A 288,358-nucleotide genomic window follows, 5' to 3' on the forward strand; every position below is an offset into this window, starting at 1 on the left:
AGGAGAAACATGTTCTTTGAAAAAGATCATTGCATTAAAAACAAACCACACAGGTGGAAAACCAACCCCAAGCCCTCATCAGGCCAAGAGGTGAATGACTCTTCATACCCAGTGAGCCCTGCCCCTAAGACCCATTCCTGGGCCCCAGCCATTCCCCTGGGAACACCCACCCAACTTGGCCCCAGTTGCCAGCCAGCAGGTAGGGATCCTGTGGGAAGGCAGCTCCCCCACCAAGACCTCCCAGTAGACCCTGCAATTTATATTCACTGCCCCCATACCTATTTGCCCGAGTCCCCAGCTACTTCCTGAGGCTTGGAAACCAACCCCCAGCTCTCATTGGGCCTAGAGAGCTCCTATCAGGCCTAGAGAGAGTTCTCATTGGACAAAGAGCTGTCATTGGACCAAGAGTAACCTCAGGAGACAGGGAATCTGCCAGCCCTCATTAGTTCAAGAGTGGTTTCTGAGAAGAAGAATCTGCCACCTCTCATTGGACCAAGAGAGGCTTGCTGAAACACAGAACCTGTCAGCTCTGACTGGACCAAGAGCCCTGATAAGACCAAGAGTGGACCACTGAGTCACAGAATCAACTAGCTTGGGTTGACCCAAGAGAAACTCCCTGAGACACAGAATCTGCCTGCTCCAATTAGACCAAGAGCTAAGATTAGATCTAGAAGGGCCCTGAGACACAGAAACAAGCACAGAGTAGACCAACAGCAACTCGCTCAGACACAGCTACCTTTTAAACCCATTAGAAGAGGAGGTGGGCAGATGGCAAGGCAGTCCATACAACAACATAAAGAGCAATACAGCACCAGAACCTAGCCCTCCTCCAATAGCAAGACCTGAACATCACAATGTAGAAGAATCAGAAGAAAGAGGCCTTAAAAATAGCATCATGAAGATGCTAGAGGCCTTTCAAGAAAAAATGATAAATGAAATTGAGGAAAAGACAAACAAAAAAGTGGAAGAAATCAATAAAGAAATTGAGAAAAAGACAAATTCTTCAAATAAGAGATAATACCAATACTCTTTAAATTGTTCCACACAATATAAACAGAAGGAACATTACCAAACTCCTTCTATGAAGTTACAATTACTCTGATACCCAAGCCAAAAAAGATGCAACCAAGAGAATTACAGACCAATCTCCCTCATGAATATTGATGCAAAAATACTCAATAAAATTTGGCAAACAGATTCCAAGAACACATCAAAACAATTATCCACTATGATCAAGTAGGCTTCATCCCAGAGATGCAAGGTTGGTTCAACATACAAAAGTCTGTCAATGTAATACACCATATAAACAATGATCATCTCACTAGATGCTGAAAAGGCATTTGACAAAATCTAACACTCCTTCATGATAAAGGTCTTGGAGAGATCAGGAATAGAGGGAACATACCTAAATATAACAAAGGCAATTTACAGCAAGCCAACAGTCAACATCAAAGTAAATGGAGAGAAACTCAAAGTGATTCCACTAGAATCAGGAATAAGACAAGGCTGTCCACTCTCCCCATACTTATTCAATATAGAACTGGAAGTTCTGGCCAGAGCAATAAGACAACAAATGGAGATCAAAGGGATAGAAATTGGAAAGGAAGAAATCAAGCTTTCCCTATTTGCAGATGACATGATAGTATACATAAGTGACACCAAAAATTCAACCAAGGAACTCATACAGCTTATAAACACCATCAGTAATGTAGCAGGATACATGATTAACTCAAAAAAGTCAGTAGCCCTTCTATATACAAATGACAAACAGGCTGAGAAAGAAATCAGAGAAACATCACCCTTTACAATAGCCACAATGATATAAAATACATTGGAGTAACTCTAACTAAGCAAGCAAAGGACCTGTATGAAAAGAACTTTAAGTCCCTGAAGATAGAAATTGAAGAAGGTGTCAGAAAATGGAAAGATCTCCCATGCTCATGGATAGGTAGGATTAACATAGTAAAAATGGCAATCTTACCAAAAGCAATCTACAGATTCAATGCAATCCCCATCAAAATAACTTCACAGACCTGGAAAGAACAATGCTTAACTTCATATGGAAAAACAACAAACCCAGGACAGCCAAAAGAATCCTGTACAATAAAACAACCTCTGGGGGCATCAGAATCCCTGACTTTAAGCTCTACTATAGAGCTATAGTAATAAAAACAGCTTGGTACTGGCATAAAAACTGACATGTGGACCAATGGAACCAAACTGAAGACCCTGACATTAATCTGCACACCTATGAACGTATGATTTTCAACAAAGAAGGCAAAACTGAACAATGGAAAAAAGAAAGCATCTTCAACAAATGGTCCTACCATAACTGGATGTCAACATGTAGAAGACTGCAAATAGATCCATATCTGTCCCCATGCACAAACCTTAAGTTCAAGTGGATCAAAGACCTCAACATAAATCCAGTTACTCTAAACCTGATAGAAGAGAAAGTAGGAAGTAGTCTTGAATGCATTGGCACTGGAGATCACTTCCTAAATATAACACCAGTAGCACAGACACTGAGAGAAACAATTAATAAATGGGAACTCTTGAAACTGAGAAACTTTTGTAAGGCAAAGGACACAGTCAATAAGACAAAATGACAGACTATAGAATGGGAAAAGATCTTCACCAACCCCACATCTGACAGAGGGCTTATCTCCAGAATATATAAAAAAATTCAAGGAACTAGACACCAAAATACCCAACAGTCCAATTAAAATGGGAGCGATAGAGCTAAACAGAGAATTCTCAACAGAATCTCAAATGACTGAAAGACATTTAAGGAACTGCTCAACATCCTTAATTATCAGGGAAATGTAAATCAAAATGACTCTGAGATACCATATTACACCTGTCAGAATGACTAATATCAAAAACACTGAAAACAGCTTATGTTGGAGATGATGTTGAGCAAGGAGAACACTCCTCCACTTTTGGTGGGAATGCAAACTTGTACAACTACTTTGGAAATCAATATGTTGCTTTCTTAGAAAATTGGGAATCAACCTCCCTCAAGACCCAGCTATACCACTCTTGAGCATATACCCAAGGAATGCTCAATCATACCACAAGAGCACTTGCTCAGTTATGTTCATATCAGCATTGTTTGTAATAGTCAGAGACTTGAAACAACCTAGATGCCCCTCAACTGAAAAATGGATAAAGAAAATGTGGTACATATACACAATGGAGTACTACTCAGCAGAGAAAAACAATGACATCATGAGGTTTGTAGGCAAATGGATGGAATTAGAAAATATCGTCCTGAGTGAGGTAACCCAGACTCAGAAAGACAAACATGGTATGTACTCATTCATGAGTGGATACTAGATGTAAAGCAAAGGATAACCAGACTTCAACTCACAATTCCAGAGAGGCTACCTAGTAAAGAGGACCCTAAGAAAGACACAGGGATCACCCAGCAATGGAGAGGTAGATGATATCTGCATGGGTGGACTGGGGTTGGGGTTGATGGAGGTCAAGGGTTGGTGGAGGGGGAGCTTGGGGGAGCGGGATGTCCCAGCTGGATCAGGAACAGAGTGGGAGAGCAAGGAGGGGGACACCATGATAAATGAGGACCCCATGGCAATGGGAAGAGTCAGAATGCAGAAGAGGTCCCCAGAAATCCACAAAGATGCCTCTACTATGGACTGTTGGCAATGGTCAAGAGAGTGCCTGAGATGACCTACTCTGGTGATTGGATGGCTGAATACCCTAACTATCATGACAGAGCTTTTCTGCAGGAAATCACAGCTAGGCCTAACATCAACTGAAGTCTCCAGGAAGAAGATGGGGCCCCACAACAACAACAATTCCACGTGGACAATAATAATATCACTAAACTGACAAACATCATCTGCAGATCAGTTTTGAACTACAAAGTGTTCAGAGCAATTTTGAGAGGGCTAGCTGAGATGATCCAGTCTCAAAGACTACTTGAATAAGGACTTGAGATAAACCCTGAACTTTGACATTATACACAAACTGGATAACAAAGGATATAGTTACCTTTCCTAGAATCTGACAATTAACCTAAAATTTTTCTTTTAGGATAAAGATAACTTTGCCCATACCCAGCAGGAAGCAATTTTAAGAATATGACACCCACATTCCCAAAGAGGTGGTGTAGAGCAGGTGGTGATTTGGTCTTTTTAATGGGTTTTAGGTCTGGGATAATTTTCATTGTTTAGGGGGGTTGGTTACAAGTTGTTGTCAAGGGTTAGGAAAAAGGCTAAGCAAAGGAGATTAGATTTAAGGTTCTTGTTTTAAAAAAAAAGAAAGAAAGAAAAGAAAAGAAGAAAAAGACAATTACTAGTTTTAATACTTTACATTGGATTGGATTGTTTTATATTGTATACAAAATTGAAATTGATATTGTTAGAAAATGCTACATGTATATTTCTAATTGTACTTATACTGTTCATTTAACATTGTAATTTTCTGATCCTTGAATGTTATTATTACCAACTATTAGGATATAAAGAAATGAAAGTTAGTAGTTAGACATTACAATAGAACTTGTAGTCATATTAGATATGTTTTAAAAATTGAGCAGATATATTTTAGATAGACAGGCCATCTTCAAATTATAGTGGGTAGCCATTCCAGCTTTGGTCCTGAAGTTCCAACCCCCATTGAGGTTTTGGTAACTATCATGCCTACAAGGCAGGGCCAAGGGAGGGCCTGAAGACCCAAGATTGGGAGGTGCCTCGCTCTCTTGCTGCTGGAAGCCCAGATGCTAGAGGTGGATGGAGGAGAGTTCTCCAGAGAACATCGTCAAACTACTGCTGCATCTTTCCCAGAACCCTCAACCTACCTATTCCTTCATTTGTAAGTTACGACATTAAATAAATCTCCTTTTAACTACATGGAGTGGCCTTAATAATTTCACTAATATCAAACCCTTCAGAGAGCTACAGAATATGGCATTTAAAATATTTTAATAACTTAGAAAATTTTTCTTTTTCGAGATATGTCGGCTCCGGGGAGTACCAATATACTTCAGAGAAAATATGGGCATTGAAGAAACTGCATATTGAGTTAACTTTCATTGTGGCAAAAGTTAGCCACTGGACAACAAAGTATCCTCGAATCAACAGGACAAAATGGACAGACAGAACACGAAACACAGGACTACTGATTCTTGCCAAGACAAGTGTGGTTATGGCTTTATCACAAGGCATCTTCTGAGGCCAGGACAATATGGCACCATCCCTGAAGTGGCCTTCAAAATCCGGAAAAGGTACAATGCCCTTTTCTTCGATGTCAACTGAACAGGCAGTGAGCCGATGGCTTCTGATGTGCCATCTGATGGCTTCAGCTGCCAATGGAACAGCAGCTAAAACCATTATTTTTGAAGAGTAACTAAGCTCATGCCTCTCAATAGTAGACTGGCATTTAATAGAGGGATGTGGAGAAGAACGGGATGCTGAGATGAAGCCATATATACACAGCCAAGAAGAATGGACAGCTGAATTAAAAAAAATATCAACAATTTCTAGAATTTAAAATCCTGAATCATGACATGACACTAGTAGAATTCAGGTGTTTCTGGTACATGGACTGCTCTTACCCAATGTGAGGTTGAACTGTTGACCTTGTGTACATCCTACTTCACAAATGAGTCTGTCAAATACGCTAAGCTATAGGCTGAAGATGATGCCCCAACACTGTGGAGAAACCTCAGGTGACTGTCCAGGCAGCTGGCTGTTTCTGTCAAGTCACAATTTTTTGGAAGTTACTTACATGCACTTCCTATTTTTATTTTTGTTAGCTAGTATTATTTCCTTCTTGGGTCTCTGAAGGAGTTGAAGATTAGTTAGTTAGAGTTGAAGATTAATTAGGATAGAAAGTGAATTAGATACATTTTGGACTTACCAAAATAGGATAGATAATGGAATTATTTTCTCTGAATTTGTCAATTACAAATGGACTAGACATTGTTTAGTTATTTGTTACTTGTATATATAGTATATAGTTATTATACTTTTGTATTTAGTTTTCTTTTGTTAGTTATAACATTTTTCTTTTTATTAAAATAGAAAAGGGGAAATATGGTGGTATTTTATTTGTACTGAAATGTGATTTTAATTGTATGTTAATAAATAAAGTTGCTCGGGGATCAGAGCTATTAGAGCCATAGCAAGAGTATGGCGGTGGTGATGCACACCTTTAATCCCAGCACTTGGTAGGCAGAGCTAGGGTAGATCTCTGTGTGTTCAAGGATACAGCTAGCATTGCAGACACACGCCTTTAATCTCAATACCATAAAAGACCTGGAAGTCTCTACAGACAGGCTGTGACGAGGCAGTCATGTGTTTGGGTTTACAACCGATGAGAAGGCAGAACAGAAAGACTATATAAAGACAAACACACAGGAAGTAGGTCTCTTTCTGAGAGGTCTCTTGGCTGAAGAGGGTAGCTGCAAGGTAAGGCTCTTAGCTCTGATCTCTTGGCTTTCTTCTTTGCATTGGTTCTGTTTCTTATTTAATAAGACGGTTGGTTACAGCTACACTCATCCAGTGACCGGTGGAGGCAGATGCAGAGATCCACAGCCAAACCCCAGGTGGAGCTCCAGAAGTTCAACTGGCAAGAAAGGATGGATGATATGAGCGAGAGATATGGGGGCCATGATTGGAAAAAGCACAGAGACAATTAGCCAAATGAGCAAAACATATGAACTGTGAACCAACAGCTGGGGAACCCCCATGGAACTGGACCTGGCCCTCAGGATAAGTGAGACAGTTGATGAGCCTGAACTGTTTGGGAGGCCCCCAGGCAGTGGGATCAGGACCTGTCCTTGGTGCATAAGTTGGCCTTTTGGAGCCTGGGGCCTATGCTGAGACATTTTGCTTGGCCTTGGTACAGGAAGGGGGGGATTCAACTGAATCTACCAGGCTGGACTGAATCCCCAGGGGAGACCTTGCCTTGGGGGACTTGGGAGTGGGTGATGAATTGAAGGGGAGGGCTGGGGGTTGGGAGGAGGGAGGACAGGGGAATCCGTGGCTGATATATAAAATTGAATTAATTATAAAATAAAAATATTTATTAAAAAATAAATTAAAAAACACAGGTTTTTATTAATTTTTGATGAGGTTATGACCCAATAAATACATTAAGTTTAAAGTATCTTAGTTAAAATGAATTTAATACATTTGACATCCTAACACATCAGGAAATGACATTGTAGAGTAGTAGTTGCTACAGTCACAACTGCAAGACTTCATAGAGCTCTGATTTGCTGCTACTTCCCAGCATGAGGATAGAAGATTATCCTGTATGTGAGTCTCCTAAGAAAAGATCAGAATTCAGAATTCAAAAATCAATTCCTAGCAAATGTATATTATTTTAACTCCATTATAAAGCTGTAAAATTTTAACAGAATCCTTATAGGTCAAGAACTATTAGCATAGTAATTTACTGGTGCTAAATTTAGAGATTCTCAAATAGCATCTATCTGCTTATTCAATGAGGTCACTAGCTATTTGGCTATTGAAAATTACAGGAAACTTTTTACTTCTTTGTTGTAATTTATTTATACTGTAAACCTAGGTGACATGAGGCAAAATTTAACTGTGACATTGTATCCTATGAGGTTTTGTTGTATCATGTGAGGTGTTGTATCATGAAGTGCTGGTATGTACCACATGAAATACAGTTCTTATGTTTTATTGTTCACAGGGGGAACATTACCATCTCTTCTTTTATTACACACAAAGCTATCACTAATATTTTTCCATGACTATATGTTGATTCAATTGGAATATTATTTTTCTAACCACTAGCATAATGTTATAGTGTATTTAATTTAATGTTTAATATAGATAGCAAGAGTTAAAGAAGTATATATGAAGATTGCAATTAACAAATAAATATAAACAGTTAATTGAATTCTAATATAATCTGGCCTGGACCAGCAGGTTGTTGTCCAGTGGCAGGTTCCTGATATAGAGTGAGCAGAGGATGAGAAAATAGAAAAGATCAAAGACAGAGAGGATAAGAAAGTTTGGGATCAGGAAGTCTCAAACAAACTTGCTGTGGGATGTTCTCTATGCTGTGAATGTGTTGCTCTGATTGGTTAATAAATAAATTGCTGATTGGCCAGTAGCCAGGCAGGAAGTATAGGTGGGACAAAGAGAGAGGAGAATTTAGGGAAGTGGAAGGCTGAGTGAGGAGATGCTGCCACCCGCTGCTGCAATGAGAAGATGTAAAGTACCAGTAAGCCACAAGCCACATGGCAAGGTATAGATTTATAGAAATGGGTTAATTTAGGATATAAAAACTAGATAACAAGAAGCCTGCCACAGCCATACAATATAAGTAATATAAGTCTCAGTGTGTTTGATTGGTTCCCAGTGGCTGCAGGACTGGCGGGTAAGAGAGATTTGTCCTGACCGTGGGCCAAGCAGGACCAGGAAAACTTCAGCTACACAAGCTACTGGCTTAGGCAAGCAAGTTTGGGTTTTTTTGTTTGTTTGTTTGTTTTGTTTTGTTTTGTTTTGTTTGTTTGTGTATTTTAGTTTTTTGAGACAGGGTTCCTCTAAGTAGTTTTGGAACCTGTCCTGGAACTCACTCTGTAGATGTTTCTGGCCTTGAACTCACAAAGATCCCCTGCCTCTGCCTCCTGAGTGCTGGGATTAAAGGCTTGCACTACCACTGCCCGACGCAAGTTTGTTAATATAGTACCCTAAATTCAGTTTTCCTGAAATGAAAATGAGGCAATATTAGAAAAAGACTCTCATACAATAGGACAAAGTCAGCAAGAAGTTGATCAAACAGTGTTGCACACAGGGAACATGGTATCTTAAGACCTGCATAGAACAAACACACAGTGACCTTGGAACTGAAACCATTTCCCTTTAGGGTGGGAAGGATTTGACTCTCAGGATCTGAAGCCATAGCTCCCCCAAGGCCAAGATTCCAGGCTGCTACCTACCGCTCTGCCAAGCATATCCCTGGTTTTAGAGAAGGAGCTGTGTTCCTTCTCCATACCTCAAGACCTCCGGGAAACTGTCAGTTGACCTGTCTCTCAACAATAACCAAATTACTTTTCAATAGAAAAGCAAGTGTGAAAGTTGTAATTTGCTTCAGAAAGAAATACTTTCATGATAAAAGAATTGCTCAAAAAATTTCGTGTAGAAGAGATGTACCTGAAGCCAAGAAACTTGATATATGGCAAGCTAAAAGCAAGAACCACAGGCAACTTTTGTCTAAGGTCAGGAATAAGAAGAGTATTCGCTAACACCACTTCACAATCTAGAGAATCAATTAGCTAATAGAAAAACAGAAAAGACATACAAGTCAAAATGGAATAAGTGAGATTATTTCTGTTTCAAGTCCTTATATGGGGCTCTAAAAATCTACAAGAAAAATAGAATTGATAAATTCTGGTAAAACAACAATATAAAAAATCAAGAAGAATATCGTTTTTATATATCAATAGCAAACTATCTAGCAAGGAAAATTTAAATTTTCCTTTTACAATAGCTACAAAAATAGAAATCACTTAAAAATAAACTTAGCTAAAGAAGTAAAAGATCATAAATTATTGAGAAAAAATAAAAACATAAATAAATAGAAATAAACCTGCTGATTATAATTCAGAAGAATTCCTATTATTAAATATATCCACTGTACCAAATCCACATTATTAAAATATCCACTGTATAAAAGACAATAATCAACAGACTCAATGCCATCCCTATCAAATTTCCAACAGCATTTTTCATAAAACTATGGAAAAACACTTGTAAATTCCACATGTAGCTATAGAAAACTCAGGAAAGCCACAACAATCTTGAGCAAAGTTGAAAGAAAATTATCAGATTTGAATATATGTAACAATACTTCAACATTCAAAATATAATCACATAGGCACAAAACAGACATGTAAACCATGGAAGAGAATAGATAGCTAGAGGGAAATCCATTTTTTTAACACCAAGGATACATGATAGCACAAGGATAACATCTTAATGAATGACTCTGGCGAAAGCAAAGACCCACAGGATGTATGGACAAAAATCTCACAATGGATTAACCCTAAAACAATTGTCATATAAAACTATAAAAATGAGATGAAAATATTAAGGGGTAAGCTTATGAGACATTGGTCATGACTCTAATGGACATAAAATAAAAGCAAAATTAGACAAATTTAATTGAATGAAAATGATTTTTTCATAGCTAAGTTGAAATTAATAAGGGAGATGCAATTCACAGATTAGGAGAAAAAGTCTGTAAAGTTTATATCTGGTCAAGAGTTATTAGATAAAAATATGCATGCTACTCAATAGCAAGGAAAGAAATAACTTGATTTAGAAATAGTAAAGGAATAGTATTTCTCAAGGAGGCCTACAAATATCCAATAAGTGTATAAAGAATGTAAAAGTAATTATATAGCAATAATTATCACTACTCACCAGAAATATTCAAATTAAAATTAGAAAACAATGGGACTTCATATTGCACACCTAAAACTCAGCAAACATTGTAGAAGAGAGGATAGAAAGATTGAAAGAGCCAGATGATCAGCGAGTTTGATGTAAGGTTGTATCTTCTGTAACTTTAGAAGCTATATCCATATAATTTCACCAGAGTAACTCTCTAAACATGAGCTGAACAAGGAAAGCAATAATAGACATGCTAAAGTAGAATATGAAAAGTCAATAGTACTTCAACCCTACACAAATGAATATAGGCAACTAAGAAATTTCTGTGTTAGTCTCCCACCACAAGCCTGGCTGTGAAAGCTGTATCATTTACCAGAGTTCCACATACAGTGTGAAAGCAGCTACAGTGCCAGGAATGTTCTCCTAGTCAGCAGTGGTTTACTGATCATTTAACCCTATAGAAGGGCCTCCTGAATTTTGTAGGCTTCTTGTGAGTTTCATGCATCTCCTAAGCTTTCTCCTTCTTTCCACAATCCCTTCCTCTGGCTCTCACTTCTTTGTGTCTTCTTTGACATGCTCCTTTAGCTTTAATGGGAATATCTACATGTATGAGGACTTCTTATACTTGTGGAAGGGAATCAGGCAGATAGTTTCATATTCCTCTTTCTCAGCAGTTTCTCTCTATGAACTGCCTCTCACAGTCCTCCGAATAAGGCTAACACCACCACTAATTTATTGATATAAACACAAGAATTTAATTTTAAAATTAATCTGGCAGGTACCCACTTATATAACATATCAGTAGCAATAGGCTCCCATTGGCTTCCTAGGCACAAGATTTTTTTGTCCTCTTACAATACCAAGTATAGATTCATTTCTATGGGTCATGCCACACATATAATTTATTTAAAAAATAATTGGTAGATTGGTTGTACCCATAACAGACATGCCTTGCCTGCCATGCTAATAGTGTATCAAGGAGAGTCCATAAACAAGTAGGATTCTAGGTGAATGCTGTCTCTCTGCAGCCTGCACACTGCCAGCACTACAAAAGGCAGACAGCAAGGAGGAAATTTCCAGCTCACTCTCACCCTGACTTATCCATGTCCTGCAATGGGAGTGATTGATGTCTTCAGCAATAGGCACTTCTGGAATAGCAGCAGTGGGAAATGGGTTTTAGTTTTATTTTGTGTTTTGAGTGATTGTGTGTGTGTGTGTGTGTGTGTGTGTGTGTGTGTGTGTGTGTGTGTGTGTGTCTGTGTGTGTGTGTTCAAAAGCTCCTAGCCTTTCTGGTCAATAACTCATGCACACCCCTGGCAGTGGGATCTTTATCCAATAATCCTACTGCTCCTAACGAGTATCTTGCTTCCACCCAGCACATGGTGCTTCTATTTTCAACTCTGTAGCAACCATTTTTTATTGTTATTAAGGATCCTTTTATAAGGTTTTAAAATACTCAAGTGTTATCATTATAAAATGGAACCATGTTTTAGAAGGTGGGAAAAAATCTGTGGAAGTCTATTGCTCTCCAAGTAAATGTCAGAAACCAGCTGTATACCATCTACAGTATTAGGAAGACTCAAGACAGCAAATGATCACTTGTAACAATTATTGTGTGAAAAGAACCATGTTGGGTACAGCAGTAGCTGTGGGTGGTACTACCGTATAAAGTCTGACAACCTACAGTCATTCTCCACAGCTCTTTGCCCTCATTGTACTGAGACACAGGTGCAGGTCATCCTCACATCTTCCTGACCCTGACAGGCTTGCTAGGGCTACTTGAGTGGTTTGGCCTGGGAAGGGAGTGAGAAGAAATGAATTATTCTTCTCATGTGATGATCCCAAACCTTGAGTTTGCTTCATGGATCTGACAAACACTAGGGATGTTCTGCAGCTCCTGACATTGTTGTCATAGATATTTCTGAAAGGGCCCTGGGCAGGATGCACAATCTCTATCTGCAATCTGCTTTCTTGCAGGAGAGGAATGTCAACATCACACTCTGGAGGAGGAGGAAGCTTAATCTTCTGTTCTGTTCTATTCATGACTTTATTAAGCGTTATCAAAGGCTCATAAGCAATAAATTTGTCATCTTGTCATTTTTTCCTCTGGTCCAACACAACAGAAATCTTGCCCCAGTTTCTCTGAGTGACCTGGAAAAGCCCTATCATGTACTTTCCCTTTGAAAAAAAAAAACTGCTCATGAGCTCTTGAGACCTTACATCTCAATTTGCATGCCACTTTAACGCATTCAAATTCCCTAGAGCATCTTCTATCTTGTAAAGATTATGACCCACCAAAGGGCTGAACAAAGCCACTGAAGCCCCAAAAACCCTCAAGGTCCTTGCTTTATCAACTTCTTTCTTACCTCTATCATGAGCAAATTCCAACATAACACTATGAACTAGATATGAAAGACTTCCTCTTTAATGATCAATTCCCTTAGCAGTACACATTCTTCCTTTGTTGTCTTCTTGTCCATGACAACTTCAGCTAATTATGCTTATCAAGTATCTTTAACACCTCATAGGAACTGCCCATCAAAGACAAATTTCTTTTATATTGTTTCTGCATATACTTTTTCCCTTAGGGAGGGTTGGGTAGTTCTAGTACACAATTTCTTCTTTTCCACAACACCAAGATAGAGCCCATCTATGCCTATGAAATGCAAGTTCATAAACAAGAATATGAAGGCAAACCAAGGCAGTTGTGACAGAATATTCATTGATTGGTATAGTTTTCTGTTCGGGGCCATTAAGGAGATCCCCATCTGGATGTTGAATCAGAATTTTTCCCTTCATCTACATTTAAGGTTGGATTGGAAGGGTTTCTTCTTTCACAGGCTCCTCACTAGCTTCCTCTTCATTGACTGATTGTTCTCCCAGTTTCTAAATTTCCAGGTTCTTAGAAAGTCTCTTTAGAAGAAATTAAATCTGTGCTCTCTTTCCCTTCACCCTACTAACTATAAGAAACATCAAGTAAACACCTTTATGATATTTTCCACTGTTCATGTCAAATCAGGGCTAATGTGGAGGATAAATCTGCATGCCCTTTTCTGTTGTAATTCCTCTGATACAAAGGAAAACTTTTTTCTATATCAAGAGTTCAGCCTTACTTGCATGTCTTATTTGTAGATGAATTTCTAAATGGTCTTATTAAATAAAAATCACAGAGCCAGAAATTTGGGTTAAAGCCTCAGAGAGATCAGGGGAAAATGAAAAGCCACAAGCTAACCTCACCTTACCAACTCTGCAGCTTCTAAGAGTGTGACTTCCTGCCTGCTGAGGGATTAAGGGTGTGTGCTGCCTGACTTCTTGTTTACTTAAAATGGCTGGCCTTTGGCCCCCGATCTCCAGGCAAGCTTTATTTATTAATGCACAAATAACATATCACCACATTTCAGCACAAATAAAATATCACCACACTTATTGTCCACAATAAGGGTCATGTAACTGCCACTGGCTTATGATCATGTCCCTGCTACTTTTGTGAATGGTGATATATTTAATCTATCAGCTACTTATGTGTGGAGTTCTTATTCATGGAACATGCCTCATTCATCAAAGAAGCATGCCACCACATATTATTAAGAAAAAGATCACAACCTGAGTATTCTCCACTGGATACTCAACCATTTTCTGATTCAGCCTTAGTTCTTTATTTTTATCACCAACAAGTCCACATAACTGCCATTACAATAATGATCATGGCATTCCAAAGTACATGGTGAAGTACAATCATATCAAGATACACCATAGCTCAGATTGTGCAGCCTAAATTGTGTCTTAGCACATGTATCCAGAGTAATTCAACTGAGTTTCTTAGATATAATTTTGGTTCTGTTGGTGCCTGTGCAGGTACTAAGGGTTGCATTAATCTTCTCGGGGGTTCTATTTTTATTGAATCCAGAAAAAGAGGGCAGTAGCAGATGAAAGAAAGATTTCCATCCAAAGCCAGTTTGGCTTACTGAAGACTTTACTGTGATTAATTACAAGAGCATGGGTAAGTGATTAGTTACAGAATCATGAGTGACTTGAGCAACTGCATTTTCTAAGACTCACAGATCAGTGTGAATGTGAACTCACAAAAGCTGCATTACTAGAGTCCCCAGCACAATTTTCAGGCTGCCCCTTCTCTAGATTATTCCCTTAATCTTCCCATCAGCAGTTAGTCACCATTTATACATCCCAGGAAGGGATACTGTGAGCCTTGTGAGTTTTTAATGAGTTCAGTGACCCTATGAGCTTATTCCCTAGTCCTTTGGGCAATATTTCAAAAGGGAATGAACGCTACAAAGCACAGCATTCTCATCTGTTTCTGATTATATGCCTTACACATCAATCAATCATTCATACAGCATTTATGGCATGTAGTATTGTGTCTAAGTTTACATTAGTACAGCATGATCTAATGCCATACATTTAAAGAAGAAGATATTAGAAATCAAAGCAGGAAATATAAAAGAAGACTAAATAAAAGAGAACTGGCATTTTGGATATACTATTATTTTCTTTTTAACTTTTGTGTTTCTGTATTCATACTGTTTTTTTAAATATTAAAGACAAATCTACTGTGAAGAATCTTAGTGAAGAGTCTTGATCCTCATGAAATTTTTTTTTCTTCCTGCCTGTGTTGAGTCAGAATAAAATTGATGGGCAAGGCTGAATAAAAAAAAAAAAATCCAAACATATATGCATATATATTGTATGTATGTAAATGTTTTATGGTATAACATAGTTTTCTAAATCATAATAATAAACATAAGTTAATGTTCTTTGAATATACATAGGGAATATTTAATTTAAATAAGGTATGGTATAAAAGGCACAAGTTTTAAGATTGAAGCTGCCTCTGAGCAATGTAGAGGGACAGCTTTGTGCAATGATTGAAAACAAGAATTTTTTTGGTATTTGGTAATCTTAGAGTTGTTAATTTTAGTAATAGGTTCATATTAGGTTTGAGTAATCACTATAAGCTATAATTAATATTGATTACATAAAGATCTGGAACTATTAAATGCATGTAAATATATATTAAAATTCATTAGTGAATAATTGCCTCTGAAAGTTAGATAACCAATAAACTATAGTAAGCTGTAGCTTTATCCATGGATCAATGTTTGTATTATCTAAATATGCTAATCTGACCGGGCGGTGGTGGCGCACGCCTTTAATCCCAGCACTCGGGAGGCAGAGGCAGGCGGATCTCTGTGAGTTCGAGGCCAGCCTGGACTACCAAGTGAGTCCCAGGAAAGGCGCAAAGCTACACAGAGAAACCCTGTCTCGAAAAAACCAAAAAAAAAAAAAAAAAAAAAAAAAATATGCTAGTCTGTTTTGAATCGGAAACTCCGTTCAAACGTAATGGAGTCTTTTTATGGAAGAAAGTCCTAAGAAGTCCTCCTGTGAGCCTCCTGTGCTGGTGCTCACACTTCTGTGTGCTCACCTATCGTTTTTTGTTATATTTTATATTTTTAAAAGATTTCATTTTATTTTTTAATTATGTGTGTATGCTTGTGCTGCATGTGAGCGTTTGCATGTGGCTTCAGGTGACTGCAGAAGTCAGAAGAGGGTGTCACACTGGAGCTGGGGTAATTGAGATTTGGGAGTTACCTGATATTCATTCTTAACTGGATTCATGTCCTTTGTAAGAACAGTACATACTCTTAACCACTTATTAATCTCTTCAGCCTGTTTTCTTATTGCCAAGTCTGATATAGACCTATGACTTACTTAAAATCAATTACCTTTTGCTGCCATTGCCACATAGTGTAGGTGGTCTGGCAAAGTAGGTGGCAAACCTCTGAAAACATTGTTATACAGGATTGCTTTGTTAGGCAGCTAGAGCTCAAGATTCTCTTTGCAGACAAGATGAGGCCGATAGATAGCTATGTTGGAGACAGCCTTTTGTTCAACACAGCTTGGTAGATGTAAGGAACTTTGGATATATCCTAAGTGTGAGGAAAACATGCAGTTGACAGACAAAGGTTGGTGCTTCAAACACACAGTCCCAGGAAAATGGATTCCTCAGCCATCTATTTCAGCCTAGAAGTAGGCTCATTCCCCAGTCAAACTCCAAACAAAAAATAAAATGTGGCCAACCCCTTTATCACAGCCTTATGAGATCATGGAATGATAACTTAGAAGAAGCTATTCCAAGATCTCTCTGCCTTACAGAATTGTGGAATAAAAAATATGTGTTGTTTTAGGTTGTTTATCTTGAGACTATTCATTATTTATTTATTTATTATTCAACAATAGAAAGCTAATATATTTCCTCATAAAAACAGAACATTTTGTCATTAGAACCAGGTGGTTGAAGAACACCCACATGCCCACCTGGAGCCACTTGCCTTGAGGCACCAGGTACTCAGGTGCCATTATGATGAGGTATGCCATATGGTGGGGTATAGGAGAAAGAGAGGGAGAATGGTCCATGTCTTGTGGAGATGGGCAGATCTGAAGATGTGAAGGTGGTGGGGACAAGGCTGATATAGGAGACCTGCTTGCCACCCACAGCCCATGTCTGTTGTCCCACTGCAGCTACAGTCAGTGTTGATGTCCATGGATCCTATAATCATCAAAGGATGTGCAGATGCTCGGGGTCTGGGTCAACACCTGAGGCCATGTTGGTATGTAAGGGTCATGCAGCTACTGGAGCCATATAGATCTGAGTGTCCTGTGCTGCCACTTGGGGTCATGGTGATTCCTGGGACTGAGCTGCAGCCTAGAGCCATGTCTGCATCCATGGCCCTACTGTAGCCAGGGTGTGTTTTTATATCCACCATGCCTGTTACCATCCCCAGATCCCAGGCCACCACCTGGAGCCCTGTTGCTGTCTGAGGATGACTCTGCTGGTGGGGTTGGGACAATGACAATCTGAGTGGCCTACACTGCCACCTGGGGCCATGATGTCATCCAGGCCCAAGCTGTTGCTGAGGGCCATTTTTGGTTCCACAATCTTACTGTAATGAGGGTCTGCATCGATGTCCAAGGCTCCTGTTACCACCAAAGGCTGTGCAGATGCCCAGGATGTGGGCTGACACCTGAGGCCATGTTGGTAACCTGAGGGTTACGCTGCCACCAGGTCCATAAAGATCTGTCCTGAGCTGTCATCTGAGGTCATGATGTTGGATCCAAGCTCTGACTCCATGTCTGGATCCATGGCCCTACTGAGGTCTGTGGCTCCTTTTACTACTAAAAGCCTATGAATGCTTGTGGTCTGGGCTATCACTTGGGGCCATGTTGGAGCTCAGGAAATCCACACTGCTGCTGGGTCCATGCCAACCTAAGAGGTTTGCACTGTCAACCAAGACCATGATAACATCTGGGTTCAAGCTGCTGCTGTTGACCATGTCTAGGTCTGTGGTCATGCTGGAGGTGGAGTCTGTGTTTATGTCCACTGCCATGTTACCACAGGAGCCCATGCTAACCAAGTTTTGAAGTATGAGGTTCATTCTGAGCTGGCCCCACCCTCACTGGCCTGGGGACAGCCAGGCTCCCCTCTCGGTGGCCCTAGGATATTGGACCATGATGACTCAGGCATGGGAGAGATGCCACTGTGGTAATATTGTGTTCCCCAAAATATTGTGCACCCTAATAAACTTATCTGGGGTCAGAGAACAGAACTAGATATACAGGCCAGAAAATAGTGGCACACATGCCTTTAATCCTAGCATTCCAGAGGCAGAGATCTGTCTGGATCTCTGTGAGTTCAAAGCCACACTAGAAAGCTAGGAGTGGTAACAAGAGCCTTTAATTCCAGGAAGTAAGGGCAGGAAGCAGAAAGGTATTTAAGGCAGGAGGACGAGGAACTAGAGCCTGGTTAAACTTTTAGGCTTTTGAGCAGCACAGTTCAGCTGAGACCCATTTGGATGAGGACTCAGAAGCTTCCAGTTTGAGGAAACAGGATCAGCTGAGGATTGGCGAGGTGAGGAAGCTGTGGCTTGTTCTGCTTCTCCTTCTCTAATCTTCCAGCATTAACCCCAATACCTGGCTGCTGTGGGATGGTCTGTATGTCAAATTACTCTGATTGGTCAATAAATTAAACACTGATTGGCCAGTGGCAAGGCAGGAAGTATAGGCGGGACTAACAGAGAGGAGAAAAGAAAGAACAGGAAGGCAGAAGGAGTCACTGCCAGCCGCTGTCAGGACAAGGAGCATGTGAAGATGCTGGTAAGCCACGAGCCATGTGGCAAGGTATAGATTTATAGAAATGGATTAATTTAAGCTATAAGAACAGTTAGCAAGAAGCCTGCCACGGCCATACAGTTTGTAAGCAATATAAGTCTCTGTGTTTACTTGGTTAGGTCTGAGCGGCTGTGGGACTGGCGGATGACAAAGATTTGTACTGACTGTGGGCCAGGCAGGAAAACTCTAGCTATACCTGGCTCTGGATTTGTTTTTATTAATAAGAACTTTTAAGATCCGTGCTACATGCCACCCCCACCCCCACCAACACATACACAATTGGGAAACTGGACCCACCCTTTACCATGAGTGTTTGAGAGCTGGCTCTGCTCCTCAGCTACAGGGAGTTGTCCAAGCAGCTTGGACTGACCAGCTCAGCTACCACCCAGAAACACATAGAGGTCAGTGAGTTGGAACAACCCAACATCTACCCCATCTATGATCTGCTAGAGCAGATGAAGGAACTGCTCCTGTGGAACTATAGCAGCAGGATCTCCATGACTCCTGGCAACAGCAGGATATTCTGGAGAAGTTTTGGTGAGGGTCCAGTATTGATGATGTACCAGAGGCCAGAAGCTTTGCACCTGACAAACAATATTTTAAACAATAACATTTGCAAGTAAAATGCTTGTACAAAAGAGTATACTGTGTGATACACAGCAGCTCCCAATGCCATTAAGAAGAATGAAGAAGCAATGGAGAGGTGGGAAAGATGGGGAGGGAAGTGGGGGCATGGTAGTTGTTGTTTGCTTTTTTGTTTGTTTGTTTTTATTTTGTTTTTTCATTTGTTTGTTTTTAAATTACTATTCTTATTATTTTTATTATTTTTTTAAGGTTTCCTTGGGTGGGAGAAGCTACAAGGGTGAAGAGCAGATATGGAGGGATTGGGTGATGGGTGGAATTTCGAAGCATGATATGAAATTTCCAAAGAATCAGCAAAAAATATGTTTAAAAAAAGAACAATATGATTAATTTATATATGACTTTAAAAATCATTGTAACATTATTTCTTTTTATTTCTTTTTTTTTTCAAGACAGGGTTTCTCTGTGAAACAGTCCTGGCTGTCCTGGAACTCACTCTGTATCCCAGGCTGACCTTGAACTCACAGAGATCCCACTGCCTCTGTCTCCTGAGTGCTGAGATTAAAGACATATGCAACCACCACCCAGCATACATTATTTCAAACATTATACTCATGGTAAATTTTATGAAATCACTTTTCTTTTTTTACTATATTTGTTGAAGCTCCATTCTTGAAATATTAAATAGTATAACACTAGCAACCTTTTCAAAGATGTTTAATTAGTAATTATTATTTGTGGCGTTGAATACTACCTTCTAAACATGGTCATATCAAAGAATTTTCAGTTCAGCTTATAATTTTAAAAGTCTTCATTTATGCTTATGTTTGTATTAAAAGATGGTTCAAGAAATTGAATTTTTCATATTCTCACTGGTTGATTTAGAACTGAAGTTAATCTTGAGAAAAAGTTAGAGATGTAACAACTCAATTTTACAGTTTGATAATATCAAAAAGATAAGAAAAGCCATAAAAATGACATTTTTTAGAGCAAGCAGATACAACTTGCTGAACACTATCTATGAAACTATGTTAAGTAAAAACTGAATCATACTTTAGAATGGACTGATTCAACATCAACCCCCACTTCCAACCCCAAACATATAGTTTGAAGTGTACCCTGCTTAGTGAAATAAATTTCCATGTTGAATTCAAATTAACATGGAGAAGGAAAGATCTCTGCGAGATGTCACCAAACTCTGGTTGTGTGGCTTTAGTCTCTGATTTCATTTTTCCTTTAGCTTTTTGACTGCATTGTTATAACTCAGCCACATATTTACCATGTGAGATATTTGGTTTCTCAAAGAATTTTGGGAAATAACACGGCAGCCCTTTCTGATGAATGTCAGATTGCTCAATGATATTCTTTATGATAGGAGAGCATCCTAAAACGCAATGGTGCCAATTACTTCAACTTAAATGGAAAACTTACATTAAATTTAATATATTACATAACTTGAGATTGTGTGGGCATAGATCTCTATTAGAAAACTACTGAATCAATGCAGCAGAAGACATAAAATCATTAGCAATTCCCCTTTATGACCATAAGGGTGAGATGCACAAATTTCTTTCCATTTAAAAGCCTACAGCAAGGAACACAGTTCACAAAGCCCCGACACCTTCAAGGTCAGCCGTAGCATGTAGCCAAGATTACACATATTCTGGGCTTCCCCCATCTATGCCTGAGCATTGTGGATTCTCAAGACTGAGCATGATGGAGAACCAAGTTTCCACACGTCCTGCCTGCTTGGCTCTCCTTGACATGCCTTTTCTACTGGAACTCTTTGCAGCTAGCTGCTTTTCTCAGAGCTGTTCTACAGTGTCTGCTGTTCAGTCTCACCTTCTTCCTCCCTCTCTACTTAGAAGGCTGTCCCTATCTACTTTTGCTTTTTTTCCCTCTCCATTTTCTTCTTTACATTTTGCTTCTATGAATTAACATCACCATATATAGTGTTAGCATTTGTACTTAACTTTGACATCGGTTTCTTAAGTACTACAGAAAACATTTCTCTGTTGGAACCATGTTAACCTTTATAAAATGGAAGACTGTAATTTTTCGGTTTTAATTGAAGATAAATGAAGGCATGGGGTCATTTAGAGAGTCAGATACAAAGAGATTGCGCACATGTGTGAATTTCTTCCAATTTGATCAAGGACAATCCCCAGAAACCTAGAATTAGATAAAAAATATAATTAATACAATAGAAGGATTTCCTCAATTACAAAAATCTGCCTGAGAAGAACAATTTAGCTCTAAAACTGGTATTATTTGGTCAGACAGAGAGGATGCTCATTAATACATCAAGAAGTAGTGTCTGTAATATTGAAGCAAGAAGAATTACAACTCAGCTCTAGAATCTGAGATCTGAGGCAATATTTATCTTTATCTGACTTTTGAAAACATCTGTGACCAGTGGGTAATTGTGAAATGTTTTCTAAATTGAACTGAAATCCAATTTTCATTTATTCTCTGCCAGTGAACCCAGACACAAAATAACTTTATTACATTAAGTTTTGTTGGCATTGACAGCCAATATTTGCCATGAGAATTGAACTGGTATATTTAGTGCTGATTTTAAGGCATTTTATTCAAATGCTATTCCATTCTTTTCAATTCACCAGGACTTAAGTGAGAATTTTGAATCTACAGGTAACTGAAAGAAGAGAAAGTATGTGCTGGTCTGACCTGGGCTGTGTGGGATTACTTTTCTGTTACTATTTTCATCAGCTCCCTGAAAGTGTTTTGGTAAATGATGGAAGAAAGCCCAACTTAAAGAGGTTAAGTTTCTAAACATCTGTGATCTACAGTTAGGTAAAAGTGACAAATCATAAGGAAAGGTAATCTCTTCTACTTAGCGAAATGCCAGTCCAAACATCATCTGTAACTTCTGTGACACTAATGTATGCATGCTGGGGGTGTAGAATTTTCCAGCAGCGTTTGTGAATCTTTGAGGTCCCTGCTGCTTTATAGATATTAGCTCTTCTGTGTAGCAGATCTTTTGAGCTGTAGTCTGTTGGTTTACATGTGAGCTCATATCTTTTAGAGAAAATCATGGGGAGTCTACTTTGTGGTAATAATCTGACACCCAAGACTCTCAACTCCCTGTGTCTTCTGTGCAATGGAAAACACAGATGAGGCAGATGTTCTTCAGCCAGTCAGGAGAACCTTAAACTGCAAAGTAAAGTACAAGATGTAAATTCAAAGAAAAGAAAGACAAAGTCTCATAAGTGTAAAGATTCAGAAAAGAAAGCATATAGAAAGAAGCTTTCTTTTTATTAAGAACTAAAACTTAGGCTCTGGAGAGATGTTCAGTGGTTAAAAATGCATTCTGCCTTGCAGAGGACCCAAGTTTGGTTCCCAACACCCATATCAAGCAGCACACAACTGCCTATGACTCCAGCTCTAGGGGATTCAATGTCATTCTATGGCCTCGTGAACACCTATACTCATGACCATTTATTCAAACACACACACACACACACACACACACACACACACACACACACACACACACAAATACACACATACACATACACACACACAAATTCTTTTTAATCTTTAAAAACATTAATTTTTTGGGTTTGCGTCCATGGAGCTATGTATAATTTTCCTTTTGAAGAATTAAAAAAAAACTATTAAATTCAGGGATAATTTGGAGGTTGAAGGCTGGGTAAAGTTTGCAAATTGCCATTTTAGCCTATGTCTGTCCTAACCTGAAGGCCTTCCCAATAAATGTCTTCACATATACACACATATTTCAATGTTCTATAAAAAAATCAACAAAAATAAAACTAACGGGCATTAACAACAGTAGAGAAGTGTATGCCTGATCATATCATTAAAAATTATGTTCAAAGCTGTGCTTCATTGTTAACTTGTTTATGTTATTTGCATACAATTATAATTTTAAGGTCTATATCCTTTTAAGTTCAGCTAACTTCATTTGTCATAATGTCTTCACTTTCTAGACAATTTTAAGGACTTTTTTTTTTTTTTAAAAAAGAGCTTCTCATTTTCTTTATCCTTGTTGCTCCCAAGTCTACAAAAACGATCTCTTTTATTGGAAGCCAACATGCATGAGGGGAAATGCTGTGCTGTGCTATGGGAAGGGTTATGTGGTGTAGCTAAGAGTGAGGCCAGCAGATGTTGGTGACATTCATCAGAGACTTACTTTCTCATGGGTACAGTTTTCACATCTTTATAATACAACTCATAGTAGGAGGCTAGAGAATGGCTTATCAGTTAAGTGCACTTCCAGCTTATGCCATAATGTTATTAGAAAACATTGCAAATGGAATTTTGTGGAAAGACAATTATTATTATACACCACTATACAAATACCTATCTTGGATTTGTGAAATGGCTCAAAGATGCTTGCTTCTAACCCTGATAGCCTGAATTCAAATCTTAGGACTCATAACTTGGAAGGAAAAACTAAGTTTGGAAAGATGTCCTCTGACTGCTACACAGACCCAATGGCAAGTATCTTTATACTACATGCGTGTGCGCGCGTGCGCGCACGCGCACACACACACACACACACACACATTCACAGATAAAGAAATAAAATAAAATAAAATAAAATTTAAAAATGAGAAGATAAATATCAATTTCTATTCCATGATGCTTTTGAACTAGTGCTTTAGATACTTAGATCAATAATTATACATATTCTATATTAACACACATTCATTATATTTCAAGTAAAATATTTACATAAAAACATACACATATAATTAATATAAAGCCAAAGTAAAACTCAATGAAGTTAATAATCCTGTCTCTTGACCAGGAGACCAAGGAGTCTGTAAATAAGTCCATCTTCTCAGCTATACAGATTCCCATAAGACATCTTTTGGGGCTGATTGCTAAACTACAGCACATTTCATGATGAACCCTCTAAGCTATCCTACTTATGCTGCAGCATAGGCACAGAGCAAAGCTCTGCAGTTATCTCAGACTTCCTTCAGAAAGGGCCTTGGGGTAGCTCACACATTGACCTTCAGCAGAACATAGCAAGAGACTGTGCAAGAAACAGTTTCATTCGGGTCTTTTAATGTAACCTTTTAATACACAATCATTTTTCCCCAGTACTGAAATGGTCTAATTAAAGTTCAAAAATAGAACTCAGTGAAATGAGCAGTTCCAGTGGACCTGACCAATGGCCTGGAGTAGAGGAGTAGGTCCTTCCTGCTTGCTCAAGACATCATGAAGCTGCTGGGCCTTTTTGTCCTTTGGTTAGAGTTTGTATCTACTTGTACAACATCACATGACTATGTTTGCTTAAACAACATTTATTTTAAATAGTATATCATAAAACTCATGTTCACTGATCAGAAGAAAGAGATTTGCAAATAGCAATTTAATACTATCTTGAAGTGAATTTCTTAGAAACTAACAAATACCCTTGAGCACAGGCTAAAGTCCCCAATTCATTGAATAGCTAAGATTTTGTGACATGGAAGAGACTCAAAGAATGAAGAGATAACACAACCATTGAATGAGATTTTGAAGGAGCTTAGGGAGTGTGGCTGTTGGTATTTATTCCCAGATGAAGTCATTTATTTTTATACATCCTAAAATATTTCTGAAAGCAAACAATGCAACATATTTTTTGATGTTACTACTTTTTTTTCTCTTTTTTGTTTTTTTCCAGAAAGGGCTTCTCTGTGTAGTCCTGGCTGTCCTGGAAGTTGCTCTGTAGACTAGTCTAGCCTCAAACTCAGAGATTCAGGAGCCTCTGCCTCAACAATGTTTGGAATAAATAAATGTGCCATCACCACCCAGCATAACAGCAACATTCTTTCTTAAATTAGTAAGCAAAAACAAGCCAAATTTATTCTACATTGTGATAATAGTTCCTTAAGTTTAATTTTAAAAATGGTGAATGCTCTGTGTGTGTGTGTGTGTGTGTGTGTGTGTGTGTGTGTGTGTGTGTGTGTACACAGAAGTACAATGGAGCCTTTGGGGTGGGGGTTGATGGATCTTTATTACCCTTGGGTTTCCAGAGATCCAACTCAGTTTGTCAGGTTTATATTGAAATTATATTGAAAGGGTTTGTACTTGCTGAGCAATGTTTCCAGTCTGGAAGACAAGTTTTAACTTTATTTTCTACTCACTGTTCATTGCAAATTTAGTCACGCAGTGTAAGCCAATTTTTCTGTATACTGAATGTTATATATTAATGTATACATTATGTTTATTAAATCTTATATCCATAAGATTTTGTTTTCTTAGTTCTTTGAGACAGGGTTTGGTTACATACAGCACAGGTTGGCCTTGAATTAAAAATTCATCCACCTGTCCCCATGGAGCTTGACATAACACTTTTAACTGGGATAAGTGAGAACTCATTTGTTTGGGTCACACTTCTCCTTAAAATACAAGTGATGACATTAGATACTGTTGTGGGAAGATGAGAATCTATCAAAATGCCCTAATAATATCTCATGGGCCCTATGAAGAGGCATCCTAGTCAATTTTAGTTCTCCACCTGATGTGATTTGGTATGGGGATGGGAGGATCAGGAAGTACATACAGAAATTTAATGAAAACAGAATCAGATACTCATTTATTCTACAGAATACCATGTTTTATTCTGTAGCTGTTATAATACAGATACTGGCGTGTTTCAGCTTAATTGTTTTATGGCATTAATTAGGGGATAAGACATTTCATTTCGGTTTGTAAAGTATTCTGTTAAAGACAAAATAAACACATTCATGTCCCATGATAGTCAAAAGTAAGGAAAGATACTTGATATGGTGGCTTGCGCCTTCAATTCCTGAACCTCGGAGGTGGAGGCACATGGGTGTCTTTGATCTTTAGGGCCACATCTTCTACATAGGAATTCCAGATCTGCTATGTAGTGAGGTCCTCACTGTAAAATAACAAGAAAATAAACAAACAGGCAAAAACAACAAAAAGTAATTGAAGCCTCAGGAGGTAAGGTGTTAGCAAAAAAGAATAAAACTAAAAATAATAAGATTCTGTGTGAATATGCCCCCAGCCTGAAGACCTGAGTGCAATCCTCAGGACCCACATTGCGGAAGGAAAAACAGAATCCCAGGGGGTGTATTCTGACCTCCTCATGTCTGCTGAAACATGAACCCACACACACACATATACATACATACATGCACTCACAATAAATAAAGCATAAAACATTAAAACTATTGTTGATTCCACTACTGTCTTTTTACATTTTTAATTTTAATAAAACTTTAATACCATAATTTTAATAAAACATTTATGTGGCATAGTGTGATAACTTGATAAGGCTTATAATGTGTCATGATTAACTGAGCACTTAGAAGTTTCTCTCCTTTTTATTTTTGATTAACAAAATAATTATACACATTTACAAGTATAGCATCCTTCCATACAATTTAACATTTTTCCTGCTTCAGTCAGAGCATCGTGCTGTCATCCTCTTAGGACTACTTCCTGCAGCCATTGCTTTCCACACACTGCTGTGGGAACTTCTCATTCTCACCTTTTCTGTGTACTTTAAATTTATGGCATTGAAGGATTAATGAACCATTCAAATGTAAGAATGTTTCACCACCAAAGATATTCGGATTCCATAGACTTGGTAATATAACAGTTTGTCTTTTGGCAATGTCTTTACTTTTTGAGGTTTAGCATAAATCAATATAAATGCTGAACAACTATAAACAGATCTTTTTAGGCTCAGAGAAAGGCTAAAATTATTCATAGCCTATATTGTCAGCATCTTTAAAGAGAAAGAAAGCAATTGGTAAGTTTGTGATTTTCTAGATAAAAATTCTTACACACATACATCACCACAGCTAACATGGTGCATTGAAACTGATTCCTATATGATTTCAAATGCAGTGTGCTCAAATAACAGTCCCAAATAGGTAAGTTCAGGACAACCCATGCAGATATGGGACACTTTCTCTTGCTTTTCCTAGGGGGAAATTGTCAATTTCTGACTTCCTCTGTCCTGGCTGAAGTGAAATTCTATTAATCATCACTGCAATCAGCCAGGTCAATGCTCAACTTATGTTATTAGTGGCTGTAATGCATGCTATTAGCCAATGCATCAAAGTAGCTACATATGGAAGCAGCTAATTTCTTGACAACCAAAGTAATTTGTCTCATGAGTTCGGGCTTTCTGATCATGGCTGTCACAGTTGTGATTGTGAAGGAAGCAGATGATAAAAAAAAAAGAGGTAGGTGCAAAGGAAGTGGATAAGAGGAAGGGAAAGAAACATGGAGGGCAGAGGGAGAAGAAGGGTTGGATATAGTCTTAGTGGAGGCTTGTGTTGATTCCTTTTCTGTTCTCTGTAACCAGACACCTATTAGAAGCAACCTCTGGGAAGAAATGTTTATTGTAGCTCCTGGCTTGACAGATCCCAGTTCATCAAGGCCTTCATAGCCATAAAGTCTAACTCCCATCCCCTCCAGGATATGCTTCCTAGCTTCTTCATATCTCAACAGATCAGGAAGCAGAGAGCAGACAGGAATTGGATCAGAGCTATGTATAAATCCTCAATTTCTTCTTACAGTAACCTACTTCTTCCAGTGACCCTCTACCTCACAAAGATCTCACAACATTCCCAAACAATGCTCCACACTGGAGTATAAATGTTCAAGCACAGGGGACTATGGGAATATTTCATAACCACACCATCACCCAACCATGGGAAGCATTTTATACTCACACCAATATGCACCAAGCAGGATGTCATGGGAATTGTACAGTATGGTACTGAGTTAAGGTGAGGAGACCCATCAATGACCACAGATCTCTTCAACAAGGAGCAGCACAGCTTTGCTCATTGGACAATCACCACAGTTTAGTTAATAGAAAGCTTCACCAGTAGGAAAGCAAGCTGTCCATCCCTGAAGGTAAATCACCAGGCAACCTGGAAACACCTACCAATATGCCAGAAAGTGTGGTCCTTTCTAGAAAATAATCTTAAACTAAAGAAAATTTTATATTTAGAATTCAATAAACCTGTGATGAAGTCATGATCTCACCAAAATAGTGTAGGCTGAGTTTTCCTGTCCCACAGCCACTCTCACATAATCACCCAGAGGCTTAATATTAATTATAAATGCTCAGCTGATAGCTCAGGCTTGTTACTCGCTACCTCTTAGATTTAAATTAATCCATATTTTGTATCAATGCATTGCCACATGGTAGTACCTTCTTTCAACATGGCATGATCATATCTCCTGCTCCCTCTGTTTCTGGCTGGAGATACCTCTGACTCCACCCTTCTTCCTACAGCAGTCTCAGTTTGGCTGTCCTGCCTATACTTCCTGCCCAGATACCGGCCAATCAGCTCTTTATTAACCAGTGAGAGTAATATGTATTCACAGTGTACATAAGGATTATTCCACAGCAACGAAGCCTTCAGCAAAAAGCCAGGTGCTAAAGAGTTCAAATATAACCCCGTTGTGCTAACATAAATGCAAACAATAAATAGGCAGAATTAATGTAGGAGTTGTTTTTTTTTTAAATTTGGTAAGATGCTAGTCATTAATTTTTAAATTTTCATTGTTATTTATAACTGTATTTTTTTTTACATTAGCTGTGGTGGTACATGTGGTGGTATTGTGTTCCCCAAAATATTGTGTACTCTAATAAATTTATCTGGGGTCAGAGAACAGACAGCCACTAGATACAAAGGCTAGAAAATGATGGCACTCACACCTTTAATCCTAGCATTCCAGAGATAGAAATCCCTCTGGATCTCTGTGAGTTCAAGGTCACATTGGAAATAGCCAAGCATGGTGACACACGCCTTTAATCCCAGAAAGCCAGCCTTTAATCCCAGGGAGTGGTGGTAGAAAGCAGAAAGATATATAAGGCATGAGGACCAGAAACTAGAAAATTTTGGCTGGTTAAGCATTCAGGCTTTTGAGCAGTAGTTCAGCTGAGACCCATTCCGGATGAGGACTCAGAGGCCTCCAGTCTGAGGAGACAAGACCAGCTGAGGATCCGGTGAGGTGAGATAGCTGTGGCTTGTTCTATCTCTCTGATCTACCAGCATTGACCCCGATAACTGGCCTCGGGTTTGATTTTATTAATAAGAACTTTTAAGATTCCTGCTACAGGTACAAGTCTTAATCACAATACTCAGGAGGCAGAAGCAGGTGGGATCTCTTTGAACTTGAGGGCCAGCTTGGTCTTTATAATAAGTTCCAGGCCAGCCAGCACTACATTGTGAGACTTTGTCTCAAAAACCATTTGTCCTAGTATATAGCAAGAAGGGGCTCACGAACCCCTACTCCTAGTTGAGGAGCTATTAACTCTTCTGGGAGAGACAGTATCAGTTTTCTTTGAGGAATCTCTGGTAGGTCCACCACACTATTGAGAATGGCCCCACATCCATGGGTGCATTGGAAGCATAAATTAGATCAGTGGATTTTTAAAAACAATAGCATATAAATAGCACTACGACAACAGAAAAGAAGATATCAAGTTGGAAGGGAAAGGAGTGAAAGAGAATCCAGGAAGATTAAGGGAACAATAATGTGAACAAAATATATTATATGCATGCATAAAACTCTCAAATAATAAAAAATATACTAAAAATTAAAACCTAGCCAAGATTGGTGACATATACCTGTAATCTCAGCACTGGCATGACAAGAAGATTATGAGTTCAAACCCAGTCAGGGCTACACGATGAGACTATCACAAAAACTGATATAGCTACTCTCTCTCTCTCTCTCTCTCTCTCTCTCTCTCTCTCTCTCTCTCTCTCTCTCACACACACACACACACACACACACACACACACAAATATTGTCATGTAAAAATTCAGTTAGGAACAACCAATTTTTACAAAGACACATATATTCTGGTAGAATACAGAAGTTAGCATATCTATACTGAAAGGGAAAATGTGGAGTTAGAAGAGACTTCAACAAATCTTACCTAAGATAAGAGGATATACCTACAAGACACTGGTGTCATTTGAGGCTTACGATGATTTTCAGAGAAGAAAAAATAATCATAACTTCTATATATTGAACACATCTGTGGGTAAGGCATGAGTTTAGGCATTTTGAAATTAAACATCTGCATTTTCAAAATGTAGAAATGGTATTTTTATCTTTACTCAAGAGAGAATTGAAACTCAAAATAATTAATTAGTATGACCCAAATCACAGGGCAATATGCTTCATCTAGAAGCTAATAAAACACTGTTCAATAGAAAATGTCTGATCTTTCTAGTATGTAATAATGAAGTGGCAGTGTTTTGAAATATATAGAATTATGCATTATGCATAAGTGACAATAATCAATTATTTCAGCACCCATAGCTGTGACACAGTTGTAAGGAATAGGCAACTGCAGGTCAGAGACAATCAGATTGAGAAGCCTTTCACTTCTCAGATCATTCTGTACAGCACTCAACATACTTAGCCTTTCATTTTCATTTCCAGTGATGCAAAGGCCTGGTTTCTTAACTGTTATTACCCAACTGAAACAGTAGTTCCTGATTACTGCATCATGATCGTCTCTACTTGCCACCAATCCTGCATTCCTAAGGGAAGAAATTGTGATTGCAAGTGAAGACAACAGAAGAGGAACAGATGGGCTACTAAAAGAAAGGCACCCTATTATGCTGAAAATGTCCTCCATAATGAAGAACAAAGGAAAAGAGACTGAAAAATGGTGTCATCTATCAAGTAGAGACTCCCTTCTCTGTAGGACACATTGGGAAAGAAACTGCTGTTTCCATGCTCTCTTTGCAAACCTCCAATCTCCGCAATAATATATCAGAGAAATTGAAAAATCAGAAAAAAAGAATCGTATTTGTAAAAATCTTTTGTTCTGGCCTTTGCAATAGCCGTCACCTAATTTGTTCTCACACTCGCATGCTGACTGTCCTTGCATTTATTGGCTATTCGTCGTGGTTCTGACTCCCTCTGTCCCCAAACTTCTATCATGTTGTACTATCTATTTATTTTTTTTTAAGGTAGGAAGCTTCAAAAAAATGCTTCATAAAACTCTTTTTAAACTGCAGGGAAGGAACTGACATCATCTAGGGTTTCTTGAATGGGTTTGTTTGCTTGTGTCTATTAAAGAACTAAAAAGCAGGAAGAAAGTGTTACTAGAAATCATGGGGACATCCATCATAAGATCCTGGGGGAATCAGTGTCTCCTCATGAGGCTCTTAGTCTCCTTAAAATAAGAATCTAACAGATAGAAACAGATACCTAGGACAAAGAAGGATGTAAACAGAAGTGTGAGGACACTTAATTAGAATTTTATAAAGAGAAGCTGAAAACAGGAAAGCTGGAAATCTTGCAGCTGCCCGGAGAAGAATGGAAAAGATTGCATGGCGTGGAAGCGTGGCGTGGAGGCCTGGTGTGGGAGCTCAAAGTGCTAGGGAGTTTAAAAGCATAATTAGGCTCCGGTCAGCACCCAAGATTAAAAGAGATAAAAAGAAAATGAAAAAGAACGAAAAGGAAAAGAAAGCAGGTAGACCCAGCCAAACTGGAAGGCAGCTCTTAGCGACTGCACTACAGGATGAGAATTTTCAGAAGGAAAGATACATGGTCTTAAGGTGAATGCACCTTCCTTGTGGTGGTCTGCTAGCCAGGTCACTAACATATTTACTGTATTAACCCTTAAGGGAAAAGACAAGGGCGGATCTCCATCTAAAGGTGGCTCCATCTAGAGGTGGATTCCATTCTTTACTAACCTGTTGTGTAGGAGACTAGGTAATGATTCACACTGTTGTAAAGCTGGATGCTTGTAGTTATGAGGACAAGGGAACACTCACATCACACCAAGTCATCTAAAAGAATCAGATCTTGTGTGTTGAATATATCTGAAGCTGCATGTTAAACTGAAGGTCCAGATGTTTAAAATCTGTCAAATTAATAGGAGTCCATCCTATAATGTTTCTGGTGCTACAACAGAAATACATATTGTACCTGGTAGGAACTTCTTAGCTTAACAGAGTCTGTAAAGTACCAAAGACTGAAACTAAACAAGAAAATATCACATGTGAGAGACAGAGCCTTGTAATATGTCAGATAGGCTGCTGGTTATACAGGGTCAGATAAAGTAAGGAAGGTGGGCACAGGGACTCCACATGAGTCCATCACTCATTGCTGACCTGCACAGGCATCTCCAATTACCCCCACCCCGCAAAAAAAAAAAAAAAAAAAAAAAAAAAAAAAAAACCTCTGCTATCCTCCCTGCCGTTGTGCCTAGTCCCTGGAGTCCCCTTAAGTCTAGGCTCTTTGCTTCTTTGTGAGGTGTTCCTTTCTTTCCCTTTGGTGTTTCCAGGTTTGGAATATCTGCTGACTCATGCACCAATAAAAACATCTCTATGGCTCCTTTCTATTTCCCAGGGTGCACCTCTCTCCCACTGGCTCAGGGTGTTAACTTTGAGGAACTTTGATGAATTCAAAGTCTCCTTATTAACATCATGACACCTTCAGAATACTCATGTGGACTCAGAGTATCCACATATTCTACTTATAATAAGGTGAAAGCAGTACACATGGTAGTGATGGCAGAAGACAGGAATCATAGAAGTCATTGTTATGCTTTGTTCATAAATTGTCATCCACAGATGTATGTGTATGTTTGAGCACTTGGTCTGCAGCCTGTGGTGCAGTCTAGGGAGATAGTGTAAACTTTGGGAAGTGAGGCTGAGCTCACAATAGTGTGTCACTACAAGGCAGGCCGTGAGGTGAATCAATAATATTGTACAAAACATTTAGGAAGATGACACAGGCATTTTCAAGTGAATTGGCATCGCCATTGCATCCCAGGTGAGAGCTCACTGCAGCATCTGCTCTTTTCAGCACCTTTCTTTCAGCCCTTGTAAGTTTCAGTGGTTAACACTGCTGTGGCTCCTCAGCAATCTCTAGTCTACAGCTCTGTCCCATGTCATCGCTTCCCACAGTGATTCAAGAAGAGGGTGCTATGGCCTCAGCGATGTCTTCACATCCCTGATCTGTTATGGCAGCAGCCTGAGAAGTAGCCTAAGACAAAGAAAGTATTCTAATTCCTTTAAATAGTGCCCTCAATTTGTCAACTTAAAAACTTCTTATTTTAGGCACTAGTGAAAAAAATTGTTTTCCAAACAAACATGCATATGAATGGAGGGGAAATCAAATACTCTCATGAGATTTCTAGGCACAAGTTCTATTAGCTCTTTCTACTCAACATCTTTTTTGAAAATATGCAACTTATTAATCTAGAAAGTAGCATTTTTTCACCTACAAACACAAAATAAACTTTATTCTACACGTTGTTCCCATAAGAAATCTATACTTTTTTCAGGGTTGTAAATATCATGCAGGAAAGTTTAATAATAGTTTTCTATAGTCAACATATGCAATAAATACATAAGTAGTATATTTGTGAAGCGCATATCTCTACTAAGAGAGACAGAGAAGGAGAGAAGCTTTGGATGAACTTTGTTATACTCATCTGTGGACATACAAACATAAGCGAAAGGCCATTGTCCCTCTGTTACCAGTTTCTCCCCATTTGGAACACAAGGCAGACTCCTACGTGGCCATCTTTTTGAGTGATATTGACAAATGGACACAGATAAGGCCTGAAATTGGAGCATGGTTCTTGTCAACTCCTAGAAATGCCTCAAAGGTAAATGAATGATATGAGCTACCATGTTGTCGTGTGTGTGTGTGTGTGTGTGTGTGTGTGTGTGTGTGTGTGTGTATGGTTAATGGTGACCTAAATTTCTTAAAGTTGTAATGTCTACATATGTTAAATTGCTAAATTTAAGTATGAATTAAAAATCAGAAAAAAATCATTGGGGAAACCCTTCATATACTTTCTGCATGAAGATCAATGACTGAGACAAGGGTGGTTTATGAATATCAAATAAGCCAAACTTGTAATTTGCCTCTGTTGATAGAAAGAGCACATTAAGGAAGGGAAGAGTAGATGGCTTCCATTTGGATTATGGTAAATTTCTTTTTATAAAGGTTTATTTTATTCATGTGTGTGTATGTTTATCGTGTTTTTTGATTCCAGCAGAGATGAAAACACTGAGGTTTTAGTGCTAGAGTTAGAGTCTGTGAACTGTCCAACATGGGTTCTGGGAACCAAAATCAGGTCCTCTGGAAGAATGCCACATAATCTTTGCTGGTAAGTCTTCATCAACTTGACACAAACTAGAGACACCTGGGAAGAGGGGACATCAATTGAGGAATTGCCTCCCTCAGATTGGTGCATGTTTTAGATTGTTAACTGATGAATTGGGACTCAATCCACCTGAGCAGGCAGGCCCTGGGCTGTGTAAGAAATGTGAGCTGAATGTGAGTCTGGAAGCAGGACAGCAAGCAGTGTTCCTCTCTGATCTCTGCTCCAGTTCCTGTCTCGAGGTTCCTGCTTTGAATCCATGTCCCATTTCCTTTGATGACAGACAAGAAAGTAGCTTCTGCCTTCCTGAATTGCTTTGGTCAGTGTTTTATCACAGCAACAAAACAGCAAGCTGGTAGACACTTCACTGCTGAGCCTTCTCTCTCCAGCTCCAGATTACAAGATGCTCTTAATTTAAAACTGCTAAGATATTAATTAGAAGTAGTTTTTACAAGTTGAGCTGAATTTCTTTACTATGGATTTATTTAGACAAAAGAAAGAAGGAAAGAAAGGAAAGAGAGAGAGGGAGAGAAATAAAGAAAGAAAGAAGGAAGGAAGGAAGGAAGGAAGGAAGGAAGGAAAGAAAGAAGAGAAAGAAAGAAAGAAAGAAAGAAAGAAAGAAAGAAAGAAAGAAAGAAAGAAAGAAAGAAAGAAAGAAAGAAAAACCAAGATTTTTTAAAAAACAAACACAATTGTATTTAACATGGCTTACATGCCATTACAAAGATCTGACAGGGAAAATAAATATATTTGGAATGATTTGCAAGTGTTCTGTGTTGGGGGTAGAAACATACAGAGGCTGAACAAGGACAAATAATTACGATTAGACCCTGAGAATACATTGTTATGACAGAGGGAAATTAGTAGGAATCAGGTATTCAATTCTCAGAAAACATAGTTTTGAAGATTGTCACCAATATTGCCCCCTCTCCTTCCCTTCCTTAACCAGTTTAACCTCTTCCTCCCCCAGTGTCTGCCTTCCTATGATTTATGTTGCTTTTTAATTGATTTGAGCACAGGGCTATTTGAATTAAACCCTAGCTGTACCACCAAGTTAGATAGTTCTTTATAAATAAAATCATGTACAATGATTGTGTTCAGGCAGTAGTCTTGAAATACTGTGCAAATTAACATGCTACCTTTAAAACTTAGGTGGTGGAGAGAAATTCTTAATCTAAGAAGGACAGTGCTTAGACCACTTAAAAACTTGATTCCCAAATTTGTTCTGAAGCCTTTTAACTCCCCCTCTCCACTCCATGAGTAACAATGCTATTGACAATAATAACAAATAGCCTAGGTGAAATTGGCCTGGTCTCTCTTTCATGGCCGATGTCATAGGTATTTTCTGGGCCCTGAGTCCTTTGCACATGAACCCAGGATCTTCAATACATCTCTCACAACCTCATTCAGAACCCCAGGCATTCATGGAAACTTTCAATTGTATACTCTAACTTAACACTCCATTCTTACCGGGATGTGAACCATGCCCGGTTAACGTGTCCACTTTGTATATGTTATCCATCTATTAGTAACCATCTCAGTTATCAAAATGACTCTCAAGAGATTACAGTATTTATGTTCAACCAACACTCATATCACTAAATAATGGCCCCCAAATACAAGATCAGAAATGCTGACAATCAGGAGATGCCAAAAAGAAGTTTTAAAGCATTTCTGAGAAGAGAAAAAGTTGCAAAAGAAAATGGCAAGATGAGCTTGCTAAGCTCTGTAAGTGAGAATTCATCTTCTATGAAACTGAAAGGGAAAAGAAATTCCTGCTGCTTTTGCTCTTCCACTTTAAACTGTGAAAGTTGGGTCACAGGGAGTGGTTGCTGCTTGGTTAAAATAGAAAAACCATTAAATTACAGGGTTCGAAACTTTATGTAATTTCAGGCATACATTGAGGTCTAGGTCTGTATCTCCTATGGAGAAAAATGGACTGCCATACTGAACTGGGAATGTAATGAGCTGACAATGAGTGAGAAAAAAATGGTGGTGATTTGAAGAGATACAGCTGAGAAAATAACAATATCATGATGGTGTTTGTCTAATATTACTATATGATTCTGAAAATAATTTTTCTCAGTAATGTCTAAGTATTTATGTAATACTAAAAATAGATGATTTGAGAAAAGCAGCAGGAACATTGATGCTTGCTGCAGTACCTCAAGTTAGCAGGCAAGTGCTAAAAAAAGAATAAAGCAGGGGCATTGTGAACTCAAGGCTAGCCCAGGGTACATCTTTTGAGGTGGAATGTTACTCAGCTTGTAATATGCTTATCTAACATGCATGTTACTAGGTGTAACAGTGCACACATTTTTCCAGCACTCAAGAAATGGAGACAGGAAGACCAGAGGCTCAAGGTATCTAGCCTAGGTCACATGAGATTCTGTCTAAAAAAAAAAAAAAAAAGAGTAATAATGCTGGTAAAAAAGCTTTTAGTACATTGACATTAAAATAATGCAAAATTTTGTGTTTTGAATTCAAAATGCTAAAATATTTCACATATAACTTATCTTTCTATATGCAGCATGTAAATACTAGAATAAATTAATTTAATAGTTTAATAAAAATGTTATATGTATTTGGCATGTGTATGTGCATGATCTCACTTTAGATTCATGCCCCTATTTAATTCTGGTAACATTTTTCCAAATGAAAGGCTTTTGTTTGTTTATAACACACATACACACGTGCATGTACACAATCACTGCTTCGGTATAATCTCTGTGGACAAAATGATACAAAACTAAAGTCATGCTAATATTTTATCAAAGGTGAGACAAGTTATCACAAATTCTAAGGCTTAAAATAACGAAAGAGCATTATTAGATATTTCTCGACTTTCTGAAATCTTGTTTCCACAATGTGTTCCCACTGGTTGCAGACAACTTCTTGTTCCTCTGACTTTAGACATCACCCATATCCCTTTGTAGTAGACCAAATCCCTGGTGTAAATATTTACACTGACATTTCTTTGGTCTTCCACTTTTTTTGTATTAAGATCTGCTGATTAAGAGATTTAATCTGCCACTATAATCCTTTGCCATATAATGTAACTCACTCTCTGTCTTTAGGAATTGGAAAAGGAACATAGTGTCTGAGATGCCATGATTCGGCCTACCACAGTAGCCAAAGCTGAAAATATCTCTGTACTGTTGGAAATAGCATGTTATCAAAGGAGACACAAAGTTATTAAACACAAAAAGACAGAATTTTCCAAGAAGAAAAGAACTTGGAAAAGAATTAAGGCTAAGAAAATGTGATTTTACTATGCCTATTTCTAAAATAAGAAATTATTAAGAACATAGATTAAATATCTTTCACATTGTCAACATGGCTCAATCTCTCTCTCTCCTCTCTCTCTCTCTCTCTCTCTCTCTCTCTCTCTCTCTCTCTCTCTCTCTCTCTCTCTCTCTCTCCCTCCCTCAGCCTCACCGCCATCTCTATCATCTCCAGGCTAACAAGGACTCTACCTGCGGTGTCCACAATTGCATCTTATATATCAGGCATCGTCTATGTCATATGACAAAGCCTTTATATCTGCTGTATATGAGCTTTTCTTCCTGTAAGCCATTTTCATTTCATACTTTTTCTTGAAGTATTGGATAAAGAGGATATGAAAATCTTCTTTAGATACACACTTCATAGACTCCTTTATATAAACTTTCTGAGAGCCAAGTTAATAGACTACAACATTCCCTGCAGATTTTTCAAATCACATCAGCAAGTAGGACTGGGTCTTGGACAAAATTCCAAGAAACAGTGGATGAGCTTCTACAATAAACAAGGTAAAGGTGTTCTTAAAACTGTGGCATAGAGCACACAGAGGTAAAAGCCCCTTTTAATACCCAGTGATCTGCTTTTGTGATAGAGAACAGTGCTCAAGGACAGACCAGATTACTGAGTTCCCTTGAGTGAAGTGCTTTTTTCACCATTCTGATATTACCATTTTTATCATTTTCCTCGTTGAAAATAAATCCAGTGATTCCTTGTTACATAAAATAACCAAGTATCCCTGGAATTACAACCTACCACATCCCAGCCCAGTCCTGACCTATCACTCCAGCTTCATTTCTACCATTCAGATATTGTACATGGCATATGTTATATTACAAGTGGCTTCAGCCTCTCAACAGATATCATGAATCCACAATTTCCAAAAAGGGTGAGTTCCATAGAAGTGGGGGTTCTGACACTTAACTGTGCAGTTTCAGTTGTTAGCTTAAGGGAAGATATCTGGTAGATAAACTATAACTAACTAATGATTCCTATCTTAAGATTAATAATAGTTTCTTAGGTCTATAACTAAAGTTGTCTCTACTAAAAATGCAGAAAACATCTTTCCCTTCCATGCTGAATAAAGTGAGACATAGCCTGTGCTTTAGATTCTAAGCACTGGGTTGACTAGAGATGGCCTTAGGAGGGCCATCCTCCACGCAGCAACAGGATATGCAAAAAAGTCCTTGAATGCGGCAAGGGCTAGACTTTTTCTATCTGAGGGGTATAAGGAAGATGGCACTCATGTTCTGATGGTAACTTTCTTTTTGACTTCATCTTGAAAAACCCCTTTCTGAAAATTTCTGTCTCCACATAGCTACATCTCTTTACACAGCTACATCTACTCTACACAGCTCTCTCTACACAGCTCTTTCTTCCATCCACACATCTCTCCTCAACAGCTACATCTCTTCTACACACATCTCTCTTCTACATACTCCTCTCTACTCTGCTACATTTCTTTACTCATAACTTGAATTTATCTTCTACATCATTCACTCATTCTCTCACTCAGTCACTCACTCATACACTGTTCTTTCCTAGAGCAAACTCTTAACAAGAAATGAGTTACATATTCAAGGTCATAAAGCGTTAATTCAGTAAACAATAAAAAACAGAGCCATGAAAAATCACATAGCCTCTCTCAGGTTAGAAATGTCAGCATGACTTGGCATGGTGAGTAATGAAGGCAACATTGGCTATCAGCCATCAAGGCAACTCTCAGATATCAGCCAAGTTCTGTGAAGTAAAGTCAGAAGTTATATACACACCCAGTGCTCAGCATTTCCTCATGGAGAGTGGCACTGAAATTCAGGACCTAAACAATTAAACAATAAACAGTTACTTGGCTAAACCTTGAGCCTTGTATAATAAAAAGTTGGTTTAGCAATTTTGAGGTACCATCTTACATCTGTCAGAATGACTAAGATCAAAAACATGGATGACAACTTATGTTGGAGAAGATGTGGAGCAAGCTGGTGGGAATGCAAACTTGAATAAACACTTTAGAAATCAGTATGGCAGTTTCTCAGAAAATTGGGAGTCAAACTATTTCAAGACCTAGAGATGGAATGCTACTCTTGAGCATGTACCCAAAGGATGCACAATCATACTACAAAAACACTTGTTCAACTATGTTCATATCAGCATTATTCATAATAGCCAGAACCTGAAAACAACCTAGATGTCCCTCAATGGAAGAATGGATAAAGAAAACATGGTACATTTGCACAATAGAATATTACTCAGTGGTTAAAAAAAAATGACATCATGAAATTTGCAGGCAAATGGATAGAACTAGAAAAAAACCATGCTGAGTGAGGTAACCCACACCCAGACAGACAAATATGATATGCACTCACTCATAAGTGGATATTATACATAAAGCAAAAGATAATCAGGCTACAAATCACAACCCCAGAGAAGCTAGGTAACAAGGAGGACCATAAGCGGGACATGCATGTATTGCCCTAGCAAGGGGAATATATATAAGATATCCTGGGTAAGCTGGGAGTGTGTAGGAGTATGGGAATGAGAACATGAGGGAATGGGATGGTGGAGTTGGGGAAGGAACAGAGAAGGAGAGCAAGGAAAGAGATATCTCTATAGAGGAAGCCATTATAGAATCAGGGAGAAACCTGGTTCTAGGGAAATTCCCAGGAACCTACAAGGATGACTCCAGCTAAGACTCTAAGCAATAGTGGAGAGGGTGCCGGAACTGGCCTTCTCCTGTAATCAGATCAGTGACTTCCCTAATTGTCATCATGGAACCTTCATCCAGTAACTGATAGAAGCAGATCCAGGGATCCACAGCTATGCACTGTACTGATCTTCTGGAGGCCAATTGAAGAAAAGGAGGAGAGATTATAAGAGCAAGGGATGGGAGTCAAGATCATGATGAGGAAACCCTCAGAGACAACTGACCGAGCTAGTGGGAGCTCACAGACTTTGGTCTGACAACTGGGTTACCTGCATGGGACTGAACTAGGCCCTCTGAGAGAGGGTGACAATTGTGTGGCTTATGCAGTTTGTGGAGCCCCAGAAGTGGGACTAGGATTTATCCTCAGTACTTGAACTGGCTTTTTGGAGCCCATTCCCTATGGAGGGATACCTTGTTAAGCCTAGATGCAGTGAGAAAGGTCTTGGTCCTGCCTCAACGTGATATGTCAGATTTTGTTGACTCTCCATTGGAGGCCTAACCTTCTCTGAGGAGTAGATGGGGGGTGTGATAGGGGGAAGTGGGAAGAGCAGAAAGGGGGGAGGGAGAGGGAACTGTATTTGGTATGTAAAATGAAAAAAAAATAACAAATATTTAAAATGAAAAATTTTGTTTAGGAGTACATGCGGAAAGTCAGTTGCTGAGAGGATTATCTCTACTAAAGGTGCTTCATGCCTGACCTTGGTTCCACAAAGAAACACCTGGGAATCTGTCCTTGAGCATTTCATTTGCAGGGGCAGCAAGTCTATTCTGAATTTGCTCTAAAGTATAAAAGTAGCTAAATATGTAGAAAGCTGTCTTTGTAGCTGAGAATACTGTCATTTACCTATGTCAGTCTGAGTTATAAAAAATATCCTAGCATTAATTATATTCATCAAAATTGTACAGCTTAAGAAGAAATCATCTTTCTAACCATCTACAGATATATGTGTGCCCAATAGATGAAGTATATACACTAGATAAACACACAAACAGTGGGGAAAATATCCATAGCTGTTTTTAGGGAAGAAATGTAGTGGCACATGAGAAAAATTACAGCCAGAAGCAATCAGTTATTCACAGTTTGTAACCCCATGGTCTTTGTCCAGTGGGGCTCCCCATCAGAGAATTACTCACCTGGTGGGCTGACCTGTTGAATATTAGTTGTCATTGGCTATATACTCCCACAGCCTCTGGCAGTTGACGTTTCTCACATTGGCTCTGTGTATCAATCACCTGAGAGCCTTTACTCTTGCTTGATTACATGAGGCTTTTAATGGAAACTGTATGTGCAGGGGGAATAGCAAAAAGTTATATATCGGTCAATACATAGTGGTATCAACTGAACCAAGCAGCAGAAGAAAGATCACTGAGACTTGGTAGACGTTGGTGTCAGTTGGTTAAGTAAGGTTGGCAAGGTAAATCTTAGGCCCTCATGTGGTTGACAGACCCCAGGGAATCACTTTAGAAAAGCAAATAACGCATTGCTTGCCTTTGAGTACCCACCAGACTCTGGAAACTCTGACAAAAACAGGACTAGAGATTAATCTGTCCAATGTGTTGTATTTTCTGATGCTGATTAACATAATCATGCAACACAGTATATGAACTTGGATATATCACTTGGGTTTTCTTAGCTTTATTTACAAAAATCATAGAATGAAATAATGCTCTACTTATTTGACATTATTCTTTCTGATCTAAACAAATTACATAGTAAATCCTGATTACCAGACTTTATCACTGCTCCATTCATACTCCTAGCATTGTTCACTTCCTTCTAAACAATGCTCAATCTCCAGTTTCTGGAACTGTAACTCTGAGGGTTCTTTTAATTGTAACTGGCCCATGGTGGGGAGCAATGGGATTACTGTACCACACGGCAGCAGAACAATGGGCCTGGTTAATATAGGAACTGTGAGAAATGACATGCAGGATGTCTGAGGCTGGTTAGTGTGTGACCTGTGAGTCCTGACAGTAGTATAGCCTCTCATTCCCAGACAATAAAAAGCTAGAAAGCCTTGCAGGGAACTGTAGGGAAGTCATTTTTGTCAAACCTCTGTGGTTAAGGTGTGCTTTCCTGCCTATGTGGCATGACACCCACATGTGGGAACAACAGCCCTTGCTAGCTCACAGACACTTACCATTAGAGCTTCTTCTTCCACCACTTCTGACAAATTGGCTTTCATAGTGGCCCTAGAAAAATTTGCAGGAAAGATAAACAAGGATAGTATGTAGTTACCACCCATAGAGTGAAAAAAATGAATCCATATTGATCAAATAATTGAAGAAAATTGACAAACAGTAGAAAAGAATGATTGTTTCTTAAGGCAAATTCAAAATTTATGAATTTACATTGAATGCCATTTTTTTTCAGCAAAGTATCACCTATAGATATTTGGCTAAAGCATATTTTTAAAGGAACTGCTTACATGATGCTTCATCTAAAAAAATGGTGACTTTATAAATTGAAGAAAGTCAACAGATATTAACTTTATTAAGACATAAGAACTCATGAACCTGAGGTAAAAACGAGACACCAAAGAGTGGCAAGATGGTTCAGTGGTTAAGCATGCTCACAGCTCTTCCAAAGGACCTGAGTTTGGTTTCTAGTACCCCATCAGGTGGTCCACAGCTGCCTATAATTCTCTCTACGGGATCTGTTCCTTTCTTCTGGCCTCTTCAGGCATCCACATGCACGCATATATGCATGCATTCAAACAGAAAATGTGCATAAACTGAATAAAAATAGTTTTTTAAAAAATGGTGTGTTGAAAAGACACAGAATCATATCTGCAAAATCTCATTATGAAAATACAAAATCATTAGGAAAATGTCTGACTAAATAATGCTAAAAGCATTCTACAACTGCTCTCTGGTCAGTTTTATAATGTGAAGACTACAAAAGACTAAGAGCCATAGAAGAAGATAAGAACCATGACAACGAAAGGTGTTTTCTGACCTTGCATGGATCCTGTCATCATTATAAGAATATTTGTTGCTCAGTTGGAAAATTAATCTATAGGTTTATGTGCTTATATTACATAAAGGTATATTTGCTGATTCTTTTATTTTTGAACTGTAGTTTTGTAGAATGTTAGTATTTGAAGAATTTGAGCACATGTTAAAGGAATTCTTCATATTGTGTTTGAAGTTCTTTTGGCCTTCAAACACTTTCAAAATGGTGTTAAGAGATTAAAACCAGTAAAGAGAAACCTCACCCTTTTCACTGGGACAATAGAAGATGTATTGAGGGACAGAAATTCATGCATAAAACACTGTAGGGTACAACACTACAAAACAATTGGATAAACCATCCATTTGGAAGAATATCTGAAAAGATAGTACCTTAGAAAATGTTCCAGATGTATTTGGGAAAGTACACAGAGGTTGCCCTAGCTCTGGAGAAAGTGGCAAGTGTCCCCTAGAAGACAGTGTGTGAAGAATTGAAACTAAAGCCTAAACTGCAATGGAAATCCTGAGATTTTGTAGATACCAGCTACATGAGATATCTGCTGAGGAGAGCTGTAGACATTGAGTGACATCACCTCAGGAAAGAACCTACATAAGCAGCAGATAGCAGGCCTGGAGTTGGATGCAAAATCCCTTTGGAGTAAAGAAGACAGCATCATGATTTACAAATGCTGCACATGAAACTTCAAGGTTTAGCATTTTCCCTGATGTTTTTGTTTTTCTGTGGTTTGATTTTCCTTCCTACCCTCTGGTCTTCTCTGTTGGATTGGGAATGTTTATTCTATCTACTGTGTATTAGAAGTTTATAAGGGTCTTAGTTAGTGTTTCTATTGCTGCATGAGACAATATGTCCAAAGACAAGGTAGGGAGGAAAGGGTTTATTTGGCCTATGCATTATAGTCTATCATTAAAGGAATCCAGAACAGGGACTAGAACAGGGCAGGAGCCTGTTGGCAGGAGCTGAAGCAGAAGCCATGGGCGTGATTTTTATTGCCTTCTTATCCTGGCTCCCACCAGCTGAGGGGTGCCCCAACTCACAGTGGGCTGGCCCCTCCTTCATCAATCACTAATGATGAAATTGCCCTACAGCTGGATTTTATGGAAGCATTTTCTCAATTGAGGTTCCCTCCTTTCAGATGACTCTAGCTTGTGTCAAGCTGACTTAAAATAAGCCAGGTATGTTAGTCTTGGTTCTCTAGAGTAACAGAATTTACAAAACATATATAGTGAGAAAGGGAATTTATTAGGTGATTTACAGGATATGATCAACCTAATCCAACAATGGCTGCATATGAATGGAAGATCTAAAAATCCAGTAGTTGTTCAGTCCATCCATGAGGCTGGATGTCTCAGCTGGTATTCAATGTACTCTGGCACCCTGAAGAAGCAAGCTTCCTTTTTCCATGTTCTTATATAGGCTTCCAGCAGAGAATGTGTTAGAGATGGGTCCTCCTACTCCAACAGATCTGGGCTAAAGTCATGTGTCTTCCCACCTCAAAGATTAAGATTAGAAGTAGATCTTCCCATGTCAAATTAAGTAAAAATTTCTCACAGGTATGCCCCTCCATTGTTTGGTTTTAGTTAATCACAGATGTAGTCAAGTTGACAACAAAGACTAGCCATCCTACTAGGACAGTAACTGTCTTTAAAAACAAACAAACAAACAAACAATAAACAAACAAACAAACAAACAAAAGAGCCCAGCATACCTGCAGTGCCTTTGCTATAGGCCATGCTCATCCTAGGGACCCCAGAAACCCCTGCACTAGGCTTCATATATGGCCCACACCTCTAGCTCCTTTACCAGAGGCCCAGCTGGTCCTATGGATCTCAGGTAAGACATCACATACCTCTCACTAACAATTCTTAAGCCCAGCCAGCAACCCCAGACTGCACCCCTCCCCTGGGCTCCATATTCTGGCAAACATCTTTGGTAGCAGACTTTTGCTTTACTGGAGGCCAGGCCAACTGGCTAGGAAGTGGTGTTTGAGGAGGAAGGGCCTTCCTTAAAGAAGCTCAAAAGGGCTCAGGCCTGTAGGAGAGCATGGAGTCACCTGGAGATGGGTAAGGGAGAAAGGAGGGCCAAGATAACCTGAGTTCAGTGGAGAGCTTGATGAGCTGTTGTTTGATGAGTCCATTGGCCTTCTCAACCTTTCCCAAGGATTGTGGATGACAGGGAATGTGGAGCTTCCAGGAGATGTTGACAGCTTCCAATAGGAGCTCCATGACACTGCTGGGCTGGTGTCCTCAAAGCTGGTGCAGAGGCTGCAGAGGTTGTCATATCTGGAGGGCCCCTGTGAATGACCTGTGTAACACTCAGGAGGGAGTATGGTGGCCAAGGTGAATGTGTCCCCAAAGTAGCTGAGAATATCATGAGAATATCATGACCAAGCAGAGGTGTGGGGTAAGCAGAAATGACTAGAAAAGGAGTGTGAGTAAACCCCCTGCAAGAATGCAAGGAAGTAGCAGGGTCTTAAGTGAGAAGGAAGGGGTCCTGTCAACTCCTGTGACAGAAATTGGCTAGGGAACTGTAGGACCCAAGTGAGATGTCAAAAAAACCTGTAGTGGGTAGCCATTCCAGATTTGTTCTGGAAGTTCCAATCCCCACTGAGGCTTCAGTAACTGTCAGGCCTACAAGGCCGGCCGAGAGAGGACCCTGAAGACCCGAGATCGAGATGCGTGGGCTCTCTTGGTTCCTGGACCCTGGACACTGGAGGTAGACTGAGCAGAGTTCTCCAGAGAAAACCGCCAGACTGCACTACACCTTTCCCAGACCCTGCAACCTATCCCTTCACTTGTAAGTTACCCCACAAAATAAACCTCCCTTTTAAGTATGTGGAATGGCCTTAATAATTTCACCAATAAGCTCCCATGTCCAAAGGGAAGTCAATGGACTTACCGCTATCTGCAGTGTCACCCTAGGGTTGAAGAGGCCAATGGGAGTCACCAAGTCTAGGCCACATCAATCCTCTGCCATGCTTAGGAGTTCAAAGTCCAGAAGAGTCTTAGTTGCAGGTGTTGGTGAGACTGGACCTCTTTGTCATGGCATAGAGGATGAGCTCACATGGAGGCATTCCAATTTCCAGTGCCCTGGCTGTCGGCAGACAGGGCATGGCCTCCTGGGAGGCTGGGGGTCAGGGCAATACCATGACCAGTGGCCCTGCATGCCGCATTTGAAGCAGGCTTCTAGAGGAGTTGACTTGGGCTGAACTCTGGCAGGATAGAGCCTCATGGCCGACTTCCTTTGTCCCCTTTGTGGGGGCTCTGGTGGCCTCAGGGCAGCTGCTAAGGCTTAGACTTGGGGCATAGCCTTCTTGTAGCCTTGACTGTCAGGATAACTGGTCTATCTCTTTTCAAGCATTAAAAGCTTTAAAAGCCATTTCCACCAATTCCTTGGATGAGTCAACAAACCATGAGGTTTCTTCTTTGGAAACTCAATTCCATCAGCTCCACCTACCTCTCAGAGAGGGCAGAAGAGGGCAAGGAGTCTGGCAAAACTGAGTATGAGAAGAAACCCGCGGAAGATTTGAGGGCGTTAGGCGTGAGTGTAGAAAGGGACGGGGATGTAGGTTGAGGTACTACTGGGAGATTGGTGTAGGGAGGGGAGAACAGGAAGACAGGTAAGGAGGAAGGAATTTATCCTGGAGGGGAGAGGGGTGCACTAGAGTGCTGGCTACTGAATGGAACATGTGACCCCATAAGAGGGGATTGGATAAGTAGAGGTCAGGGAAGGGGAGACAGGTCCAGTGTCCCTGGACAAGGGTCCAATGTCCCTGGACAAGGGTCCAGTGTCCCTGGAGGAGGGTCCAGTGTCCCTGGAGGAGAAGGGTCCGGTGTCCCTGACACTATGGTCAGAGTAGAATTTTCAGGATCCCAGTTCCCAAATAGGTAGGAATCTGGAGGTGCCATGACCCTAACCAGCAAGACTGGTGCTGTAAGACACTGGCTGCTGTAAGGAGGGTAGGAATGCAGAACCTAAAAATTGTGGATGTAGGGTACTTCTGTCCATTTATCTCCAAGCTGACAAAATTTTTCAAGATCATGGAAGATGGAAAATTCTAATGTTTTCTCAGGCCACCTTGACTTGGTTATCGAGGGCATACTGTGGCCAGTCCTTAGTGCTCAGAGAAACCAGGATATTAGGATAGATGGTATCAGATAGCCCCAATTTGAACAGATTTTGTAAAAGACAGCCCAAAGGCATTTGGAGATCTGGCTTTGAATGGCAAGTGCCTATTTTACAAGTCTGTGCCGGAGACCTGAAGCCTAGCACAATGCATCTACTGTGGTAGGTCTTGGATCAAAAAAGAGGGGATGTGGGAAATTCCCTTTAGCAGGACATCTTCTGGAGAAGGGGTCCCATATAACAAAGGCAGCCCTTTGCTCTCGAACAGGTCAGGAGCCTGGCAGAGCCATGTCTTTGGCAGGACACCCAAAAAAACAAAGAGGTCCTGGGCCTCTAAGGCAATGACTTGGAAAGAGCAATTTACCCAGCCAAGAGCTAATCTTAGTCTGGCAGAGAGCAAGATGTGGGGGAGAGGGGTGTTTCCCCACCATGTGGCTTGGACCAGTGGGGGGAAATCAACCCCCCTTCAGTGGGACCTCCAGATGATAAATTTTTGCACCCCGATAGGCCTCTCCACCGACACAGCAATGCAAATTAGACTGAATTAGAAAAAGCCCCAGTTTAACAGGTAAAGTGTTCCTGGGTGATTCTCCAGCCATACAAAGAGGAGACAGGGATGAGAGACTGGAAAACCACGTGTCTGTTTTCTGGGATGCAGTTTAAATACCTTGTTAGAGTGGTCTTGAGCCTCTCTGGGGGAGGAGCTGTGGAGCTGGGCTTGGTGGGCTTTGAAGGAGAGGGTTTGCGGAAAGAGATGGGGGAGGGGAGTTGAGGTAGATCTTCCACCAGAACAGACAGGTCATCCAGACACAAACTAAACAGAGAAATAATGGAGCTAACAGATGTTGTGACTCAAAAGGACCTAAAAGATGTCTACAGAATATTTTACTCAAACACAAAAAGAATATACCTTCTCAGCACCTCATGGAACAGTCTCCAAAACTGACCATGTATTCATTCATAAAGCAAGTCTCAAGAGATACAAGAAAATTAAAATAACCCCCTGTATTTTATCAGATCAACATGGATTAAAGCTAGATTTCAACAACAACAGAATTAATAGAAACCCAGAAACTCATGGGAACTGAACAACTCCCTACTGAATCAACTCTGAGTCAAGGAAGAAATAAAGAATTTAAAGACTTCCTGGAGTTCAAGGAAAATGAATCTACAACACACCCAAACTTATTTGACACTATGAAAGCAGTGCTGAGAGGAAAGTTCATAGCAGTACATGCCTGCATGAAAAAATTAGAGAAGTCTCTTGCCAGAGCACTAACAGTACACCTTAATGCTCTAGAACAAAAAGAAGCAAACACACTCAATAAGAGTAATAGAAGGCAGGAAATAATCAAACTGAAGGCTGAAATTGATAAAACAGAAACATGTTGGGATAATCTTTTGATACACTGTGTGAGGATGTGTCTTTGTCCTTCTTCCCCTGCCTAAGGCATCTTCTTATTGATTTAATAAAGAACTGAATGGCTAATAGCTAGGCAGGAGAGGATAGGCAGGACTTCTGGGGAGAGATAGGAACTCTGGAAAAAAAATCTAAGAAGAAGGAGGTTTGCCAGTCAGAAGTGTATAAAGCTAAATGTACAGTACTGAGGAGATGTAACAAGCCACAGGACAGAAAGTAAATTAATATAAATGGGACAGTTTAAGTTTCAAGATCTAGTTGGGAACAAGCGAAAGCTAAGGTCAAGATTTCATAATTAATAAAAAGTCTCCATGTCATTATTTGGGAGACAGTGTTTCAAAGACCTGCTACATGTGGCTTCCAACATGAAGGCACATATATCCAAGCACAGGGCCTGTGAGAAGCTGGAGTGCTGCTCAGTGGCAGACTAGGTAGAAACACCTGCTGCTGCTCAAGCCCAGGAAATTTCCAGAGCTGGGGCAGACAGGAGCATCAAACAGGCCTTGCCCGAGGGTATGGGTCTTGGCTCTCATGGAAGGACACACAGCAGCTGCAGCCCAGAACCAGTGAGGTAGCCTGCTGGGCTGACATGAATGGGGTAGAGACAGCCATCAGTGCCTTGTGCAAAGAGGATCTGCAGAAGGAGCCTGCAGAGGCACAGAAGGTTAAAAGAAAGATTGTCCTGGAGTGATGGTGCACAGATGCTTCAGTCTGTCTAGCAGGCTTGTGAATGCTCACTGCTTGCAACCACAGCTTCCTGACATACTGATTGCAGTAGGTGGACTGACCTTTTAAGTCTTGGCTCACTTAGAAAGAGAATGGCTGCGGGCAAGCAGAAATCCATGTCTAGATCAAAAAGATCATACACCAAGATCAAGTAGGCTTTGTCTCAGAAATGCAGGGATGGTTCGACATATGAAAATCTATCAATGTAATTCACCATATAAATAAACTGTAGTTAATAAAATACCTAATCATATCACAAGATGCAGAGAAATTCTTTGACAAAATCAAGCACCTTTGTAACTAGAGTTTTCCTGCCTTGCCCACAGTCAAGACAAATGTTTGTCACCCGCCAGTCCCACAGCTGCTCAGACCCAACCAAGTAAACACAGAGACTTATATTGCTTACAAACTGTATGGCCGTGGCAGGCTTCTTGCTAACTGTTCTTATAGCTTAAATTAATCCATTTCCAAAAATCTATACCCTGCCACACTGCTCGTGGCTTACCGGCATCGTTTCATGCTGCTTGTCAGGGTGGCGGCTGTGGGACTGGTGACCTCAGGTGATTGTCCAGGCAGCTGGCTGTTTCTGTCAACTCACAAATTTTTTGGAAGTTGCTTGCATGCACTTCCTGTTTTTATTTTTGTTAGCTAATATTATTTCCTTCTTGGGTCTCTGAGGGAGTTGAAGATTAATTAGTTATAGTTGGAGGTTAGTTAGTTATAGTTGAAGATTAATTAGGATAGAAAGTGAATTAGATACATTTTGGACTTACCAAAATAGGATAGATAATGAAATTATTTTCTCTGAATTTGTCAAATACAAATATACTAGACATTGTTTAGGTATTTATTACTTGTATATATTGTATATAGTTATTGTACTTTTGTATATAGTTTTTCTTTTGTTAGTTATAACCTTTTGCTTTTTTTCTTTTTATTAAAATAGAAAAGGGGAAATATGGTGGTATTTTATTTGTACTGAAATGTGATTTTAATTGTATGTTAATAAATAAAGTTGCTTGGAGGTCAGAGCTAATAGCAACCCATAGCAGAGCTGGGCGTTCATGGCGCACACCTTTAATCCCAGCACTTGGTAGAAGAGCTAGGTAGATCTCTGTGTGGTCAAGGATACAGCCAGCATTGGAGACACGCCTTTAATCTCAATATCATAGAAGACCTAGAGGGCTGTACATGCAGGCAGTGATGAGGCAGTCATGCGTTTGGGTTTACAACCAATGAGAAGGCAGAACAGAAAGACTATATAAAGACAAACACACAGGAAGTAGTTTTTTCAGAGAAGTAGGACCACTGCAGGAGGAAGGGTAAGGTTTTAGCTCTGAGCTCTGACCTCTTGGCTTTCTTCTTTACATTGGTTCTGTGTTTCTTATTTAGTAAGATGGTTGGTTACATCTACACACCTTTTCATGATAAAAGTCTTGGAGAGATCAGGGGATACAAGGGACATACCTAAACATGATAAAAGGAATATATAGCAAGCCAATATCCAACATCAAATTAAATGGAGAGAAACTGAAACAATCCACTAAAATTAGGGACAAGACAAGGTGTTTACTGTCTCCATATCTATTTAACATAGGACCTGAAGTTTCAGCTAGAAAAATAAGACAACTTAAGAAAATCAAGGGGATACAAATTGGAATGGAAGAAGTCAAAGTATCATTATTTGAAGATGATAAAATTGTATATACATCAGTGATCCCAAAAGTTCTATCAGGGAGCTCCTACAGCTGATAAACACATTCAGCAAAGTGGCAGGGTAAAAAATAAACTAAAAAAAAAAATAGTAACTATCCTAAACACAAACAATAAATGGGAAAGAAAGAAATTATAGAAACAAAACTCTTCACAATAGCCACAAATGATATAATATATCTTGGAGTAACTTAAACCATAGCAATCTACAGATTCAATGCAATACCCATCAAAATTCTATGTCTTTACAGTCCTTGAAAGAACAATACTCAACTTCATATGAAAAAACAAACAAACAAAAAACCCCAGGATAGATAGAAAATATATATACTATAAAATAAAAGAATTTCTGGAGGTATCACCATACCTGACTTCAAGCTATACTATAGAGCTATTGTAATAAAAAACCATATGGTGTTTGCACAAAAAAGGGCATGTTGATCAAAGGAATCAAATTATATTTCCTGATGCTTTATTTCTTCTTAAACCATACATTTTGTATTTTTCCTTAATGAACTTGCTTCTTTTCATTATAGATCTGCATAACCATGCAACACAATCAGTACTATGCTGTACTGAAATCTTCTCTGTTAATACCATTAATCCAAAACTCTTCAATGTAGCCTCAGGCAGATGTTTATGACAAGGAAAAAAGGCAGACACATTCATTGCCAAAATATCACAAGAATGATTTCCAGGCCACTTCCTAATATTCTTCTCTAAAACTTCTTGAACCAGGCTATCATAATCTACATTTCTCTCAGCATAAGTGCCTTCCATGCTCCTTCTCGTATAGCTCATTCACTGCCATTTAATCTGCTTTCTTAATCCAAAATTCACATTCTCCCACTAAGCAGCCTGCTCAAGCTTTTCACAGTAATACCCCATATGCTGGTACCAACTTTTGGCATGGTCACTACTCTATTCCTGTGAAGAGATACCATGACCAAGGTAACTCTTATGAAAGAAAGCATTTAATTGGGAACTGGCTTACAGTTTCAGAGGCTTAGTCAATTATGACGATAATAGCAGGGAACATGGCAACACACATGGCTTTGGAGAAGTATCTGAGAGCTACATCCTGGGCCATAGGCGGAGAGACAGAGACAGAGACAGAGAGAGATAAAGACAGAAAGACAGAGAGACAGGGAAGGGAGAGAGAAGAGGGAGGGAGGGGGAGAGAGAGAGAGAGAGAGAGGAGAGAGAGAGAGAGAGAGAGAGAGAGAGAGAGAGAGAGAGATTGTGTTTGGCTTGGGCTTTTGAGACCTCAAAGTCCACCACCAGCAACAAACTTCCTTCAACAAAAGCCACATATCCCAAAAAGGTCATACCCCCAATATCTCTAATTCTTTCAAATAGTGCCACTTCCTGGTGAGAGACTAAGCATTCAAATACATGAGGCTATGGAGGTAAGAGGGAACCAGCTAGCAAATATAGGGGTACAGACATGTGGTTTATAGATTATAGCCAAGTCAAAGATTCATGATGAATCTCCTCTCATTGGCCAGTACCTGCTGTTAGCTGCAGGAAAATGTAATGGAATTCAGGTACTATCATAAAAGCTACTACTTGGAAAAGTCAAGGACTTCCCCAAAGGTCAAGCCATACCTTAAGAAGTCTTCATGATATTTTAGCATATATTTTAGCTAATATATATATTAGCTGGTTCCTGAAATGATTTTCTTGTGTGCTTCCAAGAACTTCTAACAGTGTATTTATCTAAAATGCCTATCAAGCATCCAAGGCCAAATGAAACAACACCTGTCTCCTAAGTCAGGCAGATAGATAGCTTTATTTCTTGTGCAATTTAGGGTGAGACCCTCCTTTCTTATACAACCTTACTTATAGACTCCTAACTTCTCACCTAACCACTTCTAGGAATGTAGACTGAGCACATAGGTCCCCTTTTTGATATACTAACTGGTCATTAGCACTCAGTTGACCTTCTTTTTTACCACTCCCCTTTTAGGTTGTAAAAGAAAGCTTGATGGCCACTGCCTGAGGAAAATTCTTACCTACCTTTATGACCCCATAAGTATTTAAGCCTGGTGACCTTGCTCTGGCAGAAGATCACTTTATAACTGAACACCTCAGAGACTGGGGTGATCTGAGAGGTATAAGGAGAGAGAGGAGGAATTTTGAGGAAAGAACTTGAAGGCAAGACAGAGAAGAGACAAGAGAACAGAAGAACTAGATGGGTAAGAACGAGAGAGGAGTGGATTAAGATGGGAAGAACTAGATTGAAGGGCTGAAAGAGAGTACCAGAGGAAAATGATGGAAGATGAGGAAGAGCTAGATGGGGAAGAACTAGAAGAGAGAGAAGGAGATGGGGGAGGAGCTGATATGGGAAAGAATAAGATGGAGGAGAACCTAGATGAGGCAGAAGCAAGATAAAGAAATTAAGATAGAACTTAGAGGGGACAGTAGATAAATGTAGAGAGAAATCAGGCAAGGAAGGAGGTAGGTTTAAGAACAGAATAGAAGCTTGTAGAAAGAAAACTGACACAGGATAATAAAGTGTATGGACTAAGGAGTTTTGTGTACATAGATTCATTCCACATCATTAAAGATTAATTATCAGCTAGTTGTAGATTCTCCCTGGACCTTGGGAGGGACTATCGAGGGGCTGGAACCCCTTAGTCCCTGATAAGTACCATGTGAGAGGCAACTGCCAAATGTTCCCCCAACCATAGAGACATGCACCACCATGTCTTTCATGCCATGATGGGGACCATAGTTTCTGAAACAATGAGTGGAGATAAATCTTTCCTTCTCTAAGTTGCTTCCTTCAGTTATTTCATCTCAGCAGCAATGCAAATAATACAGTACCTATTCTTTTCCTTAAAAAAAATGAAGCTATTAACTACCTTCAAAATAATTTCTTCCACATTATAGCAAACAAAGACAAATAAACCACAATAAAATTCTGTTCTGCAGCCCATCTTACTCTCTGCCTAAGTGCCTGAGTACTGTGGGCCTAAGTCCATCTGTGTGTGCAAAGACAATATCAAGGATTTTTATCTTATGAGAGATTATTTTGAAACACCACACTTAGAGTTTTAAACATCTTTCTTTTTATTGAAACTGCATCTTTTTTTATTTGAAATTCACTCTGCTCTCAAAGACTGCCTTTTAATTATGTCCTTTCTTGATCCTAAGGTCGTTCTTATTATTTGTTTAAATGTTATTGTTTGGAATTGATCACTCCTGTTCAATTTCAGTGTTAGCATTTGCTGAGGCCTAGAGTGAGTTTTACCTCTTGTTGCCTTGAGGATATCCACTGCAAACATCATGTTGTGCTTGATGGAGTTTCTCCTGATGAAAAGGTTCACAACAAAGAACAAATTAATTTTTGGCCACAATCAATGGTGCCACTAAATGCATTTTCGTATTCCTGGTTTTTTTTCTCCCCTTTGTCCCCATCTTCCTGATTGTCTCCATGTAGAAAATGGACTACTGGCTATTTTTAAAGAAACACCATTATTTCCTTCTTGTTGTAATTAAAACAGGGACTATAGTTCATCTTAAATCTTGATCTGGCTATGAATGCTCAACAAACAGCCTCAGAACCACAGAGAAAATAGAAAACGCAAAGAGTGAAAGAAACCACTTTTCTTGAAGCTAAGTAGAAATGGTCTTTCCTGGATATAAGACAATGACAATTACAGTCAACTCATTTTCTTTACCCTCTTCAGACATCATATATACAAACATATACAATATCCTTTGTATCATATATATGCATCCACATAAACATATGTATGTATGCACAAGTAGAGACATAGGCCTTCATGTTTGCTCATTTGACATACATGCTTATGTATCCTATGCTTACTTGAAAAATATTTTGGGTTTTTGTTCCGCATTATTTTTACAGTAGAGAATATACTATGAATCCACATGGAATGGCTAAATCATTTGCGGTTTTGTTAGATGCTAACTTTTTTGTGACTATTCATCTTTTTTAGTACCTTAGAGACTTCCTTTATAGTGCATGTAGATTATAGAAATAAAATGTGGCCTTATTATGGCATAGTTCCTTATTCAGTCCAACAATGGGACAGCAACATCAACATGAATTGACCAGTTTATCTAGCTCATTTTGTCAGAGTAGCCTTAATGTTGAAAATAATCTATTTAACTCAGAAAGCATATTTTTCTCCTCAAATGCAGTATTTGAAATTCCTCTTCATTATTAACCGTGTATCACATGAAAATATCCCTGGATTATTGCAAGAAAGTCAAATAACCTGTGCATCTGAAGAATTTTGGGAGAACTCAGCGGAAAAAGTCTATTTTCTTAGTTGTAACAAAAGGAATAAGGCCCTATTTCCAGCATTTTTCATATATTTTTATAATTGCAATACTCTAAAGGAAGTGTCTCTAGTAGTTAATGTCTATAAAACAGGGATGTGTGTTATAATTTCTATTGGTATATGCCAAGACAACTCAGTAGAGGAAGTATGTGACATCTAGAACCGTAGTTCATAAATTCTGTACTTCTCATTAAATAGTATTATCCTTCAAATACTATGAAGACATTTCCTAAATATCCAGGTCCTGGATACAGTCTGCTGCTGTTATAAAACATTTTCTACTAGCAACTTAGGGAAGAAAGGGTTTATTTCAACTTACATTTCTCAGTCATGGTCTAACAATGAAGCAAGTCAAGGTAGGAACTCAAGCAGGAACCGGAATGCAGAAACTATGGAGGAAAAGCGTCTGTTGGTTTATCATCTGGTTCCCTCAGGCTTATGCTCAACTAGTTTTCTAATTCAGTCCAGGAATACCTTCTTAGGAAAGTATGAAGTCTACCATGTAATGGACCCTTCATTAATTAACAATCAAAACAATCCCTCATAGGGGGCAGAAAGCTTACAAGATCCAGAGGACCAGAAAATTTGTTGTGAGATTGTGTCTCCAATGATATCTCAACAATATGGCTGTCTAAATAAGATTTAAACAAGAATAACACCCATACTCTTAATAACATGGAAAGGTGAAAATCTCAAAGGGCCCTACCACTAAGCAAAGAACTAAGAGCAAAAAATGGAATCCTGGAAATTGGAGAAATAATTGTCTCCGGGGATGATCTACCTAATTAGTTATCCAAAACCAACTGGTCAGTCTTTAAATAATAAACATACAAGTAAAACTAAGTGAATAAAGCAGATTGTATTTAAATATTTAGGCACATACATATGTGTGCATTTATGTGTAAAATACTAACAATAAAAAAAGAAAACATGAATTTGAGAAGGAGTAAGTGAGGGCATAAGAGATGTTGGTCAGGAACAAGAGTGATATAAATATAATTTAAAAAAAATAGATTTTCTTTTAAAAATCCCTCATTGATATGTTCACAGGACAACTGGATAAAGACAATTCTTACTTTAGAATATTTTTCAGGTAATCCTAGGCCAGGTCAAGTTGACAGTTTGTGCTAACAAAGATAACATATTTCTAGAAAAAGCTTACATGTCTTGCCTGCCATGTGATAACCTCAGGTGAGGTAAAATTATAAAGGAAGACAGTGATCACAGGGGCGCAGAAGGATTTCTATGTAAGCCAACAAGGTTCTGATTTTTACCTTGGGAAAAATATTTCTACCTTTTTTTTAAAAAATGGGAAAATAGAAACATTTTCCTTTACTGATTAACATTCTCTAGCCAAATTTCTAAGCAGCCTTATTAAATAAAAAACACAGAACCAAATATAGGGGTGAAAGCCTTAGAGATCAGAGAAATAGTGAGAGCCACCAACCATCTTACCTCACCTTACCTCTGTGGCTTCCAAAATGCCAGCTACTTACTGTGTACCTATGTCTTTATTGCCTTGCTTTCCTCCCTTTCATTGGCTCTTAGCCCAGCTACCTTACTTCCTTGTCACTGCATGTCTGTACAGACCTCCAGGTCTCTATGGTTGGTACTGGGATTAAAGGTGTGTGTCACTATGCTTGGCTCTGTTCCCTAGTGTGTCCTTGAACACACAGAGACCCTGTCTGCCAAGTGATCTGATTAAGGACATGTGCTATCATTGTCTGACTTTTGTGTTAATGGCTTGCTATTTCCTCTGATCTCCAGACAAACTTTATTTATTAACATACAAATAAAATATCACCACATTTCAGCACAAGTAAAATATCACCACAACATTCTGAGAATATAGGTAATCTCTGAAATGGTTTCCATTAAGACATTCTTAATTTATTTTCTGTTTGATTTCCACACAAGTGAGCTAAAATTACCATTAAAAGTACCACTAAATTAAACCTATGTTACACTTAAATGTTACAGGTGTTACATTGTAATTCATGATAGAAGGTTACTCTTTAGGTCATGGTTCTGTTAAGACAGTCTCTCTCACTTCTTGACTGAGAACTAACAGTGTTTTTTGTTTCTAAAGTATTGATCTAATTCATTCTTTCTTTTTATTTTGTATTGATTTCTTCACTTTTTTCTTTTACTGAAAATACATTCTTTTCTCATACAATCTATCCTGATTCTAGTTTCCCCTTCTTCTACTTCTCCCAGTTCCTTCTCATCTCCCCTCAGGGTATACTCCCTTTCTGTCTCTCATTAGAAAAGAACAGGCTTCCAAGAAATAGTGACCAAACACGACAAAATAAAACATCATAAATGAAGTAAAAACTATCATATGAAATTTGGACAAGGTAACCCAACAGGAGAAAATTTCCAAAAACAGACAGACACAAGTCATAGATTATACTATGGGACTACTGGGGGTGGGGGAGATGAGAGCAGTGGGGATCAGGCTGAGGGGAGATGGGATGGAGGGAGGGGGGCACAGAGAGAAATGGCTGGAACTGGGGGAATATGGGGAGTGGTGTGGAAACCTGACGGAGTGGAAACTTCCGGGAATGTACGAAGGCAATCCTAATAAGGACTCCAAGTAATGGGAGATATTGAGTCTCATCTGGCCATCTCTTGTCACCAGGCAAGGCTTCAGGGTAGGGACTGGGTTGCATTCAATTAGGTCGTTGGCCAAGAGGATTCCATGGAAATTCCCAAACAACCCAGTTTGTGGCTAACACAAAGGATTGCTCTCCATAGACCAACAATGGGGCCCTTTTGCTAAGAACAACACCCACAGGACTCATGACTCATTGAACATGGAGAAGTCAAGCTGGTGCTTAGATGCTTCATGCCTATGTTGCTACCTATTTTGTTCAAGAACTTACTCTGCAGGCTACGGAAAGATAACTGTGGACACCAGCCAAGTTACAAAACAGTTGATCTACAATCTGTCTTCCCTGAAAAACAAGCTACGGCAATGACGGCTAAGAATTTGCAGGAGTAGACAACCAATGTCTGATTTGACTTAATTGTCAATTTTTTAATGCTATCCCTGAAGAACTATAAGTAATGAAGTGATAATATAGCCCCCTTTCTAATTTTTTTAAACATTTTTATGTATATATTATTGTGGGCAGAGAAGGGTAGGGGTGCATTTGCTGGTACAGGCATGGAAGTCAGAGAATGACTTTTAGGAGTTGGTGTCCTCCTCCCATCTTGTGGGTTAAGGAAATTAAACTCAGGTCACTGAACTTGGCAGCAGGCACCTTTACCTGCAGAGACATCATGTTGGCCCCAAAATGTTCTAAAACTTAAGCTCAAAGGCCTTTTCAAATTGACAGAATTATTTGAAAATATTTAATTATTTCACCAAAATTAAAATGCTTCTATAATGACATAAATTTCCAAAAGTCATACAAGTAAAGAATAGGATAGGTAAACTAGAAAAAAAGGAGATTTTGAATATGAACTTCAAGAGAAAACTGTCCTGTAACTGAGCTAACATTATAGTTCCTCTCAGTCTGACAACACTTCTTCCCTAAACTCACTTCCTGGTTCTCTTCTCAGCTAAACTCAACTTCTTCCAGACTCTTGGCTCTGGCATCTTTTCTTCGAACCTTTTGTTCAGGAAATTAATAAATTGTAAATTCTCCGAGGCTTTGTGGTATTTATAAATCTTTTAAAATGTGTCTTACTGATTTATGGCCTTTCCTAGGCTTCCAGTTTTTTCTTTTTCTTTTCTTTTCTGTTTTTGAGACCATGCTTCACTGTGTAGTTCATGCTATCCTTTAATTCAAGAATCCCCTGAGACTGCTCCCCAAAGGCTCGGAATGCAGGTATGTTCAATCACACCAAACTCTAGACATGCTTGGGGTCCAAAGAGGATCTCTCAGGAAGAATTAATAAGCAACATCGTGTGCCTTCATCCTCCTTTCTGAGGTAGTGAAAGCCTCACTCTAGAGGAGAGGAGTCTTACTTCAAGTAGTACAACTACCAGTTGCCGTTAAATTAGAAAATTTGCTTTCCTTCGGTCAGAGCTAACTATCAGCATAGATGGCTCATCCTGCCTATGCAATGTCCTTGGTGATGAAGAATCAACAATGAGGTCTGAGGCAACAGGGCTGAGGATTGACCTTTTCTCCTTTTCAATAGATTCAACATTATCTTCTGCACATGTTTTAACTTTTGAACATTTGTTGGTTTGATGCCAATAAATATAAAGACATGAGAGAAAACAAAGCCAAACTTGAAGATGAATAGTGAATTCAGAGCCTAAGAATGTATGAATTTACTTTTAAAACATTTGGATTAGTCTGTCACTTAAACAATTTTTAAGTATGTAAATGCAAAGTATATTAAAATGTCAAAATTTAACTATAAAACTAATTGCTTCTCATCCAGGTATAATAAGGAAGTGAGTATCTGTTAATTTTTAGGTATTATGTTTGGGAAAAGGATGTGTGTATATATATATGTGGGTTTGTGAGTGTCTGTGTGTATGAGTGAGTATGTGTGTGTGAGTGTATGTTTGTATGAATGAGTATATGTGTATATGAAAGCATATGTGTGTGTTTGTGTATGAGTGTGTGTGAATGTATGTATGTGAGTGGATGTGTGTATGAGTGTGTGTGTGTGTATGAGTGAATGTGTGTATGAGTGAATGTGTGTATGAGTGAGTATGTGTGTGAGTGTATGTTTGTATGAGTGAGTGTATGTGTATGTGAAAGAGTGCATGTGTTGAGTGTAAGTGCACATATGTGAATGTATGTATGTGAGTATATGTGTTTTTGAGTGAGTGTATATTTGAATATATGTGTATGTATTTATTACATGCATTTTAAGAATTTCAAAAATATGTATGCTTATTGTCCAATTATTTATTATAATCAATTTCTTAGGAATTAACTGTTGAGAATTGATAAATATAAATTATAAGTTTCAAGTTTTCTAAATGAAAGTAAAACAAAGAAAATGCAATTAATGATGGATTTTAAGAAGCTTTTATATATCTTTATGCAATTTCATATTTCTGTAAATTTCCCAAAATAATAATAGGAGCACAAATTATTTCAGAAAGATGAAATTAATATCTGAGGATAGTAGCTCACACCAAAATATTAACATGTGTTTCTATACAGAGGTTGCTGTATAAATAATCTCTCAGAAAGGTAAATCCTCAGAAATTTATATCTTCATTGTGGCACTGGGGAAAGAGCCGTCCCACCCACTTTCTGTGCCTCTCCATCTTTGGGTGAGGGGAGGACGGGAGAGAACACAGGCCTTCAAAGCAGGGACGATGTTAGTGTTATTTTGGATCTAGTCACAGCTTTAATTCCTATACCTCACTGTCACTTTTGCTTTGGAGGGCCTGTTATTTCAGGGAGGGAAGTGTTCCTTCAGCATGTCTAAGTCCAGGGAATAAGCATCACCTGTGTACTGTGCAAGCCATTCTACTGTGCCTGGGTGCATGATTCTTCCTTGACTTGTGCTGACTTTCATTTGTTCTTCTGCTTGGCAGCACCTGGAGACTGAAGACGACAGGGCAACTGAGACACCCTGGTAAATATGAAATGACAAGGATGGTAATGACAGAGCAGGGCCTGTCTTTGCAGCTGCATCCTTCTTCCCTCACAGGGTGTACCTACTTAGACAGCTGTCACCTCTTTGTTTTAAGAAGCAGAGATTCCCTGCAAAACTACAGCATGTGAGGAGCACATTCTGTTCCCATGTTGAGGTAAAAGTGTGGGATGTAGATGCTGACAGCCACACACCACTCAGAGGCATGTCTATGTGATAAATGCTGTCTGGAGCACCAATTCCTCCTGACTATCTAGCTGATTCAATCAACAGCACAGAAATCTTTCCCAAAGACTTCAGAAGGTGCCCAAATTATTGGGAAATAAAAAGGAAATGGTGCGATCCTCTTCATGTCTTATATTCAGTCCCTTTCTCTGAGATGCATTGACTTAATAGCCACATGTTTTTAAATCTATACTTTTAATCACACAAGTGACTGTATAACTACTATAATAAATGCCAACTTCAGTTTTTAAAGGAATAGCAACAGTACTGATATTTAAATGGGGGAGGCATTATGCTCAGTCCTTTTCATACATTTTCTTGTAAAAAAAGTACCTCAAAAATTGATGCAAATAGTATACTTGCATTTATTTGGGAAAGCTGGAACTAAGGAAAGTCAAGCCCTTTCTCAAAAGCCATAATATACAGAAGAAGAAACCAGTGTAGTCCAACTTAGCTGCCTTGATTCCAGCTCTACAGATGTATTAGAAATAATTTCAGCAGGAAAAAAAACTCACCTTAAAGGTAATGTGACCACTCAATAGGCATATTAAAGGGATGTTTTTGAGATAGAGCCTCATGAAGCCAAGGTAATCCTCAAATTTGCAATGTAGTTGAGAAGGACCTTGAACTTCTGATCCTCCTGACTCTACCTCCCAGGTTTTGGAATTAAAAGAGTGCACTATTTCCTCCAGTTTTATGAGGGGGTGGGGCTGGAACTCAGAGCGCCACACAGGCTGAGTAAGCACCCTACAAGCTGAGCTACATCCCAAGTCCCAATTATGCATAAAAAACCATACTAAGTGTCTCTTATATAGTCTAATTGCCAAATAATCATAACAGAAAAATATCTGTGCTTTCAGCAAGTCATACATTAGACCTATCAACAGTGATAACTCTACTAAAAGAACAGTTAGGAACATTGCCGTGTTCAATAACAGAGGGGTAGTTTAAAACCACAGGTTGGTATATTCTTTAAAGACTAAGACAGAATATATATTACAGAAATTAATGAACTCAAATGCTCACTGCAAAACAGAGAATAAGAAAAAATATCTATATAAAAATTGACTGACTCTGAGTGTGTGTGTGTGTGTGTGTGTGTGTGTGTGTGTTAAGCTGAATATTAAAATAGATAAGAAAAATCTATGGACATCTATGTCCAGTTTTTTAGATTGAAATTGTTTCCTTTATTTTTACCAACTAGTGACATTATTTTTATAACAAAAAAACATTAAAATATGCTAATTTAATATATATTAAAGATTAACATTTATTTTTATTTAGCCTATCTGTTTGTATGTGCATGTGAGTGCCTGTGGAGGACAGGAGAGGGTATTGAATCATCAGGAGCTGGAATTACAGTTGGTTGTGAATTACCAAATATGGGAACCAGCCATTGTACTCAGGTCTTCTGCAAGAGCAGTGAGTACTGTCCAGTCCCTACTTAGAATGCATTAACTAAAATAACCCACACCATGGGAACAAGATCCAAAATAAACACAAGAATAAATGAGATCTACGAAGTCAGACCTTTTGGGGGGAGAATTAAAAGTTGTCATAGTTAAAGTGAAAATTAAGCATATTTTTTTGTGACTAATAGCTAATCAATTCAGAGAAAATGAATGTTTTGATATACCAAAGGGTTTATAAAATGATAACTTGCACAATCATTGGCCTAATTTATTTGTACTGTGCATTTTCTTTGATCACTATTCTGAGCATATCACTTTAAAATATCTAAAGTAGTGTGCCCCTAAGTGTTGTGTGATTTCAGTGGCGACTTGTCACCAACAGTGTCACCCTGCTGTCATACTAGCTTGGGATGTGCTGCAAGGCAGCACTGAGACAAACTGGAATAATAAATACAATTATCACTTCCTATGATTAGAAATTTTGTGTTTGTCCCTTTCTGTCTCTTTGTCTGCCTCTACCCACACACACACATTCTGCTTCCTTCCCTCCAAGTAGCTACCTACCAATGTATCTACTAATTTCCGTATTATTTATCCATCTCTGCTATTTATCATATAGTGTCCACTAATGACTGTCTAGGGTCAGCTTTTTCCTGAGTTCTCTGTCACTTTAAGGTATATGTTAAAAATATACACGATCCTCATTTAAGCACCAACAATGCATAAACGATTATGATAGGGATTAGTTATCTTTTTCCTCCAGAGGCATTGCTAATCTGTTAAGCAGTCAATTAAAAATGTCTACATTGACTTATTTTACTCAACTGAAATTATTAAGCAATGGTTCAATCTTATGCCCATGATCTCATACTCCTTAGCATACACCTCAAATGAGATGCTGCTTTTAAATAATGGCCTCCTGAGTACAATAAACCTACTTTAAAATTTAAGGTTTGAATATTAGCATAAAGACTGCAATGGAGGTAATTAATAGGAGCTGCATGTGTTACAGATGTTGCAGACAGATTTTTCATTCTGTTCATACATGATAATTTATACACTCCCCTTGCTGATTTAAAACACAATGGCTGAGAAGTAGGCAAAGACAAAATTGAGTTACAGCAAGGTGGTAGGTGTCACTGTGCTAGCCAGGATATCTAACATAATTTGTCTGTTGCAGTGTTATGAAACATTCCATCTGGCACAATATGCCACTAAGACAGAAGGTGCTGGCACAATAAGGATGTGAGCATCTCTCATGTGACTGTTTATCATTTATTATTTCAGCAGAGTGGAACACAATCATTAGAAAGTATAAGGTTAGCAAACTCAAATGTTTAATTCAGATGTAGGTTTGAGGATGTCTATGTTAACCGCACAAAGGTTGTTTGATAAGGAAGACTTTATTTCGAAGCTAAAAACATAGATCCAGGAGACGGTTTTCTTATATGTTCATGGGAAATGTTACATTTTTACTTTGCTTGGCTGCTTTTCATTTTAAGAGAAAATGATTTTATAAAACAGGAATTGAATGTTGCACCAGAACATGTTAACAGAGTGCATTTTTCAAGTTGAGTGTAGCAAGGACAAACATGCCATTGCATCCCACTTCCCCAGTAAAACAAACAAACAAAAAGTTACATGCATCTTTTAGCAAATTGCAGAGCCTGCTGCCTCACCATGAACTCTCAGTGCTGTTTAACCTCACATTGATCTATACATATGCAATATATATGCATGTGCATATTGCAACAATCCCCATTGTGATGACATGTAAGACTGAAAGGAAAGAGTGAAACCACATCTATGAAGAAAGGCAGAGCTCAAGTTCTAGTCTACATTTTGGAAGGTAGATAGGATGAAACTGTAAGAGAATTTGCCTTCACAGTATTGTTGATCATGAAATTGTAATTCATTGAGAAAATCCTGTAAGGGATGTGGTTAGCTAGACATGTACCCCTACATCATTTAATAACAAAGGCCTATGGATATTATAACCCTAACTTGTCTATGAGGACACTGACACTATGAAAATTTAAAAAATTACTTCAGTTTGTCATCTCAGTTCAAATCCAAGGCTCTCTTAATTCTGTCTCCACAAGATGGACTACTGTAGGATTTTTTTTCAAATTCCCATGTCTTTTTGTTTGTTTTTTACAAACATGTTCTGCCATTTCTTGTGCACCACATTTCATAGAAAAGGATCTTTTTATTTTTGATCTACAGAGACAAAATAACAGAAGTAAGCTTTGACAAACCTTGTCTCTGTTGGGGGTTACTCTTGTGAGTGTATTGCCAGAGGAGTCTTTGAGTCAGATCCTCTAAAGCTGGAGTTACAGATGTTAAAGCTGGTGTGAGCCACCAGATATAGCTGCTGGGAGGCCAACTCCAGTCCTGGGCAATGGCAATATGTGCTCAAAAATGTTGAGCCATCTAAAAGCCCCTCAAATAGTTTTCTAAATCTTATTTTACTCATAGAACATTCCTTGACACCACTGTCAATCATCCTGTTGGTCAAAACACAGACACATGATTTCAATCTGAATTAATGATAATGAAAACCTGTCACACAAACAGAAACATTTTTCTTATCAATGCTGTCTTAAGTCATTTCTTTGAAATAAGTCTCAACACTTGTAAAACCTAATGAAACTAATTCCATGACCTTTCATTTTCTTCACAAATTACCTAATTTTTCCATTTCCATCAGCCTTTAACTGGTTGCCTTAAGATCTCCATGCATCAGTTGCTTCATGTTTTCCGTGAGAAACTCAGTCTGCTTCTTTAAGCATTGTACACACACATCATCCATGTTTTGCAGTATTTGAAAAGCAATAGGATGATTCCAGCATCTCAAAGGCTTATTATCTCAGGAGGATTGAGAGTTTGAAGACAGTCTGGGGTACACAGCCAGACCATGTTTCAGAACAATAGGTTCAAGAAAAATCTATAATAAATTAAAAAGCAAAAGGAAATTTGTGAACCACAAAAAGCCTTGGCCACCATACATGACCTCCTTATTTACTTTCTTGTTAGTGAATATTTAGATTCTGTCCAGTTTTCTATGTTAAGATTGGGGGAGCAGAGGGTTTATCCAATTGAATTTTTCTTTAATGAGATGGAATTTTTTTTTGTTTCTCTCCCTCTCACAAGCATTGTTATTTCTTGATTATGTTAGCTGCTAACTTCTCCTATCTTCAGTTTTAACTGTCATGAAAGAAGGAACTGCATCCCTTTCTCCTGCTTTCCTCTGTTAGTAGGGATGCAAGTTGGTCAGCATTGGCTGAGTTGGTGTTGATTAAATCATAGCCCCTTCTAGAACCAACTTGTTGTTACCATGCATTCTTTCTTAGGGTGTCTCTCCTGCCCTGATCATAAAGCCTGTCTTGTTTTCCATTTTAGATATTCCATGGAAACTGCATCACCGTTTCTCTACACAATGTTGCTGACTATTTCATCAATATAATCCTAAAAAAACCCACATATATACATAATTACACATTACACACACACACACACACACACACACACACACACAGAGAGAGAGAGAGAGAGAGAGAGAGAGAGAGAGAGGGAGAGAGAGGGAGAGAGAGAGTTAAAACACTGATGTGCCTCAGCCAACTACTAACACATATGTTCTTGAATCTAAAAATTTAATTACAAAGAATCATGAGATAAATGTGAAATAAGTCTTCCCTAACAATTAATGTAGAACATATTAGCATGTAAGCACAGCCAGTATTATTTTTTGTGCCATAACAATAACACCATAAATGAAATTGAGCCTTAGATCACATAAGCAATTCTTTATATACACTCTCTAAAATAACTTACAGATTGCATGGAAAAATTCAGATTCCCTAGCCTTAGGTCCAAGTATTCTAGTTCAGTGATTACCACACTGCAAAAAGATTTTAAACAAGTACCATACGTGACTCTGATGTCCATGTTTTGCTATTAAAAATATGGCTCATGTACATGCAGCATCAAGGGACTTTTATGTCTTTAAATTTTAAGAGTTATGGCTGTATGTAGCCCACACTGAGAAATGCTGGCAAAACTCCAGATAAGGATGGTGGTCATGCTATTTCTCTTTTCCTATAAATCCTAATTTTATGATCACATAAAAAAGTATCAACAAAGCCATCATTGGAGATTCATTGAAATCCAGCAAGAAGGTTAAAGGGCTAAAGGTTCCCTCTCTCCTATGGGTTCTACCCATAAGACCTACATGCTGGGAGGGGAAAAAACAACTTTGTCCCAGGATGCACAATAAATGTATTCTTTTTTTTAAAGTAATATTTGTTGAACACTCACCATGTTCTGAGCTTACCCTAAACATGCCCCATGAATATCTCATATCTTAGTGCTAACAAATGGGAAGCAGCTCAGGCTACTGCAGAAATCTCACCCCCAGGAGCTTGTTGGGTTAAAAGTGAATCTGAAGTATTTCACTTGCTCTTAAGACCTATAATTTCTCTCAGGCAGCCTTAGCAGAATTAAGATTTATTCAGTTATTATTCAAGACTGCTTATTCCAGAAGCATATTGAGACTCATGACACCATCTACTCAGTGTTCATGTACAGTCTTCTGTATCCTACATTCTGTTTTCCACCCTTTGATTTCTGCTTGAAAGTATCTGAATTTTATGAGGGTCACCTCATCACACTCCAGAGGAACTAGACAACTTTTCTCATTATGGAAGCATCTATGCCCTCTACTTTTAAATGCCAACTTGCCACAGCCTTGGGAAAACAGCCTGATTTAAGGAATCACCTAGATCTGGTTGGCCTCTAGCCATGTCTGGAGTGTTGTTTTGATTATCAATTGATGTAGGAGGAGCCCACTGTGGGCTACATTATCCCCTGGGCATGTGGCCCTGAAATGTATAAGAAAGCTAACTGAGCATAAGCCTTCCAAACAAACAGCAAAAAAACCCAAACAAAACAAAACAAAAAAAACCTTCCATGGTTCCTGCCGCATTTTTCCTGTCTTGAGTTCCTGACTTGACTTCCCTAAGCAATTGAATGTGGCCTGAAATTGTAAGCCAAGCAACCTCCTTCTCCCCAAAAGTTGCTTTTTATCAGAGTGTTTTATTACAGCAATGGAATGAAGCCAAAATAACCTCCTAAGCCATGCTGCAGTCTAGAAATCAGATGGACACTTTGATGAAAGTAGTGGGAAGAAGTTGGAGTGAGAGTTGGTCATGACTGGAGAGTCCAGAAGTCAGGTGACCTGACAAAACAGTGGTGAGACAGAGCTTCACTGTGGGTGACATGTAACAGGATTACAGGCGTGAATTCACATATCATTCCCACTTCCAAAAGTGCACCTTCCAAGCCAGAAAGACTTGATAAAGATTCTTTTTCTTTGGATCATTTGCTACTGCAAATGAAACATTACATAGGAAAAACAGCAAAAGAGCCATGCTCTTAACTTAGGGTATAAATATTGCTAAGACTCCCAACCTGAAACAGTATATACAGAATTACATAAAACAGTGCAGATGTTCCCCATTGTGGCTATGAATATTTGTGGGACCATCTAGCATAATACAAACTTTATCATAATCTGGGTTCTGTTCATACTTCTAATGTTGAATCCCTCCATTTCAATTAGGTAGTGGCTATTATTTAGATGTCTGTTTTTTCCACAACAAGTTGCATTATTACTAGTAGAGAAGGTGCGCCAGAAGAATTGGTTTAGCTGAACTACACAGAACAAACTGAAAGAGAAGAAAGTAATACTAAAATACAGAATTGTTTTCTATCACAATTTTATAGTATATGGAAATGTGTGACTATGAACATATTAGATTTAGCTCTCAACGGATTAACTCTGAAAAATAAGTTAATATAATAACAAAGAGTACCTTCATAAATTAGATAAGTAGTCTTGACTAGAATCTCTAAGACAGAATACACAGATTGGACTGACTGGAAAACCTTATTTTGATATTGAAAAACCACCTATGTAGGTATAAATGATTTAGGTGAACAGTGTCATATATTCAGGAGGAAAACGAAGTAGGGAAATAAAAATGACAGAGAAGAAAACTTGTGGTAGATTAAGTTATAAACGTATGTCTATTCTTCATGGTCATAAACACAAAAGCAGCCACTGGGCCACATATAATTCCTTCTCATTATTTAGTCATATATCATCATACTGCAAACTCTGCTCATTACTCAATTCCTTCTGTTTTTCATTGCTGTATTTTCTTACTTATTGGATATCCACTACCTCCCTACATGGTACATATTAACTGGTTTGACTAAAATGTAAAAGTTGTGAACCCCCAGTCCAGGCTCAAACTTTACACAAAATTTGTTTGACATGAAAATTATTTTAAAGACCAGAAAAATGTTAAATTTCCTCATGAATTTTTATGCCATACTTAAAATATTATATATACATACATATATACATATACATACATATATATGGCTGTTTCTGTGATGGTGATTATTGACTACATTTTAAGGTATACAGAAGGCATTTAATAAAGAAATTAGTTTAACTTTTTAACTCAGGATTTCACACCTAAAAAACTAACTCATTCATCTGCATATATTTATTTAACACTTGCCATCTTAAAAAAAATTATGTGTAAGAGGATAAAAATATCTTAAAGATCAGACTGCCCTTGTGTAGCTTACATTTTGAAAAAATACATAGTGATTAATTACTGAAGTGTGTATGTAGTTCCTTTCCTTTTTGTTCTATTTGGTTTTCTAAGACAGTCTCATTACATATCCCTCACTGGCCTCAAACATCTGTTACATCCCTTCCAGTGCAGGGGTTATAGGCACGTGCCATGACACCCAGCTCCTCAGTTGTTTGTTAATATTTGTAATTAGTGCTATGAGAAAGGAGAATGGTGAGCATTGAGTTGTGTAATAGTGACCATATCTCGTCTGTGTCAGGCTTGGGAGAGGAAGTAGAGAAGCTTTTGGAGGTGGTGTCCAGCCAAATTCTGAAGGGTGTGTAGAGGGAATCTACGTTATCGAGAAAGAACCAAATAGTGAACATTTTATTGGAAGGACTTGATGCTGGAAAGAGTAAATCCTGACCCAGGAGCTAAGAGAAAACCATGGTGGCTGGGGGAGACAGATGAGAAAGAGAAATCTGGGAAGGAGGTGGGACAACATGAGTTCTATGATGAAGTCACGGGGAGCTTTTATGTCAGGACTGCACATCACATATCACAAGTTCACTGTAGCTGATTTGAGTGTGTTTGCAGCTTCAGATCTAACAAAATGGCCATCACTAATTTGTCCACAACTATAGATAACTTGTCATTCAGTTGGCAAATTGCTTGATAACCTGTACCCTAGTTGCATTGTATTGCCATGACAAACACCATGACAGAAATCAACACAGAGGAGGAAAAGGACTGTTTTAGTTTATGGACCAGTCTGTCATTGAGAGAAGTCAGCACAGGAACTCAGGCAAGGGCTTGGAGCAGAGAGAATGAAGGAAATGTAAGGGATGAAAGGGACTGTTTTACTTTATGGACCAGTCTGTCAAAGAGAGAAGTCGGCACAGGAACTCAAGCAAGGGCTTGGAGCAGAAACAATGAAGGATATGCTGCTGGCTGCTTCGCTCATAGACACATGCTCAGCTGTCTTTTATATTCAGACCAGGGCAACCTGCCCAGGAATCACTGCAGTCTCAGTCGGGGCCCCAGTCCTCAGCTGACAATCCAAAGGACACAGCACAGGCGTGTCCACAGGACAATTTAATCTGAGCAGTACCTCAGTTGAGACTTCCTTCTCAGACGACTATAAATACAGAACTCAAAAAAGTGAACATTAAGAAAACAACTCAATTAAAATGTAGGGTACAGATCTAAGCAGGAAATTTTCAGAAGAGGAAACTCACATGGCTAATGAGCACTTGAAGAAATGTTCAACATTGTTAATCACCAAGGAAATGCAAATTAAAATTACTTTCAGAGTCTACCTTATAGAAATTAGAATGGCCAAGATGGATAAAAGATGGCTCATGCGGGTGAGCATCTGAAGTAAGTGGAACATCCATCCATTGTTGGTGAAAGTGCAAACTTATACAGCCACTACAGAAATCAGTGTGGAGGTTCCTCAGTGAAATATCTGGATCTTGAGGTAGATTATTTTCCATTTCACTGAGGAACCTCCACATTGATTTTTGTTTTGTCATACTCTGGGTTAACTGTTTTGTTTTGATTTATTTTACTATTATTCCTAGGATTCTTGTTTATTTTCTAAAGAGACAGAAAGAGTGTGGATCTGGATGGGAAAGGAGGTGGGGAGGAACTGGGAGGATTTTGGAGAGGGGAACCTTAATCAGAGTATATTGTTTGAAAAAAGTCTATTTTCAATAAAGGAAAAATTATAAAGAGTAAAAAAAAACTCATCCTTAGCTCACTCTCTGATCCAACTTAGGAGATGATGAATTTATCTGCAGAAAGAGAAAACAGTATTTTCAAGGGAATATTTTTTAAATTAGTTAGTTCAAATAGCTAGAAATACACACACACACACACACACACACACACACACACACACACACTTAGCTGAATAAATATTACCTAAAGAGATTAATGTTTTTGAGCAGCTATGGCTTACTCACCCATAGTCAGAGTTTGTAATTCTTGTAGTTTTAATAGCTAAAAGAATTTTACCGAGTCTGCACATGTTTTGGAGCACGTGTGGAGGTCAGAGGACAGCTTGTGGAAGTCAGTTTGCTCCTTCCATCTCTCTGGTCCCAAGTGTGCAATTCAGGGCCTCAGCCTTCACAGCAGGTTCCTTAACCCATGGAAACATTGAGCTAGCCCCAAATATATTCTTATTCTTGAAATTGTGCTTCATCTTCTTCAACTCCAGATCCAGCTGTGCCTAGTGGAGGAGCTTAGCTGGACTCTGAGACTATTCTCTCACAGCTGGAACAATACTCAGGCTCCTGGTAGCACTGGAGCTTCACTGGTATCTGTGAACTCTAGTGCCCTGCTTTCTTGATAACATTTGGCTGATAATCATAGCACCCCTGCTAGCTCCCGCTGCCAAATTTCAGTAGTGCTTTTTTATTTTGGGGTGCAAGAAGGATCCCAGTAAAATTACTGATGCTCTCCAAAGCAACTTCTCAGTGGCTCACACCAGACTCTGCCTGGATGTTTCCTATATTCCATCTCTAGCACATGGTGTTTTAGGAATTGTCTCTGCCCTCCTGAAATGTGGTCCAAGTCTCCACTCAGAGTGGGAGCTGGGAGCCTCATCTGAGTGTGTTCTGCTCTTGAGTGGTCTGTCTGAGGCTTTGAGATCATGACTTGCCTACATCTGAGTGTTTGAGTTCCTTACAAGTCTCCTTACTATTTCCTGAGAGCTGTTTAATATTTATTTGTTCTTTTGTTCTCCTCATTTAATATTTTACATTTTTTTCTCCTGTTTTGACACTGATTTCTAAAACTCTAATCGATTCTTTATGATGGAGCCACACAATTACTTACAATCCACCTCTGCACTACATCTCTGCATTCTCTGGGTCTGAGCGCCCAGCCCTGAACTTGATTTTTCTACAACTGCTGTGTGTTCTCCTGGATGGTTCTCTCTGGCAACAGACAATTATCCTTGTGAGGCTGAACACTTACAAGGTACCTCAGTTATCTCAACTCTGATGGCTAATTGGTTGTCAACTTGACATACCCAGGAAGAGAGAGGCTCAGTTGAGGAACTGACTTATCAGAATGGACCATGGACATGTCTGTGGAGCATTTTATTATTTGATAACTGATGTAGAAGTGCCCAGTCTACTGAGGGTGGTGCCATCACTATGAAGACAGCCCTGGGTTACATACTAAAAATAACAGTCATGGGAAGCAGGCCAGAGAGAGCAACCTCGCAAGCAGTGTTCCGCCATGGTTTCTGTTTCAAGCTTTTGCCTTGTTTCTGCCTTAACTTCACTTGATGAAAAAAAGGGAGTCTATGATATGAACCAAAACCCTTTCTCCACAAAGTCAGTGTTTGATTATAGTGACAGCAAAACTGAACAGACCACCTTCAGATCATGAAACCTGATTCTGTAAAAATAAATAATTAAAAAATACTCAACAAATTTACATGCTGAAAAATAAATACCTTTAATAATTCCAAAGAAAAGCCTCTGAAGTCATAATTGTTTTTTTTTCATGTATCTCGCTTATTCTAGGAGATAAGCAAAAATATATCATTATCCACTGGCTTCACCTTTATCTGCCACTGTATTTCTGTCCATTGAAATTAAGAGGCCCTTTCTTAAATCCTAAGAGATTAATGGCACATGGTAATCAATGCTGGCTCTTTTTCTGCAGAATTTACTGCAAGTGTAAAGAGTATTGTCAGAGACTAAATAAGCTTTTTGGACTTGACTGATTTCTCCTGCTTTTTTGTGCTATTGCCCAGTATCCAAATGTATAAATTTATAAATAGATAGATGATAGATATAAAGATATGTATATATATAGAGATATACAGACATGCAGATAGATAAATAAAAGTATATATGTATATATATGTACATTTGCAATATAAATATGCAAGTGTATATTAATTAGAGAAAAGATGAGAATTTGCACCGAGTATTTTCAGATTTCTGGTTCATGTTATCAAGCTACCTGAAAGAAAATCTAAATAAATAGCCTCTATTTTAGAATTTTCTTTTCTTTACAACGTTCCAAAAATACATTATAAAGTAAATTAAAATATCCCCAGTTAAAACTTAATTGCAAGCCAACCTTGTAGTTAGCTCTTTTTGGAGTTTTAGGGCTGGAAGTCTCGAACACCAAGCATGTTTTATGTGATTACTTCACCTCTTTTGTATTCAGCATCATCATTTCTAAAGCCTACCCAATTCAAATTTTCATTGCTGAGCACAAATTTTTTATATGTTTATATATGCTAACTAAAAGACAAAGATAAAACACTACAGCAGCTTTCCATGGGAGAGTAAGTTCTGGGTGGACCAAAATAAGTCCTGGAAGCAGATGCCAGAGTTTTGTTCTCTGCTGAGGCCTTTTAGAATTTTTTTTTTTTTGTAATACTCAAGAAACCACTGCCAATAACACTTTTGAAATGGAATGGAAGGGTCGGTCTATCCCTTGGCAACCATACTGACTTCTACATTTCAATGTATGTCTAAGAGATGGCTCACAGAAATGAGACCTTAATCAGTACTAGTTTGTGGAAACTTCTTCCCCACCCAGCTCTTGGCACCCATGTATTACTAATGTACTGATAGAAAGAGATAGAATGAATAAAATCTGGAGTCCCATGTTTTCTCTGACTGATGCTCAGTATGTTCACACACTGAGCATGGGTTTACACACAACACGAAGAGCTGGAGGCAGACACTATGAGAACTCCACAAGTCCCAATGACTCCTTTGCAGTCAGTGATACCCTACTCCTAAACCCATGACAAGCACTCTCCTAGTTTTTAATAGAAAGTTTCAAGAATGCATTGTATCAGCTAGGAATACAATGCAGTGGCAGAGCACCGACCTCTCATTTGCAGGGCCCTGGGTTCAATCTCCAACACTTAAAAAAAAATGTTAAAAAATGCATCTTGTCTTTAAGTCATTTATCAGTTGTTATATCACCATTCAACAAATATGTATCAATTGATTTAACTAAAAATAAAAGTCACACCCTCAGAGAAGTTTTGGTCTACTAAAATTAAAAAAGTGGTAAAAAGTAAATTCTAGCCCTGTAGGATATACTTGGTAAGTAAAAAGTTAAATTTATTTCCCATGAGTTAGATTACCAATAAATTACTAGTGATTTGGAATTCTCAACCTGTAACTTAAAAGGTTTTTCCAAACAGACTTAGCATTGAGTTGTCATTCCTGTAAATTCTGTCCTGGAGACACAGTGAAGTCAAAATATCTTATGAAGAAAGAGCAGGTACCTTAAAACTATGACAAACATCCTAAGGTATGAGAGGAAAAGACAGCACCATGGAACCTTTCCTCTCATCATACCTGGTTATGTACTAAGAATTAGCTCTTTGTTGAGTTAATTATTGTATTAAATAAATGTTTCAGAGTTCTGTCACTGTGGGATATGGTGAATCGTACAAAGGAAAGTAGATTTTATTTTTGATTTTTTGGGAGGTGGGTCAAATTTTTTTTTCTTTTCTTTTCTTTTTTTCTTCCTGAGACAGGGTTTCTCTGGGTAGCTTTGGAGCCTGTCCTAGAACTCGCTCTGTAGACCAGGCTGACCTCAACCTCATAGAAACTCCCCTGTCTCTGTCTCCCTAGTGCTGAAACTAAAGGCATGAGCCACCACCACCTAAGAACCATAGCTTTTCTTTTATTGTTCTTTTATTCTTTCTTTATGATTTAGAGATCTGCACCTGCCTCCAGCCTCCTGCCTCTGCCTCAGCCTTGAGTACAAGGATTATGTGTATGCCCCACGCCTAGCCTCTCATTATCATTTTAATATGTTATTATATCTAATTATCCAAAAGTGAAGTAATTATAATATAAATCTTTTCCAAATATGTTAGACAAATGATGACTTTTTTTCATTAACTGTTTTACTAAACAAGCTGCAGAGAAGAACCACTGTAGTCTCAGGACTCTAGTGGGAAGCTCTTCCATGCCACCACAGGCTGATACTTCCATGACAAAACACAGGTTAACATCCCGGCAGCTGTGGCTCATGCCTTTAATCTCAGCACTTGAGAGGCAGAGGCAGAGCCAGGTGGATCTCTGTGAGTTCAGGGCCAGCCTGGTCTACAGAGCAAGATTTAGGACAGGCTCCAAAACTACACAGAGAAACCCTGTCTGGAAAAAACCAAAACAACAATAACCTGTGACAAAATACCCACTTGCCATGTGAGTGTCTTCAGAGAGGGAAGGGAAAGGCCTCTGGTAGTCCTTTTATGTTTCATGGCTTGCTTTGAGGAGAGGAGTTCTGATTTCCACAATTTAGTTTTATGGGAGAGAAACTCTCCCTTTTATGACTCACTCTGAGGCTGAAAAGTGACAGGTAGCAGGTGAAGGTCACAGAAGTTTTGCTTCTGAGGTTCTAACTAACCTTCAACTCACAACAGTTGTATTAAGTTGATACATTGAAGTGGCATTCTTCGAGTCCCAAAATGGTTAAGTGTTTGGGGGCAAGAGAGATATCTCAGTCAGTAGAGTTTTCTACATAATCGTGAGGGCCTGACTTCTGATCTTCAGCATCTACCAAAGAAGCCAGAATAGTACCACACATCTGTAATCCTGGTACCCCATAGGCAGAGGTAGGGGGAATCCTTAGACTTGCTTACCAGCCAGTCTAGCCAAATTGATAAGATCCAGGAAGACATTCAGTGTCAAACTCTGGACTCTACATGCATACATCCACACATATGTTCTTTATTCCCATGCACACACAAGTGTTTGAGTCTATAACATTTACATATTTGAACATTTTACAGCAAGAACCAGACATCTATGAAATATAATTTTCCCATATGTAAAATAAAATTAATTAAGTAAACCACATAAGATAGTATATAAACAAAATCAAGCAAGGTACCCTGAGGAGCATGTTTTGTGTATTCCTTGCTGCAGAAGAAACACACCTTTAAAATGTGAAAAACAGTGAACATATATCCAGAAAGCAGCTGTTTATGATCAAATAATATTATATGCAATGAATTCTGGTTTGGTGTGCTCAAGTGGTTCAATAGTGTCCACCTATGGACTCTATTTGTGAGATCTACACAGCACTGAGATGCACAGCATTAAATTGCTGTGATGTTGTCTCAGACCCCTTCCCTGGTCTTCTTTTAACAAATACCAGAATGTTTTTAGTTTAATTACACCAATATTACAGACTTTTCTGAATTTTAAATTGTATATTATAGAATGCAACATAGGGATGCTGGCTTATTTTTCTAGCTTAGCATCCCTGTTATGATTGTATGATATGAAATGTCAAAATGCTAATGGAAAATGGCAAATAATCATAAGAATGTCTGGGGGATCTACAAATGCCTGAATCTGAATGGATGGTTGCTATTTATAACTCACCTGTATTGTTTAAAAACACATCTTAATGGTGTTATTTCACAATATTCCTTAGTGGCAAATAGGAGTCAGCATTACCTATTCTTTTATTGAATTAGATGACAGAAATTTTGAAAATTGTATTGCCCTGAATTTAAAGCGGGGATAGCATAGATGACATTGGCATTCTTCCTGAATGGACCTTATTTTAGTAAGTGGCAGTTAAACTTGAGCTCTTCATAGCATTTACAGAAGGCATGTTGACCCAAAGCCAGAATATTAACCCAGCATGTTGTCATTTTCATAGAAGCATACTAGTGTGTTATAACAGCAAAATTTTGCATTGTGGTGCAGATTTTCCTTAAGTTTTCACAGTAGCAAGGAAAAAAATGTATAAATGTTTTATGTGCTGGGCCTGGAGGTACATGCTTATAATTCCAGCTCCCTGGGAGACTGAGGCAGAAAGATTATAAGTTAAAGGTCAGCCTTGGTTGCAAAATAAGTTCAAGGCCAATCTGGCTGATGTAGTGAGGCCCTGTCTCAAAAAATAGAGATCTAGGGATAGAACCCAGTAGTGTGGCCTTTGCTTAGTGTGTGAGGTCCTGGGTTCGATCCCCAGTATCATCATAGATCAACAGTAACAACACCATAGACTTCCGTGTTTCATTCCTTTCTTTATAAAACCAAATACTACAGATAAAGAAAAATATCTTCTTTTGATTGTTAAAAAGTAAAAAGTTGAGGCTGGAGAGATATATCAACAGGTAAAGGTATTTGCCACCATGCCTGATAACCTGAGTACAGGCCTGAGGACCCACATGGTAGAAGAAGAAAAGTGATTTCTGCATGTTGTTCTCTGACTTACACACACACACACACACACACACACACACACACACACACGGAATAAATGCAATACAAATTAAACAAATGATTGGCATTCACCATTTCTGAGGAAGGAATATGATATAATTCTGGCAAATAAGTATCTCAATATGGGAGAAAACAGAATGTCCAGATGTTTGTTCCACAGTGAGATGTTGGTTACAAAGGTTATTGGTGGTGCTGGTACATCCTTAACGACAGGCTTAGGCGAAATAAGAACCATGATTTGTACCATTTACCAATGCATGCTACTATATTAACAGAATTTTAATCTCACAAAACAAAGGCACTGAAGAGGAGCTGGAAACATATACACTGAGCACGCCATTGGACTCTCTCATCTGTGCCATATTTTTTTTTTCTAGAGGCCATGTGGATGCACTTTTCAGATCTCCAATACAGAGATTATCATTCACCAATGGTTCCAGCATCTGAACTCTGGAGCGATCATCTTCTTACTAAGGCCACAGCTCCCAGGGTGTCTCCCAGTGAGGCATTATGTCAGGGCCACTGAAGCAAACCCAGTCGTGGAAGGCTCAGAACTTCTGACATCAGATTTTTGCTCACCAACATCATAATATCTCTGCTAAATATTTCTTAGATGGTTTGTTAGCCTGGGAAACTTCTACCCAATCTTTTTCCTCTCTCCATTATTCAGCATAATATATATTACATATATTAATATGTGAATATATGAATCTCTGATCCTTTCCCTTTTTCTCTCACATATGTTTCCATAATTAAGCCCTTCCATGATTAATCCATTTTAATATCCATCCTTCAGAATCTGTCCAGATCTCTGAAACAGAGAGGGATGGAAACATGGTAAACATTGGAAGCTAGGTAACCTGTGGAGGGCCATAAATCTGCAATCAATTTGTTATATAAAAATGAATGCAGATCTAGAAAGATCTAATTCTTACAACAACAATGTGATTATCTTTACATGATATGCATAGGCAAAGGTTCAATATGTTTATACAATTAAGTGAGTACAGCTGTTCTCTACCTGCAGCAGTGGACCTGCAGCTTGTGGGCTGTGATTAGAGATTCCAGAGCTGCCTCCTGGTGGATGTAACATGTATAAATACAAGAATAAGTGGCACGCTTTTGATGACATTCACTTTCAAAAACAATGTCCTGATCTTTCCTTGTTCTTCATTTTTAAACTCTTGAGGGAATTTCTGGCAGTTGCCTATCAAATCCAATAAAAAAAATCTACAATCAATCTGGCAGTGACTTACTTGTACAGCCTATTGATGTGAAGGGATCAAGGGACAGACAAGTTTTATTATCTTGTCTCATTCTATGATGTTGCAAGAAAAGAGGGGAACTGGGGGAATTGTTACTCCTCAGGAAAGTGTTACCAGCATTAAAAGCAAGCCAGGAAGAACAGCTTCCATATAATCACTTGAAGCATATCAGACTCTACAGCAATTGTATTTGCTGTATCCATTTGTCTCTTTACATGGTCTACTTGCTGTACAAGTTATAGCCTGCTATTATCACTTCACAACATTGATGTAACCATTTCTTCTTCACTTTCTTGATTCCAGCATGACTTTATCCCTCTTTTCTTGACTCTAGATCATTCTTTATTCAAGACATCATTTGAATATTACCACCTCAGTAAAACCTTACTTTCCTCAACACCTATAAATAGAGGAATACATAAGTGTCTTTGTTAATACTCATATTGTATTTATATTCTTTGCTTCATTATCACCACCTCAACACAGGAATTTGGTTGCAAGAAAATTATATACTTTTTTATTACAACATCGAGCATAGAGCCTGCCATGTAGTAAGGGACAAATGCATATTCTATGAATGAATGAATGAATGAATGAATGAATGAATGAATTAATTAATGACAAACTTTTGATGAATGAAGAATGGCATATATCTTAGGAAGGAACAAATGTCTGTCTGATCTTCTCCTCCCCACATCTGTTGCTTTCATCACTGATGATAAAAGAAGTGAGACTGGCTTATTAGGCCCATTTAATGATATCCTGTGGCTACTGGCATTTCTTTCTCCATATTATTGTTCTTTGATGTTTCTTAATTGGAAGTGTAAAGAGAGAAAGAAGAAAAAACACAGTTGGAGAAAAATGGATAAAGGCAAACTGGATAATTTGAAGAAGTTTTGTTTCCTCTTGCAGGAATAGAGTTATCCCAAGAACTGTACTTTAGCATCACAAACACCCTCAGATCAGATGGGGAAAAATGATCCTGCTCTAGAGCTGAGGATACTCAGAAATGAGAGCATGCCCTGATGAGGCTTACATGTTCCTTTTTTATAATATGCTGCTATTGCTAATCTCTTCCATTTGTAATGCCAGAGGACATAGATGATCTATCTGCCTCACTGAAAGACTCCATAAACTTCATCTTATTCTATTCCCACCTACCCCCACCTTTCTTTCTGTTCCTGTTAGCCAGCTGTTTTGAAAAATTAAATCCAGTGCCACTGAGACCAGGATGAATGAGTGACCTGCTAAACAATGCAGAGTGGCTTCCTTTTTATAAACAGAACCCCAACTGTCTTGGAATCCACATGTGAACATGTTTAGAGCTGATAACATCAGGCCTCTCACAGCACAGGTGGATGAATCGGCTGACTCGGAATATGAATGACTCATGGAAGTCCGGGCTCTCTAAGCCAGTTTGAAGCATCCCAAGAGGAAACAACAAAACAGCTCTCTTCAAGTGATGGATGTTGTCAGGAGACAGGTCTCATGTGTCTATTTTTCTGTCAAACTTCTGGAATAGTTTGACTTGGAAGACACTATTTGACTTCAAAATGGCAAGGATGTTTAGACAAGAAAGCTATCAAGAAGCAATAAACAGGCACTGGTGGGGCAGAGAGTGGCAGGAAAGTTAAGAATTTGAAGCTAATCTGCACTACATAGCAAGTCACTCTGTCTCAAGTAGACAGATAATGAAAATGAAATGTAAGATGTGATTTATGTCTCAGGTTTCATAGAAAAAGAAACTAAAATTAATTTATTTTCAAAGCCCCCCCATAGAACACTGGCAGATATAGAAAATATGTCTTTAGTTGACACTAAATGAAAATATGGTTTAGTTGACCAGGAACAGTGTATATTTTGTTATACGAAGAATTTTCTTTTCTTTTTTTTTTCTTTTGGTTTTTTGAGACAGGGTTTCTCTCTGTAGTCTTGGTGCCAGTCCTGGATCTTACTCTGTATACCAGGCTGGCCTCAAACTCACAGAGATCTGCCTGGCTCTGCCTCTCAAGTGCTGGGATTAAAGGCATGAGCCACCACCACCCAGCTAGAATTTTCTTTTTGTATTAATTTTTTAAATTTATTTTACATACCAACCACAATTTCCCCTCCCCCTCTCATCCAGCTTCCTGCTCCCACCTACTTTCTACACCAGCCCCCATCCACTCTTCAGAAAGGATAAGGCCTCTCATGGGAGTCAACAAAGCATGGCATACAAGTTGAGGCAGGACCGAGCTCCTCTCCACTACATCCAGGCTGAGCAAGGCATTCCACCACAGGGAATGGGTTCCAAAAAGCCACACCATGTGCCGGGAACAGATCTTGGTTCCAGGACTAGGGACCACAAATAGATCAAGCTATACAACTATCACCCACATGCAGAGGCCTTAGGTAGGTCCCATACAGGTTCCCTAGCTGTCCTTCTAGAGTTCATAGCTCCCATGAGTTTGGGTCAGCTGTCTCTGTGGGTTTTCCCATCATGATCTTGACTACCTTGCTCATATAATCCCTCCTCTTTCTCTTCAACTTGGCTCAAGCTTGGCCCAGTGCTTGGCTGTGTATCTCTGCATCTGCTCTCATCAATTACTGGATGAAAGTTCTATGGTGACAATTAATAGGAGAAGGCTACTACAGGGACCCTCTCCACTATTGCTAGGAGTCTTAGCTGGGGTCATTCTTGTGGATTCCTGGGAGTTTTCCTGGCACAAGGTTTCTCCCTAACGCCATAATAGTCCCCTCTATCAAGATATCTCTTTCATTGCTATCCCTCTTCATCCCCCTCTCAACTTGGCCATCCAAATCCCTCATGTTCCTGTCCCCATCCCCTCTCTTCTACCCTCTGCCTGGCCTATTTTCCTAGGAGATCTCATCTATTTCCCCTTTCCAGGGTGATCCACGTGTCCCTCTTAGGGTCCTCCTGGTTATCTTGCTTCTCTGGTGCTGTTAATTGTAGCCTGGTTATCCTTTGCTTTATATATAATATCTACTTATGAGTGAGTACACACCATGCTTTTCTTTCTGAGTCTTGGTTACCTCACTCAGGATGATATTTTCTCGTTCCATCCATTTGCCTGCAAATTTCATGATGTTTTATGTTTTTTTACAGTTGAGTAATACTCCACTGTGTAAATGTACCACATTTTCTTTATCCATTCATCACTTGAGGGGCATCTAGGTTGTTTCCAGGTTCTGGATATTATGAATAATGCTGCTATGAACATAGTTGAGCAAGTGTCCTTGTGGTATGATTGAGCATCCTTTGGGTATATGCACAAAAGCAGTATCACTGAGTCTTAAGGTAGATTGATTCCCAATTTATATTGAAGAATTTTCAGTTAAAGGAAAATAACATACATTAACATATCAAGTCACCTGATTCAAATATTTTTTGCGATACAAACACTTAAATAAACACTACTCTTTCAGGTAACTTATAATTTGAATATTTTAAGATACATTTTTAGCTAGGACTATGGGGATTTGGGATAACTGCCCCAAAGAATAACGAATTAAAGTAAAAACATTACAGAAGAGAAAAATCAACAGAACAATAGCTTGGCTGTATATACACAGCACTGGAGTAGAACAATTTTGAGTTATAAAATTGGACAACTCAGAATTCTTTTCATGTTCAGTTGTTTAGCCAACTGGAGTGATTTATCTTGGCACAGCATCTTAGAGTAAACAGCACACACACTCACATCCCAACACACCCACACTGGCACTCACATGCACAGAGGTTATAACTAGCAGCCACCACAGCCAGTTTGAGAATGAACAGTACTTATTAATTTTTCTTATTTCAATGAAAAAGACTAGTATGATATGTCATATCTTTTTGTTGTATTAAGTATTTGAAAAGTAGTGTGTTTCATACTTGTAATGTGTTCCGTTTAAATTAGTTGTCTTTCAAGACCTCTGGAGACAGCAGCACATATCTCTCCCACTGGAGAAGGAAGCTCAGTGGATAACCAAATGGTAAAATGTGTCTGTTGGAAAGGAGTTCAGGTACTGATTATAGCATTGGTGTTTCTGTTGTGATTTCAATCTATATTTACTCATGGAACTTTTTAACTGTAATATACAATTGCACATTCAGGCTCAGTTTATTCATTCATTGTGTGTTTGTTTCCTTTTATGAACTAAAAATTGACTGTAATCATGTGGAAAATCCAGAACAAGCTGTGACATTTGCAGGAGCACCATATTAATGACAGTAGAGGAAAAGGTCTGCTTTCACGTTTTTCTGACTTCCTAAAGGGATAAGCAGGCAAGTTCTGTTTCTAAAATAAACAATCACAGAAAATATTCTCTTCAGAAATAAAAATTTTAACTGTTATTTTGGTAAGAATACCAGGACAATCCAGCACTCAGATATCTGGAAAAATCCAGTAACGTCACCGTGCTTATGTGACTGGCATGTAGAACAAATGTCTATATACTACACACTTTGAATTTGCTGTTCTTTGCTCATCTTTATCTTAACTGCTGTTTGACAAACTATCATAGCCACAAAATCCAGGTCAATCCTTGCACTCCCCAGGTATTGTCTTCTTCTGACACATCATAATTTCTGTCAGATTTCTGTAAGAGCCATTGACATAGACTCCCTCTTGTCTGGACACCACCACACTCTATTTATAGAAGAACAAACAATCAAACTGTTTAAAATGTATCTAATTATGTAGTTTCTCTGTTAAGTATCCACCATGACTTCTATTTTCTGTTTGAGTACATCCAACAGTCTCACCAGGCTGTGTTCTCTCACCTTGGTGCTACTCTCAACTCTATCCTTAACCCACCCACACCAGCTGGCCCTCTGATGTTCTAGCAAATTAGAAGCTTCATTCTTGGGTTTTTCACAGTAGATCCTCACTTGGCTCTGAAAGCACATTCCAATATATTGACATGGCAATTTTCCTTTCCTTAGTACCTCAATTCTGCTTAATCCCACAGTTTTCGAAGACTTTCCACTGAGGAGCAGATATCTTCTTTTTTATCTTTTTGGCACAGTAGTTATAAGCATGTGTTACCTGTTCAGAGGACCTACCTTCTGTTTCCACCACCAATGTGGCTACTCACAACCCTCTGAAACTTCATTTCCAGAGGATCCAGTGGTCTCTTCTGGCCTCTGAAGGTACCAGGCATCCATATGGTGCACATACATACAGGGAGGAAACCCACCCAACACATAAAAGTAAATCTTTAAAATAATAAATTTTTATTGACTTCTGTATTTTATATTACAACATGACTGTGTCCTAAACTGATGCACTCTGAACATCATTTTTCTCCATTTGCCTGTTTCTTATAAAATGTTGTACCTCCTAACATCATTTACTTACTAATTATTTCAGGGTTTTTGTTGTTGTTCTGTTTGGGGGTATTAGCTTGTATTCTTTACTAGAATAAGACTCTGTGCTTTTTTTTTTTGGTCATCATCTCCCCATTAGTAGATGAGTTTTGACATTCATGTTTACACACAGTAGAAAAGGAAGTTTTACTGTCTCCCATACTTCCCTTTCTTGACCTTGAGTTTATCATTCACCAATCTAAAGGCTGTGGCTTTAGATAGCTGCTTTGTCAAGTGTCCTGTGATCTTGGATGGATGCTTTTTCACCACCAAGTCTGTGTTATCTTCTCCATTACATCTTCTTCCTAACAAAATGCCCAGAATTCCATTTTAGGCATTCAACACGTGTTCATTGTGTTAACTTGAAATCAGGGATTTCACACTTCCATGGGCTTCCTGATGGAGTTGAGGCACATAATAATATAAAAAGGCTTTCACTTCTGTGTGAAATCTAGATCTGTATGAATTTTATAGTTAATTTTAGTTCATTTATTATGCTCTTGCTGAAGAATTTTAGCTAATCACCATGACTCACCATGCACAAAATTTAATGAAAATTAAGAACAAAAGATATGGCATCTCTGAATATAAACTAAAGATATTTCCATTCTCAACACAGATATCAAGCAACACAGAGCTACAATCACTTCACTAAATTGAAATAGGCTGTAAAGAAGAAGCAGGAATAGGATAACTGAAGGTTAGTGAAAGGAAGTATCACATATATGAGAAGAATCTTTTCTGTAAAACATCTGTGCACGGTGGTTGCTCTAGAGTCATTATGCTGCTGTGATTAAAACACTCCAACCAAAAGCAACTTGAGGGAGGGAGTTATTTGGATTACCATTCCAAGTGACCATCCATCATTGAGGGAAATCAGCATAGGAACTCAAGCAGGAATCTAAGGAAACATTGCTTGCTAGGTCACTCTCAGGCTCATGCTTAGGTAGTTTTCTTAAAGAGCCTATAATCACCATCCTACAGGTGCTGGAGCCTCTTACATCAATTCACAATCAAGACACTCCCTCACAGACATGCCCCCAGAGCAACCCAATGAATTAACATGGACTTTCTTTTCAGGAGATTTGCAGCCATGTCAAGTTGACAGCGAAAGCTAATGAGGACAGTGATTTATCAACAACAGATGCATTAGTCAGTTAAGCAGACAATTATCTGGCAGTCAGTCACATGGATTTCCAAAGATTTTGAACAAGAGAAACAGGCTTTTCAAGCACAGGCTTGCTTACAGAACACATTTTTTTCCTTGTTAGAACCCTTCATATTTTTTGGTTGGTATTGCACTTTGGATGGAATCCTGAAGTCTCTTTCAGCCTCCAGAGTACTTGGGATTACAGGTGCATTCTATGACATCTGGCTTCAGTTGTATTTCTTTGGGCTCCTGGAGTCATTTTAGAGAAATATCTGGAACAAGTCCAAGTAAGGAAACCTACAAGCAACATATGGAATCTCTGGGACTTGTCTCAAATTAGGTTTTTGATATTGTCTTACATTTTTTATTTTATTTATAGGTAGAATGATCCTTGCTCTATAATATATGTTGATTGGTCCATATTGTTTTACATACAGAAAATGTATGTGTGTATGAGTGCTCACTACCTTATTTTAGATGTCAAATAAATACCACTTACTGTATATTGAATCTTTATCCAAAAAATTATTTTATTACGAAGATGCAGATTTTGCTGAACACTTCAGCATGCCCTCAGTATTAAACATGTACAAGCACATCACTTTTAAGAAGTTCACAGAAAAGAAACTATCTTTAAATCAACTAAATATTATAAAAGCAATCTCTCTATTCTGTATAAATAATGGCATTTCTTACAAAAAATAGACTTAGAAACAAAGAAGACATTTTTAAAACAATGATTCTAGCCAGGTGGTGGTGGCACACATCTTTAATACCAGTATTCAGGAGGCAGAGCCAGGCGGATATCTGTGAGTTCCAGGCCAGCCTTGTCTACAGAGCGAGATCCAGTACAGGCACCAAAACTACACAGAGAAACCCTGTCTCAAAAAAAAAAAAAAAAAAAAAAAAAAAAAAAAAAAAAAAAAAAAAACCTAAACAAAACAAAACAAAAAAAAAACAACAAAACACATTGATTCTAAAATTTAAAAATTCACTGATTGAAAACTCAAGAGTTTGATTGCATGATTTCCTTTACCTTTCACATGGTTGTTTTGTATCCTTGACAGAGTCAAAGTGAAAGTAAACTAGGGAAAAGCACAGAGGCTTTGTGCTTCTTGTCTCAAGGAATTAAACACAGTGAAAGCCAAAGGAGCTGAATGGCTTTCCAGAAGTGAAGATATTGCAATGTCAGTATGTGTTGATAATTTCATTTGTTGTCACAAGAAATTATCTATTTTTACAAAATATCGGCACTCAAATGTGCTGCATAAGTCTGAACGCAATACAAAGACAGGAGGCAGCATATCTTATCTATGCTATATGTTCTCTAGTCTGTGGTTTTGTTCCGTATACCATACACACAGGAATATTCTGTATTCTGTAAATAAGAACGTATAAAGCATACACTTACTCAGCAAGAACAAGCCTACATAATATGAAGATGGTTGCTGCTGTCTGAGTTAACATAACACATCAACAAAGATCACTTCGGTTGTGGATATTATTTGATTATTTGAGCTTAAATTAGTCATCATCTCATTAGAGTTTATTCTAAAATGTAGAGAAGCTTTTTAAAAATATAAATTGTACACATCTGAAATGTAACAGTGATCAAAAACACAGAAAATAAAACTATAATATTTGAGACTACACTAGTCATATTCTTAAAATTTCATAAATATTAGTTCCTGGTTATGTTTGTGATTATATTATTTGGAGGAGATAGATAAAAAATGTATTTTGATAACAAAGTATAGCAATGGGATAATTTCTTTCATTTTTAATTTACTGTCATAAAAAATGATAATATCAGATTCATATGTGTTCAATATCAGTATAATATCTTCATCCTTTTTAAAAAGAATATTTAAAAGTTAAGTTTCTTTACCTCAATTTCTCCTTGATTTTTCTCTTTGCTTTCTTTGTCATTTGAACTATTGCAAAGCTTTTTCATGATGAATGTGGTAATTTACAATGGCATTCATTATCAATAGTATTTTATATTTTATGAATCCTATTGAATTTTAATTAATGTAATAGAGATATAATATATAATGTGTATTATATGTAAAATCTTTCATACATACTTCTCGGGATAATTTTGAAGTAGAATGCATTGCTATAGAGCAATGGACATTCTGGGATATACTATATCTCTGTCTTAGATAAGAAGCTCTAAATTGTAATTAATTATTCAGTAGTTACTTATCCATTTTATGGATTACCCAAGTCCTTTTCTTCTGACATTAATGCACGGGCCATTAGTTCCTCCTTAATTGTCTAACTGAAAAAGTATACCTCAGAAGAGCCTAGGAGGCAGTTTTGTGTTGGCAAAGATAAACTCTGTTAGCCAAGAGAAACTTTGAAATTGTCTAAAAAACAAGGTAGTTGGTAAACCCAAGATGCATAAAGCAGCTGTTTCATGGTGTAAGTTAAAGAACATTTGCCCAAGAATCCCAGTGATTTAGTGTACTAGATACTGTTCCTATTGCTGCCTTGACAAATTACCACAAACACAGGGTTTAGAAAAACAAATGTTTTATCTTAAAGTTCTGCAGGTCAGAAGAGTGGCAAGATCTCCATGAGGTAAAATTAAGGCTGAGGATATATACACATCTTCCTGGAGTCTAGAGGGGAACATCTAATTTCTTCTATTCTCCTAGTTGTTAGGTTTCCCCAAGTCCTTGGCTCTGACCCATTTTCCTCCATCTTCAAAGCTTTTCTCCCTGCCTTGGTTTGATTAGTTTTCCTGTCTCTGACCATATCCAGGAAAAGATCACTAATGTTAAGGTCTCAGTTCCTGTGGTAAACTTACCCACAAAGGTAATCAAAGTTATTTTTTCAATTTGAAATTACATGTTTTCAAGTGCATCTTCAATATACTATTTCCAGGTGTGAAACATATCATGGATTCAAGAATATAAGGGCATGGATGTCCTTAAAGGAGTGTTATTTAACCTACCAATTCAGTACATTCTAACTTTTCATTTTGTCTGTTTTTATATCCAGTGGATAACATAATAAATAACACCATAAACACACATGCATAACTCAAGAATAATAATTTCCAATATTGAGTGTCTCATTTCTAAATACAAACAATATCACATAATTCTCACATGGACACATGAAGTGTGGATTATAATATTAAGAAAGTGATACAGCTTGGATCAAATCACACAGATTTGGCTCATTTCAGTGACAGCCAATGTTATATTACTCTAGGCCCCTCTGCATAGTATACTGTTTTATAAGCATTTATAAATTTTATAAGCATGTTATTCTGAGATATTTATATCTGGTCACCAAGCACTCTACAAAACAAAAAAAAATAGGAAGAAGGAAAAGGAATGATCAGTAGCAATTGTTCTCCAGGTTTGGGAGAATAATTTCTGACATAGCAAGTCTCCATGGAGCATGAAAATCCATATGACAGCAATATTTTTGTTGTACTCTGTTGAAAACCACTGGTTCCAAGAAAGGGGCATCTACGATGGGACACAGCCCTATCCATCCTCAATGTTCTAAGCAAAAAAAAAAAAAAAAAAAAAAAAAAAAAAAAAATCTGAAGGAACAGGGTTGTGCTGGTAAATTTTATGTCAACTTGAAACAGGCTAATAACATCTAAAAGGAAGGAACCCCAATTGAGAAATACCTCCATAATTGGGCTGTAGTCAAGCCTCTAGAGCATTTTCTTAATTAGTGATTGATGTGGGACAACCCAGTCCATTGTGGGTGGGGTAATTTCTGGGATGGTGGTCCTGGGTTCTGTAAGAAAGCAGACTGAGCAAGTCATAGGGAGCAAGCCAATAAGCAGCACCCCTCCACAACCTCTGCATCACATCCTGACTCCAGGTTCCTGCCCTGTTTGAGTTCTTGTCCTGAATTCCTATGATGATGAACAGTGTTATAGAAATTGGGATGTAAGCCTGGCATCCCTAAGGTGCTTTTTTCATGGTGTCTCATGACATCAATAGTAACCATAACTAAGAAGAGTGGAAAGAATAAATGGAGAAAAAGAAGGCCTACTAAAAATTTGTTCCCTAGTATAGCAATATTGAGAAGTAGCAGAACCTTTAAGAAATGGGACTGATCATCCACCATGATCGAATAGGCTTCATTCCAGTGATGAGAGATGGTTTAATACATGAAAACCAATAAATGTAATCTGCCATGTACATATATGAAAAGAGAAAATACCTAATTATCTCATTAGATGCAGAAAAGCCTTTTAGAAAATCCAACACCCCTTCATAATAAAGATCATGGAGAGATTAGGGATAAAAGGGACATACCTAGACATAATAAAGGCAGTTTATAGCAAACTCATAGCCAACATCAATTTAAACTGAGAGAAACTCAAAGCATTCTACTAAAATCAGGAAGAAGACGAGGTTGTCACTCTCCACATACAAGTTCAATATAGTATTTGAAGTCTTAGCTAGAGCAATAATACAAATGAAGGAGTTCAAAGGGACATAAATTAAAAAGGAAGAAATCAAGATATCTTTATTTGCAGATGATATGATAGTATACACAAGGGACAATAAAAATTCCACCAGAAAACTCCAACAGCTGATCAACACTTTCAGTAAAGTAGCAGGATACAAAATCAGCTGGCAAAATCAGTAGCCCTCCTATACACGAATGACAAATGGACTGAGAAAAAAATCAAGGAAACAACATCTTTCATAATAGACTCAAAAAATATAATAAATCTTCAGGTAACTATGACCAAGAAAGTGAAAAATCTGTGTGAAGAGGACTTCAAGTCTTTGAAGAAGGTATCTGATGATGGAAAGATCTCCCATGCTCATGGATCAGTATGATTAACATAGTAAAAATGAACATTCTACCAAAAGCAATCTGCAAATTCAATGCAATTCCCATCAAAAATTCCAACACAATTCTTCACAGATCTTAAAAGGACAGTTTTCTACTTCAAATGGAAATACAAAAATCCAGGATAGCTTAAACAATCCTGAAAAATAAACAACTGCTGAAAGTATCACCATCCCTGATTTCAAGTTGTACTACAGAGCTACAGTAAAACAAACAAACAAATAAACAAACAACATCATGGTATTTGCACAAAAAAAAGAAACATTGATCAATGGAATTAAATTGAAGACCCAACATACATCCACACACCCCTGGACACCTGATATTTTATGAAGAAGCCAAACACACACACTGAAAAAAGACAGAATCAAGAGCTAGAGAGATGTTAAGGGCACAGTCTGCTCTTCCAGAGGACCTAAGTTCAATTCCCAGATAGTACATGGTGGCTCACAACCATCTATAATGGTATCTGATGCCCTCTTCTGTCATGCAGGCATACATGCAAATAGAGCACTCATATACAAAAATAAATAAATCTTTTTTTTAAAGGACAGAATCCTTAACATATACTGCTGGTTAAACACCATGTCTGCATGTGGAAGAATGCATGTAGATCCATACCTATCATCCTGCACAAAATTCAACTCCAAATGGATCAAAGACCTAAACATAAAACCAGGTACATTTAGCCTGAAAAAAGAGAAAGTGAGGAATAGCCTTAACTCATTGGCACAGGAAAAGACTTTCTGAATAGAACACTATTAGCTAGCTCAGGCACAAAGGGCAACAATTAATAAATGGGACCTTATGAAATGGAAAAGCCCCTGTAAGGCAAAAGACATCATCGGACAATGTGGTAACCTACACAATGGGAAAGTATTTTTACCAACTCCACATCTCATAGAGGATTAATACCCAAAATATATAAATAATGTAAAAATTAGATATCAATAAAACCTACAAAACCCAATTAAATATGAGGTACAGATTTATATGAAAAATTATCAAAAGAGGAAACTCAAATGTCTGAGAAACACTTAAAAAAATGTTCAACATCCTTAGCCACCAGGGAAATTCAAATCAGAATGACTCTGAGATTCCCTCTTATACCTGTCAGAACTGCTAAGACCAATAACACAAATGACAGGTCATGCTGGTGAGGATATGGAATAAGGGTAACACTCACCCATTGATGGGAGTACAAACTTCTACTGCCACTGTAGAATAAGTGTGACAGTCCTGCAGAAAGATAGGTATTTATCTAGCTCAAAATACAGCTATACCACTCCTGGGCATGTACCAAAGGACACTTGATTCTACCACAAGGACACATCTCAACTGTGTTCATTGCTACTGTATTTTGAATAACCAAAAACTGGAAAAAAATGGATGTCCATCAACAGAAGAATGAATAAAGAAAATGTGGTCCATTTACACAATAGAGTATTACTCAGCTCTTTAAAAAATAGTGTCATGAAATTTGCAGGCAGATGAGTAGAACTAGAAGAAAATCATCATGAGTGAGGTAACCTAGACCCAGAATGATAAATATGGTATGCATTTACTTATATGTAAATATAAGTCATTAGTAAAGTCATTAAACCATAGACCCAGAGAGGTTAGGTATAGAGGAAAAGACTAATGGGAACATATGGATCTTCCTGGGAAGTGAAAATAAAATATATTTTATTGATAGAGTGAAAAGAGGAGGAACTGAATGAGAGGACAGGTGGGGGGATGTGGGCACAAAGACAGCTAGAATTGAGGGATACATGAGGGGTGGCATGGAAACATAGTGTAGTAGAAACTTCCTAAAATATATGAAGGATATCCTATTGAAATCTCTAGATCTTAGATAAAACCATAGATCAGTGCCTTATTCAGCCATCATCAGAAAAGCAAATGGGAACAAATACAGAGACCCATAACCAGTCATTATGGAGAGAGAGAGAGAGAGAGAGAGAGAGAGAGAGAGAGAGAGAGCTTGAAACAGTCAGATTTAAGTAGATGTCTCCATCAAATCCCTGCCCTCAGAGTTTAAGGAACTCCTCTGGGCAAGAGGAGTCAGAAAGAGTCTTAAATGTTAGAGGGGTTGGAGAATACCAGGAGAACAAGGCCCTCTAAATCACCCGAGCAAATCTCACAGAAACTGAAGCAGCAATCACAGGGCCTGCACAGCTCTGCACCATGTTCTCTGCATGTATAACTTCCAGTTTAGTGTTTTTGTGGTACGCCCGTGTGTGTGATCAAGTGAGTCTGATTCTTAGGCCTTCTCTTGGCCTGTCTTCTTTCTTTTGTTTTGCCTTGTCCAATGTTGATGTGATGTTTTTGTTTTCTCCTACTGCGTTTTATTTTGTTGTTACCTCTTACAAAAGCCTGCTCTTTTCTAATGAAACAGAAAGGGAATTGATCTTGATGAGAGAGGAAGTGGGGATGAACTGGGATGTGTAAAGGGAGGGGAAACTGTAATCAGTATATATTGTATGAGAAACAGGGGAAAGTTTACAATAAAAAAATATAAAAGAAAAAAAGAAAAGAAAAATATTTGAGCAAGCCAGGGAGACCGAGATGATAAGCAGTGTTCCTCCATGGTCTTTGATCCAGTTCCTTCCTTGAGTTGCTGTCTTGGCTTCCCTCAATCATGGACTTTAAGGTGAAATAATCACTGGCATACCATTCCCCAAAAGATGTGAACCCTAGTGGGAAATACTTAGGTCATGAGAAGCATCATCTTCAGGAGTGATTAAAGTAGTTCTCCTGGGCTTAGGCTTATTCTCATATAAATGGGTTGCTATAAAGGAGCCTGATACTTTCCATGAATCATCTGCTCACAGCGGTTCTGGTTCCCTTTTTGTTTCTTTCACATTGTCATGTTGCTATGGGCCATTGTCAGAATGCCATGTGGTTAAGACCTTCCACTCATGAGAAGCAAAAAGTCAAATAAGCTACTTTATGCATTATCCAGGATCAGAAACTTTTTCATAGCATCAGGAAACAGAATGAAACCCATTTTTAGCCTTTTCTACATATAATCCTATAGCAAAATTTAATCATCTATGCTCTTTCCATCTTCAAAGGTAATTGGAGGGTTAGCATCCTATGTTTATTTAAGCACATGGCATTATAAATAGAATAAACTCTGGCTTGTCCTCCCATCACTTTATTAATTTAGGGCATGCAAAACATGCACACTCTCTGAACATCATGAGGGTCTTGTCAAGTCTACTCCAAGAGTGTCATTTTCAAACTAGATTCAAAAGTACAATTTCTCATGTTTCTCTTTGAAATTCCCTGACAGAGCATGTGCTAAATGCCTGGCTCTGAAGAGCATCTGGCTGGCATCAGAAAAATCCCAAGGAAGACAGAAAGGCCTGCTCTTCATCATCTTTTCAGAAAGGATTTCAGCTCTGCAAGGCTTGACAGGAAGTCACATCCTTGTTTCATCATTTTCTAGCACTGGCATCCCCTTTGAGTTTTATGAAATGCTTTCTCTGACACCAAGTATGGGCATCTGATCACATGATAATCAAAAGGACCTGTGTAACATATGGAACACAGATGCCTTAGATCTGCAGCAAAGAGAGTAAGACGAGGCAAGGCGAGTGCTGCAGCTTGCTCGCTGAGTTTCTAGGTGTCAGTGATGCTGAAAAAATACAGCTTGAAGCAAATGCAGATCAGCAAAGTCCTGAAATAGATAATTCACTCATTTCCTGAGATGAGTCATTCAAAGGAGCTATTTATTGTATACATAGTTCCAAGACCACGTGCCCATATACTAGAATTATTCATACATAAATATATCTTATTGGTTCCCCAAATTAGCTTTACAGTCATGCACAGAGGAGCAGGAGATTCACTCAAAAGCATGCAATGTCAATTTTAGACATGCTGAGATTATTCAAGGAATGACAGATGCCTTTAACATGAGGTCACCAAAAGGGCAATATGTGATTCTCTGATTTTAATTTAAGCCTGAATTTAAGTGCTACACAACCCTCCCACCCAGAGCTTCACTGGAAAGGATAAATATATGAAGAACATCATTAAACCTCCCAGAGACGTGAACAGGAAACTCTTGGTGTAACTACTAGCAGTCTTTCACTCTGCTCCTGTGGCAGAACTCTATATAAGAATTCTACATGTTCATTCTATTGTGGCAAGCATTGAAAGTGCCTATATCCCAACTGTACTCCTGTGTCTTGGGGCACCTAAATGAATACAGACCTACTAGGTGCACAGGAATAAATTGTGCCATGAAGTACAGATGATTTGTGGGCTGCCATCAGGAAGACTGAGGTCATTGGTCTGTGTAGCAAGCCCTCACAACTCAGCTCTCCCTGGAGACATTCCAAGTCATTCTCCATCCCTGTGGCTTGTTCTCACTCCCTCTGTTTGCCAGCCTTACTATCTTTTTCTACCTAGCAATCTGCTCAGGGGACCTGCTTTGGTTTTTCCTTCCAGTATTTCCTACTTCCTATGCTCCCTACTTTCAGGTAAATTCTCTCTTTATGTGTCCTGGAAGGTTATCAATGAGGGACCAGCACATCTTAGGGACTTCATGCTGTAATCCAGGTTCATAAACAAGCAATCCTTCTCTGAGGAGGCACAGCATTTTAGGATTCCATTCTCAATGAGTCTTAAGAAAATAAGAATAAGAAAGAATATATAGGAATGAGTGTTAAGCATAAATTAAAAATAAAATTTGGTTTTGTTAGCTGAGGCCTCTGGGAAGTATTTTATAGATCATTAAAGAAAAAATTTCACGAATTTAACATTTCACTTTAGTCATGGAATGCAAGTAAGAGTTCCTAAGACATTCTGGATTTGACAGATATGATGATGATGTTGTTGTTGTTGTTTATGATGATGATAGTGGCAATGATGGTGAAGATGATAAAAATGGTGATAATTATGATGATGATGGTGGTGATATTTTTCAAATTCCAACCATTTAACACTATCTATATTACTACTTAAGATTCAGGTATAAACATGGTTGCTATTTACACAGAGTTCTAAAGCTTCCAATTATATTTATATGCTCTATCAAATGTATCCTAAACAATGCTATATTTGGCATTAATAATATCATTTCACAAGAAGTGGTAGCATACCTCAGATCAGACAGTTTGTGAAAGAACTGTCCTTAATCAAATAAATGCTTTTGTGTCTGCACCAGCAGTTCCAACTGCTGTCTTTAAGGCTTCCCATAATAAGCACCTGGGGAATCTTAGAAACAATATCAGAGGCCAGGCTCAAACCTACAAAAATCAAATTAAAATTTCCTGGAGCAGGGTCAAAGAATTAATATGTTTTTCAGAAACATCGTAGGACTCTTAGGGGTTGCCAATGGTCTGAGCACTGAGCTGAGTAGCTTCCTTTATCATAGCTAATATTGAAGCACAGGTTGTGTACTTAGCTTTCAGTGTTGAGCAATGAAAAACCAAGCTAAGAGCAACAGCAGGCATGCCTTTCTCAACCTCTCTTCTTCTCTTACAATAGTTGTTTTAGGGTGCTTGTTTTAGGAGTGAGAATATGATGAAGTCCAACAAAGAACACAGAAAAGCAAACAAAGTTTTAGCTACTACATTCTATTTTATTGAGAACCCAGTTCCACCACTCCCATACAGCCAGTGACTTACAGTTTGTCATAGGCCTTAGTCAGACACTAGAAAGAGAGAACTCTGGTGGTCTAAAGTGACTAAGAGAAAGGCTACCTGGCATGGACCACATAGACACCATTGCTGCTTGACAAAATTTAGGCATTTCAATGTTGCAGATCACAATTCTTTAGCACCCTTGTGCTTGTATTTTTAATGATTCTCACTATGTGTTATAGGAGTTTCCCTATGCCTTTTTCTTTTTTAAAAATATTTTTATTTTATAATTAATTCAATTTTACATGTCAACCACAGATTCCCCTGTCCTCCCTCCTCCCACCCCCCAGCCTCCCACCCCCAATCCACCCCCCATTCCCACCTCTTCCAAGGCAAGGTCTCCCCTGGGGAGTCAACCCAGCCTGGTAGATTCAGTTGAGGCAGGTTCAGTCCCCTCCTCTCTACACCAAAGCTGAGCAAAGTATCTCAGCATAGGCCCTAGGTTCCAAAAAGCCAGCTCATGCACCAAGAACAGGTTCCAGTTCCATTGCCTGGAGGCCTCCTAAATAGTTCAAGCTAATCAGTTGTCTCGCTTATCCAGAGGGCCTGGTACAGTTCCATGGGGGCTCCTCAGCTATTGGTTCACAGTTCCTGTGTTTCTACTAGTTTGGTTATTTGTCCCTGTGCTTTTTCCAATCATGGTCTCAATATCTCTTACTCATATAATCCCTCCTCTCTCTTTCTCACTGATTGGACTCCTGGAGCTCCACCTGGAGCTTGGCCATGGATCTCTGCATCTGCTTCCATCAGTCACTGGATGAGAGTTCTATCATGACAGTTAGGGTGTCCGGCCATCCGATCACCAGAGTAGGTCAGGTCAGGCACTCTCTCGACCATGAATAAAGAAGTTGAAGAAGATGTCAGAAAATGGAAAGATCTCCCATGCTCATGGATAGGTAAGATTAACATAGTAAAAATGGCAATCTTACCAAAAGCAATCTATAGATTCAATGCAATCCCCATCAAAATCCCAACACAATTCTTCACAAACCTGGAAAGAACAATACTCAACTTCATATGGAAAAACAAAAAACCCAGGATAGCTAAAAGAATCCTGCACAATAAAACAACCTCTGGAGGCATCACAATCCTGGACTTTAAGCTCTACTATAGAGCTACAGTAATAAAAACAGCCCCATACTGGCATAAAAACCGACATGTGAACCAATGGAACTGAACTGAAGATCCTGACATTAATTCAAACACCTATGAACATATAATTTTTGACAAAGAAGCCAAAACTATACAACGGAAAAAAGAAATCATCTTCAACAAATGGTGCTGGCACAACTGGATGTCAATATGTAAAGACTGCAAATAGATCCATATCTGTCACCATGCACAAAACTTAAGTCCAAGTGGATCAAAGACCTCAACATAAATCCAGTTACTCTAAACTTGATAGAAGAGAAAGTAGGAAGTAGTCTTGAATGCATTGGTACATGAGAACACTACCTAAATATAACACCAATAGCACCGACACTGAGAGAAACAATTAATAAATGCCTTTTCTTTGAGAGATTTTGTGTAGGCTTTAAAGGATGAACATATATAAAACAGCAGTCTCTTTAAACAAAATAATTCTTAGGAAAAAGAATCTCTGCCACTGTGGAACCATATACCATGATGATTCTACACACAGGAATCCCATTGTGCCCTCTTAATTACACCTATGTAGGTGGAAGTTTCTGTCCTGCCAGCAGCTCCCAAATAAACACACAGAGGCTTAATATTACTTATAAATGATCAGTCAATAGCTCAGGCTTGTTACTAGTTAATGATTACATTTAAACAAATCCATATTTCTTATCTATGATTTGACACATATCTCATGGCTTATTACTTCATTTTCTATACATCTTGCTTTCTTTGTCTGTTGTTTCTCCACATTCCTTCTTCCCAGCATTTTCTCTGCCATGAAAATCATGCCTAGGCATGAGCCAATCAGCTTTTTATTAACAGTGAGAGAAATACATATTTATAGTGTACAAAGATTGTTTCACAACATACCTAGAACGGGAAAGTTCAAGATTTACTAAGGACATGCCTGACCTCCAAGGATGAAAGACCTACAGTCTTGATCCAGAGCCTGAGACCATTAAGGGCAAGCATTCAGATAGTAGGTATAGAGAAATCAGAATGGTATCATATAAGGGGAAAAAAAATAAGACGTCAGGACCTTCCTTTTGGGGAGCATATGAGGAAAACAAGCCCATATAGTAAGGGACACAACTAAGGAAAAGCTCATTAAAAGCACTGTATCAGACCCCTTGAGAAATAAAAACTGTTCTTAAATTGCAGTGGAGTGTATGGCCAAGAAGAAGTCCTTTTCCCAAGATCAGGCACTTAGATAAGGGTCTTTATTCTCTCAGGGGATTGAGGAAAGTCCCTGCTTGCTAAGAGCAGTCATTCTCCTTATCTCTGGCAGGAGGAACTTGTGCCCTTTCTATCATGAAAGAGGGCTACTGGTGTAGATATTGAACCTTTGAGAATAATAGGTATTTAGATACTTGCCCAACTTACCACTTCTGTTTCAGGAAAAATGCTATAATGAAGTTCATGTTCTCCTTCTGTCCACAGTTATTCAATCTGCTTTCAATCTTGTCTGTGGCTAAACTACTGGGTTAAGAGGTTTTTATTTTTTCAATAAATGCTGCTTGCAGCCATCCTGATTCACTCACAGATCATATACATCCCCCCCACACACATTCTGGACTCCACACATCTTCTTTTGGACCTGAACCCCCTTTGAAGCAGCCTTAACTAACTGTTCACCATATGCATTCTTCTCTAGGTCAGTTTTTAATGAACTATGAACTTTCATTCAACAGGGCCCTAACTATTATTTTAATGGCCATCATAAATACTCATGCACTTCCTAGGGAAACAGAAAGATAAGTTTGCAAAAATATCTAGGATATATTATGCACAGATACATCTTTTAAATTGGCCTTCTTCCTCTAAAACTGAATCTAGTGGCATTTCTCCTAAAATAAGGAGTGGACTGGTATGATACTAGTCAGTTTAGTTGAATATTAGATTAAAACAAATGACAAAGACAAGGAATAAATAATAATTTTGAAAAGAAGATGCTAGGAAAGAAGAAAAAGGAAATAAGCAAATTTTAATGTATTTTCTGTAAAATGGAGGAGTATAAGTAGTTAGGTGGAATAGCAAAATATGGGCTGTTTTGGAACCTCCAGCTCTCCTCCCACATGATCCAAAAAGCACATCCCCCCCCCGTCTCTCTCTCTCTCTCTCTCTCTCTCTCTCTCTCTCTCCAAACCTTACCCTCTCATAGAATCTCCAAACAAAGGGAAGGCACCAAAAAGCCCAATTGCACATTGCTGGCCACTATTGCAACTTCCTCCCTTGAAGCTGCCAGCAGCCCAAATCCCCACCTAAGCATCCCAACCTTTAACCATACTTGGGCACAAACCTAGTTTGTGGTGGACATGTCATCATCCCTTGCCTACAAGCTATATAATCTCCCTGCTTTAGTTTGGGTGTGCAGCTTCTCCAGCCTCCATCTGTGGGAAACCGCACAGAAGTTGCTTTGCTCAAATAAACCTGTTGTTAAACTTTTTCAGTTCAGCTTGATCTGGCTTACTGCATCGGTGCAGAAATCTATTATTGGGTTACAGAACACATCTTAGGTCGGTCTTCCTACATAACCAAAACAATGCCTTAGACTTATCAGTGGGCTCACCTATAGGTGATTCTAGATTGTGTCAGGCTGATAGCATTAACTATTACAGCAGTACTTACACACTCAGTATGCCTTCTCATATCAGAGCTTTGCTAGAACATGAGAGAATGAAGGCAATCAGTAGTACTGTTTCTTTGATTAGGACTTTTTGATGGAAAAACAATTCATTTATTAATTCACTCAAAAGAAATTTCTTTACTACTTACTCTGCCAGTTGCTGATCTGTATGGCCAAACTAAAACAGGAAACCAAAGAGACATAATTCCTCATAGCACAGTGACCCATAGAGCTTGGTGAGGCAGGTCTAATGATTACTTTCTAGTCTCTCTCAGTTCCAAGTAGCCCTGATCAAAAACAGTAAGAGTTTTGCTAGAAAGGTGACATCTGGAAAATTGACTTGAGTCTAAAGGGAGATGAGGCTACTGAACTGCCAAAGCAAAGAATGAGTTTTTCAAAGTTAAAACTATTAAATAGGATGAGATTGCTAGTAAAATAGCAAAAACCAAACATTTTCATTCCCACAAACTACTCTAAATTTGATCTGAAAAAAAAAAAAACACTTCTGCAAACTAAAACTAAACTTCTCCCTGTGCACACATTAATGATTTGCATCTCTGATATTACAGTGAAAAGGAACATATGATGACATGACCTAGTGCCTAAGATCAGGGAACAGCTGAGACAGGGTTGTAAATGTCACTTGTCAACCCCATCAAGGAATAAAGTAATAGACCTCTAGACTGAGAAAGAGAAGTGAGTGAGTTCTAACTGTCAGATTCAACTTCCCAGGGGAAAAATACAGGATTGATTATCTGCTTTGATCCTTGAATGGCTTGAGAGGTGGGGGAGCCATACCAAAGGAGTTTATGCATATATATGTGCACTCTGGCCATTGAAACAGCTATAATTATAATCAACTACTGCTGATTTCAGAAAACTCACATAATTATGTAGAGCCCTCTTGTAAAATATGGAGACTGAGTAGTTTAGTCCTCAGCCCAACCTTCCAGAGCCACTTCTCACCTTTCAGTATTTATTAGTCCTTTGTTTAATATTTGACCCATCCTACTTCTTTTTCACTTTCATTAGATTATCTTACCCTTCTGCAAGGTTCTAAATAACATTAAGAATCCTCTACTCCCAACATCATCGAAAGTAGAATCTTCAATAGGAGAGCTGTGGAAGATGATGGTCACTTCTAAGAATATCCTGGCAGGCAAGAAGCTAGCTTTCCATATGTGGGCCTCCCTGTTGTTCATTTCCTGACAGTTATAACACAGTGTATTGAGTGTCTGTTAAATACACAAGGATCCAGGAGGTACTTCATGTATACAAACACAGCTTCTAAATTTTCTACTCCTGCAAAAACAACCCAAAGTCCGAGACAATGGGCATAAAGCATGCAGTTCAGTGGTTAACAGTGAAAAAAAAAAGTGAAGCCATTCTCCTCTGAGCTAAAAGTTCATTAATTAAAGAACTTGAATTGGCATAAAATGCCTTTAGCTGGTGTTTAGCATGCAAATTAGTGAAGGACCCCTGGCCAAGCATTTAAAAAGAATGAGAGTAGCTTTAAAAGGCATGCCAGAGGCAAGCATAATTTAATAAAATGAAAATGGATTCTTAAAGCACTGGTAATATTTGCTTTGTACAGCAGTGGACCCCTCCTGCCTTAAGAGCTAACTCCATTATTAAGATTCAGCATTGTGGGCATTGCAATGAATTCTTTAAGTAATAGCAGCAAAGAACACATTGCTTATGGCCAGACTTGTGGGTTTCCTATTTAGGAAGTCCACAAAACATTGATATGTGGTACATAAAGTTAGAGTTTCAAAAACATTATGTTTTATGGATGCTTTAAACTTGCTACAAGGATTAATAAAATTGGAACCTCTAATACCTACTCCACATCTCAAAACTAGTCATCTTTACTGTATGTTTCAGAAGGTCAACAATGAAATCATAATAGATAAACTCAGACTCCAGTGACAGGACTCAGTCAGAATCAGCTTCTCAGCAGTGTCACCGAAATTGTGATCACAGTCTATACCTCCAAGAGGCAAATATTAGCCACCCTTGTCTCACTAAACCAATTAAAACAACCAAATTATTAGTAAACAGAAAAGAAGATTGATTCAGTGTGGCCTTATAGGAAGAGAAACAAATAGCTTCAGTGGTCTTCCCACCCAAAAACGGGTAGTTAAAATATGTAGAAAGTGATGATGATAAATACCTCTATGCATTCCAGGGCAAGGTGCAGTCCTGGCCACCATGGTAAACCTAGAAGCCTCTTTTATGGTGAGAAAAATTTTAGGAGAAGTTTCTGCTTAGATTGCTCCATGCTTTTCCTTTCCCAGCATGAGATTGTTAAAGAAATTCCATTTTCTTTAACAGTCTGATAGTCAAAGGGTCCATTTAGAGTGTATTTATTTTTTTGCCAGGCTAGTTGCTTCAAAGTCACACTTCTAATGCAGGGCAGCTCTCCAAAGTGCTTCTCGGGGGTCCAGGGTGAAAGAAGGCTCCATATCATCTGAAGCAGTTACTTTGTGTGGCCAAGGGAGAGGAGCTGGAATGTTGCTGAGAGTGGTTGAGTGTCCTGTGCTGCTTGGAAGATTTGATATCTCTGGTCTGGACTCAGCATCTTGTCATCCGGCCCAAGCTTACTGCAAAGGGGCAAAGAAATATGGGGGAGCCTATGGAGACCATTGTATGAAACCTATAAAAGATATTACCAGGCTTTTACCTCCTTGTTTTGCTGCAAGAAACTTAATCACATTTGTATAAAAAATGATTTACAGAACAAGAATAAAAAAAGTGTAGAAACAAGAAAAAGAAAATACTGTAGAAAACATCACAAGAGAAGCTTAACAAAATGATGGAGGGTTGGGTGGGGGGTGACTTACATATGGTATTTGAAATGTAGTCTGTCTCTAATTTTTAAAATTATTTAAATGGATTACTTTTTTTTTGCAATCTTCATTTCTATTATTTCTCTAAAGGAGTCTACCTACACATGTGAGGCCATTTGTTTCCTAAATGGCCTCACATGAAGTAGTAATACCATAGCTATATGAGATGTCAATTTATGTGCCATACAAATAGCTGAGCTTTATCCACAAAACAAGAAATGTTCTTTGTGGTGTTGAAGAGATGGATCAGTCAATAAGATGGTTTACTGCTCTAGCAGGGGAACTGAGTTAGGTTCCCAGTCATTGGCATGGTACTTGCCTCTCCTGTAAGTACAGCCCCAGCCCCAGGGGATCTTATACCTTTGACTCCAAAGAGTGCCTGAATTCACATTTCCATACCTACACAAAGATATGCACATATACATGATTGTAAAATAAAAGAAAATATGTTTTAAATGAGTGGTTCTCAAGAATGAATCTTGGTCCCCTTGAGGATGATATCCATCTCCTTGAAAATCATGATCTACATTTATCAGAAGGAAATAGTAGAAACCTTACCTAGAAACTAGAGTTTATATATCATGCTATATAGATGACAGATAAAAATAGAAGATAGATAGATGATAGATAGATAGATAGATAGATAGATAGATAGATAGATAGATAAATGATAGGTATATAGGGAGGTAGGTAGGTAGATGATGGATGTAGGTAGATAGATAATAGATTTTTTTCATTAGCTGTTAAAAGCCATGTGCTCCTATCACATTTTTCATATTCTCATAATAGTTGAGTGGTTCTATAACCTAGACCTACTGTGACCTATTATAGAGGCATGAGAGTTTTAGTATGTGGTCTGCAATTCTTATCATTGCTGTGGCTGATACCCTTATACTTTCCTGGTCTTATATCATAGCCTTCAAATTCTAGGGTTTTTAATGAACTAGCAAGAAGCTGAGGTAAAAAATCAATCAACCAAGCAAACAAACAAGATCTCTGAGATATTCCTTACTCCTGTCTCCCCATGAGTGCAGTTTTGTTCAGCCTAATTTTCCGATGATTGGTGCTGTCTGCTGGTTTCCAGATCTCAGGGCCTCCAGAACTATCAGCATCTGGTTTCAAACCAGCAAACACCACAGCCCTTTTTAGTCTGGTAAGAGCCTAAATCTGTAGGAAAAACAAAATGTACTTTCTTTTTAAAGCACAAATTCTCTGAAAATGTTGGGCCCCATAGTTGGGTCTCATAAAGGATTTAGTAAAGCACCTCTCCCAGATGAAGGATCAACTGAGGTAGAAATAAATTTTGTTTCCCCTAAATTCATTTCCAGAACCTTCTGGGAGTTAGGCTGTAAAGTTCACCATCCTGAAGCAACATATTGTAGCTAGAAAAACTTAGACGAGCTCCATCCCATTCAGTATATATTCCCTCATCTATGAAATAGATAACAATGTGACTAAATGCTGCTGCTGAACTTGAGTGTAAGTGGTAAGTATGTGTTGTGTGCACATGCCTAGAGCTTAGAGGGCAGCTTGAAGGCATTAGAGTTGTCTTTCCACCATAAGGGTTCCTGAGATTGAATTCAGGTCATCCAGCTTGGTGACAAGCACCAAGATGCTGAAACATCTTACAGTCCTAGACATAATGCTTAATGCAAGTATATTTATAAAAAATCTTAAGAGGAGCTGAATATGTAGCTCAGACAGGGAGAAGAGTGCTCACTTAGAATAGATGACACCAGGGGTCTGATTCTCTGCACTGCGTAGTACTAGGCAAGGTGGTTCGAGCTTGCAATCTCAGCATTTGAGAGGTAGAGGTAAGAGAATCATAATGCCAAGGTCATTCTACTTATCCAGCAAATTTTAGGACAATATAGGCTACATGAAATGTTGTCTCAAAAAGGAACTTGATGATTTGTTTTAAACTTAAAACATTTTTCCCCCTGTGGTTTCATTAGTCTTTTAACCTATGCCTCTTCTGATTTCCTTTGAAGAGTTGTGATGGCCTTTCTGAGGTTTGTTTTCTTTTATTTTTTTATAAGTTATCTTTCATATAATAACAATGTTCAATGGAAAAAAAGTGTTAAAGAATCTTAAAATTAACATGCAATCAATGGACTGATATTAAATTCTGTGAATTTTATAAAAATAAAAATTAATCTGGTATTTTCTCTTAATATCGACCAAATACCTTGATGGCTTTCAGGGCAAGAAATTACTATTTGCATTTCTTATCCACTTCTTTACTAGTGGAGTGAGCGTCTTCATACACTGGATTTATTACCAGCTTTCTTGGCACAAAAAAACACATTGGGAACTATGAAAGTTGCCATGGGGCATCTTCAGTACTACTGTGGACTTTGAAGATCATAAAGAGCCAGGAGTTAGTTCATCTGTACAAGGTAGAATGAGAAATTTCACAAGTAAAGACCAAAAGTGGTATGAACAGACCCCTTAGGAAAAGTTTTCACTGTCACCTTTACATCTTTCCTTTGATCCCAACATAGAGTGATTGATTTCCAGAGAAGCCTGAAAAAAAGAAAAATTTGGAAGAACTATTCATCATTCTGTAATGTATTCTGTGTCTTAAGGATGATGACGAGCCCCTAAGAGTGTGCCAAACAGTGACCTTGGGATCCAGCAATGCATATGAGCACCATTAGAATGGTCTTGTGTACATTCAACAAAAGAACAACTGTTTTCCATCTCTCTACCAACCACAAACTTTTTTTCCTTCAACACAGACAATTTGGGTTTGGTCACATGAATAGCAAACAATGACTGTAGCTTAGCCTATCATCAGTGCCTGAAAACCTATGAAATGTAAAACTTTATAACAAGGCCGTTATTTATCCAGGAACTTTCAGCTCGCCAATACCACCCTGCACTGTCTTTCTCTTGCCTTTGTTCTTTCAGTTTCCAATTATAGCCTATTTCAGGGCAGATGCCCAGGGCATGTGACAGTTTTAATTTCATGTATACTTCAAGGAATTCTGAAACAGAGAAATGGGCTTATAGTAGAAGGAAACTGATGTTTGAAAACTAAGCACAGATGTGTTTAATTGTTGGCTCACTGAGTTGTTTTTAATAGCAAAGAACAAGTGACTGTTACAGATAGTCTGCACAAAATTGATACTTTGCTGGAAGACAAACTAAGTTCAGTGACATAATTAAATAGATATTAAATTGGGGAAAGACATAATCATATTCCTATTAATGTGTTAACTTTGTTAAGATTATTTGAGGATTGCAGACATTGATCATGATAACCAAGGCAAGCTAATTAGATTTCCAGTGAATTGCCATCATGTTAATTCATATTTTATAAGACTAGTAATTAAAGTTCAACCTTTTATAGTGACAGTCTTTTATTTTGTTATATCCCATATGAACATTTCAGCATAGCTAATTTTAAGACATCAGTTTAATGGATTAGAAAAAGTGAAATAGTGTAACTGAGTATTTATTGTTAATAGAATGATTATAGAGTGAATTTTTATTATCCTTATAGTCATTCATGGTACAATCTGAATGACACAATGCTTGCATCCCACAAGGGGTTCACTTGTATTTGCTTTGTGTTGAAGTGGCTTTCTGTACATGGTTAGTTTTCAGACTAACTTCTCTAATCTCTTTTCATTTATAATTAACATTGTATGTGATACCATGTTGTGACAGAGACTGTAAAATGCCATGATTTATTTGATAAGAACTTATTTTTATTCATATCTACTTGTGGGGATAAGCTACATGTATGCCCACAGGGACCAGAAAGGGTGTTGAATTTACAGGCAGTTGTGTTCTAGCCCAAACTGGGTGGTGAGTTCTGAACTTTGGTCTTTTTTGCAAGAGGATCAAGTGGTGCTGTTAAACACTGAACCGTCTGTCCACTCTGCACAAGGCACAGATTGCACGACTGGATTTTATTATTCCAGATCATCATGTACCAGTGAGTTAAGAATTTCCAATGTTTGAACAAGAGTAGGAATGCAATGAATGATTCAAATTCCTAGAAGAGAAGTTTGTAGGTGGGTGATGAAAGGCTTCCTGGAGTTTGCAGAGTCCCACTGGCAGGTGATAAGTTCTCTAGGTAGACTACATTTAGAGAAAAGAAATTTTATTGTTTTATTGATTAACATTCCGAGGAAAATTCCATTAGGTAGCTGGTGTGGCCAGTGGGTACACAGAAGAAAATGTTGTGCATTTCATTAACAGGCTATTCATCAAGCCAGCTTGAGACAGTGGCTACCTTCTAGGCATCCTCTGCTTAGAGTCCGACACTTCTAGCTGCTTCACTTCCCCCTCAATGCCTGAGACCAGTGAGGAGATGGAGATCATTTGGGCAAGCGAGGGTCTCAGTGACATTTCTCCTAACACGGAGATATGTGTTAAGGTTTGGGCTTTCCAAGTGAGAAAACAAATAATGTGTGTTGTCTAATGCTCATGGTTTTCCAGGGATAGACACATCTCCATTTCACTCAACAAAAGTTCTCTTACCACTGCTGTTAGCTTGAATGTCAAGCTTTATCACATTTTCAAGAGAAAGTACAATTAACAACCTGTAGTAGATGCTCTGATTTGCTGACTCATTATTTAAGAACAAAAGATTTAACTACTTAGCATCTTGAATATCAGTTTACAACTCCTTCAAAGTACTATCTTCGGCATTGCCTTATTCACAGTCATGTCCAGCATGGCAACAGCCTATAGCTAATAATGGATCAAACATCCATAGTCCCATTTGGTTTTACCACCAAATTGGGAAAGATTCAAAGGAGTGTCTCAGCTTTACAGCTCCTTGCAAGGTCATCTATGACCTTTATAGATTGCACTGAAGTTCTGGTTGTTACACTACCCAAGTCTGCCTCCCCATTTCTGTTCAAAGGTGGACCATCTAAGCTCACCCTGACACTCTTCCTGCAAACTGAACTCCATCTTAGAGATTGCTTTCCAGAGGAGCAGTCATTGTGAAAATTGTATGTCCTTCCATTTCACAAAGACAGTGTGGTTTGTTCTCTATCTGTACTATTTTACAAGTGTTTGAATAGACACTTCCTAAATAGCTTCAATAAATAGCAATAACAGGAGAATCTAGATTTGAAGGTTAATAAAAGGTTGCACTTACAGGATGTAAGAGTGCTCTTGTCTGAGAGGACATTGGATTAAATGAAAGAATTTTATTCATAATGCAGAAAATTGGATTCAGATCTTGAACACATTAATTAGAAATCAGGGAGATGAATTTAAGTGATTGTCTGAGAAAAGAAATGAACATTTACCTCTCTCATCTTCAGTACTTATAATTAGATAATGGTCCCAGAGGACGATCTGCTTTTTCTTTTCAACAATCACAATTTCAAACTTTGCATGACTGTGAACAAAGGTATCAAGTTTTCTGCAAAGAAAGGAGTTTGGGCAAGTAAGGAAATTTTTCTTGCAAATGCTGCCAGTTTAGAAAACTCAGGTCACTTCCTATTATACATAATGACATCATTCATTGAGCTGCCTAAGTGCCCCTTGGCTGAACAGAACTTAGAACAACCAGCATGGAGCCAAACCCTCTCATAGTAATGACACTTCTGGAAACATTTCATGGAGGCTTTTCAAATATTTGAAAGAATCCTGAGCAGATATTCCATAAAGTTTTATTTTAGCATTCAGGAACTGTCTAGATAGTTATAAAACTATCTGATCTTCATTCTCACTAATAAATGTTCACATTCTCAGTCAACAAAATATCTAGGTATACAAACTGTAACTATCAAAGTCTCCTATGTTCCCAAAGTCACCTCAACCTAAAATTTAGGGAATTAATATATATTTAACATGTCATAATTTCCTGCTCTATGAAATTGTTGTATACTATAATTTTTCTTCCTAATAATATTGACCATAGTTTTGAGAATGAAAGTTAGCCCTGATTGTATATTTAAATGAGAAACCTGTTTCATAACTGATATCAAAGAAAGTCATTGCCTTCTTTGCCCATGAAAAAGTCTGTAGTATAAACATTTTTGCTTGTTGTTCATTTCATTTTAAATCATAGTATTAGTGATGACTTCATCAACAGAAATATTGAAGATTATCTTTGAAAATAGGAATACTTCCCTCTCCTCTGTCTTCCCTACTTTAGTTTCCCCCTTTCTGTAGTATTTCAGTCTGTGGTCATCACTTATGGTTTCCAGAATACAAAGGTTAATACGTTAAATTACTTAGTTAACATTAGTTAGTAGCTGTTATGTACCCAGACAGGTGTTAGAAGCCAGATATATTTGTTGACCAACCAAACATTTTTTTACCTTGAAGAAAATTGACACTCAAACCAGTACCTGGTCTCAAGAAAGACAGTACACAGTAGAAGACACAGTTGTGCCTCAAATGTGTTGGTTTATTGCTAAATATAGATGCTTGAGGGCTGTGGAGATGGCTCAGTGGTTAGCATACTGGCTGCTCCTCCAAAGATCCTTGGTTCAATTTCCAGCAACCACATGGTGGGTGTAACCACCTGTAACTCTGATTCCAGGGAATCTGATTAATTCTTAACACCTCTGTGGGTAGTAGACATACAGTTAAGTGCATAGACATATACGGAGGCAAAATGTCATCAAAGGCAATACATTTGAGAATTTTTTAGTGTAACTGTTTTTATGATAACTCAAGAATCTATAAAAAAAAAAGAAAAGAAATAGAGACACAGGTAATAAAATTGAAAGAAAAACTCCCAAACCCAGGTTTACAGAAGGGTGAAGGCTTAGGCATTAAATTTAGTACATGCCTGAAGGGATGAGGAGACCAATGATCTGCCAAAATGAAGCAAGGGAGGATGGAATACTAACAAGCATTACACTGGTTCCTTGGATTTCTGGGTGAAAGGTCTGGTGACAGCAATTATATTGGAGAAAGCAAACTGACCATCAAGGTTGTAGGATTTCTGCCCATGATCCAGACTGATTTAGTGTCTAGAGGGACTGGATGCTGCAGGATGCAGAATCTAGACTGTGATTAGTGCTTGCTTATGGAGTGTAAGCAGTGTCACTAAGTGGTGAAAAGATGAATCTTTGCACTGCTTTTCATCTCCTCTTTGGAAAAAAAAAAACATCCAAGGTAATATCAATAGCTTCAGATAAATAAGGACAGAGTCCTCAACAACCTAAGTTCATTTACTGGGACTCAGAACCTCTCTACCTCTGATCCAAGAACACCTAAACTGAACATATGCACAAGCTTTTATTCAGTTATACCTATTTATTAATATACCTATTTATTAGTCACAGAAACTAATAAGCTTTGCTCTCATTAACAAAAAGAAAAACGAAGAAGGAAAAAGAAAACATTAAAGAATTTTTCAACAGGGCATACCCAACATCAGATGTGTGTTTTGTCTGGATTTTCTTCTGCTTTTTTTTTCTTATATGTTCAATTTTTAAAACATGAAGCTGTATTATTGTAGGAATATCTTGGAGTCCAGAGGCTTTAAGAAGATTGGACTTTTAGAGCAGAAAAGAGAGTAGAGGTTGAGTTCTGTTTGTAAGGTCCATCCTACAGGAACTATTTCTAGTTTAGTCAGGGAAAAGAACATACAGCTTCCACGTTTTGAAACATAAGGAACAAACAAAACAAAACAAAACAAAACAAAACAAAAAAAAACCCTTCCATTAGCAATTGCATATATGGTACAGTGAACATGTATCCTGTCTAAATTTGGAATATTTTATGTTACAATTAAGGGAGAGAACGGTTAGAACCATCATATAAAAACATTTAAAATAAAATAGTGTGCTTTTAATAAAAAATAGTTTACTATTAAAAAAGGATATGCCATTGACTTAACTCCCTTTTGTGTAAAAAGATTCTTTTCTTTTCTTAAGGGATGCTAGTCACCTCATAAACACAGGAGTGCCAGGATGTATTTCAGACTCTAGTGTCTAGAGACCTATAAATGCATAGAGAGAGGAACTGGAAGATGGAAACTCCCTCTGCTGGGATTGCCAGATACTGAATCCTAATGGAGTGACATTACAAACTGAAATTAGGGAAATAAAGAGTAATCATAGAATGAATGACTTTGGTGATTAAGGATCTAGTAAAGACAGATTTAGTTCCTGCAATAGCATGTGTATTAGATTTTCTTGCTTTTCTGTTTCCCTAGGAGCTAATGCTCTACCCAGGAAGTATCTCTCTATGTTAAGATTCAGATGACAAAAGTAATTGCTAAAGTATAAAAAGAGGATTATACACACTCCTAGCACTTTAAGCTGGTTTGGGATGAAAGCGACACAAAAACATTGATCATATTCGTCAATCAGGATCCATGAATGAGTACCAACTATAACAGAGTAAAATGCCATATCTGCAGGTAACTTAGAGAAGATGACTTTTTAATTCAGACTGACAAAATTCAAAGCTTCTATCTGTGAAAAAAAAAAGAGGGAGATGGACACTGGCTCTCTGAGGAAATGTTTCAGTCCTAAAGCCAGAACAATGTTTGCATAAAGCTTTATAGATAAGTTGACTTAATTCTACTTCTTAAATTAGCACCTATGTGTAGTGAGATTTTTGTTTCTTTTATTAAATGGATTTTATAATATTTACTAGTGATGCATTTTTGTTTGACTTTCTTTTATGGGGAATACATGATTTGTTAGACTATGTTAAGGAATACACTGCAATCCATAACAGTACTGACAAATTACCACATTATGTGTTTAATGTTAAGTATATCTCACACTTCATTTTATTTGTTATTAACTTTTAAATTAATTTGAGAGTTTTGAGTTTTGAACATGATCATCTTCAACCCCAACTCTAACTCTTCCCAGATCTACTCCACTTCTCATACCAACCTAACTTTGGATCTGTATTTCATATATATATATATTATATGTGTGTGTGTGGGTATACACACAATCATATACCTTCAAGACCAATTTTTTTTTGTCCAAATATTCTTGCATGTGTGATTTTTCATGGTTATGTGGTCAACTTCCCAGGGAACATACTTTTAGGGTAAAGTGTCTTATCTCTTCCTCTGAAGCTAACAATTGACATTTTCTCCATGTTTAGAGTGGGATTGTGTGCCCAGATATGCTCTCCATATTGGGATTTTGTCTGTCTTGAATGGAAGATGCACATGGTACAGACATACAGCAAGACACTCAGAAAATAGATATACAAATAATTCTATAAAAAATACATTCCTTGACAAGGTTTTAATAGATATATAATGACCTATCATATGAAATTTTTTTTGAGACAGGAGCTTGCTATGTAGGTCAGGATGGACTTGAACCTGCAATGCTTCTTCCTTACCTTCTGGTACTGGGATTTTAGGCATGCAACACTACCAAGCTCATATATGTAATAATAACTTTCATTCTGAACATGTATAGTGTTCCCAAAATTTTGCTCTTCTGAAGTACAAATATGTATGCCTGTGCTTCACACACACATATACACACACACACTCATAGTGTTACATATATAACAAGGAGACGAAATACACTTAGATAAGTGTCCTTATGATTGTCAGCTCTAATTGCACATATTGTATTTTTTAACATTTTTCTTACATTTATAACATGTTTGTATGCATGCATATTCCATGGCATATGTGTGGAGGTCAAGTAACAATTTTTAGGAGTTTTCTTTTCTCCCTACTCTGTGGGACCTGGGGATCAAACTCACAGCATTGGCCTTGATGTCTGGCACCCTTACTGAATGAAATGTGCCTAGGTATGGTTGAGTAGAGGGTTTTGTTTTTTTGTTTTTTGCTTTTTTTTCTTTGTAGATATGTGGGAGAATACAGCAAGAGGTATCTAGAAGAGTTCAAAACAGGAAAAGAAAACAGTAGACTAAACATGACCATTGACTGAACCAGGCCGAAAGAGGAGAAAGAGCGTGGGAGAAGAATAGAAGAAGAGAGAGCAAAGAGAGGTTACCGAGAGAGCTGAAAATCCAAGGAACCAACAGGACCAAGAGAGTCCTTGGTTGAAAAGGCAGGATTTTACAGGTTTCCAAAGCTGGCTAAAGGGAGCAGAGCCCCTGAGCTAAATTGATTTAGGGTAGGGGTGGAAGTGAGAAGAGCAGTGAAGAGCTACAAGACACTGAGAGAGCCTAGAGGCCAGCTTTGTCTTGCTAACAGGTACCTCAGTCTGCCATTTGTTCCAGGTTTCTTTGGCACTTGATATTTCTGCCTTTTGGTTAATGATAAGGGGTACCATAATCTCTTCTGTAACTGATTCTTACCTGAAATTAGGATATCATTATTGGTGGCCCAGGAAGGCTGGAATGTTTGTTAAAGGCTGTGAAGGCAGAGGGGAGTACAGGCTGGGGGACATCTGTTTCACTCACTGCCCAGGGTCTGCAGGACCACCTGGGGCCAGTGAAAGGCAAACCACTTTGAAGAAGTCTGGGATGCAAGTTCCAAGTGACCACCTGGGACTGACCTGTAGCAGGCAGTTTGCAGTCTGCAATTGGATGGGAATCTACTGAAACAGATTTAGATTAGGGACAGAAGCTAAACTTAAGGAGTTTAGGGGAAAATTTTTATCTTGGTTAAACACTTGAAATTTCCAGGCCTGTGGTCCTGATAGTCAGAGATGTATAAGTAGTCCCAAGGAAAGGAGGGGGAGCCCACCCATGGTCCTGGCAGTTTGGGCAGGAAAAATTAAGCTGCTCATTAACAGGGTTACTCATCTGGAGTCCTTTGACTTGTGAGAGCTGGATCTAAGACATGACAGCCCGAAGCTTACATGATGAATTGTTAAGTTTACAAAATGTTTTAGATATATTAGCATAACTACAGTTTGTAATCTCTACTTAAATTCACATTGTGAAAAAAGCAGTAGTGTGGTGATATGTTGTTTGTAATTTGAGAAATAAAGTTTGCCTGAAGATCAGAGGACAGAGCCAGCCACAGAATTAGCCATAGCGGTGAGGCAGAAGCAGAAATCTGACTGGATTTCTGTGAGTTTAGGGTCACACTGGGCTACAGGAGATTAATCCAGTCTAAAAGAGAAACAGAACCAGGCAGCGGTGACACACACCTTTAAACCCAGAACTAGGAAGTTTGAGAAAGGAAGTGATATGGCTGGGCAGAGAAAGGAGTATAAAGTAGAGGAGACAAGAATTCAGTCTCTTTCAGGGAGGAGTTGGTGAGGTAAGAGGTAAGACTGTGGCTTGCTCTGCTTCTCTGATCTGTCAGCTTTCACCCTGATATCCTGCTTCATATTTTTATTATAAGACCATTTAGAATTTGTGCAACACAATAGTTTCATGCCTTTGAATCACAGCAAAAGCTTGGAGATGCAAAACCCATAAACACTATCTGGAGGGCTGGATATTTAGATTGGACAGAAACATCTTCAGTAAAATGAGAAGCATTTTTAAGTTGTTATTTAGAAAACAACCAAAGGAAATTTAAAAATTTTGCACTTGTGAATAGCATAATAGTAGTCAGTGCTTTAGCAGGACTAGGTTAATGGCTTACCAGAATTCCACTGGTTAACTTAAAAACTCTGAATTTTTGAAGTGTTAATATAACAATAGCATAGAGATGGAAAGAAATAGGAAACTTTATTTTTAACATATACCTTAAGTCACTTCCTCAGACCTTTACAACTTGCATCTACACATCTTATATCACTTTCTTATACCCTCACAACTTATTTAACATTTAATTTGCATTTACACACCTTAAAACACTTTCTTAGACCTTGCCATCTCAAGCTTTTACATCCTCCGAAATTACTTTCTTAGACCTTCATAACTTTTGTATATGTCAAACCTTTTCCTTCCATCTAATCATTTACCTTGGGACACAAGTGGTTGATTACTGAGAGCAATCATTGCAAAGCAAGTTCCTTTTAATGAAGAAATGATTAAAAAGCTACATTGAAACCTATTTTGTGAGTTTATCTCTTTCATTGTGAAGCCTGTGAGCACGGAAAACTTCTGTCTTTCTTCCTCAGCAGGAGACCTAGCAGTTCTAGAAAAGCAAGGCCTAATTTTACATGTGAAATGAATTGACTAGGCAGCTGCAGCCATGGCTTTTGCCAAGCTGGTTTGCTTGCTGCTGCCAAAGATGCAGTTAGCCATCAACACCATCATAGATATATATAAGGAGTTAGTGTAGACAGAGACTTACCAGCTACCTGGATGGTTATCCTAGAATCCTGTGGTCTAGATGGCTTTGTTGGGTCTTTGGCTGTCACACTGGACACCACTACATCTTCAGCTGTCACAGGACAGCACGGGTTTTGGCTGGCTGACTCAGAAGGTCTGAGAGATTCTCCTGTGGAGGAGATACTTGGGAAAACTGGCGTGCCTTGATGAGGCAGAGTAGGACAATCAACCCAACAGTGCCCACACTTTTTGCAAGGCCCTGGCAGTGGGTGAGGCATGGGGCAGTTCTTTGCGCAGTGTTATCGTCAATACAATCTAAGTGGAATCATCTGTGCCCCTCTATTTTCTTTGGAGACCTTAAGGTCACTTCTCAGAGCCGGCATTTTTTTCTATGACATGAAGCTTTTTTCAGCAAATAATTTAAATGTCATATTCAGCATATCTCTGAGGAGTTTGAGGACCATCTACTAAGTATATCTGATTTTAAACAAACTTACCTTGTTTTTAGTTACTTGCTTTGGGCTTAACTTTGAAAACATATACAGTAGGCTAAATAAAATTTGCTTCTGTAAATGAATTACATTTGTGCTTAGCATTACTATGAGCATAGTTATGAGCACATTTGCTGGGGATGCTGTGAATGTGTTGCTCTGATTAATTGATAATTAAAATGCTGATTGGCCAGTAGCCAGGCAGGAAGTATAGTGTAGGTGGAATAAGGAGAGAAGAGAATTCTGGCAAGAGGAAGGTTGAAGTGAGAAGATGCTGCCAGCCACTGCTGCCATGAGAAGCAGATGTTAAGATACTGGTAAGCCACGAGCCACATGGCAAGGTATAGATTTATAGAAATGGGTTAATTTAAGATATAAGAACTAGATAGCAAGAAGCCTGAGCCGTTAGGCCAAACAGTTTAAATAATATATGTGTCTGTATGTTTATTTGAGTCTGAGTGGCTGCCAGCCCTGGCAGAACTAGAGATAACTCCAGCTACACACATTAAAGAATTTGAACATTTATAAGGTGACTGATCATTAACTTGCATGTCCTAATGATCTTTAACAGTTTACAACAAGCTAGTAGCTGTTATAAAATTGGGATTTTATAGTTTTATCCCTGTTAAGTTTGAGCCTTAAAAATTTGAGTTGAAGATTTAATTGAAGATCCTTTACCATCATAATAAAATTTTAAACCATAAATGCAGTCCACAGAGAGACTGAGAACTTTACAAGACCATAAATACAGTCCATACAGGGATTAGAAACCTATTTCCCTGACCTTTTTTTACAGTGTCACAATTTCTTGTAAGACTCAGTTTATCCAAACAGCTAAAACTTAACCAAGTTAGCAAAGACAAAGAGGCTAGACATTCATCTTCAAGTCCAGTATACTTTAACATGAGTAGACCTTAGGAGATTATAAACCATATTTATCAAACACTTATTGTTCCTTATTTAAATTTTCTGGAAGCCTGATATTGAACACAATTAGCAAAGATATGTGTGGTTAGAGATATACTTCCAGGTCAGCTTTTGTTAATCTGAGTAGACCTTTATATTTGGAATTTACAAACCTTAATCACCAAACATATGTTGTTTACTATCTAAATTTTTCTATAGGATAGGGTTGAACAGATAGCAAAGACTTAAGTGGTTAGACATGCATCAACAAGCGTTTCTGATAACCTGAGTACACCTTTATAACCTTAGTCACAAGCAGAAACTCCAGCTGAGGGAGGATTTCAATATCATGGACCCACACAGAAGGTATACAAGGGCATACAGAAGCTGTGGACTTAGCAGAGAGCCCCTAGAGGAAGGCAGGACTTAGGCAGGAGGAGCAAGGGTGGAAGAGAAAAGGGTCTTGGTGACAATAATTTAATATGGGGTGTCCCTAAGCCAACTTAGAAATGCTCTCTATCACAGAGGAGCAGCATCCCTTTCCATATGATGGGGGCCCTGAAGGGTGAGAGGAAACTTCCTGGCCTACAGCTGTAGCTTTTATAGTAGTAGTTGGCAAAGCAGGTAGTTCCAGGGTGACACTTACCCAGTAGCGGAGGAAAGAGAGAGAGAGAGCAGGTAGAGGGAGAAAGCAGGTGAAGAGGCAGACTGGGAGATGTTTTTGGTAAAATGGGTGGTTGCAATAGAAGAATAGGCATAAGTGTCCTAGCAGAGAGAGAGAGGCCCACACAATGGGAGGGCTTAGTATGCTCCAGGAGCCTGAGAAACTGAGAAGACACTAAGTGGACAAGGAGAGAGCAGATAGGGAGAACGGGGTCTTTTCATGTGACCTGTGCCCAGAAGGGCATAGCAGGCTCCATGATCCAGAGTGAGACTGAGAGCACAGAATCACAATGGAGAAACTTAGATGGTAGAAGGAATAATCAGCTAAAGAGGAGTGCTCTAGAATTTGGAATCAAATATGGCGGGAGGCAGAAGTCAGTAGAAACACGATCCTCAGAAGAGTCAAAGCAGTAACTTGCTTAGGTTTAGGTTGGGCCCCGTGGAAAGAGGTCCCATTTATGCCACACCTAGAGGTTTCAGCACCAGATACGGAAAGTGAGGACATAACTGCTCCAAGGAATATTCGGGAGGAAGGATTATATTATATCTATGAGGGATATACAGTGGGAAAAACGTAGAAGAGTCCAGAGTAGAGAAAGGAAGTAGCCAACAAAGCATGGCCCGTAGATCCAACTGGGCCATGAGGCGTGTGGGGAGAGTGGTGGCAAGGCGGGCAAAGGGCCACGAGAGAGGGGCAAGAGGACCAAACTTGTTATTAATTTTTAAATTTCTAAATTTACTTCAGTGTATTTTACTAGACCAAGATATTTTAATTTAAAAGTTTTTCATTCTAAATAATATTAGTTCATGTGACCATACCCAAATATCCAAAAATAATCTTGAGTATGGTAAATAAAAGTTGGAGACATCACAGTTTCTTAAAATAGCAAGTAAAGCTATAAAAACCAAATAGCATGGTATACAAAAAAGGGAACAAAGACCAATGAAAATAAACAGGAAATATGGAAACAAATCCACACATATACAATCAGGTAGCCTTCAATAGAGCAGCAAGAGCACACGATGGGAAGAAGACAACCTAAGAACAACAGTCTCACATACAATACTGACAGAACATCCAACAATCACCCATCAGAGATTAAGGACATTAATTTAAGACTGAAAACCATAAATCTTCTGAAAGCAAACCTATGGGACAAGATCTGTAACAAAGATCCAGATAAGGATTTAAGTTATTGTAAAATTGTATTCATTCATTCATTTACTCATTTATTTATTTTTTTGCATGTGTGTGTACATGTATAAGTCCAAGTGTGTAATCATCATTGCAACCTGTGGAACCGGTCCTCTCCTTCTACCATGTAGGTCCCATGCATAGAACTCAGGTCATCAGACTTGGTGGTGAACACCTTCTCCTACAGAGTCATCTTGCAGTCTATCTTCTGTTCACTTTGTCACGGGCTATATTTGAGTTTAGGACATGTATCCAAAAGCACTGGCACCAAAGCAAAAGTAAAGCAGTGCTATGTGAAGTTAGGAAATCCATGCAGCCAAAGAAACAAAATCAGCTACACAAGCAGCCTATGGAAGGAGTGAAATTCCTGAATGTGGGGAGTGCTGGTACTCAAAACTCTTACAGCTCATCCCAGGATGGTGTCTCATGTGTAATCACACAACACTGGAGCCTGAGGCGGCCAAATGGCCAGCTTGGGCTACACAGTGAGTCCAAGGCCACTTTGGACTGTATAACAAGCAATGAACACACACACACACACACACACACACACACACACACACGCACACGCACACACACGCGCGCGCGCACACACACACACACACACACAAAACACCTCTCACAAGTCATATGCTCTTCCACACATAAATGCACATACACACAAAAACTCAACAGTGTAACAATAGTAGCAACAATCAGAACAAATAGCCTGATTTAAAAATGACCAAAGGAGCTGAATACACATTTTTAAGTGATAAAATACAAAGGTTCAATAGATATGAAAGTATGTTCAACATCACCAAACTACAATGAGAAATTTCATTCCCATTCATGCTGGTATCATCCAAAAGGTAAACAGTAAGTTTACAGAGGTGTAGATTGAAGATGCTGAGCAAACAGAACCCTGGCCAGCATCGATGGGAACACAAATTGGTATAGCCACTAAGAAAACCAGCAGGGAGGATTATCAAAAGATTAACTCTGCAGCTGAGTTATATCACAGCTGTTTATATCACTCAGTAGTGCTTCCTGCTTCATAGCAGAAGGAAATGCAATCCATATGTTGAGGAGTTTCCAGAGTCCCTTCCTTGGAAGACTGAAAACATTGCTTAGCCCCTCCATACAAGGTCCCAAGTCAAGCTAAAATACAGTTCTACCAACACCATTTACCCTCAGGAACCAGTAAGTTTATCAGGTACATTCGTAGAGCTACTGGCAGGAACATTGGAGACCTCCCAGTGGCAGCATTAGCAAGTCTTCACCCACCTTAGATAGAGGCTTCTCATAGCTACATAGTGGGGTCCCTTGCAATTAGTCTGAACCAATACTCTAGCAACTACAATTAGTGCCATGTTGAACCCAAATGGCAGAGAGAATCTTTCTAGAAATTCAGGTAGTGAACTCCCACAGTATCACGGTTCAATTCACAATAGTTGTGATAGAGAAAGATGAATGGAGAAGGAAAAGTTAAATATAACTTATCTGATACATTAGTTAGCTTGATTGTGGTATTTCACAAAGTATACAGAGTAAAAAAAAGCACATCATACACTTTAAATATGCATCTTTATTAATTACAGAGCAATAAATCTGGGAGGAAATGTTATGTGGTGTATGCAAAGTAGAACTTTTCAAAGCTGGTGGAAAGAACAAATTTTATAATCCATAAACCAATAGCTATATTGCATGTCTTCATAACAACGTTTTTTACTACTTCCTCAAATATGTGCCATAAGTAAGCAGAGCCTCCATTTTATGCATAGAATTGGAGTCATTAATAAGTTCATAACTATGCCAGGATGTAAATCTGCTGGTCAGAGTTTACAGGCAACTGGGGATCCAGTCATTTTAGACTCTCTCTTCCTCTGTTTATTGTTTTGTAATGATTATATCATGTCACAGATCACCTGTCACACAAAATATACAGTATCTAGTCTGGGAACACTGGCACTCATGGAAAAATTCCACTTTGTAACTCAATATCCTCCAGATTTTTCTACTTTTAAAATTGATCACACACACACACACACACACACACACACACACACACACACACACCTAATAAAGGCAAAATTTCCCAGTCTTCCTCTTCAAAATACTTTACTCATTTTTTTTCTAAGTAATAAGATGACAGCTTATGTATGAGTGGTTTGTGACATAAGTAACATCCATTGTTTTCATTTAGTCTTTTCACTCAGGAAAATACAATGTTTCCTCTTTTGTTTGCTTTTCCAGGCAGCCTGGTTGATAACAATGCTATTCATTTCCTACTGGAAGTGATTAGATCTACACCTTTTATATATTTTCACTTTTTATTAAAGGAAATTTGGTCCTAAGTTTTGACTGACCTTTAGTGAGATATAGAATATCGGACACTTCTAATTAACAGTTTAATTTACTAACAAGCCCAATGTAACTAATCATTTTAAAAGGCAGACACGGTAATAATTTTGTTTCTTTGTTACTAGCAATGTCAAGTCTTTCCCTCTGGCTCCATCTGTTTCCCTGCTCCCTCTCTTTTCCTTTAGGTATTGAGTAGAATTTACACTAAATTGTTAACTAGAAATGGAACTAGAAAGCTATGTTGTATTATTTATAAACTGGATGGAGTTCCATTACAGCTGTGTGTTCTGAAATGTTGTCCTCAAAACATCCATCTCTGCAGATGCTCTCAAGAAATGATTACATTTTTTTTTAGAGCCTGTGAATCTTTCCACTGAAGTATTAATATATTTTTGAAAGCTAAAGACCTTTTTAAAAAATGCTGTAGTTTAAAAAGCAACACCTTTAATTTGGTTTTACCTTGTTTTTGCCAACAGATGATAAAGTTTCATAGAATTTTAATTACAAATAATTTTTTTAAAGCCTGGCTGTGGTAGTGCATGCCTTTAATCCCAGCGCTCAGGAGACAGAGGTAAGCAGATCTCTGTGAGTTCAAGGCCAACCTGGTCTACAGAGCTAGTTTCAAGATAGCCAAGGCTACACAATGAAACCTTGTCTAGAAAAACCAAAAAGAAAAGAGAAAAGAAAGAAAATTAAATTAAAATTCATGCTGTTAGGGCAATGTTATTTGTCCCATTATTTAGTTGAGGAAATACAAGGATGAGAATAGCATTGGGGGAGATCATTTTGTGAAAGTAACTCAAAAGCAGTAGCAAAGCCAACCTTAAGATTCTTACTCAGAAGGCTTCGATATGTCTTTACAGTTTGCATTGAAACTTTTAAGTCCACACATTCTTGGTAACTGTCCTTTAGTAAGCATTTTTTTTTCTTTGCATAGAAGTTCATTTGAAATATTTCCAACATATACTGGGTCCCTACACTAGCAATCACATGTTTGTTCAGACAGCTCTATGGAACTGAGTAGAATTGTTTGTACTTGTTTAGGGGCAAAATTTGTTCATTATGAGGTTACATAGCTTTGTATTTAGAGAGTAAATCTGAAATAAATTATAAAAACAATGCGGTGATAAAGGCAACAAGGAAGGTTGGGAGGATTTCAGTTCTGTTATTGTTAGCATGTGGAGTGTTTATGCTAAGAGTTTCAATTCCTTTCAAAAGGAATAACTGTGGTATAGCAATGGGGCTTATTACATGCATACTTGGGTTTCTATGTGAGAATCTTGGCTCGGTTTGAATATTACATTTTAAATTATTCTTATGTGATCAGGGGAGCTGGTCTTTTGTCCTACTCCCTCCATCCTGCCATTCATTCATGGGCTAGGTTGGGATGAGGGATTTTCATCACCAGTGAATCATTCTCCAGAGGAAGAAGAAGGCAGGGAACAGTTCTCAGCGCAACTGGAAGCCCCACTCCCTACCCCTCTGCCTGGCTCTAGGCTCTGGATCTGAGCTTGGTACAATGATTCTCATGAGCTCTTTATCAAGAAGATGCTTGCAGTTGAGATAAAAATACCCCCTGCATTACCAGCAATCTACTTCTTGGAACCAGGAACAAAATGTCATTGTAAATGGGATCTATGGTTTAAAACAGAGAGGTTAGTTTGAATTTTTCAAGTTGATTTGTAATGTAATTTCAAGTATCATTACATATAAAGAGGGAGATTTTACATGGAGACATAGGAAAGAAGGGAGAGTGGTGTGACCAAGAGAGAGAACTGTAGGAAAGGAGGAACAAGCTGAGGAATGCTGGCAGCTACCAGCGTCGGGGAGGGATGAAATGATTCTCCCCTAGGTCCTGGCTGTGGAGAGCATGACCCTAGAAAACACCTCAGCTGATTCTGTGAAAAAATATTCTGCTTGGTAATGCTGTAGTGTGATGTCAGAGGACAGTTACACACAAGAAAGCAAATTGATTTGATGTTTAGTACTGCAAAAGCAACCATCTTCTACTTTCAGCTTCCATGTTTTCACAATTTATTATAAGAGGTAGAAAGAAAAGTTTGAAATAACTTTGTTCTAGACCTCAGGCAAGTGTCCTAAAACAGTGCAGACTCAAGTTCTCTGTACGGAGCACTGGCTGATCATGCCTGTGGTCAGAGGAAAGGCTGCACAGGGCAAAGGAGAAGTAAACACAGCCTGGTCTGGAGCTAGAGGCTGATAAATCCTCTGTCTGTGTCTAACCCTGAGTAGCTACTAAATAATTTGATGTCCCTTCTTGCAAATAAATAGGGCTCTTGCTAGCTGAATCGGATATGTTAGGATTTTAGATTCATATGTAACAATTGATAATTACAAAAAGGAATATGTCCTACATTTTTATATCCAAAGGCTACAGATTGGATTAAGAAGTGACCTGGGGATGTTTCTAATATTGTGATAGCTAAATGTTCTTTTCTATTCATTTTATAAATAATTTCTACACTATGAAGGTATGCATTATAACTGTTACTAAAAACATTTTAAAAGTCAACATTTTCTTTACAACAGAATACAAAAAAGCAATCGTTAGTAGCCTGGCTTTCTTCAATGTGACTAGCTGTGTGACATTTGTTCTGGGGTCAAGAATTGCCATCTGTTTTCATAAATATTGGCAATCACGAGAAATGTTTGAAGTATCTGTCAGATACATTACTTACTCTGACTTCCATACTACATGTGATATGTATACAATGAAATACCATACTTCATATATTTATGCCATTATATGTGTCAACATTAAACTTTTTTTATAAAGAAGAAGAATAATTACTTGAAATAAAGGTGGCATATACCAGAAATAAGTCTATTGCTCAACTTCATATTGAGAACCTTGGTGGGGATGTGGCTGTGGAAAAAAAAAAGTTAATCAGTTTAAAGGAAAGATGGCCTCAAAGGGAAGTAGACATTGAAAGAGGCAGAATGATACTCAGTAGACATCTTAGTGACCTATGGGGTCCAGGGCACCAACAGTGGCAAAAAACACCAAAGTAATAAAATAGAGTATAAAATTATATTCTTTAAGCTTGGTAGAGGGTGATATGAGATGGAGCTGGCGTTTGAGACTCTCAGCCAACTTCATTTGTCTCTAGACCCACTGAGTCAAATTCCATTTTTGTCCGCACTATCAGCAGGCGTCTTCAATGGCTCTCATTTTGTTGTAAATTCTAGGGAGCAGAATATGTGTGTCTGTATGGAATATTAACTTTGAGTACATTTTCCTTTCTCTCTCTCTCTCTCTCTCTCTCTCTCTCTCTCTCTCTCTCTCTCTCTCAGTGTGTGTGTGTGTGTGTGTGTTATTATTTCTGTGTGTAAGCAGGAGTACTTGGATAAATATAACAAATTTATTGAGAAATTAGTAAGAGAAAGTGTTAATTTTTTGGATATATGGTTTTTTCTCCTTATACTGTTTTAGACATGCATATATTTATATACATAAAGATATATCACAGCTTAAATAGTTCTAGCTATACTGTATTATTTTTCTAACAGTGCTGAAATATATATATATATATATATATATATATATATATATATATATATATATATAATTATTCAACATATTCCAAATCTCCAAAGTATTATAACTTTTCCTAATATTTTGGAGATAGTTAATGTCAGGTTGTGGTTCACACTGAGAAAGCTCAAGGTTCCTGTCCATGCCCGATATTCTTCTCAAGAAGACCCCATGGGAACTGAGCTAACAGGTCAGATAGCCAAGTATCCTTTTGGAAGTGTTCTGTTGATTCAGGACAACAATGAGTGGGAGGGCAGGAAGCTGCTCCATGGGTTGGGAAAGCATTGGGACCATAGATTAGTTTCTCATTGTCCAGAATCCCATTCAGTGAGGCGAGAGGATAGATCAAAATCCAACCTTGTAGCATGAAGTCTTAAATGTTCTTATTAATATGAGCCAGGTATTGGGGTGAATTGGAAGATCAGAGAACCAGAATAAGCCACAGCTACCTCACCTTGCCGGATCCTCAGCTGGTCTTGTTTCCTCAGACTGGAGGCCTCTGAGTCCTCATACGAATAGGTCTCAGCTGAACTGCTGCTCAAAAGCCTGAATGCTTAACCAGGCCAAATGCTTAACCAGCCAAATGCTACTAGTTCCTGGTCTTCATGCCTTATATATCTTTCTGCCTTCTACCATCACTCCCTGGGATTAAAGGCTCGCTTTCTGGGATTAAAAAATGTGAGTCACCATGCTTGGCTGTTTCCAATGTGACCTTGAACTCACAGAGATTCCAGATGGATTTCTGCCTCTGGAATGCTAGGATTAAAGGAGTGAGTGCCAACATTTTCTAGCCTAAGTATCTAGTATTTTCTGTTCTCTAATCCCAGATAAGTTTATTACGGTACACAATATTTTGGGAAACACAATACCACCACACAACCTACAGAAAACAGGGGAAGTTCTAGCCACAGGATTCATAGATATTAAACAAAGCTGAAAGACTGCCCTAAATACAACTCCAAGCTCCTATCAAAGCCAAAAGCTTTCCTAGTCCCAAATCTCATATAATACTGAGTTGTGATCTTGCTGTTTCTCAATTTATCTTTCCCTGGTTACTGTCTTATACATTCCTGATCACCCTCTATCCTACTTTGGGTCCATACACCTTTGAAAAAGAAACTGAATACTGACCTACTCTGTTTTCTCTGAGGGTGAATCCTTTGTCTCTCTTACTCTTTTTTTTTATTTCATTATTTTACTGTAGCTTTATATTTTTGGAAAAGTTCATAGTGATAACTTTCCATTTCCACTTGGGCCTAGGTGCCAACTTGTTAATTTAACTCATTTGAGATTTATGAAAGATGTTAGGATAACCAGGAAAAGATGGAACCCAGAAACACAATTTCAATAAATCTGAGTGTTAGTACTGATGACCACTGTACCATGTGATTTTGCTTGAGATTAAACAGAAACATGAAGATAAGTGGCCCCAAAAGATTTTTGTTATATCATATAGAAAACCTCAGAGAAATCACTGTGTAAGTGCTTACAACACACATCTGTCCACTGTGTAGATGTCAGCAACACACAGCTGTTAGGTGAACATGGCCCTACCCTGTTTCAGCTGCAGCTTCTGCACATAAACCATTTGCCAGGGTACTGTTACAAACTTGTCCTAACACACGTGTTATTAGAGAGTCGCAATGATTAGAATAATGGTCCTTCAAAAGCACATGTCATAAACGTTTGGTCCCCAGTCCCTGGTCCTATGAAGAGGTTGTATATCCTTGCTGAAGACTAGTAGGACATTATCTGTTTATTAGTGTTATGCCCTGGAAGGGCAGGTTGAGACCCCATCCCCTTCCTTTTCTTTCTTGTGCTGTCCAGGCACCATGAGTACCCAAAAGTAATTAAGAAAATTGGTAAGGAACTGAACCTTTCAAAAAGGAAAACAAATTTTACCCCTCTTCTTCACCCATTTTTTTTAAATCACAGCTATTTTGTAATAGTAAAGAAAAACTAAATATCACAGCTTTTAGGTAAAATAATCCCCATTTTTTTTATTTCAAAAGGGAAGAACTATATGAGCCAGAGGGGTCAAGATGAAGACACTAGGAGAACACAGCCCACAGACATCAATTAAGGGGCTCTCAGAGACTGAAGAGGCAATCATGGAGCCTGCATGGGCCTGCACTAGGCCCTCTTCATATATGCCATGGTTATTAGATTGGTATTTTCGTGGGACTCCTAACAGAGGGAGTGGAGGTGTCTCTGACTCTTTTATCTGCTCCTGTGAACCTTTTCCTCCTATTAGGTTGCCTCGCCCAGCCTTGATGTGAAGGTTTGTGCCTCATCTTATTGTGTTTTGTTTTGCCATGTTCAATTGATATCTCTGGGAGGTCTGCTCTTTTCTGGGGAGTGGGTAGTAGATCTGGGGGAGTGGGGAGGTGGAAATCCTAAAAAATTCTGTTTCATTTTCCACATAATTTTTTTGTTGATGGAAGAAACAGAAAATATTTAATGTGATAGTAGGCTGGGAACACAGGAGAACTGCATCTGTAGTGAGTGATGTTTGACTCCAGTAAACTCTATTTAAAATCCTCCCACACTTTGCAAAATATGTCTTAATTAGGATTACTACTGTTATGATGAAATAAAACGACAAAAAGCAAATTGACAAAGATGGGGTGTATTTGACTTAAACTTCCACATCTTGGTCCATCACTGAAAGAATTTAGAACAAGAACTCAAACAGGGCAGGAACCTGGAGATAGGAGCTGATGTAGAGGCCATGGAGGGGTGCTTCTTACTGGCTTGCTCCCAATTGCTTGCTCATTCTGCTTTCTTATAGAATCCAGGGCCATTAGCCCAGAGTAGCACCACTCCCAATAGGCTTAGTCACCCCCCATCAAACACTAATTAAGAAAATGCCCTACAGGCTTGTCTACAGCTTGATCTTATAGAAGCATTTGCTCAATTGAGGATCCCTCCTTTCTGATGACTCTAACTTAAGTCAAGTTGACATAAAACTAGCGAGCATGTTGTCTATTCTCTATATCTGAAAAACAACCTAAAATGCCATATATACTTTTTAAAAATTGAATGGTTCATGATACATCAGTAGAATACATCACATATTACATATGTTAGTGGTTAATACTGGATATAAATGTCCATTTACATGTGAGGAAACTAAGGCACTTTGATGGTTAACATTGACTGTCAACTTGACAGAATCTAGGGACACCTAGGAGACAAACTTCTGGACTTGCATGTGAGCAATTACTTAGATTAGGTTAATTAGGGAGGGAAGGGCCAACCAGAATATAGAAAGTACTGAACCATGGACTGGTGTCCTAGACTGAATAAAAGAGAAATAGCTAGCCGAGGCAAGCATTCATCAGTCTGGAGATACTGACAAGCTGCCTCCTCCCCCTCCTGCCACCCTGGAACAATAAACCAGAATACCCACCCACCCCTTTCTTAAGCTGCTATTGCCAGACATTTTGCCACAAACTAATATTGACACAGTTATTAAGTATTGCAAGATTGAAGTCAAATACACTGTCCAACTAAGTTCTATAGTATCACGCTTTCCATTTCAAGTTTGTTTTCCTGGACAGTTAGGAATAGAGAAACTCAAAAGAAGACTATAGGAAGATATGGATTTGCAGTAAACACAGAATCACAATCACTCTAGCTAAGAACACTCCAAGTTTATTCTGTCCAAAATGGAGTCAAGGTCAGATGTTGACAAGCTAATTAGAAATGCAGGTCTGTATCTGAAAATTAGGTCCTGTTTGAACAAAGACAAGTAACTGCTGAAGGCTTTTCCAGAGTATACGTGGACAAAAGAAATGAATGTAGTGATAGTGGCATTGACCTGCCTGTGTCAGCAGTCTCCATGGAAACAGAGAGAGCATTGCTTGGTGAAAAACTTGAAGAGAAGGAGTGCTCATGGGCTCCTATAATGGAATATGTTGCTGATGGTAGGGGGGTCTTAGCTAGCTTATTTCCTTTCTTTAGTCAATTTCATTGTAACGTTTTACACTTCCTTTAATATCAAATTTTTTGTAGAAATGAATCATAGAGCTTTGAGAATGTTGTAAGTTGTATCTCAGACTAAGGCTCTTTGGTATATTTTCAGCAAACTTTGAGATTCACTTTAATTTTAGATGGGGACCAAGGCAAGCTGGTCCTATCGTCACTGCTGCCTATACTTTGTGAGTAAATGCCTGTGTTTTTGCCAACTTCAAGGTTTGTTTTTTAACTTTTGTGCAAGTTAGTATTGTAATATCACCTTCATAAAGTTTAGGTAATACATTTTAACTATAATGTATTACAACATGCCAATTTTGCTATTTTGGGAAGGAAGCAAACAGACACATTTTATTATGTTACCCCTGATTGAGTGTATTTTAAAACTCATGCTTATCTCTGGATTCTGTTTGTGAGCAAATCACATTTTCTTTATCATCTTTCAGTCTGCCTTCATAAATCATATACACACTTGATAAGAGGAAAGAACACAGCCTTAGAAAAGTCCAACAACTTGGGCAGCTATTTATAATTTGACAACTTATAAGAACAAATGTCTCCATTACCTAAATAATTCAACTGCATTTCATTTACTTACACATCATTATTTCTGTAAGTTTGTCGCAGAAAGAATGGTGTGCAATTTATCTTCTTAGCTGGCATGAGGGTAAATGTAAATACCATGCATCCCATCAAACCTGCCACTAAGGTGATGCTAATCCTAATTTATAAAGATATACTATAATTCTAGCCAAAGACGATGGAGCCACAGAAACATATAAGAGCTTATGAGGAAATACGACTGATCTCTCTGTGGGCTTTCTGGTGATTGTCCGGCTGGCTCAACTTGAGTTGCTACTGTGTTTGAATGAAAAGCTGGACTGCCCTTAGATCTTCTTTAGCATCCATCCTCTCATCAGCAGGAGAGTAAGAGCCACATAAATACCTCCTTTTGTCAGCTTCTATGGGCTACAAGAGCCCTCTAGGGTCTAAGGTCATAGACCTGGGGTCAAATCCTAACCTCCCTTGTTTGCTCTTATGCAAACCATATATGGTACTCTGAAAATCATTTCTAAAGTAGGAGGGTAGATGTGTCTAATTATCTGTAGATTCACTTGTGAATAATTTAAAACTCCAGTTATAGAAGATAAAAATCAACATCAATTATAAAGTAAGAAGATTGGGCCATGCACTGCAAGTGTTTGGCATCTGGACTTAGGAGCCTGGATCTCTCAAAACTGCCTCTCCTGTGGAAAGGTGCCCTGATCTCTAATTTAATTGTCCAAATTAAATTAGACAGTAATCACATTTTATAGAACTCTATGGAGCAAGAAAAGGCTCTATATGAAATTAAAAGACAGAAGTAAATCAAAGCCATCATTTTTGGCAAAAACTTGATAGCCATACACAAAGGTAGCCGAGAGGAATGACTTGTGATCTCTGGCTAGGTTTTGATCTCTTACACTCGGAGTCTACCTTGCCTTTCTGATTGCTAGCGCTTTTGACCCAGTTACCATAAACATACTACCAGCACTTGACAGTCACTTCACAGAGCCTTCTATACAGGAAAAGCAGCTCCTGGAAATGGCACAGTTACTACATGTTCTCCCTTCAAAGCCCACAGTCTGCCATACTTTGCTTCTAGAATTTTCCAAAAGCCAAGACACATCCACGCATACCAGTTCTTCAGGTTGGTGTGGCTAGTGGCTATTTCTCCAGTTTTCCTGTTTCCTTTCTAGACCTCACTTTTTTACCTTCCAGGATCCATGTAAGCTCTCATTCATGTCATAGGGATCTACTCTTGTACTTCTCTAAATTTTGTTTTGCTTAGTTTTTTTTTTTTTTTTTTTTTTTTTTTTTTTTTTTGTGTGTGTGTGTGTGTGTGTGTGTGTGTGATAATGTCTCATTATGTAATCCTGACTGGCTTGGTACTCAGTATGTAACCCAGGCTAACCATAACTTGTAATAAACCTCTTGCATCAGCCTACTGAGTGCTGCGGCTACAAGTATGTGCTCCATACTTGACTCTGGTGCTGTAACGTATATATGTATCTCTGGCCCCCTGAATGAACCCAAACTGATGTATGTTAGAGGTCATGGTGTCCTTTTATCAGTAATATGTGGTCAATTTTCAGTTTCTTTCACAGAACCAATTTGTAAATTAAATGAAAATAATGTTTGTCATTTAGTTTTTAAACATTGTTATGAAGCATTTGCTATTAAAAGACCCACTTTACAAACAGGGAATATGTCTAAGATTATGGTCTTATTGATTCACACTATATTATGTGACCATAATTAAATCCCAACTTATCTCTTTTGAATATAAGCCACACACAATCACAAATGTATAGATGTTTCTCTGAGCATCTCTGGGTATTTGGAAAGTATGGGTTTACATTAAGCACTTTCCTAAAATGGTTTCATAGTTTTAAATGATTTTATAATGGAGTCAATAAATACACATTTCTTAAAAATCAATGTATGACACCTTGTTATTTTAATAGTCATCAGCTATATGTGGATGCTTATATGGTAATTAAGTTATATTCAGTAAAACTGAAAATTCATTTTTTTTCTCATGATAGTCACATCTCAAGTGTTAAGGAACCCTGCGTGATTGGTTAGCTACTGCTCTGGCCGGCATAGTGGTGTTTGTCAGGCCTATCACAGTAATACCTGGTACCAACTTCGTCTTAGTCATTTTTCTATTGTTGCACGGACACCATGACCAAGACGACTAACAGAAGGAAGAGTTGATTAGGGTTTATAGTCTCTGAGAATGAGTCCATGATCAACATGGCAGGGAGAATGACAGCAGGCAGGGAGGCAGGATGTGGGAGAAGTAACTAGGAGCTACATCCTTATCGATAAGCATGAGGCAGAGAGAGGGGGACAGCTAACTAGGGACAGTGGGTTTTATAACCTTAAAGTCCACCCCCATTGACATGTGTCTTCCAACAAGGATATCCTCCTAATGTTTTACAAACAGTTTCAGATAAATAAGCCAATGGTGCAATTCTCATTCAAACCACCACAAGGGTTGATTTAGAGGATAATGAACATTTTATGAAAACCCAAATACTGATAACTAAGCCCCTTCCTTACCTTTCCTAGTCCTGCCAATATTCCTCCACCCATAACACAAAACCCCCACCAGGCAGAGCATCAGATTCATTGAACAGCTTAGGAGAACTCCATTTTTCCCCCTTTCTAAAAAAATCCATGGTTTTCTGTACAATGTGGGTTAATGCAGGGTTGAAAAAGCAGACCCAGTTCACCTATGGAGCCACATAAATATTTAAGCCTGTGTTTTATAATCTGTAAACTTCATTATCAGCTTTGGTTTCAGAGCAGATGAAGTCTATATATCATCAAGTCCCACAACTTCTGGCTGTTGTTTTAGAAACCATATACACCCAGCAGTGTGGATTAACATCTCCCCAGAGTCTGCTTCTCCCTTCCCAGAGAAATATTGATCAAACCTGAAGCAAATCTTCCCTATTCTGACTTAAGTGCATAGAAGTAAAACCCAGGATTTACCAAGAGCACAATAGACTACAAACAGGGCACTGACCACTGTCTTCAGGGATTTCCCCAATGAGTTTATCATCCTTTCAGGCCAGAAGGCATCCGGACGGCAAACACAAGCCTTACAGCTACAACACACGGTTTTTGTTTGTTTGTTCTTTTCTTCTCTTTTCTTTCTTTCTTTTCTTTCTTTATTTTTTGCAGGTTAAGAAGCAGCCTAATATTATCTCCAAATAGGCACTAATTTGAGGGATAAGTAGTGGCTCCAGAATTCTGGCAAATGCTCCTGGCAAACTAAAGACAAACAAGAATACTCCAGATTCACCAGCACACACAGAAGACCTGGGGTAGAAATCAATACTAGCAGTTTTGTCTGAAAGTTCTCTGATATCTTTCCTAGGTAGCCATTTTAGGCAATGAGGTGGAGGTCTAACATGAATTCTAGCAAACTATTTTTTGACAAGATCTATTACCAACTAAGTTCAAAATATTTTTAGTCTTCTACCAGTGAGTACATCATTGAAAAAAGCAAAACAAAACACAACCAAGACAAAAACAAAACAGACAATCAGTTCTCACCTCAAAGGGAACAGAAGTAGTTTATTCTGAAGCTAACATTTATGAATATAGCATGGAAACACAGATTAGGTTACCCCAAATTACCACATGTTTTATGAAGTATTGTAACAGAGCAAAGAGCATGGTAAATCAGGGGGCATTTAACATATTTGTGGAAACATCAGGTAGGCAGATTATAACAATGTGAGGAAATCTTAGCTGTAGGTCTCAAATACTATTTGGTGATATTCTTAGTCTCAGAATTGGTGGAAGCTAAGGGTCTGTTAATACATTTCAAAAGGACTTACAACAGAATGTTATGTTAAATACAGAAGTAGCAATTAAGGGCTATTTATGGAGCTTAGATATCCAAAGGTGGGCTGAATCATAACCTGGAACACTCCAACCCTCCACAAACACTGAAATTTTAAGTGATCATTGAGCTTTGTAGAATGTCTGCAGGTATCCCCTGCAAAATTTAGGTAAGAAGTGTAATAGTTTTTGTTTTTGTTTTTTAATAGATAACCATTATTGTGTTGTAATCATTTGCTTCTCTCCCTGGTTTTTGGAGCTTTAGCTTTTCATAGACTTATATGGGGAGCAAAGGAAGTCCTGAGGGAATGTGTGTTGTTGACATGAGCATGGCTATGATAAGAACCCCCAAACCTCAGACTTATGGGAACAGTAAAGCCTTTCCATGAGCTTCATACAGATGTTAAAAGTGCATGCAAAAAGTAGCAACCATGGCTTCCTCATCCTAGGTGGTTAAAGCTTAAAACTATGCCTCTACAGAGACGTCCTCCCAAGAATAGCTGAAACTGCCTCCTTGTTCATCTGTATATTATAACATGCTGTGTTTCCAGGTTGCTGGTTTGTCTTTACCAGCGCATGCATGGCCCACCCAAATCCAACTTTTTGGTAAAGGTGTCTGTGTGCCTTCCTTTCTTCATTCCTTAGTCACTTTAGTCATGAAAACACCCGAGCTATGCAGAGTGCAACAGGTATGTGTTTATGGTCTGTAGAGTAGTGTGTGTTTGTGTGTGTGCGCGCGCGCGCAAGTGCGGTGTGTCTGTGTCTGTGTCTGTGTGTGTATTGAAGGGTCCAGGACTACAGGAATATAAAATTGTAAGCCTATAGAGATGAGTGCTGACAGTGATCAGCTCTGTCAGCAGCCAGGGGTTAACGTTTACCAATAACCCCTTTGCCCCTTATAGTTGACAACTGCATTGGACCAAAGTTAACTTATAATAGTTATTTCTATGTGACTCCTAATACACATCTCATCCTAGAACCTTTAATTAGTACCCCTACATGACTTTCTGATTTGCATTAATTTGTTTCCTTCCCAGATAGGGTGAGAACATCTGTGTCAGGAAAGCTGCAGGTTTCTGCAAATACCATTAAGCCAAAACCCTGTTAACAGGAATTGTAAATCCCAAAATGCAATGTAACTCTAAACTTAACCTCAAGATTGTAAAAATTCTTTTGTTCCAAGCCTGATGCTTACTTCTTACTATAAACAGAGTCTCAAAACTCACCTCTAGCCCTGCTTGCCACAGTATCAGAAGCCTGAACTCTGTCTGTGGTTCCAGTTAGCTGGTAAGCTCCTTTTTGCCCCGTGGTTTCTGCAATAAAGTTTGCTTCTGGTTCATAGACTTCGGTGGTCTGCTCCCCATTATTTGCATGCCCCTGGGACCCCACATATATGAGTACACATGTATACTTGCATGTGCATATGGGGGCCAGAAGTTGACCTCAAATTCTGTCTGTACTTTCTTACCTTTATATAATAAGGAAGGGTCTCTCACTTGAACCCAGGGCTCACTGATTCAACCTGCTTCAGACATTCTTCTCTGTGTTCTGAAATCAACAGCCATGCACAGCCAACATTTATGTAGGTGCTGAGACTTGAAACTTTGGTCCTCCTGATTTCAAGGCAGAGTGTTTTACCCCTTGAGGAATCTGCACCCTACTTGTTGATTTCTTCTCTTGTTGGTGTCTTCTCCATTTTATGCTAACAGCTTTATTATCTCCTCCCAGTAGGTAATTCTGGGTTGCTTCTTTCTTTACACTTTGAAGTGTAAAGTTGAGTTATTGATTCTGGTTCTAATTTCTTAATCACTGTAAACTTTCTTAATCACTATAAATCTCTCTGTTACTACACGTTTTGCTGTAACTGTAAGTTCTGGTATGTTGTAATTTTCTTTTTAAAATTTCCAGAGATTGTTCTCAGTGTTCCTTGCACTGTGTCCTTGATTTACTTGCAAGTGTGCTGTTGAATTTCCATATGTCTGACAATTTGTCAATTGGTCTTTAGTTGGTTTTCCTCATACAGGCTATTGCTGCTGCCCTTAGTTTGCATGTTAGAAGTGGAAGGTAAGTCCTGAGTGCTAAAGACACAGTGTGCTTCAGAAACAGAACTATTAAGAAGTGAGCTATTAAAAAAGAAAAAAGCCAGTTTGCACTGGTGCATGTCTTTAATCCCAGCACTTGAGAGGCAGAGCCAGGAGGTTCTCTTTGAGTTTGAGGCCAGCCTTGTCTACAGAGCAATGTCCAGGACAGGTACACAGAGAAACCCTGTCCCTAAAAACAAAAAAGAAAAAAGAAAAAAATCTGTGAGCTATTTCTCACCTGACAGCCTCCTTCCTGAGGACTAAATTTTACAGTCCTGGAAGGTGCTATGCAAGCTGCCAAAGGAGGAAAGCAACTATCAGTCCTCCCCAGCTGTGGAGCCTATGAAACACAGCAAAGACCACCAGCGTGACAAGATATCTTTAAGGGTATAATACTGGCACTCACACCTTGGTAGTAACCAACAACTCTCCAATTGGTCTTAAAGCCTGATCAACCAAAAGTAAATCATGCTTAGTACTGGAAACCCCACCAACTACCTGGGGTTTTTGAAGTCATAAATCTTAGAAGCATACCTACTACCATTTTACTAAAACAGCATAATTTCTATGTGTATTCTAGATACTTATCTAGGATCATTGGATCCCCATTAATTGTAGTTCCCAAACCTTATTTGAGAAGCTATTCTTAGCAATAGACATATACTATTATAGAAAAGTACAACTTATGAAACTACAGAGAGCAGCTTATCATGGATGCTCATTCACAATAAGTATTCTTTCTTTCTTCCTTTCTTTCTTTCCTTCCTCCCTCCCTCCCTCCCTCCCTCCCTCCCTCCCTCCCTCCCTCCCTCCCTCCCTTCTTTCTTTCTTTCTTTCTTTCTTTCTTCCTTCCTTCCTTCCTTCCTTCCTTCCTTTCTTTCTTTCTTTCTTTCTTTCTTTCTTTCTTTCTTTCTTTCTTTTTTTCTTTCTTTCTTTCTTTCTTTCTTTCTTCCTTTCTTTCTTGTTGTTTTGAGACAGGGTTTCTCTGTGTAGTTTTGGTGCCTATCCTGGATCTCTCTCTTTAGACCATGCTGGCCTCCAACTCAGGGAGATCTGCCTGGCTCTGCCTCCTGAATGCTAGGATTAAAGGCATGTGCCACCACCTACAACACAATACTATTTACATTCATTACAAATGCTCTGCTGATAGCTCCAGCTCTTTACTAACTAACTCTTACAACTTAAATTAACCCATATTTCTTATCTGCACTCTAACACGTGGCAGTACCTTTTTTCATCACAGCATATGCATCTTGCTTCTATCTGTATCTCCTGGCAACTCTGTCTTCTTCTACCCTATGGTCTTCTTTTGTCTGCAAGTCCTGCCTAGCCTTTTTCTGCCTAGCTATTGGCCAGTCAGCTCTTTATTTACCAATGAGTGCAATACATAGTCACAATGTACAAAAGGCTGTTCCACAGTGAGAGAAGCCTGATCAGTCATGTGGTAACCAGAGAGCACGTGCAATGGATGACTTTAGAGGACACCATGTGGCCAGTGCTCCATCCATCATGTGCTTCCAGCTTTACTCCAAATGTTCTTCCAACTCAACTCTGACATTTCAGATGTGAAACACAGAGTCAGCAAGTTGTCTTTGTTAATATTTAAAATGGATGCAGAATATTGTATAGAATAAAATGTGAACCAAAGCCAGACAGCAACATGAAAGTGAACTAGAGAATTTAATCAAGAGAAAGACAGAGGCATGCGGCTTTCTAACAGGAGTAGCCCAGCCCCCAAACTCAAGACTGGTATTTGTTTTGATATAGGAGGAAATAATCTTGTTGTTTCCCACTTCTTACCCAAATGCTTTAAAAACGAATGAAAAGATAGGAAAGGAACCTGTATAAATACTACAGAAGTCACTTAGACAACTGTATATACTTTGTGTGTGTAAGCATACATTCGTGTGTATATTGAGATAATATTTGGTGTCTCCCTCGGTCACTGCCCATCTTATTCTTTGAGACAGGTCTTTCACTGAATCGAGACGTACTGCTTAAGCTAGATCAGTTGGTCAATGAGCTCCAGGAACTTTGCTGTTGCTGTCCTACCAACATTGGAGCTCACAGGTTTGCAGGGCTTTGTCTGGGTTTTCCATGGAAGCTGGAAATAAAACTCAGTCCCTCAAACACTGTAATAACTGAGTCATCTCCTCGGCCTCTGTCATATGGATTTGTAACAGGAAACTTCTCTCTCATTTTGTAAATGAACATTTTTACAAAATTTTCACCACAGATCAAAGTAGATACAGAAAATAATTTTATTGCCTCTTTCAACTTCCCTGTAAGGTATTAAGTATTAAGATTATACTGATCCATTCCATATTGGATATTTTCTAATCATCAGCCTGTGCTTCTTAAAGCAGTATAATTTAATGTTTGAGAGCACAGAATCTACAGGAAAGACAAATAGTGATGTCAAGGCTTCAAGGAGTGACCCCTTAATGGTGGCATTTCTGTAGTAGTGGATGTGATTCTCCTGACAAAAGAACTCATTGGGAAGGAGAAGGACTTTCCAAGACCACTTGAGGCCTGACCTTTTAGCACTACGGTATGATTTGGATTATTTTTCCACAGAAGAGGCCATTGAGATGGTTCAGAGGGTACATGTGTTTGCCCCTAAGCAAGATAAGCTGAGTTCAATTGACACCCACAAGGTGAAAAATGAGAACTTCACAGATTGTTCTCTGACCTCCACACAAATGCCATGGTGCACAGAAATGTGCATACAAAGATGTGTGTGTGCGCGCGCGCACACACACACACACAGTATAAATATAAATATAAATATATATCCATATATATATATATATATATATATATATATATATATATATATATAAAATCTAAAAGGCTACACAGAGTCAGATATACCCATTTGTGGGCTCTTGAGTCTCGTTGTGGAAGTATTGAAGAGACCACAAGGGACCTGTCTATATAAATAAATTTTAAGCACACATCTAGTATCATCAGAGCCAATTTTGATGTTCAAATTATATCCTGTATTGTATACTTTCATTTTTTATAAAATAACATATAAAAATTAGAATGATTATTTCTTTTACATAAAACTTTACCATTTGTTAGAAAAGAAAGAAAATTTGTGCCTTATTAAGAAAGCTGTACTTACTAATTTTCATATAAGAAATTAAGATTTGGCTAATACTGGATATTGTAGAACATCCTCAACATTCTTCTGAGTTGCCTAAATTTTGATTTCATAATTGTTAATGTCGAGAATGCAACTTTTCACAGTGATCTAATATAAAACTCACAGGGTCTTTTTGCTTGTTTAAGGAAACTTAAGTCACCACCTCAGGCATTTGTTTTGGTTTATTTATTTATATGTATAAGTTTATGTGTACAGTGTACATGCAATAACTGTGGAGGTTAAGAGAGTGGGTCAGATAAACTAGGCCCTAAGTTACAGGCAATTTGGAGTAACCATGTGGGTTCTGGGAATTGAATCTGGATCCTCTTCAAGAACAAGTGGTTTTATCAGCTGAATCAGGCCCAAATCACAAAATTTTAAGTCAAATATTATAACATAATACAAACTAAAAACACACTAAGAAACTCACATGCTAAAGAATGATTGCAAGAGTATACTGTCTTTGGTTTCACAACTAAATTTTCTTTCTGTAAGAGTAATCTCTTACAGTAAGAGAAATCTCAGCAGTTTATAACTTGCAATAGTCCCATATCTGAATGGAAAAGTTCCACTATTGTATGCTGTGATTTAGTAACAGTGCAAAGTGGCATGTTATATGCTCAGATCCAAGGATGCAGCCAAATCACATGATGTAACTTGGATGAGAGCTACTAGAAAATCAGGTCCATTATGCATTTAATTTTTATATTTTGCCTATGGTGTATTCAGAAATGTTTTCACTACTGTCAATCTTTTCATTCAGTTATGAAACCCCATATGGTGTTGCAACTCACATAAGAAGCTGGTCTCTAGAGTAAACCAATGTATTCTCCCTCTCTCTCCACCACTCCTCACCCTCTCTCTGTGTTGTGGGAATTTGTTTTTGTTTTGATAGAATTACTACTTTACTAATATATTGGCATCCATGCTGGTTGTGAGAAGTGCTATCAGTAATATGTCAAGCACTGCTTAAACATGACTGAGCTGCATTCAAGTTACTCATGTCTTTTCAATTGATCTTTAGTCCATCCTGTTGGATGCACTGCCCATAATGTGACTCCTCAGAAAGACAGACTGCTTTCTCCCCAGGGGCACCAAGGAACTCCAAATGTGAGGACCAAGGAATAAGTCTTATATCCCACAGTGAACTTCCAACCCTGAAGAAAGAACCATTTTTCTTTACTTGGTCTTTGAATTCATTCAGTTGGAACAAAAATTGGAGGAAAGGGAAAAAATGACAAAGAAATCTATTTTCTTCTTCATTGTCAGTGTCATTTTGAGCCAGTTTGGTTCCTGGGCTTTCTCGGTTATTCTGGATGAAACCCAACCTTTCAGCTCACCATTAGAGATTCAATAGCCACCAATTCAAAGATCTTCTGAGAGAGGTGGTTAGAGGATGCATGGCGAAGTGATACATTTTGCATAGGCCCCCTCTGAAGGGGTAAGAAACATGAGCTCCCTGTGAAGCAACAATTTACAAGGTCTTTTCAAACAGCACCTGCCACAGAATTCATGCGCTGCCCCCTCTAGCCCAGGACTTTCTGTGGGGAGTCAGAAAGATTTTTGATAAGCTTATTTCATTTTGTACCACAAACCATAGGAGAAAAAGAGAAGTATTTACCTCACAAGCCCTATTGTTACCTTCAACCATTTACATTTTGTTCATAATTGGTATATCTCCTGAAGGCATATTCCTGCTCTCTGCAGCATATCCCCCGCATTACATCAGGGGACAAAGGGACAGTTAAAAAAACAGTGAAGTGTCACAGGTCCCCTTATGAAAGCTCTGAAGGCCCTGCCCCCAGGTCTCCAAATTCAGGCTCACCTGTACGTTCCGGAATATTCTGGGAAAGCTTTAAGCTGCCTCCTCTCAGACTTGGTGAGCAGGGAAAGTTATTAGCAAAACCACAGGAATGTGCTGTAGGCAGTTGTGAGGGCAGGCAACTGCTGAGCTCTGAGCTTCCTTCAAAGTGACCTGTCAGCTGTCCTCCTCTTGACTGACATCCACAAGCCTAATTTGCCTCTCTGTCTAACTAAAAGGTCATTTGTGCCTCTGAATAAATTTAATTTTCAGCAACTGTAAGACTTGTGCTCAAACAAAAGTTAAAAATAAATTAGTTGAGAGATGGTCAAAAATAGCAATCATGGGACAGAAGAAATGGCTCCGTGTCCTTGCTCTCCTTTCCAGAGAATTGGAGTTCAGTTCCCAGCATAGGATCCAACACCATCTGGCGGCCTGTGCAGGTACTTGTAGCTATGTGGCAAACAGGCACACATAAGTGAGAATAAATATTTTTTTTAAAACATTTGTTTCTTTAGGTACCCTTTTTGTTGTTGTGGTTGTGAGGTATTCACCAGAGAAAACCAGCCAGACATGGGTTCAAACCAGTAGCAAGCCTTAATTAGCTACCCAATGACTACACCGAGTGTTCGGGACCCAAGTGCGGTCTTGAGCCTTTCTTAGGTTGAGGTTTTAAGCATGAAACCACATCCTGTGTTGATACACCTCAGTAAGAATGTTTGGCCAGAAGTGGTACTACAGCCAAAACAGCAAGGCTAGTACTTTTAGGAACTCTCCCAGAATTATGGACTTTGACGGATTAGGTTTGTTCTAGCTTTGGTAGGTGTTGCTGCCTATGTGCTGGATTCCAAGGCCTGAATGGTACTTCCATCATGGGATCAGTTGTGCTAAGGTCTGGGGGCCTACTAAGGTCTGGCAGCTGTTACAGTTAGGGTGGTGTGTGTGTGTGTGTGTGTGTGTGTGTGTGTGTGTGTGTGTGTGTGATCTTTTGAAAATGTAGAATATAATGTTCTGGTTTTGGTCATAAATTTTCATAATTTCCTTGTGGCTTTCCTAAATTGAGTCCCCATTGAAAATTAACACCTCATTGGCTGTTGAGATATCAAATAATATAATAGGTACCTAATAAGTCTCAGTTGCAATCTCCTGGTGAAACAGACAAATTTAAGATCATTTAAGGAATTAATAGTATTGGGATCAGGCTACTCCTGGATATAAGTTACTGTATATTTTATAAGTCTGGTTTCTCAGGCTGGGACATGACTTGTTATCCCCATAGACACCATTACCTTTCTAGCTCCAACAACAAGGCCAGTAATAAATTATTCCTAAAAATATGAAAGGTACCACCTTAAAAACTTGTCAAAGCTGGGCGGTGGTGGCGCATGCCTTTAATCCCAACACTCAGGAGGCAGAGGCAGGCGGATCTCTGTGGGTTCAAGGCCAGCCTGGGCTACCAAGTGAGTTTCAGGAAAGGCGCAAAGCTACACAGAGAAACCCTGTCTCAAAAAACAAAAACAAAACAAAACAAACAAACAAACAAACAAAAAACTTGTCAAAGCAGATGGGGAACTTGTGAGCCACGGATATACTACAGTCAAAACAGGAAAAGCAGACCTGAGAAGCTATCAGCCATGAAGCTTTGAATAGCAATGAGAAAGTCCAGATTTCTTTAGTGGATAGAGCTGCATAAAGAAAGACACTTTAGGTTTCTGACATGATGAAGCCATTATACTTAGTCTAATTGAATCTCTAGGTAACTGCCTTCATTAGCCTATTTTTCATGACTGATGGAATATCTAAGGATGAGTCTTTATAAAGAAAGAAAACTTACTTACCTTGTTGTTTTAAGGGCTAAAAATTTAAAAAGCATGATTACAGTTTCCCTGACTGTCACATGAGAGATAGGTGTGTGACAAAATTAAGAGTTTGAATGGAGATTTGGGAACGCAGGGACCAGTAAGAACTGGTCTTCTTCTTGTGTACAAATTGTTCTCACAATAGCTAATTCCAGGGTCCATGAGAGCTACCTTAATCTATTCCAATGACAACAGCTGCAACATCCCCCAAGGAAGCTCTGTGTCTCAAAGGTCTCACTACCTCTTAATATTGCCATATAGGGTTCAAGTTTTCAGCACACAAACCCTTGAAGAGAAAAACAACCTCCAAACCACTGGACCCCACATCAGCTGTTATCAACTGTCCCTGAATAGAGGGTAACAAGCAAGAACTGCCACATAGGGTCTGGTAGAACTGGGAGACCCTAGAAGACACTGGTTGACACATTTTAGCTTGGGGGTTAGTTTGTTGTGCAACAGTAAATAGTGGGGACAATGTATTTATCTGGTTTCAATAGGATCCCATGTATGTCTTTGACTTATTTTACTTAATTTTTCCTTGCTTGTCCCCTACCCTGGACTATGGACCTCTTCAGGGTTTTGAGTTGCTGTAGACTCTTAAATACCTAATGGAGTAAAACAAATGATCAAGGTACATTTGGTTGTTCGGGTAGTTTCCTTAACTTTGTAAGAAAAAAAATAGAAGTACCATTTTTAAGTGATTGTTTATCTGACTCTATAAGGAATTTGGGGTTTTTTGTTGTTTATTTCCTTTTCCCTTACCCATGCTTCTACTCATTGCAAAGGTGATCAGAAGACAGAATGACATAATTTAAGTAGTACAAGGAATCCAAAGGAGAGTACTTCTCAAAGGAATAAGGCTGTCCTCAAGATGGAGAGCTGCTCTCTGAATTATTAGTAGCAGCTACCCACAGGAAAAGTGTGAGAATTAGCTGGAATTGGAAGTCTCAGTTGTGTGTGTGTGTGTGTGTGGTAAATAACATTGTCAAGTTTATACTTTGTATACTTCTAAAATGTTTAAGTTGTTTAATATACAAAAATAGTTGACAATAGGAGAAAAGTAACCAAAGTTATTATGCACACTGGAGTATTACATGAAATAAAATGAATACCTAATTCCAGGGCATTCTAGAATTCTATCTATATACCCTCTTAATAATAAATAGGGGTAGGATGACTAGCATTTGAGGGGAGAATGAATATGCTCCAACCAGGGAATTCTAGCGGACTATATAGCTTCTTAATAAAGATTAGCGGAAATTGGCAAGCCTTTTAGGTAAGGATAAATAAATTACTTGAAAGATAAATGGGCTCAAAGAAGAACATGTGGCTCTGATGTCACCACCAGTCCCCTCTCCTGCAATTCAACTTTATTTTTCTTGTTGGTAAGAAGCCAAGAAATGGGGATACAGATATAGTACAGTGATAGACCATTTGCCTAGCATGATTAGGCTCCTGTGCTAGATCATTCCAGATGATAATGCATTTAGACAGACAAGGGAAGAGCAAGGAACACTTCTTCCTCATTTAGCTGACCCAGGTAAGTTAACTTTTAATTAATCAGCATACTAAAGCAAAGAAATATCTAGGTATAGCGTTTCTGTCAGTAGGATGTTAAACCTATTGGTCAGCTTCAGTATTAGGCACAGTTTAAAATAGTAGCTTTTCCAAAGCCCTTGTTGAGGCTCTCTACCTCTTCAAGTACATTACTCATACCCTTGACTAACCATAAAAATAACAACTTAAAATTAGCAAGCAAATCAAGAAATGATTTTGGCAAAGGGCAGTTTCTGGTAGGTAGCAACTGCTCAATTTTTAGAATGAAGTAAACAAAAGTAGAGAGAAAAGGAGAGAAAACCTATGATGTTGAATAGAAGTCAGTTACCATAGCCACCTTTCTCATAAGGAAGGGAGACTTTTATTTAATTTCATTTGTTCTTTACATTCCAGCATTTCCTTATTCTCCAACATTAACTGCCACACATTTGAATTACTGCAACATACTCTATATTTCCTCATTTTTCATCTATTCCTTGTTATCAATTCTTGTTCTGCATTGCCTAAAGCCAACCTTGTCCCATTCCTATTTACTTTCGATAAGGACAGCATGACTCTTCATTAGCTGCCTAGAAGTTTTCATGTCTTTTATCTGTAGCTGACAATCCTTAGGAGTAGATCCCTAGCTAATGGTAAGTCGGAAAAGCATCCCACCCCAAAATCTATCCCTGTAGCACTAGCTACACAATAACCTATTCCCAACACCCTTTAGGCTCATGCTCGGTACACCCATCCTGTCTGCAAGTGACATGTAGGGAAGGTCTTTCTACTCTCCAAGCCATGTAGTTTGCAATTTTCAAATGCTCTAGGGTTCCCTATCTAGCAATAACTGATGTCAGGATCCATTAGTTTTCACTGAATAGAACTCTGTGTTTAGATTTAATAGTAGCCTGTTCTATGTACAAATTCTCCCTGTTCCCCCTCCTAGGTCACTATATGGCTATTTTGGTGCCATTAATAGAATAAAATCAGACTCAAGGTCAGAAATCACAAGGCCATCTCATCAGATAAAAATAAAAGCTTTTAAAAAATAATCCAATTTCCCTTCTTGATAAAAGCTTTGAAAAATGTGGAGCAGAAGTAATACATCTGTGTTATAAAAGCTATCCATGACAATCCTATAGCTCACATTATGCTGAATGGGGGAAAACTCAAAAGTACCTTCACTAAAATAAAAAATAAGACAAGAGTATCCATTTTCTCCATTTTTCTTTAATATGGAACTGGAAGTTCTGGTTAAATCAGTAAGCCAAGGGAAGTAAATAAAAGAGATGCAAATAGGAAAGAAATAAGTCAATGTATCTTTTACTTGAAGTTGGTATGATTCTATATATATGAGGCCCTAGTGACTCAATCATAAAATTCTTAGAAGTGATAAACTCTTTCAGCAAAGTAAAAAAAATCAAACTAGGCATACAAAAATTTTTTGCATCAATAATAGTAATTCAAAGTTAGTCATTTTTTTTTGCATCAATATCAAACACACCAAAGAAGTAACCAGGGGAACAATGACACTCACAATTACTTCAAAAACATCTTTGGAATAAATCTAACTGGGAAAGTGAAAGGCCACTACAGAGAAAATTTGAAAACACACAATAAAGAAGTTGAAGAAGACACTAGAAAATGGAAATATCCCTGTGCCCATGGATTTGAAGACCCAGTGTTGTGAAAATGATCATCCTGCCAGAAGCAATATATAGATTGACTACAATTCCCATCAAACTTTTAATAAAATTCTTCAAATAAATAGACACATTAATCTTAAGATTCATCTATAAGCACAAAAGATCTTGGATAGACAAAGAAATCCTACACACACACACACACACACACACTACAGGAGGTATCACCATGTCTGACTTCAAGTTATGGTGCAGCACCATGGTAAAACAACGACAACATGACACTGGCACAACAGCGGAGCAATGGAAGAGAATGGGAAATCTAAATGTAAAGCCCCACAACTACGGTCACCTCATCTTGACAAAGATGCCAAAATTACACACTGAGGAAAGGACCAATAACTTTTAGACAACTGGATGTCCATGTAAACAAATGAACCTAGATTCCTGTATCTCACCCTGCACTGAAAAACAAAACAAAACAAAACAACTTTAAATGGATCAAACACCACAACATAAGACCTGAAATTCTAAAATCAATTGGAAGAAAATATATGGAAAAATATTTCAAGAAATAAGCCTATGTAAGGAATTTAGGAATTTGACCATAGTTACTGAAAACTGAGACCAACATTGACAAATGTGACCTCCTCACAAAATTAAGTCTTCTGTAGAGCAAAAGAAAGAGCCAATCAAGCTAAGAGGTGACCTATAGAACGGGAGAAAGTCCTTGACAGCTGTACATCCAATAGAGGGTTAATACCAAGAATATGCAAAGAACTTGAAAATCTAAATAAGTAAAAAAAAATGAGTAAAAGAATAGGGTAATGTACTGAACAGTGAGTTATCAAAAGAAGAAATACAAATGGCTGTAAATACCTTTAAAGATGTTAAAAATATGTATCTATAAGAGAAATGCAAATTAAAACTGCTTTGAGATTTTTACCTCACCCCAGTCAAAATGGCTATCATTAAAAAAATGACTGTGAGTGAAGACACAGATATCGGGAAATGAGAAAACTTACTCACTGTTTATGGGAGTATAAACTATGGAGACCAATGTGAAGACTACAGAACAGCCGAGCTATACCACTCCTGGGCTTGTACTCCAAGAGTCTATCTCCTGTGATAGAAATACTTGCACATGCAATATGTATTTACTGCTTTTTTATTCACAACAGCAAGATAGTTGAATTACACTAGGTGTCCATCAAGTGACAAATAGAAGAATGTATTCTGCATATAAAATATGATTTTTGTTAGCTACATGGAAAAATGAAATTATGACATTTACCAGAAAATGAATAGAACTGGAAAATACTATATTAAGTGAAGTGTACATTCATGGTGATTTGAGTGTTTGTAGAGGCCATAAAATTAGCAATGGGCCCATGAAATAACTTTAAATTAGAAGACGGGGGAGGCTCACAAAATATATGTGATATGAGGGAGAATACACCAGATGGTAAAAGATAGCAGTGATGAGAGCCCGAAGGATGGGGAGAGGATGTATGTGGGGTGTCAAACAAAACTGAGTACATAAAAAAATACCATAAGAAAATTAGCTGGTTCATATACTAATAAATCAATAAAACAAAGAAAAAACCATTCGTGATAAAATATGTAATGTGGATAGATTTTGTAAAACTAATGAATGGCCTTGGTCATTCTATTTCCAAGATAGTGCTGCATATGTCAAGTTGCTATGGGGTTAGATGATGACAGGCTTTGTAAGGGAAAGAGCAATTTCACACACTCAAATTAGACCATTAAGAAATTAATTTTCTCTTGTGGTTTTAAGAGTGATAAGGATAATGCATGCATTCATAGAATTGGATGATTTCAAGGTTTATGTATGTATGCATCACCTCTGCCTTATTCAAAAAACACTGAATATAAGAAAGCCAGACAGCCTATGAAAGCCCACATGCATATTAGCCATTGTCTCAGATCTGAGTTTTGTACATCTGGTACAAGATGGTACATCATATGTCAAAGCATATGGATGCTGCTGAAGCCAAGGACAGATAACATATGCTTAGAAGTAAAATATTTGTGAGTCTTGTTGCTTATCAAAAATTAATGAGGACAACTGTGTGTGTTTAGACCATTTTGAGTTTATAAACAGATCAGCAGGGTTAACTGTAAAAACTGCTTTTATGAAGCAGTCAAATCAGGTTCTGTCAAGCTGTGACACTCTTTCTGTACCTTGGCTCTGCTCAACACTCCCACACTCCCACACTTACACACACACACACACACACACACACACACACACACACACACGCACACACACACACACACACACACACACACACACACACACACTGATACATTTACATTGCAGGGATAGTCAGAGGTCTAATTATTAGATCCTGTAGCTCAAAGTTCCTCCCCCAGCACGGTTTATGGAATTGTTCATTACAATTTTATTTCTGGAGTGAGGGGGCAAGTCATTGGACAGAGTACTCACTGCACAACACAAGGACCTGAGTTTGGATCTGGGGAAACCAAATAAAGCAGGTGCAGCAGCCCGGCCCTTGAGCCCAAGCACTGGGAAAGCAGAGGCAGCCTAGATCCTCATTGGGTAGTCAGCCTAGGAAAGACAGAGAAGTTAAGGCTCAGAAAGAGAGCCTGTCTCAAGAAAATCAGATTGAGAAGTGATTGAGAAGGATATTGTTATCATCCTATAATGGTCTCTGATTTCTACACATGATTGCTTGGGAAAGTGCATGTAAACAGAGAGAGAGAGACAGAGAAACAGAGAAACAGAGAGAGACCGAGAGACAAAGACAGAGAGACAGACAGAGAGAGACAGACAGACGGAGCGGAGAGAGATGGGGGAAATTAATCTTCTGAAAATATTCACATTTCCACTGAGGATGTCCATGTGTATAAAATTAAAAACAGAAGCCATTAAAATGCTTTGTGGAAATTTTTTTGCACATGACTTCTTTATTTATAAAGTTCTCTTACCTACAGGGCTCAATATAACTTTAAAGTGATCTCATGACAAATATTTTCAATCTTCTTTAGTGGAAAAGGAACTTAGGTGCTGTTAATCACTCTCCCACTGTGTTGACAAAGTCAGATGTTAAGCCCTTGGCTGCTACCTCCATCTCCAGTCCAGTTTGCACTGTGCCTATGTAGCCTCATAAAGAGTGATGTCATTTTAAAAGATAGTTGATGTTTAATTTGGAAGGGTTGGTGAACCAGGAGAGTTGTGTTCAATACCACTACTATGAAGACTGTTATTTATGAAGATTCAGAAAATCTTTGAGGTAAGGGCATTTGGTTGCATCCTTAATATTTGCCTCTACTTGCCAAGTGGGCATTGTAAGGAATTTTCTGATTTCTCTTTCCAAAGGTGTTATTTCCTCTGGAAGACAAACTCTGCAGATGAGAGTTACTTTCTTAGCACCAAATGTCAATCCTATCGTATAAACTTCCAAACCTTAAATGATCTCAAGAGTTTTCTGTGATTAGAACATTTCTGATTATAAGATCATGACTAAGTGGCATTTATTTCCATTTGTAGTCATTTGTGGTACAACAAAGATTGGTGCACATTTTGTATATTTTAGGTCATACCTTTTAAACAAGGTACCAAGGAGGTTGTAACACAGAAAAGGGACTGAAGCATTAAGGCCAATTTTGATCATGTATTGATCAGCACTGTATGAAACAAACTAAACTTAAAATATACTAGTAACAATAAATGTCAAACTCCAATGTGAGGTCCCCAGGAAAAATCTGGAAAATTAAAAATACTGTCCCCAGGGAGCATCTTCACTGTTCCAACTTGTGAGGACAAAGCAGGTAGAGAGCCAACTACCCATTAGGAAGCAGGCCCTCACCAGACACTGTTGCTGTACTTTGATATTGAACTTCCAAGTGTCTAGACTTTTGAGGGATATACTGCTATTTTTGTTTTTAAGCCACTTTGTTTATAATAATTTGTTACAATGAATTAAGATACTACATTAAATAAAAGCCAATATGCCAATCAATTAATTAAGACACTTTATGAGATTATATCTATAAATATGTAGTCATTTATTTACCAACTTATAACATATTAATATAACATGATATTATATATATGATATGCATGCTATGCATTATATACTTAATATATCTATGATATTTTCATTTTAACCTACAACCAACATAAAGCATATTGAAATGTTTGTATTATTAATACCATGTCTTTGGAATTGACTATACATTTTCTCAGTTCAAATTAACCACAACTCATGTACTCAGTAAACTACAGGTAACCTTTGGCTACCATGCTTGACACCCAAAATCAGAACCCTGTAGTCTTCTGTTTCTTTTCTGTCACAAATGATCAAATCTAGGGGATGTCTCCACTTACTTTGTGGACTTGTTTGCAGTTCAATCTACTTAATTCTGAACAATATTGCTTTTACCCCACTTATGCATTGAAATATCTTTGCCAAAATCCCCAGGAACTTCCTCATCATGAGCCATAGTGGAAGTTTTTACTTTTTAGCAGATCTCTGAGGACCACATCATTTATTAAAATAAAAGAATTAAAATAATATTAAAACTTTGTCATGTTATCTCAGAAGGAAGAAATCAAAAGACACACGTTATCTATGAAAAATTCCCAAAATAAAATACTACAGTCTTAAAACCTTGTTTAACAGTCTGCAGGATTTGTATCACTGGGGGAGCCAAAAGAGCAAGCAAGTGAGTACAGAAGTAACACCAGGAACTCATGACATGGAGCAGAAAAGAACTAGTGGGAAATTGTGCCATTGCTTAGAAGGACACCTGTGGCTGGCACTGCTGAAGGAAACAGTCACTAATAAAATGATGCTTGAGAATCTATGAAGTTAGAGGAACTATTAAGAAGATTATTCTCTGCCCCATTGTTAACCATTTCTATTCTTTTTCTCCATGGATGTGCTGACTAGTTTTATGTCAACTTGACAGAGTTTGAGTTGTTTCAGAAAAGAAAACCTCAGTTGAGAAAATGCCTCCACCATATTGTTCTGTAGGTAGGCCTGTGGTGTATTCTCTTGATTAGTTATTAGTGTAAAAAGGCTTAGCTCACTGTGAGTGGTGCCACTCCCAGTCAGGTGGCCTATGGTGCTATAAGAAAACAGGTTAAGTAGGTCATGAGGTGCAAACCAGTGAGACACATCCCTTCATAGTCTCTGCATCAGATCTGGTGCCCAGGTTCCTATTTCAGTTCCTACAATGACTTCCCTGGATGATGGAATGTGAGAGATAACAAAAATTAAATTCTTTCCTCCCAAAGTTGCTTTTGGACATAGAGTTTCACAGTAATAGAAACCCTAACTGAGACAATGGATGCCTTCAAACAACTGGCATGTCTTCAGTAGGGATGTTTTGTTTTCAATTATTTTCATTGGGGCGATTGTTCTGAAATCTCAAAATCTTCTATCTTCCTTAGACTTGGATGCCAAACTGAAAATTGAAGACATTCATTTCATTCTACCATGTGCATATAAAATTCAGAATGTCAGAAACAGAAATCTTCCTGCTCCTCAGTTTTCCATCCTCCCTCAGTAAATGATGTCTGAATCCAGGCAGAAACTCAATCATATTTCTTTCATTCACATGTCTAATCAACAAATCATCTACTTTCCATTTACTAATGACTCCCCAAAATTGTACCCCTTTCCAGAAGTTGCTGCTGATTTCTTACTTCAAGACATTTTCACCCTTGGAGGAACAATGAGGCTATGACATTAGTCTCCTAATTGTTCTCACTGTGGTCAATGTCTTTTCCTTCATTCATTTTGAGTGATTACCTTAATACCCAGACTCAAACACATCATTTTTCTGCCTACAGTCCCTACAAATCTCTCTAAGATTCCTCTCTGATTATCAACCTCATTTCATCCATCCCCTAGCCTCCTTAGGGGTCAACATTCCATCAAACTGAACTTCCTGCTTTTCTTTTCTTGTCATTGGTGCATACCAGCCATATATTTTTCTTGGGAGGCAACAATCCCCTCATTTTTTCAGCATGCAGTCTGATTTTATGAAAATATTCCTGTTCTTACTTCAAGACACCCTTAATTGCTTGCCCTTATGTCCCAACCTATCATTAATAGAAAGCATTTTTCCATCTTCAGTATCTCTCTTTCCATCCTATCCTTTCCTGGAGGAAAGGTGTTCATTATATCCTGTAGCATATTTGGCACATAAAACGTACTTAATAAATAATTTAAAATAAATAGATGAGTAAATGTTAGAGTGGATCTCTGTCTGGTGGAGGCATGAACAATTTCCCTAGCATGTTTAAGTGCTGTTGCCTTTTTTACTCTGAGGCATTGTTTCAATGAAGGCTATTCATTGGCTTTTGGACCTTTCTATTCTTTTGAATGTGACACATGTGTTGTAAAAGGGCATACTAGTTTCAAGTTATTTTCTCAGTATTATTTTTCTCAAAAGTCAAAGAAATGGTATAGAAGACCCTCTACTGTGGGAATATTTGTGAATTCCTCAGTGGCTGTATCTCCTTATATGCTGTTTGTTAGTTCATTAAAGTGACAAATGGCTGGAAGAAGATTCCAGTCAGGTATGCAGAGCTAACACTGCCTAGGACTTACCAGTGATCAAAAATCTTACTGAAATAAATAATAATGGGTTGCATAATCAAAGGATATCTGTTTTCCAAAGCATAATAGTTGTAATAAGTTTTGTTCCAAGCCCACTTTCTGAAGAGAGGGAAGCCAGGGAAGCAGGTTGAGGTATTTAGATGGCGTTGTAGATGCTCCTTGAAATCATAGGATCACAGGACTTGTGCAATCACACTGAAAAGCAACGACTCTGCAGATGTGCAGGGACTCAATAAACTAGTAAGAGCTTCATAGCACAGACACTTTAACCAAATAATTAAATTAATGAGGAAAAAAGGATCTGTGAGAAAATTCAAAGTCTAATATTTACTACATTTTAAACTTGCTTTGGAGACCTGATCAGTAACAAAGTCCTTGAGAATTCTCTATTCGCATGAGTAATAAAGTGTGAAATTTCAAAGAAAACTGGATACTTATTCAACACATCTCCAACCCTTGACTTTATATTGTCAGTGTATACCTCGGGGCCCAGACAAGGCTTGCTTCCCCATATGTACACATATTTTATGATGCCCTTGTGTCTTAGTTGGGGTTTCTATTGCTGTGAATATACACCATTACCACAGCAACTGTTATCAAGGAAAAACATTTAATTGAGATGGCTTACATTTTCAGAGGTTTAGTCCATTATCATCATGCTGCAATATGGTGGTATGGAGGCAGACATGATGCTGAAGAAATAACTGACTGTCCTACATCTTGACTTGCAGGCAGCAGGAAGTGGGTGAGACACTGGGTGTGGCTTGAACATATATGAGACCACACAGCCTGCCTCCACAGTGACACACTTCCTACAAAAAGCCCATACCTTCTCCAACAAAACCACAACTCCCAATAGTGCCATTTACTTTGTGGGCCATTTTCTTTCAAACCACTATACCCTGGCATTCAAACACAAGTTTTCTTAGTTAAAATGAAAGCAATAAATATTCTTATACAGTAGGAATGTATGAAGATGGTGCTGGTGGTCATGTCACAACTTAGCTTTCAGTGGTGGCTGAGGTAGCTGTAGCCTTGGATAGGCAGGGTCTTGATCTCTCCCAAGAATGAGCACACAAGTGCCTCTTCTCTGGCCCAGTGAGACAGGACCAAAAGAGGACTACAGCAAAGAGAAGAGACTGTGAGGAAAGGTGAGAGACCATTGCTAGCACCCAGCAGGCACCATGACTGGAATCATCAAGAAACACAGTCTAGACACTGGAAAGACCTGAGACACACCCTGCCCTGCCAGAAAGCCCAAAGACAACAAGGGCCCTGCACCCAACTAGGCGTGATGGGAAGTGAGGTGGTGGAGTGATGGGAGAGAAAGAAGTGAGAAATAGGTGGTAGAGAAACAGAAAGGGGTGGTTTGTGTGCTATAAAGTGAGGCAGAACAAGAGATGCAAAGGCATTTGCTGCACTTGCTTCTTGGGAGCTGCACTGGCTCATCAATAGAGCCAATAACAAACACGAGTGCTACTGGGCTTCTGCCTTCTTCCTTTGAGAAAACCGAACACTCTATGAGTCACTGTGACTCTCAGAGCCACATCCATATCAGGAAGAACAGCAGTACCTGCAGAATGGAGACCCACAACTGATTGAACATGCTCTGCTGTCTTTACTTCTCATCATTGGCCTAGCTGATAACCTCTCTTGCTGTTTGTGGGCAGTTCAGTCATGTGACTAGACAACTACATTGAATTAGTTTTACCATGCTGTGTATAACTTTGGCCAGAGATTTATTTCTTTGCAAACTCTGGGCTTGGCAAACACTGGAAGACACCCAGAAACCTACCCAACATGTGGCCCACCCACAGCACAAGCCACTATGATGTGTAAATACGGGGTGGGGTGATGGGAGAAAGAGGAGCAGAACAGTTTAAGCACTATAAAGAGAGGTGAATCTAAAGAGTCATGGGTGGAGAAGAACAACCTGATGTGAGTAGCCTGCAAAGCTATGGTGAAATCCCTACCCACTGGATTGGCTGGGCCTGTGGCCATGCACCAGTAGGGTGTTTAGCAATGTCCAAGGCCCATGTTACCACCTCAAGCAGTATGAATATCCCTGGTCTAAACTGCTGCCTTGAACCACATTGATATCCAAGGGCTGCACAATGTTGTCCCTGCCCCCTTATTGGTGGCAGCACTTAGAATGGCAGGTCCTGCACCTTACCCAAGCAGTACAGTAGAGCTGACCCTGTTGGTGATGGTGTGGGTGAGCTGGCCCCTAGGGCATGAGAGCAGGAGAGCTGGTCCCAACCCTTGCTGCCTGTGGCATTGGATAAGCTAGCCAGGGCAGTGTTAGAGAGCTGACCCTGGTGGTGAGGATGCTGGAGAGCTGGCAGTCTGACCAACTCAGCTACTACCCAGGACCAGATCCAGGGCTATGAGTTGTCCCAACCCAACATCCACCCCATCTGTGAACTGCTGGAGTATGTGAAGGGGCCAGTCCTGCAGATCCAAATCTTCAGGCTCTCCATGACACAAGGCAGCGACAGGAAATCCAAGAGGTGTCCCAGGGAGAATACAGTATTGATAGTATAGCAGAAGCCAGAGTCCTCAAACCAGACCAATGACTCATTACAATGAATATTGCATGTAATGATGTATGGAATAAAGGGTATAGTGTGTGACTCACTGTGGTACACCACAGCTTCCACTATGAGATGGGCTTGTCCTTTGTTTTTAATTTAATTTAATTTAATTTAAGGGGGTTGGAAGGACAGAGGGCAGATGCGAAGGGACAGGGAGATGAGTGAGACTGTGGTACATGATATAAAATCCACAAAGAATCAATAAAAAGTTCTTTTGTTTTTTTTTTAAGAATTTACTATGAATTTAACAATGGCTAAATATTGTAATATTTGGTTCAGTATTTCAACAAATATAATTCTGCATGCAAAGACTGACTGTAACAAGAATTTCTGCTGATATGCACATCTCTTTATAAAATGGAAGTGAAAAGGATAAACTAAAAATAGTGCAGTAGCCCAACTGGGAGAACACCTTGTCTCCCTAGGCATACCTAGAACTCCAAATCACAATGACATGTCATAATTCTTGGTAGGATTTATGATAACTGCCTACTAAGGAAACCTACACACACACACACACACACACACACACACACACACACACACACACTCACTCACCTCAAAAGCAGGCAACTGCTTGCAAAAATGTGTGTAACAATGAAAAAAAGTTAACCTAAGAAAATAAATTTGCAGGTGAGTGCACTGCATGATAGTGCCCAATGGAAAGGTCTTAGCACATTCTGTTTTCCCCCACTTATGCCTAGTTTTCCCTGTTAATACATGATATTTCACATGGTGCACTACCAGATGGTAAATAGTTGACTGGATAGTCAGGAAGCTACAGTGAAATCAGATTAAACATGCTTATTAGCATTCCCATTTATGTCCTTCCAAAACACTCACATGAACCACCCCTTGTACTCTCTACACATCCCTCCATCTGCACACAGGTTGACAAAGCAAAACCACAAGCTGAGAATGCTTTCCATGTCCCATATTCAGCATGAAATTTGTTGACAGAAGAGGTTGGCTGCTTTGGTATGGTATGAATGTTGTGGTCACCTAAAATTTACCTATTAAAATTCCCAATAACTATGAGAATTATACCAGTTTCCTTATAAACAGGCAAAAGGTAACTTATTTGTTCATTCCATATGTGACACTATCTATAAACCAGAAAAAAAAGCTTTCACCAGAAACCTCAAACATGGTCTTCTCAGCCTGTAGAACTATGAAGAATATATGTGTACTGTTGTGAACCTATTCAGTGCCCAGCGTATTGTTATGTTATGTAGTTTTAGTACCAGGGAAGGATGGCATATCATTTTGTACTGTAGCCAGGAGTCCCTGACAGTAAGGCAGCTCTAGACTCTTTTAAGAAAGTGAACACATATTAACAAGTCCAATGGATGGGGCTAGTGCTTTAGAATCTCCCATCAGTCTTCTCCACCCTGCTGATATATGGTACTCCAATCGTATGCAGGCTTGATATTTTTACATCACACCTTCAAATAATGAAAGGTAGAATATTCAAAATACTCTTACATTGTCTGGGAGACTTTGATAATTACCAAAGGTAACAGCTAAGTTAGTATAGAAATTTTGGGCAACTACAACTGATGACAAGCAGTGAAGTTTATTGTTGCTAAAAGGCATAAAGTTTCCAGATCTCAAGCACACTTTATTTTCTGATAAAAACAAATCAATCCTGACTTGCATATATTTCTTTCTGTTTTTGATTGAAAATAAATGCTTTTTATACAATATATTCTGGCTTCAGTTCCCTATCCCCCAACTCCTCCAAGATCCCCCCTTCCTCACCTCCCATCTTTTTCATTCTCATTCTCTATGTCTCCCTTTAGAATATAAACAGGCATCTAAAGAATATTAATAAAATAAAATATGATAAAACAAACAAATGTTAACAACAATAAATTTCACTGCTTGTCATCAGTTGGAGTTGCCCAAAATTCTATACTAACAAATTAGAATAGTAAAAACTGAATTAATAGAAAGATAGAAAAACACAAGAAACACATATGCAAAGACACATGCTTTTTTCCATGCAAGAATCCCATAAAAATACAAAACTGAAAGCCATAATATACATACCTAGCCACACTCATTGCATCCCCAGTTGCAGGCCAGCAGGCAAGAAAGACTCCTGAAGGCCAGCCTGCCCATTACCTCCCCCATCAGACACTGTAATCTATATGCCCCACTCTGTCCCCCAAACCTACACATCCCCAAGATCCCAGCAGCTCCCTGACACATAGGCACTGATTGCACCAATTGGGAGAAGAGATGGGTAGATGCCAGTGCAAGAGTATATTCAACAGAATAAAGAGCAATATGGCACCACTAGAACTGCAGGACCTGAACATCCCAACATAGAAGAAGCAGAAGAAAACAACCTTAAAATGAGTTTATGAAGATGATAGAGGCCTTTAAAGATGAAATGAAAAATTCCATTAATGAAATTGAGAAAAAGATAAACAAAAAATTAGAAGAAATCAATAAGTATCTTAAAGTCAAGAAAACCAAAGGAAGGAAGGAAGGAAGGAAGGAAGGAAGGAAGGAAGGAAGGAAGGAAGGAAGGAAGGAAGGAAGGAGGGAACGAAGGAAGGAGTCAAATAGGTAAAGGAAACAGAAACAGTGTAAGACTTGAAAATTGAAATCGAGGGAGTAAAGAAGACACAAACTTAGGGAATGTTAGGGAATGCTGGAAATGGAAAATATGACTAAACAAACAGGAACTAAAGATGCAAGCATAACCAACAGAATGCAAAAGATGGAAAAGAGAATTTCTGGTATTGAAGATACAATAGAAGAAATAGAATCATTAGTTAAAAAAAAACATTAAAACCAACAGTCTTAACACAAAATATCAATGAAATCTGGAACACCATGAAAAGATCAATCCTAGGAATAATAGGGATAGAAGAAGGAGAAGAATATAAGCTCAAAGGCACAGATAATATATTCAACAAAATCATAGAGGAAAACTTTCCCAACCTAAAGAAGAAAATGCCTACCTATGAAGATATAAGAAGCTTAAAAAACACCAAATAGACTGGATCCAAAAAAGGTCACCTTGCCACATAATAATCAAACCACTAAACATACAGAATAAAAAAAGAATATTAAGAGCTGCAAAGGAAAAGGACAAGTAACATATAAAGGCAGACCCATCAGAATGATGAAACGGTTTTTTGAATACTATAATACAGAGCATATTACAGGTATACCACACAATCCTTCAGAGTAAGCAGTTATAGAAAGATCTAACCAAAACTCTAAAAGATATGCTTAATAAACAGAAATGGGTAATCGAGACACCCAGAGATAGACTGTATAATGCTTTATTAACTTTAAATTTTATAAATGCTAATGAGAAAGTAACAATAGCTGCAGAGAGACATTGGATAATAGAAAAAAAGAACTACTGAATTAAATCAGCCTATATATGTGATGACCTCAGAATTGAAACCAGCGTATGTGTTATGTTGGGGAAGATATTTGGCTTTTATTTCCACAGGAGAAGAAAAGCTATGGATATCACCAAAATTGATAAAACATTAGATTTGAACAAGAAAGGCCTCTTGATTAGAAGAGGTGACAGTTCATCAGTCAGTGTGACCATTCAATCTAAACTAACTTATAAGACTAACAAATGCTTTCTATGTGATGATATAACTTGCTAAAATGGAAACTGCCCAAAAGGTTGAGGCAGGGTTTTGTTTTTGTCTTTCAAGGAGAATGAAGGCAACCAGCTAAGGAATCTGAAGATCACTGGACAAATGATACATCTGAAGAAAAAGGATGAATCATCCAGAGCCCCAAGAAAAGGAGTAATTTGGCCTATTGGTAGATCACATTTCCAACAGGATAAAATTTCATATATAATGCAAATGGTCTTTTTGTAGTCCCAGTTCAATTAAAAATTAAAGGTGGCTTTTGAATTGGAGTGTGTCTCTTTCCTCCTTTAAAGCATGCTTGTTCAAAGAAAAATCCAAAATGTCTGTCTTATGTCAGAAGAGCCACCTGATATAGGCCAGAAGAAAACCAAAATTAAGGAACTATTCTATTGCTAATATTTTCATGACCCTTTGCTTTTATTTTGACTCTTTAAAACTTTTCAAAAGTTATGAATATTATATCAAAATTTATGACATTTATATATATTAAACTTTTTATCATGGTATGAATGGTCATATAGAGTGCTAAAAGGGCTTCATCTAGCTTCTTATACATAATTTCATGTTTGAGTCTATCAAGTAACTAGGAATTAAGTTTTTGTACTCTGGATGTCTATAACAAATTATGGTCCTTTAACCTCTTTGAGATCTGCTGCTCATGACATTTTAAATGTTAGTTTTCTGTAGTAAATCATGACCATGCCTAAGTGACCTTTGAAGTCTCCAAACAGGGGATAGGGCCCCACAATGATGATTTCACTTGGACTATGGTAATGCCTCTAAGCTGACAAACACTACCCAGATACTGGCTTTGGGCTACAAACTGCTCAGGACAATTTCAAGGTAGCTGACTGAAATGACATAGCCTCACAGACTACTCTAGTCAGGAGTTGAGACAAGCCCTGCACAGCAAATGATACAGTTAGCTTTCCCAGGACTTGACAATTATTCCAGTTTTTTTCAGGGTCCTCTAAAGATGCTGTCATCCCCGGCTAGCAGGTAGTAATTTTAAGACTATGCTGCCCACATTTTCAAAAGGTAGGGTGGGTGGTTTTTGGTATTTAGTGGGTTATGGATATTTGTCATCATTTAGGAGGGTTGGTTACAAGTTATTACTAGTAATGGTCAGGAAAAAAGCTGAACAAAAGAGATTAGATTCATGGATCTTGTTCTGTAAAGAAAAAGGGAGGATATAAAAATAGGATAAAAGGGTAGATTATTGAATTTACTTTTCAACCCAAAAGCAACTACTAGTTTTAAATATTTTACATTGAGTTGGATTTCTATATATTGGTATAAAACTGAGGCCATTTTTATTATACTGTATATATGTTATAGAAATGCTAGGGTTAAAAGATAGATTATTGAATCTATTTTTAAAGCAAAAAAACAACTACTAGTTTTAAATATTTTACACTGATATGGATTTTTGTATATTGACACAAATTTAAGGGGTTTTTTTTTTGGTTAGAACATACTATATATTTATTTCTGCTCTTGTTCAAGGTATTGTACCTTTATAGCCCATTTTACAATGTAATCAAAATTCCTACTCTTTGAAAGTTATTATTACAAACTATTTAAGATAATAAAGAAATGCAGGCTAGTAGCTAGTCATCTATTACAATCAAACTTATAGTCATGTTAGGTATGTTTTCAAGATCATATAGAGGTCATTTCAAGGTCCTACAGAGATGCATTTCTGATAAGTAGGTAAGTAGTCTTGAAACACTTGAGAGATCTACAGAATGTGGCATTTAAGATGTTTCAATAACATAAGGCTCTTTTTTTATGACAATGAGACATGTCTGCTCCTGACAGCACTAATCTACTTCAGAGAAGATGATGGCCATTGAAGAAACTCCACACATAGTTTATTTTCTATGTGGCAAAAGTTATCCACTGGGCAAAGAACTGACCTTGCCTCAACTGCAGACAGTATGCTGTCCAAATTGGACAAGGACAGAAAAGAAAGTGACTGCTGAACTTTGCTAAGACAAGGCTGGACAGTCCTTCAAAAATCCTCCTTCACAGAAAAGTTCATCAGATATTCTAGGCCTGTAGGCCTAATATGGATGCTCCAATGTAGCAGAAGAACCTTGAGTGACTGTCCAGGTGGCCAGCTGTTTCTGTCATTTCTTGTTTTGGGAAGTTGTTCGCTCTATACTTCCTGTTTACTCAGGTAATATTATATCCTTCTCAGGTCTCTGATGGAGGTGAAGACTAGATAGTTATAGTTTTCCTTGTTACAGGACTCAGAAAAGAAACTCACTAAAGAGATATAAAATGTAAGGTTGAGAGACATAAGATAATTTTGGGTTGGTAATGCAAGTTAGGATAGAAAGTGAATAGATACAACACTTTAGACTCACCAAGGCAAGACAGATAATGGATTATTTTATCTGAATTTTTCAAATGCTAATGGACTATACATTATTAATGTAATTATTGCCAGTATATATTTGCATATAGTTATTGTATTTATTGTATATAGTTTTTCTATGTTTGTTGAAATCTTTGCTTTTTTATAGACAAAAAATGGGGAAATATGTGATATTTTGTATTCTGATAAATAAATCTTGCCTGGAGATCAGAAAGTGGAGCTAGCCACTAGTTAACCATAGAGTTCTGGAGGTCTATGCAGACAGGAGATAGGAAGTGATAAGGCTGTATACTCTCCAGAATGAGCTGTTTTTCTGATCTTGACCATTCTGACTGATATAAAACGAAATTTCAAAGTAGTTTTGATTTGTGTTTCTCTGATGACTAAGGCTATTGAACTTTTTTTAAAAGTATTTCAAAGCCATTTGAGTTTCCTCTTTTCAGAATCCTCTATTTATGTCTATAACACTTTTCAAGTTGGGTTATTTGTCTTCATGACATCCAGTTTTGTGTGTTCTTTATATATTTTAGATATATATTAGCCCTATATTGGATTTGTAATTGATAAAAAAATTTCCCATTCTGTAGCATACTCTTTTGTCTGAATGATGGTATTCTTGGTAACACAGAAGCTTTTCACTTTTATGAGCTACCATTTATTAATTGTTGTTCTGAGTGTCTGTGCTATAAATGTCCTGTTCAGAAATTCCTTTCCTGTCCAAATGAGTTCAAGATTATTCTCTATTTTTTCTCCTATCAGGTTCAGCATATCTGGCTTTATGTTGTCATCTTTGATCCATTTGTAGTTGACTTTAATTTAGGGTGATGAGTATGGATCTATTTGCATTGTTCTACATGCAGCAATCCAATACATAGATAATTTTCTTTGTAATTTTTGGTTATTTTCCATATAATATATCCTCATTACTGTTTCTCCTCCCTCTACTCCCTCAGTTCTTCCACACCTATCCTCCCATTTGGATCCACTCACTTCTGTCTCTCTTTAGAAAACAAAGATGCTCACGGATAAAAATCAAATAAATTTTTCATATATTTTATTGTTCAACATATAAATGTGCAATTATAGAGAATAACATAATTATCTGTATTGTAGAGTGGAAGGAATATCTTTTTGGAATATAAAAGTATACCAGTGTATAATATTTGACCACAGTGCTATAACAATTAGATACATTTCTATGTGTTTCCAAAAGCCATCCTAGGTGACTGATTTCTGAAAGCTCACAACATAAAACACCCCTCACCTCCAATGTGAATAAGCTAGTTAACTAGAAGTCAGCTTAGTGGTAAAACAAATCAACTTCCTGTGTTTCCAGAGTCTGTGACATCTTTAGATGCAGATGTCAGTTTCAGGATTACTTACCTAGAGCTTCTGGAAGCTCTCTGTGATCACAGAGAAAAGTCTCTGATCACACAGCTCTAAGAGCAGAGCCATTGAAGAAAGACATTCAGTCTTTTTTTCCCCTTCCTAAATGGCCTTAAACAATATATTTAAGTTATTTTACTTAACTATGAGATTAATGAATAAAAATGATCAAATTCTTGGTCTTCATTTCAACAAAAGTTTATTAAATATTAATTATGTTCCTTCATTGTTGTGTTAGTCAACTTTCTATTACTATATAACAAAACACCTAAAATAATCAACTTATTAAGAGAAAACATGTGTTTTGGCTTACATGTTTTGGAAGTTTCACTCCATGGTAACTTGGCCTTGTTATCTTTGTTCTTGTGGTGGTAGAGCATATTATGCACAGGGTAAAGAATTAAAGAGCATTTCCCTTGTGGCTGGGATGTAAATGAGAGGGAAAAAGGATACCACCCATTTTGAGTTCATGTCCCCAATAAACTAAAATCCTAAACTAGGCTCCAGTTTTCAGAGTATCTACCACCTGCCAAGGGCACGAAACTGAAGATCAATGCAATAATATGTGAGACTCTGGAAACATCCCAGATCCAAAATGTACCAATCATATGTAGCAGTATTTATAAAATGTTTCTCAATTTATCAATTAAAATACATTTTCAATAGTTATAGTACAACTTGGGACAATTCTAAACAATGAAAGGGGAAAGTACACTGAGCCAAGAGGTACATAAAGTATCTTGATGAGGACTAGAGACACTGGAACTTGTTTAATAGGGATGGGTGCTTGAACAATGGATTAGTGTAAAGGAGATAGTAATGCAAAGAATAATCACTACTATATAGTGGATCTGGGCCTCTGGGCATAAAGAAATTATATAGAGAATATTTTCAGTAACATATCTTTGATGTAGAGTTTGAGGAATTATGTGGACCAGGGCACAGTAAGATGAGAATTAGTTCTTTTTTTTTTTTTTTTTTTTTTTTGAACAGGGTTTCTCTGTGTAGCTTTGGAGCCTGTCCTGAAATTCGCTTTGTGGCTCAGGCTGGCTTCAAACTCACAGAGATCCCCCTGACTCTGCCTCTCGAGTGCTGGGATTAAAGGTGTGCACCACCACCGCCCGGCGAGAATTATGTCTATTCATTTATTTAAGTTTATTTTATAATTTATTCAATATTGATTCCTATCTCATACAATATATTCCAACCACAGTTTCCCCTCCCTCCTAGCTACCCCACACCATTCCTCCCTCCCACATCCACTCCCTCTCCATCTCCTCTTCAGAAAAGAGCAAGTCTCCGAAAGAGGACAGCCAGAGAAGACAGAAGAAGATAAAATAAGACAAGGAGAAAGCCCTCATATCAAAGCTGGACAAGGAAACCCCAATGGAGGAAGAGTCTCAAGAGCAAGCAAAAGAGATATACAGCAACTCCCACTATTAGGAGTCTCACAGGAACACTAAACTAACACCCATAGCATATATTGTTTCTATTTCACTAAGGGTTATAGGTCTATGCAAATTGTTTATCTCATATTGATTTAACTTTGTATGTGGCACCTATTGAGAAAATTATCTGCTTCTTTTGGATTTTCAAATTTGATGTAGTACAGGTTTTTAAAGTATGTCCTTATGATTCTCTGGATTTCCTCTGAGTATGTTGTGCTCCCCCTTTCATTTCTAATTTTATTAATTTCGATACTCTCGGTTTGTCTTCTAGGTAGTTTGTCTAAAAGTTTTTCTATCTTGTTTATTTTCTCAAAAAATCCGCTCTTTGTTTCAATCATTCTTTGAATCATTCTCTTTTATTGATTTCAACCCTCAATTTGATAATTTTGGTCTTTTAATGCTCTTGGATGTGCTTATTTCTTTTTGTTCTAGATCTTACAGGTGTGCTATCAAGTTGCTAATATGAGATCTTTTCAATGTTTTTGTGTAAGCACTTAGTGTTGTGAACTTTCCTCTCAGCACGTCTTTAATTGTGTCCCATAAGTTTGGGTATGCTGTGTATTCATTTTCATTGAATTCTAGAAAGACTTCAGTTTCTTTATTTCTGATTGACCCCATTATTCACTGAGTAGAAAGATGTTTTATGAGTTTTTAAGATTCTGTGTTTTTCTGTTGCTGTTGATGTCCAGTTTTAACCCATGATTGTCTGATAGGATGCAGGAGTTGCTTTGTGTCCAAGTATGTGATCAACTTTGGGGAAAGTTCCATGAGATGCAGAGAAGACGGTATGTTCTTTTTCGTTTGGGTGAAGTGTTTTGTAAATACTTGTTGGGTCCATTGGTTTATATCTTCCATTAGCTCCAACATTTCTGTGTTTTGTTTGTGTCTGAATGACCTGTCTATTGGTAAGACTGGGTATTGAATTCTGCTGTAGATAGATTTTTCTTTGTGCTGCCAGCTCACAAATAACAACATGGAGACTTATTTATTGTAAATGTTTGGCCTTAGCTTTGTCTTGTTCCACCAGCTAATATAACTTAAATTAAAATTAACCCATCTATTTTAAACTACATTTTGTTGTGTGGTTCATCAATTCATCTCTCTGTAATGCTCATGCTGCTTGCTTCATGTCTGGTTGGCAATTCTGTCTTTTTTCTTTCCAGAATCTTCTTTGTCCCCAGAAGTCCCACCTAACCTAACTTCTTCCTGCTTGGCTATTGACAATTCAGCTCTTTATTAAATCAATCAGAAGGCATATTGGCAAAGACACATCTTCACAGTATAAAAAATATTCTACAGCAGTCTGCCATTATCAGTGTGGGGTCAATATGTGATTTAAGCTGCAGAAATATTTCTTTTACACAGGCGGGTGCCCTTGTGTTTGTGGCATAGAATTGAAATGTCCTCCTGATGGAATTTTACTTTGATGAGTATTAAGTGTGCTTCCCCATCTCTTTTGATTAGGTTGGTTTGAGGCCTATTTTGTTATACATTAAAATGGTGACACCAGTTTGCTTCTTAGGTCCATTTGCTTTGACTATCTTTTTTCTTTACCCTTTAGCCCTAGGTAATGTCTATCCTTGATGTTAAGGTGTGTTTCTTGTATCCAGCTGGATACAAGTTTTCCTATTCATTCTGTTAATCTGTCCATTGTCCAATTCATTCTGTGAATTGAGTCCATTGATATTAAGATTATTGTTAATTCATGTTATTTTGTTGTTGTAGATGGTGGTGATGATGGTGGTGTATGTGTGAGTGCATGTGTGTCTGAGTGCATGAATGTATGTGTATGTGTGCGCGTGCGCATGTTTTTTGTGTTTTGTTTTATTTTTGCCAATGTGAAATTATTTATTTCCTGTGTTTTTATGTATATAGATACCCTTTTTGATTTGGATATTTTTATTTCTAGTACCTTCTGTAGGGCTAGATTTTTAGATAGATATTGTTTACATTTGACTTTAGCATTAAATATCTTATTTTCTACATCCATGCTGTTGAAAGTTTGTTGGGTACAGTATTCTGGGTTGGCATCTGTGGTCTTTTAGGGTCTACAGCACCTCTTCCAGGCACTTTTGGTTTTTTGAATTTCCATTGAGAAGTCGGGTATAATTCTAATAATCTGTCTTTATATATTACTTAACATTTTTCCTCTATAGCTTTTAATATTCTTTCTTTTCTCAGTATCTATAGTGTTTTTATTTTCCTGTGTCAGGGGACTTCCTTTTCTGGTGCAATCTATTTGGTGTTCTGTATGCTTCTTGCACCTTTATAGACAGACATTTCCTTCTTTAGGTTAGGGGAAAATTATGAACTTGTTGAAAATACTTTCTGGGCCTTTGAGATGAAGTTCTTCTCCTACCTTTATTCCCATTATTCTTAAATTTGGTCTTTCCATAGTCTCCCAGATTTCCTGGAATTGTTTTTTGTTTGTTTGTTTTGTTTTGTTGTTTTGTTTTTTTTTTGGGGGGGGGTTCTCTGTTTAGCTTTGCTCCTTTCCTGGAACTCATATGTAGCCCAGGCTGGCCTCAAACTCACTGAGATACACCTGCCTCTGCCTCCTGAGTGCTGGATTAAAGACCTGTGCCACCATATTTTTTATCAGGAATATTTTACATGTCACATTTTTTTTTTGGCCAACTGATCCATTTCCTCTGTCCTATCTTCAGTGCCAGAGATTCTGTTACCCATTATTAGAAGACACTGCTGGCTGGTCAGAAGTAGCAGCCTCCCCATGATCTAGCAGCTTATCTCAGTAGATCAGCAAAATGGAGCTTCCCTCCCTCCAGCAAAGCTTCCTGCTCTTTATCTGCCCATATCTGGAGAATGTCCCTTGGTACAGAGAACTAACTTTATCTGAAAGCTGTCTCTAAGCTAGTTGCCTGATTCATTTATAGCTTGACCTTTGGCATAGACCCCTGCTGAGAAGACTCGTGCTAGAGGCTCTGATAGGACCCTACTGCCACATATTAAGCCTTATGATAGGAACATGCCACTTAATGCAAATTAGAGTTTGTCCCCAGGCTCCCCAATTCTATATATTCCTTATACTCTGGAATAGAGATGGTTTAACAAAATCTGCCTCCTGGAGGGCTGTCTCCATTCATGCTCATGGGCCACCAAAGCTTTCTGCCACCACATCTGCCTCTTTCCACTCTCAGCCTGGTGACCAACAGGCCCAGAGGAAAAGACAGCTTCCACACTCTATCTCTTGGATTCTGTTGGTGAAGATTGCATCTGTAGTTCCTCTGCACATTCCTAAATTTTTCATTTCCAGGATTCCCTCCGTTTGCATTTTTTTTTAATTTCTTCTATTTCCATTTACAGGTCTTGAACAGTTTTATTCATATTATTCAATTGTTTGTTTGTGTTTTCCTGGCTTTCTTTGAGGAATTTATTAATTCCTCTTTAAGGAACTCTATCATCTTATAGCTGGTATTGAGCTCATCTCCTTGTGCTTCAGCTATAATGAAATATTCAGAAGGATAACTGGGCTCTGGTGGTGACATTTTACACTGACTGTGTTCTTATACTGGTATCCAGACATCTGAGTTTTGGGTGATTATAGTTCTAATTGTTCATTTCTGTGTTTGTTTTGGTTGTGTGGGAGTTCTGTTCCTTGGCTTCTCTTTCCTCTCTGGATTTTCAGAGTGTGTTGCCTGAGTATTGTCTATTTTACTGGCTTTCCCTGCTCTTATGTTCATAAGAGAATGCTTGCTGGTGTTAGAATCTGGGGGAAGTTGAGGTCAGGGGGAAATGGTGTGAGGGATCCACAGCAGGCATGGGCATGGGGGAGGGTAAGCTGCCCTTGGTGGTCTGTTGCAGTCCTCGGTGCAATCCTGAGAACTGGATCTGGAGAAACAAGAGTGAAAAAGGTCAGAGGGCTTCCTACCTGATCTGGCAAGAATTGCCTGTGGTTAAGCAGGGGATGTCTGCCCAGTTTCAAGAATGAGTTCTTAAGGAGCTGAAAAATAGAACTTACTTGAGAGATCAGTGTTTCCAAAATTAATTTCAGCAATCACTCACTCACTATCATATTTCTTCTGAGTCTAAGGAACCAGCTTGTCTTAGAAGTCCTCAAAACTCTTCTTGTGGTAGACATGTGGAAATGCATCCAAAGTCGCCCAGTTCCTGGTCTTTTTGGCATTTCTCTGATGCCCTTTGTCTTTGCTGTTCCACTTCTACTTTCACCTACAGAAGATTTTTCTCCAGTGTAGGCTCCAGCAGACTGTAGTAACATTTGGTGTTATTCTGCTGCTTTCCTGAAAATTCATCCTTCTATTTTAATCCCTGTTACTAACTCAAAGTCATTTCCTATATAAGCAGTATGGGAAATCACTCCTGAACTAGAACTGTCTGGAAGCCTCTCAGACACTAGATGAAAAGCGACCATTTTCTTTCCCGTTCAGTGCATGGCTATCAGATGCCTTCTCTGAGCCTTATACAAAAGTACAAGCAAGCATCAATGCTTAAATGACTTCTTCTGCTCTCCGAGTGTCTATTTATCACATGGCAACATAGTCAAGACTTAGATTCATAGGACACAACAGTGTCTGTAGATAAGACTTCTGAATGGCTATTAACAGTCTCCTGTCAAGATAGACATATATAGGAAAAAACTAGAGGGTTGATGGGCACAGTCCTTAAGGGATCAAACCCCGAGCAGCTGGAACAGGTCAGAAAGAAAACCTAAGGAACAGTATTCCTAGCTCCTTGCTTGATTCAAGTCTATGTCTGTGACTTGTACCAAAGAGAATTCTGCTTCCTTTTATATGTGATTCAAGTCCCATGCATAGAATGTGAACACATATGTCAAGCACCTGGAGAGGACTCTATCCATAAGGCAACATGTAAACATTACATTCCTGAAAATTAGGAGCTTCTAAAATTGAATGTAGCTGTCAAGTTTTCAGGGCAATGTCTTCTATATGTGGTAAAAGTAGTATATGCTTTCCTGCTAGAGGAAAACCTGGCAAGGAAGAAGGTGAGGAAAGAAAAAGAATACTGCTATATCCTTTTGGATTTTCACTGCCAAAAGTGGAATATTAAAATGCTTTCAACTGCCTGACAAATAGTGAAATATTCCAGCTCAGCTCAGTGAGAATTAATTTTATAGTTGTCTGCTAATGTTGCTTTCCCCAACTCCCCACTGCAGAAATGTTTGTGTCTTAGTCATCAACTGTGAAAGGAAGATGAGCATGTAGCCTGCTGTTCTGAAATGGGCTGTGGTCATCTTCTGCTCTCTAAGACAACCAAAGACTAATTAGCATGTGTCGCTTCCTGTCAAGTTTTGACAATGTGGAAATTTTAGGACAGCAGAAGGAGAAGCCTGCTGATGGAGAATTAGGTGCTGAGATGACGTCTGAAGTTTAGGGGATAGGAAATGGAATCTAGTATTATTTTCTTAATCACCTGTTTCCTGAATCTACTCTATCATTGTTATAAAAATTGGGCTGTGTCCTTTTCCAATGAGAGACATAAAGCTCATGGATTGGGAGGGGAGAGGAAATCAGAAGAAATTGGGAGGAGTAGAGGGAGAGGAAACTGTAATTAAGATATAGTGTATGAGCAAAGAATCTGTTTTTAATAAAAGGGGGGAAAGAGAAAAAATTTACAGCTAAAAATGACCTATTAATTATATTGATTGGAAGAATTTTTTAAATGTGTGTTCATGACCTCATATCTTGACTTCATGAATAAGAATTTCTTAGAGTGGGTATTCACAATCACTTTTGAAAATGTCTCTCATTTATCATGATCTCCCGCTGAAGTCCTACTGAAAGAGGACAGAGTTTATGGACAGACACTTGAGCCATCCTTTTGACCTCTCTTTTCACTTACAAAATTAATTGCTTAACAGATATGCAAAAGGTCCAGATTGAAACTGACCTCTAGAGAAAAGACACAAAATAATTCCACCCTATGTCTGAATAAGCCCATAGACTATGTTCTCTTTTTAAAAATGGGAGATCCTGAAGCTAGAATGCCTACTTTATTCCTCTCAGTATACTCCAAATGGAAAATTATCTCTGAAACCCAGAATGGACACAAGGAAGTCAACTTGGAGACCATCTGCCTCTCCCAAGGAAAGGAAGGTTACCTTATCTCACAGTTAAATATGCAGTATGGTCTTGAACTTGATGGTAATTGCTTGATAGCTGGGAAGATATCAACAAACTTAGAGATCAGTGAGAATGGGCCCTTCGCCAACATGCAGGAGCTTTTAATACTAATTCAAGCTTTTTCTAAGGTAGCTTATGAGGTGACCAAATACATAAATGGGGAGGAAATTAGATTTCTGTTCCTCCTTTGTTTAACAAACTATAAATAAACTGATTTCCTTTACCAATTGATGTTTCCTTGTTCCTTTGGAGATACATAGAATCCAAAGTGGTGGATCTCTGGCCACAAGGGACAAGTACCACAAGAACCACCCTATGTTTATATCTACAATTTAAGATGATGAATCTTTTTTTTTGACCAGAGGGAACATTTATTCAAGGATAGAGACTTGGAAGAAAATAACACTGCTCTGTAGCTAACCACACACCTGAGAAGTTCCAGAACATATAAGAAACTTAGTTTGTATCTATTTAATGGTCCATGGTATGTTTAAGAAATTAATATTTTTCTATAAAATTCCGCTTAAACTCCACAACATTTGATTTCAAATGTCTTTACATTGATGATTAAGTCATCTTTACAGAACACATAACATGGACCTTCATAAGATATTTTATTTGCCCAGTATTTAAATATTTTATTCATCTTCAATAAACAATGATTACATGACACAGAAGGAGAAAAAATATTGAACACACATTTGTATGGATGTGCAGAGATATGATGGAAAGAAGCATGTTCTAAGTATGCCCTTTTTGGACTATTTTAATTGGAAAATTATTTCCAGCACCTATGGAAGCATAATCTTCTAGGAATGGAAGAAGAAAAAAAGGGGGTATGGTTTGAACAGTTTCTCTGCTCTAACAGTGTCAGAGCACACTACATGATATTTAAGAAAACACCTTAGCCGTGATATTTAAGGATACATACTATGCTCTTTCTAGTCTAAGAGATGACTGTATCAAAACAGAACATTTAGTTACTCGCCATTTACCAAGGTGAAAGTAATTTGGGCCATTGTACTTATAAAACTTCAGTGTACTTATCTAAGTATAAAGATAATATTTTGAGTGATTTCTCTTCACTTAGCCATGAACCTTCATCATAGCATCTCACCCTTATTAACCATTTAACTCGTGATTCAGAAACATAGGAAACCATGGTTACAGTTAGTGATGGGAAATTACTTTTTAACTGGGCTTTTCATACCAAAACCCCAAGTTGTAAGACTCTCATGGTCACAAGGTGAGTTAAAGTTCTATTTATCACCTCTCCTAAAATATACTAAGACACAAAGATTAAAGAAGATAGTTTAGTTCAAGCTTGAGTTTAAATAAAAAAAAAAAAAACTAGGTAAAGATTTCCGTCTCAAAGAAAAAAATACCCTTAAAGGGCAAAAATGGAAAACTGTTGCCCTTGGCAGTATTATTTGCCTCAGACATATTCCTTGCATCTGTAACCAGCAAATCTGGAGGGCAGAGACAGAGTTACCCCATAGCAAAGTGACAAGGGCTCAAGTGGACACCACAAACAAAAATTTTGGCTAGCAAACAAAAATTCACTGGTAAGCATAAATTCCTTTTTAGAATGATTGAGTGAGTGAGGTCCCAGAGACTTCCAACCATTACAGGAATTTGCCATTGCTATTGATTAGCCTCCAGAGCTTGAAGGTAAGACTCCAGTGCTAAAGACATCATATACTTGAATCACAGAAAATGGAAAAATCAAGCTGGTATTCAACTAGAATACCACACCGGCTAGTTTTTATATGATGGAATATAGTATGTAAATTACTAAAGAAGAAAAGTAATAATCAATCATACACAACTGTGCACCATGTGAGCTACAACAGTGAGTCACCTTTCAAGGCATGTCCACTAGTGCAATAGTAGGAAACATCAGAGGGGTAAACAACTACATTCTGGATTTAAAGCCAGCTGCAGAAGATGATAATCATACCCAGCACCAATACTGTGCTAAGAGTATAAACAAATAGGTCATAAGCCCTCAGGGAGAATCTACTACTAATATTCTGCTAAAGAGACAGAACATTAAACCAACTCCTCATGACTTATTGTTATATCTATAAAGTATACACTTCCTTCAATCCTCAATCGAAAACATTTTTTATAGTTTTTATAGTATATGGCAATTAACATGAAGACCCACAACTCCCACAACTATAGGTAATAAGATATTTCAGAATGCTTAAGCATAAAAGAATATCTACGTTACAAATCCTCTTCCCAAGACTCAGGGATCATTGTCATAGAGGGTACAAAGAAATTACAGGAGCCAGAAACAGTGTATTACTACAAAGAAAGAGTCTCCTAGACAGAGCAGAACAACTGTGCATATGAACTACCAGTGTTTGCACATGACCTGTGCAAACTCAAGCCAGACAAAATCCTAACACACTTTGGATAAGTGGAGATATATATATATATAAACTCACCTCTTCACCTCTGGCTAAAAAGCTATTAGTAGCAATGAATAACTCCTAGAAGAAGATTTAGCACTCTTTAAGAGTGTAGCTTCTGGTAGGTTGTCTATGTTCTAGTAGAAGGTCACATACCAAGAATATATAGTCAACATATATTGAACTTCATGGGTATGAAACAAAGATTGGTGGGTGGAAAAGCAGGAGTAGATTTGGGAGGAGTTGGGGGAGGTGGTTAATATGATCAAAACACATGCAAAATCTTCAAAAAATCAATTTAAAAACAAGAGAAAAATGACAACAAAACCCACCAAACAAACTAAACACAAAATTCACTCAGAAAGTGACATCAGATTTGGAGATCTGGATGAGAACATGGGAAATGAGAGTCTGAACATGTGCACAATTAATTCAAAATAGTTTTTATTAGTAAAAACAAACTGGTTCAAAGGAAAACAAAACCTTAGCATTGGGCTCGACATCACATGTCTCTGCTAACACACTAATTTTACAAGTAAGATATTAATAAGTACATATTTTGCTTTTCTGTTGCTGTGACAAAACAACATGACCAAACCAAGATTTAGTTTTGGCTTATGGTTCTAGGGAGATTAGTCCATCACAGGAAGGAGGCATAACAACCAGTAGTAAACATTGCAGCAGAAGCAGGAAAATTAATAGGTCATGTTCTAACCACAAGCAGATAACACCAAAAAACAACAACAACAAAAAAAAAACCCTTAAAGAATGGTGAGGCTATATATTCACAAAGGCTACCCCCTTCCTCCAGTAAGGCCACATCTCCTAAACTTTCTGAACAGTGCTACCAACTGGGACCAATATTCAAATGCCTGAGTATGTAGAGGTCATTTCTGATTCAAAACACTACATTCCACTCCCTAGTCACCTTTGACTCCTGACCATACCATAATGAATTTAGTAAATGCATTTAGTAAAACTTTAAAAGTTACAATTGTCTTTGAGTCTCAACACTGTTTGACATCCAAAGTTCAAAGTCTCTTCTGAGAATATAGGCAATCTTTTGGTGTAGCCCCTTGGAAAATGAAAAAAAGCGAATTATATACTTTGAAAATAAGGAAAGAATGTAAGGCTGAAGAGATGATTTAGCTATTAAAGGCTAAACATGCAATCAAAACATCAAGAAAAGAATAGAAGTGTAGAGAGGGAAAATTTTACCAAAGAAGACCTGTAACCCAACAGGGTAAACAAAATCTTCCAGCTCCATGTCCAATGTGAAAGAGCTTAGATGGCTCTTCCCTTCAAGTTTTCTGTTTTCATCATACTTTTCTCTCTCGGGCTGATTCCACTCTCTGTGTACAATTCTTGTCAAATGTCCTCAAATTCTGGCATCTCTACAACCTTGGAGCCTCTACCACATGCCAGGCTTCTCCCTCCCCTTCATGGATTTATGTCTCTCAGAGCCTGCTGACCTCTAAGGGCCCTTCACACAAGGACTCCCATTTGAAACTCTGCCTTGCTTCAGTTGCTCTCTGAAACCACCAAGTAAGAATCCACAACCACCCATTCTTGCATTTTTTCATGCCTTCCAATTAATACTACATGAAACTCTCAAGTTCAGATGCCAGCTTGGGATAAATCCTGGTCCTCTTTGACCATACTAGCAGCAGCATTATTCAGTCACTTTCTAGAAGAAGAAAAACTCCTTTTGCTCTCTTTCACATGTTGGACACTTAGCTTGGTGGAGCCTTGCCCTCAGGGCACTACCATCCTTTGTTCTGATGCAGAGTAGGTCTTTCCTTAAAGGCATTAATCTCCTTAGCAGTTCCAGCTTCTTTTCTAATATGTGCCTTGGTTGCAACATTAAGCTTTGTAATAATCTTTTTTTTAACTTCAGAATGTGCATTTTATTTCTTTCTGATCTATTTGTTGCTTTTCATTGTAGACCCATGTAAGTATAATCACTAATGTCACAGATTCAATATTATATTGTTGTAAAATTTCTTTCATAAAAAATTAGTTCATTACTTTTTTAATTAGCACCAGGAAAGTTCTCAGGACAAGGGCAAAATATAGCCAAATTATCTGGCAAAATATACCAAGATTGTCTTCTTGCCCCATTGCTATTAAGTCTATTTCCCTCTGAAACCTCTTATACAATCAACTTTGTTCTCAGCACCTCTGTCTTCAGGTTCCTCCTCTACCAGCCTGCTAAGCCCCATTTATAACATTCAACTATTTTTCTTCTCCAAATTTCCAAAATCTTGTACATTCCTGAAAAAAAAAACAAAACAAAACAAACAAACAAAAACAAAACTCCCAAAATATATGGTCAGGTTCTTTACAGAAACATCTTACTACTCCATTAAAGACCTGTTAAGGTTCTTGATGAGGTTGGGAGAGATACAGAATAGATGATAATATAGGGAAGTAATTGTAAATACCTGTTGAAACCATATGATTCCCTGAAATGAGAAGTGTAATTGGCATGACCATTTCTGGCCCATTATGTAAGAACATGTTCATGTGTTAAGCCAATATTTGTACTTTTTTTCATCAATTTTATTAAATAATTAAGATAAAAAGAGTGATTAGGTGTTATAAATCTGTATTATCATGTTTAAGTTATGAAACACTAAAAGACTATACTCCCAGGGACTTTGCCATCTATTAGAAAATATACAATGTATTTTCAGTTGTACATGGGAATGTTATATCATGCTAGACAAAATTACTCTCTGGTTATTGTTTTCATATGTAAATTAATTATAGCCTAAGATGTGATTTTGTGCCAAGTTGACAAGGAGTAAAATGATTGTTAATCCTGGTTTTTAATCTGACTGCATCTACAATCAAGTAGATATCAAGCTGCAGGGCATTCCTATGGAGATTCTTCTTGATTGAGATTATATGAAGCAGGAAGACAAATCTTAATCTGCTTGGTAACTTCTGATAGCAACCCAGATAAAATATATATCACAAGGAAACTTTGCTGTTTTCCTGCTTTCTCATACTCTAGCTGGCAAGTTGACCTATCCTGATGCTGTTGCATTTCTTTACTGATATTAGAACCAATTTCTTTGGAATTTCAACATAAACTAAAGACATCCAGCTTCCTAGACTCAACAACTACTGGATTCTCAACCTCTCCAGTCTGAGACAGCTATTGGACTACTAATACCTCATCTGTAAGCCCAAATACTGAATCCCCTTTATGTGTACACTCATTCTCTCAGTTCTAGTCTTTTATCGAGCCCTCACTATAAACAGTTAGAGGATAAGAAAAGTATATCAATTGCCCTATTTTGGAATTTGAAGTATTAAGTGAAAGAAGACAGAGGAAAAAAAACACTAAAATTGCCCCATTCAAATGTAAAACTGTATCAAAGTTAACAGAAGATAAGGCAAAAATAGATGCTGTAGATAACATGGTTGCTTGTAGGTCACCAAGGAAGTCAAACATTGGTGTTTTGATACATTTTTGCATTTTAAAAATGAGTTACAGTCTCATTTTTAGTCTTTCTTTAATGTTAATCTGCTTTGTTACATGATTACTAGTCCTATGTAGAGACATAAATTTTTAACTGCCCAGGAGGTCATAAGGTTACTATCTAATACACAGTATAAATGCCACTGCCTGTTCCCATTGAAGTTAATGCAAATGGGCCTGTCTCAATCACCAGATCAAGACTACATGCCTAAGGAAGTTGTCCATTCCAGAGACTTCAGAAACAGTATAGGACTGTAAAATAGTCTCTTTGGCCATTGGCACTTTTGTCTTTAAAAATATTTTTCTACACAATGGCACCTGTTTATTGATTCACCAGGGTCCAGTGGGGCTTTGCTATGTCCAGCGTGGGATATCAGGGGAAAAAAAATCTACGTACACTATGTTCTTATGTTTATTAACTTTATTCCTCAAAGACAAAATTCTATCAATTCAGCTATAGCTTCTCCAGGCATTCAAGGTAGGAACAACTCTAGACCTACCAAGCTCTATATCTGTCTACTCTATTTCCCTGGGATGAAATCCTGTCTCCATAACTGCAGTTCTGTCCCTAGCTCATAGTCCAGCTAATGACTAACTCTTATACTTTCAGCCTCATCTATGTCCTCTGTATCCTCTTTCTTCATCTCTCCTCCTCTCTACTCTTGGCACTCAGAAAACTCTACTTGAAATCTGCTTACCCTCTATGGAACCTCTGTCATCCTCTCTTCTCCCTTGCCATGCTGTTCTGTCCCCATCTACAGAAAATGCCTGCCTTTTCTTTGTCTACAGAAAATGCCTGCCTTTTCTTTCCCTGGGCACACGTTTCCCTGCCTTCTCAGGAATGTTGTTTTTATCCCCCACCTCTTTCTAAAAACCTCTTTTGTTCTCAGTCAATTGCTCTGGAGAACCGCTAGGCCTCCTCAAGGCAAGGGGAAACAAAGCTATGTGTCTCCCACCAGCTTGTCTCCTAAGCTCAGCAGGACAGTTAGTATCTTAGTAGGTTCAGCAGGTCTGGGGAGCTGAATTGTTTACCAATTGGTCTGGGCACTCATGGATTTTGTAGAAGACAGCTGGAATATTAAAGGCTGGGTAACACCAAATATTCATAATAAATGGCTTTGCCTTTTGAGGGACCCTTGGCCAGTCAAAGTTCAGGTTTAATACACAGCTGAATCTCTATGATATGTTCTTGCAACCCACAAAACCTGTTGTCATTGCCCTCCCTTATTCTTGACAGTGCTTTCTTTCACAAGTTCCCAAGACCATTTTGCACTCTCACTCTTGAGAGTTTCCCACATTTCTTTCCAACAAACCTCATCTATATTTTACACTAACCTCTACATGTCTTATTTGAATTCTTTCAATGGGAGTTATAAGAACTAGAAAGCAGACGAGAAAACAGAGTGAAATCCTATTAACATTAGCAAGGGACTCTTGAGTGCCAAAAATATTTCTATAGGATGTTTGAAACCTGTTGAGAAAGTAGCACTTATGAAGTTGATGAAGAATTTTAAGGCTGGGCACAATTTGAAGTTTAAGCATGTCCACCTCACGAATACTGGCAGAAAAAGACCATTATTCTCCATTCATTTGGAGAATAACTATGTCTGTACATTCTAAAAAAGCTGTGGACTTAAAGGAGCCAAGAGAGCATAATTGAAATGCCCAGACAAAAAGTTGCATTTCATTTTGCCTGATAAGCATCAATAATACTTGAATAAGAAGAGGATAAGATTAACATGTGATCTCTGTAATTTAGACAAATGAATATTCTAATAGTGGTGCTACACAGGCTGAAGCTAGGTGAGGAACATAGAAAAGAAATGGGCTTCTAAGTTCAGAAAGGTAATTAAAAAAAAAGGTAACATAATCACTGAGAGAGGAAAAGAAGATTCTGTAAAAATTGACTAAGTATGTCCATAGCAACACTGAGATTGTTCTGGCTAGTCCCACCATAATACAAGGGAAGCATTGGATATATAATGTCTTCCTTTAAGACACTCTTTATATTTCACTTTTTAAAAGTTCCACTATAGTATGTATTCACTTATATGTGGATATTAGCCATTAAGTAAATCAAAACCAAGTTACAATCCATAGACCCAGAAAAGCTAGGTTAGAGGAAGTTACTAGGAGGGACACATGGATCTCCCTGGAAGGGAAATAGAATAGATGTTATAGGCAGACTGTTGGAAGGTGGAACTCAAATGGAAAGATGAGGTGGGGGGGAAGGGAATGCAGGAGAGGCAGCCAAAATTAAGGGATATTTGAGAGATGATATGTAAATCTTGTGCATCAGAAACTTCCTAAAATATATGAAAGTGATCCTAATGAGGTCTCCTAATAATGGGTGAGATGGAATCCCAATTAGCCATCTCTTGTCATCAAACAAAGCTTCCAATGACAGGACAGTGTTACATCCACTTATGTTGTTGGCCAAAGACATCCCATGGAAATCTCAAAACAGCTCTGACTGTTGCCAAGACAATAGGTTGCTCTCCACAAACTGACAAGGCCCCATTGCTGAAGACAACACCCAAACCTATACAACTCATTGAACATGGAGAGGTCAGGCTGGTGCATGCATAGAACCTTCAGCTCTATGTTCTGATGTTTTTGGTACAGGATGACACTCTATGGCCTACCAAAAGTGAAGTGTATATAGCAACCCAGACATCCACCACCACACCCCCGCTCCCCCCGATCTACAATGCTGTCCTTCCTGAAAATTTATACTAAAACAGTGTAGGCACAAAGCTTGTGCAAGTAACCAACCAATTTCTGATCTGACTTAAGGCCAACTCCATGAGATAGACAATACCTAATAGACCAAGAACCAGAGAGCAGATAGCCCAGAGACCTAGGGTTAAACAAATTACTACTAGTATATAAGAAAAAGGAACAATGAAATGATTCCTAATGACATTCTACTATACTAAAAAATTAATGCCCTATTCAGCCATCATCAGAGAAGCTTCTTCCTGCAGTAGACAGGAACAAATACAGAGACCAACCACCAGACATTACACAGAGAGAGTGAGATATGGAGCACTCAGCTCTAAACAGATGTCTCCAATAAATCCCTCCCCTCAGAGTTCAGGAAATGTTATGGAAAAGGCAGTGGAAAGAGTGTATGAGCCAGAAGGGATGGAGGATACCAGGAGAATAAGGCTCTCTAAATCAACTGAACAAAGCTCATATGACCTCATAGAGGCTATAGCAGTGAATACAGGGCCTTCACAGGTCTGCACAGATCCTCTGTGTATAGACTATTACTTTTTAATATTTTTACGGGACTCCTGAGTGTGTGAACAAGTAGTCCTCTGATTCTTATGCCTTCTTTGGGGCTCTTTTCCTTCTGTTGGTTTGCCTCATCCGACTTCAATGTGATGTTATCTCTTAGAAGCCTGTTTTTGTCTAATGAAAGACAGACAAGGGGAAAATGAGAGATCCAAAGGGTCTGGATCTAGATGGCAGGGGAGCTGGGAAAGAACTGGGAGAAATAAGGGGAGAGGAATCTGTAATCATGATACAGTGTGTGAGAAAAGAATTTATTATCAATAAAGTGTTGGGGGGAAGAAAAAGCATAACATAATAAAAAATGTATCAGTGTTACTACTATGGTCAAGTAATAAAATATTGAGGTGGCACATGCCTTTAATCCCAGCACTTGGGAGACAGAGCCAGGCAGATTTCTATGAGTTCAAGGCCAGCCTGGTCTACAGAGCAAGATCTAGAGCAGGCACCAAAACTACACAGAGAAACCCTGTCTCGAAAAACAAAACAACAACACAAATTACAAACATGATTTTTCTACTGTGTCCAGGTCACACAAAGCAAATCAGCCATTGTAGTTATGGTTTGAATTAAAGGAATCCTATTGGGAACAAAGTTCAGGAGTGATACACCAAGATGCATTGTCAAGATCTTGAACTCATTAAGAAGGTCCCCATCTGATAGTGTAAAATATACCAAATCAATAGATGAACAATTCTTAGCAGAGAAATGCAAGAAAAACACAATGACATAAACATTCAATTAATTAAGGAAAGTTCCACAGACATGATTTGAAAGATAAAATCATCAAATACAAATAAAAATAAAAGCTAAAAGAAATAAGATACATTAGACTGTTGTCAGATTTTTCAGAAGGAATTTTAAATGTCAGTGTGGGTATGGGCTAATATATTACAGGTTCTGATAGAAACAAACAAACAAAAAAAAAAAACCCAGCCAACCGAGAATATTATATTCATCAAGATTATTCTTCATGTCAAAGGATATGCAAAGGCCAAGCATGATAAGGATAAATTAAAATGATTCATGACCACTAAACCAGAATTACAAGTTACTTAGAAGATTCCTGCAATTCTAGAAGAGAAAGAATTTAGTAAATATCATTATTAAGAACATATGAATATGCAACCATTTCAATATGAGACAGTTTCACAGCTGACTTCCTGGTATTCTGACTCTTACAATCATTCCACATACTCTACTGCTTTTAACTTGGAAAGGAGGAAATATTAAAGGACCTCATCTTAGTAAAAAGAAATACAGGTAACTAATGGCTTCTGGAAGGAAGAAAGTTAGATACTTGCAGGAATGAACTCCCTTATTGATTGTTCAAGGCAGAGTGATCACCCTTGAAATCATATACAAATAAGCAACAAAAATGGACTCAGCATGTTGTATTTGTACATATCTATACATACACATATACATATGTATGCATACAGTAATAATACTAATAATACAAAAGAAGCTATCAACTTGACCGAAGGAGAAGGCAGGGAAAGGGTTCAAGGGAGTAGTTTGGAGGGATTAGAGGTAGAAAAGGGAGGGGTGGATGATGTAATTATATTTCAAATAAAAACATGTTTATATTTATACATGAAATAAACATATGTTATAGCTATTTTTAGATAGATAGTTAATAATATGATTCCTTATGACTTTTTCCAGATATCTTTCCTGTTATTTTACTTTCCTATAAATATACATACATAATTAAAGTGAAATTTTCCCATTAGGGCTGACAATAATCTCTTTAAGAGACAAAAACTCCAAAACCAGCCATGAGATATACTCTTTTGAATGTCTGTCAGAGTTATACAAGAGTCTCCAAAAATATTATAGGGTATAGCTATTGCCTTTGTCTATTCCCTAGAGGTGGAAGGTGAGTCCCTTTTGTTGAATTTACCAAGGGCCTCCTGAGTCAGGATAGACCCAAAAGCCTCCTCCCTGAGGACTAGCTTTTATGGTATCAGAAGGCCCTATGCAAACCACCAAAGGAAAGAAGCAACAAACAGTCCTACCCAGCTCTGACATCAATGAACCACAGTAAGGATCACCATGGCAGGATCTCCCTAAGGATTCAGTAGTAGCATACAAACCAAGACCTTTCTAATTGGTTTTAAGAATGCTCAACAAGAGTGAAATCATGCCTGATACTGGAAACCTATCCCACTATCCAGGGCTATGGAAGTCATGTATCTTGGACAAGAACCTATAACTGTCACTTTAATAAACCAGCATAATCCTAACTATATTCTAAATATCTGTGCTTATGCCTACAGATAAGTGTGGTCCTCACTCCTCATCAATAAAACTTCTCTTAGTAACAGACCAGGATCATTGCAGAAAGCCAAAACTAATCAAAATGAAGCTATAGAGCTAATTCCTGCTGGATACATCTACAATACAGCTCCTGAACCTAAGGCTTAAGGACCATTGCAGAAGAACAGACAGAGATATTGTAAGAAGGAGAGAAACAGGGAATTGCTGTGAGATTGTGTCTCCTAGGAATGCCAGAAGCATCACCCACTAACTTTTATGAACATGAGCTGAATAAAGGAAAACAATAACAAACATGCTAATATGGAGTCCTCCATTATACAAAACAAACTATAGATAAAGAAAGAATGCCCAGAGAAGGAGAAGTAGTGCTTTTCATAAAGAACACCAACTGGTGATCTAATACAAAATGGTCATCCCTGAAAATGTACACACAAGTAAAAATATACAAACTGAGAACTTTGTACCTATATAGGTAACATATATGTAAGTAACAAAGATAGCTTGAATAACTGTTTACGGTAAAGATAGATGTCTACATGCAAAAGACTGAATCTAGAACCTGATCTTATCCTATAGAAAAAAATGGAAAAGGGACTTTAAGATATAAAACTTAATTTGAAACTTCTAGAACAGCTCTCTAATTCCCATCTCTATCACAGATTGGCATCCAGTGTGTCACCTACGTCTACTGAGTTCTCTGAACTCCTGGAAGCCTGTGTAGTCTTAAACCATCAGATTATACCTAGTTTTATATCATAGCCCCCAATAACAGTCTAATGAGTCCCCATAATCTGAACATGGCCAACATAGTGTGAGAGTCCACCTCCCACCTTTTGGAGGGTTCTGAGGAGGAGAGAAGGATAAGAAAATATTAGATAGAAAGCAAGACCTAGCTGATAAGAAGAAAGACAGAAAGTCAGGATAGCTTCAGGAAGGCCTGAATCAATACCAAATGGCCTTGAAGTTTTATTTAAAAGGCTTTTTATAACATGCCAAGGAGAATGGCAATAAACCTCTAACTTGCTAGATCAAAGTGCACTATATAGCCAAGTGTAGAACCTTCCAAACACCTGGTAAAAATGCCCGTGACCAAATCATCGCCTTATATACCCTTGCTGGGTATCTCTGACCCTAAGTATGTTCTCACTGGGAAACCATTGTGGAATAGCAGAGGTACCCCTTCTTAATAATTTAAATCTCAAATGAGAGTATAGAGCTTAACTCCATGGAGGTCTGAATCAGCTTTCCACCAAGAGCTTGCAAGTAGCTAGAACAACCACAGGAATACTCCTACTCCCTGTGGCTGCCACACCTCTCAATAAAAGAGTAGAGGATGACCAAGATGGAATATCCTTTTTGAATGGTTCTGTGATGATTAGACCTGTCTTGGTTGCACTAAGCCCTTTTTTAAAATCAATAAACTCCTGATACAACTGCATCAATAAATCAGTAAACTACTGATGTGAGGACATTAAACCTAAAGACTTAGCATCATTATTAACATTAACGGGTTAACATCATAATCCTAGCATGAATATTTCTATACACAATTACAATTCTCACAAACTTACATCCAAAAGCAAACTCTCAATAGAACTATTTACACTTTACAAACTTTAAGCAAACATACAAAAGCAATTTCTTAATAGAACTTTTTGAACTTCTTGCTAACAAAATATAAGGTACATAAACACAAGTTAATATTAATCCATTCAAAGGACAAGAAAATAGTGTTTTTTTTAATTAAAGAGAATGAGGAATATTAACTTACCCCTTTGTTTATAAATTTTAAGCTGTATCTTGAGCCTGGATAGAAAAAGAAAATTTCTTCGTTTCTACACCAAAAACAGCTCCATTTTCACACAAATAGTTTGTGAGTCACCACAGTTAATAAATTATATATGCATACACAAAACAATTCATGAATCATCACAGTTAATAAAGTCTATATGCTTAAGTAAAGTCAAAATTGTCCCACTGCAATTGAATCATTCCTGTCCATCCCATTTCTTAGTCTGAGACAGGCCCTGAACATTCCTCTGAGTGCTTGAATTCAGGGCCTGTCTCATCAGCTACCCTGAAATCTTTGTATAGCTGTTAAGAGTCATAATGACTCTGAAGCAAGCAGATCCAAATATGAGGAGTTCCATAACCAAGACTTTTTTCCAGTTCCCTTGCATGAAGCCCAGCTCAAACAAAGCATGTCTGGAGCCTCATTCTCAGCTACAGAGGCACTTTCAGTTAGTTTCCCCTAGGGAAAAACTGCTCAAGGGCAAAAGTTGCTAGCTGGCTGGGGACGATCTCTTTGTACAACCAGCATGAACCACCAGCAAACAAACTGTGCAGCTTTTGCTGCTGGCTCCATTCAGCTTCCGCAGTCCTGGTCTGTCTGTGCCTCCCACAACCTCTGGTCAACCAAGGACCCCTGGGTCCTGAGGCTAGAGGGCTTTTAATTACTTCATGCTACATGGGCTGAAGGTTCCTCCCACCATTAAGAGTCATAGCTTTTCATTCAACTCTGGCTCCAGGAGGAAACCCAGCCATGTCAAGTTGCAGCTGCTGCACCCGGGGAGATGTTACATGCTCCACTGGGGGTCCTCTGCTGCTGACTGCCCTGCTTGCACAGCCCAAACACCAGCCACTTGGCTCCACCTCACTCTGCTGCTGGGAGCCCAGGCTGGCCTGAGTTTCACCCAGGCATTCTGTCAGTCAGCAGTTTTCCCTGGGTTCCCAGCACTACCTCCACCACTGTTCTACCCTGGGGGGATGCTGCCTTACTCAGCTCTCTGCCTGCACTTTGCCCGTGCTCTCCCAGGGCATCCCTTGCTTAGCTCTGGGCAGTAGGGACTCTGGCTCTGGGTGCTCTGGCCCTAGGGTCTGAAGTCTCTGCTGCTGCTCTCTAAGCTGCTGCCTGCTATTAGCCTCTCTCACTGTGCTGGTGTCTCTCTCTGCTTGGCTTGTCAAAGGTTTGCTTGAACCACCAAGTCATGTTTCTCCAGCTGGCTAACTGCATTCTCTTGCTACAGCTTCTTGCCATCAGAAAGCACACAGAACCTTGCTGCTTGCACTGGCCTGCTCAGCTTCTGCTGTTGCTGGTGGCTTCTGGAGCTTCTGAAGCCACTTGGACTGCTAAGTTTGCGGTGGCTGCTAGGCCCCAGCTGCTGCTTTCTGCATCCCAGAACCTTTTTCCATGCTCAGGGAAAAAATACTCTTATCCTAAGTTATTTTCTTTTTTTCATTAAGGATTTTTTAATTCATTTAAAATACTAACCACAGATCCCCTTTCCTCCTTCATCCCACCCCTGTCACCTCCCCCCACCCAACCCACCTCCCATTCCCTCTTCCAACAAAGCAAAGTCTGCCATGGCAGGACACCTTGCACAGCTTAGTGACTTTCTTATTAAACCTTAACGGTATCCCCAAACCCAAAGCTTATATTCTTCAAACTTCACCAGAACTTTTTTTTTTTACAACTTTAGAGAAAGAGAAACAGAGAAACATAGAGAGGCAGATAGAAATACTTGCTGCAGCCTATCTTGAACTATTCTACTTTATAATTTTATTCCCAAAGAATAGAATACCATCATCTCAACTTAATTCATTACTGGCCATGACCCTGCTCCACAGTGCCCCCTCTCATTTATCCTTTGTACCTAAGTCCCACATTCTTGTGCCATCTGTGAGAGCCCAGATTCCACCTTTTTTAGGATTCTTAGGAGGAGGAGAGAAGGATAAGAAAATATTAAATAGAAAGAGAGACCTAGTCAACAAGAAGAAAGACAGAAACACAGGATAGTTTCGGGAGGGCCTGGGTCAGTAACCAATGGCCACTTTGTTTATTCAAAAGGCTTTTTATAACATGCCAAGGGGAGAGGCAAAAGACTTCCCCCTTGCTAGATCAAAGTACACTGTACAGCCAAGTGTAGACCCTTCCAAACACCTGGTAAACACACCTATGACTAAATCATCTTTATGCAGTCCTGCTGGGTAAAGCAAGGTCAGATTATCTGACCCTGAGTAAGTTCTCACTAGAAAACCTCTGTGGGCTCTCACACCATTGACTCAACCTCTAGGCCTGTCCAATTTTTGTGCATTTGTGTATCACCCCAATCTTATGTCTCCAAAACTTTAGCTATCCTGAGCCATAACTATCTATCAGGATTATACCAGGTCATCCATCAAATGTGCCAGCCAAGTCTGCTAAGACCCGTAGATCCTAGCTAGCTGGAGCAGTCTCCAATCTTCAGGCCTTGACCTGGTGGTAGAGTCTATGTATGGGGTCAGTCTGGTAATTCTCCTAACTCCTCACAATCTGCTCCATTGCCACCCATTGAGTTTAGCACAATTGCACATTCTGTACATTTGACCAGTCTGATGAGTTCCTCAAACCTTGGTCATACACTTCCCAACTGTCACACAGACTATATGCCTTGGTCACATAGACTATATGCTGGGCTGACCTAATGAGTTCCTAACAACACTGACACACCTATACTATCCTAGGCAGAGTGCAGGTTGCACACAAATATGAGCAAATCCAGCTGCTTTTTTCCCATTTACATGCATTCATATTTACTAGTGAGTTAGAATCAACCTCATTTCTGATTCAAAATAATTATTGTGTACCTGAAGAACTGACCTATCAGTTCCTCATACTTTATCTAAAATCACCCAATCTTAATCAACAACACAAACAAAATAAAATTTATATTCAACAGGTGCAGTCTGGAATCAGATATCAGATACACAAACAATGAAAGAAGTCCCTGTTCCCCAGCCACATGGCAAAAGACATGAAAGGCAAAAACAGTATTTTTTTTTAAATAAAGCAGTTCTATAGAAATTTTCTCTAATGAGAATTTCATCAATGAACTCCATAACACAAAATTTAAAGGAAAAATCATAAACTTCCTCACAGACTTCAAGAAGCTTAAAGAAGGCATCAGCAAACAGCTCATTGGACTTATAAAATAGCAATAAATGCCAAGAAAACACAAATAATATGGCTGAATTAAATGACAAAGGCAATTCAAGAATTGAAAACTGAATTCAAAAAAAGAGATGTAACAACTACTGAAAAGAACTCAAAATGAAATAAATATGGAATGAAAAACTCAAAAATTAAATAGAAAATGCAAGAGAATGAACTGGAGAAAATTCTTAGCAGTTAAGAGCACTGGCTGTTCATCTGAAGGATCCCCAGTTGACAAATGGAGCCTCCCAACTGTCTGTAACTCCAGTACTAGGTTTCTGACATTCTTTTTTGGTCTCACATGTAGTGAACACACATACATGCAAGCAAAGTACCTACAAACATAAAATTTAACAAAATATATTTTAAAGAAAGAAAGAAAATTTATAAGCAATGTTACAAGTGGAACAGATCAAATACAAGTTAGAACATTGGGGCTTGAAGATAAAGCTAGTAAAGTCAAGGAATTGGATCATTCAAGCAAAGAATATGAAGTAGCAGATGAAAAGAACACAAAGGATCTTTGTGTCAGCAAGAGTAGACCAAATATTTCCATTGCATGCATAGAAGAGGGAGAAGAATCCCAGGTCAATGGCATAGATCCAACCTTCAACAAAATCATAGAAGAAAACTCCTCCCAACCAAGGAATAGGTACACCCATACAAATACAAAAAGTATACCAAATAGACAAGAGCAGAAGAACAATTCTGTAGCATATCAGAGCTAAAATATTACATATATGGGACAAAGAGATGAACTTGAAAACTGCAAGAAAAAAAAACCCTACTACTCACATATAAAAGAAAACCTAGCAGAATAATGGCTGTTTTTTTTCCAGTGGAAAATGTGATGAGCAGAAAAGACTAGAGCAATGGACTTCAAGTTTTAAAAGACCACAAATATCTCCGAACTTTCTAATCGAGGAAAACTATTTGCCACAGGTAAAACAGAAAGAAAATTTTTTACATGATCCAAAGAGGCCAAAAGGGACTCATGTTCATCAAACAAGCCCTACAGAGAGCACAGGAAATAATAATTCAGACTGAAGAGAGGAGTAACACAGCCAAGAGAACATAGAAGGAAAGCAAGTGCAGCTATAATTTACTGAAACACTAGGTAAGAACAAGAATGCAGGCAGCCAAATAACAAAAGGTCTGAAATTGGCAAACACCTTTCAATACTAACTCTAAATATTAATGGCTTCAACTCCCCAATCAAAATACACTGCTCCTTAAATGGATTAAGAAACAAATTTCATCTTTCTGTTCTTTATTGGAAACCCAACTTACTTTCAACTATGAATACCACCTTAAAGTAAAAACAAGGGAGGAAAGTATTATAAACAAAGGAGACAAGGAAGGAAGCAGGAATAACTGTACTAAAATTTTATAAACTATAATTAGACTGAAACTAAACAGAAGAAACAGAGGACAATTCATTCTGACCAAGGAATCAAGTAATCAAGAAGACATTACAATCCTAAATGTATATTCACCACTACATCTGATGTACCTGACTTCATAGAAAGTCCTACTAGACTTAAAGACACAGATTAACTCCAACTCATTGATAGTGAGTGATTTCAATTTCCCAATTTTTCCAGTAGATGGGACAAACAGGAAAAAGAATAAACACAGAAATGTGAAAATTAAATGACATTGTACATCAAGTGGTCCTAAGAGGTATCTATAGAAAACTCTACCTGAACATCAAAGAATATACATTCTACTTAACAATTCATACTAGAACATAAAACAAATATAAATTACAGAAAATTGGGATAACTTCATGTACCCTATTTGACTACAAAGCGAATGAACATCTAGTAAATTACAAAACTCATGAAAATTAAACAGCACATTGCTAAATGATGAATGGATCAAAAAATAAAGAAAGAAAGAAACAAAAAACTCCCTGGAATCAAATAAAAACGAAAACATAACACAACAAAACCTCAGGGATACATTAAAAACAGTACTAAGGGAGATATTTATAGCAATTCATGAATTTGGAAAAAGAAAAAACCAAACCCTAATCAAGCAGACAGAAAGAATAAAATTCAGAGCAGAAATTAATGAAAGAGAACAAAGAAAGTAACACAAGGAAATAACAAGTCTACAAGTTTGTTCTTTTAGAAGACATATAAAATGAAATGTCCCTTTCTCCTGTTGTATGAATCCTAAATGGTCTTATAATAAAATCCCATATATTGGGATAAATGCTGAAAAATCAGAGAGACAAAAGAACAAGCCACAGCCACTTCTCACTTGGCCAACTCCACTTACTTAATGCCTTTGAGTCCTCAGCTGAAATGGCCTCTAGTTCCTGTCTCCTCATTCCTTGTATGCCTTTCTCACCCAGTCTCAACCTTCCTAGTGCTGGAATTAATGGTATGTGTGCATCCCAAATACTGGAGTTATAGGTGTGTGCCACCACTGCCTGGCTCTGTTTCTCTCTGAGACTGGATCACCCTCATATAACCCAGTGTGGCCTTGAACTCATAGAGATCCAGATGGATCTCTGCCTCCCAAGTGCTAGAATTAAAGATGTGTGCCATCATTGTCTGACTTCTGTGTTTAATCTAGTGGCTGCCTCTGTCTCTGGTCTTCAGGAAAGTTTTATTAGAATATAACAAAATATAACCACATTGTCCAAATAACAAAAAGAAATAGATGGTCTAAATTAATACAATCACAGATGAACAGAGAACAACAGACACTAAAGAAATTCAGACTGTCATGAAAATAAAAAAAAAATAAAGCTTCAAAAACCTGTACTTCATTTCATTAGAAAAATCTAAAAGAAATGGATAAATTTTTAGATTCATCCAAACAACCAAACTTACACAAAGGAGATAGTAACAACTTAAACAGAGCCATGACAAAACAGGAGATTGAAACATTTATAGAAGAATTCCTAAAATATGTCCAGGCCCAGATGGCTATATGAGAGAATTCTACCATCATTTTAAAGAACTTAATCAATACTTCTACACTAATTGCATAATGTACACATATGTATGTATGTGTATATACATATATGTTTGCTAACACACAGAAAGAGAACTCCCAAATTCCTACAAGGTTGGTATTACTTTAATGCAAGAATTAGGGAAATATATAAGAAAAGGGAAACCTATGCCCAATAGATTGTACAAAAATCAAGGTGAGTGATCCAAAAAAAAAAAAAAAATCAGTAAGTATTTTTCCTCCATGGTCTCTGCTTTAGTTGCTGTCTCCAGGTTCCTGAATCTGCTTCCTTCGGTGATGGACCATGATTGCCATGTGTAGATCTCCTTTCCTCACCAGGCTGCTTTCAGGTATGGTTTTATCACAGCAACAGAAAACAAACTAAGACATTCCCTAAAGGCCTATAGGAACCATGAGTTAGAAATTTACAGAATACCATCAATCAGTCCGGAAAGGATTCTCTTCAAATGATAGTTTGTTGGCTAGGCAAGTCATGTGATTTATTTAAGTTTAGAGACAGAGAGGAGAGAGAGAGTCAGTAGGTGTGTGTTAAGGTGTGGTGGTTTTATTGGTTGTTTTTGCTCTTTTGGGGGGCCTGCCACCCACCTCCCAAATAAATCACACATGGAGGCTTATTCTTAATTATAAATTCCCAGCCTTAGCTTGGCTTGTTTCTTGCCAGCTGTTCTTAACTTTAAAGTATCCCACCTACCTTTTACCTCTGGGCTTTTTCCTTTTCTTACTTCTGTATATCCTACGTTCACTCTTACTCCATGGCTGGCTGTGTAGCTAGGTGGCTGGCCCCTAGCATCCACCTCTCCTTGCCTGCCAGCCCCACCTATCATTTCTTCTGCCTCACTCTTGAGCATTCAGCTCTTTATTAGACAATCACATGCTTTAGACAGGCAAAATAAAACAGCTTCACAGAGTTAAACAAATGCAACACAAAAGAATGCAACACATCTTTTCATCATTAAAACAAATGTTCCATAGCATAGCAAATGTAACACACCTTAAAATAATATTCCACAACAGGGTGGGAGATGTCAAAAAGAGTTTCAGTTCTGCGAGACAAAGCAGCATGTCTACTTTTAAAAGTTTCTATGAGAATAGGAGGTCTTGCCCTATGAGGAAGCAGGCTTAAATAATATAAGGCATATTCTTAGACAAAGGCATAAGAACAGGGAATGTAACTTAGGGTATGTGACAGGTCAACCAATTTGAGTAGGGGAGTAGGGCTTGAGTTATGTGTGACACAAAGTCATGTAAGGTGTCAGTGATAAGGCTGACAGTAATCTTTGGGTATATATGGATGTGCATCGAGTAACTGCTTTTTGTCAGTCTTATAATTCTCTCTGTTGAGGCCTGGTTACCTGGAGGGCTTGAATTCTCTAGCATGAGCTTATAAAGAAATAAGAAACTGTGGATATTGTGTAGGAACTAGATGTGTCTGCTGTGAGCTTAGTTAATAGCTCTGCTTTTCTCCTATTTATTGGAAGAGAAGTTTGCTTTACATAAGAAAATATGAGGGATGGTGAGATGGTTTAGCAGTTAAGAGCACTGGCTACTCTTCCAGAGGACATAGCTTCAATTCACAGCACCCTGATTATGCCATCTGTAACTCTAGTTTCAGGGATATGATGCCTTTTTGTGCCCTCCACCAACACTAGGCATGCATGTGGTATATAGATATACATGCAGACAAAGCACTCATACACATAAAATAAATTTTAATTTTTTAAAGAAGAAAATAGTCCTTCCACTGACATTCTCATCAGAGCATTCCTCCTCTCAGAACCATAGATTTCCATTGTCTACAGTCAAGAGGATTGGTGTGAGTTATCATACTACATTACAAATATTTCCCAATCTCCTTTTTTTTAATTTGGTTTTTTGAGACAGGGTTTCTTTTCAAGGACTATGGGGGTCCAGCCCCTCAATAATCCCCTCCCAGGGTCCGGGAAGAATCTACAACCAGCTGATAATTAATCTTTGATGAGAAGAAATGAATCTATGTACACGAAACTCCTTAGTCCATATATTTTATTATTCTGTGTCAGTTACAAGCTTATATTCTGCTCTCATATTTAGGTCATCTTTAGCCTGATTTCTCTCTATACTTGTCTGCGATCCCCTCTAGGTTCTATCTTAATTCCTTCATCTAGTTCTGCCCCTTCTAGGCTCTCATCCATCTTGTTCCTTCCCATATCATCTCCTCTCCCATCTCCTCTCTCCTCTTCTCATTCTACCTCATCTTTTTCTTCCCCATCTGGCTTTTCCTCCTCTTCCATCTCGTTCCTCTAGTCCTCTCTTGTAGCCCTTCAACCTACTTCTTCCCCATCTCAGTTTGTTCCTCTCAAGTTCTTACCCATCTAGTTCTTCCATTCTCTTTTCTCTTCTCTTCCCTATGCCCTCGAAGTCCCAGTATATAAAGGGAGGGTCCGAGCTAAATTGTGTAAAGCTATTACTTAATGTCCACCTCTCCTAGGCAGTGTCTCCTTGTGGAATTTACCATAAGTCAGGAGACTTGCATGTGGGCTGTTATCATTTGGGCACCCACCTGGGTGGTGCCTCCTTGTGGAATTTAAGTCAGGAGACTTGCAGGTGGGCTGTTATCATTGTTAGTCCTCAGAAGTTGGGCACCCACCTGGGTGGTGTTTCCTGTAGTCCTTGAAAGTGGCTAGGAGAGATATCTGATTCCAGAGAAAGCCTTTCCTAAGGCAGTTCTCCAAATACCTGGACTGTGTATGTCCAGAGAGTGATCAGTCCACACCGTTAGTCCTTCTTAGGGAAAAGTCAATTGGGAAAATTATGAAGGCACACATGATTTTCATAACAGAATACAGCTGATATATAACAAGCCAAGTAACACCAAAAACTCCTTGGGATTTGGCTTCTTCTGGAGGAATTCCCTGATCCCTCCAGGTAGTGACTTTGCCATAACCAGCTGAGTACTTATGGTATATCCCTGCGGCCCACAGCAGTTTCTCTGTATAGCTTTGGTGCCTTTCCTGGATCTTGTTCTGCATGTGCCACCACCTCCCGGCTTTTTTTTTTTTTTTTTTGTTCCTCTTAAACATTGGTCATATATTATGTCATTCTTGACTCCTAAGACAAATGTCAGAAATTTTACAATATGGATACCTCTGTTGAAGAGCCTGTGCTGTATGAATGAACCTGGCACCCTGTATACCATATCTGCACTTTTTGCCAAGAGATCCAGACATGTACATGTAATCAAATAAGACACTCATATGTTTTAAACAAACATGTGTCAAATACCATTAAGCAGAATTTTAGGAATAGTATGTTTTAGTATCTATTCCATTAAATATCCCTCTAAATTTAACATCATTAATATTAGATATTAACAGTACTTTAAAATGTATGTGTCAGGGGCAAAGAGATGTCAGAAAGGGCTGCAAGCAAAAAAAGTTCTGATCCTATGTTATCTAAAGATTTACTATTTTTTTTCTGGAAAATGCAGGAATTATTTTAAACCAAAGTTGTATTTCTGAACAAATAAGCAAGTTTAATTCTACAACGCTGGATAACTTCTGCTTCTTGAATTGGGATTATCTCAAAATCCATATGCATGATTGGAGAGATGCTCAGTAGTTAAGAGTGTGTATTGCTCATGGACACCCGCATTCCATTTCCAGCAGCCATAGTATAACTCCAGGGGATATGATGCCTTCTTCTGCACACCCTAGACACCTGTACTCATGTGACCACACACACACATACACACACAATGATGTGTATACATAAATAAAAATAAACTGTCTTTAAAAAGAAATCTATATGTAATAAAATGCTACATAAATGTTACAATCAAAATTATGTTGAGGCTTTAGCTTGATACAGTGAATATACTACAAAGCTCTATATGTTCTCTTTCATTTTAATTTTATAGGTTTCATAACAAGAAAAGTATCAGGTATGCTTTAATTCTAACATATACGTCTATTAGATACTTTCAGAATATCCTAGAATAAAACTTGTTTCAAGGTTAGGAATGCTGTGGATATCACTCTATATAAATAAAACACTGATGGCCAGTGACCAGGCAGGAAGTATAGGTGGGACAAAGAGAGAGGAGAATTGGGGAAACAGGAAGAAGGAGGGAGAGACACTGCAGCCACTGCCAGGACAAGCAGCATGTAAAGACGCTGGTAAGCCACCAGCCATGTGGCAAGGTATAGATTTATATAAATGGGTTAATTTAAGATATAAGAACAGCTAGCAAGAAGCCTGCCACGGCCATAGAGTTTATAAGTATTATAAGCGTCTGAGTGATTATTTTATACGTGGATTGTGGGACTTCGGGGATGGCGCCCAACGGCTGGAGTTTCCACCTTAAACCTGAAAATATTTAATAACCAATTCTAAACAGAGCCAAAACCAGGTTCCTGCTTCTTGTCTCATACGTGCAGCTAGACGCCGCAAAACGCTGGTTTGAACACTGGCGAGTTCCTGGCCTGTGCGTTTGACCGGCAGTATGGCGAAAATGAGGCGTCTGCCAGCGGCACATTACGCTATGTGGTAGATTTAGTCTTTACTAGTATTTAAAAAAAAAAAAAAAGAGGTTTCTGGGCTACATGCTGCTTTGATAAAAGCTTAGACCCACTATTTCTGAGACTTGATGACTCCCAGAGCTGGCGGAAAATGTACCACTGCCATGTTGGGAAGCTGAAGTGGGCGGAGCCAGCAGCCACAGTGCCTTTTCAGTCTTAGAATGGTGCAATTTAAAGCAATAGGCTCAAGGTAATATAAAAAATAAGCCACGTAAAGATGGCTACCACACAGAGAATCTGGATTATGTTATCTTTGATATTCGTAACTGAAGAAAAACATTTGATTGCAAAAGCTGTTGAGTTATGCCAAAATGTATATTTTAAAGGTACCTTGACTTCAAAATTTGGATTTAAGGATATGTTGCTTTGGAAAAGAGGTTCTGCTTTTGTTTCCACAGAAAGCCAGAGGCTGTGGATTTGTTCCAGATTAAGATACATCAGGTTTCACCAGCCAAGACCCCCTGAATGGTCTCCGATGACACCATGGCCCAGATGATCCAACATCCAGAGCGGTTTCAAGGCAACTGGTTCACACAATACAGCCCCACGGACTACCCCATAGGCCTAAAATTTTCTTTGCATCCCCATAAGATACAGCGCCCCCCTCCAGCAGGAAGTAGTAAAAGATGCTACGCCCAAATTCCCAATATACAAAGCTGGCTTTAGAGGTGGAATTGGCTCACTCCCCCTCTAAACACAGACATATTGCTTTTAAAAAAATGGTTAAGAGATTCTTGTGTCCCAAACCAGAAGAGCCCTCTGGTGTGGGATAGAGAAAAACCAATATTTTTATTTAAAACAGGTTGATTATAAATGTGATCTCTTTCTAAAAAAGAAAAGGGGATATGATATAGATATATAGGAGGATATAGAGATGATTAGATAAAAGGGTAGATTAATGAACCTACTTTTAAAGAACAACTTGTTTAAAATGTTTTACATTGGTATAAATTTTAGTTTATTGATACAAACTTGAAGTTAATTTTGTTATACTGTACACACACACACACACACACACACACATATATTTTTCTATTCTTGTTTGAGGTATTATGTTTATGTAACTCATTTAAAATTGTAATGGATAATTAAAAATAGATTAATAATTAGTCATCTATGATAATCATATTTGTAGCCATGTTAGTTAAGTCTTCTAGGTATGCATAGATATATTTCAGATAGGTAATCGTCAAACACTTCATAGACCTAGAGAATATGACATTTAAATAACTTAGAATTCTGTTGATGTGAGACACAATTGCTCCTGGCTGCACCAATTTGATCCGGAGAGAATGTTGGGCTTCTAAGACATTTCCATTTGGAAGTTTGTCTTTTTGGCACGAAATGGCCTACTGGGCAAAGAACTGCCCTTGCCTTGATGGCTGACAGTACAAATGCAATACTGTCCTTTCTGGACAAGGAGGACACAAGGAAAGCAACCACTGTACTCTGCCAAGACAGGGTAAGATGGTCTTTCAAAATTCCTGCTTCTGAAAATGATCTGTCAGATACTCTAGGCCTGTAGCCAATTTGAATGCACCAACAATGCTGAGAAACATTAGGTGACTGTCCAGGCTGCCAGCTGTCTTAGTCTACTCTTGCAAGATTCCCGAAAGTTGCTTGCATCCATCTACCATTTCGAGGTCTTTGATGTGGTTAAAGACTAGATAGTTATAATTTCCTCAGTTATGATAAAAGATAAGTTAGATATAAAACCTTAAACTCACAAATATAAGATAGATAGGACATCTTCTTTAATATTGTAACTGTAATTCTTGCTCGATAATTGTTTTGTTATATGTAATTTTACAATGTTAAAGTTAAAACCTTCCTTTTTAAAAAAAAAGAAGAAAAGGGGAAGTGCTGTGGATATCACTTTATATAAATAAAACACTGATGGCCAGTGACCAGGCAGGAAGTATAGGTGGGACAAAGAGAGAGGAGAATTGGGGAAACAGGAAGGAGGGAGAGACACTGTAGCCACCGACAGGACAAGCAGCATGTAAAGACTCTGGTAAGCCACCAGCCACGTGGCAAGGTATAGATTTATAAAAATGGGTTAATTTAAGATATAAGAACAGCTAGCAAGAAGCCTGCCACGGCCATAGAGTTTATAAGTATTATAAGCATCTGAGTGATTATTTTATACGTGGATTGTGGGACTTCGGAGATTGGTGGAACCTGGAGCGAAGCCCTCCAGCAACATAGGAAGAAAAACAACAACATAACCATTCTATCACCTTGTTGTGGTTAATGTGACCAAGAAATTTCAGAATCAATCCTCTAGCTCCCATCATAAAAACAGTTCCTTCAATTGAGGCTTGCTTGCTACGTCAAAGCTTCTTATTGCCAGTTCATTCTTTCCAGACTCAGTTTCAGAGAGGAGGGTAAACTAGGAGGCCTTTTAATGAGTTTGCAGAATTATCTGAAGTGGGGATAATTATCTGAGGTTAAACAACTGTTACACTGATTGGCCATCATCTTCTTAGATGCAGGCTTAATTAATTCTTCAGCTGCTGACATCTTGGTTGTTCTATGGAGAGTCATGTATTTCTGACCTTGCTCCAAGCCTGTCTTCCACATTAAATAAGAATTGTGCCCACTTAGGGAATGCCATCCCCTCATGTGAGGTGGTTAAGTATATGCTGATTTTTAAAAGTTTTCTGAAAAATATAATTTGAAGTAAACTCAGCACTAGTGATCTGAAGATAAGTATTTTTATTGCCTAGAGCTGATCACACTCTACATTTTTCATTAACTTTGTGAAAGCATAATTTATTTGCTTGACACATTCTAGCAGCTTTTTAAAATTTATTTCACAAACATAATTTTGAAATTTTTGTATTTCTTTTTAAATAGCTTGACTATTGTCTTATATTCTACAAAGTAGACCTAAATTACAAATATTTCTTGATTCAAAATGAAAATTTATTTTATATAGTTTTTATGGATACATAACTCAAGGCATCTGGGCATTAAGAGAAAACTGTAAACTTAAAATATATTGAAAGAAAATTACTTGTGTTTTTTATGTTTGAATTGTAGTTTTAAAGAGAAAAATAAAAATAATCACAATATAAAAAATACAATTTAGGGGCTGAAATAAAAATATTTAGGCTCATTTTAATATTTTTCACATCTAAGGTTATGAATTTAAGACTGCTCTAATTCCTTGTCATATGTATGTCATATGAATACAATAGGGCCATGTATATATGTGTGTCATTGACTATGTGTTGTAGGTTCATTTTGTTGCTGTGACAAATAGCATGACCAAAAGCAACTTTCAGAGGACAGGAATTTATAACTCTTCATTGCAGTCTGCTTTTGCAGAAAGTCAGGGCAGGAACAAGCAGCAACTTGAAGCAGAAACTATGGAGAAATGCTGTTTGTTGACTAACTTGCAGACTTTTGCTAGCTAGATTTCCTATTCAGCCCAAGACCACTCTCCCAGGGAATGAGGCAGTCCACAATGAGCTTGAAGCCCTCACATCAATTAACTATTAGGATCATTTCTCTCAGGCATGGCTACAGCATGGAATCTACAGTGATGGTAAAGTAGGTAAAAGGAATTATGGATGGAAATTGAATGGAGTGTGTAGTGTGTGTGTGTGTGTGTGTGTGTCCTCCTTTCTGCAGTCCTATGGCTAAGGTGGCTTTTGGTGTTTCAGACCTGATGAATGATTTTAGGCTCCTCCCTTTCTTAGGTAAGATAGGATGGGTCCTATTAATTGTATTGGGTATTTCTCATATTCCTCTGCTCAGTTATATTCTGAAAAAACTACTTGGGTTGGGTCCTGGCTTGTGAATTTTTCTGAAAGTAGGCCTTAATAAATATGTGTGATATACTTCCAACTCTTCTTTGTTTCCAAACCTTACAAGAAGCAAGATGGTATTTTTCCTTGGATCTTCACCATGATAACTGGCAAGAGCAGCCAGAGAGAAAACCCACAGAAGTGAGGGACCCTGATGATGTGTCCCCTGCAGTTTTATTTGAGACTTGTGCACACAAAGCCTTCTGCAGTTTAGTTAATTGGTTTTTCCTCATGTGGTGGTTGCTTTATGGACCTTCACTTCTAGCAAGTTTATATCTGTCTTTCTGTCTCCAAGTCCACGAGGAATCATTGGCCTCGTCACCTTCATTGTTTTCATACCTTTTTCTAGTTACTTATGTCTATTCACTAATAACATCCTACTAATGTCTCTATTTTTGATGTATTATAGATTTCATGTTAATCTTAACAATGTTATAATTTACATAATAAAAAGTATCATCTACTATCATATTTTTGATAATTGTGTTCACAATGTGAGCTTTCATTTTTATTTTCTTTAGGGGGACTAACAAAAGTATAGATGCTATTAACTTCAAAAGAAGTAAATTGTGTCTCTTTGTTTTTCATTTCTTTGTGGTACCTATACATAGTTTAAAAAGCAACAACAACCTCATTTTTCTCTCTATAAATAACTTCCATATATTGTACTCATTTCAAGGATGAGGTTCCTTCTATCACTGTCCTATGTATATTATGAGAAAGAGATAGAAGAAGACAGAGAGTTTGAGAGATTTTAAAGACTTAGGCTATATAAATGGAAATACCATCAAATGCTAAGTGACTCAAGAAATTTCATAATCTGGAAATTCCAGACATGATCTGACTGTGTAATGTGGCTGTGTTGCCGAGTGGGGACAGAATTCCTTCCTCTTTGAAGATCTCAATGGTTGCTCATGAGACTTCTTTGTCTGCTTGAGACCCACTCATTTTGCTAGAATAATATAGTTTATTAGAGTCTGTTGAAATAAATGAATGCTAATCATATCAAAAAACTATTCTTACACCAACACCTAGGTTTTTGGAAGAACGTGGCTTAGCTTCCAAGTCCAGCCAAGTTGACTCATAAGACTCACCAACACCACTGCATAATGTGGTTTGTTTCTAAAACTACTGAACTTTGTCTCACTATTCAAAAAGCAGTTCTTTATACACTTTAACATTGCTCTATAACATATCAACTAACATCTAGTAAATCATTTACAGTCACTGCTCTATTATCCTTTCTTCCAAATAATTATCTTTTAAAACATAATAGGAAAGAACAACCATATATTTAGGATAGTCTGTGAATAGACAATATATGTTATCTAAATTATATACTCAGCAGCATGAATTCAAAATTATGTTCTTTTCACTAAGTTGCATTCCATAACAGTGTAAAATTCTTCTTATTTGACTTTACAGAAACAGGTTTTTGTTTTCATTCAACTGAAATTTACTGAAACATTTATATCTGTGGCACTATACATCACACTGGAACTGGGTAAAACAAAATTATATGTGAAAGAACAGATCCCATAAAAAATTTTATGGGAGCTAAAAGCATACAGTACATCTCTGGGGACTAAACATGGCTTGTGAGAGAGCAGTCAGGGACATAGGGAGAAGTGTAGTTAAAAACACGGTAGTCAAAGGACTGAGCAACTATAGATCTAAGACATTATGAAAAATGTGCATTCCTTTTGAGAGAGGCTGGTTTCAAATGCAAATGCCATATATAGGTTGTCCAAAATTGATTCAACAAAGGACATAGATGAGACATATTTTCAAGAAGCAATCTAAGCATATGGCAGAAAGGACAATAAAAGAATAGGGCCTTCTGTGTCATCAGAAAGCCTACTTTTCATTCTATACACCCCAGAAAACTTCAAGCAGAATGTCATGGGGTAGCGGGGCGGTGGTGGTGCACGCCTTTAATCCCAGCACTCGGGAGACAGAGGCAGGTGGATCTCTGTGAGTTCGAGGCCAGCCTGGGCTACCAAGTGAGTTCCAGGAAAGGCGCAAAGCTCCACAGAGAAACCCTGTCTCGAAAAACCAAAAAAAAAAAAAAAAAAAAAAGTGTCATGGGGAGATTTCTCTAAATTCACAGTGATAAAATAAAACTGGCATAGTATCAACAGAGGATGCTTTTTAAGGATTTATTAATTTATGAAGTGTGTGTTTGTGTGTGTGTGTGTGTGCATCTGTGTGCATAGTCCACATTTTTGTATGGGACCATGAAAGCCAAAAAAAGGCTATCAGAGCCCTCAGAGCGAGAGTTACGGGTAGATTCTAGAGGAGCCATCTCTCTGGCTCCCAAAGATGCTTCTTAAGTGTAGAAAACATTAGTATGCTAGCACGAATCAAGGTTGTTTGCCAGAAAGTAAGTCACTCTCAACTGAAAGAAACAGATATCACAGGCAGATGCAGATCTAAAAACTAATTTGGAAAAACCCATTTAATTTATAGATTTTTTTAAAAACAGAAGCATGCTGCCATGACATCAAAACAAAATCCTTCAAAAGGAACAGGAAAAAAAAGAAAGTAGCACCTACTGAAAATGGAGAGCCCTAGCCATAACAATGCCACCAAGCACAGGCTCTGTGTAAAACAAAGAGCACCCACCAGAACAAGGTCCCAATGGACTGGATCCTCTTAGAATTCAGTGTGTCTGTGAAAAATGAAAACTACCTGCAACTAACATTATAGAGAAGTTACAAATTTCCTTAATAAATTGAGAGTTCATGAAAATCTAGAAAAAGTCAATAAAATTCTTGGAAATTGATTAAAATTAAAGATATAATTAATATCTGATAAAAATTGATTATCAAATACTGCTAAGGTTTTTAGTTGACTTTTGTTTATAAGGGCATTTAGTTTTATTTTTGAGAGAAAGAGAGAGGATAAAGTTGGGTGGCAGAGAGGTAGGGGAGGATCTGGGAGGAGTAGGGGGAAGGGAATTGATAGGGTCAAACGATATTGCATGGAGAAATTTTTAATTAAAATAAGTAAAACAAACAAAAAATGGTGAAATTTCTCAAATAGTAACCAAGAAAGAAAGACAGAAAGGAAGGGAGGAAGGGGGGGGGACAAAGGGAAGGGAGGAGGGAGGGAGGAAAGAAGGAAGGAAAAGAAAGAAAGAAAGAGAGAGAGAGAGAGAGAGAGAGAGAGAGAGAGAGAGAGAGAGAGAGAGAGAAAGGAAGGAAGGAAGGAAGAAAGAAAGAAAGAAACTGCATTGCAGGAAGCAGACTGCTCCCTAAGGTTCCCCTGTGAATCATGGCCTCAAGGACAATCTCTTCTGTGGTTCCCTCCTTCTTAACTTGCTGGATCTTGAGACCTGGAAATCGGGAGCTGCTGTGTGAAAGCTCCCAGGGTGGCCAGAGAGCTTGCCCATCTTCCCTTCCAGCCAAATGAGTAAACCACAAAAGATCACAGCAGTATCACACAGCCAGACTTTACATTGGTGAGAAACAGGTAATGATTATTTCAAGTTAGCACATTTATTTGGGGGGAAGGGTAGTCAACAGGCAACATAGGATGCACTGATATGCTGAGATACCATTTCTACCAATGGAGTTGTTATAAATTCAAAAGTTTCACAGCTCACTTTGGTTGTGAGGCTTAATTGAAAATAAGTACAGTTATATGGTACTGATGGGAGCACAAATAGACAAAACTCACTGTAAAAGGCAATTTGGCAATTCCTAGTTATATTTTAAAAGATTTTTTTTAACTCAATGATCACATTTCTGGGAAATTAATCTGAAGCGGATTTACAAAAGTGTAAAATTATGTATGTGCAAGTTTATCTGTGCAATATTTTTTCTAATAACATAAGATAAAAAAATAATTTCAATGTTTGTTATTAGGATTCTATTTAAACATACAACAGAATTATTACCTCTAAAACAATAAAAGTCTTTTTATGTATTTATGAGGAAAGAGCTGAACTATATTACTATGCAGTAAATGCACTATGCCAAATGATGTGAATATGAGAATGCATGCTGTCTGTGAAAAGGAGAATAGAAGTTTATAGTACATATGGATGTGCACTTAAAAGCTTCAGATGAAGTATATATGTACGGCTAGGGTGAGAGAGGAAGACAGCTGAGATCAAGGGTAACAAAGGATAGGACTTTCCTTGTATTACTTTTTCATATAATGAGGGCTACATAAAACTATACAACAAATAAAAAATAAAGTAACTATTAAAGCAACAATGTTCAGGACTAGAAAGATTGCTTAGTGGTTAGAGTTCCTAGCACCCATCCAGGTAGAACCACCTGTAACTCCAGTTCCAGGGGATGTGATGTCCTCTTCAGGTCTCCGGGCACCTGAACTCAAGTGTCCATACTGTCACCCCCATATGCATACACATAATTAAAATTAAGTTTAAATTACAAATGAAACAATACTCATGTAACAGGACACACATAGATCATGAAGCCCACACAGAGAGGAAGTAGGTTACATAAGGTGATGCTGCTATTTGGATTAATGCTGGTGGATATCATTATGCACAAATGCTCTCTTGTACTTGATAGCCTCAACACAGACTATTAAAAATGAATCACTATATGAAAGAATATGAGCATTCTAAGGATGTTGGCACAAGTAATGTTTTTACAAAGTGATGTCAAATTTCCTTTGATTTGGGCCACATCCAGTGAGAGTATATTCCTTCATGTTGATTCACCCATCTACAAAGAACACTAGAAATATCTTCACCTGGGGAGAGAGTCCTCAGCTCAGACATATGCCATCCACCTCCCTTGCACATGAACTAAGAAGGGGAAGCAGGGCTCTGGAGCAAGTGAAAACCTGTTTTATCCATGGGCCACAAAGCTCACTGTGGATTTGGCATGGCCATCCCACTGAAGACATTTCTCATGCTTGTTGTAGAGAGGCAAGGGCATTTTAGGAAGTTCTGGCAAACAGTGTCGGAAGGAGAATTCAAGCACCCCAGTCCAATCTCTGGACCTTCAACCACTACTCTACCTCTCTGCGATATCAGAACATTTCAAAGACTGGGAAGAAAAGTCTGTTTTTCAGGAAATGAAAAAATTAATTCATAAGATTATACAAAAAAATGCTAAGGAGAGTTAATTGAGTGCTACCTTAAATCTTTGTTATCTATGATTGTATGGAAAGTAACACGACCACAGCTGAAAACAAAAAACAGAGACTGCAGATTTGGAAATACATGTTTTTCAGATTTCCCTTAGTTGAATTAACAGTGATTTTAATTGGGTTAATTTTTTAAAGAGAAAACAGAATTTGTACACTTCAGTATGAAAAGTAGTAAGTTTGTTTTTATTCTATTAATCTTCAGAAAGTAATTTATTCCTGTAGTAAATTTCCCATATCCTTCAAGTTTCCAGTGTCTCCCAGTGAGTGATCCAAATTTATCCGGATGCTAACTATTCCCAGTGCAGAACCCCAGCATGACCTACGAAGGAGAGAGGAAAACCATCCAGCATATTGAGTGCTTCACTTGAAGATGGTCCACTTTTTGAACAAATGGGTGTATTAGGAGAGGAGAAAAGGAGAACACAGCTCATACAGCTGGATCCAGCCTGAAAGAAGAAACTTTCATTCTTCTAGAAAGGTTACAGAATGTAGCTGAAAACATTTCAAACAATACTGAAGATAGCAGCGAACATCAGAAACAATTGTTTTTCCATGCGTAAGCTCACAGAAATGTCAACTGTACAACAGTTATCCAGAAATCACTTGTGGGCTGCGTTGTTAATTCATTTGTCAGACAACAAAACCCATTAGCCCCCAGAAGGAAGCTGTCAACTAAATAAGGAAGGAAGTCTTGGCAGGCAGGCAGGAAAAGTTTGGCCAAGTCAATGCTAAACCAGTGAAAGAAATATAAAATGAAAGGCTATCCTGAACAGGTCCCAAGATTTAAAATTTGGCAGAGCGAGACACCATGGACGGAAGTCTATATTTATTTTTGTATGCATGAAAATGATCTTTGGAAAATGGCCTAATTTAATGCAGCCTTATACGCTTGAGTGTTTTTGCTCTTTCACAAATACATCTTGAGTATACCAGTATGATGTTTTCCCTTTGTACTCTGTATTTACGTTCTTAATTTTCAACACTCTATTTTCTCTCTGAAGTCTCTCATCACATAAACACAGTTAGAGCAAATGACTTTATTTTCTATGTTGCAAAGTCTTACAAAAGTCAAGGGATATGATTTAGACAATCGAAGCTAAATCTCAGTGTTAGGACACTAGAGACGCAACTTACCTTGTTCTGGGCTAAGTTAACTTATTAAGCCTAACTAAGGCTAAGGTGAAAGCCAGATAAGCCTCTCTTCAGTGTTTACACAGAAGGTTGAAAGCTGTCTGGCTGCCAGGTTCCTCAGAGATGAGGACAACGGAATTAATGAAGGCTCTAATGCGAATGAATGTCTTTAAGACAGTGCTATCGAAGTGCTTCTCAGGCAGCTGTATTCAGTATGCCTTGTCTGATAAACAGCTGTTGAACAGGACCATCAGGAGATCAGGTGCTCTGTTATCTCTGCAGGTAAACACTCACCTGTGTGATCCAGAAAGTGAGAATAACTTGTAGGGTCAGTACAGTTACTTAGGGAACTGATAATCTGGAATCTAATAGATCAGTCTGTAGGAAGGAGATTGGGACAATATCTCTGAATATCTGAAGGAAAACTCAAAATACTGAATGGCTATTCATTTCTACATTCACTTTTTCAAGGTCCTAGTACTGCCCTCCATGTAACTGTTCCTTTAAATTGGCTTACCATATTCCTTGTGGCAAAACACACTTGACTGATAACTATTTCCCTAAACTTTTGTTTTTATCCAATACTTGTGATACTTTGAGTGTAAGAATGTGAAACCCCCCCCCCCCCGTTAAGTCTCAGGCATTTGTAGACTCGATTTCCATTTGCTGGCTGTATGGGGAGGATTAGATGATGCGTCCTTGCTGGAAGAGGTGCATCATTGGGGTCAGATTTTGAAGTTTCAAAGACTTGAGCCATTTTAGAATTAGTGTTTGTCGCTTCCTGTTTCCTGGTAGAAACATGAGCTTTTAGCTGCTTTTCCTGCTGCCATGCCTCGTGCTTACTGCCATATTTTCCCAGCTCCCCCCATCTAATGGCGATGGACTCTTCTCCCTCTGGAACCAGTAAATCCAAAACAAGACCCTCTTCTTTAAGTCATCTAGGTCATGGTATTTAATTAAAATAGCAGAAAAGTAACTAATAAAAGGATGTTTTCAATTAAGTGTCCAGGGAACTTCTCAGATGAGAGCTATCAAGTACTTCCTGCTGATGGAAAAGACTCTTCTTTGTATTGTACAATACAGTAGCCTTTGGCCACATGTGACTAGGAAACACTTGAACTTGGTCTAACACAGCTAAGAAAGTGAATTTTGATTTAAGTTTAGGTTAGTTAGGCATATGACTAATGAATATAGTCATATATATAATGAATTTCAGACAGTGTGGTATAGAAGCTAAGGAACCCTGATGGGAGAAAGAAAACAGCAATGCCAGTTGCCTTTTATTTTCTCAGTAGACTAAAGTACCTTGTTCAAAATCTTGAAAAAATAAAAGGCTGTGTTAGAGAAAAGGTCAAATAAGGATAAATCTTCAATATTTATATAGCAAGTCGGGTTGTTTTGTTTGTTTGGTTTTTTTTTTTTTCAAAATTTTCCCATATTTGAAGTTACTGGAATAAGAGGCCATGCAAAGACTAGCACCTTAGAACTAAATATATATTTCAGATGTTTAAAATGTTTTATCCAATGTCTTTAGTTTACAGATGAAAACTCTGAGAACTGCAGTTGGGTTGTCCTTCCCATTGGTCACAAGCTCTATGTGGCTACCAAAAAGCCAGAAAGAAGATATGTTTTTCATGTAAAATGCCTGCTGCATTTTGCACAGATCTTATTGGAAATGCAGTGAGTTTTAAGTTGGTTATATGTCAACATGATAGTAAATTATACTTTCAAAATTAATTTTATTTATTTCTTTAAATTTTTTTTATATATTTCTTCGATACTGGATTGCATGTAATCCAGACTGGCCTCAAATTCACTTCATAGCAGAAGATGGCCTTTAACTATGAATCCTCCTGCCTCTATCTCCTGAATACTGGGATCATTGACATGAATTACCATACCAGTACTGTGTTCATTCTGATAAACCCTTCTGTCTTGAAATCATTGTAGACTGAAATATTCTTAATGATCCTAACTTTCTATAAAGAGTAGCTTAATGTCAGAAAGCATTTCCTTTCTAGGTTGTGTGACTGATTGGCAGCTCTGCTTTGTATAGTCATGATATTGATTACATGTGAATGTCTCTGGGAAGTCAATTCAAAGTGCACTTTCTCCTAAACACATGTTGCTCTTGCACCATCATAAGTTGAAACAGCTTAATTGGAGCCATCAATAATTAGAAACTCTATTTTCAATGGCAACTTAACTAAGAAGAAATTCCATTTTCCAGTAAATGGTGGCTGAGCAGAATAAGAAAACCTATCTTCCCCCTTGACTTTTCCAGAGCTTAGCTATAGCTATACTTAGCTGGAAGGGAGACTTAAAAAAAGATATCTGGAATGTTACTTTGGAAAGTCTACCAACCGTAGCTTATCACTCTGTTTCCAAGCTGAGATATGGAGTCTTGGTTCAGATACCATGACTTAATATACAGTGGAGAGTTTTTGAATAAATGTTCCTTCATTTTCTGTATCCTGTATCCTGTTAGGGATAGTTGCAGTAAGTTTAAATGGTACTTTTAAACAAATAGGAAGCATGATATTTGTTTTAAAGTTTCATCTGCTTCATTTGGAAGGTAACATAGAGAGGTCCTTGTGCTGTCACAGTAGTAAAGAACCTCATTTTTCTTATAGAATGAAACTATCTTCCTTCAGTTTTTAAAATTTGTTTTTATTTTATTATTTCTTGAAAGTAGCTTCTTCTCTCATGAATTAATTCCTTCCAGTTTCCCTCCTCCACTCCTGCCAACTCCTCCCTCCTCTCTTTTCTTCAGGATCCATTCCCTCTCTGCCTCCTTTCAGAAAAGAGGAGGCCTCCAAGACACAACAACCAAACACTAAGACAAAACAAAATACAAAAATACAAGGCAAAAGCCCTCATCCTTGATTTCTTCCTTTCCAATTTGTATCCCCTTGATCTCCTTCAGTTGTCTTATTGCTCTAGCTAAAACTTCAAATATATATTGCTAAGATATATTGAGACTGGACAGCCTTGGCGTGTTCCTGATTTTAGTGGAATTGCTTTGAGTTTATCTCCACTTAATTTGATGTTAGCTGTAGGCTTGCTGTAAATTGCCTTTATTATGATTAAAAATGTCCCTTGTATTCCTAATCTCTCCAGGACTTTTTTTTTTTTAACAAAGGGGTGTTGGATTTTGTCAAAGGCTTTTTCAGCATCTAATACGATTGTTACATTTTTCTCTTTAAGTTTGTTTATATGATGGATTACATTGACAGATTTTTATATGTCGAACCATCATCCCTACATCTCTGCAATGAAACCTACTTGATTATGATCAATGAGCTTATGAATGTTTTCTTAGAATCAACTTGCAAGTATTTTATTGGGTATTTTTTCATCTATGTTCATAAGGGAAATTTTTTTTTTTATTTTTTTTATTTTTTTTTTTTTTGGTTTTTCGAGACAGGGTTTCTCTGTGTAGTTTTGTGCCTTTCCTGGAGCTCACTTGGTAGCCCAGGCTGGCTTCGAACTCACAGAGATCCGCCTGCCTCTGCCTCCTGAGTGCTGGCATTAAAGGTGTGCGCCGCCGCCGCCACCACCACCACCCGGCAATAAGGGAAATTTTAATGTAATTCTCTTTCTTTGTTGAATCTTTATGTGGTTCAGGTATCATGGTAACTGTGGCCTAATAAAGTGAATTTGGAAGTGTTCCTTCTGTTTCTATTTTGTGGAATAATTTGAAGACTTTTGGCATTAACTCTTCTTTGAAAGTCTGGTAGAATTCTGTGCTAAAACTGACCCTTTTTCTGGTTTAATGGCTGATTCTATTACATCAGGGGCTACAGGTCTATTTAAATTATTTTTCTGATCTTGATTTAACTTTGTTAAATGGTACCTATTGAAAAAATTACCCATTTCTTTTAGATTTTCAAATTTGGTGTAGTATAGGTTCATGAAGTAAGTCCTTTAGATTGTCTGGATTTTGTTGGTATTTGTTATTATGTCCTCGTTTTAATTTCTGATTTTGTTAATTTGACTATTCTTTGTATTTTTGTATCTTGTTGATTTTTCTCAAAGAACCAACTCATTTTTTCATTGATTCTTTGTATTGTGATCTTTGTTTCTATTTTATTGATTTCAGACCTCAGTTGGATTATTTCTTGCCATCTGCTCCTCTTGGGTGTGCTCACTTCTTTTTGTTCTAGAGATCACAGGTGTGCTGTTAAATTGCTTTCATGAGATATCTCCTTTTTTTTTTTTTAATGTAAGCACTTAGTGCTAGGAACTTTCCTCTTAGCACTGCTTGCATTGCATCTCAAAAGTTTGGGTGTTTTGTGCATTCATTTTCATTGAGTACTAGGAAGTCTTTATTTCTTTTTCTTCTTTTCTGTCTTGACCCTTTTCATAAAGTAGAGAGTTTTTCAGTTTCTATGAGTTTGGAGGCTTTAATTGTTTCTGTTGTTGTTGAAATCCAGCTTTAATGCATGGTGGTCTGAAAGGATGCACTGCGTTATTTCAGTCTTCTTGTATCTCCTGAGAATTGCTTGGTGTCCCAGTATATAGTCAATTTTAGAGAAAGTTCCATGAGATTTTTTTTTTTTATGTTTGGGTGAAATGTTCTATAAATATTTTTAGGTCCATTTGGTTTACAACTTCTGTTAACTCATGCATTTCTGCTTCATTTCTGTGTGGAAGACCTGTTTATTAGTGAGAGTGGGGTGCTGAAATCTGCCACTATCAATGTGTGAGGGTCAACAGGTAATTTAAACTGTAGTAGTGTTTCTTTTACAAAAGTGGATGCTCTTATGTTTGGGGCATAGAAATTAAGAAATTGAAATGCCACCCCCAGGCTGCTCCCCACCATGGGGTGCAGGGCAGGGGAAGCCACTACTATGATCAAATATGTGATAGAGAAGTGAAAAGATAGCAAAACAGAGCGAGTGTGGGCCCCATAAAGAGAGGCAGAACTGCAGACTTGATGGTGATAGTTGAGAGAAGGGCTGAAGCTGACAAGCTGTCATTGCCCAGGAGGGTCAGCAGGGGAGTGTGCAGCAGCCTGGAGTTTCTGAAGACTCTGGCCCCAGCCATGCCACTGGGCCTCAGGATCGCCCTGGCTCTGGAAAACAATGGAGGCCTGAGATGAGGAAAGGTTCCCTTCCTGGGTGGATCTCTTGAAAGGACCACTGTGGTCTGTGATGCCACCAGAAGTCTGTAGTGTCTGTAGTTAATGCTGCTGCCCCGGGTCTTGATGAAGCTTGAGATCCATGTGAATATAAGTAGTCTGTGGCTTGATGATGTCCTCAGGCTTTGCTGCCTAGGGGTTGGAGAGGTGGGAGAAGTTGATAATAGCGGCATGTGAAGTCCCTGAGGTCATGATGAGTCCCAAGGTCTGTGGAGCCACTGAGGGCTATTAGTGCGTCAGAAGTCCAGATAGCACCAGAGGCATGCTGCCCTGAAGGCCTGGATGGTCTGGGATGCTGCCTGAAGCTGTGTTAAGGCCTACCTGTTCTCAGTGGTAAGAACTTGGGAGAGTTGGCTCCACCCCTCACTGGCCAATGTCCTGCTGCTCTAGCAGTGGCACAGGGGTTGGGGAGCCCCTATGCTGCTGCTGTGTGACCCTCCCTGAACAGCAGCAGGGTGGGGGCCAAGCAGAGGCTCAGGCTGACCAACCCAATTACTACCCAAGCTCGGAACCACGGTTTTGAGTTGGCCCACCCTTGCTTCTACTCCAACTGTGAACTGCTGGAGGACATGAAGGAGCCAGTCCTGTGGCACCTACCATAGCCAGAGGATATCCAGGACTCTGGGAAACAGCAGGATGTTCCAGAGGAGTCTAGGTGAGGTTCCTGTATTGACAGTGCAGTGGAAGCCAGAGGCCTTGAACCAGACCAATGACTCACTGCAATGAACATTTGCAGGTGAAGCTGTTTGGGCAAAAGGGGATGCTGTGTGACACACTGAAGCTTCCACCACCATTACCACGAGCAAATATGTGAGGGAGAGACAGAAAGACTGAGGAGCAGAGTGGCACATGCAGGGTGGACCTGGAGATGTGATGACCTTGATGGGTGCGAGAGAAGGCTGCAGTTGAGAGAGGAGCAGGTGTTTGCCCAGAGGGGTGAGCAAGAGTTTTGTTAACTTTTATTTTCTACTTTCCTTTTGGGGGATGGTTACAAGGGTGGGGATATATGGGGATATACATGGAAGGACTGGAAAATGAGTGGGATTGGGATTGTACAATGTAAAATTCCCCCCCCCCAAAATCAATAAAATATATTACCTTAAAAAATAAAAAAGAATTCAAATGCGATCTTGGTGGATTTTTCCTTTGAGTATGAAATGTCCTTCCCTATCCCTTTTGATTAGTTTTGGTTTGAAGTCTATTTTGTTAGATGTTAATAGGGCTATACCAGAACTTGCTTCTTATGTCCATTTTCTTGGAATATATTTTCAATCTTTTTAACCCGAGGAATGTCTATTTCTTATGTAGATGTGTGTTCCTTGGATGCAGCAAAAGATGGATTCTGTTTTGGCATCTGTTCTGTTAATTTGTATTTTTTTTTGTAATTGAGGAATTGAGACTATTGATATTGAGAGGTATCAATGACCAATGACTGTTAATTCCTGTTATTTTCTTGTTATTGGTGGTGATGGTGGTAGGAGTGTGTGTGTGTGTGTGTGTGTGTGTGTGTGTGTGTGTGTGTGTGTGTATGTGTGTGTGTGTGTGCATATATGTGTGTATTTCCCTTCTTTTTGGATCTGTGGGTGAGAGCTTATTTATTTCCTGTAATTTAATAGGTGTAGTTAATCTCTTTAGGTTGGATTTGTCCTACTAACACCTTTTATATTGCTGGATTTGTAGATAGCAATTCTTTAAATTTAACTTCATTATGGAATATCATATTTTCTCCATCTAGGGTGATTGAATATTTTGCTGGGTATAGTTTCTGGGCTGGCACTTGTGGTAGTAGAGTCTGCAGCACATCTGTCCCAGACCTTCAGGCTTTTAGTTTCCATTGAGAAGTCGGATATAATTCTAATAAGTCTGCCCTTACGTGCTACTTGGTTGTAGTGGGTAGCTATTTCAGCTTTGACCTGGAAGTACTACCCCATTGAGGTTTCCGGTAACTGTCACGCCTATGAGGTGGACCAAGACAGGAGCCCTTAAGACCTGAGATCCGGATGTGCTCTCTTGGTTCCTGGATCCTGTATGCTGGAGGTAGCCTAAGCAAAATTCTCCAGAAAACACCACTGGACTTCACTTCACCTGTCCCTGTAACCTATACCTTTACTTGTAAGTTATCCCACAAAATAAACCTCCCTTTTAACTATGTAGAGTTGCCTTAATATTTCCACAATACTTGGTCTTTTTCCTTTGAAGCTTTTAATATTCTTTGTTCTTTGTGCTTAGTGTCTTAATTATTATATGGTAAGGTGACTTTCTTTTCTGATCCAATCTATTTGGTGTTCTGTACACTTCTTGTATCTTTCTAGTCATCTCCTTCTTTAGTTTAAGGACATTTTCTTCTATGATCTTGTTGAAAATATTGTCTGGGCCTTTGAGCTGAAGTTCTTCCTCTGTTCCTACTATTCTTAGGTTTGGTCTTTTCATAGTGTCCCAAATTTCCCAGATGTTTTGTGTTAAGAATTTTTTTATATTTAACATTTTCTTTGACCAATGTAACCATTTCATCTATAGTATCTTCAGTGCCTGAGATTCCCTCTTTCATTTCTTGTATTCTGTTGGTGAAGCTTGCTTCTGTAGTTCCTCTTTGCATTCCTAATTTTTTGTTGCCAAAATTCCTTCAGCTTGTATTTTCATTATTGCTTCTATTTCCAGATTCAGATCTTTAAAATCTTTATTCATTTGCTTCAAATGTTTGTTTTTTCTTGGCTTTCTTTAAGGGACTTATTTATTTCTTCTTTAAGGATCCCTATTATCTTCAAATAGTTAGTTTTAATGCCTTTTTCTTAACCTTCATGTATATTGGAATATTCAGCATCTGCTGTGTTAGGATAATTGGGCTCTATTGGAGATAAATTGCTGTGGTTGGTATTGATTATTGTCTTACACTTGTGTCTCAGCATCCAGGGTTGAGATGTATACCTATAGGTGTTGATTTCTGGGTTTGTCTTTGAGTGAGTATTTTCTTCCTTGGTTTCTGTTTCCTCTCCAGATTGTCAAAGGGTGTAATGGCTGTGTGTTGCCTGTATTGCTGGTCTACTTGGACGATGTGTTCATATGAAATGAAGTGGGTAGCCATTCCAGCTTTGATCTGGAAGTTCCAACCCCCATTGAGGCTTCGGTAACTGTCACACCTACAAGGCGGGGCCAAGAGAGGGCCCTGAAGACCCGAAATCGACATGCGCTGCTTTCTCTCTGTTCCTGGACCCTGGACACTGGAGATAGGCTGAGCAGAGTTCTCCAGAGAACTCAGCCAGACTGCGACATACCTTCCCCAGACCCCGCAACCTACCTATCCTTTCATTTGTAAGTTACACCACTAATAAACCTCCCTTTTAACTACGTGGAGTGGCCTTAATAATTTCACCAATAATGGAATGCCTACTGGTGATGAATGAGGGTGTGCAGAGATGTGTAGGGGGAAGAATGTCAGGAGGAGAAGGTCTGTGGGATCCTCAGGAGGTGTGAGCAGGGGGTGGGGAGACTGCATCTGATGTTCTTTTGAAGTGCTAGGTATGAGCCTGAGGGATTGGGTCTGCTGGGAGAACAGAGTTATTTTTTTTTTAAATTTTAATGCATCAACTAAAAAAATCCAGAAGGATACTGAAGTCTTTAATTATCTTTGATTGGCCAGCGGGTCTAGAGGGTGAAGAGACCTGTGAGTGATTACAGCTTGAGTGTCAAGGTATAAAGCAAGTCTACATTCTTGTGACTTCCCCCCTCATGAGAACAAGGTGTAGGTCTGAGTGTAATAGTACAAGACAGCACAGAGGGTCCTCCATCCTGTATATCTTGTATTCTTGCTGAGGCCATTTCAAGTTTAATCTATATAATCTGATTTTCTTGATGAAGAATCTCATAGAAAATTGCCCAACTCTATTCCAGGAGCCTGAGGTCAGGATGGCCTCACTAACTTAGCTCTTATTAAACTGTTTATGCAGAAGTCCTCTCCACAGAACTGCTTGTCTTAGCTTCTGATAAACTGCCTTCTTCAAATTGTTTATTTCTGAGAAGTCCCCCTGCAGCTGTCCAGCAAGATACCAAGACATGGTTTCTGCCTTTAAAAACCTCACACTTGAGGCTACACCCAGATCCCTAAACACCATAATCCCAAACAACTGCAATAAAGTCTTACAATTTGCTATAAACTGTGTCTGAGTAGTCATCTCTGGTGAACTCCCCATAACATTGGTTAGCTAGCTTCACTATCCCTTAACTATTTTGTTTAATTTCGAAGAGATTATGGAAATACTTCACATATTTCTGATCTATAAGAAAAAACATGTTTTTTAATTATGTAAATTTATACATTTTCAGTTCTTCTGACAGGAATTAGAAACCTATATACAAATAACAACAGTAGCCTACCTCATACAGAATAATTTTTTTAAAAATTTGACATGTAGCTTTTGGGACTAGTAGTTAATTTTATGTACTTATGGTGCTGAAGAAATGTGAAAACTGCTACCAAAACAAAATCATTTGAGCTGAGTGTCCAGCATGGCTCTCTTTCCAGAACTGCCATGGCTGTTTGATTTTATCCTCAGGCAACTGTGAAATAAATCTAGGTTTGAGAAGGCATTTGTCAATAAACTCCTGTTTCCTTCTGAATGCAACCATATAGGTTTTAGCTATGAATGAAAGTTCTCATCCTGTGTACTTCCTAAATAAGGATAAAAGAGTTCATTTTTTCTTATTATCATAAGTATGCATGCATAAGTATCATGCCAGATCTGGAAGGGCAGCAAATTTCCCCCATCAATCTCTATCTTTACCTCTCTTTTTCTCCCGTTTCTTCCTGTGTGCAAACTCTATATGCACCTCTCTTGTGTATCTACAAATATCTTTTTCCTAAGCTTATCAGTCTCTCTCTAAATTCCCATTCTTAAATGTCAAATGAAGCATGTGTGTACATGGTGTGTATTCATATGTGTGTGGGAGCTAGAAGTTGACTATAGTTGTCTTTCTCGATAACTGTCACAGGGATCCTGCAAGCCCATGGAATCCTCCTGTTCTATCTCTCCTGTATTGGCCTTACAGGCATTAACCACCATGCCTGGACTTCTAAGATGAGTGCTGAGGATCACATTTGGGTCTTCAGGCTTTCATGGCAAGCACTATACCAAAGGAGCCATCTCCCGAATACCCACCTTCTCTTAAAAACTTAAAATCCAACTTTAATAAACGAATAGAAAGAGTTATCTTGGGTTTTTTTTTCTTCATTCATCAAAAGGACAACACACCTTTGTAACTGGCATGAGAAGCAAATAGAATAACAACACATGGGTTTTGAAGCTCAAGGTTTTGAGTTTGAGGTGGTTGTCATTTGCCTGGCATTGGTGCTGGAGGAAAAATTCTCATAACAGCTAAGCAATTTCTCTCCAGCCCCCAGAATTGAGATTTTAGATCATATCTGACTGGGGGGCAGTCTATCTAATTTCCTCTGTAGCTGAAAACATACTTTGTATTCTACTTTTCCCAGTTACATTCAATGTTTTCTAGAAAACACAGCAATGCATTTAACATTCCAATGAATGTTAATTCACTGGAATTCTCACTTTCATGTCTAACAAACATGAAGTCTATAATACTAGTCAATTTCCCACAAGTTCTGGAAATTCCAAACATCAATAAAAGTTGATAGCAAGGAGAGACTGATAGCAAAATCTCTTAAGATATTCATTACCTTTGTCTGTCACACCTCTAAACCAGAATGCATGCAACAAGATAAATGGTGACCTTGGCTCCCCAAAATCAAGTTTCATAGATTAGTGGAGTCAGTGACTCAGAGTCCACAGAAAGCAAAGAGAAAGAGCTCGTCCAGTCATAAGGTTCTTTACCACTTCCACTATAGAAAGCAGAATGCCTTCAAACAAGGTTGTCTCAAATGTGTTTGAACCATTTAGCAGGAGGCACATAAGCTAAATGTGCTTCAATCAAACAGTGTCTCTGTGTGAGTGAACACACAAGAGCAAGAGTGAGGTTCTTCTAACAATTTACCAGCACAATAAATGTTAATATGGAAATTTAAAATGAGACTGACAATTGAAGGTCTGAGAGTAAACCTTTCCGCACAGGCAGAGATTTGTTAAGAAAGAATTTACACATGAACAGAACATGGCTGACTGTCTAGCTAACAGGTACAAGTGTCACTTCAGAATCAGAGCTGGAATTTAAAACTTTTATTGTCCATTTTGTTATTTGCTCTGTTTGAATTCTGCAGTGCCTATTTTAAATTTTATAAATCCTTTTCATCATTTGGCACATAAAATATGTACTTTTAAATAAAACATGTACATAAAAATCAGAAATGGCAAAATGTATCCCTGTGTTTTCATTGACTCCCTTTCTTTACACTATCAATGCATAAAGTCTTGTACTGCAGCCTGCCTGTCTGACAGCAGTGAATGTATTCTAAGGAGAACTCGATGCTCCTTGTTTTGGCTCTCAATGAAACAAGAGACCCCCAGAAACGGGAATTTGCCCAAGAATCTCCTGTTTGCTGAAGTCTAAGTGCCTAGGGACATTCAGAGGAGGAATTAGTCTTCTAAAGAAAAGATTTACAGCTTGTCAGACAACCTGGCAGGAAAGATACAGAGCAGAGGCACTGAAGAGCAGGGGACCATACACCATCCAGAGTGCTTAGTGATGCATATTTCTGGCTTTCTGCACAAATCTTTCCTTCGTGTTAAGGCCCTTAAGATGGTCTTTGGGGGTCCCTAGATCTCTTGTCCCTCTTTCCAATATGGCCACATTGATTAAATCTCCTTTTTCTGTTTTTCACTACTAATTAGTTTCTCTTAATTGTCTTATGGCGGATGTGTGGACAGATGTGGCTTGCTGGGGCACAGGCTGTAATACCGAGTTTGGTACATCAAACAGTAAGGAGATTTCCAGTTTACTTAACAGAAAAGTGGTAAAAATTTGGAAGAAAAAAATCCATTGTTGTTTTAGTTTCATTTTGTGTACAGTAAGGACACAAAATAATGTACCTCATTATACCATTTTCATCCACGAGATACTGTCTAGAGCTTCAGAAAAAGGTTGTTCTTGCTCTGCCCATTAAGGAATTAAAAGCAAGAGAAGTTTGAAAGACAAGGGAAGCTTGTTTACTCAAAGAGGAAATTATATTAGAGTTTAGCAGAAGAACCCAGTGCAGGCAAGTCATAAATCTCTGCAGCTGCCCAGAAAAGACAAATGGAGGACAGAAAAAAAAAAAAAAAAAAAAGCTATGCCATTTGAGATACACAAATGGAGGTCTGCAACATGGAAGACATGCAGTCACATGGTAGGGAAAGAGTAGGGTGAGCTCAAAATACCAGAGAGAGGAGTGGGGGAGAGAGAGAGAGAGAGGGAGGGAGGGAGGGAGGGAGGGAGGGAGGGAGGGAGGGAGGGAGGGAGGGAAGGAAGGAAGGAAGGAAGGAAGGAAGGAAGGAAGGAAGGAAGGAAGGAAGAAAATGTGTTAGGGAAAAGTCCTTTATTTCATTAAATGGATAATTTTCCACCTATCTCTTTATCATGGCTTGAGTGTGATCCCTTGGCCAGGTGATTAACCAGCCCCATGACATTAACTTGAAGTTTACATTTTGAATAACTTAGAATGTAAGGTCTCCACCCAGGCCAGAGATTTCATCTCTTGCCAAGCAACTCGTTCCCCTGTAAAGGGCCTTTGTGTTATCACATGCGCATCCTTGTGCTCTTCTCACTTCCACTCCTCCTCACAAACTGCTACCCTCTCTCCTCCTTTCCCCCTCTTTGCCTGTATAGTCCTCCCTTCTGCTTTAATGTCTTAAATCTAACATATGATAGGAAATACTTTTTTTTGTCTTTGTTTCCCTCATTATCCTTTTCTGTTTTATCTTCCTGTTCCCATTAATACTCTTCCTCTAATCATATTGTTCCCATTCTACTCCCATGTCATAAAAGTATAGTGTATATTACATATTACATGTATTTAAATCTAGAGCAGTGATTCTCAACCTCCCAGTTGTGGTGACTCCCAATCATAAAATTATTTTATTGCTACTTCATAACTGTGATTTCGCTACTGTTATGAATTGTAATGTAAATCAGATATGTAACTCCCTAAGGGGTCATGACCCATCACTGAAAATCTACATATGAAAATACAGTATCTGTCTTTCAAAGTGTGTCTTATTTTATTTCACATGATGGTCTCCATTTTCATCAATTTGTTGGAAATTAGTTTTTTCTTCATTGAATACACACAGAGATATATGTATATGTATATTATGTATATAAATATGTATATGTATATATGTATGTATATGAGACATTAAACCAAAAGAGCAACAATAAAACCTTTCTCCATTGCAAGGCAATAGTCAAGTGAATATCCAGCCTACAGAAGTAAAATATAAACTTATACATATATACATATATGAGATACATATATATACATGTATATGAGACATGTATATATACATGTATACGCATATGTATAAGACAGAGGATCAATATCAGAACTGTTTGAAGAGTCTGTTAGTCGTGTCCCTCTTCCATGAAACATTAAAATGAGTAAGACAGAGAGTGAAATCAAAATGAACATGCTCTATGGTAACAAGTCAGACACAAGTAATGCCTGATCCCTAGAGTCCAGTTCTCTGCTTCCAGGACAAAGGTCCAGTCAGCACAAAGAGCAAATAGAAGGGAGTGTCCCAGTTGTCCCCCTACAATAAAATACATGAGTAATTTAAACTGTTCTTGACAGATAGCTTAGGATAGAGCTCTATGGGGACCCATGCTTCTCCAACAAATGTGGCCAAAGGAGAGACAAGAGAATTCCTATAAATAATTTGTATTAACTCACAAGTATTACTCATTTGGCACAATCAAATGTAAGTCAGTTGGGGATATGAATGTCAGTTGCCAAGATTAAGTTTTTGTGCTTCAGTTGCATTATTTAAAAGCTCTTATTTCTTTTGTTTTGTCTTTTCATTGGTATTATTTTGAACCCTCTCTTCTGAGAATAGAACTTAGAATAATGTAAGCAACTTCATATAATAACTTTTTGCCTTTATGTGTACTGCTGCTTTCCAAAGCCTCATACTGAGCTCTTGGCAGTATATATATGTGTGTGTGTGTGTGTGTGTGTGTGTGTGTGTGTGTGTGTGTATTTATTATTTGAGACTTTTATGCATATATAATATATATTGATAATGTCCACAGCTCACTTCCCCTTCTTATTTATCCCAGACTTCTCACCTCCCACATTTCCTTCCAACTTACATCCTCTTTATAAATACATATATGCATACATATAGGTATTCCAGTGAGTCCTATTAGTATTGTGCATTAACCTATGTGTATGTTTTTATTGTGGGGAGGGGCGGGGGCTCCACTGCCGCTTAGGCATCCTTTTAGTGGCCATACCCCCAGAAGAAATGCTACTCCCTCTACCAGAAGCCATCAATATGAAAAGCAACTCAGCTAGAAATGGGACCTCATGAGGCCCTCTCCCATGCACACTAGAACTTTGACTGACTTGATTTCGTTCAAGTGACCACAACTGTAGTGAGTTCCTGAGTATAGCGGTCTTCTTATGTCAGAAGGCAGCGTTTCACGGCTCTCCTCTCCATCCTTTAGATCTAACTTTGCTTCCACCTGATCTCAGATGTTCCCAGAGCCTTACGCTGGAGAAACAGATTCAAAAAGATGTTCAGTTTAGGAATGGGCATGCAGTCAGTTCTTCTAAACATTTAGATCTCTTATGAGTCTTGGTATTAACCACTGCCTATTGCAAGAGACTTCTCTGACTAAGTTTGTGAGTAGCACAAATGCATGACTGTAAACATAAATATTCAGAAAGCAGTTTGATGATACTTGGCAAAATAAAAATAGTAGGTTTCCCACTTAGGACCTATAACATCACCAGTCTTGGGCATTTGACCATCAGGAATGCAAATAAGAAAGTGGTTCATCACCCCACAGCCTTTGTGCTACTAATATACCAGTGGGATCAACTTTCCTGGCAGGTTGATTTTACAGTATGCAGGGACTAGTCTTAGCGAAATCATTGATCGATGGCTCTTTTCACCCAACAGCTTAAAAGTATTGTAAAAGCTAGTCAGCAGGGACGAATTTTCCCTTTGATTTGAGACTCATTTATCAACATCCTATAGCCAAAGTCTAGGATTTCTTCAGCCACAAAGTCTTATCATCTAGATTTTGGTAAGAAATCAAGGGCAATGGCAATAGCCTGTATTGTTCTGTGGGCCTCTGGAAATTCCCGACCAAATAATCAGAAAGATATTCCATGCTTAGCAATGAGATCTTAATTGCCAGGTGATGGTGATGCATGTCTTTAATCCCAGCACTCAGGAAGCAGAGCCAGGTGGATTTCTGTGAGTTCAAGGCCAGCCTACTATGGAGCAAGATCCAGGACAGGCACCAAAACTACACAGAGAAACCCTGTCTTGAAAAATCAAAAATTTTAAATAAATAAAATAAATAAATAAATAAACAAACAAACAAATAATAAAAATAAAATAATTTTAAAAAAACACTAAAAGCAATGAGATCTTAATTTAGTAGTTCATGTGATATGGGAATGGCACTGTCTGTTCATGCAGGAGTCCTCTATTAAAAGTCCCCTTTAAAGGGTATGTTTCTAATTATCTTAAAAACTGGTGAGTTCCCACACGCTTAGTTTGGGTCAAGCCACCACCATCCCTTCCTGTCTCCCAGCCTCCATCCCCCATCCTGGTTGTTGTGTATAAAGTGGACCATTATATACTGTTAATGAGAGTGCGAATTAGTGTAGCCACTTTGAAATTAATCTGGAGCTTTCTAACCCACTAAAACTAGAACTACCATGGGGCTCATCTATAGCACTCTTTGGACGTATAGCCCAAGACTTTGTGTCTAACTTGCTTCCAGAGATTTGCACAGTCATGCTCCTTGTTGCACTCTTCACAACAGGTAGGAAATGGCATCTGTATGTCCATCCACTGATTAAAAAAAAATAAGGAAAATGCAGACATATACACAATGAAGCACATATTTTGGGTAAGGTCAATGCAAAAAGGAAGAGTCCCCTTGCAGCAGCCTGGAGAAGCCTGGAAATCTGCAATTCTCAAAGTGAGATAAAGACCTTGCAAACAACCATAGAAACCTTTGTATTTTAGTCGTATGTGACACAATAGTAAACTGCGCCAGAAAGACTCAATAGCATGTTAGATAATATGTACCCATTTGCCATTTAAAAAATCTGCTACTAATTTGTTTCTAAAACATGGCAGTATTGCAGTGATTTTATAAAAAGAGAGAGAGCAGAGTCCAACTCAGATTCCAGACACTTTGAGTCATAGGAACAACTCTTCCAGGCCTTGATTACTTCTAAGCAGACAGCCACATGGGAAACGAGACCTTCATTCTGTGATAACAGACACAAGAGGCCAGGGAAAGCAGAACAATATTTAACGTAAGAGCCTACAGGAAAGGATGCCAGCATAGGGAAAAAACAAAAATGCTTAGCGTGGTGATTTGGTTTGGTAGGCAATAGTGGTCACCCTCTTTTTTTCCCATAGGCTGGTATTTTGAAGAATGTAGTCTTCCCAATCTTCCATCATAGTCCCCCATACCAAGTCCCCATCTTAGTGGTTCAGGGTGTAAAGACAAGTGTAACTAATATCCTGAGGCTTGAGGCTGCTTCTTTTTCTAACCACATAGTCACACAGTTGACTATTTGCAACTTTACAATTCTCAGACTTCTGTGACAAGCAGGCACCCATTGCTTGTCACTGCGTAGGCAGAGACATACTTGGTGCCTCCTGCTCATCTGTAACTATTAGATGAGCTCTCAACACACCTCATCCTGAAAATGAACCATAATAATTTATTTCTTACATTATAGTTTTTGCTTTGTTCTAGTGAAAGACCCCAGCATACTAACTTAGCCTAACGCCATTTCGAGTAAGGTCTGAAAAGCACGGGGTGTCTACGGCCGGCCACCTGGCCCCAGAACAGGGTACTATAGGTCAGAAAAACAACTTGTAACCAAGTCAACAGGCGTGTCGAGCTCGGGGGAAAAACCACGAACTGTCCTGAGTTTGAACCTGGCCTCATTTGAATCGTCCAATCAGAACCCTGTAAACCATGTTCCCCGTGCTCCTGCTGCCAGACCCTATAAAAACCCTCCACTCCAGCCCGTGGGACTGTGTTGCCCCGGGTACCTGTGTTCCTGAATAAAGCCTCTTGCTGTTTGCATCTGACTTGTGGTCTCGGTGTGATCTCTGGGCGAGGGTCTCTCCAGAGGGAAGACTGCCTTCGGGGGTCTTTCATTTGGGGGCTCGTCCGGGATTTGAGACCCCCCGCCTCGGGACCACCGACCCACTGTCAGGAGGTAAGCTGGCCGGCCTTGGTGTATGTCATCTCTGTCCTGTCTGAGTGTTGTCGGTTTGTCTGAATGTTGAATGTTGTCTGTTTGCGCGCCTGAATCGGTCTGGAGTCAGTGGGGCTGAAGGAGCTGATGAGCTCGGACTTCGCCACTGCAACCCTGGAAGACGTTCCACGGGTCTCTGAAGTCCCCTCTGGGGCACGGTTTAAAGTCCCCTCTGGGGCACGGTCTGAAGTCCCCTCTGGGGCACGGTTTTTCGGGGCCACCCCCGAATTAGAAGAATACGTGGTGCTGGTAGGGGATGGAGAATTCAAACACTCCGTGTCCCCATCTGAGTTTTTGCTTTCGGTTTTACACCGGAGCCGCGCAGCGAAACTGTTTCTTGTTTGTGTTGTCGGTTTGTTTTGTGTTCTTTGTCTAATCCTTCTCCATCCAGGAATTAATATGGGACAGACTGTCGTTACCCCCTTGAGCCTAACTACTGACCATTGGTCGGACGTCAAAGGCCGGGGGAGCAATGAAGGTGTAGTCATCAAGAAAAATAAATGGATGACCCTCTGTGAGGCCGAATGGGTCATGATGAATGTAGGATGGCCACGGGAAGGTGTTTGCCCCCAGCCCCCATGGGCATCCAGACCAGGTTCCCTACATCACTATTTGGAGATCCCTGGTTGAAAACCCATTCCCCTGGGTCAAGCCCTTCCTCCCACAACCCCCTCTCACTCCCCAACCTTCGGCGCCTCCTAACCCCCTTTCTTCTCTCTACCCAGTCCTTCCCCACAGGGAGCCTTCCAAGCCCCCTGTCCTTCCCCCTGACCCTAACTCTCCTCTCGTAGACCTGCTGGTAAATGAACCGCCGCCCTACCAGCCGACCCCAGCGGCTGTGCCCGCGGCGGCCCCAGTCGCGACGCCGGCTGTGACCTCCCCGGCGGCCGCCCCCCCCCCCCCCCCGGTGATGACCTCGCTCGCTGGGGACTCGGAGGAAGAAGAAGAAACAGTCCAGTCCCCCATCGCGGGCCGCCTCAGGGGCCGCCGAGCCGGCCCCCCCACTGAGTCCAAAGCCTTCCCGCTTCGGGAAGGACCCAACCATCAGTTACAATATTGGCCCTTTTCTGCCTCAGACCTTTATAATTGGAAACAACATAATCCCCCTTTCTCCAGGGATCCTGTTGCTTTGACCGGCCTAATTGAGTCCATCCTAGTGACTCACAGGCCGACTTGGGACGACTGTCAGCAGCTCCTGCAGACCCTCTTAACAGTAGAGGAAAAGCAGAGAGTTTTCCTGGAGGCCCGGAAGCAGGTTCCGGGCGATGACGGGAGGCCAACCCAACTCCCAAATATCATCGATGCAGCTTTTCCCTTGACCCGCCCAGACTGGGACTTCAATACACCTGAAGGTAGGGAGCATCTACGTCTCTATCGCCAGTTGCTCTTAGCGGGTCTCCGAGCGGCTGCCAGAAGGCCTACCAATTTGGCTCAGGTAAGGAATGTGATACAGGGAAAGGAAGAAACACCCGCTGCATTTTTAGAGAGGCTGAAGGAGGCTTATAGGATGTACACTCCATATGATCCAGAAGACCCAGGGCAAGCACCAGGTGTCATCCTGTCATTTATCTACCAGTCTAGCTCAGATATCCGAACCAAATTGCAGCGGTTGGAAAGTTTGCAGGCGCTAGGTTTGCCAGATTTATTGAAGGAAGCAGAGAAAGTGTTCAATAAGAGAGAAACTCCTGAGGAGCGTGAGGAAAGGAGATGGCAGAAACAAGAAGAAAGGGACAAGAAACAGCATAGGGAAATGAAAAAGGTTTTGGCCGCCGTTGTGTCTCAGGGACAGCGGAGAGAGGGAGATAGGTCGGGAGAGCGAAGGAGGCCACCCCTTGATAAAGATCAATGTGCTTACTGTAAGGAGATGGGACACTGGGCCCGAGACTGCCCCAAGAAGCCACAAGGACCCCGCCGACCCAAGCCCAAAACCGTGGACCTCCTTAATCTAGAGGACTAGGGGAGTCGAGGCCAGGAGCCCCCCCCCTGAGCCTAGGATAACCCTCAAGATCGGGGGGCAGCCCGTGACCTTCCTGGTTGATACTGGTGCCGAACATTCAGTCCTAACCCATGCTGGAGTGCCTCTTAGCCGGCATTCTGCACTGGTGCAGGGGGCAACTGGAAACAAGAGGTATTATTGGACTGCCGAGAGAAAGGTCCAACTGGCATCAGGGCAAGTAACTCACTCCTTCCTGCATATACCTGAATGCCCCCATCCGCTGTTAGGACGGGACCTATTAACCAAATTGAAGGCACAAATCTACTTTGATGAGAAGGGACCAAGAGTCACGGGTCCTAAAGGAGACCCCCTACAAATCCTTGCCCTCAGTTTAGAGGAAGAATACCGTTTGTTTGAGGCAGAACCCCCGGAGAAGTCACCTGAGGAGCTACAGAACTGGCTGAGAGAGTTTCCTCAGGCCTGGGCAGAGACTGGGGGCTTGGGGTTGGCACGCGATCAGCTGCCGCTGATGATCTCACTAAAGGCCTCCGCGACTCCCGTTTCAATCAGACAATACCCAATGTCACGGGAAGCTCATGAGGGGATCAAGCCCCATATTCGGAGGCTCCTGGACCAAGGGGTGTTAAAGCCCTGCCAATCACCTGGGAACACCCCTCTCTTGCCTGTTAAGAAACCAGGGACAGGAGACTACAGGCCGGTCCAGGACTTGAGAGAGGTCAATAAGCGGGTGGAGGACATACACCCCACGGTGCCTAACCCCTATAATCTTCTGAGCACCCTACCACCGACCCACGTCTGGTACACTGTGCTAGACCTGAAGGATGCCTTCTTTTGTTTAAAACTGCACCCTCAAAGTCAACTGCTATTCGCTTTTGAATGGAGGGACCCAGAAAAAGGGCTCTCGGGACAATTAACCTGGACCCGGCTCCCTCAGGGCTTCAAGAATAGCCCAACCCTCTTTGATGAGGCCCTACATGCAGATCTGGCCGGATTCCGGGTCGAACACCCAACCCTGACTCTGCTCCAGTACGTGGATGATCTACTCCTGGCGGCCAGGAGTCGAACCGCGTGCATGGAGGGCACTCGAGCCTTACTGGCCAGACTTGGGCAGAAGGGCTATAGAGCCTCAGCCAAAAAGGCCCAAATATGCCGAGACAAGGTCACCTACCTAGGCTACACCCTGAGCGGGGGGCAAAGATGGTTAACAGAAGCAAGGAAGGAGACGATAATCTCCATCCCCCCTCCTCGGAACCCCGGCCAAGTTCGAGAATTCCTGGGTACGGCTGGGTACTGCCGCCTTTGGATTCCTGGCTTTGCCGAACTGGCAGCCCCATTATACCCCCTCACTAAACCAGGGACCATGTTCCAATGGGAGGAGAAACATCAGAAAGCGTTTCAACAGATCAAAAAGGCCTTACTCGAGGCCCCGGCTCTGGGTCTGCCAGATCTAACCAAGCCCTTTGAGCTGTTTGTGGATGAGAACTCAGGTGTTGCCAAGGGGGTACTGGTGCAAAGACTGGGACCTTGGAGGAGACCTGTAGCGTACTTATCCAAGAAATTGGACCCGGTGGCTACAGGATGGTCTCCATGCCTCCGCATGGTGGCAGCCATTGCCATATTACTCAAAGATGCCGGAAAACTGACTCTGGGACAGCCATTGACTGTGCTGGCCTCCCATGCAGTGGAGGCCTTGGTCCGACAACCACCGGACAGATGGCTTTCTAACGCCAGAATGACTTACTATCAGGCCTTACTACTGGACTCAGATCGGGTAAATTTCGGGCCGACAGTTTCCCTTAACCCTGCTACCTTGCTGCCACTGCCTAGCCCCTCCGAGGAGCATGACTGCCTCCAGATTCTAGCCGAAGCACATGGCACTCGCCCTGATCTGACAGATCAGCCGCTTAAGGATCCAGACGCTGTCTGGTACACAGATGGGAGCAGTTTCCTGGAGGAGGGGGAACACAGAGCCGGGGCAGCTATAACCACTGAATCGGAAGTGGTATGGGCATCGCCGCTCCCGCCCGGGACATCGACCCAGCGCGCAGAACTGATTGCGCTCACCCAAGCCCTCCGGATGGCAGAAGGTAAGAAGCTCACAGTTTATACTGACAGCAGATATGCCTTCGCCACTGCGCATGTCCACGGGGAAATCTACAGACGAAGAGGCCTGCTGACGTCCGCGGGTAAGGAAATCAAAAACAAAAAAGAGATCCTAGACCTCCTAAAGGCCCTGTTCCTCCCGCTCCAACTCAGTATTGTCCACTGCCCGGGGCATCAAAAGGATGACTCTGCGGTAGCCAGAGGGAATCGGCTGGCAGATCTGACTGCCCGAACAGTGGCTTCCCAGCCAGCAGGAAACAGCCAGTTGATGGCTATACAAGAACCACAGCCTGAGAGAGACCCCGTGCCATATAGCCCAGAAGACCATGAGTTAGCAAAGAAAATGGGGGCGGGCTGGGAACAAAGAAGACAGGCATATATACTAGGGGACCGGATGGTCATGCCAACCTCCCATACCCGATATATGCTGAGATTCCTCCATGCATTGACCCATTTGAGCAAAAACAAAATGAAGACCCTATTAGACAGAGAAAATACCTGGACAGTGCTGCTGAACCAGGATCAGGTACTCCAGCAGGTAACCTCTACCTGCCCAGCCTGTGCTCAAGTCAACAAAGGAAAGGTTCATCTAAACAAGGGGGCCCGCCAAAGAGGCCATCGTCCCGGTGTTCATTGGGAAATAGACTTTACAGAAGTAAAACCCGGACTCTACGGGTACCGGTACCTCCTGGTCTTCGTGGACACTTTTTCTGGATGGATCGAGGCATTTCCAACCAAGAATGAGACGGCTAACGTGGTAACGAAGAAACTGTTGGAAGAAATCTTCCCCAGGTATGGGATGCCTCAAATATTGGGGTCGGATAACGGGCCTGCCTTCGTCTCCCAGGTAAGTCAGAAGGTGGCCAAACTATTGGGGGTTGATTGGAAACTCCATTGTGCATACCGCCCCCAGAGCTCAGGACAGGTAGAACGAGCTAATAGAACAATCAAGCAGACTTTAACCAAATTAACGCTTGCAACTGGTACTAGAGATTGGGTGCTCCTACTTCCCTTGGCTCTCTATCAAGCCCAAAATACTCCTGGCCCACACGGCCTAACCCCTTTTGAGATCATATATGGGGCCCCACCTCCTGTTGTAAACTTTCTCCATCCTGATATTTCCTCTTTTGCCACCACCCCTACTTTAGAGGCACATCTTCAAGCCCTCCAGTTGGTGCAGAGGGAGATCTGGAAGCCCCTGGCCAAGGCTTACCAGGAGCAGCTAGACAAGCCAGTGGTGCCCCACCCCTTCCAGATCGGGGACTCCGTTTGGGTCCGACAACACCAGACCAAGAACCTGGAATCACGGTGGAAGGGGCCCTACACTGTCTTGCTGACCACCCCCACTGCACTCAAGGTCGACGGGATTGCTGCATGGATCCACGCCTCTCATGTGAAGGCTGCCAGGGAACCCGACCCAGCAGGATCCAGAAAGTCAACATGGACAGTGCGCCGCACACGAAACCCCTTAAAAATAAGGTTGGCCCGCGGCTCCTCTTCCTCCTCCTCCTCTTAATCTCTGCCTACCCCCAGGGGACTAGGGTGGCAGAGAGCCCGCACCTAGTTAAGAGGCTCACTTGGCAGGTCATCTCACAAACTGGGGAGACGGTCTGGCAAACGACCGCCCTTCACACCCCCTTTACATGGTGGCCTAACTTGCATCCAGATCTCTGCCAATTAGCAGCAGGGTCAGAGGACTGGGACATCCCTACCACTGACCCCAGGAACCCCAGAGCACCAGACGTCTGTCAGGATGGTAAGGGAACTTGCAAATGTAGTGACGGGAGATACGGATGTGGTCACCCTGAAGCCAGGGCAGCCCTGTCACAACTATCCTTCTACGTCTGCCCCCGGGATGGTAGGGACAGAAAGATGATTAGCCAATGTGGGGGTTATGAAAGTTACTTCTGTAAAGCATGGGGATGTGAAACAACTGGTAATACCTATTGGAAGCCTTCATCCACTTGGGACCTCATTAGGGTAAAAAGGGCTACCCAAGAAAAAAGCCACTCATGGCGTCCCCTTACCCAAGGACATTGTTGGGGAACTGTCGCGTCAGGAAGAGATAACACTTACTGGAAGGGGGGGGGGTCCCTGTGTAAATTTCACCTGCAACCCCCTGAATATATCTTTCACTCAGAAGGGAAGGGAGATCACACAAGACTGGATTAAAGGTAAAACATGGGGACTTAGACTTTACATGAAAAGACGGGACCAGGGAGTCGTGTTTACGATTAAGCTTAAAATCACGGAGCCCTCCGCCTTTATAGGTCCCAACCAGGTTCTCTCAGACCAAAAGCGTCCCTCTTTACCCGCTCCGGCACCCCCGAGGGCTACCCCCCCGACCCAATTCGGCCATTCGCCCAAGCACGGCTCCGAATGCCGCTGTAACCCCAGCCAACCTCCAGCCACCCAGACCCGGTACGGGAGACCGGCTATTGATTCTTATAGAGGGCGCTTACTCAGCCCTCAATGTTACCAACCCAAATCGGACTCAGGAGTGCTGGTTATGCCTAGTTTCCACACCTCCCTATTATGAGGGGGTGGCCGTAGTCGGAAGCTTCACCAATTCTTCTTCACCCCCATCAGGATGTGCCTCGACACCTCAGCATAAGCTCACAATCTCCGAGGTGTCAGGACAAGGACTATGTCTGGGGACAGTACCCTACACCCACCAACACCTGTGTAATCGCACCCAGGTACTTGTTCCAGGACCCCATTATCTCGTGGCTCCCAACGGAACTTACTGGGCCTGTAGCACTGGACTTACACCATGCCTCTCCCCCTCAATACTAGCTAACACGGCTGATTATTGTGTGCTCATAGAACTGTACCCCAGGATAGTCTACCATACACCTGAAGATATCTATGCCCGATATGAAACAGGGGTCCCCCGTATAAAAAGAGAGCCAGTCTCGCTAACCCTGGCCCTAATACTAGGTGGATTAACTATGGGAGGAATCGCCACCGGAATAGGCACAGGTACCACTGCCCTCATGGAAACCAACCAGTTCAGACAACTCCAGGTTGCCATGCATACCAATATCCAGGCACTGGAGGAATCCGTGAGTGCCTTGGAAAAGTCACTCACCTCCCTGTCTGAGGTAGTTCTGCAGAACCGGAGGGGATTAGACCTCCTCTTCCTGCAGGAGGGGGGGTTATGTGCTGCCCTTAGAGAAGAATGTTGCTTCTATGCGGATCATACTGGGGTGGTGAGAGATAGCATGGCTAAATTAAGAAAGAGATTAGAACAAAGACAAAAACTCTTTGAACAACAGCAGGGGTGGTTTGAAGGATGGTTCGGAAGGTCCCCCTGGCTCACCACCCTCATCTCCACCCTTATAGGGCCCCTTCTGATTTTATTGCTCCTTCTGACGCTCGGGCCCTGCATCCTAAACAGACTTGTCCAATTTATCAGGGAACGTGTTTCTATTGTTCAGACCTTGGTATTGACCCAACAATACCAACGACTCAACCAGGTGGAAATGGATCCACATCCCTATTCTTCCCCATGAATGGAGGATTCCATTCCCTGAGATAAGAAAATGGGGGAATGAAAGACCCCAGCATACTAACTTAGCCTAACGCCATTTCGAGTAAGGTCTGAAAAGCACGGGGTGTCTACGGCCGGCCACCTGGCCCCAGAACAGGGTACTATAGGTCAGAAAAACAACTTGTAACCAAGTCAACAGGCGTGTCGAGCTAGGGGGAAAAACCACGAACTGTCCTGAGTTTGAACCTGGCCTCATTTGAATCGTCCAATCAGAACCCTGTAAACCATGTTCCTCGTGCTCCTGCTGCCAGACCCTATAAAAACCCTCCACTCCAGCCCGTGGGCGCGCCAGTCTCTTGAGCCTCTTGAGGGACTGTGTTGCCCCGGGTACCTGTGTTCCTGAATAAAGCCTCTTGCTGTTTGCATCTGACTTGTGGTCTCTGTGTGATCTCTGGGCGAGGGTCTCTCCAGAGGGAAGACTGCCTTCGGGGGTCTTTCACTAGTATCAGAATCAATAATTATTTAAGGATGAAAAAAATTACAAATAACTTAGTTTTATGAAAAACTTTATGATATGTGTTACAAATCTCTAAGAAAAAAACCACTATATTGGCTCAAGTCTACAAGTCTGCTATCTTTGCTAAACCAAACTCCTGGAAGATGCCGAGTCATTATTTGTTGTTCTATGATTTTGTTTTAGGGATCACATTATAATAACACATTGATGCAATTTCTGGTTCATCTGTTTGTGGCTAAAAGGAAAAATTACTCAAACTTTTGTGAATCTCAGTTCTCAGCTTTTATGGGCTAACTTTTAAAGTATTAAACTATAGTTTCACCCCTTCAGATACTATCACTAAAATAAAACAAAAATTATACTTTTTCCTACTTTGCCAGTCTGATTACACTTTAAGAATTCTCACCATGGAAGCCTTGACCTTTTGTGTCCATCAGGGAAAGATAAAGAATTTTTCAATGTTCTGGTTGGACTTTGAGATATCACTTAACTAGGAGAGAGACCTGCGATAATGGATGCCCCAAGATCTCTGGAGCCCTTCACCTGGATACATCGCTGTGTCTCATCAAAGCCTAGGTGGACTCAGCATGAATCAGAGTTAGGTGTTTTCTGGGGAGAATGTATAGAGTCATCCCTTTTGAATTGTGCTCACACACCTGGATGCTGAACAAATCCTGGGCCTGAAAGATTTAAGCATGGGGAATTAATACTATTGGATCGAGTCTTCAAAGGATGGAGGAAGACCAAAAAGAGAACCAACAATTTAGAAGGACTTAAGCATTAGTCAACTCTTTCATGTTCCAGAATCTATGTGTGAAGACAGAACGTTTCTTTTTAAAAGGAATAACTGCATTTTTGGTCATTAATTCTTAGATATAAGATGAAGTATTAAAAAGTAGAAGTGATCTCTCTCTCTTTATCTCTCTCTCTCTCCCTATTTCTTTCTCTGATTGTTTATTTTTCTATTTCATGTTTGTGAGCATTTTGCCCACATGCATGTATAATGCAGCACATGGATTTGTGGTGCCCTCAGGAACCAAAGGATGGCATCAAATACCCTGAAATTGGAATTAAGGATGAATGTGACCCACCATGCAGGTGCTGGGAACTGAACCCCAGTCCTTTGCAAGAACATCAAATGTTCTTAATCTCTACGCCATCTCTCCAGCTTCAGTCCCAATTTTTCTCTCTTAATAGAAGAAGCTTTAGAAAGGCTGAATTGTTGCAGACCATTGGCTCTGTGCTCTCTGAATCTCTCCACGCTCTATGGAAAAATAGTATTTCACTTCCCCTGAATTTCCACATTTCCAATTCCAATCAAGGTACAGTAATTGATACTTAGGTGAAGAAATTGAGGCATGTTCTAATGACACCTTATCTCATAACACCCCCAGCCTAGACTGTCCACTTGGCAATTCACCATGTTCTGCTGGGTACTAGAAGAAACTCTACTGTTGGTATTTAAAGCTTTGAAATTAATTCATTTTCTTTTTATGTATCATGTATTATGCATGCTTGTAATTATTTCTTACATATTTAACTATTCTTTCCAATTCTTAGCAACAACAAACTCTCTTCCAATATTTATTATTATTTGCCACTTATCCAGTCAGATTTTTTTTTTGTAAAAATAATGGCAAAACTAATTGACAGGCTTATCTTCTAATTTGTGTCCCTCATCTTTCCTTTTCATCCAGCAGTTATAATTATATCACAACCATGATATTCAGACTGCTCTTGCATAGGTTGTTATTGATCTGCTGACTCAGGCCTAGCCAACTTGGTCTCACATAATGAATATTCACATTGTTCATTCCTGCTAGGATGTTTCTCTTTCCTTTGGAGTACATTATATCATTTTCATCTGGTTCCCTTCAGAATTGTTACTTAAATGTTTATTTTGCCACTGCTGATCTCTATTTCTAGTCTGGATTCTTCCCCTTTTTCCCTATATTTTTATTTTTAACCTCTGAGCAATTATGACAATGCCATCAGTTCCCTCTTGAGTTCTAGACCTCTGTAGATGAATGTCTGTGTTTCCTGCTTACTTTAAATTTATCCCAGGCAAAACATGATTCTTTGAATTCAATATGAATCTGCTATTTTTTCTGTACTTACATTCACATTAGAGGTAATGTTCCACATACAGTAGTCTTATATACAGAGCTAAGAATCATGTGAAAATTCTACTTCTTTTCCCTCAGGCCCTGATAGATCTTGTTTGCTTTTAAATTTGTCATGCTCGTACCCTAATGTTTTGTCTTTCTTTGGCTGCCAACAAGAGTATTAGAAAAGCTTTTCACTGTTACTAACCTGGAACTTATCCAAGTTTTGCTCTCCATGCCCATAATCATGACAGAGAGGCTGCAGTCCATAAGCACAATTCACATTGCAGATATTGTCTATATTTTCTTGATGGGGAAAATTCAAAATGTTCCACTTAATGACAGTTAAGTGATTTGTTATAACATCAGTACAGTAAAACATTCCCCAGTGTATGGGAGATATGATTTAATAAATTGCTGTCTTCTTCTAATTGGCCAACAGGTGTCATTTGAAGTACCTAGAGGTGACTGAAGTTATTGTACTAAAATATAGACCACATTTTGATATTTATCTGGTTAAGCATGCTACTACATTCTTTGTATGAAGCACAACACTTTAGCAGGTTGTACAAAGCACTAGACACTCTGGCTTAATTCTATGTATCATACACCCTGTGTATTAGTATTGATATGACTGAGGATTGGGGTGGGGTGAGGGTTGATGCCATAGTTTATATCTATCTCTCTTGTTCTTCCTTATTTTCTCATCAAAATATAAAGCAAAATTTATCTTTTTGGTGCAATAATCCAAAGTAGAATTGATTGACATCTTCACCTATAAGTTTTATTTAACCTTACATTAAGTATAATCCTCCAAGAGTATTTACATTAGGTTACACTTGTTACCTATGTTAGATCTTAGAAAATTATCAGAAATAAATGACCAACTGTTGATAATTTTGCATAGCTTAATGTGTCTTTTCACTTAAGGATGAAACTACCATAAACATACACTGTATATTATTTTCATTATATGTTTACATCTTTATGTTTCTTCCAATTTCCTTTTGTTTTCTTGGTGAAATTTATTTGGAAAACCAGAATTCATGTGTTATTATTTTGAACACTCTGGCAGCTACACAAACACAGGAATTTGTTAGGGAGAAAACAATAGTCAGATGCTCTGAACACCAGGTTCACTTCCATCGTAAATGACAAGGGCACTGCAGGGCTGTCTGTCAGTGATGCAAATATACCCTGTACTGAGCTAGTGGTGGTGTTGTAAGAGGGATGTATTGCAAAGGACTGAGAAACTTTGAAAGACCTGGGGCTGAGAGAGCTGAAGGAACATAAGACAGTACTGAGGGAATGCTTGTGATGAAGGTTGAGAGAGCTGGTGTGTGACAAAGGATTGAAGGGGGCAGTATGACATGGAGCTGAAAGAACTTATATGACATCATAGGGCTGAGAGTGTGTGTACATAGGGCTGAGAGTACGTGTGCATAGGGCTGAGTGTGTGTGTGTGTGTGTGCATAGGGCTGAGAGTGTGTCTGCATAGGGTTGAGAGTGTGTGAGCATAGAGATAAGCAGGACTGAGAGGGTATAGGTATAGGACTACTTTAGTTTTTACCAATTTTTATTAATTTTTAAAAAATCTTTAACTTTAAATATATGATCATATTTTCTCTACCCCAGGTCCATTCATATCCTGTCCTTCTCCCAACCCACTCAACTTTAAGTTCTCTCTAAAAAATCAAACATAAACCCAACACAACGACAAAACACCAGAACCAAGAAAAAAATAAAACACCACCCAAAAAGAAAAAACAAAACACCAAACTAACCAAATAAAAGCATATCAATACACTGTGGAGTACTTTATTTATTGGTCAACAGCTGCTGAAGATGAGGTTTTTCCCTGGAGTGATTGATATAGCCAGTGTCACTTTATTGAAGAAAACTGATTTTCCCTCTCCCATAGGTGTAAAGAATATTCCCAAGTAGGTAAAGTTTTAGTCATTAATCTTTACTCTAGTCATCTTTTAGAAATATAATAAAATAAAATATAATAAGCTAAAAATTATCACATCAAAGTTGGACAAGACAAACAACAAAAACAATTAAAAAAGAAGAAAAAGAGCCCAAGAGTAGGCACATGAATAAAAAATCTACTAATTCACACAGAAATCCCATAAAAACACTAGACCGAAAGCCATAACCTAAATGCAGAGGCTCTGGTGCAGATCTGTGCAGAGCCTGTGCATGCTGCTTCAGTTTCTGGGAGAGCACATGAGCTTTGCTCATGTTGAGTTAGAGGACCTTGTTTTCTTTGTTTGGCTCTTACACTCTTTCTGCCTGCTCTTCTGCTGGGTTCCCTGAGCTCTAGGAGAAGGGATTTGATGGAGACATCCCATTTAGGGCTGAGTATTCCAATGCCCCTCACTCTCTGTCTCTGTCTGGGTCCCTGTATTTGTTTCCATTTGCTGCATGAAGAAGCTTCTCCAATGATGACTGAACAAGGTACTAAACTATGAGTAAAGCAGACTATCATTAGGAGTCATTTTATCATTACATTTTTTTCTTTCTTCCTTCTTTCCTTTCTTCTTTTATTTTTTTTTATACCAATAGTATTTGTTTTTACCCTATGTCCCTGGGCTAACTGTTCTCTGGTCCTTGTTCACCCAAGCAGTGTCAGGTATGGGTTCCATCTCCTGGAGTAGCCTTAAGTCACAAGCTTATTGACATGGGGGAAACAACAACAACTTTACTGAACCAAGCCATTGTGAAATGCTTAAGAACCTTGTCCAGGAGCCCAGGCACTTCATCACTGGCCACATTCCTGCTGAATAAGTGGTCCTGGAAAGACTGCTTTTAAATCAAAAGCTGTGAAATTGTACTTGGCAGTCACAGCACAGGAAGGACAAATTCTGTCCAGAATAGCAGCCTTCTCTTCTTTTGCATGTCTCCCTCCTTTTTTTAAAACTTTCTCTCACTTCTTACTGGTATTTTTTTCTTGTATTATTTGTATAACTGGATAACTTTAGAGAAAAGGGAATTCATTTTTTTTTCACAATCTGTGAAAATAGGAGGTCCTGAAATAGTTTGCTGAATTAAATCCTACCCTGCATTGTTGAACTAAAAGGTATTGTTGCTGGTGTTTTCACAGGATGTTTAAGTTTTGTGGAAATGTAGCATTATCAAAACAGTCATTTCCCATCTTAGGACTGGGCATTGTCACAGCTGTGCTCAATTAAGCCTTTTTTAAAACAAAGGAAAGGAAACAAGACAATATATGTTTCCCTCTATGCTCTGCAATTCTGTGAAATAAATAAATAATAAATAAACCTAGCACTTTCTAATGAATCTTCTCAATGCTTTTAGAATTAAAGACTTACTAACTACCATTCATAAGCAATAAAATAACTGCCCTTTCCTGACTGAACAGAACAAGATAAAAGAAAGCCCCTTATTTGTAACTATATCCTAGAGTTGCTAAAAAAAAATTATTGAACACTATAACTGCCAAATAAGTTATTTTAAATCCCACTGTGAAAGGCTTTATCGTGTTGTGACCATAACAGGGACTCAAGCATTGTGTAGATGCAGTAGAATCTTTAATAAGGGAAGCACAAGAAAAATTCATGTTTTAGAAATGAGCCACAAAAAAGTCTCTGACTCTGTTAGCCATAGTTTGGGTTGTCTTCTCTTCTCATGCTGCATATACCTTGGATGAAATAAGCCATTCTGAAACACATGGTGTGACAATACCATTGCCTGTGTGATCACTAATACCACGGTGATGAATATGTTAATTCTGAGAGTTGGGTGGGTATCAGAACTTTCTCCAGGGCTCAAGTGCTGTTGTACAAGCTTTCTCCCCAAGCAAGAGTTTTAAGACCATTGGATATGAGTTAAAGAAACAATCACCTTCATATCTGAACCACATCTTGGGCATTGATGTACAGATGTGCGCAGATGATCTTTGTCACAGAACAAGAATTGAGTGTTTCAACATAACATAGAAGTTTTTCACAGCTGGATTTATATATGTGGCAAGTTCAGTGAGTACGTTTTTGGGACTGATGTCTTCTAGGATAATGTCACAGCACTGACTACTCCTCATGACTGAGAAAACAGTTCCATTTTTGTGAAGTGGTCATGAGATATTCCTTTCTTCTTGACTTCATTCTATTTTTAGTCCCCTTTGCCTGTTTTTTTCCTCCCTAGGTAGGTACCCTCTGAGGCTGATGTTAGACTGTAGACTCTCCCTCTCTTTCTCTCTTTCTCTCTCTCTCTCTCTCTCTCTCTCTCTCTCTCTCTCTCTCTCTCTCTCTCTTTCTCTCTCTCAGTCTGTTTTTCTGCCTCTCCCTCATCCCTTGGATAACATAACATCCTCCACTTATATTAATGGTTATAATTATGAGTTCTGGGACCAAATCTCCTGTGTTCAGTCTTAGCTCTTCCTCTACATTTAGTCTGTCTTCCTTTGTTTCCTCACATGCAAAGGGTGAGTAGAAAAGAACAGTAGCACCTACATCAAAGGGGCATGTGAAAATCTATAGTTCATAGTCACAAAACATCAGCACATAGTAAGTTCTAAGGAAGGATTTAGTGTCCTTATTATTATCTTTGTGTTGGTGATTAGCCACATCACTGTTCAACCCAAAGTTCCCCTTAACATTCCATAACACATACTTAGTATTTCTATTCAAATGTCAAACTCCGAAGTTCATCAAATGCAGCTCCTGTTCTCACCTACAAGTGCCTTTCTCTTCTTCTGCCTAAGTCTTGAGTTTATCCAAAACAATAACCTAGGTTTTTCCAATAGCAACTTGGAGGAGTACATTTGAAGATTTTCTCTTTGCTTTCCATGACATCCATCACAAAGTCATGTTGATAGTTTCCCTGTGACTCAAGTTCTTCTCCAGAATGATGATTGTCACTGACCCATGATTGCCTCATCTTGGCATACTCCATCGTAAGTGTGATGCTCATGACTTTCATGTACAGGTCTATTTCCATTTTCTATACTCTGACCACAGAAAACATTCTAAACTTTGAGGTGATGGCCTAAAGGCCTCCAGCAGCCTCCTGGTCACTGCATAATGAAGTCAATGTCTTCTTAGTTGATACCTTCAGCCCCAGTCTACAACATATCCATGTCTTTCTTTGTATTCATCCAAGTCTGAAATCCATATTGTTCTTTAATAAAATTACTTATCTACAAACTTGCTTGCAATAACCCATCTGAGGATTATTTCATTCTCCGCTAATTTTCCTTAATTGACAGGAAGCTTTTTCAGATGGTTATCTTAACATTTAAATTCAATTGTGTATTCTCTCTTGCTCCCCCATAATATCTGTTGTAGTTGTCACATTATTTTGTAATTTGCTGCTGCAATGTTATTATTTCTAAGGCAATAAATTCTTATTTTTATATATTTAAATAATTACTACATTGTTTGGCTCATGGCAAACATCTAATAAATGAGTGATGTAGGAAGGAAGAGAGGGAGGGAGGAAGTTAGGGAAGAAGGAAGACATAAAACCAAAATTGTCTTTTCATACATCAGGTATTTCATTGTATTAGATATTGATTCTATCCACATCTATACTAACTACTATTTATCGTAGCTTCTTCTAATTATTTTCATAAACATGTAATACCTATAAAGTTCTTTTTATAAAATAATGCAGATTATTATCATTTCTTGGTATAACAAATTTACAATTGTAATTCTATTTAAAATAAAAGCAGGGATTCCAGAACCTTTAAATTTGGGCCCCTTGAGTATTCACAACAGCTCCTGCTTGTGGATAACCACAGCATTCTTTAATGTTAACCTCAGCATCTTATGACAGTTTTAGTTTTTCCTGATTTGGAGGTTTTGGCCCATTTATTATGTAAAATCTGGATCTTATTTACTCTCGTACCAAGAGGACAAGTACCTTATTTTAGAAATAAAATGAATCATAGTACATGAAATGATTACATGGAAAAATATAACTTAAGCTCCAAAGGAGAGTCAATGTTTATGAAAAATAACAGATAAACTGAATATATGTTACACATTGAGTTCAACTTTTTAATTCTGTAGATGCGGAGAGCACCTTAGCCAGAGAGATTAGTAAATGTGCACAAATCACTTACATACTCATGAGAAGATTTGGTTTATTTATTAAGTCTTGAGCACTTTCTGCACACTCGTTGCTGAAGGGAATTTTCACATAAGCCTCAGGGGACTATCATTTCTTTACTAGACTAGTGATTAAGGAGGATTTGCAGACAAAAATCATCTGAGAAAGCATTGATGGAAATAGCACTGTGGTCATTCTTCATGCATTCAGTCTAGTATTCAAGAATTTCTCAATCTTGAGATTATAATATACATTCTTAGATCAGATAGATGTGAAACATGTAATTTAGTGCATGAAAGAGCAGATGACAATAGAAATGTGGCCATGAGAAAATAAAGTAACAACAATTAAGTGGCAATAATAGTTTGGAGGAATTTAAAGATTTACTATGTGTAGCATGAATCTTAAAAGGTCTTATTAACAAAAGGTCTTATTAACAAAAACAAACTCGGGAACCAGATAGTAGAGTGAATGCTGAAAGACCAGAGAAACAGAGCCAGCCAGCCAACCTCACTTTGCCAATTCCTCAGCTGTTCTTGTTTCCTCAGACTGAATGCCTCTGAGTCCTCATCCAAATGGATCTCAGCTGAACTGCTGCTCAAAAGCCTAAAAGCTTAACCAGGCTCTAGTTCCTGGTTTTCACACCTTATATACCTTTCTGCTTCCTGCCATTACTTCCTGGGATTAAAGGCATGTGTCACCATGCCTGGTTGTTTCCAGTGTGGCTTTGAACTCACAGAGATCCAGATGGATCTCTGCCTCCAGAATGCTAGGATTAAAGGTGTGTGTGCAACCATTTTCTGGTCTCTATGTCTAGCAACTGTTCTGTTCTCTGACCCCAGATAAATTTATTAATGTGCACAATATATTGGGGGACACAGTATATCACCACAGCTATGAAAAATAAATTGTTCAGTCTTACCTAGTTCTTGTAATCTTGTCTTTTCATAGTTGTAAGAGACACAAAGGGAAAATGATTTATTGACTAAATAAAATAAGCTCTTATTATTGCTATACTTATCTTACAGGACTCTCATAAATATACTTGTTAATGTAGGTTTATAATTTGTGAGTGAATGTGTGTGTGTGTGTGTGTGTGTGTGTGTGTGTGTGTGTACGTGTGTGTGCGCGTGTGCCCATGCTTGTGCCCATGTAGTGTATGTGAATGTGTACATGTGGGTATTTTTGAGGGTGTGCACATTTGTTTGTTTCCACACATGTTCACGTATGTGTGGGCATACCTGTACTCATATCCGTGTGTGTGTGTGTGTGTGTGTGTGTGTGTGTGTGTGTGTGTGTGTTCATATGCATGTGGAGGTCAGAGTTTGATGTCTTCTTCAATCATTATCCACCTCATAAACTGAAACAGAGTCTCTCACTTAAACACCAGAGCTGGCTCGTATAGCTAGCCCCAGGTTCCCATCAGGATCCTGTCTCTATCTCTATCTCCTGAGTGCTGAGATCAAAGGAGAGCTGCCATGCTCACCTGGGGAAGCTTTATATCCTAATTGCATATAAAGAATTTTATACATTGTGTCATCTTTGCAGCTCAGCTTAGAATATTTGATTTAAATATTAAACAAAATTAGAATTTATTAAGCTTCCCACTTGTACAATTGTATCTCAGTATTCCAAAAACTGGCCTGGAATTTCAAGTTTTTTATTTGGCCCACTGCACTCACAATTTTACAACCATATTTATTCCTCACTGTGTGTGTGTATGTGTGTGTGTGTGGTTATATGTATTTTTTAAAAAAAATTATAAAATGCCTTATACAAATTCCTTCATTGTCTTTTTATTTTTGCTTGGTTTTTTCTATTTTTTTTTAATTTTCCACTTTTTATTCAATATATACTTTTTGTCTGATACAATATTGTAGTGATATATTGTGTCCCCCAATATATTATGGACCCTAATAAAGCTTATCTGAGGATCAGCGAAAAAAGCCAGCCACTATATTAAACATAGAGGTCAGGCAATGGTAGCACACACTTTTAATCCCAGCACTAACCATAAAGGTCTGGAGGTCTGTACTGACACAAAGGAAGTGATGTGGCTGGGCAGAGAGAGGAAGTGAGATGGCAGAGACAGAAAGGCATATAGGCATGGATATATAGGAAATAGATCTCTCTGGAGGCTCAGGAGTTAGTAAGGTGAGGTTGACTGTGGCTTGTCCTATTCCTCTGATCTCTTGGCTTTCACCCCAATATCTGGCTCCAGGTTTTTTATTAATAAGACCATTTAGCAATTTGTTTTACAGAATATAATCTGAATATAGTTTAACTTCCCCTATAATCCTCCCAGTTCTTCCCCCATGTCTTCTCCTATCTGGATCCACTCCTTTTCTTATTTCTCATTAGAAAAGAACAGGCTTCTAAGAGATAAGAGCAAAACACAACAAAAAAAATGAGATAAAATGAAAACAATTGTATGGAAATTGGATAAGCCAAGCCAATAGAAAAATAAAAGAGACCCAAGAGAAGGCACAAGAATGAGAGATCAACTTGTTTACACATTCAGGAGTCCTGTAAACACACCAAACAGAAAGCTGTAGTATATATTCAGAGGACCTGTGCAGACCCAGTGATTGTTAGTTCAGTCGCTCTGAGTTCAGATGAGCTTTGCTCAGCTTATATAGAAGGTCTTGTTATCCTCGTGTCCTACATCCCTTTTGGCTCTTACGCCCCTTTAGCCTCCTCTTCCATGTGGTCTCCTGAACTCTAAGGGAAGGGTTTTGATGGAGACATCACATTTAGAGCTGTGTGCTCCATGGTTTCTCTCTGTGTATAATATCTGGCAGTGTATCCCTAAATTTGTTAGCCATCTCCTACAAGAGGAAGCTTCTTTGATGCTGACTGAGAAAGACACTAATCTGTGAGTATAGCAGAATATTAGTAGGAATTACTTTATTGTTTTTCTCGATCTCCCTATTTTTTTTTTTAGAACAGTAGTGTTTTGTTTTATTCTAGGTGTCTGGGATATCTTGTGTCAGGTTCTTGATCACACTAGTACTGTCAGGTATGGATTCTATCTCATAAAGTGGACCTTAAGTTAAGTCAGACACCAGTTGCTTACTCCAAGAAAGTTTATATCAACATTGCTCTAGCATATTTTGCAGGTAGGATGAATTGTATATCAAAGGTTTCATGGTTGAGTTGGTATTTACTTTACTCTTTTGGTAGCCTGTAGAAAACCTTTCCATATCATAGACACTAGAATACAGGGATGAAAGTTCTGAATAGGCACCAGCTTGACATCTCCTTGTTCAATGAGTTGTGTGGGTGCTGTCTTCACTAATCAGGCTTTGCTGTCAGTTTGTGGAGAGCAACCTATCACCTTGGCAACTTTCTAGGTTGTTCAAAGAATCCCATGGGACCTGTTCAATTAACAGCTCAATTGGATGAAACCCAGTCCTGGCACTAGAAGCTTCATTAGGTGGCAAGAGATAGCCAGTGGGGGTTCTGGCTCCCTCATTAGTTGGAGACTTTATTAGGATCACCTTAATATATTATAGGAAGTTTCTACTGCACTAACTTTCCAAACTGCCCCTGAAGTGCCCTTCATTTCTAGCTGTCTCTTTCCTTACTCCCTCACTCAATTCCAACTACCCTCCCCTTTCACAACTGATCCTCCTGTTCTCATGCCTCCCCTTCCCTTCAGCTCTAGTCCACTCATAAAATTTATTCTAATTCCCCTTTCCAGGGAGATCCATGTGTCCTCACTCATCCCTTCCTCTATGCCGACCCTCTCTAAGACTATAGATTGTAGCTTGATTATCACTAATTTAATGGCTAATATCCAGATGTAAGTGAATATATACCATATTTATCTTTCTGGGTCTGGGTTACCTAACTCAGTATGTTTTTTTCCCTCATTCCATACAATTACCTCCAAATCCATGATTACAGCTTTTTTAAAGATTGAATAATATTCCATTGTGTAAATGGGCCATATTTTCTTTAACCATCTATTGAGGGATGTCTAGGATTTCTCTAATTTCTGACTGTTATGAATAAACCATCAGTGAACATGGTTCAGCAAGTATCTCTGTGGTGGAATGAAGCATTCTGTTCCTTGGGTATATGCCCAAGAGTAATATAGCTGGATGTTGAAGTAGATCAATTCTCATCTTTTTGAAAAAATGCCAGACTGCTTTCCACAGTGGTTATACAAGTCTTCAATCTAACCAGCATTGGAGGAGTGTTTATTTTGCTAAAAATCCTCACCAGCATGAGATTTTGCTTATATTATTGATCTTAGACATTCTGACACATGTAAGACAAAATGTTAGCATAGTTTTGATTTCCATTTTCCTGATGGCTAAGGACATTGAACATATTTTGTCTTTCCTCAAGATTTGAGTTTTCTTTATTGAGAATTCTCTGTTTAGATCTGTACATCATTTATAAATTGAGTTATTTTTTGATATTAAGTTTCTTGAGTATTTTTAATATATTTTTATATTAGCCCTCTATTGGATATAAAGCTGCTAAAAACTTTTCCCATTCTGTATGCTGTAGCTTTGTCCAAATGATGGTGCCCTTTGCCTTACAGAAGTTTTTTTTAATTTTAAGAGGTCCCATTTATTAATTGTTCTTAGTACCTGTGTTATCAGTGTTCTGTTCAGATGGTCTTCTCTTGTGTTAGTATGTTCTCCCACTTTCTCTTCTATCAGTTTTGGCATAGCTGGTTTTATGTTGAAGTCTTTGATTCATTTGTAGTTGAGTTTTGTGCAGGGTGATAGGTATGGATCTATTTGCCTTCTTCTACATTAAGCTATCTAGTTTGAACAGTACCATTTGATAAGGTTATGTCTTTTTCCTGGCATCTTTAAAAAACATCAGGTTTTCTAGGTTTGTCTAGATTTGTCTGGGTCTTCAATTTGATTCCATTGATCAACATGTCCATTTTTCTGCCAGTCTTGCTCTTTTCAATTACTGTAGTTCTATAATACAATTTGAGGACAGGGATGGTAATTCCTCCAGCAATTCTTTTATTAATCAGCATTGTTTTGTGTATCATGTTTTTTTGTTGTTGTTGTTTTGTATGTGTGTGTGTTTCCATGCGATGCTGAGAATTCTTTTGAGATCTATGAAGAATTGTGTTGGAATATTATTTATTTACTTATTGTTTTTAATACATTCTGACCACAGTTTGTATTAAACTCCACTCCTCTCAGTCTCCCCACACACATCTCTCCCAGTCTTCCCCTGTACCTCCCCACTCCCAGATCTACTCCTCCATTTACCTTCAGAAAACAGCAAGCAGCACCCCTCACCCCCACCCCCACTCCAGGGATATCCACTGAACACGGCATAATAAAATACAATAAGACTAGGGACAAACCCTGGTATCAAGGCTGGGCGAGGCAACCCAGTAGGAGGAAATGGGTCCCAAGAGCAGACAAAAGTGTAAGAGACACACCACTCCCCTTGTTAGGAGTTCCACAAAACCCTAGACTGATAACCATAATATATATACAGAGGACTTAGCACAGAGTCACAAGAGCTGTGGGATTGTTGCTTCAATCTCTTTGAGTCCCCATGAGCCCTACTTAGTTGATTTCTGTGGGCCTTGTTCATTTGGTGTCCTTGACTGCTCTGGCCCCTAAAATTCTCCCCACCTACTTCCTCAGGGGTCCCTGAACTTCAAGGAAAGAGACATGATGGAGATCTCCAATTTAGGCTCTTTTTCTTCCTTATGTTTGGCTGTGAGTCTCTGCATCTGCTCCTATCAGCTGCCAGTGAAAGCCTGTCTGATGAAGATAGGGCTAGGCATCCATCTATGAGAATATAGGAATATCATTAGAAATAATTCTGTTGATTTCTTTTTTTTTTAATTCATAAGTCTCTGGCCTGTCCAGCTTTCAGTTCATAGTCTTCCAGGTAGTGTCAGACATGGGTTACCTGTCACAACATGAGCTTCAAATAAGACAATGCATGGCTACTCCCACAAGTTCTGCAACTTCATTGCCCAGAACATCCTTCGGGTAGATAATAGATTGAAGGTTTGGTGACTGGGTTGGTATACCAGTCCTACCACTGGAAGTCCTGCCTCTTTGTAGAGGGCGGCCGGCTCTGGCTCCAAATCTCTATTACTAGGTGTCCTCACAATGGTCACCCTTGTAGCACCCTGGGAGTTTCTACATCACCAGGTTTCCACACTGCCCACCCCATGCCCTCCAATTCTAGTCCCCCTTACTTTCTTCATCCATTCCTCTCCCCCACACCTGATCCCTCCTGTTCCTATTCCCATCTTTCTCCAGTTCACTCACAAAATCTATTCAATCAGGATCTCATTGAATCTTCAGATTGATTTTGCCATTTTAATTATGATCCTACTTATCCATGAGCATGGGAGATCTTTCAGTCTCCCTCAGTGTTCTAAAGTTTTGTTTTGTTGTGTTTTGGGGTTTTTTTTAGTTTTTGTTTGTTTGTTTGTTTGTTTTGTTTTGTTTTTCAAGGTTTCTCTGTGTAATTTTGGTGCCTGTCCTGGAACTCACTCTGTAGACCAGGCTGGCCTCGAACTCACAGCTCTGCCTCCTGAGTGCTGGGATTAAAGGCATGAGCCACCACCACTAGGTGGTTTTATTGTTTTTATCACACATGTCTTTCACTTGCTTGTTTAGAGCTATCTCATAATATTTTATATTATTTGAAGCTATTGTGAAAGGTGTTTTCCCCTGATTTTTTTCTTCAGTCCATTTGTCATTTGCATATAGAAATGGTTTTCATGAGTTAATTTTGCATCTAGCTACTTTACTGAAAAGAAATTATTTATGAGCTATAGGCATTCCTGGTAGAATTTTTGGAATTGCCTATGTGTACTATCATATTATCTGCAAATACTGATACTTTGACTTCTTTCTTTCCCATTTGTATCCCTTTGATGTCCTTCAGTTGTCTTATTGTTCTAGCTAAAACTTTAACTCCTATATTAATAGATACAGAGAGAGTGGATAACCTTGTCTTGTTCCTGATTTTCGTGGAATTACTTTAAGTTTCTGTCCATTTAATTTGATGTTGACTATAGGTTTGATAGAAACCTGCTCCACTGTCTTTAGGTATGCCCCTTGCATTCCTAAATCTCCATACCTTTTATCATGAAATGGTGTTGGATTTCAACAAAAGTCTTTTCTGTACCTAGTGACATAATCAATTTTTTCAGTTTGTTTATATGGTAGATTACATTTATTGATTTTAGTATATAGCAACTTCCCTGAATAACAGAGACTATGTACACTTGATCATTTTAGATGATAATTTTGATGTGTTTTTGGATTTGGTTTGCAAGTATTTTATTGAGAATTGTCACATATATGTTCATAAGGGAAATTGGTCTGTAATTCTCTTTCTTTGTTGGGTCTTTGTGTGTTTTGTGTATCAGAATAACTGTGGTCTCATAGAATGAATTGAGCAATATCTCTTGTATTTCTATTTTGTAAAATTATCTGAGGGATATTAAAGTTAACTTTTCTTTGAAAATCTGATAAAATTCTGTGCTAAATATCTGGCTTTGGATGTTTTGGGTTAGTAGTTTTAACTACTGCTTCTCTTTCACTTAGGGTTACAGGTCTGTTTAAGTCACTTACATGATCTTTATTTAAATTTGTTGAATGATATGTATCCAGAAGATTTTTTTTTTTAGATTTTTCCCATTTGGTGGAGTACAGGTTTTTAAAGTATGTCCTTACGATTCTTTGGATTTTTTCAGTATCTATTATTTATGACCGCCTTTTCATCTCTAATTTTGTTAAATTGGGTATTCTCTATCCTATTTTGAGTTTATTTTGATAAAAGTTTATCAGTCTTATTGACTTTCTCAAAGAATCAACTCTTTAATTCATTGGTTCTTTGTATTTTTGTTTGTTTGTTTGAATGTTCTTGATTTCAGCCCTGAGTTTAATCATTTCTCACTGTCTACTCCTTTGGGGCGTTATTTCTTCTTTTAATTCTAGAGCTTTCATGTGTGTTCTTAAGTTGCTTGTATGAGCTCTCTCCATTTTTTAAATGTAAGCCCTTAGTGCTATGAACTTCCCTCTTAGAAGGAATATCCTTCCATAAGACTATGATATTTATTATTTTTCATTCAATTATAGAAAATTTTTAATTTTTTCTTAATTTCTGTCTTGATCCCTTCTGTGGTGAGTTGTTCAGTTTCCATGAATTTGTAAGTTTTCTGTTGTTTCTGTTGTTGATGATATCCAGCTTTAAATTTGTGGTGGTCAGATAAGAATCAGGGTGTTATATCAATTCTCTTGTCACTGTTGAGACTTTCTTTGTGTCTAAGTGAGTGTTTAATATTGGAAAAATTTTCATGAGATTCTGAGAAGAAAGTGTATGCTCTTCTGTTTGGGTGAAAGTGTAAATATCTGTTAGGTTCACTTGTTTTATATCATCAATTTATTTTCATAGCATTTCTCTAGTTTTTGTCTGGATGAACTATCTACTAGCAAGAGTAGAGTATTGAAGTCTCTCATTATCAATGTGTTTGATTTATGTTGTAGTGTTCTTGTTTTTACCATCTTGGGTGCTCTTGTGTTTGGTGCATTGATGTTAAGAATGGCAATGTCGCCAGGCAGTAGTGGTACATGCCTGGAAGAGGCAGGTGGATCTCTGTAAGTTCAAGGCTAGCCTGGCCTGTAGAGTGTAGCTAGAGTTTTTCTCTCTGGGAAAGTCGCAAAGCTACACAGTAGAGCAAGTTCCAGGACAGGCTCCAAAGCTACACAGAAAAACCCTGTCTCAAGAAAAAAATAAAAAAAGAATGGCAATGTCCATTTTTTGGAATTTTTTCCTTTGATGAGCATTTAGTATCTGGCCTATCTCTTCTGATTTCTTTTGGTGTTTTTCTCAGATATTAAAGTGACTGTACCAGCTTGATTCTTAGGTCCATTTGCTTGGACTATCTTTCTGTTTCATTTTGTCCTGAGGCACTGTCTATCCTTGATGTTAAGTTGATGTGTTTGTTGGATGCAGCAGAAAGATGGATCCTGTTTTCACATTCATTTTGTTGATCTTTTTATTAAATAGTTGAGACCATTGACTTGAATAAATATCAATGAGCAGTATTTACTGATTCTTCTTATTGTTATTGTTGTGGTTTGTGTGTGTGTGTGTGTGTGTGTGTGTGTGTGTGTGTGTGTTTATTGGTTTGTGTGTGTTTCCTCTCTTTTGATTGGCTGGCCTGAAATTATTCATTAATTTTGCTTTGTTTGATGTGGTTAACTTCATTAGGATAGAGTTTTCCTAATAAGGTCTTTTGTTGGGGTGGATTTTTAAACAGATATTGCTCAAATTTTGGTGGACTTAGTATTGCGGACTGGCATCTGTGGTCTCTTAGGATTTGTAAAACATTTGTTCAGGCTATTGTTTCTTCTGAAGTCTTCATTGAATCGTCAATCAAGTGTTGTTCTTTAAGGTCTGTGTTCATTCATTACTTGTACTTTTCCTCTTTCAGCTTTTAATAGTCTTTCTCTGTTCTGTATGTTTAGTGTTCTGAATATTAGGTGTTGTGGTGATGTACTTGATAGGTGTCTCCTTCTTTCGGTGGGGAAATTTTCTTCTATGATTTTGCTAAAAATATTTTCTGTTTTTGAAGTGGGACCTGGGCTTCTTTTTCTTCCTCTATTACTATTATTCTTAGATTTTATCTTTTCATAGATAGTGCCCAGATCTTCTAAATGTTTTCTACAAGTTTATTTTTTTAGATTTAACATTTTCTATTACCAAGGTATCCATTTCTTCTATCATGTTTTCAGTGCCTCAGATTCTCTACTTCATCTGTTGTGTTCACTTGGTGAGTCTTATCTTTTTTATTACTGTTCAAGGTCATAATTATTTGTATCCAGATTTCCCTGTTTAACATTCAAAATGACTATTTTGAAGTACTTATTTTGTACTTCATGTATATTACATTTCTCAGGACCTACTGTGATAGGGTTGCTGAGATATAGTGAAGACATAATGTCCTGGTTATTACTGGTTGTGCTTTCTTGTAGATATATAGGCATTTGGGTTTAATATTATTGTAATTCTAGGTGATACTATCTGATTTTGTCTTTGTTAGATGAGTGCTTTGTTCTTTGGTTTCGGGTGTCCCCTCTGGTTCTTTGCAAGATGTGTTGGCTGTGTGTGGCCTGAGAAAGAATTCTTCTGGTATCCTTCTAGATTTGGCCACTGGGGATCCTGGGTAAAATGTGTTTCTAGGTTGTAAATTGACACTTTAAATGGAGATATGCTAGGAGGGGGCCCAAGAGAATTCACAGGAGAGAGGAAATCAGGGTTTTCCACCAGCATCTGCTTAGCCTTCTAGAAATGGGTTCAGAAAGTGAGAAGACAAAAAATGTAGTCTGCTGCAGAGCTGGGGATGAGACTGTGGGAACTATATTTGAAGACAGGAGGAGGAATGAAGATCTGAAGCTTGCCTACTTGCTTTGCTGGCCTACTTGCTTTCCAGGCAGTCTTGGACATTGGGTTCCCAGGAATTCTTACTGGAGCTGGAAACTACTATAAAGTCAAGAGTGGGAAAAGGAAGTCTGGAGCAGAAGATTCATTTGATCTACTGGAGATGGGGTCAGGGAGGGAGGCGAGGCAACATAAGAGCGTTTGCTATAGAGTTGGAGGTGAGACTGGTGGATTGCATTCGAGGATGGAAAGGTGAAGATGCTCAGTTAGTGTAGTTGCTTACCTGACTAGAGTAGCAGGAAGGCAGCTTCCCAGTGAATGCCTACTGGTTTGGAGGGCTGGGATAATGCAATGAGTGTGAGGAAGAAAGGTTGGAGGAGAAAGTCTGTCTAAATGCACAAATTTATGTTCACATACAATGTTGATTAATAATTGGTGTTACTCTTCAATTTATAGTTAAATATTCTATGGTATATCTGCATAAATTGAATACTTTTAGTGATAAAAAGAAATAGTTACTCCAAAAACACCAGGATGTATGCAAACTGCCAAGTGAAAGAGGACACCCTGATAAAAATCTATCTAGTATGGCTCCACTGCATGCCAGGCTAGAAGAGACAGAGCTACAGAGTCTGTCAGGAGGGAAGTGATTTTCAACAGGGTGGAACATAGGTGGAGAATTACATATATGAAGCATAAGGAATATTTGTGCAGGAAAATGAAATTGCATAGTATTGTAATAGCAGACACCTTTCATTAGACCTTTGTTGAAAACCTGCACAATTATATTGTGCAACCAATAAACCTCACCATATGAAAACTTCAGAAAAAAATTTGTTACAGTTCTGGAGTTGCAGGAAGGCCTACAGACTGTGACAAGAGAATCCAGCTGCATTATGAATGCATGAGGCAATCTTGCCGAAGAATTTGAGCAAAATGGTGCTGACTTAACTTCACATGTGATTGAACACTGTGGGGTTAAAGGCATAAAGTACTCAAAACACACTCTCGTCTCACTGGTATAACTGTTACAGTGGGGGCGTGGATTGATGATACTGATGGATTCTGGTACTGAACTTAGGCACCAGGCTTCTCCCTCTAGGAGTGGGAGGAAACAGATCAGCAAGTGTAGGAGTTAGAATAAGCTATAAAAGAGCAATGAAGTAGAACTGAAAACATCCACATAGATTCATGCCGAGCTTGGAGCAGACATGGTGTACACACAGAAATATTTGTAGATGTGCTCGTGTACACAGCTTAGCATAGAGACAGCGTAGCTCATTGCATTAAATAAAATGTCATAAAAGTAACAATGTCTCAATGCATACCTAATCCAGACAATAATTTCTGAAATGAACCCAGAACTGTTCTTTCCAGAAAGAGCTAATTCTAAGATGAGAATGGGAGGTATCAAACATATTTTAACTTCAGGGACAAGAAAATAAGTTCCAAACTAAAGGCAACTGTGATGGGAAATAAATCAGAAGGATACATAGGCCAGCTTCTGGTTTTAGGGTTTTGAAATTCCCCCAGTGGCCATATTGGAAAGAATGTGGTAGCAATATAATAGAACAAAAAAATTGGATTAGTGAATAAATATATATGATTTTTTAATGATGAAAACAAATGTTTGAATGAATAAAAATGGAAATAATTGATCCATTTTTCCACACAGCAATTCACATAATTCTGTAGATACCTTGCCTCACAGAGGAGGTGCATATGCCCAGTTCCCTGAGTGAGTGAAAAGAGACTTGCTTCTAAGAGTGCAGTGTGGGAAGATAGGAAATGATCTGTCTCAGATCAGAAACCTGACAAACATGGCATCAATCAGGCAATCCAAGTAAGTAGCAAGAGTGATGAATTATGTTAATTACAAACACCCTTGATACAATGCAAGGAAAATCGTGCCTCAGTCTCTTTCAGATCTCATAGCTACACTCTTCTTATAAGAAAGGCTAAGGCAGCCGGGCAGTGGTGGCGCATGCCTTTAATCCCAGCACTCGAGAGGCAGAGGCAGGTGGATCTCTGTGAGTTCGAGGCCAGCCTGGACTACCAAGTGAGTCCCAGGAAAGGCGCAAAGCTACACAGAGAAACATTGTCTCGAAAAACAAAAAACAAAAAACAAACAAACAAACAAAAAGGCTAAGGCAATCACCAATAAGAAAGGTATCCTGACCTGTCAGATGCTCCTCAAATTGCCAATGGCAAATCTGAGAAACTGTATCAACCAGAGAAGCCTGAAAAGAGGTGGCAAAAAGATGTGATGTGCCATCCTGAAGGAGATCCTAGCACATTGGATAAAATTGAAACATCCTCATAAACTCTGGGCATGAATTAGTGGGTTGATTTACTGCAACAAGTAACTAGTAACATTGAAAATTAGAAGAATATGGCAACTTCACTGCCACCTTCTTAACTCATCCATAAATTAAAAACTATCCCAAGTAAGAAACTTTATTTAAAGCAGCAAAAATCTCAAATCATCTCACGGTCATTGAAGAAAAATCTCAACAAAGCATTTGTTTTGAATGACAGGATTAGATTATCACACTAAAAGACAGTAAATTCAGGGACCACAAAAAAATTTTTTAAATGAATGTGTAATAATATAAACAGGATGTTATTACCAAAACATGAAAGAATAATAGTTGCTATAGCTATGAACCATTGTTAGGTGATAAAAATAATGGAGGTAAATTTAAGAAGAGTGAAGTATTTGTATAATCCAGAAAGCCTACTCCAAACTAAATGAAACTAAAGTAAGATAGAAGAGAAAAGCAATAGCTTAACAGTGGAAAACTCTAGCTGTGTGGTGGTTAGCATACTGGACAATAAGACATTTTGACTTTGAGGTGAATGCAGAAAAGTACACTGCTTTCTCACATTTCTCTCAATAATGCATAACCACAGTATAGTCAGGAAAAAGACTCTAGGCACAGTAGGGATGTTCTGTAGACTGATATTTCAGACTTTTTCTAAATTTCAGGGTCATGAAAGGCAAGGACTGGCAATCACTGATTGGAGGAAATCAAGGGGTCATGAGAACTGTAGATTCTACAGTAGAAAAGAAAGACTAATAGTGAAAAGAAAAGGTGAAACCTGAGAGAGATGCACAGTTTCATTAAAAATGACATAGCGCCTGTGTTTGTTGGTTAGTTATGACTATTGTGCTATGGTTACAAGATAGGAACATCAGCAAACCTTGGCCAGGAGACAAAGGAACATGCTGCTATTTTTACAATTCTTCTGCAGTTCTAAAATTATTTCAGAATAAAAAGTTAAATAAATACAGAGCAAAACAAACCTCTGTCCCAAAATTCTGTCCCCAGTAATGTTTTGTCTATTTATTTTCAGAGAGCTATTTGAAGTGTGTGGGGTTTTTTTCCACATGAGGGATGCTTGGTTAAGAACCACTGAGCTCCTAATTAAATGATTAAATCGTACTTGGTCTGAAAGTTGTAATGACTCCTTCAAAGGATGTCACATCCCTCTTTTTAAAAATGTAAGATTCTTGTTTGTTTGTTCAATATGTTCTAAAATGTCTTCAGTTTTTTGAAGAAGGTCCAGTTGAGGTCAGATGAATTTATTTAACTGTGACTAAAAGCCAGGTGCATATTAAATGCCAAGGGAAGAAATAACTCTCTGGCTAGTTCAGACTCCAGGCACATTTCTTTAGCTCAATAACTTATTACATCCAATCTGTACAAATGCAAGGTACATCTGCAGCCAAATCTCTAAAGCCGACCACGGTTGCAGCATTTTATGAATTAGTTCATTCCAATATTTATCTTATTCACAAAGTCCTTCCATCTACATGATCTTATTTAGCTTTAGGAAGTAACTAATAACTGAAGGAGGCTATAGTAGAAGAAATACAGTCTGTTAATATAGTGTGAAGATGGGATCTGGATCCATGTCTTATAAACCAGTTAATTTAGAAAACAAAAAGAAAGAATCCATTTTGAATAATATGCTCCTCAGAATCTACTTCCATTTTAAGGGAATGAAGTAAATTGTGAGTACAGAATTAAGATGAGGCTGTCTCCCATTATGGAATGTTGAAATGTGCTCATTTTTCCTTGAGAACACCACAAAGTATTTGTTCACTTTTGCAATGACATAACTTACTGTTATTTTAATCTTATATAAAGCTTAATTATTCTGTTAATTCATTTACTTTTTCAAATTAAAAAAATATTCGTACTTATTTTCTAAATACTGAGGATAAAGACCTGGAAAGAAGCCATAAATTAATAGGAGTGATAGATATATAATAGAAGATAAATGATAGATAGAAGATAGATGATAGATAGATAGATAGATAGATAGATAGATAGATAGATAGATAGATAGATGATAGATAGACAGATGATAGAGATCATAATACTGGTTGAAAATGTTTTATTTTTGTGGCCTACTGAGAATGATGAGAATTGGTAACTGGGGTGATAATTCATGGGAGAGGGCTGGATGACCCATGGAAAACAGCTGGAGATGCCTCCAGGAGAAATCATTGGAGATTGCTGTTGCAGACCACAGGGTTTCTTTGTTGTTGTTACTGGGTCTGAGTTCTTGGGGACTGTTTTTTCCTTAAACATTGTTGACACTAACTGATGTTTGACAACTGATGAATGAAGAATGAACTTTATTTGAACCCCTCCAAAATTTTTTTAATGTAAATAGTAAATGCATGATTCCTCCAATGCCCTTTAGTGGGTCATGTTGTTCCATAACATTTTCTCATTAGTCACTTAAGAGTGACTCTGAAGACTGACCTATGGTGATCTCTCACCAAACCCATGAGGAAAATAATGTGATGGTATGCCTTAATCCACCATTTAAAAAATCCTTTTCTAAAAACTTTATATAGAGAAAAACCTATGAAAAACAATATTTTCATCAAAAGTATTTGAAAAATATTTATAGAATTTGTTTTAGCCAATGTCTGCCTAATAAAGACATGTTTATTATCTTTGAGCTATCATACTAGTCAGTGTGATTAATTACTCTCTAGATCCTTAGAGCCTAAAGCTTTGACTTCAAAAACTGAGGTATCTAAGTTGACTGTTTTTATTCCCGGTTTTATCAGATCAAAACATATGAGATTAACAATATTTGACCACTTTGACTTACACATTTCTATTCCATGTTGAAATTTTGAAAGAAAATAATTCAATAATATTTTTTTACAGAACCAGAAGAATAAGAAGATATGCAGTATTTTTACAAGGAGAGAAATATTACTTTTGGCTAAGGACTGGGTTCAGCAAACTTTACAAACCTGTGGACACTTGTCCTAAAATATTACATTTCATGCTGATGAAGGAGCATTAAAGTATGAAGAAACAGAGTGAGATTAGAGACCAGAGCAGAAAGCAATAGAAAACATTTAGACACTAGCCAATTACCATGGAAAACCTGAGTGAATGTATTACACAGTTCTTATTTTGGAATCCACCATGTAGTAAAGCATGCCTAGAAACTCAGAACACATATATATTCATCCAGCAAGGTGAAGCTGGGAATTCACCCAGAGGATGTTACTGTGGTGATCAGCTACTGAGACACAGGTAAGCAAGGGGACTTTTAAATTAAGAATCATAGATATTGAAAATTAACTCAAGAATTATTTATAATGAATTGGAGTATGAAAGGACAAATGGCAGAGTAAAATTCAGATATCACTTTCATAATGAGAACCTTTAATAAGGGAGTAGTGGTTTTACTTTTTTAATCTTACCAGTCTGTCAAAATCCTGCAGCAGAAACTGAATTTGCCTATTTCACTATTAAATGTTGGGTATGTGGTTTATTATCAAATATGCTTTTTAAATTAATGAATATGATTAGGAATATTTTCTGAAAGACTAAAGGTTATTGCTATATAGAGCTATATTACAAATTTGTCAGTCAATATAATGTACATAAGTAGAAATGAGAGGAATTAATTACATGTGTGCATATACATTCACACAAAAATTAGAAAAAGTGGAGAATATACAGCCAGAAGAAAAGAACTAAGCCAAATATAGAAAGGTTTCCATGAACAAATATATACAACTGAAGTGAAAAACAAGATACAGTTTACCAACAGAGGGACACAGTAGAAGGGATTATGTAGGGGACAGAAAAAGGAGACATTCTATGGGACACAGTAGAAGGAGGCATTTCAGACAGACCTGGTAGAAGGTGGGGTTACACAGGGACACAGTAGGAGGAGACATTACATACACCACAGTAGAAGGTGGTCTTATATAGGAACATAATCTGAGTAATAGGTAGCCCTGTGAGTTACAAATGAAGTTCCATAATCAAATCACCTTTGATTATGAGATGATCAGGAGAAGATATTTGACTCCATCTAATAGCCACTGTAGTCACTAAGAAGGGACAGAAAATGGCATGGGTAGGGGTGGGTGCACTTTCTAATAAACTAATGTAGAGTCAAATGGCAGCCAGAGCAGCCAGTTTGAGAGGTAACACATACCTACAGAAAACATTAAAAGGTCTTGATTGATAATGATCACAACATAAGAGCTGAAACTTCTACAGAAAATGGAGGACTTATACTACAAAGCATAGACATAGGTAAGGACTAGATCCAGTTTACTCAGGAAATAAGGCCAATAATTGGCATCTGGGACATTATGAACTTAAAATACTTTTGTATATATAGCAAGGGAAACAGTCAACCAAATAAAGAGACAGTCTACAAAATGAGAAAAAAAAAACAAAGAACAACACAACAATAACAAAAATGTTGTTGACTATGCCTGACAGAAGGCTAATATCTCCAAAATAAAAGGAACTTAAAACAGTTAACATCTTAACAAATACCCCAAACAGAAAATAGGGTATGTGAAGAGCATTTCCAAGCAAGTCTGACAGCTTCAGTTTTATCACTGGAACTCAAATGTCAGAAGAGAATCAATTCTGAAAGGTTGTCTTCTTAAGGTCACACACATATTTTGGCATGCACAACTCACCAACCCCACACACATGCACAAAAATGGATAAATGTAAAAATATTTCAAAATGGGTTGTAGAGTTTAAGAGAGAGTTCTCCAGAGAAGAAACACAAATAGCTAATATACATTTTTTTTGAAATTGTTGAACACACTTAGCAATCATGGAAATGCAAATCAAAGCTACATTGAGATTTTATCTTACCTCATTAAGAATGTCCTTTGTTAAGAAAACAAATGACAGAAAATCCTGAAGAGAATCTGGAGAAAAGAAACCTTCTCAGACTTCTGTAAGATGTGTAAACTGGTATGTTCACTATGGAAACCAATGCAAATAATTCTCCAAAAAATAAAAGTAGATATATGTCCAAACTATAGCATGCCTGGGAATGTATCCCAAGGACTATACTGCAAAGGAGATACCTTCATATCTACATTAATCACTGCTCTGTACAAAACACCTAGGAAATGTATCAACCTAACTTCCATAAACTTGAATAGATAGTGGAAACGTGATAAATATATACAAGGGAGTTCATCTACTCAACATTTAAGAGAAATAAAATTTTCAGGAAACAGATGCAAGTGGAAAAATTAGACAGAGTGAGGTAACCAGGCCCAAACAAGCAAATATCATAAGTTCTTGCACACACACTGCTCTAAGACTCCAATCTTACATAGCTGTGCTAAAGCTGCAGTGAGGGTCAGAGAGAAGGTGCTGTAAGAAGAGTGCCAGGGGAGGTAAGGCAAGAGGGAAAAAGCCTGTGTAGTAGGGATAGTGAAACACATATAAGTTGAAAGTAGAAAGCAAATGTTAATGGAATAAATGTGCAAAGCAGGATAGGCTAGGGAAATAGAACAATGTAGTGGAGAAAGTCAACCAAAACTAAGAAGGTAAGCAAAAATATATAAAATTATACTACCTTATATGCTAACTAGTAATCTTATTTCTTTCGAAAGGAGTTTGAACAGAAGTACTCTGCATAGGTGATTAAATCATAGGTTTTCTACAGAAAATATCAGTGGTGGGTAGCAGGTAGTTTCCTATGAGTTTCTGCACAGCTAACTCCAGATTCCTCCAGACAATATACCCTATTGCCAGTGTTCTTGGTTGCCCACCAAAACTAGACAAAATCTGTTGCAGAAGATTCCACACTCTGGATACAGAAAACAGAGGCACCAAGTAGGAACCAAGTGGAGTCTCCCCACTGCCTGCTGGCTTATAGTGTAGGCTGCTGAGACAAAATGCCATGGATGGCTATTCCTCCAAAGATGAAAGCTAGCATGCTTCTGCATAGATATGGGGAAAACACTTCCTTAAGAAAATGCAAAATAATACGGTTATTATGTGTGCTGGTTAGTTTTATGTCAACTTGACCCAAGCTAATGTCATCAGAGATGAGGGAGCCTAAATTGCGAAAATGTCTCCATAAGATCTGGTTGCAGGGCATTTTCTTAATTAGTGACTGATAGGAGTGGTCCCAAACCATTGTGAGTGGTGCTATCCTTAGGCCAAAGGTCCTGGGTTCTAGAAGAAATCAGGTTGGGCAATCCATGGTGGCCTCTATATTAGCTCCTGTATCCAAGCTCCTTCCCTGCTTACATTCTTACCCTGATTTCTTATGATGATGAAGTGGTATATGCAACTGTGAATGAAATAAACCCTTTCCTCTCCAAGTTGCTTTGGTCATGGTGTTTCATCACAACAATAGTAACTCTAACTAAGACATTATAAAAAGCTTCATGAAAGTTTTCCTTTCATCCTTTCCTTCTTTCTTTCTTTCTCTTCTTTCTTTCCTTTGTTCTTTCTTTCTTTCTCTTCTTTCTTTCCTTTTTTCTTTCTCTCTTTCTTTCTTTCTTTCTTCTTTCCTTCCTTCCTTTCTTCCTTCTTGTCTGTCTGTCTGTCTTCCTTTCTTTTATTTTTTTTCATTCTTGATTTTGGAAGATGACACCTAACATCAAGGCACAGTCTGGTGGAGTCTTGCTGAGTAAAAAACATAGCTGAAGAACATCAATCCTAAGACTGGGTGATGGTAGAGAATATAGTTTTATCTGCAAAGTACAACAAGAAAATCTACAGAGAAAAACGGAAAGAGAAGTGCAGAGTGCACCTCATGAAGATTAGCCCTTTTGGAGAACAAGCTTGAAAGTAGATGACTGGAACCACAGCCCCGGACAGAGAGCATCAGAAAGTATGCATTGTCATTTAAAAGTAACTAACATTTTAAAAAGGAGGAAGTTGGGATGGAGGTAAAGAGAGTAGGGAAGAGAGGTGAGAGACAGAACAAAATCCACCTGCAGCAGTTATACTGGCAGAGAGAAGGGAGGCACTGTGGAAGTCCATCTTGGAAAAAATACACCCCCCCCCAAAAAAAAAAAACTGTGCAGTGTAGGAACTCAGAAAAAGTTCCACAAGATGGTACTTTGAAACCTAGACTGCAAAGTACCTCAAGAAAACAAAGAAAAAACTTGTATGCATACTATACGGCAAGGTGAATAAATGGTTTGTACCATAGTATAGAAAACATCAACATAGGCTCTAAATTCATTCCCTGATATCAAGAAAGACTGCCCAGGAATATGATTAGCACTCACAACCTGACCAATGAAAGACATCCCAGGGAATGACCAGCATTCACTGCCGAGCAGTGTGAATGGTACCTGTGAGAGAAATAAGAACATCCAGAAGGAAGTCTGAAGCCAGCATCCAGGCCAGAAAGAACAGTTAGACCCTGTACTTTGCCTATAATTTTTCATTTCCTTTTTTAATATCTAATGTGAATTTAATGAGTTGTCATTCTCTCTCTCCCCTCCCTGCCTCTCTCCCTCTTCCTCTTCTTCTCCCCTCCTCTCTCTTTTATTTATTTATTTACCTTGTGACAGTCTTTTTGAGGAATGATAGACTCTCTGGAGTTGATTACAGGCTTGTTTCCCCTTTTTAGACTCTCCAGTAGCGTGGGTTATGTTAGGTTACATGACTGCATTACTTTGTTCTTTTTCTGTTCATTCTACATGTATTCAGAGTTGACTTTCCACTTGATTATTCTCCCATGTTTTATTCTTCCCTCCCATGATTTTTTTGTCACACTAATATGAATGTCTAGAATAATTGTATCATTTCCTTTCCATGTGTTAGCATTTAGCCCTCTAGAACACACAATTTGTCTTCTTTATAAAACTTGGGAGTTGAAGAGTGACTGACATTTAACTTACTGTAGTTGTATTTTCAAAGTGGGCCTATCCTTTAGTTTTAATGTGCTTCCCTGCATAGTATTTGTCCTGGATATAGTTTATGCCAACTTGATACAAGTTGAAATTGTTTGAAAAGAGAGATCCTCAATTAAGAAAATGACCCCACTAGATTGGCCAGTGGACAAGCCTGTGGTGCATTTTATTGAATGATGACTGATGTTGGAAGGCCCACCTCATTGTGGACATTGTTGTGCCTGAGCTGGTATTCCTGAGTGCTATAAGAAAGCAAGCTGATATTTTCTAGTTCCATCCATTTGCCTGCATACTTCATGATGTCATTGTTTTTCTCTGCTGAATAGTACTCCATTGTGTATATGTACCACATTTTCTTTATCCATTCTTCAGTTGAAGTGCATCTAGGTTATTTCCAGGTTCTGACCATTACAAATAATGCTGCTATGAACATAGTTTAGCAAGTGCCCTTGTGGTATGATTGAACATTCCTGGGGTATATGCTCAAGAGTGGTATAGCTGGGTCTTGAGGGAGATTGATTCCCAATTTTCTGAGACAGCACCATACGGATTTCCAAAGTGGCTGTACCATTTTTCATTCCCACCAACAGTGTAGGAGTGTTTCCCTTGTTCCACATCCTCTCCAACATAAGCTGTCATCAGTGTTTTTGATCTTAGTCATTCTGACAGGTGTAAGATGGTATCTTAGAGTCATTTTGATTTGCATTTCCCTGATGACTAAGGATGTTGAGCAATTCCTTAAAAGTCTTTCAGCCATTTGAGCTTCTTCTGTTGAGAATTCTCTGTTTAGCTCTATAGCCCATTTTTAATTTGACTATTAGGTATTTTGATCTTGAGTTCTTTATATATTCTGGATATCAGCCCTCTGTCAAATGTGGGGTTGGTGAAGATCTTTTCCCATTCTGTAGGCTTTTGTTTTGTCTTATTCACTGTGTCCTTTGCCTGCAAAAGCTTCTCAGTTTCAAGAGATCCCATTTTTTAATTGTTGATCTCAGTATCTGTGTTACTGGTGTTATATTTAGGAAATGATCTACGGTGCCAATGCATTCAAGACTACTTCCTACTACTTCCTACTTTCTCTTCTATCAGGTTCAGAGTAACTGAATTTATGTTGAGCTCTTTGATCCACTTGGACTTAAGTTTTGTGAACAGTGAAAGATATGGATCTATTTGCAATCTTCTCCATGTTGACATCCAGTTATGCCAGAACCATTTATTGAAGATGCTTTCTTTTTTCCATTGTATAGCTTTGGCTTCTCTGTCAAAAATTAGATGTTCATACATATACGGATTAATATCAGGTTCTTCAGTTCAGTTCCATTGGTCTACATGTCAGTTTTTATGCCAGGACCAAGCTGTTTTTATTACTGTAGCTCTATAGTAGAGATTGAAATCAGGGATTGTGCTGCCTCCAGAGGTTGTTGTTTTTTTTAACAGGATTCTTTTGGCTATCCTGGGGGTTTGGGCTAGAAAAATATCATCCTGAGTGAGGTAACCCAGACCCAGAAAGACAAACATGGTATATACTCACTTACAAGTGGATACTAGATGTAAAGCAAAGGATAACCAGACTGCAACTCACAGCTCCAGGGAGGCTAGCTTATAAAGAGGACCCTAGGAAAGACATAGGGATCACCCAGTGATGGAAAAATGAATGAAATCTATATGAGCAAACTGGGGATGAGGGAGCGGGTAATGGAGGGCAAGGGTCAAGGGAAAGAGAGCTTAGGGGAGTGGGAGGTCCTAGATGGATCAGGAACAGAGTGGGAGAGCAAGAGATACCATGATAAATGAAGACACCATGGGAATAAGAAGAATCAGAGTTCTAGAGAGGTCCTCAGGAATCCACAAAGATGACTCCACTATAGACCACTGGCAATGGACGAGAGGGTGCATGAGCTGACCTACTCTGGTGATTGGTTGGCCGAACACCCTAACTGTCACAATAGAACCCTCATCCAGTGACTGATGGAAGCAGATGCAGAGATGCATGGCCAAGCCCCAGGCGGAGATCCAGGAGTCTAATCGACGAGAGAGAGAGGATGGATCATATGATATCGAGACCATGATGGGGAAATGTACTGAGACAAATAGCCAAACTAGTGGAAACACATGAACTATGAACCAATAGCTGAAGAACCCCCATGGAACTGGACTAGGCCCTCTGGATAAGTGAAACAGTTGTTTAGCTTGAACTGTTTAGGGGGCCCCCAGGCAGTGAGATCAGGATCTGTCCTTAGTGCATGAGCTGGCTTTTTGGAACCTAATGCCTATGCTGAGATACTTTGCTCAGCCTTGGCGCCAGGAGGATGGGACTGGACCTGCCTCAACTCAATGTACCAGGCTCTACTGACTCCCCAGGGGAGATTTTGCCTTGGAGGAGATAGGAATGGGGGATTGGTTGTGGAGGGAAGGCAGGGGAGTGGGAGGAGGGAGGACAGGGGAATCCGTGGTTGATATGTAAGATGAATAGAAAATCTCTTAAAAAGAAAAGAAAAGAAAAGCAAGCTGAGCAAGCCATGGGGTCAAAACATAGCAGAATGCCTCCATGCCTCGGTATCAGTTCTCACTGCTGAGATTCTGCTCTTAGTTCCTGCCTGGCCTTCCTCAGTAATGGACATAGAAGGTTTAAGGTGAAATGAGTCCTTTCCTGCTGAGTTGCTTTTGGCCATGGTGAGATATCACAACAGAAACCCTAAGTATAATGTTAGGGTATGGTAGTCTTAAAGTGGCAGTGGGAGATCAAGTCTAATGTCCAGAACACGTTTCATAAAGGTCTGGGTATTTAGCTATACTGCCAGTTCAATGGAGAGAAATGACACTTCAATCCTACTGTAACATAGCCCCTCTTTAACAATGCAATCACTCTTACAGAAAGAATATGGATGATTAAAAGAAACTGAAATACTGGAAATAAAAGTTTAATAAGTTAAAAATGAAACAACAACAAACTCCTCAGAACAAAGTATCACCTATACAATGGAACAAGTGGAAGAAAAAACATCAGGACTTGAGGAAAAAGTAGATGAATTAGAATATTATGACAAAAATAAAGATAAGCCACTAAGAAAAAAAGTCAAAACATGTGAGATCCATGAGACATCATTACTAATGCATTCTACAAATCACAGGCATAGATGGAGAATAATTTCATGATAAAGGCATAGAAAATACATTCAATAAAAAAACAGCAAGAAAAATTCAAATCTAAGGAAAGAGGTGGCCATACAGGTACAAGAGAAATTTAGAATGTTAAACATACAAAACTAATGAATTACCTCCCCATATAATATTATTAAAAAAAACAATGTATATAAAATCAATAAAGTATGTAAAAAGCTCAGAGAAGTACCAGTCACATATAAAGGGAAATGAATCAGAATACAACCAGATATATCAACAGAAACTCTGAAAGCTAGGAGAAGACATAAAGAGAAGCTCTTAAACACAATAAGATTACGATGCCCAGCAAAGCTATCCTTCATAATTGAAAGAGAAAGAAAAAATCATAGTGAAAATTGAAAGAAATTAATGATCACTACCCAACATTACAGAACAACTTGAAGAAATTCTACACAAAAAAGAAAAATGTAAGCATATACATGAAACTACAGGAAGAAAAAACTTCTCTAGAATAGTTAATAAGCTAATGAGAATTGGGCAGGTACTTGCCCTGACAAAAGTAACATGAGAGTTGCAATGAATGTGTACTTTTCCATGGTATATAGATGTAACCAACCGTCTTATTAAATAAGAAACACAGAAACAATGTAAAAGAGAAAGCCGAGAGGTCAGAGCTCAGAGCTAAAATCTCACCCTTCCTCTTGCTGTCCCAGCTTCGCGAAAAGAGACCTACTTCCTGTCGGTTCGTTTTTTTATAGTATGTTTTTCTGCCTTCTCATTGGTTGTAAACCCAAACACATGACTGCCTCGTCACTGTCTGAATGTACAGCCCCCCTAGGTCTTAAAGGCATATGTCTCCAATGCTGACTGTATCCCTGAACACACAGAGATCTTATGGGATTAAAGGCGTGTGCCACCACCGCCACACTCTTGCTATGGCTCTAATAGCTCTGACCCTGAACACACAGATATCTATGGGATTAAAGGCGTGTGCCACCACCACCACACTCTTGCTATGGCTCTAATAGCTCTGACCCCCAGACAACTTTATTTATTAACATACGATCAAAATAATATTTCAGTACAATTAGATTACCACCACATTTCCCCTTTTCTATTTTAATAAAAAGAAAAAAGGCAAAAGGTTATAACTAACAAAAGAAAAACTATATACAAAAGTACAATAACTATATACAATATATACAAGTAATAAATACCTAAACAGGTATTTGACAAATCAGAGAAAATAATTCCATTATCTATCCTATTTTGGTAATTCCAAGATGTATCTAATGTACTTTCTATCCTAATTAATTTTCAACTATAACTAACTAATCTTCAACCATAACTAACTAATCTTCAACTCCCTCAGAGACCCAAGAAGGGAATAATATTAGCTAACAAAAATAAAAACAGGAAGTGCATGCAAGCAACTTCCAAAAAATTTTGTGAGTTGACAGAAACAGCCAGCTGCCTGGGCAGTCACCTGAGGTTTCTCCGCAGTGTTGGGGCATCATCTTCAGCCTATAGGCTTAGTGTATCTGACAGACTCATTTGTGAAGTAGGATGTACACAAGGTCAACAGTTCAACCTCACATTGGGTGAGAGCAGTCCACGTACCAGAAACACCTGAATTCCACTAGTGTCCTGTCATGATTCAGGATTTTAAATTCTGGAAATTGTTGACAGTTTTTTAATTCAGCTGTCCATTCTTCTTGGCTGTGTATATATGGCTTCATCTCAGCATCCCCTTCTTCTCCACATCCCTCTATTAAATGCCAGTCTACTTTTGAGAGGCATGAGCTTTCAGCTGCTGTTCCATTGTACAACAGAATCCATCGGCCCTCTGCCTGTTAAGCTGCCTTCGAAGAAAAGGGCACTGTACCTTTTCCGGATGCGAAGGCCACTTCAGGGATGGGGCCATATTGTCCTGGCCTCAGAAGATGCCTTTTGATAAAGCCATAACCACACTTGTTTTGGCAAGAATCAGTAGTCCCTTGTTTCGTGATCTGTCTGTCCATTTTGTCCTGTTGATTCGAGGATACTTTGTTGTCCAGTGGCTAACTTTTGCCAGAATGAAAGTTGACTCCATATGCAGTTTCTTCAATGCCCATATTTTCTCTAAAGTAGATTGGTACTGCCAGGAGCCGACATGTCTCAAAAAAGAAAAATTTTCTAAGTTATTAAAACATTTTAAATGCCATATTCTGTAGATCTCTGAAGGGTTTGAAGATGACCTGTCTAAAATATCTCTGCTCAATTTTTAAAACATATCTAATATGACTACAAGTTCTATGATAATGTCTAACTACTAGCTTTCATTTCTTTATATCCTAATAGTTGATAATAATAACATTCAAGGATCAGAAATTTGCATTACATTGTTAAATGGATGGAATAAATACAATTAGAAATATACATATAGCATTTTCTAACAATATCAGTTTCAAATTTGTGTACAATATAATAAAACAATTCAATCCAATGTAAAGTATTTAAAACTAGTAATTGTCTTTTTCTTTTCTTTCTTTCTCTTTTTTTTTTTAATTTTAAACAAGAACCTTAAATCTAATCTCCTTTGCTTAGCCTTTTTCCTAACCCTTGACAATAACTTGTAAACAACCCCCCTAAATACTGAAAATTATCCCAGACCCAAAACCCATTAAAAAGACCAAAAAACCACCCGCCCCACACCACCTCTTTGGGAATGTGGGCGTCGTATTCTTAAAATTGCTTCCTGCTGGGTATGGGTGAAGTTTTCTTTATCCTGAAAGAAAAATTTTAGGTTAATTGTCAAATTCTAGGAGAGGTAACTATATCCTTCATTATCCAGTCTGTGTATAATGCCAAAGTTCAGGGTTTATCTCAAGTCCTTATTCAAGTAGTCTTTGAGACTGGATCATCTCAGCTAGTCATCTCAAATTTGCTCTGAGCACCTTGTAGTTCAAAGCTGATCTATGGATGATGTTTGTCAGCTTAATGATATTATTATTGTCCACGTGGAATTGTTGTTGTTGTGGGGCCCCATCTTCTTTCTGGAGACTTCAGTTGATGTTAGGCCTGGCCATGATTTCCTGCAGAAAACTGATAAGAGACTGGAACACAAAAACATATATATGCAGCTAGCCTTTTTTCTAGCATTAGTTAGTACTCTATGTGACCATTCATATCTTAACAAAGTTTAAAATGTATATATATTAATCTTGTAAATTTTGATATAAAATTTATACTTTGAGAAAAGTTTAAAGAAACAGAATAGAATCAAAGAGTTGAGATTAGTAATAGAATAGTCCCTTAATTAATTTTGCTTTTGTCCTGTACCATAGCAGAAGATGGCTCTTATTCTGGCATGATACAGGGAGTTTGCATTTACCTTTTAACAACATGCTTGATTTTAAAGAAGGAGAGAGCCATTCTCCAACTCCAAAATCAGCTTTAAATTTTAATTGAACTGGGACTGTTAGAAGACCAATAGTGTTAAATCTTTAGAGAAAAGCAGAAACAAACATTTAGGAAGACATAAAAATTTTTTTTAGATAATATATACCCATACACCGTTTCACTCTGTTTCTTGGGATAGATGATTTGTCCCTTTTCTTCAGTTGTCTCATTTGTCCAGTGTTCTTCAGATTCCTTAACCTTCATTCTCCTAAAAGACAAAAACAAAAACCTTTCCCCAAGACTAATTTTTGGGATGTTTCCTTTTGACAAGTTATTATCTGATTAAATGAAAAGGCATGTGTTATTGATACAAGTTAGTTTAAATTGGATGTTCATGTTGGTTGATGAACTATCACCTCCTCAATTAAGAGGTCTGTCTTGTTCAAATCGAACCTTTATCAATTTTGATGGTACCCACAGCTTATCTTCTCCTGTAGAAACAAAAGCAAAACCACGTCCCCAATGTAATACATACCCTGGTTTCCATTCTGAGGTCAGCACATCCTTAAAGTATATAGGCTGATTTAATTCTGTAGTTTTTTCTATTATCCAATGTCTCTCTGCAGCTGTTGTTCCTTTCTCATTGGCATTCAGAAAATTCAAAGTTAGAAGAGCATTATGCAGTCTATTTCTGGGGGTTTTTGTTACCCATTTCTGTTTATTTAGCATATCCTTTAGAGTTCTGTTTGATCTTTCTATAACTGCTTGACCTGTAGGATTATGTGGTATGCCTGTAATATGCTTTATATTGTAATAAGCAAAAAACTGTTTCATTTTAACAGAGACATATGATGGAGCATTGTCAGTTTTGATTTGTGCAGGTATACCCATGATGGCCATAACTTCTAGCAAATGAGTGATTACAGAATCAGCTTTTTCAGAACTCAAAGCAGTTGCCCATTGAAATCCTGAATAAGTATCGATAGTGTGGTGTACATATTTCAATTTTCCAAATTCTGCAAAGTGAAACACGTCCATCTGCCAGATTTCATTTCTCTGAGTACCTTTTGGGTTACATCCTGCTGGTAATGGCGTCTGATTGTAGAAGGAACAAGTAGGACATTTCTTTACTATTTCTTTGGCTTGTTGCCAGGTTATGGAAAAATCCCTTTTTAAACGTTTACTATTGACGTGATGTTTTTTATGAAATTCTGAGGCCTCCAGCACATTTCCTATCAATAATTTATCAATCTCATCATTGCCTTGTGCTAGAGGGCCTGGCAGACCAGTATGGGATCGAATGTGAGTTATATATAAAGGATGATTCCTTTTCCTGATTGTATGTTGTAATTGAATAAATAGTGAAGTTAATTCTGAAGCATCAGGGATAAATTCTGCAGTCTCAATATGTAACACCACTCTTTCAGCATACTGAGAGTCAGTTACTATGTTGAGAGGTTCTGAAAAATCCATTAATACCAACAGAATAGCATACAATTCTGATTTTTGAACTGAATTATATGGACTTTGAACCACTTTACTTAAATTTTCTGATTTGTAACCTGCCTTTCCTTCTTTGTTGGCATCTGTATAAAATGTACGAACTCCAGATATGGGTTTTTGCCGTACAATTCGAGGCAAGATCCAATCAGCTCTCTTTATAAGATCAATTCTATTGCTTTTGGGATATTTGCTGTTAATTTCTCCCAAAAAATTACTGCAAGCTCTTTGCCAAGGTTCACTTTCTGTCCATAATTTTTCAATGTCCTCCTTAGTTAATGGTACGACAATTTCTGCTGGGTCTATGCCTGCTAATTGACGAAGTCTCAATTTTCCTTTGTAAATCAAGTCAGAGATTTTTTCCACATAAGTTTTTAATTTTTTATTTGGTTTATTTGGTAAAAATATCCATTCCAATATAATATCTTCCCTCTGCATTAATATTCCAGTAGGAGAACGCCTAGAAGGTAAGATAACCAAAATGCAATCCAGCTTTGGATCAATACGATTCACGTGTCCTTCATGCACTTTCTTTTCTACCAAGGCTAATTCTTTCTCAGCTTCAGGTGATAATTCTCTTGGACTATTTAAGTCCTTGTCACCTTCTAAGGTTTTGAACAAATTAGTCAGTTCATCATTTTTTACCCCAACAATAGTTCGTAGATGAGAAATATCTCCAAATAATCTTTGAAAGTCATTAAGAGTCTGTAGTCTATCTCTCCTAATTTGCACCTTTTGGGGTCTAATTTTTTGTAGCTCTATTTTATATCCTAAATAATTAATAGAATCTCCTCTTTGTATCTTTTGAGGAGCAATTTGTAATCCCCAGCAAGGCAAAATTTTCTTCACTTCTTCAAACATTCTTTCTAAAGTATCTGCATTTGAGTCAGCTAGTAAAATATCATCCATATAATGATAAATTATAGATTTAGGAAATTTTTTACGTATCACTTCCAATGGCTGTTGCACAAAATATTGGCACAGAGTTGGGCTATTCAACATTCCCTGCGGGAGGACCCTCCATTGAAATCTTTTAACCGGTTGAGAATTATTATAAGTAGGCACTGTAAAAGCAAATCTTTCTTTGTCTTTTTCTTGTAAGGGTATTGAAAAGAAACAGTCTTTTAAATCAATAACTATGAGAGGCCATCCTTTTGGTAACAGAGTAGGCAAAGGCATCCCAGATTGTAGAGAGCCCATTGGCTGAATTACTTTGTTAATTGCTCTAAGGTCTGTTACCATTCTCCATTTACCAGATTTCTTTTTAATAACAAATACAGGAGAATTCCAAGGGCTGGTTGATTCTTCAATATGCTGAGCATTTAACTGTTCTTCTACCAGCTCTTCTAAAGCCTGGAGTTTCTCTGTTGTTAAAGGCCATTGCTGGACCCATACAGGCTTGTCTGTTAACCATTTTAAAGGTAGAGCTGTTGGTGTCTTTGGAAGATCATCAGTTATTGTGCCCTGTTCTTGTATAATATGGATGGCTGGTGACCACTCATTAGAACAATATCTTCTAATATTTCTCTCAGTAACATGTGCTAGTTTATGATTTGTTTCTGAGATTGGAGGGATGTTAATATGAGTATTCCATTGTTGCAACAAGTCTCGACCCCACAGGTTCATAGTTATGTTAGCCACATATGGTTTTAATTTTCCTCTCTGTCCTTCTGGACCTATACATTCGAGCCATCTTGCACTCTGTTTCACCTGAGATAATGTCCCAATTCCTAACAGTTGAACGTTTACCTCCTGAAGAGGCCAAGTTGGATGCCAAAATTCTGGTGCAATTATGGTAACGTCCGCACCTGTGTCTACCAGACCAGACAACAAAACACCATTTATTTTTATTGTTAATTTTGGTCTTTGTTCATTAATAGAAGTTTGCCAAAAAATTTTCTTTATGTTTTCTCCTGAATTTTCTATTCTCTCTGTTTCATCATCCTGACCAGCATGATTTATTCCAATAGGCATTTGGTTATTTAATCGCTCTCCAGAGCAGGCATTTCCTCTATGGCTGCAGGAAAGGTTTGAACTGGATTTGCACTGGGGGCCTGCCTGAGGCCCCTCTGGGAGTTTCCCGAAGACTGAGGCAAAGGATTACCCTGTCTGTCCTTTGTTGATCTACATTCGTTGGTCCAGTGTTTTCCCTTACCACACCTTCTGCATACTCCAGAAGGAAGGGGCATTCTGTTGCCATTGTTCCTTGAAGAAACATTGTTTCTGGGAATGACCTGTCTACAGTCCCTTTTCAAATGTCCTTGCTTTCCACATCCAAAACATCTAACACTCCTCAAACCTTTTGAAATTACTTCTCCTACCCATGTATCATCATGCTCATCAGCTTCAACATTAATTGTTTCTCTAATCCAATCTTCTATAGGTGCAGATCTTGCCCTTAATGGCCTGATTATTCTTTTGCATGCTGCATTCGCATTCTCAAAGGCCAAAGATTCAATTATTGCCTTACTAGCTTCTGAATCCGAGACCATTCTCTTTACTGCTGAAGCCAGTCTTTGTAAAAAATCTGTAAAAGACTCTTTTGGGCCTTGCATCACCTTTGTAAATGACTCAGATTTTTTTCCTGGTTCCTCAACTCTGTCCCATGCATTCAAGGCTGCCGTTCGACATAAAATTAGGGTTTGGACATCATATAAACATTGTGTTTGTGCTGAAGCATATTGGCCTTCGCCCATAAGCTGATCCTGGCAAACTTGTACTCCTTTATCCCTCCATTGTTTTTCTATGTTTTTAGCCTCCTCCTTAAACCAAGTCAGAAATTGAAGTCTCTGGCTGGGTTCCAGAACACCTTGTGCAAGGTCCCGCCAGTCCTGTGGTACTATCCTATTATATGTTGACCAAGTGTTTAACATTTGCTTTACATATGGGGAATGCATGCCATAAGATACTATTGCCTCCTTAAACCTTTTTAAATCCAACATTTCAATTGGAGCCCAAGTATTTTGTGTAGCCATTTGATCAGGCATCTGCTGTACGGTTACAGGATAAATTAAGGGTGACTGTGTGAAAACAGGCTTTCTTTCTGCAAACTTATGATCCCGACTTGAAACAACTTCACTGTTAATTTCTTCTGTCTGAATTTTTACAGGTTTAACAAGTTCTTCTAAAGCTGTTATCCTGGCACTTAAATTGACTATCTTTTTAAATATTAAAATGTGGATTATTATAGTGATAAGGTGCATAATTCCACCAATACTAATATTATATAGTTGTTCCATTGCCAGACTGCCTAAAATTTCGAACAAAAACCAATTTTCTTCCAATGTACACATAAAACCCATTTGTTTTTTAATGTGGAAAAAAAATTCTCTTTTAGATAGTTTCCTTTAAAATATCTGATATGTTATGACTTACCAAATCTGCGTAGAACAGTAGAAATCCGAGGGGATTTTCAAAGCAGCCACCTAGTGTCCCAGGTGTAAATCCAAAGAGAAAGAGAGAGAGAGAGAGAGAGAGAGAGAGAGAGAGAGAGAGAGAAGAGAGAGAGAGAGAGAGAGAGAGAGAGAGAGAGAGAGCAAGAAAACGTAGCTGGCTAAAGTTTAAATGCAGCCACGTGTTCCCTCTTGTGCCGAGTCAAGGCTTGGGTCTGGCTTCCTTAAGCTCCGACCACATGCGTTGGCTTTACAGGCAGGGCCCTGTTCGGCAGGGCAGGTCTGAGTTGTTTGTAGCACCGGCTTTAAGCAAGCAGGATTTAAGCAAGCAGCTCACCGATAGTCCAGCCTGAGGTCAAGCAGAACTAGACCCAGGCTAAGAAGCCGCTGCTCGGACTAAGCCGATCGCCGCCGGCCGCCGCGGGCCGCCTGCCGCCCTTGCGGGAAAGCGGACCTGCCGCCAAGCCAAGCAGTTTTTAATGGATTCTTGTCACGTTGGGCGCCAGATGTAGATGTAACCAACCGTCTTATTAAATAAGAAACACAGAAACAATGTAAAAGAGAAAGCCGAGAAGTCAGAGCTCAGAGCTAAAATCTCCCCCTTCTTCCTGCTGTCCCAGCTTCGCGAAAAGAGACCTACTTCCTGTCGGCTTGTTTTTTTTTATAGTATGTTGTTCTGCCTTCTCATTGGTTGTAAACCCAAACACATGACTGCCTCGTCACTGTCTGAATGTACAGCCCCCTAGGTCTTAAAGGCATATGTCTCCAATGCTGACTGTATCCCTGAACACACAGAGATCTTATGGGATTAAAGGCGTGTGCCACCACTGCCACACTCTTGCTATGGCTCTAATAGCTCTGACCCTGAACACACAGATATCTATGGGATTAAAGGCGTGTGCCACCACCGCCACACTCTTGCTATGGCTCTAATAGCTCTGACCCCCAGACAACTTTATTTATTAACATACAATCAAAATAATATTTCAGTACAAATCAAAATAATATTTCAATACAATTAGATTACCACCACAACAGTTGTCTGAGAAGGTGGCACCAAACAAATCCACAAATCCCATGAAGAAATCATGATCACTAAACAGCTATCCAGAAAGACCATAAAGTTGAACTTTCAACATAAGAACCACTGACAGAAACAGTTGGGGTCACCGACTAAAGATACTAATGTAATAACTACATTCTCACTAAATTTTGATGTATGTTGTCTAGAAACAGCTGCAATATGTTGGGGCACACCATTTTGAAATTTAACACTGCTGTATATTCACGCCAGAAGGGTAAGATTCTGACCCCTAACACATCTGCTCAGACTGACTGAAATGGAAACAGGACAAATAGCACTTTTCTTTACTCGTCATTGTTAGTATACAAGCCAAAAGTGACAGTAATGGAAAAATTAACTTATTCCAGGTTACCAACTACCTGGTAAAGGGGACCCTAAGTCCAAATGGTGCATGCAGTAGGGGGTTGAGATAGGTAGACAAGTTTAAATCCATTGGTCCATAAATATTAAGACAATGAATTTGTATAGGAGGAATCTGTGCCTGTTGAGAGCCTGGCAAAACTTAATTAAACCATGCATTGTCTTATCTCATTATTCTTTTCTCATTACAAGAATATCTCTTGTATATTCATCCATTACAAGAATTATTTTTTTCCATTAAGACATCTGTTTCAACAGAAGGATTCACATGTCATCATTGTTTGCAGCCATGTTTACAGTGTGATTGTTTTGTAATCTGCTATCCAATAGTCCCCACACAATTTCCTTACTCTTGGTTGAAATGAAAATACCCTTGAATAAATAATGGTCACTGAGGAAGAGGAAATGAAATATGCATTGGTTAGTTTTTTTGTTTGTTTGTTTGTTTTGATAATTTGCCACAAGCTAGAGGTATTTGGGAAGAGGATTCTCAATTGAGAAAATGCCTCTATCAGATTGCCTATAGACAAATTCTACAGGGCATTTTCTTGATTACTAATTGATGTGGGAGGGCACAGACCACTGTGCATGGTGCCACCCTGGGACACATTGGTCTTGAGGTCTTGATTGTATATTTTATGAGAAAGTAGGCTGAGCAAACCATGTAAAGCAAGCCAGTTAGCAGCATTCCTCTCTAGCTTCTCCTACAGTTCTTATCTCCAGGTTCCTGCCTTGAGTTTCTTTCTCAACTTCCCTCATGATAGACTGTATGCTGTAAGATGAAAGAAGTTCTTTCTTCCTCAAGTGGCTATTGGTCATGTTGTTTATCACAGCAATATGAACCTAACCTAGATAACATGTACACCTATACATATAAGATCATGACTTTCTATCTATCATTTACCTTTGTTTGCTTAAAATAGCTTCTTAGCACAAGAGATATCATTGGAAAAGCTAGAGGTCGTGAGGTGGCTCAGCATGTAAAATTGCCTGGCAACTTGAGTCTGATTCCTGAAACTCAAATAAAATAACCAAGTATTGTAGTGCACATCTGTGATCTCAGAATTCCTATGGTGCTATGGGATGTAGAAAGAGGATAATTGGCCAGAAACTTGTGAGGAAGCTAAGGTAGAATATTCAACACAACAAAAATAACAAGAGAGTCCCTGACTTTTAGGGTACAAGAGGAAAATCAATGACTGAAAGTTGTAGTCTGACTCCCACATATGTATTGTGGCATGTGTGCATGCCTCCCCATATAAATACACAAGTAATAAGTCAAATTAAATTAAAATAGAAACAATTAACAGAGACATTTCTTCTGCTCTCATAAAAATTAAATTGCCTTGGCCTTTAGTCTTATGGAAAAAAAGGTCTGACTCAGCCTGGGATCTCATAGTTTGTGGGAAAGAGATTGGTCTTACTTACGTTTGTATTTTCCAGGGACACATTGTAAATATCTAGTTAATCTTGGTAGAATTAATGTTTGAAGCAAGCTTCAGTCACTTGATGTCTGCCAGTATGTTTCAGTACAAAATCCAGCATATACATTTACTCTAGAAAGTTCTCTCTGTAGTAGCTCGAGTTCTTACAGCAGAAACCTTGCTGATCTCTCTTTTGAGTGGCTTTTATAACCTTAGCATATGCAATTCCAGCAGTGTGGATATAATCTCCTGTTTTTTTTTCCAGCTAGTTTATATAGCTTTTCCAAGAAATTATGTTGAAAAGAGTAAATATCCATCCCTGAGGGGAGTCATGTTGTTGTGTTGCTCCCCCAAATTTGAAGCCTCAATTCAATATTAACAGTAGATTCGATTCAAATGCCATTGCTGAAAACTTCATGCATGTGTCTCCTTGCCTTTTAAAGTGGTTTTTTGTACATTAATTTTCCTTGATTTCTTAAGAATGAATACTTGAAATCAACATAATTTAAGGGGCAAGAAAAAAAAGATGTCACTTTGCAAACAACAACCTTTGGTAATTAATCTATTTGGTTCCCACTTTGAATTATCACAGCTGAAACATCTGAGCCACAGCAATGAGTGAACTGGACCCTAATTAAGACCTTAAATTATTAACCAAATTTTAGGCTATTTTTCCAAATAATGAAATATTATCTGGGAAACAAGGACTAGATTCATCAGTCAAAGAAAGTGTTAGAGCTGAAAAACTCCTAACACAAAACATCCAGGAAATCTGAAACATTGTGAAAAAACCAAACCTAAGAATAACAGGAATAGAAGAAGGAGAAGTATTCCTGCTCAAAAACCCAGAAAACATATTAACAATAACCCAGAAGAAAATTTCCCTAACTTAAAGAAGGACATGTTTATAAAGGTACAAGAAGCTTACAGAACATGAAATACATTAGAACAGAAAAGAAAGTCCCCATGTCACATAATAATCAAGACACTAAATATACAGAACAAAGAAAGAATTTTAAAAGCTGCAAAGGGAAGAGTCCAAGTAACATGTGAAAGCAGACCAATAAGAATTACACCCAACTTTTCAATGGACACTCTAAAAGACAAAAGGGCATGGACAGATGTCTTGCAGACTCTAAGAGACCACAGATGCCAGCCTAGACTATTTTACCCAGCAAAATTTTCAATCACTATAGATGGAGAAAACAAGTTATTTCATGACAAACTCAAATTTAGACAATGTCTATCCATAAATCCAGCCCTACAGAAGGTACTTGAAGGAAAACTCCAACTAACGAAGTTAACTACAACTATGTACATAGGCAATAGATAATCTCACACTGGCAATACTTAAAGAAGGGAAACACACATCCAAACACACACCACCACCACCACCACCACCACCACCAACAACAACAACATAATAACAAGAACAAACAATTAGTGGTCATTAATGTCTCTCAATATCAATGGTTTCATTTCACCAATAAAAAGACACATGCTAATTGAATGGATACAGAAACAGGATACATCCTTCTACTGCATAAAAGAAACACACTACAACATCAAATATAGATATTACCTTAGAGTAAAGGGTTAGAAAAAGATTTTACAATCAAATAGAACCAAGAAGCAAACTGTTGTAGCTATCCTAACACCTAACAAACTAGGTTTCAAACTAAAATTAATAAAAATCGAGGCTATCTCATACTCATCAAAGACAAAAATCCACCAAGAAGATGAATCAATTTTAAACATCTATGCCCCAAATGCAAGGGCACCCACATTTGTAAAAAAAAACATTACTAAAATTACTAAATCACACATGGAATGCCACACATTAATAGCCAGAGACTTCCAAACTCTACTCTCACAAATGGACACATCATCCAAACAGAAATTAAACAGAGAAATAATGGAACTAACAATAGACAACATGAATGACTTAATGGACCTAACAGATATATACAGAATATTTCACCCAAATAGATATCTAAAGAATATTTCATCATAAAGTATATACTTTCTTCTTATCACCTCATGGAATCTTCCCCAAAATTAACCACATACTTTGTCATGAAGCAAGTCTCAACAGATACAAGAAAATTGAAATAACTTCCTGTACCCTATCAGACCCCCATGGATTAAAGTTGGATTTCAACAACAACAGAAACAACAGAAAGCTTATAAACTCATGGAAATTGAAAAACTCTCCACTTAATTACCACTGGGTCAAGGAAGAAATAAAGAAAGAAATTAAAGACTTCCTAGAATGCAATGAAAACCAATGCACAACATACTCAAATTTATGGGACACAATGAAAGCAGTGCTAAGAGGAAAGTTCATAGCACTAAGTGCCTACACAAAGAAATTAGAGAATTCTTATACCAGTGACTTAACAGTACAGCTGCAAACTCTAGAACAAAGAGAAGCAGACACACCCAAGAAGAATAGATGGTAGGAAATAATCAAACTTAGGGCTGAAATCAACAAAATGGAAACAAAGAGAACAATACCAACAGAAAAATCAAAGAAACAATGAGTTGGTTCTTTAAGAAGATCAACAAGATGGATAAACCCTTGTCCAAACTAATTAAAAGACACAGAGTGAATATCCAAATTAACAAAAACAGAAACAAAAATGGATATGTAACAGACACCAAGGAAATCCAAAGAATCATTTGGTCATACTTCAAAAACCTATACTCCACAAAACTGACAACTCTAAATGAAATGCACAACTTTTCCAATGGATACTACTTACCAAAGTGACATCAAGATTAGATGAACAACTTAAATAAATCTATAATCCCTCAAGGAAATAGAAGCATTCATTAAAAGTTTCCCAATCAAAAAAATTCCAGGGCCAGATGGTTTCAGCTCAGAATTCTACCAGACCATTAAAAAAGAATTAATAATAACACTACTCAAATTATCCCACCAAATAGAAACAGAAAGAACATTGTCAAATCCATTTTACCAGGCCATAGTCTCCCTGATACTCAAACCACACAAAGACTCCACAAGGAAAGAGAATGACAGAGCAAATTCCCTCAAAAATATAGATGCAAAAATACTCAAGAAAATGCTCAAAAAATGGAATCAAAGAACACATCAAAAAGATCATCCACTATGATCAAGTAGACTTCATCTCAGAGGTGCACTGATGATGGTTCAACATGTGAAAACCTGAAAATGCAGTCCACCATATAAAAAACTAAAAGAAAAAACAAAAACACATGATCATCTCACTAGGAGCTGAAAATGCTTTGACAAAATGCAATACCTCTTTATGATTAAAATCTTGGAGAGATCAGGTATGCAAGGTACATTCCTAAACATAATAAAGACAATATATAGCAAGCCTATAGCCAACATCAAATTAAATGGAGAGAAATTAAAATGGTTCCACTAAAATCAGGAACAAGACAAGGCTGTCCACTTTTCCCCATATCTATTCAATATAGTACTCCAAGTTCTAGCTAGAGCAATAAGACAACTGAAGGAGATCAAGTGGATACAAATTGGAAAGAAAGAAGTTAAAGTATCACTATTTTCAGATGATACAATAGTTTACAAAAGTGACTCCAAAAATTCTAGCGGGAAACTTCTACATCTGATAAACACCTTTAGTGAAATTGCTGGACATAAGATTAACTAAAAAAAATCAGTAGCCCCCTCCTATATACAAATGATAAATGTGCTGAGAAAGAAATCAGAAAAACAGCACCCTTTACAATAGCCACGAATAATGTAAAATATCTTGGGGTAACTCTAATCAAGCAAGCAAAAGATCTGCAAAACAAGAACTTCAAGTCTTTGAAGAAAGAAATTTGAGAAGGTATCAGGAAATGAAAGATCTCCAATGCTCATTTATTGGTAGAATTAACATAATAAAATGGCCATCCTACCAAAAGCAGTCTACAAATTTAATGCCACCCCAATTGTAATTCTTGCACAATTCTTTGTAGACCTTGAAAGAATAATATGCAGCTTCACATGAAAAAAAAAAAAAAAAACAGGATAGCTAAAATAATCCTGTACAATAAAAAAAAAAAAAAACTTCCAGAAGTATCATCATCCCAGATTTCAGATTTTACTGCAGGGCTATAGTGATTGAAAACAGTGTGGAATTAGCAAAAATCAGACAGGTCAATCAATGGAATCAAGTCAAAGATCTAGACATAAATCCACACACCTATGGATACCTGATTCTGACAAAGAAGCCAAAATTATACAATGATAAGAATAGAATCTTCAAGAAATGATGCTGGCATAACTGAAAGTCAGCATGTAGAAGAATTTCTATAGATTCATATTTATTGCCAGGCACAAAACTCAAGTCCAAGTAGATCAAAGACTCAACAGTTACAATAAGCCTGCTAAAACAGAAAGTAGGAAGTAGCCTTGAACACATTGGCACAAGAGACCCCTTCCTAAATATAACACCAGTAGTACAGACACTGAGAGCAAAAATTAATAAACGGGACCTCCTGAATGTAAGAAGCTTCTGTATGGCAAAGACACAGTAAATTAGACAAAATGACAGCCTACAGAATGGGAAAAGTTCTTTACCAACCCCACATCTGACAGAGGGCTGATCTCCAAAATATATTTTAAAACTCAGTAAAGTTAAATCAACAAACCAAATAAGCCAACCACAAAAAGTGGTACAGATGTAAACAGAGAATTCTCAAAAAAAAGAAAGAAAGAAAGAAAAAAAGAATTGAAAATGGATAAGAAACACTCAAAGAAGTGTTTAACAACTTGAGCCATCCAGAAATTACGATTCAAAATGACTCTAAGATTTCACTTTACACATGTCAGAATTGTTAAGCTGAAAAACACAAGTGACTTCTCATGCTGGTTAGAAGTGGATCAAAGGCAACACTCCTCCATTGCTCGTAGGCGTGCAAAATTGTACAGTCACTTTGGAAATCAATATGGTGGTTTCTCCAAAAACTGGGAATTCATCTATCTGAAGACCCAGCTATACCATACATGGGCATATATCCAAAGGATGCTCAATCATACTACAAAGACAGTTGCTTACCTATGTTCATATTAGCTTTATTTGTAATAGCCAGAACATGAAAACAACCTAGATGTCTCTCAACTGAAGAATGGATAAAGAAAATGTGGTACATTTACACAATGGAACAGTACATTTACTCAGCTGTCAAAAACAACATCATCATGAAATCTGAAGGCAAATTGATGGAACGAGGCAAAGTATCATCCCGAATGAGGTAACCCAGACCCAGAAAGACAAACATAGTATGTAGTCACTTATAGTACATTAGGATATTAGCTGTAAAGTAAAATAACTATGCTACAATCCATAGATCCGAAGCGATTAGGTAACAAGGAAGGCTCAAGAGGGACATTTGAATTTCCCTGGGAAGGGGAAGTAGAGTACATTTTGAGGGTAGACTGGGGCAGATGGGAATGGAAACATGAGAGATTAGATAGGCATCTGTTGGGGGAGGAGAGTATTGAAAAGGCCAACTGGAAAATGAGTCATTTCTGAGTCAGGAATCCACAACAATGAACCCAGCTAAGACTCCTAGCAAAAAGGTATATGTAGCCTGAACTGGCCATCTCCTATGATCAGGTAAGATTATTAGTAGAGGGATTGGGACACCAACCCAGCCACATAACTTTCGACCTACAGTCTGTGTGACCTGTAGGATATGCTGGGATAAGGGTGCCCCAGAGATTTGGGAGTGGCCAACCAATGACTGTTCCAGCCTGAAACCCATGATAAGAGAGTGAACTCAACCCTGAAACTGCCTGGAGTGCCAGGACCCACAAGCTGAATGGTCCAGAGACCTAGGATAGAAACAAAAACAACTGGAGGGAAAAAAGTCAATGAAATGATTTCTAATATTCTGCTACACTCATAGATTGGTGCCTAGCCCAAAACTCATCAGAGAATATTCATCCAGCAACTGGTAGAAACAAATGCAGAGACCCACAGCCAAACATTAGGCCAAGCTTTGGGAATCCTGCTGAGGAGAGGGAGGAAGGATTGTCAAGGACATCAAAAGAAAACCCACAGAATGAATTAACTTGGGTTTACAGGTTCCCAGAGACTGAACTGACAACCACGGAGCCTGAATGGGACTGACCTAGGCACTCTGCATATATGTGACAGTTTTGCAGTTTGGTATTCTTGTGAGACTCCTAACGGTGGGAGCAGGGGCTGTTTCTGATTTTTTTGCTGGCTTTGGGGGCCATATTCCTCATACTGGGTGTCCAGGCCCAACCTTAATACAAGGTGAGGTGCTTAGTCTTACTACAACTTGATATGCCATGTTTTGTCAATATCCTTGTGAGGCCTTCACTTTTCTGAATTAATGGAGGAGGAGTGGATGGGGGGGGATAATGACGGGGGTGAGGGACTTGGAGGAGAGTATGGTGATATTTTATTTGTTCTGAAATGTGATTTTATTTGTATGTTAATAAAGTTGCCTGGAGATCAGAGATCATAGCCATTAAGCAGAAGTCTGGCAGTGGTAGTACACACCCTTAATCCAATCACATGGCAGGCAGAGTCTCGGTGTGGTCAAGGACACAGCCAAAACAAGGTGACCTGAACTTTTAATTCCAGTACCAACCGTAGAGACCTGGAGGTCTGTATAGACAGGCAGTGACGAAGCAGTCATGTGGTTGGGTTTAGAGCCAATGAGAAGGCAGAACAGAAAGGCAATAAAAAGACAGGTCACACAGGAGAACAGCTCTCTCTGGGGGAAGCAAAAGTGGAGAGGTGATCAGATAAGGTAGTAGTTGCTTTTGCTCTGATCTCTTGGGCTTTTAATTCTGTATTTGGCTTTGTGTTTCTTATTTAATAAGATGGTTTAGAATTTCGTCTACAAGATAGGAGGGAGGGGAAACTGCAGTTAGGATGTAAGATAAATAAATAAATAAATAAATAAATAAATAAATAAATAAACAAACAAACAAATAAATAAATAGAGAAGAGGGAAAAAGAACTTTATTGTGCAATACTGACCTGGAAGTCAGGAATAGAATTGTTCTTCTTCCCTATGTAGAAGTTTGAATGGCTACTACAATCCCTCCCAAGTGTGTACAAGCAAATGAGAATTATGACAGGACAAAAAGAAATATTTCAGTAGTGATGGATTTTGCACCCAATGCATATATCTATGATTGAGATTTTGTTTGGTTTTGCTTTTGGACAGAAATCACTATGATTCTATAATATTTCAGTATGGACATTTAAAAATATGTTCAAGTACTGAATATGAAATGCAACATTTCTGCTTCCTTTTTTAAAATTAATTTTTAACACGATTTATTTTTATTTTATGAGTATATTGCCTCCATACGTGTCTATGGATTATGTGCATGCCAGGTACCCACACAAGACAGAAGCAGGTTTCAGATCATCTGGAACTAAAGTTAAACATGGTTATGAACACCCATGTGGATAATAGAATAACTTGGGACCACTGAAGCATCTCTCTGGCTTCATTCCTTTAAAACAAAAGACATTTAACTATATATATATATATGAATGGAGGACTATGTGCACTTGAGTGCAGGTGTCTGCAGCAGCCAAAGAACAAGAAACTTTTGGTTCCTAGGGACTGGAGTTACAGGTGGTTGTGAGCTGCCTGACATGGTTCCTAAGAACGAAACCCAAGTCCTCTTCAAGAGCAATCAGTATGTACTCTCAGCTGCTGAACCACCTCCCCAGCCCCTTTGCTTCTTCTTTCATGTGAGAATTCATCTTTAATCTACTTGATCTCTACTTACATTGCAACACACAGCCATGCCATGACACTTGCTTAGAGAATTTTCTACCACTATGTTAACTAGGAGATTCTTAATTCTGCCTCTCCCATAACTCTACTACAGGGACTCAATAGAGCCTTTCCTTCTGTTTCCAGCAACTTCTCCGCATCAGTGTCTCAGACATTTCTACTAACACTTTTAATAAACAATTAAATATTCTTAAAAGAGTAATTCTTAGGGCTGAAGAGTTGGCTTAGAGTTTAAAAGAATTTGTTGCTCCTGAAGAGGACCAGCTTGATTCTTAGAACCCACAAAGTAGCTTATAAACATCTGTAACTCCAGGTACAAGGGATAAGTAAAGCTTTCCCATCAGAAATACATGTAGTGCAGATACATATATGCAGGCAGAATACTTATATGTAAAATAAAATCTTCTATAATATATTTAAAAAACAAAACATTTTTTTCTGTGTTAGTTTTTTTCTCTATATTTGTCCTTTTCTAAAATCTTCCCAGAATTGTTCTCAATAATCCACTCATAGAAATTGAGTCTTTTCTGGCAGTCTGGACAGTTCCTCTAAAGGTAAACATAATGTTGTCACATAGCCTAGCAATTCTACTCCTGTGTAGAAATGAAATGGAAAAATAGTTTTATTTTCCATTTAAATTTGCATAAAAATGGTCAGCTGCTTTAAACTGAACCGTGCTCTCCTTTTGGGAGAAAGAGATACAGACAGAGAGAAAAAGACAGAGAGATGAGAGAACAAGAGACAGAGAAAGTCAGAGAGAGAGAGACTTTGATGCTACAGCTCAACTCTTCTGCTATGGTGTTTGGAGAAAAGACCTTCAGGGAACTTGTGAAGGCTAGGTAAAAATGTAAGCTGGAGCCCTTTTATAGAGTAACTAGGGCTCTTATAATAGGAAGCAATACCACAGGGCTCCCTCTGTCTTTCTGTGGCTTTCTCTCTCTTTCTGTGCCTCTGTCTTGTGTCTCTCTGTCTCTTGCTCTCTTTCCATCTCTCTGTCCGTCTTCCTCTTATAACTTAGTTATACAGAACCTTAATAGTGAATTTTCCATAACTCATTTATTTGTCTTTCTGAGTCTGGGTTACCTCACTCAGGATGATTTTTTTCTAGATCCATCCATTTGCCTGCAAACCTCATGATGTCATTGTTTTTCTCTGCTGAGTAGTATTCCATTGTGTATATGTGCCACAATTTATTTATCCATTCTTCAGTTGAAGTGCATCTAGGTTGTTTCCAGGTTTTGGCTATTACAAACAATGCTAATATGAACATAGCTGAGCAAGTGCTCTTGTGGTATGACTGAGCATTTCTTGGGTATATGCCCAAGAGTGGTATAGCTGGATTTTGGGGGAGATTGATTCCAAATTTTCTAAGAAAGTGCCATATTGATTTCCAAAGTGGTTGTACAAGCTTGCATTCCCACCAGCAGTGGAGGAGAGTTCCCCTAGTTCCATATCCTCTCCAGCATAAAGTGTCTTCAGTGCTTTTGATCTTAGCCATTCTGACAGGCGTAAGGTGGTATCTCAGAGTTGTTTTGATTTGTATTTCCCTGATGATTAAGGATGTTGAGCAATTCCTTAAATGTCTTTCAGCCATTTGAGTTTCCTCTGTTGAGAATTCTCTGTTTAGTTCTATAGCCCATTTCTTAATTGGACTGTTGGTCATTTTGATGTTTAATTTCTTGAGTTCCTTATATATTCTGGATATCAGTCCTCTGTCAGACGTGGGGTTGGTGAAGATCTTTTCCCATTCTGTAGGCAGATATGAGGATCGCCAAATGATGGAGAAATGGCTGAGATCTACATAAACAACCTGGACATGAGTGGGAGCAATGAAGTGCGAAGGTCAAGGGAAAGAGAGTGGGAGATCCCAGCTGGATCAAGAACAGAGAGGGAGAACAAGAAATAGAGACTATGGTAATTGAAGACCACATGAGAAAAGGAAGAAACAAAGTGCTAAAGAGGCCCACAGAAATCCACAAAGATACCCCCACAAAAGACTGCTGGCAATGGCCGAGAGACAGCCGGGACTGACCTACTCTGGTGATGGGATGGCCAAACACCCTAATAGTTGTGCCAGATACCCCATCCAAGGACTGAGGAATCTGGATGCAAAGATCCATGGCTAGGCCCCGGGTGGAGAGCCGGGAGTCTAATTAGAGAGAAAGAGGAGGGTTTATATGAGTGAGAATTGTTGAAACCAAGGTTGGATAAAGCACAGGGACAAACAGCCAAATGAATGGAGACACATGAACTATGAACCAAAGGCTGAGGAGCCCCCAACTGGATAGGTGAGACAGTTGATTGGCTTGATCTGTTTGGGAGGCATCTAGACAGTGGTACCAGGTCCTGGGCTCATTGCATGAGTTAGCTGTTTGAAACTTGGGACTTATGCAGGGACGCTTGGCTCAATCTGGGAGGAGGGGACTGGACCTTCCTGGACTGAGTCTATCAGGTCGATCTTAGTCCTCGGGGGAGGCCTTGCTCTGGAGGAGGTGGGAATTGGGGGTGGGCTGGGGGGAAGGGGAGGGGGGCAAGAAGGGGGAGAACAAGGGATTTTGTGGCTGTTATGTAGAACTGAATAGTATTGTAAAATAAAATAAAATAATAATAATAAAAAAGAAAAAAGTAAAAAAAAATTGGGAAATTTATTTACAATGGAGAGTGGTCCCTGTTTAATAATACAAGTAACCTTCTTTAAATGGAACAATTAAATGAGAGAATAATTAATGATGATGGGATAGATGTAATATCAATTATAAATATTATTTGATCATTTTTGTTTTATCATTTTAAAAGTTGGTTAATATTAGTGTTAAGATAAGAGTATTAGAAAATTTTGTTAAAACAGATCATAGAGATATTTAGACCCAGACAAAAGAATTTAAAGGTGAACCAATCTCAGCATTACCTTACAGCTACAGAGAAACAGCAAACCTTAATCTATCCAGTAACCTTACATGAACTGCCAAATGCTCAAGGCTGTGTAAGAGCCGACTGGACTTCTGTGAAAATGTTAGATTTGAGGAGATTCAAGGAAGCCATTACCCATTTGTGAAGCAGATATTAAACTTGTGGTCAACTTGTGATAGAATTATCCCTCAAGTCTGGAGAGATTTGGGTACAGCTCTTTTAGAATCTGGTCCCCAAATATAATGGAGGACCTAGTGGAAAGATGAGACTAAGACCATTGAACAATGATGTAGGGTTAGAGGTATGGAAATCCCCCAAGATACATTTCTTGGAGAGGGAGATTATGCTAATATAGAAAGGAATCTCTATATGATGACCACACTTTAGCTTTATGCCAAATGGCAGTCTTGAATGTTTGGAACAGAATTGAAGAAGCAGGAAAGAAAATTGAGTCATTTACAAAAGTTATATAGGACCTCAAAGAAACCTTCACTGATTGCTTACAAAGGCTGTTTTCAGCAGTAAATAGAATGATACCAAATTCAGAAGCTAGACAGATAATAATTGAATCTCTGGCTTTTGAAAATGCTAATGCACAATGCAAAAAGGAAATTAGGCTGTTAAAGGCAAAATCAGCACCCTTGGAGGAATGGATCTGAGATACAATAAATATTGAATCTCATGACCATGATGATGCTTGGATAGGAGAGGTGATTTCCAGAGGTTTGAAAAAAAAAAATAATGTCAGGTGTTTCAATTATAGTGAACAAGGTCACCTAAAAAGGGTCTATAAATAGGGTGTCCTTAAAAACAATGTGTTTTTAAGGACTAATCCTAACAGAATGCCCCTCCTTTATGGATTTTGCAGAAGATGTGGCAAAGGCAGACACTGGACTAACAAATATGGATCAACAAGGGACAGGCAAGTTAATCCCTTGTATTTACTCTCAGGAAATGCCCTATGGGACCTCTAGGAGGCCCCCATGACAAATTTGGTTCATCTTTTCCTGTCATCATAGAAGAAACTCCTTGTCAAAGCAATTAATGAACCTAATACCTAGTCCTGTATTAAGAATCATGTAACAAATGTGGTGGCCCTTTCCCATAATCTCAGCAGTCCAGAGGCTAATGCAGAAAGATCACAAATTTAAAGTCAACCTTGAATTTATCCCTTTCAAAATAAACTTCAAATTGTATATTTTAAATAGTATAATATATAGTTTGTATTTTGTATATCAATATAGCCATATAATAATTACTTCATTAAAGTATCTCTGAGATTTTCCATTATAAATAATGGCATTTGGACTGTGAATTTTTCTTTTTTTCCTCTTCTCTTCTCTTTTCTTCTCTTCTCCCCTCTTCTCTTCTGTTCTCTTCTTTCCTCTCTCTCCCCTCCCCTCCCCTCCCCTTCCCTCCTCTCTCCTCTCCTCTCCTCTCCTCTCCTCTCCTCTTCTCTTCTCTTCTCTTCTCCTCTCTTCTCTTCCCTCCTCTCCTCTTCTCCCCTTCCCCTCCCCTCCCCTTCTCTCCCCTCTGCTCCTCTTTACTTTCCTTTCTTACCCTCTCTTCTCCCCTCCAATTATTTCATCATCATGTTCTATATAGTAAAATTCCCAGCAACAGCTCCAGGCAGCTGACAATCCTTTTTTTTTTCTGTCACTGTAGATCAGAAGAAACATTAATGGCCAGGAAATACTCAAAAAGATGATCAGCATATAACCATTAGCAGGAAAAGAAACTGAATGAAAAGGTAATAAAACCATGTGTGTGTACACATACAAACACATAGAGGTAGGGGAGAAAGAGAGAGGGAGGGAGGAAGAAGAGAAGGAAGGGAGGAAGGACATGTGTGAACATGCATGGGCATGCATACAAGCATGTCCACAGACACTCACACAACAGAAACTGTTCTGTTGGTAGACTGAATGAATCTAGAAGAACTGGATACATATATAACAGATGGGATGTGGTGATACTTTAATTATGCTGAAATGTGATTTTATTTGTATGTTAATAAATAGTTTGCCTGGAGCTCAGAGGTCATTAGCGAGTCAGGAATAGAAGTCAGGTGGTGGTAGCCCATGCCCTTAATCTGATCACATGGCAGGTAGAGTCTCTGTGTGGTCAAGGACACAGCCAATCATGGTGAACCTTGAGTCTTTAATCCCAGTATCAACCATAGAGACCAGGAGGTCTATATAGACAGGCAGTGACAAAGAAGTCATGTGGCTGGGCTTAGAGCCAATGAGAAGGCAGAACAGGAAAGCAATAAAACACAAGACACACAGGAAGAAGGTCTCTCTCTCTCTCAGGGGAAGGACAACGGCGAGTGGTAAGCTGAAGGTAGTCATGGCTCTTGCTCTGATCTCTTAGGCTTTAACTCTGTATTTGGCTCTGTGTTTCTTATTTAATAAGACCATTTAGAAATTCATCTATAATGGGAATAAGAGATAATATTCCCTTTTGAAAACAGTTTAGCAGTCTTTTGAAAGTTAAACATGAAAATTACCATAGGGCCCAGAGACATTGTTATTTTAATTAATAAAAATGGAAACATATATCTACTAAAAGGAAAAACACAGCTGGTTTCCATTCCATTTTTGTACAGGTGCCACAGTACTTTAATACTAAACTGGTTTTGGAATATACTTTTAAATTTTAGTAGCTCAAAAGGATAATCTGGTTATTCAAAGTCACTCATTTTCTTCAAATCTCAACACTATTTTGTTAATCACTAAAATATTTCCTTAATTAGTTTATAAAGAACTGTCATTTGTGTGATGTTGAATCTTAATTAAACCCAAGAAAAAAATTTTGTATATTCAACTTTTTTAATGTTCCAATGGTGGATTGTTAACTTTTAAACAGATTCTTTAATAATTCCCTTAAAAAAAAGCAGGGGCCCAGATTTCTTAAGGGAAATATGTAAACAATAGGAACATTATGTGAATTAGGGAGTGCGGAAGAAGGAGAATTTACTTGGCTTTCATAGAACCTTTTAGATGTAGGTTTGACCTATATCCTGATTATTACAGAACTGAAATAGATATTGTTTACAATGAAAATACATTTGGGATATACCTATTAATGTAGATGAATGTGGTTTAATATTCAGGCCCAGGATTCAGGAATGCATGATTACAATTTGGACAACACTTGTAAAATGTACAATTAGAAATGAGTGCAATTAGTCCTTCAGCTGCGTGGATCTTAAGTCTCTCTCCTGTAAAGTATAAGGCTGGACTGAGTATTCTCTACGTTTTCTATTAGCTATAACATCTTATGTTAAGACTATTGCTTTTTCTTGCTTTCTGTGATTTACATTTCAACTTATATTTATTTTATTTTTATTTTTAATTTATGCAATGTTATGGAACTGATACTGTACACATTGTAAAAAAATGATTGGAACCACTTCAGATATTCATCAAATCAAACACTTATCACATAATCCTGTGGTGGGATTCAATTAATCATTGTTAAGGGTAAAATAGTAATTACATGGTTTGGTTTTTTTTTTTTTTTTGGTCACCCTATGAAAAATGCACAGTAAATGCTGGGAACCCATTCTCTCCACCTAGAGTCTTGCCCCTCAAAAGCAACAGCTTCTCATTCACACTTTTCTTCTACTCCTATCCTTAGTCCTGACTTCCTACAGGATCTACTCTTCGCTATCTCAGTATTTTATATTCATGTGTAAGAGAAATAGGTCCTGCACAACTTACCATTCTGGACTTAGGTTATTTCACATAGCAAAAGTTTACCAAGGCTGTTGTAAATTCTTTGATTTCTTTATTCAGTCAAACCAGATAGTATTCCACTGACTATGTGCATATATGCATATGTACATGTTGTATAGACACATTCTCATTATACGTTCACCTGACACTAAATACCTAGGTTTCTTCCAAAATTTTATTTTGAATAATACTGCAGTGAACATGGGGATATAGATAGCTCTTTGATAAGATGATTTTAGTTTTGCTAAGTACATATTCTGAAATAGAATAGATAAGCCATGTGTTGGTTACATGTTCAATTTCCCCCTTTTATATTGGTGTGTAATCATTGTGCATAGGGGTAGTTTTCATGTGGACCATTTCAATTTTATCATATATTTAAACAATATTTTCCCATATCTTTTCCTCTCTTTAGTTCATGCTCCTGTTTTCTTACTTTCTCTTACCTTTAATCTCATCCCTTCCCCTAGTCTCCTTTAGGTTTTCATTTCTGGTGTATGTTCATTTGCATATGTATACAGATATTTGTTTATTTGTACACATGCATGTCTACAAATATATGCATTATAAAGCTCGCACTATAAGAGATCAAATGATATTTATATTTATATTTCTGCATCTGAGTTGCTTTGATTAATGTATTACTCTCCAGTTGCATCCATTCTCAAGTAAATGATAAAATTTTATTTTTCATATTGTATTTGTGTATAATATTTTCTGTATGTGCATGTCTGCTGATACACACCTAGGGTGAATCCTAAACTTGGCTACTTTGAATATTGCTGCAGTAAGCGTTGGACGTGCAGGTGTATTTACTTTTACTAATAGTACTGAAATAGAATTATTTTGTCATAAATTAAAATTGCTAACACCTGTTGCTTTCTACTTCTGTTAGCTTGGAAGAGAATTTTCTATGCCTTTAGCCTATATATCTTTGACAGTGAGAGGTATGTTTCTCACATGAACAGATAAAGGATTCTGGTTTTCAATGCAATCTTCTAGTCTGTCTACTGATTAAGAAAATAAGGTTGTTAACATTTAGAAGTACCATTGTGGTGGTAATCTAATTGTACTGAAATATTATTTTGATCGTATGTTAATAAATAAAGTTGTCTGGGGGTCAGAGCTATTAGAGCCATAGCAAGAGTGTGGCGGTGGTGGCACACGCCTTTAATCCCATAAGATCTCTGTGTGTTCAGGGATACAGTCAGCATTGGAGACATATGCCTTTAAGACCTAGGGGGCTGTACATTCAGACAGTGACGAGGCAGTCATGTGTTTGGGTTTACAACCAATGAGAAGGCAGAACAACATACTATAAAAAAACGAACCGACAGGAAGTAGGTCTCTTTTCGCGAAGCTGGGACAGCAAGAGGAAGGGTGAGATTTTAGCTCTGAGCTCTGACCTCTCGGCTTTCTCTTTTACATTGTTTCTGTGTTTCTTATTTAATAAGACGGTTGGTTACATCTATATCTGGCGCCCAACGTGACAAGAATCCATTAAAAACTGCTTGGCTTGGCGGCAGGTCCGCTTTCCCGCAAGGGCGGCAGGCGGCCGGCGGCGGCAGCGGCGGCACGCAGCGGCCGGCGGCGATTGGCTTCTTAGTCCGAGCAGCGGCTTCTGAGCCTGGGTCTAGTTCTGCTTGACCTCAGGCTGGACTATCGGTGAGCTGCTTGCTTAAATCCTGCTCGCTTAAAGCTGGTGCTACAAACAACTCAGAGTTGTCCTGCCGAACAGGGCCCTGCCTGTAAAGCCGACGCATGTGGTCGGAGCTTAAGGAAGCCAGACCCAAGCCTTGACTCGGCACAAGAGGGAACACGTGGCTGCATTTAAACTTTAGCCAGCTACGCTTTCTTGTTCTCTCTCTCTCTCTCTCTCTCTCTCTCTCTCTCTCTCTCTCTCTTCTCTTTGGATTTACACCTGGGACACTAGGTGGCTGCTTTGAAAATCCCCTCGGATTTCTACTGTTCTACGCAGATTTGGTAAGTCATAACATATCAGATATTTTAAAGGAAACTATCTAAAAGAGAATTTTTTTTCCACATTAAAAAACAAATGGGTTTTATGTGTACATTGGAAGAAAATTGGTTTTTGTTCGAAATTTTAGGCAGTCTGGCAATGGAACAACTATATAATATTAGTATTGGTGGAATTATGCACCTTATCACTATAATAATCCACATTTTAATATTTAAAAAGATAGTCAATTTAAGTGCCAGGATAACAGCTTTAGAAGAACTTGTTAAACCTGTAAAAATTCAGACAGAAGAAATTAACAGTGAAGTTGTTTCAAGTCGGGATCATAAGTTTGCAGAAAGAAAGCCTGTTTTCACACAGTCACCCTTAATTTATCCTGTAACCGTACAGCAGATGCCTGATCAAATGGCTACACAAAATACTTGGGCTCCAATTGAAATGTTGGATTTAAAAAGGTTTAAGGAGGCAATAGTATCTTATGGCATGCATTCCCCATATGTAAAGCAAATGTTAAACACTTGGTCAACATATAATAGGATAGTACCACAGGACTGGCGGGACCTTGCACAAGGTGTTCTGGAACCCAGCCAGAGACTTCAATTTCTGACTTGGTTTAAGGAGGAGGCTAAAAACATAGAAAAACAATGGAGGGATAAAGGAGTACAAGTTTGCCAGGATCAGCTTATGGGCGAAGGCCAATATGCTTCAGCACAAACACAATGTTTATATGATGTCCAAACCCTAATTTTATGT

This window comes from Peromyscus maniculatus, chromosome 9 (assembly GCF_049852395.1).
Source record: "Peromyscus maniculatus bairdii isolate BWxNUB_F1_BW_parent chromosome 9, HU_Pman_BW_mat_3.1, whole genome shotgun sequence".
Lineage (NCBI taxonomy): Eukaryota > Metazoa > Chordata > Mammalia > Rodentia > Cricetidae > Peromyscus > Peromyscus maniculatus.